The sequence below is a fragment of the Eleutherodactylus coqui genome, unplaced genomic scaffold (genome assembly GCF_035609145.1).
Source record: "Eleutherodactylus coqui strain aEleCoq1 unplaced genomic scaffold, aEleCoq1.hap1 HAP1_SCAFFOLD_199, whole genome shotgun sequence".
In the NCBI taxonomy this organism is placed as follows: Eukaryota; Metazoa; Chordata; class Amphibia; order Anura; family Eleutherodactylidae; genus Eleutherodactylus; species Eleutherodactylus coqui.
Genome location: NW_027102579.1, coordinates 1 through 248,695, shown reverse-complemented (window position 1 = coordinate 248,695; position 248,695 = coordinate 1). Strand labels below are relative to the sequence as shown.

Genomic DNA, 248,695 nt, shown 5'->3' with positions numbered 1-248,695 from the left:
TAGCATGCAGTCACAGTGACCTACATGGCGATGAAAATTTTCTGCAACCAGAAGAGAATTGGGTCATGTTAAGAGCTTAATTGTTGAAGTGAGATTAAAGGACTATAAAATCTCGACTTTTTGATTTTTGGCATTCAGAGGGCTGTAAAGAGAAAGTGTTGAAAGATGCTTTCTCATAGGCAAAAACCACTTCAGAAGGTTTGATGTTCACGATAGCCTTTACTAAGAAAATTTGGCCTCAGTGAGAATCGAACTCACGACCCCTTGGTTTACAAGACCAGTGCTCTAACCCCTGAGCTATGAAGCCTGCATTTGAAACAGTCCCACAATATTTTTGACCAATTCTATATTCCTTTTTCAAAAATCTTAGAATGTCATAAGTAGAATGAACCCATGCTTCCTGAAAAGATCATGCGGCCATCCTCAAATACACAAGTCGAAAAAATTGCGAAACTCAAAGAAAGTTTGGTCGTGCTAAGAGTCCAATTCTTGGGATGAAATATAAAGCCTGGAGCAGTTTTTCATTCCCTGGTGCAGCACTGCTTTATATTAGTTGAGGATTTAATAGTCAGAGGGTTGAACAGAAAAAGTTTTGAAGGACTTTTTCCTTCCTTGATTCAAATTGCAGGTTTAAAAGCAAAGCGCTCACATCAGCCCAGTATGTGTGCATATCTTTTCTTTTAGTTATGTTCTGATAGAACCCTGTTGAAAAAACCTAAGCAGATTTGAAAGCTGGTAGTAACATCCAATTCACCATTAAAAAGCATCTTATGTACTAGAATATTTAGCTTCTTGAGAACAGCCACATTGGTTCTACTAACATGGTTCCAAAACAGCTCTTTTCACCATCAGCCTAGACTAAGATGTTAAGCCCCAGTTCTTAATGCCTCGGTAATCCTCGTGCTGCTTGGCACTACAATCCTTTTTCTTCATTCTTACCAGAAGGTCTTTTTATTCTGAAAATATTTTCATGTAGCAATTGCTAACACATCCTGGGTAATATTTAAGCAAACTGAGCTGCCAGAAGCGGTATTTGAACCCACAAGTCCAGGAGAGCATACAACCTGAACGTAGTCCCCCAGACCGCTCAACCATTCGGCAGCTTGCAGATTTGGTGAGATACCAAAGATCATCGTAAGCATCAACAAAAAAAGGTTTATCTTTTTTGACTAAGCAAGCAACTAAAGCGCTTCAAAACAATAGACGGGAGAGAAGGCATTGTTCGTCTGATAGTGTGCTCCAAGCATGTGCTAACCTGTGTTAAGGGAATCCTGCAAGTAAAGGTTTGAGTGAGTTGTGCACATGATCTAATGTGAATGTGTGATCCATTTGATTAATACAAAAGGTTTTATCTATATTTGTAATTCTGCCTGTAATGACAATCAGATCACTACTAAAAAGCGATTTCTACAGAGCAGAATAATAGGGCTAGGTGGAAAGAGTGAAAAATGCAAGATTTTAATTCCAAATCATTAAAATTATTTAAAAATTATGCGTGACATCAAACTTTGATTCAAGCAATAGGTATTGTTCTGATAACACATTCCATTCAAGGTATATCCCACTGTGTAAAGTGGCATTCAAGGTCTCGCTCCAGGGTAAGAGCATGCAGTCACAGTGACCTACATGGCGATGAAATTTTCTGCAACCAGAAGAGAATTGGGTCATGTTAAGAGCTTAATTGTTGAAGTGAGATTAAAGGACTATAAAATCTCGACTTTTGATTTTGGCATTCAGAGGGCTGTAAAGAGAAAGTGTTGAAAGATGCTTTCTCATAGGCAAAAACCACTTTCAGAAGGTTTGATGTTCACGATAGCCTTTACTAAGAAAATTTGGCCTCAGTGAGAATCGAACTCACGACCCCTGGTTTACAAGACCAGTGCTCTAACCCCTGAGCTATGAAGCCTGCATTTGAAACAGTCCCACAATATTTTGACCAATTCTATATTCCTTTTTCAAAAATCTTAGAATGTCATAAGTAGGAATGAACCCATGCTTCCTGAAAAGATCATGCGGCCATCCTCAAATACACAAGTCGAAAAAATTGCGAAACTCAAAGAAAGTTTGGTCGTGCTAAGAGTCCAATTCTTGGATGAAATATAAGCCCTGGAGCAGTTTTTCATTCCCTGGTGCAGCACTGCTTTATATTAGTTGAGGATTTAATAGTCAGAGGGTTGAACAGAAAAAGTTTTGAAGGACTTTTTCCTTCCTTGATTCAAATTGCAGGTTTAAAAGCAAAGCGCTCACATCAGCCCAGTATGTGTGCATATCTTTTCTTTTAGTTATGTTCTGATAGAACCCTGTTGGAAAAAACCTAAGCAGATTTGAAAGCTGGTAGTAACATCAATTCACCATTAAAAAGCATCTTATGTACTAGAATATTTAGCTTCTTGAGAACAGCCACATTGGTTCTACTAACATGGTTCCAAAACAGCTCTTTTCACCATCAGCCTAGACTAAGATGTTAAGCCCCAGTTCTTAATGCCTCGGTAATCCTCGTGCTGCTTGGCACTACAATCCTTTTTCTTCATTCTTACCAGAAGGTCTTTTTATTCTGAAAATATTTTCATGTAGCAATTGCTAAAACATCCTGGGTAATATTTAAGCAAAACTGAGCTGCCAGAAGCGGTATTTGAACCCACAAGTCCAGGAGAGCATACAACCTGAACGTAGTCCCCCAGACCGCTCAACCATTCGGCAGCTTGCAGATTTTGGTGAGATACCAAAGATCATCGTAAGCATCAACAAAAAAGGTTTATCTTTTTTGACTAAGCAAGCAACTAAAAGCGCTTCAAAACAATAGACGGGAGAGAAGGCATTGTTCGTCTGATAGTGTGCTCCAAGCATGTGCTAACCTGTGTTAAGGGAATCCTGCAAGTAAAGGTTTGAGTGAGTTGTGCACATGATCTAATGTGAATGGTGTGATCCATTTTGATTAATACAAAAGGTTTTATCTATATTTGTAATTCTGCCTGTAATGACAATCAGATCACTACTAAAAAGCGATTTCTACAGAGCAGAATAATAGGGCTAGGTGGAAAGAGTGAAAACTGCAAGATTTTAATTCCCAAATCATTAAAATTATTTAAAAATTATGCGTGACATCAAACTTTGATTCAAGCAATAGGTATTGTTCTGATAACACATTCCATTCAAGGTATATCCCACCTGTGTAAAGTGGCATTCAAGGTCTCGCTCCCAGGGTAAGAGCATGCAGTCACAGTGACCTACATGGCGATGAAAATTTTCTGCAACCAGAAGAGAATTGGGTCATGTTAAGAGCTTAATTGTTGAAGTGAGATTAAAGGACTATAAAATCTCGACTTTTTGATTTTGGCATTCAGAGGGCTGTAAAGAGAAAGTGTTGAAAGATGCTTTCTCATAGGCAAAAACCACTTTCAGAAGGTTTGATGTTCACGATAGCCTTTACTAAGAAAATTTGGCCTCAGTGAGAATCGAACTCACGACCCCTGGTTTACAAGACCAGTGCTCTAACCCCTGAGCTATGAAGCCTGCATTTTGAAACAGTCCCACAATATTTTTGACCAATTCTATATTCCTTTTTCAAAAATCTTAGAATGTCATAAGTAGGAATGAACCCATGCTTCCTGAAAAGATCATGCGGCCATCCTCAAATACACAAGTCGAAAAAATTGCGAAACTCAAAGAAAGTTTGGTCGTGCTAAGAGTCCAATTCTTGGGATGAAATATAAAGCCTGGAGCAGTTTTTCATTCCCTGGTGCAGCACTGCTTTATATTAGTTGAGGATTTAATAGTCAGAGGGTTGAACAGAAAAAGTTTTGAAGGACTTTTTCCTTCCTTGATTCAAATTGCAGGTTTAAAAGCAAAGCGCTCACATCAGCCCAGTATGTGTGCATATCTTTTCTTTTAGTTATGTTCTGATAGAACCCTGTTGGAAAAAACCTAAGCAGATTTGAAAGCTGGTAGTAACATCAATTCACCATTAAAAAGCATCTTATGTACTAGAATATTTAGCTTCTTGAGAACAGCCACATTGGTTCTACTAACATGGTTCCAAAACAGCTCTTTTCACCATCAGCCTAGACTAAGATGTTAAGCCCCAGTTCTTAATGCCTCGGTAATCCTCGTGCTGCTTGGCACTACAATCCTTTTTCTTCATTCTTACCAGAAGGTCTTTTTATTCTGAAAATATTTTCATGTAGCAATTGCTAAAACATCCTGGGTAATATTTAAGCAAAACTGAGCTGCCAGAAGCGGTATTTGAACCCACAAGTCCAGGAGAGCATACAACCTGAACGTAGTCCCCCAGACCGCTCAACCATTCGGCAGCTTGCAGATTTTGGTGAGATACCAAAGATCATCGTAAGCATCAACAAAAAAGGTTTATCTTTTTTGACTAAGCAAGCAACTAAAAGCGCTTCAAAACAATAGACGGGAGAGAAGGCATTGTTCGTCTGATAGTGTGCTCCAAGCATGTGCTAACCTGTGTTAAGGGAATCCTGCAAGTAAAGGTTTGAGTGAGTTGTGCACATGATCTAATGTGAATGGTGTGATCCATTTTGATTAATACAAAAGGTTTTATCTATATTTGTAATTCTGCCTGTAATGACAATCAGATCACTACTAAAAAGCGATTTCTACAGAGCAGAATAATAGGGCTAGGTGGAAAGAGTGAAAACTGCAAGATTTTAATTTCCCAAATCATTAAAATTATTTAAAAATTATGCGTGACATCAAACTTTGATTCAAGCAATAGGTATTGTTCTGATAACACATTCCATTCAAGGTATATCCCACCTGTGTAAAGTGGCATTCAAGGTCTCGCTCCCAGGGTAAGAGCATGCAGTCACAGTGACCTACATGGCGATGAAAATTTTCTGCAACCAGAAGAGAATTGGGTCATGTTAAGAGCTTAATTGTTGAAGTGAGATTAAAGGACTATAAAATCTCGACTTTTTGATTTTGGCATTCAGAGGGCTGTAAAGAGAAAGTGTTGAAAGATGCTTTCTCATAGGCAAAAACCACTTTCAGAAGGTTTGATGTTCACGATAGCCTTTACTAAGAAAATTTGGCCTCAGTGAGAATCGAACTCACGACCCCTGGTTTACAAGACCAGTGCTCTAACCCCTGAGCTATGAAGCCTGCATTTTGAAACAGTCCCACAATATTTTTGACCAATTCTATATTCCTTTTTCAAAAATCTTAGAATGTCATAAGTAGGAATGAACCCATGCTTCCTGAAAAGATCATGCGGCCATCCTCAAATACACAAGTCGAAAAAATTGCGAAACTCAAAGAAAGTTTGGTCGTGCTAAGAGTCCAATTCTTGGGATGAAATATAAAGCCTGGAGCAGTTTTTCATTCCCTGGTGCAGCACTGCTTTATATTAGTTGAGGATTTAATAGTCAGAGGGTTGAACAGAAAAAGTTTTGAAGGACTTTTTCCTTCCTTGATTCAAATTGCAGGTTTAAAAGCAAAGCGCTCACATCAGCCCAGTATGTGTGCATATCTTTTCTTTTAGTTATGTTCTGATAGAACCCTGTTGGAAAAAACCTAAGCAGATTTGAAAGCTGGTAGTAACATCAATTCACCATTAAAAAGCATCTTATGTACTAGAATATTTAGCTTCTTGAGAACAGCCACATTGGTTCTACTAACATGGTTCCAAAACAGCTCTTTTCACCATCAGCCTAGACTAAGATGTTAAGCCCCAGTTCTTAATGCCTCGGTAATCCTCGTGCTGCTTGGCACTACAATCCTTTTTCTTCATTCTTACCAGAAGGTCTTTTTATTCTGAAAATATTTTCATGTAGCAATTGCTAAAACATCCTGGGTAATATTTAAGCAAAACTGAGCTGCCAGAAGCGGTATTTGAACCCACAAGTCCAGGAGAGCATACAACCTGAACGTAGTCCCCCAGACCGCTCAACCATTCGGCAGCTTGCAGATTTTGGTGAGATACCAAAGATCATCGTAAGCATCAACAAAAAAGGTTTATCTTTTTTGACTAAGCAAGCAACTAAAAGCGCTTCAAAACAATAGACGGGAGAGAAGGCATTGTTCGTCTGATAGTGTGCTCCAAGCATGTGCTAACCTGTGTTAAGGGAATCCTGCAAGTAAAGGTTTGAGTGAGTTGTGCACATGATCTAATGTGAATGGTGTGATCCATTTTGATTAATACAAAAGGTTTTATCTATATTTGTAATTCTGCCTGTAATGACAATCAGATCACTACTAAAAAGCGATTTCTACAGAGCAGAATAATAGGGCTAGGTGGAAAGAGTGAAAACTGCAAGATTTTAATTTCCCAAATCATTAAAATTATTTAAAAATTATGCGTGACATCAAACTTTGATTCAAGCAATAGGTATTGTTCTGATAACACATTCCATTCAAGGTATATCCCACCTGTGTAAAGTGGCATTCAAGGTCTCGCTCCCAGGGTAAGAGCATGCAGTCACAGTGACCTACATGGCGATGAAAATTTTCTGCAACCAGAAGAGAATTGGGTCATGTTAAGAGCTTAATTGTTGAAGTGAGATTAAAGGACTATAAAATCTCGACTTTTTGATTTTGGCATTCAGAGGGCTGTAAAGAGAAAGTGTTGAAAGATGCTTTCTCATAGGCAAAAACCACTTTCAGAAGGTTTGATGTTCACGATAGCCTTTACTAAGAAAATTTGGCCTCAGTGAGAATCGAACTCACGACCCCTGGTTTACAAGACCAGTGCTCTAACCCCTGAGCTATGAAGCCTGCATTTTGAAACAGTCCCACAATATTTTTGACCAATTCTATATTCCTTTTTCAAAAATCTTAGAATGTCATAAGTAGGAATGAACCCATGCTTCCTGAAAAGATCATGCGGCCATCCTCAAATACACAAGTCGAAAAAATTGCGAAACTCAAAGAAAGTTTGGTCGTGCTAAGAGTCCAATTCTTGGGATGAAATATAAAGCCTGGAGCAGTTTTTCATTCCCTGGTGCAGCACTGCTTTATATTAGTTGAGGATTTAATAGTCAGAGGGTTGAACAGAAAAAGTTTTGAAGGACTTTTTCCTTCCTTGATTCAAATTGCAGGTTTAAAAGCAAAGCGCTCACATCAGCCCAGTATGTGTGCATATCTTTTCTTTTAGTTATGTTCTGATAGAACCCTGTTGGAAAAAACCTAAGCAGATTTGAAAGCTGGTAGTAACATCAATTCACCATTAAAAAGCATCTTATGTACTAGAATATTTAGCTTCTTGAGAACAGCCACATTGGTTCTACTAACATGGTTCCAAAACAGCTCTTTTCACCATCAGCCTAGACTAAGATGTTAAGCCCCAGTTCTTAATGCCTCGGTAATCCTCGTGCTGCTTGGCACTACAATCCTTTTTCTTCATTCTTACCAGAAGGTCTTTTTATTCTGAAAATATTTTCATGTAGCAATTGCTAAAACATCCTGGGTAATATTTAAGCAAAACTGAGCTGCCAGAAGCGGTATTTGAACCCACAAGTCCAGGAGAGCATACAACCTGAACGTAGTCCCCCAGACCGCTCAACCATTCGGCAGCTTGCAGATTTTGGTGAGATACCAAAGATCATCGTAAGCATCAACAAAAAAGGTTTATCTTTTTTGACTAAGCAAGCAACTAAAAGCGCTTCAAAACAATAGACGGGAGAGAAGGCATTGTTCGTCTGATAGTGTGCTCCAAGCATGTGCTAACCTGTGTTAAGGGAATCCTGCAAGTAAAGGTTTGAGTGAGTTGTGCACATGATCTAATGTGAATGGTGTGATCCATTTTGATTAATACAAAAGGTTTTATCTATATTTGTAATTCTGCCTGTAATGACAATCAGATCACTACTAAAAAGCGATTTCTACAGAGCAGAATAATAGGGCTAGGTGGAAAGAGTGAAAACTGCAAGATTTTAATTTCCCAAATCATTAAAATTATTTAAAAATTATGCGTGACATCAAACTTTGATTCAAGCAATAGGTATTGTTCTGATAACACATTCCATTCAAGGTATATCCCACCTGTGTAAAGTGGCATTCAAGGTCTCGCTCCCAGGGTAAGAGCATGCAGTCACAGTGACCTACATGGCGATGAAAATTTTCTGCAACCAGAAGAGAATTGGGTCATGTTAAGAGCTTAATTGTTGAAGTGAGATTAAAGGACTATAAAATCTCGACTTTTTGATTTTGGCATTCAGAGGGCTGTAAAGAGAAAGTGTTGAAAGATGCTTTCTCATAGGCAAAAACCACTTTCAGAAGGTTTGATGTTCACGATAGCCTTTACTAAGAAAATTTGGCCTCAGTGAGAATCGAACTCACGACCCCTGGTTTACAAGACCAGTGCTCTAACCCCTGAGCTATGAAGCCTGCATTTTGAAACAGTCCCACAATATTTTTGACCAATTCTATATTCCTTTTTCAAAAATCTTAGAATGTCATAAGTAGGAATGAACCCATGCTTCCTGAAAAGATCATGCGGCCATCCTCAAATACACAAGTCGAAAAAATTGCGAAACTCAAAGAAAGTTTGGTCGTGCTAAGAGTCCAATTCTTGGGATGAAATATAAAGCCTGGAGCAGTTTTTCATTCCCTGGTGCAGCACTGCTTTATATTAGTTGAGGATTTAATAGTCAGAGGGTTGAACAGAAAAAGTTTTGAAGGACTTTTTCCTTCCTTGATTCAAATTGCAGGTTTAAAAGCAAAGCGCTCACATCAGCCCAGTATGTGTGCATATCTTTTCTTTTAGTTATGTTCTGATAGAACCCTGTTGGAAAAAACCTAAGCAGATTTGAAAGCTGGTAGTAACATCAATTCACCATTAAAAAGCATCTTATGTACTAGAATATTTAGCTTCTTGAGAACAGCCACATTGGTTCTACTAACATGGTTCCAAAACAGCTCTTTTCACCATCAGCCTAGACTAAGATGTTAAGCCCCAGTTCTTAATGCCTCGGTAATCCTCGTGCTGCTTGGCACTACAATCCTTTTTCTTCATTCTTACCAGAAGGTCTTTTTATTCTGAAAATATTTTCATGTAGCAATTGCTAAAACATCCTGGGTAATATTTAAGCAAAACTGAGCTGCCAGAAGCGGTATTTGAACCCACAAGTCCAGGAGAGCATACAACCTGAACGTAGTCCCCCAGACCGCTCAACCATTCGGCAGCTTGCAGATTTTGGTGAGATACCAAAGATCATCGTAAGCATCAACAAAAAAGGTTTATCTTTTTTGACTAAGCAAGCAACTAAAAGCGCTTCAAAACAATAGACGGGAGAGAAGGCATTGTTCGTCTGATAGTGTGCTCCAAGCATGTGCTAACCTGTGTTAAGGGAATCCTGCAAGTAAAGGTTTGAGTGAGTTGTGCACATGATCTAATGTGAATGGTGTGATCCATTTTGATTAATACAAAAGGTTTTATCTATATTTGTAATTCTGCCTGTAATGACAATCAGATCACTACTAAAAAGCGATTTCTACAGAGCAGAATAATAGGGCTAGGTGGAAAGAGTGAAAACTGCAAGATTTTAATTTCCCAAATCATTAAAATTATTTAAAAATTATGCGTGACATCAAACTTTGATTCAAGCAATAGGTATTGTTCTGATAACACATTCCATTCAAGGTATATCCCACCTGTGTAAAGTGGCATTCAAGGTCTCGCTCCCAGGGTAAGAGCATGCAGTCACAGTGACCTACATGGCGATGAAAATTTTCTGCAACCAGAAGAGAATTGGGTCATGTTAAGAGCTTAATTGTTGAAGTGAGATTAAAGGACTATAAAATCTCGACTTTTTGATTTTGGCATTCAGAGGGCTGTAAAGAGAAAGTGTTGAAAGATGCTTTCTCATAGGCAAAAACCACTTTCAGAAGGTTTGATGTTCACGATAGCCTTTACTAAGAAAATTTGGCCTCAGTGAGAATCGAACTCACGACCCCTGGTTTACAAGACCAGTGCTCTAACCCCTGAGCTATGAAGCCTGCATTTTGAAACAGTCCCACAATATTTTTGACCAATTCTATATTCCTTTTTCAAAAATCTTAGAATGTCATAAGTAGGAATGAACCCATGCTTCCTGAAAAGATCATGCGGCCATCCTCAAATACACAAGTCGAAAAAATTGCGAAACTCAAAGAAAGTTTGGTCGTGCTAAGAGTCCAATTCTTGGGATGAAATATAAAGCCTGGAGCAGTTTTTCATTCCCTGGTGCAGCACTGCTTTATATTAGTTGAGGATTTAATAGTCAGAGGGTTGAACAGAAAAAGTTTTGAAGGACTTTTTCCTTCCTTGATTCAAATTGCAGGTTTAAAAGCAAAGCGCTCACATCAGCCCAGTATGTGTGCATATCTTTTCTTTTAGTTATGTTCTGATAGAACCCTGTTGGAAAAAACCTAAGCAGATTTGAAAGCTGGTAGTAACATCAATTCACCATTAAAAAGCATCTTATGTACTAGAATATTTAGCTTCTTGAGAACAGCCACATTGGTTCTACTAACATGGTTCCAAAACAGCTCTTTTCACCATCAGCCTAGACTAAGATGTTAAGCCCCAGTTCTTAATGCCTCGGTAATCCTCGTGCTGCTTGGCACTACAATCCTTTTTCTTCATTCTTACCAGAAGGTCTTTTTATTCTGAAAATATTTTCATGTAGCAATTGCTAAAACATCCTGGGTAATATTTAAGCAAAACTGAGCTGCCAGAAGCGGTATTTGAACCCACAAGTCCAGGAGAGCATACAACCTGAACGTAGTCCCCCAGACCGCTCAACCATTCGGCAGCTTGCAGATTTTGGTGAGATACCAAAGATCATCGTAAGCATCAACAAAAAAGGTTTATCTTTTTTGACTAAGCAAGCAACTAAAAGCGCTTCAAAACAATAGACGGGAGAGAAGGCATTGTTCGTCTGATAGTGTGCTCCAAGCATGTGCTAACCTGTGTTAAGGGAATCCTGCAAGTAAAGGTTTGAGTGAGTTGTGCACATGATCTAATGTGAATGGTGTGATCCATTTTGATTAATACAAAAGGTTTTATCTATATTTGTAATTCTGCCTGTAATGACAATCAGATCACTACTAAAAAGCGATTTCTACAGAGCAGAATAATAGGGCTAGGTGGAAAGAGTGAAAACTGCAAGATTTTAATTTCCCAAATCATTAAAATTATTTAAAAATTATGCGTGACATCAAACTTTGATTCAAGCAATAGGTATTGTTCTGATAACACATTCCATTCAAGGTATATCCCACCTGTGTAAAGTGGCATTCAAGGTCTCGCTCCCAGGGTAAGAGCATGCAGTCACAGTGACCTACATGGCGATGAAAATTTTCTGCAACCAGAAGAGAATTGGGTCATGTTAAGAGCTTAATTGTTGAAGTGAGATTAAAGGACTATAAAATCTCGACTTTTTGATTTTGGCATTCAGAGGGCTGTAAAGAGAAAGTGTTGAAAGATGCTTTCTCATAGGCAAAAACCACTTTCAGAAGGTTTGATGTTCACGATAGCCTTTACTAAGAAAATTTGGCCTCAGTGAGAATCGAACTCACGACCCCTGGTTTACAAGACCAGTGCTCTAACCCCTGAGCTATGAAGCCTGCATTTTGAAACAGTCCCACAATATTTTTGACCAATTCTATATTCCTTTTTCAAAAATCTTAGAATGTCATAAGTAGGAATGAACCCATGCTTCCTGAAAAGATCATGCGGCCATCCTCAAATACACAAGTCGAAAAAATTGCGAAACTCAAAGAAAGTTTGGTCGTGCTAAGAGTCCAATTCTTGGGATGAAATATAAAGCCTGGAGCAGTTTTTCATTCCCTGGTGCAGCACTGCTTTATATTAGTTGAGGATTTAATAGTCAGAGGGTTGAACAGAAAAAGTTTTGAAGGACTTTTTCCTTCCTTGATTCAAATTGCAGGTTTAAAAGCAAAGCGCTCACATCAGCCCAGTATGTGTGCATATCTTTTCTTTTAGTTATGTTCTGATAGAACCCTGTTGGAAAAAACCTAAGCAGATTTGAAAGCTGGTAGTAACATCAATTCACCATTAAAAAGCATCTTATGTACTAGAATATTTAGCTTCTTGAGAACAGCCACATTGGTTCTACTAACATGGTTCCAAAACAGCTCTTTTCACCATCAGCCTAGACTAAGATGTTAAGCCCCAGTTCTTAATGCCTCGGTAATCCTCGTGCTGCTTGGCACTACAATCCTTTTTCTTCATTCTTACCAGAAGGTCTTTTTATTCTGAAAATATTTTCATGTAGCAATTGCTAAAACATCCTGGGTAATATTTAAGCAAAACTGAGCTGCCAGAAGCGGTATTTGAACCCACAAGTCCAGGAGAGCATACAACCTGAACGTAGTCCCCCAGACCGCTCAACCATTCGGCAGCTTGCAGATTTTGGTGAGATACCAAAGATCATCGTAAGCATCAACAAAAAAGGTTTATCTTTTTTGACTAAGCAAGCAACTAAAAGCGCTTCAAAACAATAGACGGGAGAGAAGGCATTGTTCGTCTGATAGTGTGCTCCAAGCATGTGCTAACCTGTGTTAAGGGAATCCTGCAAGTAAAGGTTTGAGTGAGTTGTGCACATGATCTAATGTGAATGGTGTGATCCATTTTGATTAATACAAAAGGTTTTATCTATATTTGTAATTCTGCCTGTAATGACAATCAGATCACTACTAAAAAGCGATTTCTACAGAGCAGAATAATAGGGCTAGGTGGAAAGAGTGAAAACTGCAAGATTTTAATTTCCCAAATCATTAAAATTATTTAAAAATTATGCGTGACATCAAACTTTGATTCAAGCAATAGGTATTGTTCTGATAACACATTCCATTCAAGGTATATCCCACCTGTGTAAAGTGGCATTCAAGGTCTCGCTCCCAGGGTAAGAGCATGCAGTCACAGTGACCTACATGGCGATGAAAATTTTCTGCAACCAGAAGAGAATTGGGTCATGTTAAGAGCTTAATTGTTGAAGTGAGATTAAAGGACTATAAAATCTCGACTTTTTGATTTTGGCATTCAGAGGGCTGTAAAGAGAAAGTGTTGAAAGATGCTTTCTCATAGGCAAAAACCACTTTCAGAAGGTTTGATGTTCACGATAGCCTTTACTAAGAAAATTTGGCCTCAGTGAGAATCGAACTCACGACCCCTGGTTTACAAGACCAGTGCTCTAACCCCTGAGCTATGAAGCCTGCATTTTGAAACAGTCCCACAATATTTTTGACCAATTCTATATTCCTTTTTCAAAAATCTTAGAATGTCATAAGTAGGAATGAACCCATGCTTCCTGAAAAGATCATGCGGCCATCCTCAAATACACAAGTCGAAAAAATTGCGAAACTCAAAGAAAGTTTGGTCGTGCTAAGAGTCCAATTCTTGGGATGAAATATAAAGCCTGGAGCAGTTTTTCATTCCCTGGTGCAGCACTGCTTTATATTAGTTGAGGATTTAATAGTCAGAGGGTTGAACAGAAAAAGTTTTGAAGGACTTTTTCCTTCCTTGATTCAAATTGCAGGTTTAAAAGCAAAGCGCTCACATCAGCCCAGTATGTGTGCATATCTTTTCTTTTAGTTATGTTCTGATAGAACCCTGTTGGAAAAAACCTAAGCAGATTTGAAAGCTGGTAGTAACATCAATTCACCATTAAAAAGCATCTTATGTACTAGAATATTTAGCTTCTTGAGAACAGCCACATTGGTTCTACTAACATGGTTCCAAAACAGCTCTTTTCACCATCAGCCTAGACTAAGATGTTAAGCCCCAGTTCTTAATGCCTCGGTAATCCTCGTGCTGCTTGGCACTACAATCCTTTTTCTTCATTCTTACCAGAAGGTCTTTTTATTCTGAAAATATTTTCATGTAGCAATTGCTAAAACATCCTGGGTAATATTTAAGCAAAACTGAGCTGCCAGAAGCGGTATTTGAACCCACAAGTCCAGGAGAGCATACAACCTGAACGTAGTCCCCCAGACCGCTCAACCATTCGGCAGCTTGCAGATTTTGGTGAGATACCAAAGATCATCGTAAGCATCAACAAAAAAGGTTTATCTTTTTTGACTAAGCAAGCAACTAAAAGCGCTTCAAAACAATAGACGGGAGAGAAGGCATTGTTCGTCTGATAGTGTGCTCCAAGCATGTGCTAACCTGTGTTAAGGGAATCCTGCAAGTAAAGGTTTGAGTGAGTTGTGCACATGATCTAATGTGAATGGTGTGATCCATTTTGATTAATACAAAAGGTTTTATCTATATTTGTAATTCTGCCTGTAATGACAATCAGATCACTACTAAAAAGCGATTTCTACAGAGCAGAATAATAGGGCTAGGTGGAAAGAGTGAAAACTGCAAGATTTTAATTTCCCAAATCATTAAAATTATTTAAAAATTATGCGTGACATCAAACTTTGATTCAAGCAATAGGTATTGTTCTGATAACACATTCCATTCAAGGTATATCCCACCTGTGTAAAGTGGCATTCAAGGTCTCGCTCCCAGGGTAAGAGCATGCAGTCACAGTGACCTACATGGCGATGAAAATTTTCTGCAACCAGAAGAGAATTGGGTCATGTTAAGAGCTTAATTGTTGAAGTGAGATTAAAGGACTATAAAATCTCGACTTTTTGATTTTGGCATTCAGAGGGCTGTAAAGAGAAAGTGTTGAAAGATGCTTTCTCATAGGCAAAAACCACTTTCAGAAGGTTTGATGTTCACGATAGCCTTTACTAAGAAAATTTGGCCTCAGTGAGAATCGAACTCACGACCCCTGGTTTACAAGACCAGTGCTCTAACCCCTGAGCTATGAAGCCTGCATTTTGAAACAGTCCCACAATATTTTTGACCAATTCTATATTCCTTTTTCAAAAATCTTAGAATGTCATAAGTAGGAATGAACCCATGCTTCCTGAAAAGATCATGCGGCCATCCTCAAATACACAAGTCGAAAAAATTGCGAAACTCAAAGAAAGTTTGGTCGTGCTAAGAGTCCAATTCTTGGGATGAAATATAAAGCCTGGAGCAGTTTTTCATTCCCTGGTGCAGCACTGCTTTATATTAGTTGAGGATTTAATAGTCAGAGGGTTGAACAGAAAAAGTTTTGAAGGACTTTTTCCTTCCTTGATTCAAATTGCAGGTTTAAAAGCAAAGCGCTCACATCAGCCCAGTATGTGTGCATATCTTTTCTTTTAGTTATGTTCTGATAGAACCCTGTTGAAAAAACCTAAGCAGATTTGAAAGCTGGTAGTAACATCAATTCACCATTAAAAAGCATCTTATGTACTAGAATATTTAGCTTCTTGAGAACAGCCACATTGGTTCTACTAACATGGTTCCAAAACAGCTCTTTTCACCATCAGCCTAGACTAAGATGTTAAGCCCCAGTTCTTAATGCCTCGGTAATCCTCGTGCTGCTTGGCACTACAATCCTTTTTCTTCATTCTTACCAGAAGGTCTTTTTATTCTGAAAATATTTTCATGTAGCAATTGCTAAAACATCCTGGGTAATATTTAAGCAAAACTGAGCTGCCAGAAGCGGTATTTGAACCCACAAGTCCAGGAGAGCATACAACCTGAACGTAGTCCCCCAGACCGCTCAACCATTCGGCAGCTTGCAGATTTTGGTGAGATACCAAAGATCATCGTAAGCATCAACAAAAAAGGTTTATCTTTTTTGACTAAGCAAGCAACTAAAAGCGCTTCAAAACAATAGACGGGAGAGAAGGCATTGTTCGTCTGATAGTGTGCTCCAAGCATGTGCTAACCTGTGTTAAGGGAATCCTGCAAGTAAAGGTTTGAGTGAGTTGTGCACATGATCTAATGTGAATGGTGTGATCCATTTTGATTAATACAAAAGGTTTTATCTATATTTGTAATTCTGCCTGTAATGACAATCAGATCACTACTAAAAAGCGATTTCTACAGAGCAGAATAATAGGGCTAGGTGGAAAGAGTGAAAACTGCAAGATTTTAATTTCCCAAATCATTAAAATTATTTAAAAATTATGCGTGACATCAAACTTTGATTCAAGCAATAGGTATTGTTCTGATAACACATTCCATTCAAGGTATATCCCACCTGTGTAAAGTGGCATTCAAGGTCTCGCTCCCAGGGTAAGAGCATGCAGTCACAGTGACCTACATGGCGATGAAAATTTTCTGCAACCAGAAGAGAATTGGGTCATGTTAAGAGCTTAATTGTTGAAGTGAGATTAAAGGACTATAAAATCTCGACTTTTTGATTTTGGCATTCAGAGGGCTGTAAAGAGAAAGTGTTGAAAGATGCTTTCTCATAGGCAAAAACCACTTTCAGAAGGTTTGATGTTCACGATAGCCTTTACTAAGAAAATTTGGCCTCAGTGAGAATCGAACTCACGACCCCTGGTTTACAAGACCAGTGCTCTAACCCCTGAGCTATGAAGCCTGCATTTTGAAACAGTCCCACAATATTTTTGACCAATTCTATATTCCTTTTTCAAAAATCTTAGAATGTCATAAGTAGGAATGAACCCATGCTTCCTGAAAAGATCATGCGGCCATCCTCAAATACACAAGTCGAAAAAATTGCGAAACTCAAAGAAAGTTTGGTCGTGCTAAGAGTCCAATTCTTGGGATGAAATATAAAGCCTGGAGCAGTTTTTCATTCCCTGGTGCAGCACTGCTTTATATTAGTTGAGGATTTAATAGTCAGAGGGTTGAACAGAAAAAGTTTTGAAGGACTTTTTCCTTCCTTGATTCAAATTGCAGGTTTAAAAGCAAAGCGCTCACATCAGCCCAGTATGTGTGCATATCTTTTCTTTTAGTTATGTTCTGATAGAACCCTGTTGAAAAAACCTAAGCAGATTTGAAAGCTGGTAGTAACATCAATTCACCATTAAAAAGCATCTTATGTACTAGAATATTTAGCTTCTTGAGAACAGCCACATTGGTTCTACTAACATGGTTCCAAAACAGCTCTTTTCACCATCAGCCTAGACTAAGATGTTAAGCCCCAGTTCTTAATGCCTCGGTAATCCTCGTGCTGCTTGGCACTACAATCCTTTTTCTTCATTCTTACCAGAAGGTCTTTTTATTCTGAAAATATTTTCATGTAGCAATTGCTAAAACATCCTGGGTAATATTTAAGCAAAACTGAGCTGCCAGAAGCGGTATTTGAACCCACAAGTCCAGGAGAGCATACAACCTGAACGTAGTCCCCCAGACCGCTCAACCATTCGGCAGCTTGCAGATTTTGGTGAGATACCAAAGATCATCGTAAGCATCAACAAAAAAGGTTTATCTTTTTTGACTAAGCAAGCAACTAAAAGCGCTTCAAAACAATAGACGGGAGAGAAGGCATTGTTCGTCTGATAGTGTGCTCCAAGCATGTGCTAACCTGTGTTAAGGGAATCCTGCAAGTAAAGGTTTGAGTGAGTTGTGCACATGATCTAATGTGAATGGTGTGATCCATTTTGATTAATACAAAAGGTTTTATCTATATTTGTAATTCTGCCTGTAATGACAATCAGATCACTACTAAAAAGCGATTTCTACAGAGCAGAATAATAGGGCTAGGTGGAAAGAGTGAAAACTGCAAGATTTTAATTTCCCAAATCATTAAAATTATTTAAAAATTATGCGTGACATCAAACTTTGATTCAAGCAATAGGTATTGTTCTGATAACACATTCCATTCAAGGTATATCCCACCTGTGTAAAGTGGCATTCAAGGTCTCGCTCCCAGGGTAAGAGCATGCAGTCACAGTGACCTACATGGCGATGAAAATTTTCTGCAACCAGAAGAGAATTGGGTCATGTTAAGAGCTTAATTGTTGAAGTGAGATTAAAGGACTATAAAATCTCGACTTTTTGATTTTGGCATTCAGAGGGCTGTAAAGAGAAAGTGTTGAAAGATGCTTTCTCATAGGCAAAAACCACTTTCAGAAGGTTTGATGTTCACGATAGCCTTTACTAAGAAAATTTGGCCTCAGTGAGAATCGAACTCACGACCCCTGGTTTACAAGACCAGTGCTCTAACCCCTGAGCTATGAAGCCTGCATTTTGAAACAGTCCCACAATATTTTTGACCAATTCTATATTCCTTTTTCAAAAATCTTAGAATGTCATAAGTAGGAATGAACCCATGCTTCCTGAAAAGATCATGCGGCCATCCTCAAATACACAAGTCGAAAAAATTGCGAAACTCAAAGAAAGTTTGGTCGTGCTAAGAGTCCAATTCTTGGGATGAAATATAAAGCCTGGAGCAGTTTTTCATTCCCTGGTGCAGCACTGCTTTATATTAGTTGAGGATTTAATAGTCAGAGGGTTGAACAGAAAAAGTTTTGAAGGACTTTTTCCTTCCTTGATTCAAATTGCAGGTTTAAAAGCAAAGCGCTCACATCAGCCCAGTATGTGTGCATATCTTTTCTTTTAGTTATGTTCTGATAGAACCCTGTTGAAAAAACCTAAGCAGATTTGAAAGCTGGTAGTAACATCAATTCACCATTAAAAAGCATCTTATGTACTAGAATATTTAGCTTCTTGAGAACAGCCACATTGGTTCTACTAACATGGTTCCAAAACAGCTCTTTTCACCATCAGCCTAGACTAAGATGTTAAGCCCCAGTTCTTAATGCCTCGGTAATCCTCGTGCTGCTTGGCACTACAATCCTTTTTCTTCATTCTTACCAGAAGGTCTTTTTATTCTGAAAATATTTTCATGTAGCAATTGCTAAAACATCCTGGGTAATATTTAAGCAAAACTGAGCTGCCAGAAGCGGTATTTGAACCCACAAGTCCAGGAGAGCATACAACCTGAACGTAGTCCCCCAGACCGCTCAACCATTCGGCAGCTTGCAGATTTTGGTGAGATACCAAAGATCATCGTAAGCATCAACAAAAAAGGTTTATCTTTTTTGACTAAGCAAGCAACTAAAAGCGCTTCAAAACAATAGACGGGAGAGAAGGCATTGTTCGTCTGATAGTGTGCTCCAAGCATGTGCTAACCTGTGTTAAGGGAATCCTGCAAGTAAAGGTTTGAGTGAGTTGTGCACATGATCTAATGTGAATGGTGTGATCCATTTTGATTAATACAAAAGGTTTTATCTATATTTGTAATTCTGCCTGTAATGACAATCAGATCACTACTAAAAAGCGATTTCTACAGAGCAGAATAATAGGGCTAGGTGGAAAGAGTGAAAACTGCAAGATTTTAATTTCCCAAATCATTAAAATTATTTAAAAATTATGCGTGACATCAAACTTTGATTCAAGCAATAGGTATTGTTCTGATAACACATTCCATTCAAGGTATATCCCACCTGTGTAAAGTGGCATTCAAGGTCTCGCTCCCAGGGTAAGAGCATGCAGTCACAGTGACCTACATGGCGATGAAAATTTTCTGCAACCAGAAGAGAATTGGGTCATGTTAAGAGCTTAATTGTTGAAGTGAGATTAAAGGACTATAAAATCTCGACTTTTTGATTTTGGCATTCAGAGGGCTGTAAAGAGAAAGTGTTGAAAGATGCTTTCTCATAGGCAAAAACCACTTTCAGAAGGTTTGATGTTCACGATAGCCTTTACTAAGAAAATTTGGCCTCAGTGAGAATCGAACTCACGACCCCTGGTTTACAAGACCAGTGCTCTAACCCCTGAGCTATGAAGCCTGCATTTTGAAACAGTCCCACAATATTTTTGACCAATTCTATATTCCTTTTTCAAAAATCTTAGAATGTCATAAGTAGGAATGAACCCATGCTTCCTGAAAAGATCATGCGGCCATCCTCAAATACACAAGTCGAAAAAATTGCGAAACTCAAAGAAAGTTTGGTCGTGCTAAGAGTCCAATTCTTGGGATGAAATATAAAGCCTGGAGCAGTTTTTCATTCCCTGGTGCAGCACTGCTTTATATTAGTTGAGGATTTAATAGTCAGAGGGTTGAACAGAAAAAGTTTTGAAGGACTTTTTCCTTCCTTGATTCAAATTGCAGGTTTAAAAGCAAAGCGCTCACATCAGCCCAGTATGTGTGCATATCTTTTCTTTTAGTTATGTTCTGATAGAACCCTGTTGAAAAAACCTAAGCAGATTTGAAAGCTGGTAGTAACATCAATTCACCATTAAAAAGCATCTTATGTACTAGAATATTTAGCTTCTTGAGAACAGCCACATTGGTTCTACTAACATGGTTCCAAAACAGCTCTTTTCACCATCAGCCTAGACTAAGATGTTAAGCCCCAGTTCTTAATGCCTCGGTAATCCTCGTGCTGCTTGGCACTACAATCCTTTTTCTTCATTCTTACCAGAAGGTCTTTTTATTCTGAAAATATTTTCATGTAGCAATTGCTAAAACATCCTGGGTAATATTTAAGCAAAACTGAGCTGCCAGAAGCGGTATTTGAACCCACAAGTCCAGGAGAGCATACAACCTGAACGTAGTCCCCCAGACCGCTCAACCATTCGGCAGCTTGCAGATTTTGGTGAGATACCAAAGATCATCGTAAGCATCAACAAAAAAGGTTTATCTTTTTTGACTAAGCAAGCAACTAAAAGCACTTCAAAACAATAGACGGGAGAGAAGGCATTGTTCGTCTGATAGTGTGCTCCAAGCATGTGCTAACCTGTGTTAAGGGAATCCTGCAAGTAAAGGTTTGAGTGAGTTGTGCACATGATCTAATGTGAATGGTGTGATCCATTTTGATTAATACAAAAGGTTTTATCTATATTTGTAATTCTGCCTGTAATGACAATCAGATCACTACTAAAAAGCGATTTCTACAGAGCAGAATAATAGGGCTAGGTGGAAAGAGTGAAAACTGCAAGATTTTAATTTCCCAAATCATTAAAATTATTTAAAAATTATGCGTGACATCAAACTTTGATTCAAGCAATAGGTATTGTTCTGATAACACATTCCATTCAAGGTATATCCCACCTGTGTAAAGTGGCATTCAAGGTCTCGCTCCCAGGGTAAGAGCATGCAGTCACAGTGACCTACATGGCGATGAAAATTTTCTGCAACCAGAAGAGAATTGGGTCATGTTAAGAGCTTAATTGTTGAAGTGAGATTAAAGGACTATAAAATCTCGACTTTTTGATTTTGGCATTCAGAGGGCTGTAAAGAGAAAGTGTTGAAAGATGCTTTCTCATAGGCAAAAACCACTTTCAGAAGGTTTGATGTTCACGATAGCCTTTACTAAGAAAATTTGGCCTCAGTGAGAATCGAACTCACGACCCCTGGTTTACAAGACCAGTGCTCTAACCCCTGAGCTATGAAGCCTGCATTTTGAAAGAGTCCCACAATATTTTTGACCAATTCTATATTCCTTTTTCAAAAATCTTAGAATGTCATAAGTAGGAATGAACCCATGCTTCCTGAAAAGATCATGCGGCCATCCTCAAATACACAAGTCGAAAAAATTGCGAAACTCAAAGAAAGTTTGGTCGTGCTAAGAGTCCAATTCTTGGGATGAAATATAAAGCCTGGAGCAGTTTTTCATTCCCTGGTGCAGCACTGCTTTATATTAGTTGAGGATTTAATAGTCAGAGGGTTGAACAGAAAAAGTTTTGAAGGACTTTTTCCTTCCTTGATTCAAATTGCAGGTTTAAAAGCAAAGCGCTCACATCAGCCCAGTATGTGTGCATATCTTTTCTTTTAGTTATGTTCTGATAGAACCCTGTTGAAAAAACCTAAGCAGATTTGAAAGCTGGTAGTAACATCAATTCACCATTAAAAAGCATCTTATGTACTAGAATATTTAGCTTCTTGAGAACAGCCACATTGGTTCTACTAACATGGTTCCAAAACAGCTCTTTTCACCATCAGCCTAGACTAAGATGTTAAGCCCCAGTTCTTAATGCCTCGGTAATCCTCGTGCTGCTTGGCACTACAATCCTTTTTCTTCATTCTTACCAGAAGGTCTTTTTATTCTGAAAATATTTTCATGTAGCAATTGCTAAAACATCCTGGGTAATATTTAAGCAAAACTGAGCTGCCAGAAGCGGTATTTGAACCCACAAGTCCAGGAGAGCATACAACCTGAACGTAGTCCCCCAGACCGCTCAACCATTCGGCAGCTTGCAGATTTTGGTGAGATACCAAAGATCATCGTAAGCATCAACAAAAAAGGTTTATCTTTTTTGACTAAGCAAGCAACTAAAAGCGCTTCAAAACAATAGACGGGAGAGAAGGCATTGTTCGTCTGATAGTGTGCTCCAAGCATGTGCTAACCTGTGTTAAGGGAATCCTGCAAGTAAAGGTTTGAGTGAGTTGTGCACATGATCTAATGTGAATGGTGTGATCCATTTTGATTAATACAAAAGGTTTTATCTATATTTGTAATTCTGCCTGTAATGACAATCAGATCACTACTAAAAAGCGATTTCTACAGAGCAGAATAATAGGGCTAGGTGGAAAGAGTGAAAACTGCAAGATTTTAATTTCCCAAATCATTAAAATTATTTAAAAATTATGCGTGACATCAAACTTTGATTCAAGCAATAGGTATTGTTCTGATAACACATTCCATTCAAGGTATATCCCACCTGTGTAAAGTGGCATTCAAGGTCTCGCTCCCAGGGTAAGAGCATGCAGTCACAGTGACCTACATGGCGATGAAAATTTTCTGCAACCAGAAGAGAATTGGGTCATGTTAAGAGCTTAATTGTTGAAGTGAGATTAAAGGACTATAAAATCTCGACTTTTTGATTTTGGCATTCAGAGGGCTGTAAAGAGAAAGTGTTGAAAGATGCTTTCTCATAGGCAAAAACCACTTTCAGAAGGTTTGATGTTCACGATAGCCTTTACTAAGAAAATTTGGCCTCAGTGAGAATCGAACTCACGACCCCTGGTTTACAAGACCAGTGCTCTAACCCCTGAGCTATGAAGCCTGCATTTTGAAACAGTCCCACAATATTTTTGACCAATTCTATATTCCTTTTTCAAAAATCTTAGAATGTCATAAGTAGGAATGAACCCATGCTTCCTGAAAAGATCATGCGGCCATCCTCAAATACACAAGTCGAAAAAATTGCGAAACTCAAAGAAAGTTTGGTCGTGCTAAGAGTCCAATTCTTGGGATGAAATATAAAGCCTGGAGCAGTTTTTCATTCCCTGGTGCAGCACTGCTTTATATTAGTTGAGGATTTAATAGTCAGAGGGTTGAACAGAAAAAGTTTTGAAGGACTTTTTCCTTCCTTGATTCAAATTGCAGGTTTAAAAGCAAAGCGCTCACATCAGCCCAGTATGTGTGCATATCTTTTCTTTTAGTTATGTTCTGATAGAACCCTGTTGAAAAAACCTAAGCAGATTTGAAAGCTGGTAGTAACATCAATTCACCATTAAAAAGCATCTTATGTACTAGAATATTTAGCTTCTTGAGAACAGCCACATTGGTTCTACTAACATGGTTCCAAAACAGCTCTTTTCACCATCAGCCTAGACTAAGATGTTAAGCCCCAGTTCTTAATGCCTCGGTAATCCTCGTGCTGCTTGGCACTACAATCCTTTTTCTTCATTCTTACCAGAAGGTCTTTTTATTCTGAAAATATTTTCATGTAGCAATTGCTAAAACATCCTGGGTAATATTTAAGCAAAACTGAGCTGCCAGAAGCGGTATTTGAACCCACAAGTCCAGGAGAGCATACAACCTGAACGTAGTCCCCCAGACCGCTCAACCATTCGGCAGCTTGCAGATTTTGGTGAGATACCAAAGATCATCGTAAGCATCAACAAAAAAGGTTTATCTTTTTTGACTAAGCAAGCAACTAAAAGCGCTTCAAAACAATAGACGGGAGAGAAGGCATTGTTCGTCTGATAGTGTGCTCCAAGCATGTGCTAACCTGTGTTAAGGGAATCCTGCAAGTAAAGGTTTGAGTGAGTTGTGCACATGATCTAATGTGAATGGTGTGATCCATTTTGATTAATACAAAAGGTTTTATCTATATTTGTAATTCTGCCTGTAATGACAATCAGATCACTACTAAAAAGCGATTTCTACAGAGCAGAATAATAGGGCTAGGTGGAAAGAGTGAAAACTGCAAGATTTTAATTTCCCAAATCATTAAAATTATTTAAAAATTATGCGTGACATCAAACTTTGATTCAAGCAATAGGTATTGTTCTGATAACACATTCCATTCAAGGTATATCCCACCTGTGTAAAGTGGCATTCAAGGTCTCGCTCCCAGGGTAAGAGCATGCAGTCACAGTGACCTACATGGCGATGAAAATTTTCTGCAACCAGAAGAGAATTGGGTCATGTTAAGAGCTTAATTGTTGAAGTGAGATTAAAGGACTATAAAATCTCGACTTTTTGATTTTGGCATTCAGAGGGCTGTAAAGAGAAAGTGTTGAAAGATGCTTTCTCATAGGCAAAAACCACTTTCAGAAGGTTTGATGTTCACGATAGCCTTTACTAAGAAAATTTGGCCTCAGTGAGAATCGAACTCACGACCCCTGGTTTACAAGACCAGTGCTCTAACCCCTGAGCTATGAAGCCTGCATTTTGAAACAGTCCCACAATATTTTTGACCAATTCTATATTCCTTTTTCAAAAATCTTAGAATGTCATAAGTAGGAATGAACCCATGCTTCCTGAAAAGATCATGCGGCCATCCTCAAATACACAAGTCGAAAAAATTGCGAAACTCAAAGAAAGTTTGGTCGTGCTAAGAGTCCAATTCTTGGGATGAAATATAAAGCCTGGAGCAGTTTTTCATTCCCTGGTGCAGCACTGCTTTATATTAGTTGAGGATTTAATAGTCAGAGGGTTGAACAGAAAAAGTTTTGAAGGACTTTTTCCTTCCTTGATTCAAATTGCAGGTTTAAAAGCAAAGCGCTCACATCAGCCCAGTATGTGTGCATATCTTTTCTTTTAGTTATGTTCTGATAGAACCCTGTTGAAAAAACCTAAGCAGATTTGAAAGCTGGTAGTAACATCAATTCACCATTAAAAAGCATCTTATGTACTAGAATATTTAGCTTCTTGAGAACAGCCACATTGGTTCTACTAACATGGTTCCAAAACAGCTCTTTTCACCATCAGCCTAGACTAAGATGTTAAGCCCCAGTTCTTAATGCCTCGGTAATCCTCGTGCTGCTTGGCACTACAATCCTTTTTCTTCATTCTTACCAGAAGGTCTTTTTATTCTGAAAATATTTTCATGTAGCAATTGCTAAAACATCCTGGGTAATATTTAAGCAAAACTGAGCTGCCAGAAGCGGTATTTGAACCCACAAGTCCAGGAGAGCATACAACCTGAACGTAGTCCCCCAGACCGCTCAACCATTCGGCAGCTTGCAGATTTTGGTGAGATACCAAAGATCATCGTAAGCATCAACAAAAAAGGTTTATCTTTTTTGACTAAGCAAGCAACTAAAAGCACTTCAAAACAATAGACGGGAGAGAAGGCATTGTTCGTCTGATAGTGTGCTCCAAGCATGTGCTAACCTGTGTTAAGGGAATCCTGCAAGTAAAGGTTTGAGTGAGTTGTGCACATGATCTAATGTGAATGGTGTGATCCATTTTGATTAATACAAAAGGTTTTATCTATATTTGTAATTCTGCCTGTAATGACAATCAGATCACTACTAAAAAGCGATTTCTACAGAGCAGAATAATAGGGCTAGGTGGAAAGAGTGAAAACTGCAAGATTTTAATTTCCCAAATCATTAAAATTATTTAAAAATTATGCGTGACATCAAACTTTGATTCAAGCAATAGGTATTGTTCTGATAACACATTCCATTCAAGGTATATCCCACCTGTGTAAAGTGGCATTCAAGGTCTCGCTCCCAGGGTAAGAGCATGCAGTCACAGTGACCTACATGGCGATGAAAATTTTCTGCAACCAGAAGAGAATTGGGTCATGTTAAGAGCTTAATTGTTGAAGTGAGATTAAAGGACTATAAAATCTCGACTTTTTGATTTTGGCATTCAGAGGGCTGTAAAGAGAAAGTGTTGAAAGATGCTTTCTCATAGGCAAAAACCACTTTCAGAAGGTTTGATGTTCACGATAGCCTTTACTAAGAAAATTTGGCCTCAGTGAGAATCGAACTCACGACCCCTGGTTTACAAGACCAGTGCTCTAACCCCTGAGCTATGAAGCCTGCATTTTGAAAGAGTCCCACAATATTTTTGACCAATTCTATATTCCTTTTTCAAAAATCTTAGAATGTCATAAGTAGGAATGAACCCATGCTTCCTGAAAAGATCATGCGGCCATCCTCAAATACACAAGTCGAAAAAATTGCGAAACTCAAAGAAAGTTTGGTCGTGCTAAGAGTCCAATTCTTGGGATGAAATATAAAGCCTGGAGCAGTTTTTCATTCCCTGGTGCAGCACTGCTTTATATTAGTTGAGGATTTAATAGTCAGAGGGTTGAACAGAAAAAGTTTTGAAGGACTTTTTCCTTCCTTGATTCAAATTGCAGGTTTAAAAGCAAAGCGCTCACATCAGCCCAGTATGTGTGCATATCTTTTCTTTTAGTTATGTTCTGATAGAACCCTGTTGAAAAAACCTAAGCAGATTTGAAAGCTGGTAGTAACATCAATTCACCATTAAAAAGCATCTTATGTACTAGAATATTTAGCTTCTTGAGAACAGCCACATTGGTTCTACTAACATGGTTCCAAAACAGCTCTTTTCACCATCAGCCTAGACTAAGATGTTAAGCCCCAGTTCTTAATGCCTCGGTAATCCTCGTGCTGCTTGGCACTACAATCCTTTTTCTTCATTCTTACCAGAAGGTCTTTTTATTCTGAAAATATTTTCATGTAGCAATTGCTAAAACATCCTGGGTAATATTTAAGCAAAACTGAGCTGCCAGAAGCGGTATTTGAACCCACAAGTCCAGGAGAGCATACAACCTGAACGTAGTCCCCCAGACCGCTCAACCATTCGGCAGCTTGCAGATTTTGGTGAGATACCAAAGATCATCGTAAGCATCAACAAAAAAGGTTTATCTTTTTTGACTAAGCAAGCAACTAAAAGCGCTTCAAAACAATAGACGGGAGAGAAGGCATTGTTCGTCTGATAGTGTGCTCCAAGCATGTGCTAACCTGTGTTAAGGGAATCCTGCAAGTAAAGGTTTGAGTGAGTTGTGCACATGATCTAATGTGAATGGTGTGATCCATTTTGATTAATACAAAAGGTTTTATCTATATTTGTAATTCTGCCTGTAATGACAATCAGATCACTACTAAAAAGCGATTTCTACAGAGCAGAATAATAGGGCTAGGTGGAAAGAGTGAAAACTGCAAGATTTTAATTTCCCAAATCATTAAAATTATTTAAAAATTATGCGTGACATCAAACTTTGATTCAAGCAATAGGTATTGTTCTGATAACACATTCCATTCAAGGTATATCCCACCTGTGTAAAGTGGCATTCAAGGTCTCGCTCCCAGGGTAAGAGCATGCAGTCACAGTGACCTACATGGCGATGAAAATTTTCTGCAACCAGAAGAGAATTGGGTCATGTTAAGAGCTTAATTGTTGAAGTGAGATTAAAGGACTATAAAATCTCGACTTTTTGATTTTGGCATTCAGAGGGCTGTAAAGAGAAAGTGTTGAAAGATGCTTTCTCATAGGCAAAAACCACTTTCAGAAGGTTTGATGTTCACGATAGCCTTTACTAAGAAAATTTGGCCTCAGTGAGAATCGAACTCACGACCCCTGGTTTACAAGACCAGTGCTCTAACCCCTGAGCTATGAAGCCTGCATTTTGAAACAGTCCCACAATATTTTTGACCAATTCTATATTCCTTTTTCAAAAATCTTAGAATGTCATAAGTAGGAATGAACCCATGCTTCCTGAAAAGATCATGCGGCCATCCTCAAATACACAAGTCGAAAAAATTGCGAAACTCAAAGAAAGTTTGGTCGTGCTAAGAGTCCAATTCTTGGGATGAAATATAAAGCCTGGAGCAGTTTTTCATTCCCTGGTGCAGCACTGCTTTATATTAGTTGAGGATTTAATAGTCAGAGGGTTGAACAGAAAAAGTTTTGAAGGACTTTTTCCTTCCTTGATTCAAATTGCAGGTTTAAAAGCAAAGCGCTCACATCAGCCCAGTATGTGTGCATATCTTTTCTTTTAGTTATGTTCTGATAGAACCCTGTTGAAAAAACCTAAGCAGATTTGAAAGCTGGTAGTAACATCAATTCACCATTAAAAAGCATCTTATGTACTAGAATATTTAGCTTCTTGAGAACAGCCACATTGGTTCTACTAACATGGTTCCAAAACAGCTCTTTTCACCATCAGCCTAGACTAAGATGTTAAGCCCCAGTTCTTAATGCCTCGGTAATCCTCGTGCTGCTTGGCACTACAATCCTTTTTCTTCATTCTTACCAGAAGGTCTTTTTATTCTGAAAATATTTTCATGTAGCAATTGCTAAAACATCCTGGGTAATATTTAAGCAAAACTGAGCTGCCAGAAGCGGTATTTGAACCCACAAGTCCAGGAGAGCATACAACCTGAACGTAGTCCCCCAGACCGCTCAACCATTCGGCAGCTTGCAGATTTTGGTGAGATACCAAAGATCATCGTAAGCATCAACAAAAAAGGTTTATCTTTTTTGACTAAGCAAGCAACTAAAAGCGCTTCAAAACAATAGACGGGAGAGAAGGCATTGTTCGTCTGATAGTGTGCTCCAAGCATGTGCTAACCTGTGTTAAGGGAATCCTGCAAGTAAAGGTTTGAGTGAGTTGTGCACATGATCTAATGTGAATGGTGTGATCCATTTTGATTAATACAAAAGGTTTTATCTATATTTGTAATTCTGCCTGTAATGACAATCAGATCACTACTAAAAAGCGATTTCTACAGAGCAGAATAATAGGGCTAGGTGGAAAGAGTGAAAACTGCAAGATTTTAATTTCCCAAATCATTAAAATTATTTAAAAATTATGCGTGACATCAAACTTTGATTCAAGCAATAGGTATTGTTCTGATAACACATTCCATTCAAGGTATATCCCACCTGTGTAAAGTGGCATTCAAGGTCTCGCTCCCAGGGTAAGAGCATGCAGTCACAGTGACCTACATGGCGATGAAAATTTTCTGCAACCAGAAGAGAATTGGGTCATGTTAAGAGCTTAATTGTTGAAGTGAGATTAAAGGACTATAAAATCTCGACTTTTTGATTTTGGCATTCAGAGGGCTGTAAAGAGAAAGTGTTGAAAGATGCTTTCTCATAGGCAAAAACCACTTTCAGAAGGTTTGATGTTCACGATAGCCTTTACTAAGAAAATTTGGCCTCAGTGAGAATCGAACTCACGACCCCTGGTTTACAAGACCAGTGCTCTAACCCCTGAGCTATGAAGCCTGCATTTTGAAAGAGTCCCACAATATTTTTGACCAATTCTATATTCCTTTTTCAAAAATCTTAGAATGTCATAAGTAGGAATGAACCCATGCTTCCTGAAAAGATCATGCGGCCATCCTCAAATACACAAGTCGAAAAAATTGCGAAACTCAAAGAAAGTTTGGTCGTGCTAAGAGTCCAATTCTTGGGATGAAATATAAAGCCTGGAGCAGTTTTTCATTCCCTGGTGCAGCACTGCTTTATATTAGTTGAGGATTTAATAGTCAGAGGGTTGAACAGAAAAAGTTTTGAAGGACTTTTTCCTTCCTTGATTCAAATTGCAGGTTTAAAAGCAAAGCGCTCACATCAGCCCAGTATGTGTGCATATCTTTTCTTTTAGTTATGTTCTGATAGAACCCTGTTGAAAAAACCTAAGCAGATTTGAAAGCTGGTAGTAACATCAATTCACCATTAAAAAGCATCTTATGTACTAGAATATTTAGCTTCTTGAGAACAGCCACATTGGTTCTACTAACATGGTTCCAAAACAGCTCTTTTCACCATCAGCCTAGACTAAGATGTTAAGCCCCAGTTCTTAATGCCTCGGTAATCCTCGTGCTGCTTGGCACTACAATCCTTTTTCTTCATTCTTACCAGAAGGTCTTTTTATTCTGAAAATATTTTCATGTAGCAATTGCTAAAACATCCTGGGTAATATTTAAGCAAAACTGAGCTGCCAGAAGCGGTATTTGAACCCACAAGTCCAGGAGAGCATACAACCTGAACGTAGTCCCCCAGACCGCTCAACCATTCGGCAGCTTGCAGATTTTGGTGAGATACCAAAGATCATCGTAAGCATCAACAAAAAAGGTTTATCTTTTTTGACTAAGCAAGCAACTAAAAGCGCTTCAAAACAATAGACGGGAGAGAAGGCATTGTTCGTCTGATAGTGTGCTCCAAGCATGTGCTAACCTGTGTTAAGGGAATCCTGCAAGTAAAGGTTTGAGTGAGTTGTGCACATGATCTAATGTGAATGGTGTGATCCATTTTGATTAATACAAAAGGTTTTATCTATATTTGTAATTCTGCCTGTAATGACAATCAGATCACTACTAAAAAGCGATTTCTACAGAGCAGAATAATAGGGCTAGGTGGAAAGAGTGAAAACTGCAAGATTTTAATTTCCCAAATCATTAAAATTATTTAAAAATTATGCGTGACATCAAACTTTGATTCAAGCAATAGGTATTGTTCTGATAACACATTCCATTCAAGGTATATCCCACCTGTGTAAAGTGGCATTCAAGGTCTCGCTCCCAGGGTAAGAGCATGCAGTCACAGTGACCTACATGGCGATGAAAATTTTCTGCAACCAGAAGAGAATTGGGTCATGTTAAGAGCTTAATTGTTGAAGTGAGATTAAAGGACTATAAAATCTCGACTTTTTGATTTTGGCATTCAGAGGGCTGTAAAGAGAAAGTGTTGAAAGATGCTTTCTCATAGGCAAAAACCACTTTCAGAAGGTTTGATGTTCACGATAGCCTTTACTAAGAAAATTTGGCCTCAGTGAGAATCGAACTCACGACCCCTGGTTTACAAGACCAGTGCTCTAACCCCTGAGCTATGAAGCCTGCATTTTGAAAGAGTCCCACAATATTTTTGACCAATTCTATATTCCTTTTTCAAAAATCTTAGAATGTCATAAGTAGGAATGAACCCATGCTTCCTGAAAAGATCATGCGGCCATCCTCAAATACACAAGTCGAAAAAATTGCGAAACTCAAAGAAAGTTTGGTCGTGCTAAGAGTCCAATTCTTGGGATGAAATATAAAGCCTGGAGCAGTTTTTCATTCCCTGGTGCAGCACTGCTTTATATTAGTTGAGGATTTAATAGTCAGAGGGTTGAACAGAAAAAGTTTTGAAGGACTTTTTCCTTCCTTGATTCAAATTGCAGGTTTAAAAGCAAAGCGCTCACATCAGCCCAGTATGTGTGCATATCTTTTCTTTTAGTTATGTTCTGATAGAACCCTGTTGAAAAAACCTAAGCAGATTTGAAAGCTGGTAGTAACATCAATTCACCATTAAAAAGCATCTTATGTACTAGAATATTTAGCTTCTTGAGAACAGCCACATTGGTTCTACTAACATGGTTCCAAAACAGCTCTTTTCACCATCAGCCTAGACTAAGATGTTAAGCCCCAGTTCTTAATGCCTCGGTAATCCTCGTGCTGCTTGGCACTACAATCCTTTTTCTTCATTCTTACCAGAAGGTCTTTTTATTCTGAAAATATTTTCATGTAGCAATTGCTAAAACATCCTGGGTAATATTTAAGCAAAACTGAGCTGCCAGAAGCGGTATTTGAACCCACAAGTCCAGGAGAGCATACAACCTGAACGTAGTCCCCCAGACCGCTCAACCATTCGGCAGCTTGCAGATTTTGGTGAGATACCAAAGATCATCGTAAAAAAGGTTTATCTTTTTTGACTAAGCAAGCAACTAAAAGCACTTCAAAACAATAGACGGGAGAGAAGGCATTGTTCGTCTGATAGTGTGCTCCAAGCATGTGCTAACCTGTGTTAAGGGAATCCTGCAAGTAAAGGTTTGAGTGAGTTGTGCACATGATCTAATGTGAATGGTGTGATCCATTTTGATTAATACAAAAGGTTTTATCTATATTTGTAATTCTGCCTGTAATGACAATCAGATCACTACTAAAAAGCGATTTCTACAGAGCAGAATAATAGGGCTAGGTGGAAAGAGTGAAAACTGCAAGATTTTAATTTCCCAAATCATTAAAATTATTTAAAAATTATGCGTGACATCAAACTTTGATTCAAGCAATAGGTATTGTTCTGATAACACATTCCATTCAAGGTATATCCCACCTGTGTAAAGTGGCATTCAAGGTCTCGCTCCCAGGGTAAGAGCATGCAGTCACAGTGACCTACATGGCGATGAAAATTTTCTGCAACCAGAAGAGAATTGGGTCATGTTAAGAGCTTAATTGTTGAAGTGAGATTAAAGGACTATAAAATCTCGACTTTTTGATTTTGGCATTCAGAGGGCTGTAAAGAGAAAGTGTTGAAAGATGCTTTCTCATAGGCAAAAACCACTTTCAGAAGGTTTGATGTTCACGATAGCCTTTACTAAGAAAATTTGGCCTCAGTGAGAATCGAACTCACGACCCCTGGTTTACAAGACCAGTGCTCTAACCCCTGAGCTATGAAGCCTGCATTTTGAAAGAGTCCCACAATATTTTTGACCAATTCTATATTCCTTTTTCAAAAATCTTAGAATGTCATAAGTAGGAATGAACCCATGCTTCCTGAAAAGATCATGCGGCCATCCTCAAATACACAAGTCGAAAAAATTGCGAAACTCAAAGAAAGTTTGGTCGTGCTAAGAGTCCAATTCTTGGGATGAAATATAAAGCCTGGAGCAGTTTTTCATTCCCTGGTGCAGCACTGCTTTATATTAGTTGAGGATTTAATAGTCAGAGGGTTGAACAGAAAAAGTTTTGAAGGACTTTTTCCTTCCTTGATTCAAATTGCAGGTTTAAAAGCAAAGCGCTCACATCAGCCCAGTATGTGTGCATATCTTTTCTTTTAGTTATGTTCTGATAGAACCCTGTTGAAAAAACCTAAGCAGATTTGAAAGCTGGTAGTAACATCAATTCACCATTAAAAAGCATCTTATGTACTAGAATATTTAGCTTCTTGAGAACAGCCACATTGGTTCTACTAACATGGTTCCAAAACAGCTCTTTTCACCATCAGCCTAGACTAAGATGTTAAGCCCCAGTTCTTAATGCCTCGGTAATCCTCGTGCTGCTTGGCACTACAATCCTTTTTCTTCATTCTTACCAGAAGGTCTTTTTATTCTGAAAATATTTTCATGTAGCAATTGCTAAAACATCCTGGGTAATATTTAAGCAAAACTGAGCTGCCAGAAGCGGTATTTGAACCCACAAGTCCAGGAGAGCATACAACCTGAACGTAGTCCCCCAGACCGCTCAACCATTCGGCAGCTTGCAGATTTTGGTGAGATACCAAAGATCATCGTAAGCATCAACAAAAAAGGTTTATCTTTTTTGACTAAGCAAGCAACTAAAAGCGCTTCAAAACAATAGACGGGAGAGAAGGCATTGTTCGTCTGATAGTGTGCTCCAAGCATGTGCTAACCTGTGTTAAGGGAATCCTGCAAGTAAAGGTTTGAGTGAGTTGTGCACATGATCTAATGTGAATGGTGTGATCCATTTTGATTAATACAAAAGGTTTTATCTATATTTGTAATTCTGCCTGTAATGACAATCAGATCACTACTAAAAAGCGATTTCTACAGAGCAGAATAATAGGGCTAGGTGGAAAGAGTGAAAACTGCAAGATTTTAATTTCCCAAATCATTAAAATTATTTAAAAATTATGCGTGACATCAAACTTTGATTCAAGCAATAGGTATTGTTCTGATAACACATTCCATTCAAGGTATATCCCACCTGTGTAAAGTGGCATTCAAGGTCTCGCTCCCAGGGTAAGAGCATGCAGTCACAGTGACCTACATGGCGATGAAAATTTTCTGCAACCAGAAGAGAATTGGGTCATGTTAAGAGCTTAATTGTTGAAGTGAGATTAAAGGACTATAAAATCTCGACTTTTTGATTTTGGCATTCAGAGGGCTGTAAAGAGAAAGTGTTGAAAGATGCTTTCTCATAGGCAAAAACCACTTTCAGAAGGTTTGATGTTCACGATAGCCTTTACTAAGAAAATTTGGCCTCAGTGAGAATCGAACTCACGACCCCTGGTTTACAAGACCAGTGCTCTAACCCCTGAGCTATGAAGCCTGCATTTTGAAAGAGTCCCACAATATTTTTGACCAATTCTATATTCCTTTTTCAAAAATCTTAGAATGTCATAAGTAGGAATGAACCCATGCTTCCTGAAAAGATCATGCGGCCATCCTCAAATACACAAGTCGAAAAAATTGCGAAACTCAAAGAAAGTTTGGTCGTGCTAAGAGTCCAATTCTTGGGATGAAATATAAAGCCTGGAGCAGTTTTTCATTCCCTGGTGCAGCACTGCTTTATATTAGTTGAGGATTTAATAGTCAGAGGGTTGAACAGAAAAAGTTTTGAAGGACTTTTTCCTTCCTTGATTCAAATTGCAGGTTTAAAAGCAAAGCGCTCACATCAGCCCAGTATGTGTGCATATCTTTTCTTTTAGTTATGTTCTGATAGAACCCTGTTGAAAAAACCTAAGCAGATTTGAAAGCTGGTAGTAACATCAATTCACCATTAAAAAGCATCTTATGTACTAGAATATTTAGCTTCTTGAGAACAGCCACATTGGTTCTACTAACATGGTTCCAAAACAGCTCTTTTCACCATCAGCCTAGACTAAGATGTTAAGCCCCAGTTCTTAATGCCTCGGTAATCCTCGTGCTGCTTGGCACTACAATCCTTTTTCTTCATTCTTACCAGAAGGTCTTTTTATTCTGAAAATATTTTCATGTAGCAATTGCTAAAACATCCTGGGTAATATTTAAGCAAAACTGAGCTGCCAGAAGCGGTATTTGAACCCACAAGTCCAGGAGAGCATACAACCTGAACGTAGTCCCCCAGACCGCTCAACCATTCGGCAGCTTGCAGATTTTGGTGAGATACCAAAGATCATCGTAAGCATCAACAAAAAAGGTTTATCTTTTTTGACTAAGCAAGCAACTAAAAGCGCTTCAAAACAATAGACGGGAGAGAAGGCATTGTTCGTCTGATAGTGTGCTCCAAGCATGTGCTAACCTGTGTTAAGGGAATCCTGCAAGTAAAGGTTTGAGTGAGTTGTGCACATGATCTAATGTGAATGGTGTGATCCATTTTGATTAATACAAAAGGTTTTATCTATATTTGTAATTCTGCCTGTAATGACAATCAGATCACTACTAAAAAGCGATTTCTACAGAGCAGAATAATAGGGCTAGGTGGAAAGAGTGAAAACTGCAAGATTTTAATTTCCCAAATCATTAAAATTATTTAAAAATTATGCGTGACATCAAACTTTGATTCAAGCAATAGGTATTGTTCTGATAACACATTCCATTCAAGGTATATCCCACCTGTGTAAAGTGGCATTCAAGGTCTCGCTCCCAGGGTAAGAGCATGCAGTCACAGTGACCTACATGGCGATGAAAATTTTCTGCAACCAGAAGAGAATTGGGTCATGTTAAGAGCTTAATTGTTGAAGTGAGATTAAAGGACTATAAAATCTCGACTTTTTGATTTTGGCATTCAGAGGGCTGTAAAGAGAAAGTGTTGAAAGATGCTTTCTCATAGGCAAAAACCACTTTCAGAAGGTTTGATGTTCACGATAGCCTTTACTAAGAAAATTTGGCCTCAGTGAGAATCGAACTCACGACCCCTGGTTTACAAGACCAGTGCTCTAACCCCTGAGCTATGAAGCCTGCATTTTGAAAGAGTCCCACAATATTTTTGACCAATTCTATATTCCTTTTTCAAAAATCTTAGAATGTCATAAGTAGGAATGAACCCATGCTTCCTGAAAAGATCATGCGGCCATCCTCAAATACACAAGTCGAAAAAATTGCGAAACTCAAAGAAAGTTTGGTCGTGCTAAGAGTCCAATTCTTGGGATGAAATATAAAGCCTGGAGCAGTTTTTCATTCCCTGGTGCAGCACTGCTTTATATTAGTTGAGGATTTAATAGTCAGAGGGTTGAACAGAAAAAGTTTTGAAGGACTTTTTCCTTCCTTGATTCAAATTGCAGGTTTAAAAGCAAAGCGCTCACATCAGCCCAGTATGTGTGCATATCTTTTCTTTTAGTTATGTTCTGATAGAACCCTGTTGAAAAAACCTAAGCAGATTTGAAAGCTGGTAGTAACATCAATTCACCATTAAAAAGCATCTTATGTACTAGAATATTTAGCTTCTTGAGAACAGCCACATTGGTTCTACTAACATGGTTCCAAAACAGCTCTTTTCACCATCAGCCTAGACTAAGATGTTAAGCCCCAGTTCTTAATGCCTCGGTAATCCTCGTGCTGCTTGGCACTACAATCCTTTTTCTTCATTCTTACCAGAAGGTCTTTTTATTCTGAAAATATTTTCATGTAGCAATTGCTAAAACATCCTGGGTAATATTTAAGCAAAACTGAGCTGCCAGAAGCGGTATTTGAACCCACAAGTCCAGGAGAGCATACAACCTGAACGTAGTCCCCCAGACCGCTCAACCATTCGGCAGCTTGCAGATTTTGGTGAGATACCAAAGATCATCGTAAGCATCAACAAAAAAGGTTTATCTTTTTTGACTAAGCAAGCAACTAAAAGCGCTTCAAAACAATAGACGGGAGAGAAGGCATTGTTCGTCTGATAGTGTGCTCCAAGCATGTGCTAACCTGTGTTAAGGGAATCCTGCAAGTAAAGGTTTGAGTGAGTTGTGCACATGATCTAATGTGAATGGTGTGATCCATTTTGATTAATACAAAAGGTTTTATCTATATTTGTAATTCTGCCTGTAATGACAATCAGATCACTACTAAAAAGCTATTTCTACAGAGCAGAATAATAGGGCTAGGTGGAAAGAGTGAAAACTGCAAGATTTTAATTTCCCAAATCATTAAAATTATTTAAAAATTATGCGTGACATCAAACTTTGATTCAAGCAATAGGTATTGTTCTGATAACACATTCCATTCAAGGTATATCCCACCTGTGTAAAGTGGCATTCAAGGTCTCGCTCCCAGGGTAAGAGCATGCAGTCACAGTGACCTACATGGCGATGAAAATTTTCTGCAACCAGAAGAGAATTGGGTCATGTTAAGAGCTTAATTGTTGAAGTGAGATTAAAGGACTATAAAATCTCGACTTTTTGATTTTGGCATTCAGAGGGCTGTAAAGAGAAAGTGTTGAAAGATGCTTTCTCATAGGCAAAAACCACTTTCAGAAGGTTTGATGTTCACGATAGCCTTTACTAAGAAAATTTGGCCTCAGTGAGAATCGAAGCCTGCATTTTGAAAGAGTCCCACAATATTTTTGACCAATTCTATATTCCTTTTTCAAAAATCTTAGAATGTCATAAGTAGGAATGAACCCATGCTTCCTGAAAAGATCATGCGGCCATCCTCAAATACACAAGTCGAAAAAATTGCGAAACTCAAAGAAAGTTTGGTCGTGCTAAGAGTCCAATTCTTGGGATGAAATATAAAGCCTGGAGCAGTTTTTCATTCCCTGGTGCAGCACTGCTTTATATTAGTTGAGGATTTAATAGTCAGAGGGTTGAACAGAAAAAGTTTTGAAGGACTTTTTCCTTCCTTGATTCAAATTGCAGGTTTAAAAGCAAAGCGTTCACATCAGCCCAGTATGTGTGCATATCTTTTCTTTTAGTTATGTTCTGATAGAACCCTGTTGAAAAAACCTAAGCAGATTTGAAAGCTGGTAGTAACATCAATTCACCATTAAAAAGCATCTTATGTACTAGAATATTTAGCTTCTTGAGAACAGCCACATTGGTTCTACTAACATGGTTCCAAAACAGCTCTTTTCACCATCAGCCTAGACTAAGATGTTAAGCCCCAGTTCTTAATGCCTCGGTAATCCTCGTGCTGCTTGGCACTACAATCCTTTTTCTTCATTCTTACCAGAAGGTCTTTTTATTCTGAAAATATTTTCATGTAGCAATTGCTAAAACATCCTGGGTAATATTTAAGCAAAACTGAGCTGCCAGAAGCGGTATTTGAACCCACAAGTCCAGGAGAGCATACAACCTGAACGTAGTCCCCCAGACCGCTCAACCATTCGGCAGCTTGCAGATTTTGGTGAGATACCAAAGATCATCGTAAGCATCAACAAAAAAGGTTTATCTTTTTTGACTAAGCAAGCAACTAAAAGCGCTTCAAAACAATAGACGGGAGAGAAGGCATTGTTCGTCTGATAGTGTGCTCCAAGCATGTGCTAACCTGTGTTAAGGGAATCCTGCAAGTAAAGGTTTGAGTGAGTTGTGCACATGATCTAATGTGCATGGTGTGATCCATTTTGATTAATACAAAAGGTTTTATCTATATTTGTAATTCTGCCTGTAATGACAATCAGATCACTACTAAAAAGCGATTTCTACAGAGCAGAATAATAGGGCTAGGTGGAAAGAGTGAAAACTGCAAGATTTTAATTTCCCAAATCATTAAAATTATTTAAAAATTATGCGTGACATCAAACTTTGATTCAAGCAATAGGTATTGTTCTGATAACACATTCCATTCAAGGTATATCCCACCTGTGTAAAGTGGCATTCAAGGTCTCGCTCCCAGGGTAAGAGCATGCAGTCACAGTGACCTACATGGCGATGAAAATTTTCTGCAACCAGAAGAGAATTGGGTCATGTTAAGAGCTTAATTGTTGAAGTGAGATTAAAGGACTATAAAATCTCGACTTTTTGATTTTGGCATTCAGAGGGCTGTAAAGAGAAAGTGTTGAAAGATGCTTTCTCATAGGCAAAAACCACTTTCAGAAGGTTTGATGTTCACGATAGCCTTTACTAAGAAAATTTGGCCTCAGTGAGAATCGAACTCACGACCCCTGGTTTACAAGACCAGTGCTCTAACCCCTGAGCTATGAAGCCTGCATTTTGAAACAGTCCCACAATATTTTTGACCAATTCTATATTCCTTTTTCAAAAATCTTAGAATGTCATAAGTAGGAATGAACCCATGCTTCCTGAAAAGATCATGCGGCCATCCTCAAATACACAAGTCGAAAAAATTGCGAAACTCAAAGAAAGTTTGGTCGTGCTAAGAGTCCAATTCTTGGGATGAAATATAAAGCCTGGAGCAGTTTTTCATTCCCTGGTGCAGCACTGCTTTATATTAGTTGAGGATTTAATAGTCAGAGGGTTGAACAGAAAAAGTTTTGAAGGACTTTTTCCTTCCTTGATTCAAATTGCAGGTTTAAAAGCAAAGCGCTCACATCAGCCCAGTATGTGTGCATATCTTTTCTTTTAGTTATGTTCTGATAGAACCCTGTTGAAAAAACCTAAGCAGATTTGAAAGCTGGTAGTAACATCAATTCACCATTAAAAAGCATCTTATGTACTAGAATATTTAGCTTCTTGAGAACAGCCACATTGGTTCTACTAACATGGTTCCAAAACAGCTCTTTTCACCATCAGCCTAGACTAAGATGTTAAGCCCCAGTTCTTAATGCCTCGGTAATCCTCGTGCTGCTTGGCACTACAATCCTTTTTCTTCATTCTTACCAGAAGGTCTTTTTATTCTGAAAATATTTTCATGTAGCAATTGCTAAAACATCCTGGGTAATATTTAAGCAAAACTGAGCTGCCAGAAGCGGTATTTGAACCCACAAGTCCAGGAGAGCATACAACCTGAACGTAGTCCCCCAGACCGCTCAACCATTCGGCAGCTTGCAGATTTTGGTGAGATACCAAAGATCATCGTAAGCATCAACAAAAAAGGTTTATCTTTTTTGACTAAGCAAGCAACTAAAAGCGCTTCAAAACAATAGACGGGAGAGAAGGCATTGTTCGTCTGATAGTGTGCTCCAAGCATGTGCTAACCTGTGTTAAGGGAATCCTGCAAGTAAAGGTTTGAGTGAGTTGTGCACATGATCTAATGTGAATGGTGTGATCCATTTTGATTAATACAAAAGGTTTTATCTATATTTGTAATTCTGCCTGTAATGACAATCAGATCACTACTAAAAAGCGATTTCTACAGAGCAGAATAATAGGGCTAGGTGGAAAGAGTGAAAACTGCAAGATTTTAATTTCCCAAATCATTAAAATTATTTAAAAATTATGCGTGACATCAAACTTTGATTCAAGCAATAGGTATTGTTCTGATAACACATTCCATTCAAGGTATATCCCACCTGTGTAAAGTGGCATTCAAGGTCTCGCTCCCAGGGTAAGAGCATGCAGTCACAGTGACCTACATGGCGATGAAAATTTTCTGCAACCAGAAGAGAATTGGGTCATGTTAAGAGCTTAATTGTTGAAGTGAGATTAAAGGACTATAAAATCTCGACTTTTTGATTTTGGCATTCAGAGGGCTGTAAAGAGAAAGTGTTGAAAGATGCTTTCTCATAGGCAAAAACCACTTTCAGAAGGTTTGATGTTCACGATAGCCTTTACTAAGAAAATTTGGCCTCAGTGAGAATCGAAGCCTGCATTTTGAAAGAGTCCCACAATATTTTTGACCAATTCTATATTCCTTTTTCAAAAATCTTAGAATGTCATAAGTAGGAATGAACCCATGCTTCCTGAAAAGATCATGCGGCCATCCTCAAATACACAAGTCGAAAAAATTGCGAAACTCAAAGAAAGTTTGGTCGTGCTAAGAGTCCAATTCTTGGGATGAAATATAAAGCCTGGAGCAGTTTTTCATTCCCTGGTGCAGCACTGCTTTATATTAGTTGAGGATTTAATAGTCAGAGGGTTGAACAGAAAAAGTTTTGAAGGACTTTTTCCTTCCTTGATTCAAATTGCAGGTTTAAAAGCAAAGCGCTCACATCAGCCCAGTATGTGTGCATATCTTTTCTTTTAGTTATGTTCTGATAGAACCCTGTTGAAAAAACCTAAGCAGATTTGAAAGCTGGTAGTAACATCAATTCACCATTAAAAAGCATCTTATGTACTAGAATATTTAGCTTCTTGAGAACAGCCACATTGGTTCTACTAACATGGTTCCAAAACAGCTCTTTTCACCATCAGCCTAGACTAAGATGTTAAGCCCCAGTTCTTAATGCCTCGGTAATCCTCGTGCTGCTTGGCACTACAATCCTTTTTCTTCATTCTTACCAGAAGGTCTTTTTATTCTGAAAATATTTTCATGTAGCAATTGCTAAAACATCCTGGGTAATATTTAAGCAAAACTGAGCTGCCAGAAGCGGTATTTGAACCCACAAGTCCAGGAGAGCATACAACCTGAACGTAGTCCCCCAGACCGCTCAACCATTCGGCAGCTTGCAGATTTTGGTGAGATACCAAAGATCATCGTAAAAAAGGTTTATCTTTTTTGACTAAGCAAGCAACTAAAAGCACTTCAAAACAATAGACGGGAGAGAAGGCATTGTTCGTCTGATAGTGTGCTCCAAGCATGTGCTAACCTGTGTTAAGGGAATCCTGCAAGTAAAGGTTTGAGTGAGTTGTGCACATGATCTAATGTGAATGGTGTGATCCATTTTGATTAATACAAAAGGTTTTATCTATATTTGTAATTCTGCCTGTAATGACAATCAGATCACTACTAAAAAGCGATTTCTACAGAGCAGAATAATAGGGCTAGGTGGAAAGAGTGAAAACTGCAAGATTTTAATTTCCCAAATCATTAAAATTATTTAAAAATTATGCGTGACATCAAACTTTGATTCAAGCAATAGGTATTGTTCTGATAACACATTCCATTCAAGGTATATCCCACCTGTGTAAAGTGGCATTCAAGGTCTCGCTCCCAGGGTAAGAGCATGCAGTCACAGTGACCTACATGGCGATGAAAATTTTCTGCAACCAGAAGAGAATTGGGTCATGTTAAGAGCTTAATTGTTGAAGTGAGATTAAAGGACTATAAAATCTCGACTTTTTGATTTTGGCATTCAGAGGGCTGTAAAGAGAAAGTGTTGAAAGATGCTTTCTCATAGGCAAAAACCACTTTCAGAAGGTTTGATGTTCACGATAGCCTTTACTAAGAAAATTTGGCCTCAGTGAGAATCGAACTCACGACCCCTGGTTTACAAGACCAGTGCTCTAACCCCTGAGCTATGAAGCCTGCATTTTGAAAGAGTCCCACAATATTTTTGACCAATTCTATATTCCTTTTTCAAAAATCTTAGAATGTCATAAGTAGGAATGAACCCATGCTTCCTGAAAAGATCATGCGGCCATCCTCAAATACACAAGTCGAAAAAATTGCGAAACTCAAAGAAAGTTTGGTCGTGCTAAGAGTCCAATTCTTGGGATGAAATATAAAGCCTGGAGCAGTTTTTCATTCCCTGGTGCAGCACTGCTTTATATTAGTTGAGGATTTAATAGTCAGAGGGTTGAACAGAAAAAGTTTTGAAGGACTTTTTCCTTCCTTGATTCAAATTGCAGGTTTAAAAGCAAAGCGCTCACATCAGCCCAGTATGTGTGCATATCTTTTCTTTTAGTTATGTTCTGATAGAACCCTGTTGAAAAAACCTAAGCAGATTTGAAAGCTGGTAGTAACATCAATTCACCATTAAAAAGCATCTTATGTACTAGAATATTTAGCTTCTTGAGAACAGCCACATTGGTTCTACTAACATGGTTCCAAAACAGCTCTTTTCACCATCAGCCTAGACTAAGATGTTAAGCCCCAGTTCTTAATGCCTCGGTAATCCTCGTGCTGCTTGGCACTACAATCCTTTTTCTTCATTCTTACCAGAAGGTCTTTTTATTCTGAAAATATTTTCATGTAGCAATTGCTAAAACATCCTGGGTAATATTTAAGCAAAACTGAGCTGCCAGAAGCGGTATTTGAACCCACAAGTCCAGGAGAGCATACAACCTGAACGTAGTCCCCCAGACCGCTCAACCATTCGGCAGCTTGCAGATTTTGGTGAGATACCAAAGATCATCGTAAGCATCAACAAAAAAGGTTTATCTTTTTTGACTAAGCAAGCAACTAAAAGCGCTTCAAAACAATAGACGGGAGAGAAGGCATTGTTCGTCTGATAGTGTGCTCCAAGCATGTGCTAACCTGTGTTAAGGGAATCCTGCAAGTAAAGGTTTGAGTGAGTTGTGCACATGATCTAATGTGAATGGTGTGATCCATTTTGATTAATACAAAAGGTTTTATCTATATTTGTAATTCTGCCTGTAATGACAATCAGATCACTACTAAAAAGCGATTTCTACAGAGCAGAATAATAGGGCTAGGTGGAAAGAGTGAAAACTGCAAGATTTTAATTTCCCAAATCATTAAAATTATTTAAAAATTATGCGTGACATCAAACTTTGATTCAAGCAATAGGTATTGTTCTGATAACACATTCCATTCAAGGTATATCCCACCTGTGTAAAGTGGCATTCAAGGTCTCGCTCCCAGGGTAAGAGCATGCAGTCACAGTGACCTACATGGCGATGAAAATTTTCTGCAACCAGAAGAGAATTGGGTCATGTTAAGAGCTTAATTGTTGAAGTGAGATTAAAGGACTATAAAATCTCGACTTTTTGATTTTGGCATTCAGAGGGCTGTAAAGAGAAAGTGTTGAAAGATGCTTTCTCATAGGCAAAAACCACTTTCAGAAGGTTTGATGTTCACGATAGCCTTTACTAAGAAAATTTGGCCTCAGTGAGAATCGAACTCACGACCCCTGGTTTACAAGACCAGTGCTCTAACCCCTGAGCTATGAAGCCTGCATTTTGAAAGAGTCCCACAATATTTTTGACCAATTCTATATTCCTTTTTCAAAAATCTTAGAATGTCATAAGTAGGAATGAACCCATGCTTCCTGAAAAGATCATGCGGCCATCCTCAAATACACAAGTCGAAAAAATTGCGAAACTCAAAGAAAGTTTGGTCGTGCTAAGAGTCCAATTCTTGGGATGAAATATAAAGCCTGGAGCAGTTTTTCATTCCCTGGTGCAGCACTGCTTTATATTAGTTGAGGATTTAATAGTCAGAGGGTTGAACAGAAAAAGTTTTGAAGGACTTTTTCCTTCCTTGATTCAAATTGCAGGTTTAAAAGCAAAGCGCTCACATCAGCCCAGTATGTGTGCATATCTTTTCTTTTAGTTATGTTCTGATAGAACCCTGTTGAAAAAACCTAAGCAGATTTGAAAGCTGGTAGTAACATCAATTCACCATTAAAAAGCATCTTATGTACTAGAATATTTAGCTTCTTGAGAACAGCCACATTGGTTCTACTAACATGGTTCCAAAACAGCTCTTTTCACCATCAGCCTAGACTAAGATGTTAAGCCCCAGTTCTTAATGCCTCGGTAATCCTCGTGCTGCTTGGCACTACAATCCTTTTTCTTCATTCTTACCAGAAGGTCTTTTTATTCTGAAAATATTTTCATGTAGCAATTGCTAAAACATCCTGGGTAATATTTAAGCAAAACTGAGCTGCCAGAAGCGGTATTTGAACCCACAAGTCCAGGAGAGCATACAACCTGAACGTAGTCCCCCAGACCGCTCAACCATTCGGCAGCTTGCAGATTTTGGTGAGATACCAAAGATCATCGTAAGCATCAACAAAAAAGGTTTATCTTTTTTGACTAAGCAAGCAACTAAAAGCGCTTCAAAACAATAGACGGGAGAGAAGGCATTGTTCGTCTGATAGTGTGCTCCAAGCATGTGCTAACCTGTGTTAAGGGAATCCTGCAAGTAAAGGTTTGAGTGAGTTGTGCACATGATCTAATGTGAATGGTGTGATCCATTTTGATTAATACAAAAGGTTTTATCTATATTTGTAATTCTGCCTGTAATGACAATCAGATCACTACTAAAAAGCGATTTCTACAGAGCAGAATAATAGGGCTAGGTGGAAAGAGTGAAAACTGCAAGATTTTAATTTCCCAAATCATTAAAATTATTTAAAAATTATGCGTGACATCAAACTTTGATTCAAGCAATAGGTATTGTTCTGATAACACATTCCATTCAAGGTATATCCCACCTGTGTAAAGTGGCATTCAAGGTCTCGCTCCCAGGGTAAGAGCATGCAGTCACAGTGACCTACATGGCGATGAAAATTTTCTGCAACCAGAAGAGAATTGGGTCATGTTAAGAGCTTAATTGTTGAAGTGAGATTAAAGGACTATAAAATCTCGACTTTTTGATTTTGGCATTCAGAGGGCTGTAAAGAGAAAGTGTTGAAAGATGCTTTCTCATAGGCAAAAACCACTTTCAGAAGGTTTGATGTTCACGATAGCCTTTACTAAGAAAATTTGGCCTCAGTGAGAATCGAACTCACGACCCCTGGTTTACAAGACCAGTGCTCTAACCCCTGAGCTATGAAGCCTGCATTTTGAAAGAGTCCCACAATATTTTTGACCAATTCTATATTCCTTTTTCAAAAATCTTAGAATGTCATAAGTAGGAATGAACCCATGCTTCCTGAAAAGATCATGCGGCCATCCTCAAATACACAAGTCGAAAAAATTGCGAAACTCAAAGAAAGTTTGGTCGTGCTAAGAGTCCAATTCTTGGGATGAAATATAAAGCCTGGAGCAGTTTTTCATTCCCTGGTGCAGCACTGCTTTATATTAGTTGAGGATTTAATAGTCAGAGGGTTGAACAGAAAAAGTTTTGAAGGACTTTTTCCTTCCTTGATTCAAATTGCAGGTTTAAAAGCAAAGCGCTCACATCAGCCCAGTATGTGTGCATATCTTTTCTTTTAGTTATGTTCTGATAGAACCCTGTTGAAAAAACCTAAGCAGATTTGAAAGCTGGTAGTAACATCAATTCACCATTAAAAAGCATCTTATGTACTAGAATATTTAGCTTCTTGAGAACAGCCACATTGGTTCTACTAACATGGTTCCAAAACAGCTCTTTTCACCATCAGCCTAGACTAAGATGTTAAGCCCCAGTTCTTAATGCCTCGGTAATCCTCGTGCTGCTTGGCACTACAATCCTTTTTCTTCATTCTTACCAGAAGGTCTTTTTATTCTGAAAATATTTTCATGTAGCAATTGCTAAAACATCCTGGGTAATATTTAAGCAAAACTGAGCTGCCAGAAGCGGTATTTGAACCCACAAGTCCAGGAGAGCATACAACCTGAACGTAGTCCCCCAGACCGCTCAACCATTCGGCAGCTTGCAGATTTTGGTGAGATACCAAAGATCATCGTAAGCATCAACAAAAAAGGTTTATCTTTTTTGACTAAGCAAGCAACTAAAAGCGCTTCAAAACAATAGACGGGAGAGAAGGCATTGTTCGTCTGATAGTGTGCTCCAAGCATGTGCTAACCTGTGTTAAGGGAATCCTGCAAGTAAAGGTTTGAGTGAGTTGTGCACATGATCTAATGTGAATGGTGTGATCCATTTTGATTAATACAAAAGGTTTTATCTATATTTGTAATTCTGCCTGTAATGACAATCAGATCACTACTAAAAAGCGATTTCTACAGAGCAGAATAATAGGGCTAGGTGGAAAGAGTGAAAACTGCAAGATTTTAATTTCCCAAATCATTAAAATTATTTAAAAATTATGCGTGACATCAAACTTTGATTCAAGCAATAGGTATTGTTCTGATAACACATTCCATTCAAGGTATATCCCACCTGTGTAAAGTGGCATTCAAGGTCTCGCTCCCAGGGTAAGAGCATGCAGTCACAGTGACCTACATGGCGATGAAAATTTTCTGCAACCAGAAGAGAATTGGGTCATGTTAAGAGCTTAATTGTTGAAGTGAGATTAAAGGACTATAAAATCTCGACTTTTTGATTTTGGCATTCAGAGGGCTGTAAAGAGAAAGTGTTGAAAGATGCTTTCTCATAGGCAAAAACCACTTTCAGAAGGTTTGATGTTCACGATAGCCTTTACTAAGAAAATTTGGCCTCAGTGAGAATCGAACTCACGACCCCTGGTTTACAAGACCAGTGCTCTAACCCCTGAGCTATGAAGCCTGCATTTTGAAACAGTCCCACAATATTTTTGACCAATTCTATATTCCTTTTTCAAAAATCTTAGAATGTCATAAGTAGGAATGAACCCATGCTTCCTGAAAAGATCATGCGGCCATCCTCAAATACACAAGTCGAAAAAATTGCGAAACTCAAAGAAAGTTTGGTCGTGCTAAGAGTCCAATTCTTGGGATGAAATATAAAGCCTGGAGCAGTTTTTCATTCCCTGGTGCAGCACTGCTTTATATTAGTTGAGGATTTAATAGTCAGAGGGTTGAACAGAAAAAGTTTTGAAGGACTTTTTCCTTCCTTGATTCAAATTGCAGGTTTAAAAGCAAAGCGCTCACATCAGCCCAGTATGTGTGCATATCTTTTCTTTTAGTTATGTTCTGATAGAACCCTGTTGAAAAAACCTAAGCAGATTTGAAAGCTGGTAGTAACATCAATTCACCATTAAAAAGCATCTTATGTACTAGAATATTTAGCTTCTTGAGAACAGCCACATTGGTTCTACTAACATGGTTCCAAAACAGCTCTTTTCACCATCAGCCTAGACTAAGATGTTAAGCCCCAGTTCTTAATGCCTCGGTAATCCTCGTGCTGCTTGGCACTACAATCCTTTTTCTTCATTCTTACCAGAAGGTCTTTTTATTCTGAAAATATTTTCATGTAGCAATTGCTAAAACATCCTGGGTAATATTTAAGCAAAACTGAGCTGCCAGAAGCGGTATTTGAACCCACAAGTCCAGGAGAGCATACAACCTGAACGTAGTCCCCCAGACCGCTCAACCATTCGGCAGCTTGCAGATTTTGGTGAGATACCAAAGATCATCGTAAGCATCAACAAAAAAGGTTTATCTTTTTTGACTAAGCAAGCAACTAAAAGCGCTTCAAAACAATAGACGGGAGAGAAGGCATTGTTCGTCTGATAGTGTGCTCCAAGCATGTGCTAACCTGTGTTAAGGGAATCCTGCAAGTAAAGGTTTGAGTGAGTTGTGCACATGATCTAATGTGAATGGTGTGATCCATTTTGATTAATACAAAAGGTTTTATCTATATTTGTAATTCTGCCTGTAATGACAATCAGATCACTACTAAAAAGCTATTTCTACAGAGCAGAATAATAGGGCTAGGTGGAAAGAGTGAAAACTGCAAGATTTTAATTTCCCAAATCATTAAAATTATTTAAAAATTATGCGTGACATCAAACTTTGATTCAAGCAATAGGTATTGTTCTGATAACACATTCCATTCAAGGTATATCCCACCTGTGTAAAGTGGCATTCAAGGTCTCGCTCCCAGGGTAAGAGCATGCAGTCACAGTGACCTACATGGCGATGAAAATTTTCTGCAACCAGAAGAGAATTGGGTCATGTTAAGAGCTTAATTGTTGAAGTGAGATTAAAGGACTATAAAATCTCGACTTTTTGATTTTGGCATTCAGAGGGCTGTAAAGAGAAAGTGTTGAAAGATGCTTTCTCATAGGCAAAAACCACTTTCAGAAGGTTTGATGTTCACGATAGCCTTTACTAAGAAAATTTGGCCTCAGTGAGAATCGAAGCCTGCATTTTGAAAGAGTCCCACAATATTTTTGACCAATTCTATATTCCTTTTTCAAAAATCTTAGAATGTCATAAGTAGGAATGAACCCATGCTTCCTGAAAAGATCATGCGGCCATCCTCAAATACACAAGTCGAAAAAATTGCGAAACTCAAAGAAAGTTTGGTCGTGCTAAGAGTCCAATTCTTGGGATGAAATATAAAGCCTGGAGCAGTTTTTCATTCCCTGGTGCAGCACTGCTTTATATTAGTTGAGGATTTAATAGTCAGAGGGTTGAACAGAAAAAGTTTTGAAGGACTTTTTCCTTCCTTGATTCAAATTGCAGGTTTAAAAGCAAAGCGTTCACATCAGCCCAGTATGTGTGCATATCTTTTCTTTTAGTTATGTTCTGATAGAACCCTGTTGAAAAAACCTAAGCAGATTTGAAAGCTGGTAGTAACATCAATTCACCATTAAAAAGCATCTTATGTACTAGAATATTTAGCTTCTTGAGAACAGCCACATTGGTTCTACTAACATGGTTCCAAAACAGCTCTTTTCACCATCAGCCTAGACTAAGATGTTAAGCCCCAGTTCTTAATGCCTCGGTAATCCTCGTGCTGCTTGGCACTACAATCCTTTTTCTTCATTCTTACCAGAAGGTCTTTTTATTCTGAAAATATTTTCATGTAGCAATTGCTAAAACATCCTGGGTAATATTTAAGCAAAACTGAGCTGCCAGAAGCGGTATTTGAACCCACAAGTCCAGGAGAGCATACAACCTGAACGTAGTCCCCCAGACCGCTCAACCATTCGGCAGCTTGCAGATTTTGGTGAGATACCAAAGATCATCGTAAGCATCAACAAAAAAGGTTTATCTTTTTTGACTAAGCAAGCAACTAAAAGCGCTTCAAAACAATAGACGGGAGAGAAGGCATTGTTCGTCTGATAGTGTGCTCCAAGCATGTGCTAACCTGTGTTAAGGGAATCCTGCAAGTAAAGGTTTGAGTGAGTTGTGCACATGATCTAATGTGCATGGTGTGATCCATTTTGATTAATACAAAAGGTTTTATCTATATTTGTAATTCTGCCTGTAATGACAATCAGATCACTACTAAAAAGCGATTTCTACAGAGCAGAATAATAGGGCTAGGTGGAAAGAGTGAAAACTGCAAGATTTTAATTTCCCAAATCATTAAAATTATTTAAAAATTATGCGTGACATCAAACTTTGATTCAAGCAATAGGTATTGTTCTGATAACACATTCCATTCAAGGTATATCCCACCTGTGTAAAGTGGCATTCAAGGTCTCGCTCCCAGGGTAAGAGCATGCAGTCACAGTGACCTACATGGCGATGAAAATTTTCTGCAACCAGAAGAGAATTGGGTCATGTTAAGAGCTTAATTGTTGAAGTGAGATTAAAGGACTATAAAATCTCGACTTTTTGATTTTGGCATTCAGAGGGCTGTAAAGAGAAAGTGTTGAAAGATGCTTTCTCATAGGCAAAAACCACTTTCAGAAGGTTTGATGTTCACGATAGCCTTTACTAAGAAAATTTGGCCTCAGTGAGAATCGAACTCACGACCCCTGGTTTACAAGACCAGTGCTCTAACCCCTGAGCTATGAAGCCTGCATTTTGAAACAGTCCCACAATATTTTTGACCAATTCTATATTCCTTTTTCAAAAATCTTAGAATGTCATAAGTAGGAATGAACCCATGCTTCCTGAAAAGATCATGCGGCCATCCTCAAATACACAAGTCGAAAAAATTGCGAAACTCAAAGAAAGTTTGGTCGTGCTAAGAGTCCAATTCTTGGGATGAAATATAAAGCCTGGAGCAGTTTTTCATTCCCTGGTGCAGCACTGCTTTATATTAGTTGAGGATTTAATAGTCAGAGGGTTGAACAGAAAAAGTTTTGAAGGACTTTTTCCTTCCTTGATTCAAATTGCAGGTTTAAAAGCAAAGCGCTCACATCAGCCCAGTATGTGTGCATATCTTTTCTTTTAGTTATGTTCTGATAGAACCCTGTTGAAAAAACCTAAGCAGATTTGAAAGCTGGTAGTAACATCAATTCACCATTAAAAAGCATCTTATGTACTAGAATATTTAGCTTCTTGAGAACAGCCACATTGGTTCTACTAACATGGTTCCAAAACAGCTCTTTTCACCATCAGCCTAGACTAAGATGTTAAGCCCCAGTTCTTAATGCCTCGGTAATCCTCGTGCTGCTTGGCACTACAATCCTTTTTCTTCATTCTTACCAGAAGGTCTTTTTATTCTGAAAATATTTTCATGTAGCAATTGCTAAAACATCCTGGGTAATATTTAAGCAAAACTGAGCTGCCAGAAGCGGTATTTGAACCCACAAGTCCAGGAGAGCATACAACCTGAACGTAGTCCCCCAGACCGCTCAACCATTCGGCAGCTTGCAGATTTTGGTGAGATACCAAAGATCATCGTAAGCATCAACAAAAAAGGTTTATCTTTTTTGACTAAGCAAGCAACTAAAAGCGCTTCAAAACAATAGACGGGAGAGAAGGCATTGTTCGTCTGATAGTGTGCTCCAAGCATGTGCTAACCTGTGTTAAGGGAATCCTGCAAGTAAAGGTTTGAGTGAGTTGTGCACATGATCTAATGTGAATGGTGTGATCCATTTTGATTAATACAAAAGGTTTTATCTATATTTGTAATTCTGCCTGTAATGACAATCAGATCACTACTAAAAAGCGATTTCTACAGAGCAGAATAATAGGGCTAGGTGGAAAGAGTGAAAACTGCAAGATTTTAATTTCCCAAATCATTAAAATTATTTAAAAATTATGCGTGACATCAAACTTTGATTCAAGCAATAGGTATTGTTCTGATAACACATTCCATTCAAGGTATATCCCACCTGTGTAAAGTGGCATTCAAGGTCTCGCTCCCAGGGTAAGAGCATGCAGTCACAGTGACCTACATGGCGATGAAAATTTTCTGCAACCAGAAGAGAATTGGGTCATGTTAAGAGCTTAATTGTTGAAGTGAGATTAAAGGACTATAAAATCTCGACTTTTTGATTTTGGCATTCAGAGGGCTGTAAAGAGAAAGTGTTGAAAGATGCTTTCTCATAGGCAAAAACCACTTTCAGAAGGTTTGATGTTCACGATAGCCTTTACTAAGAAAATTTGGCCTCAGTGAGAATCGAAGCCTGCATTTTGAAAGAGTCCCACAATATTTTTGACCAATTCTATATTCCTTTTTCAAAAATCTTAGAATGTCATAAGTAGGAATGAACCCATGCTTCCTGAAAAGATCATGCGGCCATCCTCAAATACACAAGTCGAAAAAATTGCGAAACTCAAAGAAAGTTTGGTCGTGCTAAGAGTCCAATTCTTGGGATGAAATATAAAGCCTGGAGCAGTTTTTCATTCCCTGGTGCAGCACTGCTTTATATTAGTTGAGGATTTAATAGTCAGAGGGTTGAACAGAAAAAGTTTTGAAGGACTTTTTCCTTCCTTGATTCAAATTGCAGGTTTAAAAGCAAAGCGCTCACATCAGCCCAGTATGTGTGCATATCTTTTCTTTTAGTTATGTTCTGATAGAACCCTGTTGAAAAAACCTAAGCAGATTTGAAAGCTGGTAGTAACATCAATTCACCATTAAAAAGCATCTTATGTACTAGAATATTTAGCTTCTTGAGAACAGCCACATTGGTTCTACTAACATGGTTCCAAAACAGCTCTTTTCACCATCAGCCTAGACTAAGATGTTAAGCCCCAGTTCTTAATGCCTCGGTAATCCTCGTGCTGCTTGGCACTACAATCCTTTTTCTTCATTCTTACCAGAAGGTCTTTTTATTCTGAAAATATTTTCATGTAGCAATTGCTAAAACATCCTGGGTAATATTTAAGCAAAACTGAGCTGCCAGAAGCGGTATTTGAACCCACAAGTCCAGGAGAGCATACAACCTGAACGTAGTCCCCCAGACCGCTCAACCATTCGGCAGCTTGCAGATTTTGGTGAGATACCAAAGATCATCGTAAGCATCAACAAAAAAGGTTTATCTTTTTTGACTAAGCAAGCAACTAAAAGCGCTTCAAAACAATAGACGGGAGAGAAGGCATTGTTCGTCTGATAGTGTGCTCCAAGCATGTGCTAACCTGTGTTAAGGGAATCCTGCAAGTAAAGGTTTGAGTGAGTTGTGCACATGATCTAATGTGAATGGTGTGATCCATTTTGATTAATACAAAAGGTTTTATCTATATTTGTAATTCTGCCTGTAATGACAATCAGATCACTACTAAAAAGCGATTTCTACAGAGCAGAATAATAGGGCTAGGTGGAAAGAGTGAAAACTGCAAGATTTTAATTTCCCAAATCATTAAAATTATTTAAAAATTATGCGTGACATCAAACTTTGATTCAAGCAATAGGTATTGTTCTGATAACACATTCCATTCAAGGTATATCCCACCTGTGTAAAGTGGCATTCAAGGTCTCGCTCCCAGGGTAAGAGCATGCAGTCACAGTGACCTACATGGCGATGAAAATTTTCTGCAACCAGAAGAGAATTGGGTCATGTTAAGAGCTTAATTGTTGAAGTGAGATTAAAGGACTATAAAATCTCGACTTTTTGATTTTGGCATTCAGAGGGCTGTAAAGAGAAAGTGTTGAAAGATGCTTTCTCATAGGCAAAAACCACTTTCAGAAGGTTTGATGTTCACGATAGCCTTTACTAAGAAAATTTGGCCTCAGTGAGAATCGAAGCCTGCATTTTGAAAGAGTCCCACAATATTTTTGACCAATTCTATATTCCTTTTTCAAAAATCTTAGAATGTCATAAGTAGGAATGAACCCATGCTTCCTGAAAAGATCATGCGGCCATCCTCAAATACACAAGTCGAAAAAATTGCGAAACTCAAAGAAAGTTTGGTCGTGCTAAGAGTCCAATTCTTGGGATGAAATATAAAGCCTGGAGCAGTTTTTCATTCCCTGGTGCAGCACTGCTTTATATTAGTTGAGGATTTAATAGTCAGAGGGTTGAACAGAAAAAGTTTTGAAGGACTTTTTCCTTCCTTGATTCAAATTGCAGGTTTAAAAGCAAAGCGTTCACATCAGCCCAGTATGTGTGCATATCTTTTCTTTTAGTTATGTTCTGATAGAACCCTGTTGAAAAAACCTAAGCAGATTTGAAAGCTGGTAGTAACATCAATTCACCATTAAAAAGCATCTTATGTACTAGAATATTTAGCTTCTTGAGAACAGCCACATTGGTTCTACTAACATGGTTCCAAAACAGCTCTTTTCACCATCAGCCTAGACTAAGATGTTAAGCCCCAGTTCTTAATGCCTCGGTAATCCTCGTGCTGCTTGGCACTACAATCCTTTTTCTTCATTCTTACCAGAAGGTCTTTTTATTCTGAAAATATTTTCATGTAGCAATTGCTAAAACATCCTGGGTAATATTTAAGCAAAACTGAGCTGCCAGAAGCGGTATTTGAACCCACAAGTCCAGGAGAGCATACAACCTGAACGTAGTCCCCCAGACCGCTCAACCATTCGGCAGCTTGCAGATTTTGGTGAGATACCAAAGATCATCGTAAGCATCAACAAAAAAGGTTTATCTTTTTTGACTAAGCAAGCAACTAAAAGCGCTTCAAAACAATAGACGGGAGAGAAGGCATTGTTCGTCTGATAGTGTGCTCCAAGCATGTGCTAACCTGTGTTAAGGGAATCCTGCAAGTAAAGGTTTGAGTGAGTTGTGCACATGATCTAATGTGCATGGTGTGATCCATTTTGATTAATACAAAAGGTTTTATCTATATTTGTAATTCTGCCTGTAATGACAATCAGATCACTACTAAAAAGCGATTTCTACAGAGCAGAATAATAGGGCTAGGTGGAAAGAGTGAAAACTGCAAGATTTTAATTTCCCAAATCATTAAAATTATTTAAAAATTATGCGTGACATCAAACTTTGATTCAAGCAATAGGTATTGTTCTGATAACACATTCCATTCAAGGTATATCCCACCTGTGTAAAGTGGCATTCAAGGTCTCGCTCCCAGGGTAAGAGCATGCAGTCACAGTGACCTACATGGCGATGAAAATTTTCTGCAACCAGAAGAGAATTGGGTCATGTTAAGAGCTTAATTGTTGAAGTGAGATTAAAGGACTATAAAATCTCGACTTTTTGATTTTGGCATTCAGAGGGCTGTAAAGAGAAAGTGTTGAAAGATCCTTTCTCATAGGCAAAAACCACTTTCAGAAGGTTTGATGTTCACGATAGCCTTTACTAAGAAAATTTGGCCTCAGTGAGAATCGAACTCACGACCCCTGGTTTACAAGACCAGTGCTCTAACCCCTGAGCTATGAAGCCTGCATTTTGAAAGAGTCCCACAATATTTTTGACCAATTCTATATTCCTTTTTCAAAAATCTTAGAATGTCATAAGTAGGAATGAACCCATGCTTCCTGAAAAGATCATGCGGCCATCCTCAAATACACAAGTCGAAAAAATTGCGAAACTCAAAGAAAGTTTGGTCGTGCTAAGAGTCCAATTCTTGGGATGAAATATAAAGCCTGGAGCAGTTTTTCATTCCCTGGTGCAGCACTGCTTTATATTAGTTGAGGATTTAATAGTCAGAGGGTTGAACAGAAAAAGTTTTGAAGGACTTTTTCCTTCCTTGATTCAAATTGCAGGTTTAAAAGCAAAGCGCTCACATCAGCCCAGTATGTGTGCATATCTTTTCTTTTAGTTATGTTCTGATAGAACCCTGTTGAAAAAACCTAAGCAGATTTGAAAGCTGGTAGTAACATCAATTCACCATTAAAAAGCATCTTATGTACTAGAATATTTAGCTTCTTGAGAACAGCCACATTGGTTCTACTAACATGGTTCCAAAACAGCTCTTTTCACCATCAGCCTAGACTAAGATGTTAAGCCCCAGTTCTTAATGCCTCGGTAATCCTCGTGCTGCTTGGCACTACAATCCTTTTTCTTCATTCTTACCAGAAGGTCTTTTTATTCTGAAAATATTTTCATGTAGCAATTGCTAAAACATCCTGGGTAATATTTAAGCAAAACTGAGCTGCCAGAAGCGGTATTTGAACCCACAAGTCCAGGAGAGCATACAACCTGAACGTAGTCCCCCAGACCGCTCAACCATTCGGCAGCTTGCAGATTTTGGTGAGATACCAAAGATCATCGTAAGCATCAACAAAAAAGGTTTATCTTTTTTGACTAAGCAAGCAACTAAAAGCGCTTCAAAACAATAGACGGGAGAGAAGGCATTGTTCGTCTGATAGTGTGCTCCAAGCATGTGCTAACCTGTGTTAAGGGAATCCTGCAAGTAAAGGTTTGAGTGAGTTGTGCACATGATCTAATGTGAATGGTGTGATCCATTTTGATTAATACAAAAGGTTTTATCTATATTTGTAATTCTGCCTGTAATGACAATCAGATCACTACTAAAAAGCGATTTCTACAGAGCAGAATAATAGGGCTAGGTGGAAAGAGTGAAAACTGCAAGATTTTAATTTCCCAAATCATTAAAATTATTTAAAAATTATGCGTGACATCAAACTTTGATTCAAGCAATAGGTATTGTTCTGATAACACATTCCATTCAAGGTATATCCCACCTGTGTAAAGTGGCATTCAAGGTCTCGCTCCCAGGGTAAGAGCATGCAGTCACAGTGACCTACATGGCGATGAAAATTTTCTGCAACCAGAAGAGAATTGGGTCATGTTAAGAGCTTAATTGTTGAAGTGAGATTAAAGGACTATAAAATCTCGACTTTTTGATTTTGGCATTCAGAGGGCTGTAAAGAGAAAGTGTTGAAAGATGCTTTCTCATAGGCAAAAACCACTTTCAGAAGGTTTGATGTTCACGATAGCCTTTACTAAGAAAATTTGGCCTCAGTGAGAATCGAACTCACGACCCCTGGTTTACAAGACCAGTGCTCTAACCCCTGAGCTATGAAGCCTGCATTTTGAAAGAGTCCCACAATATTTTTGACCAATTCTATATTCCTTTTTCAAAAATCTTAGAATGTCATAAGTAGGAATGAACCCATGCTTCCTGAAAAGATCATGCGGCCATCCTCAAATACACAAGTCGAAAAAATTGCGAAACTCAAAGAAAGTTTGGTCGTGCTAAGAGTCCAATTCTTGGGATGAAATATAAAGCCTGGAGCAGTTTTTCATTCCCTGGTGCAGCACTGCTTTATATTAGTTGAGGATTTAATAGTCAGAGGGTTGAACAGAAAAAGTTTTGAAGGACTTTTTCCTTCCTTGATTCAAATTGCAGGTTTAAAAGCAAAGCGCTCACATCAGCCCAGTATGTGTGCATATCTTTTCTTTTAGTTATGTTCTGATAGAACCCTGTTGAAAAAACCTAAGCAGATTTGAAAGCTGGTAGTAACATCAATTCACCATTAAAAAGCATCTTATGTACTAGAATATTTAGCTTCTTGAGAACAGCCACATTGGTTCTACTAACATGGTTCCAAAACAGCTCTTTTCACCATCAGCCTAGACTAAGATGTTAAGCCCCAGTTCTTAATGCCTCGGTAATCCTCGTGCTGCTTGGCACTACAATCCTTTTTCTTCATTCTTACCAGAAGGTCTTTTTATTCTGAAAATATTTTCATGTAGCAATTGCTAAAACATCCTGGGTAATATTTAAGCAAAACTGAGCTGCCAGAAGCGGTATTTGAACCCACAAGTCCAGGAGAGCATACAACCTGAACGTAGTCCCCCAGACCGCTCAACCATTCGGCAGCTTGCAGATTTTGGTGAGATACCAAAGATCATCGTAAGCATCAACAAAAAAGGTTTATCTTTTTTGACTAAGCAAGCAACTAAAAGCGCTTCAAAACAATAGACGGGAGAGAAGGCATTGTTCGTCTGATAGTGTGCTCCAAGCATGTGCTAACCTGTGTTAAGGGAATCCTGCAAGTAAAGGTTTGAGTGAGTTGTGCACATGATCTAATGTGAATGGTGTGATCCATTTTGATTAATACAAAAGGTTTTATCTATATTTGTAATTCTGCCTGTAATGACAATCAGATCACTACTAAAAAGCGATTTCTACAGAGCAGAATAATAGGGCTAGGTGGAAAGAGTGAAAACTGCAAGATTTTAATTTCCCAAATCATTAAAATTATTTAAAAATTATGCGTGACATCAAACTTTGATTCAAGCAATAGGTATTGTTCTGATAACACATTCCATTCAAGGTATATCCCACCTGTGTAAAGTGGCATTCAAGGTCTCGCTCCCAGGGTAAGAGCATGCAGTCACAGTGACCTACATGGCGATGAAAATTTTCTGCAACCAGAAGAGAATTGGGTCATGTTAAGAGCTTAATTGTTGAAGTGAGATTAAAGGACTATAAAATCTCGACTTTTTGATTTTGGCATTCAGAGGGCTGTAAAGAGAAAGTGTTGAAAGATGCTTTCTCATAGGCAAAAACCACTTTCAGAAGGTTTGATGTTCACGATAGCCTTTACTAAGAAAATTTGGCCTCAGTGAGAATCGAAGCCTGCATTTTGAAAGAGTCCCACAATATTTTTGACCAATTCTATATTCCTTTTTCAAAAATCTTAGAATGTCATAAGTAGGAATGAACCCATGCTTCCTGAAAAGATCATGCGGCCATCCTCAAATACACAAGTCGAAAAAATTGCGAAACTCAAAGAAAGTTTGGTCGTGCTAAGAGTCCAATTCTTGGGATGAAATATAAAGCCTGGAGCAGTTTTTCATTCCCTGGTGCAGCACTGCTTTATATTAGTTGAGGATTTAATAGTCAGAGGGTTGAACAGAAAAAGTTTTGAAGGACTTTTTCCTTCCTTGATTCAAATTGCAGGTTTAAAAGCAAAGCGTTCACATCAGCCCAGTATGTGTGCATATCTTTTCTTTTAGTTATGTTCTGATAGAACCCTGTTGAAAAAACCTAAGCAGATTTGAAAGCTGGTAGTAACATCAATTCACCATTAAAAAGCATCTTATGTACTAGAATATTTAGCTTCTTGAGAACAGCCACATTGGTTCTACTAACATGGTTCCAAAACAGCTCTTTTCACCATCAGCCTAGACTAAGATGTTAAGCCCCAGTTCTTAATGCCTCGGTAATCCTCGTGCTGCTTGGCACTACAATCCTTTTTCTTCATTCTTACCAGAAGGTCTTTTTATTCTGAAAATATTTTCATGTAGCAATTGCTAAAACATCCTGGGTAATATTTAAGCAAAACTGAGCTGCCAGAAGCGGTATTTGAACCCACAAGTCCAGGAGAGCATACAACCTGAACGTAGTCCCCCAGACCGCTCAACCATTCGGCAGCTTGCAGATTTTGGTGAGATACCAAAGATCATCGTAAGCATCAACAAAAAAGGTTTATCTTTTTTGACTAAGCAAGCAACTAAAAGCGCTTCAAAACAATAGACGGGAGAGAAGGCATTGTTCGTCTGATAGTGTGCTCCAAGCATGTGCTAACCTGTGTTAAGGGAATCCTGCAAGTAAAGGTTTGAGTGAGTTGTGCACATGATCTAATGTGCATGGTGTGATCCATTTTGATTAATACAAAAGGTTTTATCTATATTTGTAATTCTGCCTGTAATGACAATCAGATCACTACTAAAAAGCGATTTCTACAGAGCAGAATAATAGGGCTAGGTGGAAAGAGTGAAAACTGCAAGATTTTAATTTCCCAAATCATTAAAATTATTTAAAAATTATGCGTGACATCAAACTTTGATTCAAGCAATAGGTATTGTTCTGATAACACATTCCATTCAAGGTATATCCCACCTGTGTAAAGTGGCATTCAAGGTCTCGCTCCCAGGGTAAGAGCATGCAGTCACAGTGACCTACATGGCGATGAAAATTTTCTGCAACCAGAAGAGAATTGGGTCATGTTAAGAGCTTAATTGTTGAAGTGAGATTAAAGGACTATAAAATCTCGACTTTTTGATTTTGGCATTCAGAGGGCTGTAAAGAGAAAGTGTTGAAAGATGCTTTCTCATAGGCAAAAACCACTTTCAGAAGGTTTGATGTTCACGATAGCCTTTACTAAGAAAATTTGGCCTCAGTGAGAATCGAACTCACGACCCCTGGTTTACAAGACCAGTGCTCTAACCCCTGAGCTATGAAGCCTGCATTTTGAAACAGTCCCACAATATTTTTGACCAATTCTATATTCCTTTTTCAAAAATCTTAGAATGTCATAAGTAGGAATGAACCCATGCTTCCTGAAAAGATCATGCGGCCATCCTCAAATACACAAGTCGAAAAAATTGCGAAACTCAAAGAAAGTTTGGTCGTGCTAAGAGTCCAATTCTTGGGATGAAATATAAAGCCTGGAGCAGTTTTTCATTCCCTGGTGCAGCACTGCTTTATATTAGTTGAGGATTTAATAGTCAGAGGGTTGAACAGAAAAAGTTTTGAAGGACTTTTTCCTTCCTTGATTCAAATTGCAGGTTTAAAAGCAAAGCGCTCACATCAGCCCAGTATGTGTGCATATCTTTTCTTTTAGTTATGTTCTGATAGAACCCTGTTGAAAAAACCTAAGCAGATTTGAAAGCTGGTAGTAACATCAATTCACCATTAAAAAGCATCTTATGTACTAGAATATTTAGCTTCTTGAGAACAGCCACATTGGTTCTACTAACATGGTTCCAAAACAGCTCTTTTCACCATCAGCCTAGACTAAGATGTTAAGCCCCAGTTCTTAATGCCTCGGTAATCCTCGTGCTGCTTGGCACTACAATCCTTTTTCTTCATTCTTACCAGAAGGTCTTTTTATTCTGAAAATATTTTCATGTAGCAATTGCTAAAACATCCTGGGTAATATTTAAGCAAAACTGAGCTGCCAGAAGCGGTATTTGAACCCACAAGTCCAGGAGAGCATACAACCTGAACGTAGTCCCCCAGACCGCTCAACCATTCGGCAGCTTGCAGATTTTGGTGAGATACCAAAGATCATCGTAAGCATCAACAAAAAAGGTTTATCTTTTTTGACTAAGCAAGCAACTAAAAGCGCTTCAAAACAATAGACGGGAGAGAAGGCATTGTTCGTCTGATAGTGTGCTCCAAGCATGTGCTAACCTGTGTTAAGGGAATCCTGCAAGTAAAGGTTTGAGTGAGTTGTGCACATGATCTAATGTGAATGGTGTGATCCATTTTGATTAATACAAAAGGTTTTATCTATATTTGTAATTCTGCCTGTAATGACAATCAGATCACTACTAAAAAGCGATTTCTACAGAGCAGAATAATAGGGCTAGGTGGAAAGAGTGAAAACTGCAAGATTTTAATTTCCCAAATCATTAAAATTATTTAAAAATTATGCGTGACATCAAACTTTGATTCAAGCAATAGGTATTGTTCTGATAACACATTCCATTCAAGGTATATCCCACCTGTGTAAAGTGGCATTCAAGGTCTCGCTCCCAGGGTAAGAGCATGCAGTCACAGTGACCTACATGGCGATGAAAATTTTCTGCAACCAGAAGAGAATTGGGTCATGTTAAGAGCTTAATTGTTGAAGTGAGATTAAAGGACTATAAAATCTCGACTTTTTGATTTTGGCATTCAGAGGGCTGTAAAGAGAAAGTGTTGAAAGATGCTTTCTCATAGGCAAAAACCACTTTCAGAAGGTTTGATGTTCACGATAGCCTTTACTAAGAAAATTTGGCCTCAGTGAGAATCGAAGCCTGCATTTTGAAAGAGTCCCACAATATTTTTGACCAATTCTATATTCCTTTTTCAAAAATCTTAGAATGTCATAAGTAGGAATGAACCCATGCTTCCTGAAAAGATCATGCGGCCATCCTCAAATACACAAGTCGAAAAAATTGCGAAACTCAAAGAAAGTTTGGTCGTGCTAAGAGTCCAATTCTTGGGATGAAATATAAAGCCTGGAGCAGTTTTTCATTCCCTGGTGCAGCACTGCTTTATATTAGTTGAGGATTTAATAGTCAGAGGGTTGAACAGAAAAAGTTTTGAAGGACTTTTTCCTTCCTTGATTCAAATTGCAGGTTTAAAAGCAAAGCGCTCACATCAGCCCAGTATGTGTGCATATCTTTTCTTTTAGTTATGTTCTGATAGAACCCTGTTGAAAAAACCTAAGCAGATTTGAAAGCTGGTAGTAACATCAATTCACCATTAAAAAGCATCTTATGTACTAGAATATTTAGCTTCTTGAGAACAGCCACATTGGTTCTACTAACATGGTTCCAAAACAGCTCTTTTCACCATCAGCCTAGACTAAGATGTTAAGCCCCAGTTCTTAATGCCTCGGTAATCCTCGTGCTGCTTGGCACTACAATCCTTTTTCTTCATTCTTACCAGAAGGTCTTTTTATTCTGAAAATATTTTCATGTAGCAATTGCTAAAACATCCTGGGTAATATTTAAGCAAAACTGAGCTGCCAGAAGCGGTATTTGAACCCACAAGTCCAGGAGAGCATACAACCTGAACGTAGTCCCCCAGACCGCTCAACCATTCGGCAGCTTGCAGATTTTGGTGAGATACCAAAGATCATCGTAAGCATCAACAAAAAAGGTTTATCTTTTTTGACTAAGCAAGCAACTAAAAGCGCTTCAAAACAATAGACGGGAGAGAAGGCATTGTTCGTCTGATAGTGTGCTCCAAGCATGTGCTAACCTGTGTTAAGGGAATCCTGCAAGTAAAGGTTTGAGTGAGTTGTGCACATGATCTAATGTGAATGGTGTGATCCATTTTGATTAATACAAAAGGTTTTATCTATATTTGTAATTCTGCCTGTAATGACAATCAGATCACTACTAAAAAGCGATTTCTACAGAGCAGAATAATAGGGCTAGGTGGAAAGAGTGAAAACTGCAAGATTTTAATTTCCCAAATCATTAAAATTATTTAAAAATTATGCGTGACATCAAACTTTGATTCAAGCAATAGGTATTGTTCTGATAACACATTCCATTCAAGGTATATCCCACCTGTGTAAAGTGGCATTCAAGGTCTCGCTCCCAGGGTAAGAGCATGCAGTCACAGTGACCTACATGGCGATGAAAATTTTCTGCAACCAGAAGAGAATTGGGTCATGTTAAGAGCTTAATTGTTGAAGTGAGATTAAAGGACTATAAAATCTCGACTTTTTGATTTTGGCATTCAGAGGGCTGTAAAGAGAAAGTGTTGAAAGATGCTTTCTCATAGGCAAAAACCACTTTCAGAAGGTTTGATGTTCACGATAGCCTTTACTAAGAAAATTTGGCCTCAGTGAGAATCGAAGCCTGCATTTTGAAAGAGTCCCACAATATTTTTGACCAATTCTATATTCCTTTTTCAAAAATCTTAGAATGTCATAAGTAGGAATGAACCCATGCTTCCTGAAAAGATCATGCGGCCATCCTCAAATACACAAGTCGAAAAAATTGCGAAACTCAAAGAAAGTTTGGTCGTGCTAAGAGTCCAATTCTTGGGATGAAATATAAAGCCTGGAGCAGTTTTTCATTCCCTGGTGCAGCACTGCTTTATATTAGTTGAGGATTTAATAGTCAGAGGGTTGAACAGAAAAAGTTTTGAAGGACTTTTTCCTTCCTTGATTCAAATTGCAGGTTTAAAAGCAAAGCGCTCACATCAGCCCAGTATGTGTGCATATCTTTTCTTTTAGTTATGTTCTGATAGAACCCTGTTGAAAAAACCTAAGCAGATTTGAAAGCTGGTAGTAACATCAATTCACCATTAAAAAGCATCTTATGTACTAGAATATTTAGCTTCTTGAGAACAGCCACATTGGTTCTACTAACATGGTTCCAAAACAGCTCTTTTCACCATCAGCCTAGACTAAGATGTTAAGCCCCAGTTCTTAATGCCTCGGTAATCCTCGTGCTGCTTGGCACTACAATCCTTTTTCTTCATTCTTACCAGAAGGTCTTTTTATTCTGAAAATATTTTCATGTAGCAATTGCTAAAACATCCTGGGTAATATTTAAGCAAAACTGAGCTGCCAGAAGCGGTATTTGAACCCACAAGTCCAGGAGAGCATACAACCTGAACGTAGTCCCCCAGACCGCTCAACCATTCGGCAGCTTGCAGATTTTGGTGAGATACCAAAGATCATCGTAAGCATCAACAAAAAAGGTTTATCTTTTTTGACTAAGCAAGCAACTAAAAGCGCTTCAAAACAATAGACGGGAGAGAAGGCATTGTTCGTCTGATAGTGTGCTCCAAGCATGTGCTAACCTGTGTTAAGGGAATCCTGCAAGTAAAGGTTTGAGTGAGTTGTGCACATGATCTAATGTGAATGGTGTGATCCATTTTGATTAATACAAAAGGTTTTATCTATATTTGTAATTCTGCCTGTAATGACAATCAGATCACTACTAAAAAGCGATTTCTACAGAGCAGAATAATAGGGCTAGGTGGAAAGAGTGAAAACTGCAAGATTTTAATTTCCCAAATCATTAAAATTATTTAAAAATTATGCGTGACATCAAACTTTGATTCAAGCAATAGGTATTGTTCTGATAACACATTCCATTCAAGGTATATCCCACCTGTGTAAAGTGGCATTCAAGGTCTCGCTCCCAGGGTAAGAGCATGCAGTCACAGTGACCTACATGGCGATGAAAATTTTCTGCAACCAGAAGAGAATTGGGTCATGTTAAGAGCTTAATTGTTGAAGTGAGATTAAAGGACTATAAAATCTCGACTTTTTGATTTTGGCATTCAGAGGGCTGTAAAGAGAAAGTGTTGAAAGATGCTTTCTCATAGGCAAAAACCACTTTCAGAAGGTTTGATGTTCACGATAGCCTTTACTAAGAAAATTTGGCCTCAGTGAGAATCGAACTCACGACCCCTGGTTTACAAGACCAGTGCTCTAACCCCTGAGCTATGAAGCCTGCATTTTGAAACAGTCCCACAATATTTTTGACCAATTCTATATTCCTTTTTCAAAAATCTTAGAATGTCATAAGTAGGAATGAACCCATGCTTCCTGAAAAGATCATGCGGCCATCCTCAAATACACAAGTCGAAAAAATTGCGAAACTCAAAGAAAGTTTGGTCGTGCTAAGAGTCCAATTCTTGGGATGAAATATAAAGCCTGGAGCAGTTTTTCATTCCCTGGTGCAGCACTGCTTTATATTAGTTGAGGATTTAATAGTCAGAGGGTTGAACAGAAAAAGTTTTGAAGGACTTTTTCCTTCCTTGATTCAAATTGCAGGTTTAAAAGCAAAGCGCTCACATCAGCCCAGTATGTGTGCATATCTTTTCTTTTAGTTATGTTCTGATAGAACCCTGTTGAAAAAACCTAAGCAGATTTGAAAGCTGGTAGTAACATCAATTCACCATTAAAAAGCATCTTATGTACTAGAATATTTAGCTTCTTGAGAACAGCCACATTGGTTCTACTAACATGGTTCCAAAACAGCTCTTTTCACCATCAGCCTAGACTAAGATGTTAAGCCCCAGTTCTTAATGCCTCGGTAATCCTCGTGCTGCTTGGCACTACAATCCTTTTTCTTCATTCTTACCAGAAGGTCTTTTTATTCTGAAAATATTTTCATGTAGCAATTGCTAAAACATCCTGGGTAATATTTAAGCAAAACTGAGCTGCCAGAAGCGGTATTTGAACCCACAAGTCCAGGAGAGCATACAACCTGAACGTAGTCCCCCAGACCGCTCAACCATTCGGCAGCTTGCAGATTTTGGTGAGATACCAAAGATCATCGTAAGCATCAACAAAAAAGGTTTATCTTTTTTGACTAAGCAAGCAACTAAAAGCGCTTCAAAACAATAGACGGGAGAGAAGGCATTGTTCGTCTGATAGTGTGCTCCAAGCATGTGCTAACCTGTGTTAAGGGAATCCTGCAAGTAAAGGTTTGAGTGAGTTGTGCACATGATCTAATGTGAATGGTGTGATCCATTTTGATTAATACAAAAGGTTTTATCTATATTTGTAATTCTGCCTGTAATGACAATCAGATCACTACTAAAAAGCGATTTCTACAGAGCAGAATAATAGGGCTAGGTGGAAAGAGTGAAAACTGCAAGATTTTAATTTCCCAAATCATTAAAATTATTTAAAAATTATGCGTGACATCAAACTTTGATTCAAGCAATAGGTATTGTTCTGATAACACATTCCATTCAAGGTATATCCCACCTGTGTAAAGTGGCATTCAAGGTCTCGCTCCCAGGGTAAGAGCATGCAGTCACAGTGACCTACATGGCGATGAAAATTTTCTGCAACCAGAAGAGAATTGGGTCATGTTAAGAGCTTAATTGTTGAAGTGAGATTAAAGGACTATAAAATCTCGACTTTTTGATTTTGGCATTCAGAGGGCTGTAAAGAGAAAGTGTTGAAAGATGCTTTCTCATAGGCAAAAACCACTTTCAGAAGGTTTGATGTTCACGATAGCCTTTACTAAGAAAATTTGGCCTCAGTGAGAATCGAAGCCTGCATTTTGAAAGAGTCCCACAATATTTTTGACCAATTCTATATTCCTTTTTCAAAAATCTTAGAATGTCATAAGTAGGAATGAACCCATGCTTCCTGAAAAGATCATGCGGCCATCCTCAAATACACAAGTCGAAAAAATTGCGAAACTCAAAGAAAGTTTGGTCGTGCTAAGAGTCCAATTCTTGGGATGAAATATAAAGCCTGGAGCAGTTTTTCATTCCCTGGTGCAGCACTGCTTTATATTAGTTGAGGATTTAATAGTCAGAGGGTTGAACAGAAAAAGTTTTGAAGGACTTTTTCCTTCCTTGATTCAAATTGCAGGTTTAAAAGCAAAGCGTTCACATCAGCCCAGTATGTGTGCATATCTTTTCTTTTAGTTATGTTCTGATAGAACCCTGTTGAAAAAACCTAAGCAGATTTGAAAGCTGGTAGTAACATCAATTCACCATTAAAAAGCATCTTATGTACTAGAATATTTAGCTTCTTGAGAACAGCCACATTGGTTCTACTAACATGGTTCCAAAACAGCTCTTTTCACCATCAGCCTAGACTAAGATGTTAAGCCCCAGTTCTTAATGCCTCGGTAATCCTCGTGCTGCTTGGCACTACAATCCTTTTTCTTCATTCTTACCAGAAGGTCTTTTTATTCTGAAAATATTTTCATGTAGCAATTGCTAAAACATCCTGGGTAATATTTAAGCAAAACTGAGCTGCCAGAAGCGGTATTTGAACCCACAAGTCCAGGAGAGCATACAACCTGAACGTAGTCCCCCAGACCGCTCAACCATTCGGCAGCTTGCAGATTTTGGTGAGATACCAAAGATCATCGTAAGCATCAACAAAAAAGGTTTATCTTTTTTGACTAAGCAAGCAACTAAAAGCGCTTCAAAACAATAGACGGGAGAGAAGGCATTGTTCGTCTGATAGTGTGCTCCAAGCATGTGCTAACCTGTGTTAAGGGAATCCTGCAAGTAAAGGTTTGAGTGAGTTGTGCACATGATCTAATGTGAATGGTGTGATCCATTTTGATTAATACAAAAGGTTTTATCTATATTTGTAATTCTGCCTGTAATGACAATCAGATCACTACTAAAAAGCGATTTCTACAGAGCAGAATAATAGGGCTAGGTGGAAAGAGTGAAAACTGCAAGATTTTAATTTCCCAAATCATTAAAATTATTTAAAAATTATGCGTGACATCAAACTTTGATTCAAGCAATAGGTATTGTTCTGATAACACATTCCATTCAAGGTATATCCCACCTGTGTAAAGTGGCATTCAAGGTCTCGCTCCCAGGGTAAGAGCATGCAGTCACAGTGACCTACATGGCGATGAAAATTTTCTGCAACCAGAAGAGAATTGGGTCATGTTAAGAGCTTAATTGTTGAAGTGAGATTAAAGGACTATAAAATCTCGACTTTTTGATTTTGGCATTCAGAGGGCTGTAAAGAGAAAGTGTTGAAAGATGCTTTCTCATAGGCAAAAACCACTTTCAGAAGGTTTGATGTTCACGATAGCCTTTACTAAGAAAATTTGGCCTCAGTGAGAATCGAACTCACGACCCCTGGTTTACAAGACCAGTGCTCTAACCCCTGAGCTATGAAGCCTGCATTTTGAAACAGTCCCACAATATTTTTGACCAATTCTATATTCCTTTTTCAAAAATCTTAGAATGTCATAAGTAGGAATGAACCCATGCTTCCTGAAAAGATCATGCGGCCATCCTCAAATACACAAGTCGAAAAAATTGCGAAACTCAAAGAAAGTTTGGTCGTGCTAAGAGTCCAATTCTTGGGATGAAATATAAAGCCTGGAGCAGTTTTTCATTCCCTGGTGCAGCACTGCTTTATATTAGTTGAGGATTTAATAGTCAGAGGGTTGAACAGAAAAAGTTTTGAAGGACTTTTTCCTTCCTTGATTCAAATTGCAGGTTTAAAAGCAAAGCGCTCACATCAGCCCAGTATGTGTGCATATCTTTTCTTTTAGTTATGTTCTGATAGAACCCTGTTGAAAAAACCTAAGCAGATTTGAAAGCTGGTAGTAACATCAATTCACCATTAAAAAGCATCTTATGTACTAGAATATTTAGCTTCTTGAGAACAGCCACATTGGTTCTACTAACATGGTTCCAAAACAGCTCTTTTCACCATCAGCCTAGACTAAGATGTTAAGCCCCAGTTCTTAATGCCTCGGTAATCCTCGTGCTGCTTGGCACTACAATCCTTTTTCTTCATTCTTACCAGAAGGTCTTTTTATTCTGAAAATATTTTCATGTAGCAATTGCTAAAACATCCTGGGTAATATTTAAGCAAAACTGAGCTGCCAGAAGCGGTATTTGAACCCACAAGTCCAGGAGAGCATACAACCTGAACGTAGTCCCCCAGACCGCTCAACCATTCGGCAGCTTGCAGATTTTGGTGAGATACCAAAGATCATCGTAAGCATCAACAAAAAAGGTTTATCTTTTTTGACTAAGCAAGCAACTAAAAGCGCTTCAAAACAATAGACGGGAGAGAAGGCATTGTTCGTCTGATAGTGTGCTCCAAGCATGTGCTAACCTGTGTTAAGGGAATCCTGCAAGTAAAGGTTTGAGTGAGTTGTGCACATGATCTAATGTGAATGGTGTGATCCATTTTGATTAATACAAAAGGTTTTATCTATATTTGTAATTCTGCCTGTAATGACAATCAGATCACTACTAAAAAGCGATTTCTACAGAGCAGAATAATAGGGCTAGGTGGAAAGAGTGAAAACTGCAAGATTTTAATTTCCCAAATCATTAAAATTATTTAAAAATTATGCGTGACATCAAACTTTGATTCAAGCAATAGGTATTGTTCTGATAACACATTCCATTCAAGGTATATCCCACCTGTGTAAAGTGGCATTCAAGGTCTCGCTCCCAGGGTAAGAGCATGCAGTCACAGTGACCTACATGGCGATGAAAATTTTCTGCAACCAGAAGAGAATTGGGTCATGTTAAGAGCTTAATTGTTGAAGTGAGATTAAAGGACTATAAAATCTCGACTTTTTGATTTTGGCATTCAGAGGGCTGTAAAGAGAAAGTGTTGAAAGATGCTTTCTCATAGGCAAAAACCACTTTCAGAAGGTTTGATGTTCACGATAGCCTTTACTAAGAAAATTTGGCCTCAGTGAGAATCGAAGCCTGCATTTTGAAAGAGTCCCACAATATTTTTGACCAATTCTATATTCCTTTTTCAAAAATCTTAGAATGTCATAAGTAGGAATGAACCCATGCTTCCTGAAAAGATCATGCGGCCATCCTCAAATACACAAGTCGAAAAAATTGCGAAACTCAAAGAAAGTTTGGTCGTGCTAAGAGTCCAATTCTTGGGATGAAATATAAAGCCTGGAGCAGTTTTTCATTCCCTGGTGCAGCACTGCTTTATATTAGTTGAGGATTTAATAGTCAGAGGGTTGAACAGAAAAAGTTTTGAAGGACTTTTTCCTTCCTTGATTCAAATTGCAGGTTTAAAAGCAAAGCGCTCACATCAGCCCAGTATGTGTGCATATCTTTTCTTTTAGTTATGTTCTGATAGAACCCTGTTGAAAAAACCTAAGCAGATTTGAAAGCTGGTAGTAACATCAATTCACCATTAAAAAGCATCTTATGTACTAGAATATTTAGCTTCTTGAGAACAGCCACATTGGTTCTACTAACATGGTTCCAAAACAGCTCTTTTCACCATCAGCCTAGACTAAGATGTTAAGCCCCAGTTCTTAATGCCTCGGTAATCCTCGTGCTGCTTGGCACTACAATCCTTTTTCTTCATTCTTACCAGAAGGTCTTTTTATTCTGAAAATATTTTCATGTAGCAATTGCTAAAACATCCTGGGTAATATTTAAGCAAAACTGAGCTGCCAGAAGCGGTATTTGAACCCACAAGTCCAGGAGAGCATACAACCTGAACGTAGTCCCCCAGACCGCTCAACCATTCGGCAGCTTGCAGATTTTGGTGAGATACCAAAGATCATCGTAAGCATCAACAAAAAAGGTTTATCTTTTTTGACTAAGCAAGCAACTAAAAGCGCTTCAAAACAATAGACGGGAGAGAAGGCATTGTTCGTCTGATAGTGTGCTCCAAGCATGTGCTAACCTGTGTTAAGGGAATCCTGCAAGTAAAGGTTTGAGTGAGTTGTGCACATGATCTAATGTGAATGGTGTGATCCATTTTGATTAATACAAAAGGTTTTATCTATATTTGTAATTCTGCCTGTAATGACAATCAGATCACTACTAAAAAGCGATTTCTACAGAGCAGAATAATAGGGCTAGGTGGAAAGAGTGAAAACTGCAAGATTTTAATTTCCCAAATCATTAAAATTATTTAAAAATTATGCGTGACATCAAACTTTGATTCAAGCAATAGGTATTGTTCTGATAACACATTCCATTCAAGGTATATCCCACCTGTGTAAAGTGGCATTCAAGGTCTCGCTCCCAGGGTAAGAGCATGCAGTCACAGTGACCTACATGGCGATGAAAATTTTCTGCAACCAGAAGAGAATTGGGTCATGTTAAGAGCTTAATTGTTGAAGTGAGATTAAAGGACTATAAAATCTCGACTTTTTGATTTTGGCATTCAGAGGGCTGTAAAGAGAAAGTGTTGAAAGATGCTTTCTCATAGGCAAAAACCACTTTCAGAAGGTTTGATGTTCACGATAGCCTTTACTAAGAAAATTTGGCCTCAGTGAGAATCGAAGCCTGCATTTTGAAAGAGTCCCACAATATTTTTGACCAATTCTATATTCCTTTTTCAAAAATCTTAGAATGTCATAAGTAGGAATGAACCCATGCTTCCTGAAAAGATCATGCGGCCATCCTCAAATACACAAGTCGAAAAAATTGCGAAACTCAAAGAAAGTTTGGTCGTGCTAAGAGTCCAATTCTTGGGATGAAATATAAAGCCTGGAGCAGTTTTTCATTCCCTGGTGCAGCACTGCTTTATATTAGTTGAGGATTTAATAGTCAGAGGGTTGAACAGAAAAAGTTTTGAAGGACTTTTTCCTTCCTTGATTCAAATTGCAGGTTTAAAAGCAAAGCGCTCACATCAGCCCAGTATGTGTGCATATCTTTTCTTTTAGTTATGTTCTGATAGAACCCTGTTGAAAAAACCTAAGCAGATTTGAAAGCTGGTAGTAACATCAATTCACCATTAAAAAGCATCTTATGTACTAGAATATTTAGCTTCTTGAGAACAGCCACATTGGTTCTACTAACATGGTTCCAAAACAGCTCTTTTCACCATCAGCCTAGACTAAGATGTTAAGCCCCAGTTCTTAATGCCTCGGTAATCCTCGTGCTGCTTGGCACTACAATCCTTTTTCTTCATTCTTACCAGAAGGTCTTTTTATTCTGAAAATATTTTCATGTAGCAATTGCTAAAACATCCTGGGTAATATTTAAGCAAAACTGAGCTGCCAGAAGCGGTATTTGAACCCACAAGTCCAGGAGAGCATACAACCTGAACGTAGTCCCCCAGACCGCTCAACCATTCGGCAGCTTGCAGATTTTGGTGAGATACCAAAGATCATCGTAAGCATCAACAAAAAAGGTTTATCTTTTTTGACTAAGCAAGCAACTAAAAGCGCTTCAAAACAATAGACGGGAGAGAAGGCATTGTTCGTCTGATAGTGTGCTCCAAGCATGTGCTAACCTGTGTTAAGGGAATCCTGCAAGTAAAGGTTTGAGTGAGTTGTGCACATGATCTAATGTGAATGGTGTGATCCATTTTGATTAATACAAAAGGTTTTATCTATATTTGTAATTCTGCCTGTAATGACAATCAGATCACTACTAAAAAGCGATTTCTACAGAGCAGAATAATAGGGCTAGGTGGAAAGAGTGAAAACTGCAAGATTTTAATTTCCCAAATCATTAAAATTATTTAAAAATTATGCGTGACATCAAACTTTGATTCAAGCAATAGGTATTGTTCTGATAACACATTCCATTCAAGGTATATCCCACCTGTGTAAAGTGGCATTCAAGGTCTCGCTCCCAGGGTAAGAGCATGCAGTCACAGTGACCTACATGGCGATGAAAATTTTCTGCAACCAGAAGAGAATTGGGTCATGTTAAGAGCTTAATTGTTGAAGTGAGATTAAAGGACTATAAAATCTCGACTTTTTGATTTTGGCATTCAGAGGGCTGTAAAGAGAAAGTGTTGAAAGATGCTTTCTCATAGGCAAAAACCACTTTCAGAAGGTTTGATGTTCACGATAGCCTTTACTAAGAAAATTTGGCCTCAGTGAGAATCGAACTCACGACCCCTGGTTTACAAGACCAGTGCTCTAACCCCTGAGCTATGAAGCCTGCATTTTGAAACAGTCCCACAATATTTTTGACCAATTCTATATTCCTTTTTCAAAAATCTTAGAATGTCATAAGTAGGAATGAACCCATGCTTCCTGAAAAGATCATGCGGCCATCCTCAAATACACAAGTCGAAAAAATTGCGAAACTCAAAGAAAGTTTGGTCGTGCTAAGAGTCCAATTCTTGGGATGAAATATAAAGCCTGGAGCAGTTTTTCATTCCCTGGTGCAGCACTGCTTTATATTAGTTGAGGATTTAATAGTCAGAGGGTTGAACAGAAAAAGTTTTGAAGGACTTTTTCCTTCCTTGATTCAAATTGCAGGTTTAAAAGCAAAGCGCTCACATCAGCCCAGTATGTGTGCATATCTTTTCTTTTAGTTATGTTCTGATAGAACCCTGTTGAAAAAACCTAAGCAGATTTGAAAGCTGGTAGTAACATCAATTCACCATTAAAAAGCATCTTATGTACTAGAATATTTAGCTTCTTGAGAACAGCCACATTGGTTCTACTAACATGGTTCCAAAACAGCTCTTTTCACCATCAGCCTAGACTAAGATGTTAAGCCCCAGTTCTTAATGCCTCGGTAATCCTCGTGCTGCTTGGCACTACAATCCTTTTTCTTCATTCTTACCAGAAGGTCTTTTTATTCTGAAAATATTTTCATGTAGCAATTGCTAAAACATCCTGGGTAATATTTAAGCAAAACTGAGCTGCCAGAAGCGGTATTTGAACCCACAAGTCCAGGAGAGCATACAACCTGAACGTAGTCCCCCAGACCGCTCAACCATTCGGCAGCTTGCAGATTTTGGTGAGATACCAAAGATCATCGTAAGCATCAACAAAAAAGGTTTATCTTTTTTGACTAAGCAAGCAACTAAAAGCGCTTCAAAACAATAGACGGGAGAGAAGGCATTGTTCGTCTGATAGTGTGCTCCAAGCATGTGCTAACCTGTGTTAAGGGAATCCTGCAAGTAAAGGTTTGAGTGAGTTGTGCACATGATCTAATGTGAATGGTGTGATCCATTTTGATTAATACAAAAGGTTTTATCTATATTTGTAATTCTGCCTGTAATGACAATCAGATCACTACTAAAAAGCGATTTCTACAGAGCAGAATAATAGGGCTAGGTGGAAAGAGTGAAAACTGCAAGATTTTAATTTCCCAAATCATTAAAATTATTTAAAAATTATGCGTGACATCAAACTTTGATTCAAGCAATAGGTATTGTTCTGATAACACATTCCATTCAAGGTATATCCCACCTGTGTAAAGTGGCATTCAAGGTCTCGCTCCCAGGGTAAGAGCATGCAGTCACAGTGACCTACATGGCGATGAAAATTTTCTGCAACCAGAAGAGAATTGGGTCATGTTAAGAGCTTAATTGTTGAAGTGAGATTAAAGGACTATAAAATCTCGACTTTTTGATTTTGGCATTCAGAGGGCTGTAAAGAGAAAGTGTTGAAAGATGCTTTCTCATAGGCAAAAACCACTTTCAGAAGGTTTGATGTTCACGATAGCCTTTACTAAGAAAATTTGGCCTCAGTGAGAATCGAAGCCTGCATTTTGAAAGAGTCCCACAATATTTTTGACCAATTCTATATTCCTTTTTCAAAAATCTTAGAATGTCATAAGTAGGAATGAACCCATGCTTCCTGAAAAGATCATGCGGCCATCCTCAAATACACAAGTCGAAAAAATTGCGAAACTCAAAGAAAGTTTGGTCGTGCTAAGAGTCCAATTCTTGGGATGAAATATAAAGCCTGGAGCAGTTTTTCATTCCCTGGTGCAGCACTGCTTTATATTAGTTGAGGATTTAATAGTCAGAGGGTTGAACAGAAAAAGTTTTGAAGGACTTTTTCCTTCCTTGATTCAAATTGCAGGTTTAAAAGCAAAGCGTTCACATCAGCCCAGTATGTGTGCATATCTTTTCTTTTAGTTATGTTCTGATAGAACCCTGTTGAAAAAACCTAAGCAGATTTGAAAGCTGGTAGTAACATCAATTCACCATTAAAAAGCATCTTATGTACTAGAATATTTAGCTTCTTGAGAACAGCCACATTGGTTCTACTAACATGGTTCCAAAACAGCTCTTTTCACCATCAGCCTAGACTAAGATGTTAAGCCCCAGTTCTTAATGCCTCGGTAATCCTCGTGCTGCTTGGCACTACAATCCTTTTTCTTCATTCTTACCAGAAGGTCTTTTTATTCTGAAAATATTTTCATGTAGCAATTGCTAAAACATCCTGGGTAATATTTAAGCAAAACTGAGCTGCCAGAAGCGGTATTTGAACCCACAAGTCCAGGAGAGCATACAACCTGAACGTAGTCCCCCAGACCGCTCAACCATTCGGCAGCTTGCAGATTTTGGTGAGATACCAAAGATCATCGTAAGCATCAACAAAAAAGGTTTATCTTTTTTGACTAAGCAAGCAACTAAAAGCGCTTCAAAACAATAGACGGGAGAGAAGGCATTGTTCGTCTGATAGTGTGCTCCAAGCATGTGCTAACCTGTGTTAAGGGAATCCTGCAAGTAAAGGTTTGAGTGAGTTGTGCACATGATCTAATGTGAATGGTGTGATCCATTTTGATTAATACAAAAGGTTTTATCTATATTTGTAATTCTGCCTGTAATGACAATCAGATCACTACTAAAAAGCGATTTCTACAGAGCAGAATAATAGGGCTAGGTGGAAAGAGTGAAAACTGCAAGATTTTAATTTCCCAAATCATTAAAATTATTTAAAAATTATGCGTGACATCAAACTTTGATTCAAGCAATAGGTATTGTTCTGATAACACATTCCATTCAAGGTATATCCAACCTGTGTAAAGTGGCATTCAAGGTCTCGCTCCCAGGGTAAGAGCATGCAGTCACAGTGACCTACATGGCGATGAAAATTTTCTGCAACCAGAAGAGAATTGGGTCATGTTAAGAGCTTAATTGTTGAAGTGAGATTAAAGGACTATAAAATCTCGACTTTTTGATTTTGGCATTCAGAGGGCTGTAAAGAGAAAGTGTTGAAAGATGCTTTCTCATAGGCAAAAACCACTTTCAGAAGGTTTGATGTTCACGATAGCCTTTACTAAGAAAATTTGGCCTCAGTGAGAATCGAACTCACGACCCCTGGTTTACAAGACCAGTGCTCTAACCCCTGAGCTATGAAGCCTGCATTTTGAAACAGTCCCACAATATTTTTGACCAATTCTATATTCCTTTTTCAAAAATCTTAGAATGTCATAAGTAGGAATGAACCCATGCTTCCTGAAAAGATCATGCGGCCATCCTCAAATACACAAGTCGAAAAAATTGCGAAACTCAAAGAAAGTTTGGTCGTGCTAAGAGTCCAATTCTTGGGATGAAATATAAAGCCTGGAGCAGTTTTTCATTCCCTGGTGCAGCACTGCTTTATATTAGTTGAGGATTTAATAGTCAGAGGGTTGAACAGAAAAAGTTTTGAAGGACTTTTTCCTTCCTTGATTCAAATTGCAGGTTTAAAAGCAAAGCGCTCACATCAGCCCAGTATGTGTGCATATCTTTTCTTTTAGTTATGTTCTGATAGAACCCTGTTGAAAAAACCTAAGCAGATTTGAAAGCTGGTAGTAACATCAATTCACCATTAAAAAGCATCTTATGTACTAGAATATTTAGCTTCTTGAGAACAGCCACATTGGTTCTACTAACATGGTTCCAAAACAGCTCTTTTCACCATCAGCCTAGACTAAGATGTTAAGCCCCAGTTCTTAATGCCTCGGTAATCCTCGTGCTGCTTGGCACTACAATCCTTTTTCTTCATTCTTACCAGAAGGTCTTTTTATTCTGAAAATATTTTCATGTAGCAATTGCTAAAACATCCTGGGTAATATTTAAGCAAAACTGAGCTGCCAGAAGCGGTATTTGAACCCACAAGTCCAGGAGAGCATACAACCTGAACGTAGTCCCCCAGACCGCTCAACCATTCGGCAGCTTGCAGATTTTGGTGAGATACCAAAGATCATCGTAAGCATCAACAAAAAAGGTTTATCTTTTTTGACTAAGCAAGCAACTAAAAGCGCTTCAAAACAATAGACGGGAGAGAAGGCATTGTTCGTCTGATAGTGTGCTCCAAGCATGTGCTAACCTGTGTTAAGGGAATCCTGCAAGTAAAGGTTTGAGTGAGTTGTGCACATGATCTAATGTGAATGGTGTGATCCATTTTGATTAATACAAAAGGTTTTATCTATATTTGTAATTCTGCCTGTAATGACAATCAGATCACTACTAAAAAGCGATTTCTACAGAGCAGAATAATAGGGCTAGGTGGAAAGAGTGAAAACTGCAAGATTTTAATTTCCCAAATCATTAAAATTATTTAAAAATTATGCGTGACATCAAACTTTGATTCAAGCAATAGGTATTGTTCTGATAACACATTCCATTCAAGGTATATCCCACCTGTGTAAAGTGGCATTCAAGGTCTCGCTCCCAGGGTAAGAGCATGCAGTCACAGTGACCTACATGGCGATGAAAATTTTCTGCAACCAGAAGAGAATTGGGTCATGTTAAGAGCTTAATTGTTGAAGTGAGATTAAAGGACTATAAAATCTCGACTTTTTGATTTTGGCATTCAGAGGGCTGTAAAGAGAAAGTGTTGAAAGATGCTTTCTCATAGGCAAAAACCACTTTCAGAAGGTTTGATGTTCACGATAGCCTTTACTAAGAAAATTTGGCCTCAGTGAGAATCGAAGCCTGCATTTTGAAAGAGTCCCACAATATTTTTGACCAATTCTATATTCCTTTTTCAAAAATCTTAGAATGTCATAAGTAGGAATGAACCCATGCTTCCTGAAAAGATCATGCGGCCATCCTCAAATACACAAGTCGAAAAAATTGCGAAACTCAAAGAAAGTTTGGTCGTGCTAAGAGTCCAATTCTTGGGATGAAATATAAAGCCTGGAGCAGTTTTTCATTCCCTGGTGCAGCACTGCTTTATATTAGTTGAGGATTTAATAGTCAGAGGGTTGAACAGAAAAAGTTTTGAAGGACTTTTTCCTTCCTTGATTCAAATTGCAGGTTTAAAAGCAAAGCGCTCACATCAGCCCAGTATGTGTGCATATCTTTTCTTTTAGTTATGTTCTGATAGAACCCTGTTGAAAAAACCTAAGCAGATTTGAAAGCTGGTAGTAACATCAATTCACCATTAAAAAGCATCTTATGTACTAGAATATTTAGCTTCTTGAGAACAGCCACATTGGTTCTACTAACATGGTTCCAAAACAGCTCTTTTCACCATCAGCCTAGACTAAGATGTTAAGCCCCAGTTCTTAATGCCTCGGTAATCCTCGTGCTGCTTGGCACTACAATCCTTTTTCTTCATTCTTACCAGAAGGTCTTTTTATTCTGAAAATATTTTCATGTAGCAATTGCTAAAACATCCTGGGTAATATTTAAGCAAAACTGAGCTGCCAGAAGCGGTATTTGAACCCACAAGTCCAGGAGAGCATACAACCTGAACGTAGTCCCCCAGACCGCTCAACCATTCGGCAGCTTGCAGATTTTGGTGAGATACCAAAGATCATCGTAAGCATCAACAAAAAAGGTTTATCTTTTTTGACTAAGCAAGCAACTAAAAGCGCTTCAAAACAATAGACGGGAGAGAAGGCATTGTTCGTCTGATAGTGTGCTCCAAGCATGTGCTAACCTGTGTTAAGGGAATCCTGCAAGTAAAGGTTTGAGTGAGTTGTGCACATGATCTAATGTGAATGGTGTGATCCATTTTGATTAATACAAAAGGTTTTATCTATATTTGTAATTCTGCCTGTAATGACAATCAGATCACTACTAAAAAGCGATTTCTACAGAGCAGAATAATAGGGCTAGGTGGAAAGAGTGAAAACTGCAAGATTTTAATTTCCCAAATCATTAAAATTATTTAAAAATTATGCGTGACATCAAACTTTGATTCAAGCAATAGGTATTGTTCTGATAACACATTCCATTCAAGGTATATCCCACCTGTGTAAAGTGGCATTCAAGGTCTCGCTCCCAGGGTAAGAGCATGCAGTCACAGTGACCTACATGGCGATGAAAATTTTCTGCAACCAGAAGAGAATTGGGTCATGTTAAGAGCTTAATTGTTGAAGTGAGATTAAAGGACTATAAAATCTCGACTTTTTGATTTTGGCATTCAGAGGGCTGTAAAGAGAAAGTGTTGAAAGATGCTTTCTCATAGGCAAAAACCACTTTCAGAAGGTTTGATGTTCACGATAGCCTTTACTAAGAAAATTTGGCCTCAGTGAGAATCGAAGCCTGCATTTTGAAAGAGTCCCACAATATTTTTGACCAATTCTATATTCCTTTTTCAAAAATCTTAGAATGTCATAAGTAGGAATGAACCCATGCTTCCTGAAAAGATCATGCGGCCATCCTCAAATACACAAGTCGAAAAAATTGCGAAACTCAAAGAAAGTTTGGTCGTGCTAAGAGTCCAATTCTTGGGATGAAATATAAAGCCTGGAGCAGTTTTTCATTCCCTGGTGCAGCACTGCTTTATATTAGTTGAGGATTTAATAGTCAGAGGGTTGAACAGAAAAAGTTTTGAAGGACTTTTTCCTTCCTTGATTCAAATTGCAGGTTTAAAAGCAAAGCGTTCACATCAGCCCAGTATGTGTGCATATCTTTTCTTTTAGTTATGTTCTGATAGAACCCTATTGAAAAAACCTAAGCAGATTTGAAAGCTGGTAGTAACATCAATTCACCATTAAAAAGCATCTTATGTACTAGAATATTTAGCTTCTTGAGAACAGCCACATTGGTTCTACTAACATGGTTCCAAAACAGCTCTTTTCACCATCAGCCTAGACTAAGATGTTAAGCCCCAGTTCTTAATGCCTCGGTAATCCTCGTGCTGCTTGGCACTACAATCCTTTTTCTTCATTCTTACCAGAAGGTCTTTTTATTCTGAAAATATTTTCATGTAGCAATTGCTAAAACATCCTGGGTAATATTTAAGCAAAACTGAGCTGCCAGAAGCGGTATTTGAACCCACAAGTCCAGGAGAGCATACAACCTGAACGTAGTCCCCCAGACCGCTCAACCATTCGGCAGCTTGCAGATTTTGGTGAGATACCAAAGATCATCGTAAGCATCAACAAAAAAGGTTTATCTTTTTTGACTAAGCAAGCAACTAAAAGCGCTTCAAAACAATAGACGGGAGAGAAGGCATTGTTCGTCTGATAGTGTGCTCCAAGCATGTGCTAACCTGTGTTAAGGGAATCCTGCAAGTAAAGGTTTGAGTGAGTTGTGCACATGATCTAATGTGAATGGTGTGATCCATTTTGATTAATACAAAAGGTTTTATCTATATTTGTAATTCTGCCTGTAATGACAATCAGATCACTACTAAAAAGCGATTTCTACAGAGCAGAATAATAGGGCTAGGTGGAAAGAGTGAAAACTGCAAGATTTTAATTTCCCAAATCATTAAAATTATTTAAAAATTATGCGTGACATCAAACTTTGATTCAAGCAATAGGTATTGTTCTGATAACACATTCCATTCAAGGTATATCCCACCTGTGTAAAGTGGCATTCAAGGTCTCGCTCCCAGGGTAAGAGCATGCAGTCACAGTGACCTACATGGCGATGAAAATTTTCTGCAACCAGAAGAGAATTGGGTCATGTTAAGAGCTTAATTGTTGAAGTGAGATTAAAGGACTATAAAATCTCGACTTTTTGATTTTGGCATTCAGAGGGCTGTAAAGAGAAAGTGTTGAAAGATGCTTTCTCATAGGCAAAAACCACTTTCAGAAGGTTTGATGTTCACGATAGCCTTTACTAAGAAAATTTGGCCTCAGTGAGAATCGAACTCACGACCCCTGGTTTACAAGACCAGTGCTCTAACCCCTGAGCTATGAAGCCTGCATTTTGAAACAGTCCCACAATATTTTTGACCAATTCTATATTCCTTTTTCAAAAATCTTAGAATGTCATAAGTAGGAATGAACCCATGCTTCCTGAAAAGATCATGCGGCCATCCTCAAATACACAAGTCGAAAAAATTGCGAAACTCAAAGAAAGTTTGGTCGTGCTAAGAGTCCAATTCTTGGGATGAAATATAAAGCCTGGAGCAGTTTTTCATTCCCTGGTGCAGCACTGCTTTATATTAGTTGAGGATTTAATAGTCAGAGGGTTGAACAGAAAAAGTTTTGAAGGACTTTTTCCTTCCTTGATTCAAATTGCAGGTTTAAAAGCAAAGCGCTCACATCAGCCCAGTATGTGTGCATATCTTTTCTTTTAGTTATGTTCTGATAGAACCCTGTTGAAAAAACCTAAGCAGATTTGAAAGCTGGTAGTAACATCAATTCACCATTAAAAAGCATCTTATGTACTAGAATATTTAGCTTCTTGAGAACAGCCACATTGGTTCTACTAACATGGTTCCAAAACAGCTCTTTTCACCATCAGCCTAGACTAAGATGTTAAGCCCCAGTTCTTAATGCCTCGGTAATCCTCGTGCTGCTTGGCACTACAATCCTTTTTCTTCATTCTTACCAGAAGGTCTTTTTATTCTGAAAATATTTTCATGTAGCAATTGCTAAAACATCCTGGGTAATATTTAAGCAAAACTGAGCTGCCAGAAGCGGTATTTGAACCCACAAGTCCAGGAGAGCATACAACCTGAACGTAGTCCCCCAGACCGCTCAACCATTCGGCAGCTTGCAGATTTTGGTGAGATACCAAAGATCATCGTAAGCATCAACAAAAAAGGTTTATCTTTTTTGACTAAGCAAGCAACTAAAAGCGCTTCAAAACAATAGACGGGAGAGAAGGCATTGTTCGTCTGATAGTGTGCTCCAAGCATGTGCTAACCTGTGTTAAGGGAATCCTGCAAGTAAAGGTTTGAGTGAGTTGTGCACATGATCTAATGTGAATGGTGTGATCCATTTTGATTAATACAAAAGGTTTTATCTATATTTGTAATTCTGCCTGTAATGACAATCAGATCACTACTAAAAAGCGATTTCTACAGAGCAGAATAATAGGGCTAGGTGGAAAGAGTGAAAACTGCAAGATTTTAATTTCCCAAATCATTAAAATTATTTAAAAATTATGCGTGACATCAAACTTTGATTCAAGCAATAGGTATTGTTCTGATAACACATTCCATTCAAGGTATATCCCACCTGTGTAAAGTGGCATTCAAGGTCTCGCTCCCAGGGTAAGAGCATGCAGTCACAGTGACCTACATGGCGATGAAAATTTTCTGCAACCAGAAGAGAATTGGGTCATGTTAAGAGCTTAATTGTTGAAGTGAGATTAAAGGACTATAAAATCTCGACTTTTTGATTTTGGCATTCAGAGGGCTGTAAAGAGAAAGTGTTGAAAGATGCTTTCTCATAGGCAAAAACCACTTTCAGAAGGTTTGATGTTCACGATAGCCTTTACTAAGAAAATTTGGCCTCAGTGAGAATCGAAGCCTGCATTTTGAAAGAGTCCCACAATATTTTTGACCAATTCTATATTCCTTTTTCAAAAATCTTAGAATGTCATAAGTAGGAATGAACCCATGCTTCCTGAAAAGATCATGCGGCCATCCTCAAATACACAAGTCGAAAAAATTGCGAAACTCAAAGAAAGTTTGGTCGTGCTAAGAGTCCAATTCTTGGGATGAAATATAAAGCCTGGAGCAGTTTTTCATTCCCTGGTGCAGCACTGCTTTATATTAGTTGAGGATTTAATAGTCAGAGGGTTGAACAGAAAAAGTTTTGAAGGACTTTTTCCTTCCTTGATTCAAATTGCAGGTTTAAAAGCAAAGCGTTCACATCAGCCCAGTATGTGTGCATATCTTTTCTTTTAGTTATGTTCTGATAGAACCCTGTTGAAAAAACCTAAGCAGATTTGAAAGCTGGTAGTAACATCAATTCACCATTAAAAAGCATCTTATGTACTAGAATATTTAGCTTCTTGAGAACAGCCACATTGGTTCTACTAACATGGTTCCAAAACAGCTCTTTTCACCATCAGCCTAGACTAAGATGTTAAGCCCCAGTTCTTAATGCCTCGGTAATCCTCGTGCTGCTTGGCACTACAATCCTTTTTCTTCATTCTTACCAGAAGGTCTTTTTATTCTGAAAATATTTTCATGTAGCAATTGCTAAAACATCCTGGGTAATATTTAAGCAAAACTGAGCTGCCAGAAGCGGTATTTGAACCCACAAGTCCAGGAGAGCATACAACCTGAACGTAGTCCCCCAGACCGCTCAACCATTCGGCAGCTTGCAGATTTTGGTGAGATACCAAAGATCATCGTAAGCATCAACAAAAAAGGTTTATCTTTTTTGACTAAGCAAGCAACTAAAAGCGCTTCAAAACAATAGACGGGAGAGAAGGCATTGTTCGTCTGATAGTGTGCTCCAAGCATGTGCTAACCTGTGTTAAGGGAATCCTGCAAGTAAAGGTTTGAGTGAGTTGTGCACATGATCTAATGTGAATGGTGTGATCCATTTTGATTAATACAAAAGGTTTTATCTATATTTGTAATTCTGCCTGTAATGACAATCAGATCACTACTAAAAAGCGATTTCTACAGAGCAGAATAATAGGGCTAGGTGGAAAGAGTGAAAACTGCAAGATTTTAATTTCCCAAATCATTAAAATTATTTAAAAATTATGCGTGACATCAAACTTTGATTCAAGCAATAGGTATTGTTCTGATAACACATTCCATTCAAGGTATATCCCACCTGTGTAAAGTGGCATTCAAGGTCTCGCTCCCAGGGTAAGAGCATGCAGTCACAGTGACCTACATGGCGATGAAAATTTTCTGCAACCAGAAGAGAATTGGGTCATGTTAAGAGCTTAATTGTTGAAGTGAGATTAAAGGACTATAAAATCTCGACTTTTTGATTTTGGCATTCAGAGGGCTGTAAAGAGAAAGTGTTGAAAGATGCTTTCTCATAGGCAAAAACCACTTTCAGAAGGTTTGATGTTCACGATAGCCTTTACTAAGAAAATTTGGCCTCAGTGAGAATCGAAGCCTGCATTTTGAAAGAGTCCCACAATATTTTTGACCAATTCTATATTCCTTTTTCAAAAATCTTAGAATGTCATAAGTAGGAATGAACCCATGCTTCCTGAAAAGATCATGCGGCCATCCTCAAATACACAAGTCGAAAAAATTGCGAAACTCAAAGAAAGTTTGGTCGTGCTAAGAGTCCAATTCTTGGGATGAAATATAAAGCCTGGAGCAGTTTTTCATTCCCTGGTGCAGCACTGCTTTATATTAGTTGAGGATTTAATAGTCAGAGGGTTGAACAGAAAAAGTTTTGAAGGACTTTTTCCTTCCTTGATTCAAATTGCAGGTTTAAAAGCAAAGCGTTCACATCAGCCCAGTATGTGTGCATATCTTTTCTTTTAGTTATGTTCTGATAGAACCCTATTGAAAAAACCTAAGCAGATTTGAAAGCTGGTAGTAACATCAATTCACCATTAAAAAGCATCTTATGTACTAGAATATTTAGCTTCTTGAGAACAGCCACATTGGTTCTACTAACATGGTTCCAAAACAGCTCTTTTCACCATCAGCCTAGACTAAGATGTTAAGCCCCAGTTCTTAATGCCTCGGTAATCCTCGTGCTGCTTGGCACTACAATCCTTTTTCTTCATTCTTACCAGAAGGTCTTTTTATTCTGAAAATATTTTCATGTAGCAATTGCTAAAACATCCTGGGTAATATTTAAGCAAAACTGAGCTGCCAGAAGCGGTATTTGAGCCCACAAGTCCAGGAGAGCATACAACCTGAACGTAGTCCCCCAGACCGCTCAACCATTCGGCAGCTTGCAGATTTTGGTGAGATACCAAAGATCATCGTAAGCATCAACAAAAAAGGTTTATCTTTTTTGACTAAGCAAGCAACTAAAAGCGCTTCAAAACAATAGACGGGAGAGAAGGCATTGTTCGTCTGATAGTGTGCTCCAAGCATGTGCTAACCTGTGTTAAGGGAATCCTGCAAGTAAAGGTTTGAGTGAGTTGTGCACATGATCTAATGTGAATGGTGTGATCCATTTTGATTAATACAAAAGGTTTTATCTATATTTGTAATTCTGCCTGTAATGACAATCAGATCACTACTAAAAAGCGATTTCTACAGAGCAGAATAATAGGGCTAGGTGGAAAGAGTGAAAACTGCAAGATTTTAATTTCCCAAATCATTAAAATTATTTAAAAATTATGCGTGACATCAAACTTTGATTCAAGCAATAGGTATTGTTCTGATAACACATTCCATTCAAGGTATATCCCACCTGTGTAAAGTGGCATTCAAGGTCTCGCTCCCAGGGTAAGAGCATGCAGTCACAGTGACCTACATGGCGATGAAAATTTTCTGCAACCAGAAGAGAATTGGGTCATGTTAAGAGCTTAATTGTTGAAGTGAGATTAAAGGACTATAAAATCTCGACTTTTTGATTTTGGCATTCAGAGGGCTGTAAAGAGAAAGTGTTGAAAGATGCTTTCTCATAGGCAAAAACCACTTTCAGAAGGTTTGATGTTCACGATAGCCTTTACTAAGAAAATTTGGCCTCAGTGAGAATCGAAGCCTGCATTTTGAAAGAGTCCCACAATATTTTTGACCAATTCTATATTCCTTTTTCAAAAATCTTAGAATGTCATAAGTAGGAATGAACCCATGCTTCCTGAAAAGATCATGCGGCCATCCTCAAATACACAAGTCGAAAAAATTGCGAAACTCAAAGAAAGTTTGGTCGTGCTAAGAGTCCAATTCTTGGGATGAAATATAAAGCCTGGAGCAGTTTTTCATTCCCTGGTGCAGCACTGCTTTATATTAGTTGAGGATTTAATAGTCAGAGGGTTGAACAGAAAAAGTTTTGAAGGACTTTTTCCTTCCTTGATTCAAATTGCAGGTTTAAAAGCAAAGCGTTCACATCAGCCCAGTATGTGTGCATATCTTTTCTTTTAGTTATGTTCTGATAGAACCCTATTGAAAAAACCTAAGCAGATTTGAAAGCTGGTAGTAACATCAATTCACCATTAAAAAGCATCTTATGTACTAGAATATTTAGCTTCTTGAGAACAGCCACATTGGTTCTACTAACATGGTTCCAAAACAGCTCTTTTCACCATCAGCCTAGACTAAGATGTTAAGCCCCAGTTCTTAATGCCTCGGTAATCCTCGTGCTGCTTGGCACTACAATCCTTTTTCTTCATTCTTACCAGAAGGTCTTTTTATTCTGAAAATATTTTCATGTAGCAATTGCTAAAACATCCTGGGTAATATTTAAGCAAAACTGAGCTGCCAGAAGCGGTATTTGAACCCACAAGTCCAGGAGAGCATACAACCTGAACGTAGTCCCCCAGACCGCTCAACCATTCGGCAGCTTGCAGATTTTGGTGAGATACCAAAGATCATCGTAAGCATCAACAAAAAAGGTTTATCTTTTTTGACTAAGCAAGCAACTAAAAGCGCTTCAAAACAATAGACGGGAGAGAAGGCATTGTTCGTCTGATAGTGTGCTCCAAGCATGTGCTAACCTGTGTTAAGGGAATCCTGCAAGTAAAGGTTTGAGTGAGTTGTGCACATGATCTAATGTGAATGGTGTGATCCATTTTGATTAATACAAAAGGTTTTATCTATATTTGTAATTCTGCCTGTAATGACAATCAGATCACTACTAAAAAGCGATTTCTACAGAGCAGAATAATAGGGCTAGGTGGAAAGAGTGAAAACTGCAAGATTTTAATTTCCCAAATCATTAAAATTATTTAAAAATTATGCGTGACATCAAACTTTGATTCAAGCAATAGGTATTGTTCTGATAACACATTCCATTCAAGGTATATCCCACCTGTGTAAAGTGGCATTCAAGGTCTCGCTCCCAGGGTAAGAGCATGCAGTCACAGTGACCTACATGGCGATGAAAATTTTCTGCAACCAGAAGAGAATTGGGTCATGTTAAGAGCTTAATTGTTGAAGTGAGATTAAAGGACTATAAAATCTCGACTTTTTGATTTTGGCATTCAGAGGGCTGTAAAGAGAAAGTGTTGAAAGATGCTTTCTCATAGGCAAAAACCACTTTCAGAAGGTTTGATGTTCACGATAGCCTTTACTAAGAAAATTTGGCCTCAGTGAGAATCGAACTCACGACCCCTGGTTTACAAGACCAGTGCTCTAACCCCTGACCAATTCTATATTCCTTTTTCAAAAATCTTAGAATGTCATAAGTAGGAATGAACCCATGCTTCCTGAAAAGATCATGCGGCCATCCTCAAATACACAAGTCGAAAAAATTGCGAAACTCAAAGAAAGTTTGGTCGTGCTAAGAGTCCAATTCTTGGGATGAAATATAAAGCCTGGAGCAGTTTTTCATTCCCTGGTGCAGCACTGCTTTATATTAGTTGAGGATTTAATAGTCAGAGGGTTGAACAGAAAAAGTTTTGAAGGACTTTTTCCTTCCTTGATTCAAATTGCAGGTTTAAAAGCAAAGCGCTCACATCAGCCCAGTATGTGTGCATATCTTTTCTTTTAGTTATGTTCTGATAGAACCCTGTTGAAAAAACCTAAGCAGATTTGAAAGCTGGTAGTAACATCAATTCACCATTAAAAAGCATCTTATGTACTAGAATATTTAGCTTCTTGAGAACAGCCACATTGGTTCTACTAACATGGTTCCAAAACAGCTCTTTTCACCATCAGCCTAGACTAAGATGTTAAGCCCCAGTTCTTAATGCCTCGGTAATCCTCGTGCTGCTTGGCACTACAATCCTTTTTCTTCATTCTTACCAGAAGGTCTTTTTATTCTGAAAATATTTTCATGTAGCAATTGCTAAAACATCCTGGGTAATATTTAAGCAAAACTGAGCTGCCAGAAGCGGTATTTGAACCCACAAGTCCAGGAGAGCATACAACCTGAACGTAGTCCCCCAGACCGCTCAACCATTCGGCAGCTTGCAGATTTTGGTGAGATACCAAAGATCATCGTAAGCATCAACAAAAAAGGTTTATCTTTTTTGACTAAGCAAGCAACTAAAAGCGCTTCAAAACAATAGACGGGAGAGAAGGCATTGTTCGTCTGATAGTGTGCTCCAAGCATGTGCTAACCTGTGTTAAGGGAATCCTGCAAGTAAAGGTTTGAGTGAGTTGTGCACATGATCTAATGTGAATGGTGTGATCCATTTTGATTAATACAAAAGGTTTTATCTATATTTGTAATTCTGCCTGTAATGACAATCAGATCACTACTAAAAAGCGATTTCTACAGAGCAGAATAATAGGGCTAGGTGGAAAGAGTGAAAACTGCAAGATTTTAATTTCCCAAATCATTAAAATTATTTAAAAATTATGCGTGACATCAAACTTTGATTCAAGCAATAGGTATTGTTCTGATAACACATTCCATTCAAGGTATATCCCACCTGTGTAAAGTGGCATTCAAGGTCTCGCTCCCAGGGTAAGAGCATGCAGTCACAGTGACCTACATGGCGATGAAAATTTTCTGCAACCAGAAGAGAATTGGGTCATGTTAAGAGCTTAATTGTTGAAGTGAGATTAAAGGACTATAAAATCTCGACTTTTTGATTTTGGCATTCAGAGGGCTGTAAAGAGAAAGTGTTGAAAGATGCTTTCTCATAGGCAAAAACCACTTTCAGAAGGTTTGATGTTCACGATAGCCTTTACTAAGAAAATTTGGCCTCAGTGAGAATCGAAGCCTGCATTTTGAAAGAGTCCCACAATATTTTTGACCAATTCTATATTCCTTTTTCAAAAATCTTAGAATGTCATAAGTAGGAATGAACCCATGCTTCCTGAAAAGATCATGCGGCCATCCTCAAATACACAAGTCGAAAAAATTGCGAAACTCAAAGAAAGTTTGGTCGTGCTAAGAGTCCAATTCTTGGGATGAAATATAAAGCCTGGAGCAGTTTTTCATTCCCTGGTGCAGCACTGCTTTATATTAGTTGAGGATTTAATAGTCAGAGGGTTGAACAGAAAAAGTTTTGAAGGACTTTTTCCTTCCTTGATTCAAATTGCAGGTTTAAAAGCAAAGCGCTCACATCAGCCCAGTATGTGTGCATATCTTTTCTTTTAGTTATGTTCTGATAGAACCCTGTTGAAAAAACCTAAGCAGATTTGAAAGCTGGTAGTAACATCAATTCACCATTAAAAAGCATCTTATGTACTAGAATATTTAGCTTCTTGAGAACAGCCACATTGGTTCTACTAACATGGTTCCAAAACAGCTCTTTTCACCATCAGCCTAGACTAAGATGTTAAGCCCCAGTTCTTAATGCCTCGGTAATCCTCGTGCTGCTTGGCACTACAATCCTTTTTCTTCATTCTTACCAGAAGGTCTTTTTATTCTGAAAATATTTTCATGTAGCAATTGCTAAAACATCCTGGGTAATATTTAAGCAAAACTGAGCTGCCAGAAGCGGTATTTGAACCCACAAGTCCAGGAGAGCATACAACCTGAACGTAGTCCCCCAGACCGCTCAACCATTCGGCAGCTTGCAGATTTTGGTGAGATACCAAAGATCATCGTAAGCATCAACAAAAAAGGTTTATCTTTTTTGACTAAGCAAGCAACTAAAAGCGCTTCAAAACAATAGACGGGAGAGAAGGCATTGTTCGTCTGATAGTGTGCTCCAAGCATGTGCTAACCTGTGTTAAGGGAATCCTGCAAGTAAAGGTTTGAGTGAGTTGTGCACATGATCTAATGTGAATGGTGTGATCCATTTTGATTAATACAAAAGGTTTTATCTATATTTGTAATTCTGCCTGTAATGACAATCAGATCACTACTAAAAAGCGATTTCTACAGAGCAGAATAATAGGGCTAGGTGGAAAGAGTGAAAACTGCAAGATTTTAATTTCCCAAATCATTAAAATTATTTAAAAATTATGCGTGACATCAAACTTTGATTCAAGCAATAGGTATTGTTCTGATAACACATTCCATTCAAGGTATATCCCACCTGTGTAAAGTGGCATTCAAGGTCTCGCTCCCAGGGTAAGAGCATGCAGTCACAGTGACCTACATGGCGATGAAAATTTTCTGCAACCAGAAGAGAATTGGGTCATGTTAAGAGCTTAATTGTTGAAGTGAGATTAAAGGACTATAAAATCTCGACTTTTTGATTTTGGCATTCAGAGGGCTGTAAAGAGAAAGTGTTGAAAGATGCTTTCTCATAGGCAAAAACCACTTTCAGAAGGTTTGATGTTCACGATAGCCTTTACTAAGAAAATTTGGCCTCAGTGAGAATCGAAGCCTGCATTTTGAAAGAGTCCCACAATATTTTTGACCAATTCTATATTCCTTTTTCAAAAATCTTAGAATGTCATAAGTAGGAATGAACCCATGCTTCCTGAAAAGATCATGCGGCCATCCTCAAATACACAAGTCGAAAAAATTGCGAAACTCAAAGAAAGTTTGGTCGTGCTAAGAGTCCAATTCTTGGGATGAAATATAAAGCCTGGAGCAGTTTTTCATTCCCTGGTGCAGCACTGCTTTATATTAGTTGAGGATTTAATAGTCAGAGGGTTGAACAGAAAAAGTGTTGAAGGACTTTTTCCTTCCTTGATTCAAATTGCAGGTTTAAAAGCAAAGCGTTCACATCAGCCCAGTATGTGTGCATATCTTTTCTTTTAGTTATGTTCTGATAGAACCCTATTGAAAAAACCTAAGCAGATTTGAAAGCTGGTAGTAACATCAATTCACCATTAAAAAGCATCTTATGTACTAGAATATTTAGCTTCTTGAGAACAGCCACATTGGTTCTACTAACATGGTTCCAAAACAGCTCTTTTCACCATCAGCCTAGACTAAGATGTTAAGCCCCAGTTCTTAATGCCTCGGTAATCCTCGTGCTGCTTGGCACTACAATCCTTTTTCTTCATTCTTACCAGAAGGTCTTTTTATTCTGAAAATATTTTCATGTAGCAATTGCTAAAACATCCTGGGTAATATTTAAGCAAAACTGAGCTGCCAGAAGCGGTATTTGAACCCACAAGTCCAGGAGAGCATACAACCTGAATGTAGTCCCCCAGACCGCTCAACCATTCGGCAGCTTGCAGATTTTGGTGAGATACCAAAGATCATCGTAAGCATCAACAAAAAAGGTTTATCTTTTTTGACTAAGCAAGCAACTAAAAGCGCTTCAAAACAATAGACGGGAGAGAAGGCATTGTTCGTCTGATAGTGTGCTCCAAGCATGTGCTAACCTGTGTTAAGGGAATCCTGCAAGTAAAGGTTTGAGTGAGTTGTGCACATGATCTAATGTGAATGGTGTGATCCATTTTGATTAATACAAAAGGTTTTATCTATATTTGTAATTCTGCCTGTAATGACAATCAGATCACTACTAAAAAGCGATTTCTACAGAGCAGAATAATAGGGCTAGGTGGAAAGAGTGAAAACTGCAAGATTTTAATTTCCCAAATCATTAAAATTATTTAAAAATTATGCGTGACATCAAACTTTGATTCAAGCAATAGGTATTGTTCTGATAACACATTCCATTCAAGGTATATCCCACCTGTGTAAAGTGGCATTCAAGGTCTCGCTCCCAGGGTAAGAGCATGCAGTCACAGTGACCTACATGGCGATGAAAATTTTCTGCAACCAGAAGAGAATTGGGTCATGTTAAGAGCTTAATTGTTGAAGTGAGATTAAAGGACTATAAAATCTCGACTTTCTGATTTTGGCATTCAGAGGGCTGTAAAGAGAAAGTGTTGAAAGATGCTTTCTCATAGGCAAAAACCACTTTCAGAAGGTTTGATGTTCACGATAGCCTTTACTAAGAAAATTTGGCCTCAGTGAGAATCGAAGCCTGCATTTTGAAAGAGTCCCACAATATTTTTGACCAATTCTATATTCCTTTTTCAAAAATCTTAGAATGTCATAAGTAGGAATGAACCCATGCTTCCTGAAAAGATCATGCGGCCATCCTCAAATACACAAGTCGAAAAAATTGCGAAACTCAAAGAAAGTTTGGTCGTGCTAAGAGTCCAATTCTTGGGATGAAATATAAAGCCTGGAGCAGTTTTTCATTCCCTGGTGCAGCACTGCTTTATATTAGTTGAGGATTTAATAGTCAGAGGGTTGAACAGAAAAAGTTTTGAAGGACTTTTTCCTTCCTTGATTCAAATTGCAGGTTTAAAAGCAAAGCGTTCACATCAGCCCAGTATGTGTGCATATCTTTTCTTTTAGTTATGTTCTGATAGAACCCTATTGAAAAAACCTAAGCAGATTTGAAAGCTGGTAGTAACATCAATTCACCATTAAAAAGCATCTTATGTACTAGAATATTTAGCTTCTTGAGAACAGCCACATTGGTTCTACTAACATGGTTCCAAAACAGCTCTTTTCACCATCAGCCTAGACTAAGATGTTAAGCCCCAGTTCTTAATGCCTCGGTAATCCTCGTGCTGCTTGGCACTACAATCCTTTTTCTTCATTCTTACCAGAAGGTCTTTTTATTCTGAAAATATTTTCATGTAGCAATTGCTAAAACATCCTGGGTAATATTTAAGCAAAACTGAGCTGCCAGAAGCGGTATTTGAGCCCACAAGTCCAGGAGAGCATACAACCTGAACGTAGTCCCCCAGACCGCTCAACCATTCGGCAGCTTGCAGATTTTGGTGAGATACCAAAGATCATCGTAAGCATCAACAAAAAAGGTTTATCTTTTTTGACTAAGCAAGCAACTAAAAGCGCTTCAAAACAATAGACGGGAGAGAAGGCATTGTTCGTCTGATAGTGTGCTCCAAGCATGTGCTAACCTGTGTTAAGGGAATCCTGCAAGTAAAGGTTTGAGTGAGTTGTGCACATGATCTAATGTGAATGGTGTGATCCATTTTGATTAATACAAAAGGTTTTATCTATATTTGTAATTCTGCCTGTAATGACAATCAGATCACTACTAAAAAGCGATTTCTACAGAGCAGAATAATAGGGCTAGGTGGAAAGAGTGAAAACTGCAAGATTTTAATTTCCCAAATCATTAAAATTATTTAAAAATTATGCGTGACATCAAACTTTGATTCAAGCAATAGGTATTGTTCTGATAACACATTCCATTCAAGGTATATCCCACCTGTGTAAAGTGGCATTCAAGGTCTCGCTCCCAGGGTAAGAGCATGCAGTCACAGTGACCTACATGGCGATGAAAATTTTCTGCAACCAGAAGAGAATTGGGTCATGTTAAGAGCTTAATTGTTGAAGTGAGATTAAAGGACTATAAAATCTCGACTTTTTGATTTTGGCATTCAGAGGGCTGTAAAGAGAAAGTGTTGAAAGATGCTTTCTCATAGGCAAAAACCACTTTCAGAAGGTTTGATGTTCACGATAGCCTTTACTAAGAAAATTTGGCCTCAGTGAGAATCGAAGCCTGCATTTTGAAAGAGTCCCACAATATTTTTGACCAATTCTATATTCCTTTTTCAAAAATCTTAGAATGTCATAAGTAGGAATGAACCCATGCTTCCTGAAAAGATCATGCGGCCATCCTCAAATACACAAGTCGAAAAAATTGCGAAACTCAAAGAAAGTTTGGTCGTGCTAAGAGTCCAATTCTTGGGATGAAATATAAAGCCTGGAGCAGTTTTTCATTCCCTGGTGCAGCACTGCTTTATATTAGTTGAGGATTTAATAGTCAGAGGGTTGAACAGAAAAAGTTTTGAAGGACTTTTTCCTTCCTTGATTCAAATTGCAGGTTTAAAAGCAAAGCGTTCACATCAGCCCAGTATGTGTGCATATCTTTTCTTTTAGTTATGTTCTGATAGAACCCTGTTGAAAAAACCTAAGCAGATTTGAAAGCTGGTAGTAACATCAATTCACCATTAAAAAGCATCTTATGTACTAGAATATTTAGCTTCTTGAGAACAGCCACATTGGTTCTACTAACATGGTTCCAAAACAGCTCTTTTCACCATCAGCCTAGACTAAGATGTTAAGCCCCAGTTCTTAATGCCTCGGTAATCCTCGTGCTGCTTGGCACTACAATCCTTTTTCTTCATTCTTACCAGAAGGTCTTTTTATTCTGAAAATATTTTCATGTAGCAATTGCTAAAACATCCTGGGTAATATTTAAGCAAAACTGAGCTGCCAGAAGCGGTATTTGAACCCACAAGTCCAGGAGAGCATACAACCTGAACGTAGTCCCCCAGACCGCTCAACCATTCGGCAGCTTGCAGATTTTGGTGAGATACCAAAGATCATCGTAAGCATCAACAAAAAAGGTTTATCTTTTTTGACTAAGCAAGCAACTAAAAGCGCTTCAAAACAATAGACGGGAGAGAAGGCATTGTTCGTCTGATAGTGTGCTCCAAGCATGTGCTAACCTGTGTTAAGGGAATCCTGCAAGTAAAGGTTTGAGTGAGTTGTGCACATGATCTAATGTGAATGGTGTGATCCATTTTGATTAATACAAAAGGTTTTATCTATATTTGTAATTCTGCCTGTAATGACAATCAGATCACTACTAAAAAGCGATTTCTACAGAGCAGAATAATAGGGCTAGGTGGAAAGAGTGAAAACTGCAAGATTTTAATTTCCCAAATCATTAAAATTATTTAAAAATTATGCGTGACATCAAACTTTGATTCAAGCAATAGGTATTGTTCTGATAACACATTCCATTCAAGGTATATCCCACCTGTGTAAAGTGGCATTCAAGGTCTCGCTCCCAGGGTAAGAGCATGCAGTCACAGTGACCTACATGGCGATGAAAATTTTCTGCAACCAGAAGAGAATTGGGTCATGTTAAGAGCTTAATTGTTGAAGTGAGATTAAAGGACTATAAAATCTCGACTTTTTGATTTTGGCATTCAGAGGGCTGTAAAGAGAAAGTGTTGAAAGATGCTTTCTCATAGGCAAAAACCACTTTCAGAAGGTTTGATGTTCACGATAGCCTTTACTAAGAAAATTTGGCCTCAGTGAGAATCGAAGCCTGCATTTTGAAAGAGTCCCACAATATTTTTGACCAATTCTATATTCCTTTTTCAAAAATCTTAGAATGTCATAAGTAGGAATGAACCCATGCTTCCTGAAAAGATCATGCGGCCATCCTCAAATACACAAGTCGAAAAAATTGCGAAACTCAAAGAAAGTTTGGTCGTGCTAAGAGTCCAATTCTTGGGATGAAATATAAAGCCTGGAGCAGTTTTTCATTCCCTGGTGCAGCACTGCTTTATATTAGTTGAGGATTTAATAGTCAGAGGGTTGAACAGAAAAAGTGTTGAAGGACTTTTTCCTTCCTTGATTCAAATTGCAGGTTTAAAAGCAAAGCGTTCACATCAGCCCAGTATGTGTGCATATCTTTTCTTTTAGTTATGTTCTGATAGAACCCTATTGAAAAAACCTAAGCAGATTTGAAAGCTGGTAGTAACATCAATTCACCATTAAAAAGCATCTTATGTACTAGAATATTTAGCTTCTTGAGAACAGCCACATTGGTTCTACTAACATGGTTCCAAAACAGCTCTTTTCACCATCAGCCTAGACTAAGATGTTAAGCCCCAGTTCTTAATGCCTCGGTAATCCTCGTGCTGCTTGGCACTACAATCCTTTTTCTTCATTCTTACCAGAAGGTCTTTTTATTCTGAAAATATTTTCATGTAGCAATTGCTAAAACATCCTGGGTAATATTTAAGCAAAACTGAGCTGCCAGAAGCGGTATTTGAACCCACAAGTCCAGGAGAGCATACAACCTGAATGTAGTCCCCCAGACCGCTCAACCATTCGGCAGCTTGCAGATTTTGGTGAGATACCAAAGATCATCGTAAGCATCAACAAAAAAGGTTTATCTTTTTTGACTAAGCAAGCAACTAAAAGCGCTTCAAAACAATAGACGGGAGAGAAGGCATTGTTCGTCTGATAGTGTGCTCCAAGCATGTGCTAACCTGTGTTAAGGGAATCCTGCAAGTAAAGGTTTGAGTGAGTTGTGCACATGATCTAATGTGAATGGTGTGATCCATTTTGATTAATACAAAAGGTTTTATCTATATTTGTAATTCTGCCTGTAATGACAATCAGATCACTACTAAAAAGCGATTTCTACAGAGCAGAATAATAGGGCTAGGTGGAAAGAGTGAAAACTGCAAGATTTTAATTTCCCAAATCATTAAAATTATTTAAAAATTATGCGTGACATCAAACTTTGATTCAAGCAATAGGTATTGTTCTGATAACACATTCCATTCAAGGTATATCCCACCTGTGTAAAGTGGCATTCAAGGTCTCGCTCCCAGGGTAAGAGCATGCAGTCACAGTGACCTACATGGCGATGAAAATTTTCTGCAACCAGAAGAGAATTGGGTCATGTTAAGAGCTTAATTGTTGAAGTGAGATTAAAGGACTATAAAATCTCGACTTTCTGATTTTGGCATTCAGAGGGCTGTAAAGAGAAAGTGTTGAAAGATGCTTTCTCATAGGCAAAAACCACTTTCAGAAGGTTTGATGTTCACGATAGCCTTTACTAAGAAAATTTGGCCTCAGTGAGAATCGAACTCACGACCCCTGGTTTACAAGACCAGTGCTCTAACCCCTGAGCTATGAAGCCTGCATTTTGAAAGAGTCCCACAATATTTTTGACCAATTCTATATTCCTTTTTCAAAAATCTTAGAATGTCATAAGTAGGAATGAACCCATGCTTCCTGAAAAGATCATGCGGCCATCCTCAAATACACAAGTCGAAAAAATTGCGAAACTCAAAGAAAGTTTGGTCGTGCTAAGAGTCCAATTCTTGGGATGAAATATAAAGCCTGGAGCAGTTTTTCATTCCCTGGTGCAGCACTGCTTTATATTAGTTGAGGATTTAATAGTCAGAGGGTTGAACAGAAAAAGTTTTGAAGGACTTTTTCCTTCCTTGATTCAAATTGCAGGTTTAAAAGCAAAGCGCTCACATCAGCCCAGTATGTGTGCATATCTTTTCTTTTAGTTATGTTCTGATAGAACCCTGTTGAAAAAACCTAAGCAGATTTGAAAGCTGGTAGTAACATCAATTCACCATTAAAAAGCATCTTATGTACTAGAATATTTAGCTTCTTGAGAACAGCCACATTGGTTCTACTAACATGGTTCCAAAACAGCTCTTTTCACCATCAGCCTAGACTAAGATGTTAAGCCCCAGTTCTTAATGCCTCGGTAATCCTCGTGCTGCTTGGCACTACAATCCTTTTTCTTCATTCTTACCAGAAGGTCTTTTTATTCTGAAAATATTTTCATGTAGCAATTGCTAAAACATCCTGGGTAATATTTAAGCAAAACTGAGCTGCCAGAAGCGGTATTTGAACCCACAAGTCCAGGAGAGCATACAACCTGAACGTAGTCCCCCAGACCGCTCAACCATTCGGCAGCTTGCAGATTTTGGTGAGATACCAAAGATCATCGTAAGCATCAACAAAAAAGGTTTATCTTTTTTGACTAAGCAAGCAACTAAAAGCGCTTCAAAACAATAGACGGGAGAGAAGGCATTGTTCGTCTGATAGTGTGCTCCAAGCATGTGCTAACCTGTGTTAAGGGAATCCTGCAAGTAAAGGTTTGAGTGAGTTGTGCACATGATCTAATGTGAATGGTGTGATCCATTTTGATTAATACAAAAGGTTTTATCTATATTTGTAATTCTGCCTGTAATGACAATCAGATCACTACTAAAAAGCGATTTCTACAGAGCAGAATAATAGGGCTAGGTGGAAAGAGTGAAAACTGCAAGATTTTAATTTCCCAAATCATTAAAATTATTTAAAAATTATGCGTGACATCAAACTTTGATTCAAGCAATAGGTATTGTTCTGATAACACATTCCATTCAAGGTATATCCCACCTGTGTAAAGTGGCATTCAAGGTCTCGCTCCCAGGGTAAGAGCATGCAGTCACAGTGACCTACATGGCGATGAAAATTTTCTGCAACCAGAAGAGAATTGGGTCATGTTAAGAGCTTAATTGTTGAAGTGAGATTAAAGGACTATAAAATCTCGACTTTTTGATTTTGGCATTCAGAGGGCTGTAAAGAGAAAGTGTTGAAAGATGCTTTCTCATAGGCAAAAACCACTTTCAGAAGGTTTGATGTTCACGATAGCCTTTACTAAGAAAATTTGGCCTCAGTGAGAATCGAAGCCTGCATTTTGAAAGAGTCCCACAATATTTTTGACCAATTCTATATTCCTTTTTCAAAAATCTTAGAATGTCATAAGTAGGAATGAACCCATGCTTCCTGAAAAGATCATGCGGCCATCCTCAAATACACAAGTCGAAAAAATTGCGAAACTCAAAGAAAGTTTGGTCGTGCTAAGAGTCCAATTCTTGGGATGAAATATAAAGCCTGGAGCAGTTTTTCATTCCCTGGTGCAGCACTGCTTTATATTAGTTGAGGATTTAATAGTCAGAGGGTTGAACAGAAAAAGTGTTGAAGGACTTTTTCCTTCCTTGATTCAAATTGCAGGTTTAAAAGCAAAGCGTTCATATCAGCCCAGTATGTGTGCATATCTTTTCTTTTAGTTATGTTCTGATAGAACCCTGTTGAAAAAACCTAAGCAGATTTGAAAGCTGGTAGTAACATCAATTCACCATTAAAAAGCATCTTATGTACTAGAATATTTAGCTTCTTGAGAACAGCCACATTGGTTCTACTAACATGGTTCCAAAACAGCTCTTTTCACCATCAGCCTAGACTAAGATGTTAAGCCCCAGTTCTTAATGCCTCGGTAATCCTCGTGCTGCTTGGCACTACAATCCTTTTTCTTCATTCTTACCAGAAGGTCTTTTTATTCTGAAAATATTTTCATGTAGCAATTGCTAAAACATCCTGGGTAATATTTAAGCAAAACTGAGCTGCCAGAAGCGGTATTTGAACCCACAAGTCCAGGAGAGCATACAACCTGAACGTAGTCCCCCAGACCGCTCAACCATTCGGCAGCTTGCAGATTTTGGTGAGATACCAAAGATCATCGTAAGCATCAACAAAAAAGGTTTATCTTTTTTGACTAAGCAAGCAACTAAAAGCGCTTCAAAACAATAGACGGGAGAGAAGGCATTGTTCGTCTGATAGTGTGCTCCAAGCATGTGCTAACCTGTGTTAAGGGAATCCTGCAAGTAAAGGTTTGAGTGAGTTGTGCACATGATCTAATGTGAATGGTGTGATCCATTTTGATTAATACAAAAGGTTTTATCTATATTTGTAATTCTGCCTGTAATGACAATCAGATCACTACTAAAAAGCGATTTCTACAGAGCAGAATAATAGGGCTAGGTGGAAAGAGTGAAAACTGCAAGATTTTAATTTCCCAAATCATTAAAATTATTTAAAAATTATGCGTGACATCAAACTTTGATTCAAGCAATAGGTATTGTTCTGATAACACATTCCATTCAAGGTATATCCCACCTGTGTAAAGTGGCATTCAAGGTCTCGCTCCCAGGGTAAGAGCATGCAGTCACAGTGACCTACATGGCGATGAAAATTTTCTGCAACCAGAAGAGAATTGGGTCATGTTAAGAGCTTAATTGTTGAAGTGAGATTAAAGGACTATAAAATCTCGACTTTTTGATTTTGGCATTCAGAGGGCTGTAAAGAGAAAGTGTTGAAAGATGCTTTCTCATAGGCAAAAACCACTTTCAGAAGGTTTGATGTTCACGATAGCCTTTACTAAGAAAATTTGGCCTCAGTGAGAATCGAACTCACGACCCCTGGTTTACAAGACCAGTGCTCTAACCCCTGACCAATTCTATATTCCTTTTTCAAAAATCTTAGAATGTCATAAGTAGGAATGAACCCATGCTTCCTGAAAAGATCATGCGGCCATCCTCAAATACACAAGTCGAAAAAATTGCGAAACTCAAAGAAAGTTTGGTCGTGCTAAGAGTCCAATTCTTGGGATGAAATATAAAGCCTGGAGCAGTTTTTCATTCCCTGGTGCAGCACTGCTTTATATTAGTTGAGGATTTAATAGTCAGAGGGTTGAACAGAAAAAGTTTTGAAGGACTTTTTCCTTCCTTGATTCAAATTGCAGGTTTAAAAGCAAAGCGCTCACATCAGCCCAGTATGTGTGCATATCTTTTCTTTTAGTTATGTTCTGATAGAACCCTGTTGAAAAAACCTAAGCAGATTTGAAAGCTGGTAGTAACATCAATTCACCATTAAAAAGCATCTTATGTACTAGAATATTTAGCTTCTTGAGAACAGCCACATTGGTTCTACTAACATGGTTCCAAAACAGCTCTTTTCACCATCAGCCTAGACTAAGATGTTAAGCCCCAGTTCTTAATGCCTCGGTAATCCTCGTGCTGCTTGGCACTACAATCCTTTTTCTTCATTCTTACCAGAAGGTCTTTTTATTCTGAAAATATTTTCATGTAGCAATTGCTAAAACATCCTGGGTAATATTTAAGCAAAACTGAGCTGCCAGAAGCGGTATTTGAACCCACAAGTCCAGGAGAGCATACAACCTGAACGTAGTCCCCCAGACCGCTCAACCATTCGGCAGCTTGCAGATTTTGGTGAGATACCAAAGATCATCGTAAGCATCAACAAAAAAGGTTTATCTTTTTTGACTAAGCAAGCAACTAAAAGCGCTTCAAAACAATAGACGGGAGAGAAGGCATTGTTCGTCTGATAGTGTGCTCCAAGCATGTGCTAACCTGTGTTAAGGGAATCCTGCAAGTAAAGGTTTGAGTGAGTTGTGCACATGATCTAATGTGAATGGTGTGATCCATTTTGATTAATACAAAAGGTTTTATCTATATTTGTAATTCTGCCTGTAATGACAATCAGATCACTACTAAAAAGCGATTTCTACAGAGCAGAATAATAGGGCTAGGTGGAAAGAGTGAAAACTGCAAGATTTTAATTTCCCAAATCATTAAAATTATTTAAAAATTATGCGTGACATCAAACTTTGATTCAAGCAATAGGTATTGTTCTGATAACACATTCCATTCAAGGTATATCCCACCTGTGTAAAGTGGCATTCAAGGTCTCGCTCCCAGGGTAAGAGCATGCAGTCACAGTGACCTACATGGCGATGAAAATTTTCTGCAACCAGAAGAGAATTGGGTCATGTTAAGAGCTTAATTGTTGAAGTGAGATTAAAGGACTATAAAATCTCGACTTTTTGATTTTGGCATTCAGAGGGCTGTAAAGAGAAAGTGTTGAAAGATGCTTTCTCATAGGCAAAAACCACTTTCAGAAGGTTTGATGTTCACGATAGCCTTTACTAAGAAAATTTGGCCTCAGTGAGAATCGAACTCACGACCCCTGGTTTACAAGACCAGTGCTCTAACCCCTGAGCTATGAAGCCTGCATTTTGAAACAGTCCCACAATATTTTTGACCAATTCTATATTCCTTTTTCAAAAATCTTAGAATGTCATAAGTAGGAATGAACCCATGCTTCCTGAAAAGATCATGCGGCCATCCTCAAATACACAAGTCGAAAAAATTGCGAAACTCAAAGAAAGTTTGGTCGTGCTAAGAGTCCAATTCTTGGGATGAAATATAAAGCCTGGAGCAGTTTTTCATTCCCTGGTGCAGCACTGCTTTATATTAGTTGAGGATTTAATAGTCAGAGGGTTGAACAGAAAAAGTTTTGAAGGACTTTTTCCTTCCTTGATTCAAATTGCAGGTTTAAAAGCAAAGCGCTCACATCAGCCCAGTATGTGTGCATATCTTTTCTTTTAGTTATGTTCTGATAGAACCCTGTTGAAAAAACCTAAGCAGATTTGAAAGCTGGTAGTAACATCAATTCACCATTAAAAAGCATCTTATGTACTAGAATATTTAGCTTCTTGAGAACAGCCACATTGGTTCTACTAACATGGTTCCAAAACAGCTCTTTTCACCATCAGCCTAGACTAAGATGTTAAGCCCCAGTTCTTAATGCCTCGGTAATCCTCGTGCTGCTTGGCACTACAATCCTTTTTCTTCATTCTTACCAGAAGGTCTTTTTATTCTGAAAATATTTTCATGTAGCAATTGCTAAAACATCCTGGGTAATATTTAAGCAAAACTGAGCTGCCAGAAGCGGTATTTGAACCCACAAGTCCAGGAGAGCATACAACCTGAACGTAGTCCCCCAGACCGCTCAACCATTCGGCAGCTTGCAGATTTTGGTGAGATACCAAAGATCATCGTAAGCATCAACAAAAAAGGTTTATCTTTTTTGACTAAGCAAGCAACTAAAAGCGCTTCAAAACAATAGACGGGAGAGAAGGCATTGTTCGTCTGATAGTGTGCTCCAAGCATGTGCTAACCTGTGTTAAGGGAATCCTGCAAGTAAAGGTTTGAGTGAGTTGTGCACATGATCTAATGTGAATGGTGTGATCCATTTTGATTAATACAAAAGGTTTTATCTATATTTGTAATTCTGCCTGTAATGACAATCAGATCACTACTAAAAAGCGATTTCTACAGAGCAGAATAATAGGGCTAGGTGGAAAGAGTGAAAACTGCAAGATTTTAATTTCCCAAATCATTAAAATTATTTAAAAATTATGCGTGACATCAAACTTTGATTCAAGCAATAGGTATTGTTCTGATAACACATTCCATTCAAGGTATATCCCACCTGTGTAAAGTGGCATTCAAGGTCTCGCTCCCAGGGTAAGAGCATGCAGTCACAGTGACCTACATGGCGATGAAAATTTTCTGCAACCAGAAGAGAATTGGGTCATGTTAAGAGCTTAATTGTTGAAGTGAGATTAAAGGACTATAAAATCTCGACTTTTTGATTTTGGCATTCAGAGGGCTGTAAAGAGAAAGTGTTGAAAGATGCTTTCTCATAGGCAAAAACCACTTTCAGAAGGTTTGATGTTCACGATAGCCTTTACTAAGAAAATTTGGCCTCAGTGAGAATCGAAGCCTGCATTTTGAAAGAGTCCCACAATATTTTTGACCAATTCTATATTCCTTTTTCAAAAATCTTAGAATGTCATAAGTAGGAATGAACCCATGCTTCCTGAAAAGATCATGCGGCCATCCTCAAATACACAAGTCGAAAAAATTGCGAAACTCAAAGAAAGTTTGGTCGTGCTAAGAGTCCAATTCTTGGGATGAAATATAAAGCCTGGAGCAGTTTTTCATTCCCTGGTGCAGCACTGCTTTATATTAGTTGAGGATTTAATAGTCAGAGGGTTGAACAGAAAAAGTGTTGAAGGACTTTTTCCTTCCTTGATTCAAATTGCAGGTTTAAAAGCAAAGCGTTCATATCAGCCCAGTATGTGTGCATATCTTTTCTTTTAGTTATGTTCTGATAGAACCCTGTTGAAAAAACCTAAGCAGATTTGAAAGCTGGTAGTAACATCAATTCACCATTAAAAAGCATCTTATGTACTAGAATATTTAGCTTCTTGAGAACAGCCACATTGGTTCTACTAACATGGTTCCAAAACAGCTCTTTTCACCATCAGCCTAGACTAAGATGTTAAGCCCCAGTTCTTAATGCCTCGGTAATCCTCGTGCTGCTTGGCACTACAATCCTTTTTCTTCATTCTTACCAGAAGGTCTTATTATTCTGAAAATATTTTCATGTAGCAATTGCTAAAACATCCTGGGTAATATTTAAGCAAAACTGAGCTGCCAGAAGCGGTATTTGAACCCACAAGTCCAGGAGAGCATACAACCTGAACGTAGTCCCCCAGACCGCTCAACCATTCGGCAGCTTGCAGATTTTGGTGAGATACCAAAGATCATCGTAAGCATCAACAAAAAAGGTTTATCTTTTTTGACTAAGCAAGCAACTAAAAGCGCTTCAAAACAATAGACGGGAGAGAAGGCATTGTTCGTCTGATAGTGTGCTCCAAGCATGTGCTAACCTGTGTTAAGGGAATCCTGCAAGTAAAGGTTTGAGTGAGTTGTGCACATGATCTAATGTGAATGGTGTGATCCATTTTGATTAATACAAAAGGTTTTATCTATATTTGTAATTCTGCCTGTAATGACAATCAGATCACTACTAAAAAGCGATTTCTACAGAGCAGAATAATAGGGCTAGGTGGAAAGAGTGAAAACTGCAAGATTTTAATTTCCCAAATCATTAAAATTATTTAAAAATTATGCGTGACATCAAACTTTGATTCAAGCAATAGGTATTGTTCTGATAACACATTCCATTCAAGGTATATCCCACCTGTGTAAAGTGGCATTCAAGGTCTCGCTCCCAGGGTAAGAGCATGCAGTCACAGTGACCTACATGGCGATGAAAATTTTCTGCAACCAGAAGAGAATTGGGTCATGTTAAGAGCTTAATTGTTGAAGTGAGATTAAAGGACTATAAAATCTCGACTTTTTGATTTTGGCATTCAGAGGGCTGTAAAGAGAAAGTGTTGAAAGATGCTTTCTCATAGGCAAAAACCACTTTCAGAAGGTTTGATGTTCACGATAGCCTTTACTAAGAAAATTTGGCCTCAGTGAGAATCGAACTCACGACCCCTGGTTTACAAGACCAGTGCTCTAACCCCTGAGCTATGAAGCCTGCATTTTGAAACAGTCCCACAATATTTTTGACCAATTCTATATTCCTTTTTCAAAAATCTTAGAATGTCATAAGTAGGAATGAACCCATGCTTCCTGAAAAGATCATGCGGCCATCCTCAAATACACAAGTCGAAAAAATTGCGAAACTCAAAGAAAGTTTGGTCGTGCTAAGAGTCCAATTCTTGGGATGAAATATAAAGCCTGGAGCAGTTTTTCATTCCCTGGTGCAGCACTGCTTTATATTAGTTGAGGATTTAATAGTCAGAGGGTTGAACAGAAAAAGTTTTGAAGGACTTTTTCCTTCCTTGATTCAAATTGCAGGTTTAAAAGCAAAGCGCTCACATCAGCCCAGTATGTGTGCATATCTTTTCTTTTAGTTATGTTCTGATAGAACCCTGTTGAAAAAACCTAAGCAGATTTGAAAGCTGGTAGTAACATCAATTCACCATTAAAAAGCATCTTATGTACTAGAATATTTAGCTTCTTGAGAACAGCCACATTGGTTCTACTAACATGGTTCCAAAACAGCTCTTTTCACCATCAGCCTAGACTAAGATGTTAAGCCCCAGTTCTTAATGCCTCGGTAATCCTCGTGCTGCTTGGCACTACAATCCTTTTTCTTCATTCTTACCAGAAGGTCTTTTTATTCTGAAAATATTTTCATGTAGCAATTGCTAAAACATCCTGGGTAATATTTAAGCAAAACTGAGCTGCCAGAAGCGGTATTTGAACCCACAAGTCCAGGAGAGCATACAACCTGAACGTAGTCCCCCAGACCGCTCAACCATTCGGCAGCTTGCAGATTTTGGTGAGATACCAAAGATCATCGTAAGCATCAACAAAAAAGGTTTATCTTTTTTGACTAAGCAAGCAACTAAAAGCGCTTCAAAACAATAGACGGGAGAGAAGGCATTGTTCGTCTGATAGTGTGCTCCAAGCATGTGCTAACCTGTGTTAAGGGAATCCTGCAAGTAAAGGTTTGAGTGAGTTGTGCACATGATCTAATGTGAATGGTGTGATCCATTTTGATTAATACAAAAGGTTTTATCTATATTTGTAATTCTGCCTGTAATGACAATCAGATCACTACTAAAAAGCGATTTCTACAGAGCAGAATAATAGGGCTAGGTGGAAAGAGTGAAAACTGCAAGATTTTAATTTCCCAAATCATTAAAATTATTTAAAAATTATGCGTGACATCAAACTTTGATTCAAGCAATAGGTATTGTTCTGATAACACATTCCATTCAAGGTATATCCCACCTGTGTAAAGTGGCATTCAAGGTCTCGCTCCCAGGGTAAGAGCATGCAGTCACAGTGACCTACATGGCGATGAAAATTTTCTGCAACCAGAAGAGAATTGGGTCATGTTAAGAGCTTAATTGTTGAAGTGAGATTAAAGGACTATAAAATCTCGACTTTTTGATTTTGGCATTCAGAGGGCTGTAAAGAGAAAGTGTTGAAAGATGCTTTCTCATAGGCAAAAACCACTTTCAGAAGGTTTGATGTTCACGATAGCCTTTACTAAGAAAATTTGGCCTCAGTGAGAATCGAAGCCTGCATTTTGAAAGAGTCCCACAATATTTTTGACCAATTCTATATTCCTTTTTCAAAAATCTTAGAATGTCATAAGTAGGAATGAACCCATGCTTCCTGAAAAGATCATGCGGCCATCCTCAAATACACAAGTCGAAAAAATTGCGAAACTCAAAGAAAGTTTGGTCGTGCTAAGAGTCCAATTCTTGGGATGAAATATAAAGCCTGGAGCAGTTTTTCATTCCCTGGTGCAGCACTGCTTTATATTAGTTGAGGATTTAATAGTCAGAGGGTTGAACAGAAAAAGTTTTGAAGGACTTTTTCCTTCCTTGATTCAAATTGCAGGTTTAAAAGCAAAGCGTTCACATCAGCCCAGTATGTGTGCATATCTTTTCTTTTAGTTATGTTCTGATAGAACCCTGTTGAAAAAACCTAAGCAGATTTGAAAGCTGGTAGTAACATCAATTCACCATTAAAAAGCATCTTATGTACTAGAATATTTAGCTTCTTGAGAACAGCCACATTGGTTCTACTAACATGGTTCCAAAACAGCTCTTTTCACCATCAGCCTAGACTAAGATGTTAAGCCCCAGTTCTTAATGCCTCGGTAATCCTCGTGCTGCTTGGCACTACAATCCTTTTTCTTCATTCTTACCAGAAGGTCTTTTTATTCTGAAAATATTTTCATGTAGCAATTGCTAAAACATCCTGGGTAATATTTAAGCAAAACTGAGCTGCCAGAAGCGGTATTTGAACCCACAAGTCCAGGAGAGCATACAACCTGAACGTAGTCCCCCAGACCGCTCAACCATTCGGCAGCTTGCAGATTTTGGTGAGATACCAAAGATCATCGTAAGCATCAACAAAAAAGGTTTATCTTTTTTGACTAAGCAAGCAACTAAAAGCGCTTCAAAACAATAGACGGGAGAGAAGGCATTGTTCGTCTGATAGTGTGCTCCAAGCATGTGCTAACCTGTGTTAAGGGAATCCTGCAAGTAAAGGTTTGAGTGAGTTGTGCACATGATCTAATGTGAATGGTGTGATCCATTTTGATTAATACAAAAGGTTTTATCTATATTTGTAATTCTGCCTGTAATGACAATCAGATCACTACTAAAAAGCGATTTCTACAGAGCAGAATAATAGGGCTAGGTGGAAAGAGTGAAAACTGCAAGATTTTAATTTCCCAAATCATTAAAATTATTTAAAAATTATGCGTGACATCAAACTTTGATTCAAGCAATAGGTATTGTTCTGATAACACATTCCATTCAAGGTATATCCCACCTGTGTAAAGTGGCATTCAAGGTCTCGCTCCCAGGGTAAGAGCATGCAGTCACAGTGACCTACATGGCGATGAAAATTTTCTGCAACCAGAAGAGAATTGGGTCATGTTAAGAGCTTAATTGTTGAAGTGAGATTAAAGGACTATAAAATCTCGACTTTTTGATTTTGGCATTCAGAGGGCTGTAAAGAGAAAGTGTTGAAAGATGCTTTCTCATAGGCAAAAACCACTTTCAGAAGGTTTGATGTTCACGATAGCCTTTACTAAGAAAATTTGGCCTCAGTGAGAATCGAAGCCTGCATTTTGAAAGAGTCCCACAATATTTTTGACCAATTCTATATTCCTTTTTCAAAAATCTTAGAATGTCATAAGTAGGAATGAACCCATGCTTCCTGAAAAGATCATGCGGCCATCCTCAAATACACAAGTCGAAAAAATTGCGAAACTCAAAGAAAGTTTGGTCGTGCTAAGAGTCCAATTCTTGGGATGAAATATAAAGCCTGGAGCAGTTTTTCATTCCCTGGTGCAGCACTGCTTTATATTAGTTGAGGATTTAATAGTCAGAGGGTTGAACAGAAAAAGTTTTGAAGGACTTTTTCCTTCCTTGATTCAAATTGCAGGTTTAAAAGCAAAGCGCTCACATCAGCCCAGTATGTGTGCATATCTTTTCTTTTAGTTATGTTCTGATAGAACCCTGTTGAAAAAACCTAAGCAGATTTGAAAGCTGGTAGTAACATCAATTCACCATTAAAAAGCATCTTATGTACTAGAATATTTAGCTTCTTGAGAACAGCCACATTGGTTCTACTAACATGGTTCCAAAACAGCTCTTTTCACCATCAGCCTAGACTAAGATGTTAAGCCCCAGTTCTTAATGCCTCGGTAATCCTCGTGCTGCTTGGCACTACAATCCTTTTTCTTCATTCTTACCAGAAGGTCTTTTTATTCTGAAAATATTTTCATGTAGCAATTGCTAAAACATCCTGGGTAATATTTAAGCAAAACTGAGCTGCCAGAAGCGGTATTTGAACCCACAAGTCCAGGAGAGCATACAACCTGAACGTAGTCCCCCAGACCGCTCAACCATTCGGCAGCTTGCAGATTTTGGTGAGATACCAAAGATCATCGTAAGCATCAACAAAAAAGGTTTATCTTTTTTGACTAAGCAAGCAACTAAAAGCGCTTCAAAACAATAGACGGGAGAGAAGGCATTGTTCGTCTGATAGTGTGCTCCAAGCATGTGCTAACCTGTGTTAAGGGAATCCTGCAAGTAAAGGTTTGAGTGAGTTGTGCACATGATCTAATGTGAATGGTGTGATCCATTTTGATTAATACAAAAGGTTTTATCTATATTTGTAATTCTGCCTGTAATGACAATCAGATCACTACTAAAAAGCGATTTCTACAGAGCAGAATAATAGGGCTAGGTGGAAAGAGTGAAAACTGCAAGATTTTAATTTCCCAAATCATTAAAATTATTTAAAAATTATGCGTGACATCAAACTTTGATTCAAGCAATAGGTATTGTTCTGATAACACATTCCATTCAAGGTATATCCCACCTGTGTAAAGTGGCATTCAAGGTCTCGCTCCCAGGGTAAGAGCATGCAGTCACAGTGACCTACATGGCGATGAAAATTTTCTGCAACCAGAAGAGAATTGGGTCATGTTAAGAGCTTAATTGTTGAAGTGAGATTAAAGGACTATAAAATCTCGACTTTTTGATTTTGGCATTCAGAGGGCTGTAAAGAGAAAGTGTTGAAAGATGCTTTCTCATAGGCAAAAACCACTTTCAGAAGGTTTGATGTTCACGATAGCCTTTACTAAGAAAATTTGGCCTCAGTGAGAATCGAACTCACGACCCCTGGTTTACAAGACCAGTGCTCTAACCCCTGAGCTATGAAGCCTGCATTTTGAAACAGTCCCACAATATTTTTGACCAATTCTATATTCCTTTTTCAAAAATCTTAGAATGTCATAAGTAGGAATGAACCCATGCTTCCTGAAAAGATCATGCGGCCATCCTCAAATACACAAGTCGAAAAAATTGCGAAACTCAAAGAAAGTTTGGTCGTGCTAAGAGTCCAATTCTTGGGATGAAATATAAAGCCTGGAGCAGTTTTTCATTCCCTGGTGCAGCACTGCTTTATATTAGTTGAGGATTTAATAGTCAGAGGGTTGAACAGAAAAAGTTTTGAAGGACTTTTTCCTTCCTTGATTCAAATTGCAGGTTTAAAAGCAAAGCGCTCACATCAGCCCAGTATGTGTGCATATCTTTTCTTTTAGTTATGTTCTGATAGAACCCTGTTGAAAAAACCTAAGCAGATTTGAAAGCTGGTAGTAACATCAATTCACCATTAAAAAGCATCTTATGTACTAGAATATTTAGCTTCTTGAGAACAGCCACATTGGTTCTACTAACATGGTTCCAAAACAGCTCTTTTCACCATCAGCCTAGACTAAGATGTTAAGCCCCAGTTCTTAATGCCTCGGTAATCCTCGTGCTGCTTGGCACTACAATCCTTTTTCTTCATTCTTACCAGAAGGTCTTTTTATTCTGAAAATATTTTCATGTAGCAATTGCTAAAACATCCTGGGTAATATTTAAGCAAAACTGAGCTGCCAGAAGCGGTATTTGAACCCACAAGTCCAGGAGAGCATACAACCTGAACGTAGTCCCCCAGACCGCTCAACCATTCGGCAGCTTGCAGATTTTGGTGAGATACCAAAGATCATCGTAAGCATCAACAAAAAAGGTTTATCTTTTTTGACTAAGCAAGCAACTAAAAGCGCTTCAAAACAATAGACGGGAGAGAAGGCATTGTTCGTCTGATAGTGTGCTCCAAGCATGTGCTAACCTGTGTTAAGGGAATCCTGCAAGTAAAGGTTTGAGTGAGTTGTGCACATGATCTAATGTGAATGGTGTGATCCATTTTGATTAATACAAAAGGTTTTATCTATATTTGTAATTCTGCCTGTAATGACAATCAGATCACTACTAAAAAGCGATTTCTACAGAGCAGAATAATAGGGCTAGGTGGAAAGAGTGAAAACTGCAAGATTTTAATTTCCCAAATCATTAAAATTATTTAAAAATTATGCGTGACATCAAACTTTGATTCAAGCAATAGGTATTGTTCTGATAACACATTCCATTCAAGGTATATCCCACCTGTGTAAAGTGGCATTCAAGGTCTCGCTCCCAGGGTAAGAGCATGCAGTCACAGTGACCTACATGGCGATGAAAATTTTCTGCAACCAGAAGAGAATTGGGTCATGTTAAGAGCTTAATTGTTGAAGTGAGATTAAAGGACTATAAAATCTCGACTTTTTGATTTTGGCATTCAGAGGGCTGTAAAGAGAAAGTGTTGAAAGATGCTTTCTCATAGGCAAAAACCACTTTCAGAAGGTTTGATGTTCACGATAGCCTTTACTAAGAAAATTTGGCCTCAGTGAGAATCGACCTCACGACCCCTGGTTTACAAGACCAGTGCTCTAACCCCTGAGCTATGAAGCCTGCATTTTGAAACAGTCCCACAATATTTTTGACCAATTCTATATTCCTTTTTCAAAAATCTTAGAATGTCATAAGTAGGAATGAACCCATGCTTCCTGAAAAGATCATGCGGCCATCCTCAAATACACAAGTCGAAAAAATTGCGAAACTCAAAGAAAGTTTGGTCGTGCTAAGAGTCCAATTCTTGGGATGAAATATAAAGCCTGGAGCAGTTTTTCATTCCCTGGTGCAGCACTGCTTTATATTAGTTGAGGATTTAATAGTCAGAGGGTTGAACAGAAAAAGTTTTGAAGGACTTTTTCCTTCCTTGATTCAAATTGCAGGTTTAAAAGCAAAGCGCTCACATCAGCCCAGTATGTGTGCATATCTTTTCTTTTAGTTATGTTCTGATAGAACCCTGTTGAAAAAACCTAAGCAGATTTGAAAGCTGGTAGTAACATCAATTCACCATTAAAAAGCATCTTATGTACTAGAATATTTAGCTTCTTGAGAACAGCCACATTGGTTCTACTAACATGGTTCCAAAACAGCTCTTTTCACCATCAGCCTAGACTAAGATGTTAAGCCCCAGTTCTTAATGCCTCGGTAATCCTCGTGCTGCTTGGCACTACAATCCTTTTTCTTCATTCTTACCAGAAGGTCTTTTTATTCTGAAAATATTTTCATGTAGCAATTGCTAAAACATCCTGGGTAATATTTAAGCAAAACTGAGCTGCCAGAAGCGGTATTTGAACCCACAAGTCCAGGAGAGCATACAACCTGAACGTAGTCCCCCAGACCGCTCAACCATTCGGCAGCTTGCAGATTTTGGTGAGATACCAAAGATCATCGTAAGCATCAACAAAAAAGGTTTATCTTTTTTGACTAAGCAAGCAACTAAAAGCGCTTCAAAACAATAGACGGGAGAGAAGGCATTGTTCGTCTGATAGTGTGCTCCAAGCATGTGCTAACCTGTGTTAAGGGAATCCTGCAAGTAAAGGTTTGAGTGAGTTGTGCACATGATCTAATGTGAATGGTGTGATCCATTTTGATTAATACAAAAGGTTTTATCTATATTTGTAATTCTGCCTGTAATGACAATCAGATCACTACTAAAAAGCGATTTCTACAGAGCAGAATAATAGGGCTAGGTGGAAAGAGTGAAAACTGCAAGATTTTAATTTCCCAAATCATTAAAATTATTTAAAAATTATGCGTGACATCAAACTTTGATTCAAGCAATAGGTATTGTTCTGATAACACATTCCATTCAAGGTATATCCCACCTGTGTAAAGTGGCATTCAAGGTCTCGCTCCCAGGGTAAGAGCATGCAGTCACAGTGACCTACATGGCGATGAAAATTTTCTGCAACCAGAAGAGAATTGGGTCATGTTAAGAGCTTAATTGTTGAAGTGAGATTAAAGGACTATAAAATCTCGACTTTTTGATTTTGGCATTCAGAGGGCTGTAAAGAGAAAGTGTTGAAAGATGCTTTCTCATAGGCAAAAACCACTTTCAGAAGGTTTGATGTTCACGATAGCCTTTACTAAGAAAATTTGGCCTCAGTGAGAATCGAAGCCTGCATTTTGAAAGAGTCCCACAATATTTTTGACCAATTCTATATTCCTTTTTCAAAAATCTTAGAATGTCATAAGTAGGAATGAACCCATGCTTCCTGAAAAGATCATACGGCCATCCTCAAATACACAAGTCGAAAAAATTGCGAAACTCAAAGAAAGTTTGGTCGTGCTAAGAGTCCAATTCTTGGGATGAAATATAAAGCCTGGAGCAGTTTTTCATTCCCTGGTGCAGCACTGCTTTATATTAGTTGAGGATTTAATAGTCAGAGGGTTGAACAGAAAAAGTTTTGAAGGACTTTTTCCTTCCTTGATTCAAATTGCAGGTTTAAAAGCAAAGCGTTCACATCAGCCCAGTATGTGTGCATATCTTTTCTTTTAGTTATGTTCTGATAGAACCCTGTTGAAAAAACCTAAGCAGATTTGAAAGCTGGTAGTAACATCAATTCACCATTAAAAAGCATCTTATGTACTAGAATATTTAGCTTCTTGAGAACAGCCACATTGGTTCTACTAACATGGTTCCAAAACAGCTCTTTTCACCATCAGCCTAGACTAAGATGTTAAGCCCCAGTTCTTAATGCCTCGGTAATCCTCGTGCTGCTTGGCACTACAATCCTTTTTCTTCATTCTTACCAGAAGGTCTTTTTATTCTGAAAATATTTTCATGTAGCAATTGCTAAAACATCCTGGGTAATATTTAAGCAAAACTGAGCTGCCAGAAGCGGTATTTGAACCCACAAGTCCAGGAGAGCATACAACCTGAACGTAGTCCCCCAGACCGCTCAACCATTCGGCAGCTTGCAGATTTTGGTGAGATACCAAAGATCATCGTAAGCATCAACAAAAAAGGTTTATCTTTTTTGACTAAGCAAGCAACTAAAAGCGCTTCAAAACAATAGACGGGAGAGAAGGCATTGTTCGTCTGATAGTGTGCTCCAAGCATGTGCTAACCTGTGTTAAGGGAATCCTGCAAGTAAAGGTTTGAGTGAGTTGTGCACATGATCTAATGTGAATGGTGTGATCCATTTTGATTAATACAAAAGGTTTTATCTATATTTGTAATTCTGCCTGTAATGACAATCAGATCACTACTAAAAAGCGATTTCTACAGAGCAGAATAATAGGGCTAGGTGGAAAGAGTGAAAACTGCAAGATTTTAATTTCCCAAATCATTAAAATTATTTAAAAATTATGCGTGACATCAAACTTTGATTCAAGCAATAGGTATTGTTCTGATAACACATTCCATTCAAGGTATATCCCACCTGTGTAAAGTGGCATTCAAGGTCTCGCTCCCAGGGTAAGAGCATGCAGTCACAGTGACCTACATGGCGATGAAAATTTTCTGCAACCAGAAGAGAATTGGGTCATGTTAAGAGCTTAATTGTTGAAGTGAGATTAAAGGACTATAAAATCTCGACTTTTTGATTTTGGCATTCAGAGGGCTGTAAAGAGAAAGTGTTGAAAGATGCTTTCTCATAGGCAAAAACCACTTTCAGAAGGTTTGATGTTCACGATAGCCTTTACTAAGAAAATTTGGCCTCAGTGAGAATCGAAGCCTGCATTTTGAAAGAGTCCCACAATATTTTTGACCAATTCTATATTCCTTTTTCAAAAATCTTAGAATGTCATAAGTAGGAATGAACCCATGCTTCCTGAAAAGATCATGCGGCCATCCTCAAATACACAAGTCGAAAAAATTGCGAAACTCAAAGAAAGTTTGGTCGTGCTAAGAGTCCAATTCTTGGGATGAAATATAAAGCCTGGAGCAGTTTTTCATTCCCTGGTGCAGCACTGCTTTATATTAGTTGAGGATTTAATAGTCAGAGGGTTGAACAGAAAAAGTTTTGAAGGACTTTTTCCTTCCTTGATTCAAATTGCAGGTTTAAAAGCAAAGCGTTCACATCAGCCCAGTATGTGTGCATATCTTTTCTTTTAGTTATGTTCTGATAGAACCCTATTGAAAAAACCTAAGCAGATTTGAAAGCTGGTAGTAACATCAATTCACCATTAAAAAGCATCTTATGTACTAGAATATTTAGCTTCTTGAGAACAGCCACATTGGTTCTACTAACATGGTTCCAAAACAGCTCTTTTCACCATCAGCCTAGACTAAGATGTTAAGCCCCAGTTCTTAATGCCTCGGTAATCCTCGTGCTGCTTGGCACTACAATCCTTTTTCTTCATTCTTACCAGAAGGTCTTTTTATTCTGAAAATATTTTCATGTAGCAATTGCTAAAACATCCTGGGTAATATTTAAGCAAAACTGAGCTGCCAGAAGCGGTATTTGAACCCACAAGTCCAGGAGAGCATACAACCTGAATGTAGTCCCCCAGACCGCTCAACCATTCGGCAGCTTGCAGATTTTGGTGAGATACCAAAGATCATCGTAAGCATCAACAAAAAAGGTTTATCTTTTTTGACTAAGCAAGCAACTAAAAGCGCTTCAAAACAATAGACGGGAGAGAAGGCATTGTTCGTCTGATAGTGTGCTCCAAGCATGTGCTAACCTGTGTTAAGGGAATCCTGCAAGTAAAGGTTTGAGTGAGTTGTGCACATGATCTAATGTGAATGGTGTGATCCATTTTGATTAATACAAAAGGTTTTATCTATATTTGTAATTCTGCCTGTAATGACAATCAGATCACTACTAAAAAGCGATTTCTACAGAGCAGAATAATAGGGCTAGGTGGAAAGAGTGAAAACTGCAAGATTTTAATTTCCCAAATCATTAAAATTATTTAAAAATTATGCGTGACATCAAACTTTGATTCAAGCAATAGGTATTGTTCTGATAACACATTCCATTCAAGGTATATCCCACCTGTGTAAAGTGGCATTCAAGGTCTCGCTCCCAGGGTAAGAGCATGCAGTCACAGTGACCTACATGGCGATGAAAATTTTCTGCAACCAGAAGAGAATTGGGTCATGTTAAGAGCTTAATTGTTGAAGTGAGATTAAAGGACTATAAAATCTCGACTTTTTGATTTTGGCATTCAGAGGGCTGTAAAGAGAAAGTGTTGAAAGATGCTTTCTCATAGGCAAAAACCACTTTCAGAAGGTTTGATGTTCACGATAGCCTTTACTAAGAAAATTTGGCCTCAGTGAGAATCGAAGCCTGCATTTTGAAAGAGTCCCACAATATTTTTGACCAATTCTATATTCCTTTTTCAAAAATCTTAGAATGTCATAAGTAGGAATGAACCCATGCTTCCTGAAAAGATCATGCGGCCATCCTCAAATACACAAGTCGAAAAAATTGCGAAACTCAAAGAAAGTTTGGTCGTGCTAAGAGTCCAATTCTTGGGATGAAATATAAAGCCTGGAGCAGTTTTTCATTCCCTGGTGCAGCACTGCTTTATATTAGTTGAGGATTTAATAGTCAGAGGGTTGAACAGAAAAAGTTTTGAAGGACTTTTTCCTTCCTTGATTCAAATTGCAGGTTTAAAAGCAAAGCGTTCACATCAGCCCAGTATGTGTGCATATCTTTTCTTTTAGTTATGTTCTGATAGAACCCTATTGAAAAAACCTAAGCAGATTTGAAAGCTGGTAGTAACATCAATTCACCATTAAAAAGCATCTTATGTACTAGAATATTTAGCTTCTTGAGAACAGCCACATTGGTTCTACTAACATGGTTCCAAAACAGCTCTTTTCACCATCAGCCTAGACTAAGATGTTAAGCCCCAGTTCTTAATGCCTCGGTAATCCTCGTGCTGCTTGGCACTACAATCCTTTTTCTTCATTCTTACCAGAAGGTCTTTTTATTCTGAAAATATTTTCATGTAGCAATTGCTAAAACATCCTGGGTAATATTTAAGCAAAACTGAGCTGCCAGAAGCGGTATTTGAACCCACAAGTCCAGGAGAGCATACAACCTGAATGTAGTCCCCCAGACCGCTCAACCATTCGGCAGCTTGCAGATTTTGGTGAGATACCAAAGATCATCGTAAGCATCAACAAAAAAGGTTTATCTTTTTTGACTAAGCAAGCAACTAAAAGCGCTTCAAAACAATAGACGGGAGAGAAGGCATTGTTCGTCTGATAGTGTGCTCCAAGCATGTGCTAACCTGTGTTAAGGGAATCCTGCAAGTAAAGGTTTGAGTGAGTTGTGCACATGATCTAATGTGAATGGTGTGATCCATTTTGATTAATACAAAAGGTTTTATCTATATTTGTAATTCTGCCTGTAATGACAATCAGATCACTACTAAAAAGCGATTTCTACAGAGCAGAATAATAGGGCTAGGTGGAAAGAGTGAAAACTGCAAGATTTTAATTTCCCAAATCATTAAAATTATTTAAAAATTATGCGTGACATCAAACTTTGATTCAAGCAATAGGTATTGTTCTGATAACACATTCCATTCAAGGTATATCCCACCTGTGTAAAGTGGCATTCAAGGTCTCGCTCCCAGGGTAAGAGCATGCAGTCACAGTGACCTACATGGCGATGAAAATTTTCTGCAACCAGAAGAGAATTGGGTCATGTTAAGAGCTTAATTGTTGAAGTGAGATTAAAGGACTATAAAATCTCGACTTTCTGATTTTGGCATTCAGAGGGCTGTAAAGAGAAAGTGTTGAAAGATGCTTTCTCATAGGCAAAAACCACTTTCAGAAGGTTTGATGTTCACGATAGCCTTTACTAAGAAAATTTGGCCTCAGTGAGAATCGAACTCACGACCCCTGGTTTACAAGACCAGTGCTCTAACCCCTGAGCTATGAAGCCTGCATTTTGAAAGAGTCCCACAATATTTTTGACCAATTCTATATTCCTTTTTCAAAAATCTTAGAATGTCATAAGTAGGAATGAACCCATGCTTCCTGAAAAGATCATGCGGCCATCCTCAAATACACAAGTCGAAAAAATTGCGAAACTCAAAGAAAGTTTGGTCGTGCTAAGAGTCCAATTCTTGGGATGAAATATAAAGCCTGGAGCAGTTTTTCATTCCCTGGTGCAGCACTGCTTTATATTAGTTGAGGATTTAATAGTCAGAGGGTTGAACAGAAAAAGTTTTGAAGGACTTTTTCCTTCCTTGATTCAAATTGCAGGTTTAAAAGCAAAGCGCTCACATCAGCCCAGTATGTGTGCATATCTTTTCTTTTAGTTATGTTCTGATAGAACCCTGTTGAAAAAACCTAAGCAGATTTGAAAGCTGGTAGTAACATCAATTCACCATTAAAAAGCATCTTATGTACTAGAATATTTAGCTTCTTGAGAACAGCCACATTGGTTCTACTAACATGGTTCCAAAACAGCTCTTTTCACCATCAGCCTAGACTAAGATGTTAAGCCCCAGTTCTTAATGCCTCGGTAATCCTCGTGCTGCTTGGCACAACAATCCTTTTTCTTCATTCTTACCAGAAGGTCTTTTTATTCTGAAAATATTTTCATGTAGCAATTGCTAAAACATCCTGGGTAATATTTAAGCAAAACTGAGCTGCCAGAAGCGGTATTTGAACCCACAAGTCCATGAGAGCATACAACCTGAACGTAGTCCCCCAGACCGCTCAACCATTCGGCAGCTTGCAGATTTTGGTGAGATACCAAAGATCATCGTAAGCATCAACAAAAAAGGTTTATCTTTTTTGACTAAGCAAGCAACTAAAAGCGCTTCAAAACAATAGACGGGAGAGAAGGCATTGTTCGTCTGATAGTGTGCTCCAAGCATGTGCTAACCTGTGTTAAGGGAATCCTGCAAGTAAAGGTTTGAGTGAGTTGTGCACATGATCTAATGTGAATGGTGTGATCCATTTTGATTAATACAAAAGGTTTTATCTATATTTGTAATTCTGCCTGTAATGACAATCAGATCACTACTAAAAAGCGATTTCTACAGAGCAGAATAATAGGGCTAGGTGGAAAGAGTGAAAACTGCAAGATTTTAATTTCCCAAATCATTAAAATAATTTAAAAATTATGCGTGACATCAAACTTTGATTCAAGCAATAGGTATTGTTCTGATAACACATTCCATTCAAGGTATATCCCACCTGTGTAAAGTGGCATTCAAGGTCTCGCTCCCAGGGTAAGAGCATGCAGTCACAGTGACCTACATGGCGATGAAAATTTTCTGCAACCAGAAGAGAATTGGGTCATGTTAAGAGCTTAATTGTTGAAGTGAGATTAAAGGACTATAAAATCTCGACTTTTTGATTTTGGCATTCAGAGGGCTGTAAAGAGAAAGTGTTGAAAGATGCTTTCTCATAGGCAAAAACCACTTTCAGAAGGTTTGATGTTCACGATAGCCTTTACTAAGAAAATTTGGCCTCAGTGAGAATCGAAGCCTGCATTTTGAAAGAGTCCCACAATATTTTTGACCAATTCTATATTCCTTTTTCAAAAATCTTAGAATGTCATAAGTAGGAATGAACCCATGCTTCCTGAAAAGATCATGCGGCCATCCTCAAATACACAAGTCGAAAAAATTGCGAAACTCAAAGAAAGTTTGGTCGTGCTAAGAGTCCAATTCTTGGGATGAAATATAAAGCCTGGAGCAGTTTTTCATTCCCTGGTGCAGCACTGCTTTATATTAGTTGAGGATTTAATAGTCAGAGGGTTGAACAGAAAAAGTGTTGAAGGACTTTTTCCTTCCTTGATTCAAATTGCAGGTTTAAAAGCAAAGCGTTCATATCAGCCCAGTATGTGTGCATATCTTTTCTTTTAGTTATGTTCTGATAGAACCCTGTTGAAAAAACCTAAGCAGATTTGAAAGCTGGTAGTAACATCAATTCACCATTAAAAAGCATCTTATGTACTAGAATATTTAGCTTCTTGAGAACAGCCACATTGGTTCTACTAACATGGTTCCAAAACAGCTCTTTTCACCATCAGCCTAGACTAAGATGTTAAGCCCCAGTTCTTAATGCCTCGGTAATCCTCGTGCTGCTTGGCACTACAATCCTTTTTCTTCATTCTTACCAGAAGGTCTTTTTATTCTGAAAATATTTTCATGTAGCAATTGCTAAAACATCCTGGGTAATATTTAAGCAAAACTGAGCTGCCAGAAGCGGTATTTGAACCCACAAGTCCAGGAGAGCATACAACCTGAACGTAGTCCCCCAGACCGCTCAACCATTCGGCAGCTTGCAGATTTTGGTGAGATACCAAAGATCATCGTAAGCATCAACAAAAAAGGTTTATCTTTTTTGACTAAGCAAGCAACTAAAAGCGCTTCAAAACAATAGACGGGAGAGAAGGCATTGTTCGTCTGATAGTGTGCTCCAAGCATGTGCTAACCTGTGTTAAGGGAATCCTGCAAGTAAAGGTTTGAGTGAGTTGTGCACATGATCTAATGTGAATGGTGTGATCCATTTTGATTAATACAAAAGGTTTTATCTATATTTGTAATTCTGCCTGTAATGACAATCAGATCACTACTAAAAAGCGATTTCTACAGAGCAGAATAATAGGGCTAGGTGGAAAGAGTGAAAACTGCAAGATTTTAATTTCCCAAATCATTAAAATTATTTAAAAATTATGCGTGACATCAAACTTTGATTCAAGCAATAGGTATTGTTCTGATAACACATTCCATTCAAGGTATATCCCACCTGTGTAAAGTGGCATTCAAGGTCTCGCTCCCAGGGTAAGAGCATGCAGTCACAGTGACCTACATGGCGATGAAACTTTTCTGCAACCAGAAGAGAATTGGGTCATGTTAAGAGCTTAATTGTTGAAGTGAGATTAAAGGACTATAAAATCTCGACTTTTTGATTTTGGCATTCAGAGGGCTGTAAAGAGAAAGTGTTGAAAGATGCTTTCTCATAGGCAAAAACCACTTTCAGAAGGTTTGATGTTCACGATAGCCTTTACTAAGAAAATTTGGCCTCAGTGAGAATCGAACTCACGACCCCTGGTTTACAAGACCAGTGCTCTAACCCCTGAGCTATGAAGCCTGCATTTTGAAACAGTCCCACAATATTTTTGACCAATTCTATATTCCTTTTTCAAAAATCTTAGAATGTCATAAGTAGGAATGAACCCATGCTTCCTGAAAAGATCATGCGGCCATCCTCAAATACACAAGTCGAAAAAATTGCGAAACTCAAAGAAAGTTTGGTCGTGCTAAGAGTCCAATTCTTGGGATGAAATATAAAGCCTGGAGCAGTTTTTCATTCCCTGGTGCAGCACTGCTTTATATTAGTTGAGGATTTAATAGTCAGAGGGTTGAACAGAAAAAGTTTTGAAGGACTTTTTCCTTCCTTGATTCAAATTGCAGGTTTAAAAGCAAAGCGCTCACATCAGCCCAGTATGTGTGCATATCTTTTCTTTTAGTTATGTTCTGATAGAACCCTGTTGAAAAAACCTAAGCAGATTTGAAAGCTGGTAGTAACATCAATTCACCATTAAAAAGCATCTTATGTACTAGAATATTTAGCTTCTTGAGAACAGCCACATTGGTTCTACTAACATGGTTCCAAAACAGCTCTTTTCACCATCAGCCTAGACTAAGATGTTAAGCCCCAGTTCTTAATGCCTCGGTAATCCTCGTGCTGCTTGGCACTACAATCCTTTTTCTTCATTCTTACCAGAAGGTCTTTTTATTCTGAAAATATTTTCATGTAGCAATTGCTAAAACATCCTGGGTAATATTTAAGCAAAACTGAGCTGCCAGAAGCGGTATTTGAACCCACAAGTCCAGGAGAGCATACAACCTGAACGTAGTCCCCCAGACCGCTCAACCATTCGGCAGCTTGCAGATTTTGGTGAGATACCAAAGATCATCGTAAGCATCAACAAAAAAGGTTTATCTTTTTTGACTAAGCAAGCAACTAAAAGCGCTTCAAAACAATAGACGGGAGAGAAGGCATTGTTCGTCTGATAGTGTGCTCCAAGCATGTGCTAACCTGTGTTAAGGGAATCCTGCAAGTAAAGGTTTGAGTGAGTTGTGCACATGATCTAATGTGAATGGTGTGATCCATTTTGATTAATACAAAAGGTTTTATCTATATTTGTAATTCTGCCTGTAATGACAATCAGATCACTACTAAAAAGCGATTTCTACAGAGCAGAATAATAGGGCTAGGTGGAAAGAGTGAAAACTGCAAGATTTTAATTTCCCAAATCATTAAAATTATTTAAAAATTATGCGTGACATCAAACTTTGATTCAAGCAATAGGTATTGTTCTGATAACACATTCCATTCAAGGTATATCCCACCTGTGTAAAGTGGCATTCAAGGTCTCGCTCCCAGGGTAAGAGCATGCAGTCACAGTGACCTACATGGCGATGAAAATTTTCTGCAACCAGAAGAGAATTGGGTCATGTTAAGAGCTTAATTGTTGAAGTGAGATTAAAGGACTATAAAATCTCGACTTTTTGATTTTGGCATTCAGAGGGCTGTAAAGAGAAAGTGTTGAAAGATGCTTTCTCATAGGCAAAAACCACTTTCAGAAGGTTTGATGTTCACGATAGCCTTTACTAAGAAAATTTGGCCTCAGTGAGAATCGAACTCACGACCCCTGGTTTACAAGACCAGTGCTCTAACCCCTGAGCTATGAAGCCTGCATTTTGAAACAGTCCCACAATATTTTTGACCAATTCTATATTCCTTTTTCAAAAATCTTAGAATGTCATAAGTAGGAATGAACCCATGCTTCCTGAAAAGATCATGCGGCCATCCTCAAATACACAAGTCGAAAAAATTGCGAAACTCAAAGAAAGTTTGGTCGTGCTAAGAGTCCAATTCTTGGGATGAAATATAAAGCCTGGAGCAGTTTTTCATTCCCTGGTGCAGCACTGCTTTATATTAGTTGAGGATTTAATAGTCAGAGGGTTGAACAGAAAAAGTTTTGAAGGACTTTTTCCTTCCTTGATTCAAATTGCAGGTTTAAAAGCAAAGCGCTCACATCAGCCCAGTATGTGTGCATATCTTTTCTTTTAGTTATGTTCTGATAGAACCCTGTTGAAAAAACCTAAGCAGATTTGAAAGCTGGTAGTAACATCAATTCACCATTAAAAAGCATCTTATGTACTAGAATATTTAGCTTCTTGAGAACAGCCACATTGGTTCTACTAACATGGTTCCAAAACAGCTCTTTTCACCATCAGCCTAGACTAAGATGTTAAGCCCCAGTTCTTAATGCCTCGGTAATCCTCGTGCTGCTTGGCACTACAATCCTTTTTCTTCATTCTTACCAGAAGGTCTTTTTATTCTGAAAATATTTTCATGTAGCAATTGCTAAAACATCCTGGGTAATATTTAAGCAAAACTGAGCTGCCAGAAGCGGTATTTGAACCCACAAGTCCAGGAGAGCATACAACCTGAACGTAGTCCCCCAGACCGCTCAACCATTCGGCAGCTTGCAGATTTTGGTGAGATACCAAAGATCATCGTAAGCATCAACAAAAAAGGTTTATCTTTTTTGACTAAGCAAGCAACTAAAAGCGCTTCAAAACAATAGACGGGAGAGAAGGCATTGTTCGTCTGATAGTGTGCTCCAAGCATGTGCTAACCTGTGTTAAGGGAATCCTGCAAGTAAAGGTTTGAGTGAGTTGTGCACATGATCTAATGTGAATGGTGTGATCCATTTTGATTAATACAAAAGGTTTTATCTATATTTGTAATTCTGCCTGTAATGACAATCAGATCACTACTAAAAAGCGATTTCTACAGAGCAGAATAATAGGGCTAGGTGGAAAGAGTGAAAACTGCAAGATTTTAATTTCCCAAATCATTAAAATTATTTAAAAATTATGCGTGACATCAAACTTTGATTCAAGCAATAGGTATTGTTCTGATAACACATTCCATTCAAGGTATATCCCACCTGTGTAAAGTGGCATTCAAGGTCTCGCTCCCAGGGTAAGAGCATGCAGTCACAGTGACCTACATGGCGATGAAAATTTTCTGCAACCAGAAGAGAATTGGGTCATGTTAAGAGCTTAATTGTTGAAGTGAGATTAAAGGACTATAAAATCTCGACTTTTTGATTTTGGCATTCAGAGGGCTGTAAAGAGAAAGTGTTGAAAGATGCTTTCTCATAGGCAAAAACCACTTTCAGAAGGTTTGATGTTCACGATAGCCTTTACTAAGAAAATTTGGCCTCAGTGAGAATCGAACTCACGACCCCTGGTTTACAAGACCAGTGCTCTAACCCCTGAGCTATGAAGCCTGCATTTTGAAACAGTCCCACAATATTTTTGACCAATTCTATATTCCTTTTTCAAAAATCTTAGAATGTCATAAGTAGGAATGAACCCATGCTTCCTGAAAAGATCATGCGGCCATCCTCAAATACACAAGTCGAAAAAATTGCGAAACTCAAAGAAAGTTTGGTCGTGCTAAGAGTCCAATTCTTGGGATGAAATATAAAGCCTGGAGCAGTTTTTCATTCCCTGGTGCAGCACTGCTTTATATTAGTTGAGGATTTAATAGTCAGAGGGTTGAACAGAAAAAGTTTTGAAGGACTTTTTCCTTCCTTGATTCAAATTGCAGGTTTAAAAGCAAAGCGCTCACATCAGCCCAGTATGTGTGCATATCTTTTCTTTTAGTTATGTTCTGATAGAACCCTGTTGAAAAAACCTAAGCAGATTTGAAAGCTGGTAGTAACATCAATTCACCATTAAAAAGCATCTTATGTACTAGAATATTTAGCTTCTTGAGAACAGCCACATTGGTTCTACTAACATGGTTCCAAAACAGCTCTTTTCACCATCAGCCTAGACTAAGATGTTAAGCCCCAGTTCTTAATGCCTCGGTAATCCTCGTGCTGCTTGGCACTACAATCCTTTTTCTTCATTCTTACCAGAAGGTCTTTTTATTCTGAAAATATTTTCATGTAGCAATTGCTAAAACATCCTGGGTAATATTTAAGCAAAACTGAGCTGCCAGAAGCGGTATTTGAACCCACAAGTCCAGGAGAGCATACAACCTGAACGTAGTCCCCCAGACCGCTCAACCATTCGGCAGCTTGCAGATTTTGGTGAGATACCAAAGATCATCGTAAGCATCAACAAAAAAGGTTTATCTTTTTTGACTAAGCAAGCAACTAAAAGCGCTTCAAAACAATAGACGGGAGAGAAGGCATTGTTCGTCTGATAGTGTGCTCCAAGCATGTGCTAACCTGTGTTAAGGGAATCCTGCAAGTAAAGGTTTGAGTGAGTTGTGCACATGATCTAATGTGAATGGTGTGATCCATTTTGATTAATACAAAAGGTTTTATCTATATTTGTAATTCTGCCTGTAATGACAATCAGATCACTACTAAAAAGCGATTTCTACAGAGCAGAATAATAGGGCTAGGTGGAAAGAGTGAAAACTGCAAGATTTTAATTTCCCAAATCATTAAAATTATTTAAAAATTATGCGTGACATCAAACTTTGATTCAAGCAATAGGTATTGTTCTGATAACACATTCCATTCAAGGTATATCCCACCTGTGTAAAGTGGCATTCAAGGTCTCGCTCCCAGGGTAAGAGCATGCAGTCACAGTGACCTACATGGCGATGAAAATTTTCTGCAACCAGAAGAGAATTGGGTCATGTTAAGAGCTTAATTGTTGAAGTGAGATTAAAGGACTATAAAATCTCGACTTTTTGATTTTGGCATTCAGAGGGCTGTAAAGAGAAAGTGTTGAAAGATGCTTTCTCATAGGCAAAAACCACTTTCAGAAGGTTTGATGTTCACGATAGCCTTTACTAAGAAAATTTGGCCTCAGTGAGAATCGAACTCACGACCCCTGGTTTACAAGACCAGTGCTCTAACCCCTGAGCTATGAAGCCTGCATTTTGAAAGAGTCCCACAATATTTTTGACCAATTCTATATTCCTTTTTCAAAAATCTTAGAATGTCATAAGTAGGAATGAACCCATGCTTCCTGAAAAGATCATGCGGCCATCCTCAAATACACAAGTCGAAAAAATTGCGAAACTCAAAGAAAGTTTGGTCGTGCTAAGAGTCCAATTCTTGGGATGAAATATAAAGCCTGGAGCAGTTTTTCATTCCCTGGTGCAGCACTGCTTTATATTAGTTGAGGATTTAATAGTCAGAGGGTTGAACAGAAAAAGTTTTGAAGGACTTTTTCCTTCCTTGATTCAAATTGCAGGTTTAAAAGCAAAGCGCTCACATCAGCCCAGTATGTGTGCATATCTTTTCTTTTAGTTATGTTCTGATAGAACCCTGTTGAAAAAACCTAAGCAGATTTGAAAGCTGGTAGTAACATCAATTCACCATTAAAAAGCATCTTATGTACTAGAATATTTAGCTTCTTGAGAACAGCCACATTGGTTCTACTAACATGGTTCCAAAACAGCTCTTTTCACCATCAGCCTAGACTAAGATGTTAAGCCCCAGTTCTTAATGCCTCGGTAATCCTCGTGCTGCTTGGCACTACAATCCTTTTTCTTCATTCTTACCAGAAGGTCTTTTTATTCTGAAAATATTTTCATGTAGCAATTGCTAAAACATCCTGGGTAATATTTAAGCAAAACTGAGCTGCCAGAAGCGGTATTTGAACCCACAAGTCCAGGAGAGCATACAACCTGAACGTAGTCCCCCAGACCGCTCAACCATTCGGCAGCTTGCAGATTTTGGTGAGATACCAAAGATCATCGTAAGCATCAACAAAAAAGGTTTATCTTTTTTGACTAAGCAAGCAACTAAAAGCGCTTCAAAACAATAGACGGGAGAGAAGGCATTGTTCGTCTGATAGTGTGCTCCAAGCATGTGCTAACCTGTGTTAAGGGAATCCTGCAAGTAAAGGTTTGAGTGAGTTGTGCACATGATCTAATGTGAATGGTGTGATCCATTTTGATTAATACAAAAGGTTTTATCTATATTTGTAATTCTGCCTGTAATGACAATCAGATCACTACTAAAAAGCGATTTCTACAGAGCAGAATAATAGGGCTAGGTGGAAAGAGTGAAAACTGCAAGATTTTAATTTCCCAAATCATTAAAATTATTTAAAAATTATGCGTGACATCAAACTTTGATTCAAGCAATAGGTATTGTTCTGATAACACATTCCATTCAAGGTATATCCCACCTGTGTAAAGTGGCATTCAAGGTCTCGCTCCCAGGGTAAGAGCATGCAGTCACAGTGACCTACATGGCGATGAAAATTTTCTGCAACCAGAAGAGAATTGGGTCATGTTAAGAGCTTAATTGTTGAAGTGAGATTAAAGGACTATAAAATCTCGACTTTTTGATTTTGGCATTCAGAGGGCTGTAAAGAGAAAGTGTTGAAAGATGCTTTCTCATAGGCAAAAACCACTTTCAGAAGGTTTGATGTTCACGATAGCCTTTACTAAGAAAATTTGGCCTCAGTGAGAATCGAACTCACGAACTCAGTGAGAATCGAACCTACCTACGAGAATCGAACTCACGAACTCAGTGAGAATCGAACTTACAAGACCAGTGCTCTAACCCCTGAGCTATGAAGCCTGCATTTTGAAAGAGTCCCACAATATTTTTGACCAATTCTATATTCCTTTTTCAAAAATCTTAGAATGTCATAAGTAGGAATGAACCCATGCTTCCTGAAAAGATCATGCGGCCATCCTCAAATACACAAGTCGAAAAAATTGCGAAACTCAAAGAAAGTTTGGTCGTGCTAAGAGTCCAATTCTTGGGATGAAATATAAAGCCTGGAGCAGTTTTTCATTCCCTGGTGCAGCACTGCTTTATATTAGTTGAGGATTTAATAGTCAGAGGGTTGAACAGAAAAAGTTTTGAAGGACTTTTTCCTTCCTTGATTCAAATTGCAGGTTTAAAAGCAAAGCGCTCACATCAGCCCAGTATGTGTGCATATCTTTTCTTTTAGTTATGTTCTGATAGAACCCTGTTGAAAAAACCTAAGCAGATTTGAAAGCTGGTAGTAACATCAATTCACCATTAAAAAGCATCTTATGTACTAGAATATTTAGCTTCTTGAGAACAGCCACATTGGTTCTACTAACATGGTTCCAAAACAGCTCTTTTCACCATCAGCCTAGACTAAGATGTTAAGCCCCAGTTCTTAATGCCTCGGTAATCCTCGTGCTGCTTGGCACTACAATCCTTTTTCTTCATTCTTACCAGAAGGTCTTTTTATTCTGAAAATATTTTCATGTAGCAATTGCTAAAACATCCTGGGTAATATTTAAGCAAAACTGAGCTGCCAGAAGCGGTATTTGAACCCACAAGTCCAGGAGAGCATACAACCTGAACGTAGTCCCCCAGACCGCTCAACCATTCGGCAGCTTGCAGATTTTGGTGAGATACCAAAGATCATCGTAAGCATCAACAAAAAAGGTTTATCTTTTTTGACTAAGCAAGCAACTAAAAGCGCTTCAAAACAATAGACGGGAGAGAAGGCATTGTTCGTCTGATAGTGTGCTCCAAGCATGTGCTAACCTGTGTTAAGGGAATCCTGCAAGTAAAGGTTTGAGTGAGTTGTGCACATGATCTAATGTGAATGGTGTGATCCATTTTGATTAATACAAAAGGTTTTATCTATATTTGTAATTCTGCCTGTAATGACAATCAGATCACTACTAAAAAGCGATTTCTACAGAGCAGAATAATAGGGCTAGGTGGAAAGAGTGAAAACTGCAAGATTTTAATTTCCCAAATCATTAAAATTATTTAAAAATTATGCGTGACATCAAACTTTGATTCAAGCAATAGGTATTGTTCTGATAACACATTCCATTCAAGGTATATCCCACCTGTGTAAAGTGGCATTCAAGGTCTCGCTCCCAGGGTAAGAGCATGCAGTCACAGTGACCTACATGGCGATGAAAATTTTCTGCAACCAGAAGAGAATTGGGTCATGTTAAGAGCTTAATTGTTGAAGTGAGATTAAAGGACTATAAAATCTCGACTTTTTGATTTTGGCATTCAGAGGGCTGTAAAGAGAAAGTGTTGAAAGATGCTTTCTCATAGGCAAAAACCACTTTCAGAAGGTTTGATGTTCACGATAGCCTTTACTAAGAAAATTTGGCCTCAGTGAGAATCGAACTCACGACCCCTGGTTTACAAGACCAGTGCTCTAACCCCTGAGCTATGAAGCCTGCATTTTGAAACAGTCCCACAATATTTTTGACCAATTCTATATTCCTTTTTCAAAAATCTTAGAATGTCATAAGTAGGAATGAACCCATGCTTCCTGAAAAGATCATGCGGCCATCCTCAAATACACAAGTCGAAAAAATTGCGAAACTCAAAGAAAGTTTGGTCGTGCTAAGAGTCCAATTCTTGGGATGAAATATAAAGCCTGGAGCAGTTTTTCATTCCCTGGTGCAGCACTGCTTTATATTAGTTGAGGATTTAATAGTCAGAGGGTTGAACAGAAAAAGTTTTGAAGGACTTTTTCCTTCCTTGATTCAAATTGCAGGTTTAAAAGCAAAGCGCTCACATCAGCCCAGTATGTGTGCATATCTTTTCTTTTAGTTATGTTCTGATAGAACCCTGTTGAAAAAACCTAAGCAGATTTGAAAGCTGGTAGTAACATCAATTCACCATTAAAAAGCATCTTATGTACTAGAATATTTAGCTTCTTGAGAACAGCCACATTGGTTCTACTAACATGGTTCCAAAACAGCTCTTTTCACCATCAGCCTAGACTAAGATGTTAAGCCCCAGTTCTTAATGCCTCGGTAATCCTCGTGCTGCTTGGCACTACAATCCTTTTTCTTCATTCTTACCAGAAGGTCTTTTTATTCTGAAAATATTTTCATGTAGCAATTGCTAAAACATCCTGGGTAATATTTAAGCAAAACTGAGCTGCCAGAAGCGGTATTTGAACCCACAAGTCCAGGAGAGCATACAACCTGAACGTAGTCCCCCAGACCGCTCAACCATTCGGCAGCTTGCAGATTTTGGTGAGATACCAAAGATCATCGTAAGCATCAACAAAAAAGGTTTATCTTTTTTGACTAAGCAAGCAACTAAAAGCGCTTCAAAACAATAGACGGGAGAGAAGGCATTGTTCGTCTGATAGTGTGCTCCAAGCATGTGCTAACCTGTGTTAAGGGAATCCTGCAAGTAAAGGTTTGAGTGAGTTGTGCACATGATCTAATGTGAATGGTGTGATCCATTTTGATTAATACAAAAGGTTTTATCTATATTTGTAATTCTGCCTGTAATGACAATCAGATCACTACTAAAAAGCGATTTCTACAGAGCAGAATAATAGGGCTAGGTGGAAAGAGTGAAAACTGCAAGATTTTAATTTCCCAAATCATTAAAATTATTTAAAAATTATGCGTGACATCAAACTTTGATTCAAGCAATAGGTATTGTTCTGATAACACATTCCATTCAAGGTATATCCCACCTGTGTAAAGTGGCATTCAAGGTCTCGCTCCCAGGGTAAGAGCATGCAGTCACAGTGACCTACATGGCGATGAAAATTTTCTGCAACCAGAAGAGAATTGGGTCATGTTAAGAGCTTAATTGTTGAAGTGAGATTAAAGGACTATAAAATCTCGACTTTTTGATTTTGGCATTCAGAGGGCTGTAAAGAGAAAGTGTTGAAAGATGCTTTCTCATAGGCAAAAACCACTTTCAGAAGGTTTGATGTTCACGATAGCCTTTACTAAGAAAATTTGGCCTCAGTGAGAATCGAACTCACGACCCCTGGTTTACAAGACCAGTGCTCTAACCCCTGAGCTATGAAGCCTGCATTTTGAAACAGTCCCACAATATTTTTGACCAATTCTATATTCCTTTTTCAAAAATCTTAGAATGTCATAAGTAGGAATGAACCCATGCTTCCTGAAAAGATCATGCGGCCATCCTCAAATACACAAGTCGAAAAAATTGCGAAACTCAAAGAAAGTTTGGTCGTGCTAAGAGTCCAATTCTTGGGATGAAATATAAAGCCTGGAGCAGTTTTTCATTCCCTGGTGCAGCACTGCTTTATATTAGTTGAGGATTTAATAGTCAGAGGGTTGAACAGAAAAAGTTTTGAAGGACTTTTTCCTTCCTTGATTCAAATTGCAGGTTTAAAAGCAAAGCGCTCACATCAGCCCAGTATGTGTGCATATCTTTTCTTTTAGTTATGTTCTGATAGAACCCTGTTGAAAAAACCTAAGCAGATTTGAAAGCTGGTAGTAACATCAATTCACCATTAAAAAGCATCTTATGTACTAGAATATTTAGCTTCTTGAGAACAGCCACATTGGTTCTACTAACATGGTTCCAAAACAGCTCTTTTCACCATCAGCCTAGACTAAGATGTTAAGCCCCAGTTCTTAATGCCTCGGTAATCCTCGTGCTGCTTGGCACTACAATCCTTTTTCTTCATTCTTACCAGAAGGTCTTTTTATTCTGAAAATATTTTCATGTAGCAATTGCTAAAACATCCTGGGTAATATTTAAGCAAAACTGAGCTGCCAGAAGCGGTATTTGAACCCACAAGTCCAGGAGAGCATACAACCTGAACGTAGTCCCCCAGACCGCTCAACCATTCGGCAGCTTGCAGATTTTGGTGAGATACCAAAGATCATCGTAAGCATCAACAAAAAAGGTTTATCTTTTTTGACTAAGCAAGCAACTAAAAGCGCTTCAAAACAATAGACGGGAGAGAAGGCATTGTTCGTCTGATAGTGTGCTCCAAGCATGTGCTAACCTGTGTTAAGGGAATCCTGCAAGTAAAGGTTTGAGTGAGTTGTGCACATGATCTAATGTGAATGGTGTGATCCATTTTGATTAATACAAAAGGTTTTATCTATATTTGTAATTCTGCCTGTAATGACAATCAGATCACTACTAAAAAGCGATTTCTACAGAGCAGAATAATAGGGCTAGGTGGAAAGAGTGAAAACTGCAAGATTTTAATTTCCCAAATCATTAAAATTATTTAAAAATTATGCGTGACATCAAACTTTGATTCAAGCAATAGGTATTGTTCTGATAACACATTCCATTCAAGGTATATCCCACCTGTGTAAAGTGGCATTCAAGGTCTCGCTCCCAGGGTAAGAGCATGCAGTCACAGTGACCTACATGGCGATGAAAATTTTCTGCAACCAGAAGAGAATTGGGTCATGTTAAGAGCTTAATTGTTGAAGTGAGATTAAAGGACTATAAAATCTCGACTTTTTGATTTTGGCATTCAGAGGGCTGTAAAGAGAAAGTGTTGAAAGATGCTTTCTCATAGGCAAAAACCACTTTCAGAAGGTTTGATGTTCACGATAGCCTTTACTAAGAAAATTTGGCCTCAGTGAGAATCGAACTCACGACCCCTGGTTTACAAGACCAGTGCTCTAACCCCTGAGCTATGAAGCCTGCATTTTGAAACAGTCCCACAATATTTTTGACCAATTCTATATTCCTTTTTCAAAAATCTTAGAATGTCATAAGTAGGAATGAACCCATGCTTCCTGAAAAGATCATGCGGCCATCCTCAAATACACAAGTCGAAAAAATTGCGAAACTCAAAGAAAGTTTGGTCGTGCTAAGAGTCCAATTCTTGGGATGAAATATAAAGCCTGGAGCAGTTTTTCATTCCCTGGTGCAGCACTGCTTTATATTAGTTGAGGATTTAATAGTCAGAGGGTTGAACAGAAAAAGTTTTGAAGGACTTTTTCCTTCCTTGATTCAAATTGCAGGTTTAAAAGCAAAGCGCTCACATCAGCCCAGTATGTGTGCATATCTTTTCTTTTAGTTATGTTCTGATAGAACCCTGTTGAAAAAACCTAAGCAGATTTGAAAGCTGGTAGTAACATCAATTCACCATTAAAAAGCATCTTATGTACTAGAATATTTAGCTTCTTGAGAACAGCCACATTGGTTCTACTAACATGGTTCCAAAACAGCTCTTTTCACCATCAGCCTAGACTAAGATGTTAAGCCCCAGTTCTTAATGCCTCGGTAATCCTCGTGCTGCTTGGCACTACAATCCTTTTTCTTCATTCTTACCAGAAGGTCTTTTTATTCTGAAAATATTTTCATGTAGCAATTGCTAAAACATCCTGGGTAATATTTAAGCAAAACTGAGCTGCCAGAAGCGGTATTTGAACCCACAAGTCCAGGAGAGCATACAACCTGAACGTAGTCCCCCAGACCGCTCAACCATTCGGCAGCTTGCAGATTTTGGTGAGATACCAAAGATCATCGTAAGCATCAACAAAAAAGGTTTATCTTTTTTGACTAAGCAAGCAACTAAAAGCGCTTCAAAACAATAGACGGGAGAGAAGGCATTGTTCGTCTGATAGTGTGCTCCAAGCATGTGCTAACCTGTGTTAAGGGAATCCTGCAAGTAAAGGTTTGAGTGAGTTGTGCACATGATCTAATGTGAATGGTGTGATCCATTTTGATTAATACAAAAGGTTTTATCTATATTTGTAATTCTGCCTGTAATGACAATCAGATCACTACTAAAAAGCGATTTCTACAGAGCAGAATAATAGGGCTAGGTGGAAAGAGTGAAAACTGCAAGATTTTAATTTCCCAAATCATTAAAATTATTTAAAAATTATGCGTGACATCAAACTTTGATTCAAGCAATAGGTATTGTTCTGATAACACATTCCATTCAAGGTATATCCCACCTGTGTAAAGTGGCATTCAAGGTCTCGCTCCCAGGGTAAGAGCATGCAGTCACAGTGGCGATGAAATTTTCTGCAACCAGAAGAGAATTGGGTCATGTTAAGAGCTTAATTGTTGAAGTGAGATTAAAGGACTATAAAATCTCGACTTTTTGATTTTGGCATTCAGAGGGCTGTAAAGAGAAAGTGTTGAAAGATGCTTTCTCATAGGCAAAAACCACTTTCAGAAGGTTTGATGTTCACGATAGCCTTTACTAAGAAAATTTGGCCTCAGTGAGAATCGAACTCACGACCCCTGGTTTACAAGACCAGTGCTCTAACCCCTGAGCTATGAAGCCTGCATTTTGAAACAGTCCCACAATATTTTTGACCAATTCTATATTCCTTTTTCAAAAATCTTAGAATGTCATAAGTAGGAATGAACCCATGCTTCCTGAAAAGATCATGCGGCCATCCTCAAATACACAAGTCGAAAAAATTGCGAAACTCAAAGAAAGTTTGGTCGTGCTAAGAGTCCAATTCTTGGGATGAAATATAAAGCCTGGAGCAGTTTTTCATTCCCTGGTGCAGCACTGCTTTATATTAGTTGAGGATTTAATAGTCAGAGGGTTGAACAGAAAAAGTTTTGAAGGACTTTTTCCTTCCTTGATTCAAATTGCAGGTTTAAAAGCAAAGCGCTCACATCAGCCCAGTATGTGTGCATATCTTTTCTTTTAGTTATGTTCTGATAGAACCCTGTTGAAAAAACCTAAGCAGATTTGAAAGCTGGTAGTAACATCAATTCACCATTAAAAAGCATCTTATGTACTAGAATATTTAGCTTCTTGAGAACAGCCACATTGGTTCTACTAACATGGTTCCAAAACAGCTCTTTTCACCATCAGCCTAGACTAAGATGTTAAGCCCCAGTTCTTAATGCCTCGGTAATCCTCGTGCTGCTTGGCACTACAATCCTTTTTCTTCATTCTTACCAGAAGGTCTTTTTATTCTGAAAATATTTTCATGTAGCAATTGCTAAAACATCCTGGGTAATATTTAAGCAAAACTGAGCTGCCAGAAGCGGTATTTGAACCCACAAGTCCAGGAGAGCATACAACCTGAACGTAGTCCCCCAGACCGCTCAACCATTCGGCAGCTTGCAGATTTTGGTGAGATACCAAAGATCATCGTAAGCATCAACAAAAAAGGTTTATCTTTTTTGACTAAGCAAGCAACTAAAAGCGCTTCAAAACAATAGACGGGAGAGAAGGCATTGTTCGTCTGATAGTGTGCTCCAAGCATGTGCTAACCTGTGTTAAGGGAATCCTGCAAGTAAAGGTTTGAGTGAGTTGTGCACATGATCTAATGTGAATGGTGTGATCCATTTTGATTAATACAAAAGGTTTTATCTATATTTGTAATTCTGCCTGTAATGACAATCAGATCACTACTAAAAAGCGATTTCTACAGAGCAGAATAATAGGGCTAGGTGGAAAGAGTGAAAACTGCAAGATTTTAATTTCCCAAATCATTAAAATTATTTAAAAATTATGCGTGACATCAAACTTTGATTCAAGCAATAGGTATTGTTCTGATAACACATTCCATTCAAGGTATATCCCACCTGTGTAAAGTGGCATTCAAGGTCTCGCTCCCAGGGTAAGAGCATGCAGTCACAGTGACCTACATGGCGATGAAAATTTTCTGCAACCAGAAGAGAATTGGGTCATGTTAAGAGCTTAATTGTTGAAGTGAGATTAAAGGACTATAAAATCTCGACTTTTTGATTTTGGCATTCAGAGGGCTGTAAAGAGAAAGTGTTGAAAGATGCTTTCTCATAGGCAAAAACCACTTTCAGAAGGTTTGATGTTCACGATAGCCTTTACTAAGAAAATTTGGCCTCAGTGAGAATCGAACTCACGACCCCTGGTTTACAAGACCAGTGCTCTAACCCCTGAGCTATGAAGCCTGCATTTTGAAACAGTCCCACAATATTTTTGACCAATTCTATATTCCTTTTTCAAAAATCTTAGAATGTCATAAGTAGGAATGAACCCATGCTTCCTGAAAAGATCATGCGGCCATCCTCAAATACACAAGTCGAAAAAATTGCGAAACTCAAAGAAAGTTTGGTCGTGCTAAGAGTCCAATTCTTGGGATGAAATATAAAGCCTGGAGCAGTTTTTCATTCCCTGGTGCAGCACTGCTTTATATTAGTTGAGGATTTAATAGTCAGAGGGTTGAACAGAAAAAGTTTTGAAGGACTTTTTCCTTCCTTGATTCAAATTGCAGGTTTAAAAGCAAAGCGCTCACATCAGCCCAGTATGTGTGCATATCTTTTCTTTTAGTTATGTTCTGATAGAACCCTGTTGAAAAAACCTAAGCAGATTTGAAAGCTGGTAGTAACATCAATTCACCATTAAAAAGCATCTTATGTACTAGAATATTTAGCTTCTTGAGAACAGCCACATTGGTTCTACTAACATGGTTCCAAAACAGCTCTTTTCACCATCAGCCTAGACTAAGATGTTAAGCCCCAGTTCTTAATGCCTCGGTAATCCTCGTGCTGCTTGGCACTACAATCCTTTTTCTTCATTCTTACCAGAAGGTCTTTTTATTCTGAAAATATTTTCATGTAGCAATTGCTAAAACATCCTGGGTAATATTTAAGCAAAACTGAGCTGCCAGAAGCGGTATTTGAACCCACAAGTCCAGGAGAGCATACAACCTGAACGTAGTCCCCCAGACCGCTCAACCATTCGGCAGCTTGCAGATTTTGGTGAGATACCAAAGATCATCGTAAGCATCAACAAAAAAGGTTTATCTTTTTTGACTAAGCAAGCAACTAAAAGCGCTTCAAAACAATAGACGGGAGAGAAGGCATTGTTCGTCTGATAGTGTGCTCCAAGCATGTGCTAACCTGTGTTAAGGGAATCCTGCAAGTAAAGGTTTGAGTGAGTTGTGCACATGATCTAATGTGAATGGTGTGATCCATTTTGATTAATACAAAAGGTTTTATCTATATTTGTAATTCTGCCTGTAATGACAATCAGATCACTACTAAAAAGCGATTTCTACAGAGCAGAATAATAGGGCTAGGTGGAAAGAGTGAAAACTGCAAGATTTTAATTTCCCAAATCATTAAAATTATTTAAAAATTATGCGTGACATCAAACTTTGATTCAAGCAATAGGTATTGTTCTGATAACACATTCCATTCAAGGTATATCCCACCTGTGTAAAGTGGCATTCAAGGTCTCGCTCCCAGGGTAAGAGCATGCAGTCACAGTGGCGATGAAATTTTCTGCAACCAGAAGAGAATTGGGTCATGTTAAGAGCTTAATTGTTGAAGTGAGATTAAAGGACTATAAAATCTCGACTTTTTGATTTTGGCATTCAGAGGGCTGTAAAGAGAAAGTGTTGAAAGATGCTTTCTCATAGGCAAAAACCACTTTCAGAAGGTTTGATGTTCACGATAGCCTTTACTAAGAAAATTTGGCCTCAGTGAGAATCGAACTCACGACCCCTGGTTTACAAGACCAGTGCTCTAACCCCTGAGCTATGAAGCCTGCATTTTGAAACAGTCCCACAATATTTTTGACCAATTCTATATTCCTTTTTCAAAAATCTTAGAATGTCATAAGTAGGAATGAACCCATGCTTCCTGAAAAGATCATGCGGCCATCCTCAAATACACAAGTCGAAAAAATTGCGAAACTCAAAGAAAGTTTGGTCGTGCTAAGAGTCCAATTCTTGGGATGAAATATAAAGCCTGGAGCAGTTTTTCATTCCCTGGTGCAGCACTGCTTTATATTAGTTGAGGATTTAATAGTCAGAGGGTTGAACAGAAAAAGTTTTGAAGGACTTTTTCCTTCCTTGATTCAAATTGCAGGTTTAAAAGCAAAGCGCTCACATCAGCCCAGTATGTGTGCATATCTTTTCTTTTAGTTATGTTCTGATAGAACCCTGTTGAAAAAACCTAAGCAGATTTGAAAGCTGGTAGTAACATCAATTCACCATTAAAAAGCATCTTATGTACTAGAATATTTAGCTTCTTGAGAACAGCCACATTGGTTCTACTAACATGGTTCCAAAACAGCTCTTTTCACCATCAGCCTAGACTAAGATGTTAAGCCCCAGTTCTTAATGCCTCGGTAATCCTCGTGCTGCTTGGCACTACAATCCTTTTTCTTCATTCTTACCAGAAGGTCTTTTTATTCTGAAAATATTTTCATGTAGCAATTGCTAAAACATCCTGGGTAATATTTAAGCAAAACTGAGCTGCCAGAAGCGGTATTTGAACCCACAAGTCCAGGAGAGCATACAACCTGAACGTAGTCCCCCAGACCGCTCAACCATTCGGCAGCTTGCAGATTTTGGTGAGATACCAAAGATCATCGTAAGCATCAACAAAAAAGGTTTATCTTTTTTGACTAAGCAAGCAACTAAAAGCGCTTCAAAACAATAGACGGGAGAGAAGGCATTGTTCGTCTGATAGTGTGCTCCAAGCATGTGCTAACCTGTGTTAAGGGAATCCTGCAAGTAAAGGTTTGAGTGAGTTGTGCACATGATCTAATGTGAATGGTGTGATCCATTTTGATTAATACAAAAGGTTTTATCTATATTTGTAATTCTGCCTGTAATGACAATCAGATCACTACTAAAAAGCGATTTCTACAGAGCAGAATAATAGGGCTAGGTGGAAAGAGTGAAAACTGCAAGATTTTAATTTCCCAAATCATTAAAATTATTTAAAAATTATGCGTGACATCAAACTTTGATTCAAGCAATAGGTATTGTTCTGATAACACATTCCATTCAAGGTATATCCCACCTGTGTAAAGTGGCATTCAAGGTCTCGCTCCCAGGGTAAGAGCATGCAGTCACAGTGACCTACATGGCGATGAAAATTTTCTGCAACCAGAAGAGAATTGGGTCATGTTAAGAGCTTAATTGTTGAAGTGAGATTAAAGGACTATAAAATCTCGACTTTTTGATTTTGGCATTCAGAGGGCTGTAAAGAGAAAGTGTTGAAAGATGCTTTCTCATAGGCAAAAACCACTTTCAGAAGGTTTGATGTTCACGATAGCCTTTACTAAGAAAATTTGGCCTCAGTGAGAATCGAACTCACGACCCCTGGTTTACAAGACCAGTGCTCTAACCCCTGAGCTATGAAGCCTGCATTTTGAAACAGTCCCACAATATTTTTGACCAATTCTATATTCCTTTTTCAAAAATCTTAGAATGTCATAAGTAGGAATGAACCCATGCTTCCTGAAAAGATCATGCGGCCATCCTCAAATACACAAGTCGAAAAAATTGCGAAACTCAAAGAAAGTTTGGTCGTGCTAAGAGTCCAATTCTTGGGATGAAATATAAAGCCTGGAGCAGTTTTTCATTCCCTGGTGCAGCACTGCTTTATATTAGTTGAGGATTTAATAGTCAGAGGGTTGAACAGAAAAAGTTTTGAAGGACTTTTTCCTTCCTTGATTCAAATTGCAGGTTTAAAAGCAAAGCGCTCACATCAGCCCAGTATGTGTGCATATCTTTTCTTTTAGTTATGTTCTGATAGAACCCTGTTGAAAAAACCTAAGCAGATTTGAAAGCTGGTAGTAACATCAATTCACCATTAAAAAGCATCTTATGTACTAGAATATTTAGCTTCTTGAGAACAGCCACATTGGTTCTACTAACATGGTTCCAAAACAGCTCTTTTCACCATCAGCCTAGACTAAGATGTTAAGCCCCAGTTCTTAATGCCTCGGTAATCCTCGTGCTGCTTGGCACTACAATCCTTTTTCTTCATTCTTACCAGAAGGTCTTTTTATTCTGAAAATATTTTCATGTAGCAATTGCTAAAACATCCTGGGTAATATTTAAGCAAAACTGAGCTGCCAGAAGCGGTATTTGAACCCACAAGTCCAGGAGAGCATACAACCTGAACGTAGTCCCCCAGACCGCTCAACCATTCGGCAGCTTGCAGATTTTGGTGAGATACCAAAGATCATCGTAAGCATCAACAAAAAAGGTTTATCTTTTTTGACTAAGCAAGCAACTAAAAGCGCTTCAAAACAATAGACGGGAGAGAAGGCATTGTTCGTCTGATAGTGTGCTCCAAGCATGTGCTAACCTGTGTTAAGGGAATCCTGCAAGTAAAGGTTTGAGTGAGTTGTGCACATGATCTAATGTGAATGGTGTGATCCATTTTGATTAATACAAAAGGTTTTATCTATATTTGTAATTCTGCCTGTAATGACAATCAGATCACTACTAAAAAGCGATTTCTACAGAGCAGAATAATAGGGCTAGGTGGAAAGAGTGAAAACTGCAAGATTTTAATTTCCCAAATCATTAAAATTATTTAAAAATTATGCGTGACATCAAACTTTGATTCAAGCAATAGGTATTGTTATGATAACACATTCCATTCAAGGTATATCCCACCTGTGTAAAGTGGCATTCAAGGTCTCGCTCCCAGGGTAAGAGCATGCAGTCACAGTGACCTACATGGCGATGAAAATTTTCTGCAACCAGAAGAGAATTGGGTCATGTTAAGAGCTTAATTGTTGAAGTGAGATTAAAGGACTATAAAATCTCGACTTTTTGATTTTGGCATTCAGAGGGCTGTAAAGAGAAAGTGTTGAAAGATGCTTTCTCATAGGCAAAAACCACTTTCAGAAGGTTTGATGTTCACGATAGCCTTTACTAAGAAAATTTGGCCTCAGTGAGAATCGAACTCACGACCCCTGGTTTACAAGACCAGTGCTCTAACCCCTGAGCTATGAAGCCTGCATTTTGAAACAGTCCCACAATATTTTTGACCAATTCTATATTCCTTTTTCAAAAATCTTAGAATGTCATAAGTAGGAATGAACCCATGCTTCCTGAAAAGATCATGCGGCCATCCTCAAATACACAAGTCGAAAAAATTGCGAAACTCAAAGAAAGTTTGGTCGTGCTAAGAGTCCAATTCTTGGGATGAAATATAAAGCCTGGAGCAGTTTTTCATTCCCTGGTGCAGCACTGCTTTATATTAGTTGAGGATTTAATAGTCAGAGGGTTGAACAGAAAAAGTTTTGAAGGACTTTTTCCTTCCTTGATTCAAATTGCAGGTTTAAAAGCAAAGCGCTCACATCAGCCCAGTATGTGTGCATATCTTTTCTTTTAGTTATGTTCTGATAGAACCCTGTTGAAAAAACCTAAGCAGATTTGAAAGCTGGTAGTAACATCAATTCACCATTAAAAAGCATCTTATGTACTAGAATATTTAGCTTCTTGAGAACAGCCACATTGGTTCTACTAACATGGTTCCAAAACAGCTCTTTTCACCATCAGCCTAGACTAAGATGTTAAGCCCCAGTTCTTAATGCCTCGGTAATCCTCGTGCTGCTTGGCACTACAATCCTTTTTCTTCATTCTTACCAGAAGGTCTTTTTATTCTGAAAATATTTTCATGTAGCAATTGCTAAAACATCCTGGGTAATATTTAAGCAAAACTGAGCTGCCAGAAGCGGTATTTGAACCCACAAGTCCAGGAGAGCATACAACCTGAACGTAGTCCCCCAGACCGCTCAACCATTCGGCAGCTTGCAGATTTTGGTGAGATACCAAAGATCATCGTAAGCATCAACAAAAAAGGTTTATCTTTTTTGACTAAGCAAGCAACTAAAAGCGCTTCAAAACAATAGACGGGAGAGAAGGCATTGTTCGTCTGATAGTGTGCTCCAAGCATGTGCTAACCTGTGTTAAGGGAATCCTGCAAGTAAAGGTTTGAGTGAGTTGTGCACATGATCTAATGTGAATGGTGTGATCCATTTTGATTAATACAAAAGGTTTTATCTATATTTGTAATTCTGCCTGTAATGACAATCAGATCACTACTAAAAAGCGATTTCTACAGAGCAGAATAATAGGTTCTTAATGCCTCGGTAATCCTCGTGCTGCTTGGCACTACAATCCTTTTTCTTCATTCTTACCAGAAGGTCTTTTTATTCTGAAAATATTTTCATGTAGCAATTGCTAAAACATCCTGGGTAATATTTAAGCAAAACTGAGCTGCCAGAAGCGGTATTTGAACCCACAAGTCCAGGAGAGCATACAACCTGAACGTAGTCCCCCAGACCGCTCAACCATTCGGCAGCTTGCAGATTTTGGTGAGATACCAAAGATCATCGTAAGCATCAACAAAAAAGGTTTATCTTTTTTGACTAAGCAAGCAACTAAAAGCGCTTCAAAACAATAGACGGGAGAGAAGGCATTGTTCGTCTGATAGTGTGCTCCAAGCATGTGCTAACCTGTGTTAAGGGAATCCTGCAAGTAAAGGTTTGAGTGAGTTGTGCACATGATCTAATGTGAATGGTGTGATCCATTTTGATTAATACAAAAGGTTTTATCTATATTTGTAATTCTGCCTGTAATGACAATCAGATCACTACTAAAAAGCGATTTCTACAGAGCAGAATAATAGGGCTAGGTGGAAAGAGTGAAAACTGCAAGATTTTAATTTCCCAAATCATTAAAATTATTTAAAAATTATGCGTGACATCAAACTTTGATTCAAGCAATAGGTATTGTTCTGATAACACATTCCATTCAAGGTATATCCCACCTGTGTAAAGTGGCATTCAAGGTCTCGCTCCCAGGGTAAGAGCATGCAGTCACAGTGGCGATGAAATTTTCTGCAACCAGAAGAGAATTGGGTCATGTTAAGAGCTTAATTGTTGAAGTGAGATTAAAGGACTATAAAATCTCGACTTTTTGATTTTGGCATTCAGAGGGCTGTAAAGAGAAAGTGTTGAAAGATGCTTTCTCATAGGCAAAAACCACTTTCAGAAGGTTTGATGTTCACGATAGCCTTTACTAAGAAAATTTGGCCTCAGTGAGAATCGAACTCACGACCCCTGGTTTACAAGACCAGTGCTCTAACCCCTGAGCTATGAAGCCTGCATTTTGAAACAGTCCCACAATATTTTTGACCAATTCTATATTCCTTTTTCAAAAATCTTAGAATGTCATAAGTAGGAATGAACCCATGCTTCCTGAAAAGATCATGCGGCCATCCTCAAATACACAAGTCGAAAAAATTGCGAAACTCAAAGAAAGTTTGGTCGTGCTAAGAGTCCAATTCTTGGGATGAAATATAAAGCCTGGAGCAGTTTTTCATTCCCTGGTGCAGCACTGCTTTATATTAGTTGAGGATTTAATAGTCAGAGGGTTGAACAGAAAAAGTTTTGAAGGACTTTTTCCTTCCTTGATTCAAATTGCAGGTTTAAAAGCAAAGCGCTCACATCAGCCCAGTATGTGTGCATATCTTTTCTTTTAGTTATGTTCTGATAGAACCCTGTTGAAAAAACCTAAGCAGATTTGAAAGCTGGTAGTAACATCAATTCACCATTAAAAAGCATCTTATGTACTAGAATATTTAGCTTCTTGAGAACAGCCACATTGGTTCTACTAACATGGTTCCAAAACAGCTCTTTTCACCATCAGCCTAGACTAAGATGTTAAGCCCCAGTTCTTAATGCCTCGGTAATCCTCGTGCTGCTTGGCACTACAATCCTTTTTCTTCATTCTTACCAGAAGGTCTTTTTATTCTGAAAATATTTTCATGTAGCAATTGCTAAAACATCCTGGGTAATATTTAAGCAAAACTGAGCTGCCAGAAGCGGTATTTGAACCCACAAGTCCAGGAGAGCATACAACCTGAACGTAGTCCCCCAGACCGCTCAACCATTCGGCAGCTTGCAGATTTTGGTGAGATACCAAAGATCATCGTAAGCATCAACAAAAAAGGTTTATCTTTTTTGACTAAGCAAGCAACTAAAAGCGCTTCAAAACAATAGACGGGAGAGAAGGCATTGTTCGTCTGATAGTGTGCTCCAAGCATGTGCTAACCTGTGTTAAGGGAATCCTGCAAGTAAAGGTTTGAGTGAGTTGTGCACATGATCTAATGTGAATGGTGTGATCCATTTTGATTAATACAAAAGGTTTTATCTATATTTGTAATTCTGCCTGTAATGACAATCAGATCACTACTAAAAAGCGATTTCTACAGAGCAGAATAATAGGGCTAGGTGGAAAGAGTGAAAACTGCAAGATTTTAATTTCCCAAATCATTAAAATTATTTAAAAATTATGCGTGACATCAAACTTTGATTCAAGCAATAGGTATTGTTCTGATAACACATTCCATTCAAGGTATATCCCACCTGTGTAAAGTGGCATTCAAGGTCTCGCTCCCAGGGTAAGAGCATGCAGTCACAGTGACCTACATGGCGATGAAAATTTTCTGCAACCAGAAGAGAATTGGGTCATGTTAAGAGCTTAATTGTTGAAGTGAGATTAAAGGACTATAAAATCTCGACTTTTTGATTTTGGCATTCAGAGGGCTGTAAAGAGAAAGTGTTGAAAGATGCTTTCTCATAGGCAAAAACCACTTTCAGAAGGTTTGATGTTCACGATAGCCTTTACTAAGAAAATTTGGCCTCAGTGAGAATCGAACTCACGACCCCTGGTTTACAAGACCAGTGCTCTAACCCCTGAGCTATGAAGCCTGCATTTTGAAACAGTCCCACAATATTTTTGACCAATTCTATATTCCTTTTTCAAAAATCTTAGAATGTCATAAGTAGGAATGAACCCATGCTTCCTGAAAAGATCATGCGGCCATCCTCAAATACACAAGTCGAAAAAATTGCGAAACTCAAAGAAAGTTTGGTCGTGCTAAGAGTCCAATTCTTGGGATGAAATATAAAGCCTGGAGCAGTTTTTCATTCCCTGGTGCAGCACTGCTTTATATTAGTTGAGGATTTAATAGTCAGAGGGTTGAACAGAAAAAGTTTTGAAGGACTTTTTCCTTCCTTGATTCAAATTGCAGGTTTAAAAGCAAAGCGTTCACATCAGCCCAGTATGTGTGCATATCTTTTCTTTTAGTTATGTTCTGATAGAACCCTGTTGAAAAAACCTAAGCAGATTTGAAAGCTGGTAGTAACATCAATTCACCATTAAAAAGCATCTTATGTACTAGAATATTTAGCTTCTTGAGAACAGCCACATTGGTTCTACTAACATGGTTCCAAAACAGCTCTTTTCACCATCAGCCTAGACTAAGATGTTAAGCCCCAGTTCTTAATGCCTCGGTAATCCTCGTGCTGCTTGGCACTACAATCCTTTTTCTTCATTCTTACCAGAAGGTCTTTTTATTCTGAAAATATTTTCATGTAGCAATTGCTAAAACATCCTGGGTAATATTTAAGCAAAACTGAGCTGCCAGAAGCGGTATTTGAACCCACAAGTCCAGGAGAGCATACAACCTGAACGTAGTCCCCCAGACCGCTCAACCATTCGGCAGCTTGCAGATTTTGGTGAGATACCAAAGATCATCGTAAGCATCAACAAAAAAGGTTTATCTTTTTTGACTAAGCAAGCAACTAAAAGCGCTTCAAAACAATAGACGGGAGAGAAGGCATTGTTCGTCTGATAGTGTGCTCCAAGCATGTGCTAACCTGTGTTAAGGGAATCCTGCAAGTAAAGGTTTGAGTGAGTTGTGCACATGATCTAATGTGAATGGTGTGATCCATTTTGATTAATACAAAAGGTTTTATCTATATTTGTAATTCTGCCTGTAATGACAATCAGATCACTACTAAAAAGCGATTTCTACAGAGCAGAATAATAGGGCTAGGTGGAAAGAGTGAAAACTGCAAGATTTTAATTTCCCAAATCATTAAAATTATTTAAAAATTATGTGTGACATCAAACTTTGATTCAAGCAATAGGTATTGTTCTGATAACACATTCCATTCAAGGTATATCCCACCTGTGTAAAGTGGCATTCAAGGTCTCGCTCCCAGGGTAAGAGCATGCAGTCACAGTGACCTACATGGCGATGAAAATTTTCTGCAACCAGAAGAGAATTGGGTCATGTTAAGAGCTTAATTGTTGAAGTGAGATTAAAGGACTATAAAATCTCGACTTTTTGATTTTGGCATTCAGAGGGCTGTAAAGAGAAAGTGTTGAAAGATGCTTTCTCATAGGCAAAAACCACTTTCAGAAGGTTTGATGTTCACGATAGCCTTTACTAAGAAAATTTGGCCTCAGTGAGAATCGAACTCACGACCCCTGGTTTACAAGACCAGTGCTCTAACCCCTGAGCTATGAAGCCTGCATTTTGAAACAGTCCCACAATATTTTTGACCAATTCTATATTCCTTTTTCAAAAATCTTAGAATGTCATAAGTAGGAATGAACCCATGCTTCCTGAAAAGATCATGCGGCCATCCTCAAATACACAAGTCGAAAAAATTGCGAAACTCAAAGAAAGTTTGGTCGTGCTAAGAGTCCAATTCTTGGGATGAAATATAAAGCCTGGAGCAGTTTTTCATTCCCTGGTGCAGCACTGCTTTATATTAGTTGAGGATTTAATAGTCAGAGGGTTGAACAGAAAAAGTTTTGAAGGACTTTTTCCTTCCTTGATTCAAATTGCAGGTTTAAAAGCAAAGCGCTCACATCAGCCCAGTATGTGTGCATATCTTTTCTTTTAGTTATGTTCTGATAGAACCCTGTTGAAAAAACCTAAGCAGATTTGAAAGCTGGTAGTAACATCAATTCACCATTAAAAAGCATCTTATGTACTAGAATATTTAGCTTCTTGAGAACAGCCACATTGGTTCTACTAACATGGTTCCAAAACAGCTCTTTTCACCATCAGCCTAGACTAAGATGTTAAGCCCCAGTTCTTAATGCCTCGGTAATCCTCGTGCTGCTTGGCACTACAATCCTTTTTCTTCATTCTTACCAGAAGGTCTTTTTATTCTGAAAATATTTTCATGTAGCAATTGCTAAAACATCCTGGGTAATATTTAAGCAAAACTGAGCTGCCAGAAGCGGTATTTGAACCCACAAGTCCAGGAGAGCATACAACCTGAACGTAGTCCCCCAGACCGCTCAACCATTCGGCAGCTTGCAGATTTTGGTGAGATACCAAAGATCATCGTAAGCATCAACAAAAAAGGTTTATCTTTTTTGACTAAGCAAGCAACTAAAAGCGCTTCAAAACAATAGACGGGAGAGAAGGCATTGTTCGTCTGATAGTGTGCTCCAAGCATGTGCTAACCTGTGTTAAGGGAATCCTGCAAGTAAAGGTTTGAGTGAGTTGTGCACATGATCTAATGTGAATGGTGTGATCCATTTTGATTAATACAAAAGGTTTTATCTATATTTGTAATTCTGCCTGTAATGACAATCAGATCACTACTAAAAAGCGATTTCTACAGAGCAGAATAATAGGGCTAGGTGGAAAGAGTGAAAACTGCAAGATTTTAATTTCCCAAATCATTAAAATTATTTAAAAATTATGCGTGACATCAAACTTTGATTCAAGCAATAGGTATTGTTCTGATAACACATTCCATTCAAGGTATATCCCACCTGTGTAAAGTGGCATTCAAGGTCTCGCTCCCAGGGTAAGAGCATGCAGTCACAGTGACCTACATGGCGATGAAAATTTTCTGCAACCAGAAGAGAATTGGGTCATGTTAAGAGCTTAATTGTTGAAGTGAGATTAAAGGACTATAAAATCTCGACTTTTTGATTTTGGCATTCAGAGGGCTGTAAAGAGAAAGTGTTGAAAGATGCTTTCTCATAGGCAAAAACCACTTTCAGAAGGTTTGATGTTCACGATAGCCTTTACTAAGAAAATTTGGCCTCAGTGAGAATCGAACTCACGACCCCTGGTTTACAAGACCAGTGCTCTAACCCCTGAGCTATGAAGCCTGCATTTTGAAACAGTCCCACAATATTTTTGACCAATTCTATATTCCTTTTTCAAAAATCTTAGAATGTCATAAGTAGGAATGAACCCATGCTTCCTGAAAAGATCATGCGGCCATCCTCAAATACACAAGTCGAAAAAATTGCGAAACTCAAAGAAAGTTTGGTCGTGCTAAGAGTCCAATTCTTGGGATGAAATATAAAGCCTGGAGCAGTTTTTCATTCCCTGGTGCAGCACTGCTTTATATTAGTTGAGGATTTAATAGTCAGAGGGTTGAACAGAAAAAGTTTTGAAGGACTTTTTCCTTCCTTGATTCAAATTGCAGGTTTAAAAGCAAAGCGCTCACATCAGCCCAGTATGTGTGCATATCTTTTCTTTTAGTTATGTTCTGATAGAACCCTGTTGAAAAAACCTAAGCAGATTTGAAAGCTGGTAGTAACATCAATTCACCATTAAAAAGCATCTTATGTACTAGAATATTTAGCTTCTTGAGAACAGCCACATTGGTTCTACTAACATGGTTCCAAAACAGCTCTTTTCACCATCAGCCTAGACTAAGATGTTAAGCCCCAGTTCTTAATGCCTCGGTAATCCTCGTGCTGCTTGGCACTACAATCCTTTTTCTTCATTCTTACCAGAAGGTCTTTTTATTCTGAAAATATTTTCATGTAGCAATTGCTAAAACATCCTGGGTAATATTTAAGCAAAACTGAGCTGCCAGAAGCGGTATTTGAACCCACAAGTCCAGGAGAGCATACAACCTGAACGTAGTCCCCCAGACCGCTCAACCATTCGGCAGCTTGCAGATTTTGGTGAGATACCAAAGATCATCGTAAGCATCAACAAAAAAGGTTTATCTTTTTTGACTAAGCAAGCAACTAAAAGCGCTTCAAAACAATAGACGGGAGAGAAGGCATTGTTCGTCTGATAGTGTGCTCCAAGCATGTGCTAACCTGTGTTAAGGGAATCCTGCAAGTAAAGGTTTGAGTGAGTTGTGCACATGATCTAATGTGAATGGTGTGATCCATTTTGATTAATACAAAAGGTTTTATCTATATTTGTAATTCTGCCTGTAATGACAATCAGATCACTACTAAAAAGCGATTTCTACAGAGCAGAATAATAGGGCTAGGTGGAAAGAGTGAAAACTGCAAGATTTTAATTTCCCAAATCATTAAAATTATTTAAAAATTATGCGTGACATCAAACTTTGATTCAAGCAATAGGTATTGTTCTGATAACACATTCCATTCAAGGTATATCCCACCTGTGTAAAGTGGCATTCAAGGTCTCGCTCCCAGGGTAAGAGCATGCAGTCACAGTGACCTACATGGCGATGAAAATTTTCTGCAACCAGAAGAGAATTGGGTCATGTTAAGAGCTTAATTGTTGAAGTGAGATTAAAGGACTATAAAATCTCGACTTTTTGATTTTGGCATTCAGAGGGCTGTAAAGAGAAAGTGTTGAAAGATGCTTTCTCATAGGCAAAAACCACTTTCAGAAGGTTTGATGTTCACGATAGCCTTTACTAAGAAAATTTGGCCTCAGTGAGAATCGAACTCACGAACTCAGTGAGAATCGAACCTACCTACGAGAATCGAACTCACGAACTCAGTGAGAATCGAACTTACAAGACCAGTGCTCTAACCCCTGAGCTATGAAGCCTGCATTTTGAAAGAGTCCCACAATATTTTTGACCAATTCTATATTCCTTTTTCAAAAATCTTAGAATGTCATAAGTAGGAATGAACCCATGCTTCCTGAAAAGATCATGCGGCCATCCTCAAATACACAAGTCGAAAAAATTGCGAAACTCAAAGAAAGTTTGGTCGTGCTAAGAGTCCAATTCTTGGGATGAAATATAAAGCCTGGAGCAGTTTTTCATTCCCTGGTGCAGCACTGCTTTATATTAGTTGAGGATTTAATAGTCAGAGGGTTGAACAGAAAAAGTTTTGAAGGACTTTTTCCTTCCTTGATTCAAATTGCAGGTTTAAAAGCAAAGCGCTCACATCAGCCCAGTATGTGTGCATATCTTTTCTTTTAGTTATGTTCTGATAGAACCCTGTTGAAAAAACCTAAGCAGATTTGAAAGCTGGTAGTAACATCAATTCACCATTAAAAAGCATCTTATGTACTAGAATATTTAGCTTCTTGAGAACAGCCACATTGGTTCTACTAACATGGTTCCAAAACAGCTCTTTTCACCATCAGCCTAGACTAAGATGTTAAGCCCCAGTTCTTAATGCCTCGGTAATCCTCGTGCTGCTTGGCACTACAATCCTTTTTCTTCATTCTTACCAGAAGGTCTTTTTATTCTGAAAATATTTTCATGTAGCAATTGCTAAAACATCCTGGGTAATATTTAAGCAAAACTGAGCTGCCAGAAGCGGTATTTGAACCCACAAGTCCAGGAGAGCATACAACCTGAACGTAGTCCCCCAGACCGCTCAACCATTCGGCAGCTTGCAGATTTTGGTGAGATACCAAAGATCATCGTAAGCATCAACAAAAAAGGTTTATCTTTTTTGACTAAGCAAGCAACTAAAAGCGCTTCAAAACAATAGACGGGAGAGAAGGCATTGTTCGTCTGATAGTGTGCTCCAAGCATGTGCTAACCTGTGTTAAGGGAATCCTGCAAGTAAAGGTTTGAGTGAGTTGTGCACATGATCTAATGTGAATGGTGTGATCCATTTTGATTAATACAAAAGGTTTTATCTATATTTGTAATTCTGCCTGTAATGACAATCAGATCACTACTAAAAAGCGATTTCTACAGAGCAGAATAATAGGGCTAGGTGGAAAGAGTGAAAACTGCAAGATTTTAATTTCCCAAATCATTAAAATTATTTAAAAATTATGCGTGACATCAAACTTTGATTCAAGCAATAGGTATTGTTCTGATAACACATTCCATTCAAGGTATATCCCACCTGTGTAAAGTGGCATTCAAGGTCTCGCTCCCAGGGTAAGAGCATGCAGTCACAGTGACCTACATGGCGATGAAAATTTTCTGCAACCAGAAGAGAATTGGGTCATGTTAAGAGCTTAATTGTTGAAGTGAGATTAAAGGACTATAAAATCTCGACTTTTTGATTTTGGCATTCAGAGGGCTGTAAAGAGAAAGTGTTGAAAGATGCTTTCTCATAGGCAAAAACCACTTTCAGAAGGTTTGATGTTCACGATAGCCTTTACTAAGAAAATTTGGCCTCAGTGAGAATCGAACTCACGACCCCTGGTTTACAAGACCAGTGCTCTAACCCCTGAGCTATGAAGCCTGCATTTTGAAACAGTCCCACAATATTTTTGACCAATTCTATATTCCTTTTTCAAAAATCTTAGAATGTCATAAGTAGGAATGAACCCATGCTTCCTGAAAAGATCATGCGGCCATCCTCAAATACACAAGTCGAAAAAATTGCGAAACTCAAAGAAAGTTTGGTCGTGCTAAGAGTCCAATTCTTGGGATGAAATATAAAGCCTGGAGCAGTTTTTCATTCCCTGGTGCAGCACTGCTTTATATTAGTTGAGGATTTAATAGTCAGAGGGTTGAACAGAAAAAGTTTTGAAGGACTTTTTCCTTCCTTGATTCAAATTGCAGGTTTAAAAGCAAAGCGCTCACATCAGCCCAGTATGTGTGCATATCTTTTCTTTTAGTTATGTTCTGATAGAACCCTGTTGAAAAAACCTAAGCAGATTTGAAAGCTGGTAGTAACATCAATTCACCATTAAAAAGCATCTTATGTACTAGAATATTTAGCTTCTTGAGAACAGCCACATTGGTTCTACTAACATGGTTCCAAAACAGCTCTTTTCACCATCAGCCTAGACTAAGATGTTAAGCCCCAGTTCTTAATGCCTCGGTAATCCTCGTGCTGCTTGGCACTACAATCCTTTTTCTTCATTCTTACCAGAAGGTCTTTTTATTCTGAAAATATTTTCATGTAGCAATTGCTAAAACATCCTGGGTAATATTTAAGCAAAACTGAGCTGCCAGAAGCGGTATTTGAACCCACAAGTCCAGGAGAGCATACAACCTGAACGTAGTCCCCCAGACCGCTCAACCATTCGGCAGCTTGCAGATTTTGGTGAGATACCAAAGATCATCGTAAGCATCAACAAAAAAGGTTTATCTTTTTTGACTAAGCAAGCAACTAAAAGCGCTTCAAAACAATAGACGGGAGAGAAGGCATTGTTCGTCTGATAGTGTGCTCCAAGCATGTGCTAACCTGTGTTAAGGGAATCCTGCAAGTAAAGGTTTGAGTGAGTTGTGCACATGATCTAATGTGAATGGTGTGATCCATTTTGATTAATACAAAAGGTTTTATCTATATTTGTAATTCTGCCTGTAATGACAATCAGATCACTACTAAAAAGCGATTTCTACAGAGCAGAATAATAGGGCTAGGTGGAAAGAGTGAAAACTGCAAGATTTTAATTTCCCAAATCATTAAAATTATTTAAAAATTATGCGTGACATCAAACTTTGATTCAAGCAATAGGTATTGTTATGATAACACATTCCATTCAAGGTATATCCCACCTGTGTAAAGTGGCATTCAAGGTCTCGCTCCCAGGGTAAGAGCATGCAGTCACAGTGACCTACATGGCGATGAAAATTTTCTGCAACCAGAAGAGAATTGGGTCATGTTAAGAGCTTAATTGTTGAAGTGAGATTAAAGGACTATAAAATCTCGACTTTTTGATTTTGGCATTCAGAGGGCTGTAAAGAGAAAGTGTTGAAAGATGCTTTCTCATAGGCAAAAACCACTTTCAGAAGGTTTGATGTTCACGATAGCCTTTACTAAGAAAATTTGGCCTCAGTGAGAATCGAACTCACGACCCCTGGTTTACAAGACCAGTGCTCTAACCCCTGAGCTATGAAGCCTGCATTTTGAAACAGTCCCACAATATTTTTGACCAATTCTATATTCCTTTTTCAAAAATCTTAGAATGTCATAAGTAGGAATGAACCCATGCTTCCTGAAAAGATCATGCGGCCATCCTCAAATACACAAGTCGAAAAAATTGCGAAACTCAAAGAAAGTTTGGTCGTGCTAAGAGTCCAATTCTTGGGATGAAATATAAAGCCTGGAGCAGTTTTTCATTCCCTGGTGCAGCACTGCTTTATATTAGTTGAGGATTTAATAGTCAGAGGGTTGAACAGAAAAAGTTTTGAAGGACTTTTTCCTTCCTTGATTCAAATTGCAGGTTTAAAAGCAAAGCGCTCACATCAGCCCAGTATGTGTGCATATCTTTTCTTTTAGTTATGTTCTGATAGAACCCTGTTGAAAAAACCTAAGCAGATTTGAAAGCTGGTAGTAACATCAATTCACCATTAAAAAGCATCTTATGTACTAGAATATTTAGCTTCTTGAGAACAGCCACATTGGTTCTACTAACATGGTTCCAAAACAGCTCTTTTCACCATCAGCCTAGACTAAGATGTTAAGCCCCAGTTCTTAATGCCTCGGTAATCCTCGTGCTGCTTGGCACTACAATCCTTTTTCTTCATTCTTACCAGAAGGTCTTTTTATTCTGAAAATATTTTCATGTAGCAATTGCTAAAACATCCTGGGTAATATTTAAGCAAAACTGAGCTGCCAGAAGCGGTATTTGAACCCACAAGTCCAGGAGAGCATACAACCTGAACGTAGTCCCCCAGACCGCTCAACCATTCGGCAGCTTGCAGATTTTGGTGAGATACCAAAGATCATCGTAAGCATCAACAAAAAAGGTTTATCTTTTTTGACTAAGCAAGCAACTAAAAGCGCTTCAAAACAATAGACGGGAGAGAAGGCATTGTTCGTCTGATAGTGTGCTCCAAGCATGTGCTAACCTGTGTTAAGGGAATCCTGCAAGTAAAGGTTTGAGTGAGTTGTGCACATGATCTAATGTGAATGGTGTGATCCATTTTGATTAATACAAAAGGTTTTATCTATATTTGTAATTCTGCCTGTAATGACAATCAGATCACTACTAAAAAGCGATTTCTACAGAGCAGAATAATAGGGCTAGGTGGAAAGAGTGAAAACTGCAAGATTTTAATTTCCCAAATCATTAAAATTATTTAAAAATTATGCGTGACATCAAACTTTGATTCAAGCAATAGGTATTGTTCTGATAACACATTCCATTCAAGGTATATCCCACCTGTGTAAAGTGGCATTCAAGGTCTCGCTCCCAGGGTAAGAGCATGCAGTCACAGTGGCGATGAAATTTTCTGCAACCAGAAGAGAATTGGGTCATGTTAAGAGCTTAATTGTTGAAGTGAGATTAAAGGACTATAAAATCTCGACTTTTTGATTTTGGCATTCAGAGGGCTGTAAAGAGAAAGTGTTGAAAGATGCTTTCTCATAGGCAAAAACCACTTTCAGAAGGTTTGATGTTCACGATAGCCTTTACTAAGAAAATTTGGCCTCAGTGAGAATCGAACTCACGACCCCTGGTTTACAAGACCAGTGCTCTAACCCCTGAGCTATGAAGCCTGCATTTTGAAACAGTCCCACAATATTTTTGACCAATTCTATATTCCTTTTTCAAAAATCTTAGAATGTCATAAGTAGGAATGAACCCATGCTTCCTGAAAAGATCATGCGGCCATCCTCAAATACACAAGTCGAAAAAATTGCGAAACTCAAAGAAAGTTTGGTCGTGCTAAGAGTCCAATTCTTGGGATGAAATATAAAGCCTGGAGCAGTTTTTCATTCCCTGGTGCAGCACTGCTTTATATTAGTTGAGGATTTAATAGTCAGAGGGTTGAACAGAAAAAGTTTTGAAGGACTTTTTCCTTCCTTGATTCAAATTGCAGGTTTAAAAGCAAAGCGCTCACATCAGCCCAGTATGTGTGCATATCTTTTCTTTTAGTTATGTTCTGATAGAACCCTGTTGAAAAAACCTAAGCAGATTTGAAAGCTGGTAGTAACATCAATTCACCATTAAAAAGCATCTTATGTACTAGAATATTTAGCTTCTTGAGAACAGCCACATTGGTTCTACTAACATGGTTCCAAAACAGCTCTTTTCACCATCAGCCTAGACTAAGATGTTAAGCCCCAGTTCTTAATGCCTCGGTAATCCTCGTGCTGCTTGGCACTACAATCCTTTTTCTTCATTCTTACCAGAAGGTCTTTTTATTCTGAAAATATTTTCATGTAGCAATTGCTAAAACATCCTGGGTAATATTTAAGCAAAACTGAGCTGCCAGAAGCGGTATTTGAACCCACAAGTCCAGGAGAGCATACAACCTGAACGTAGTCCCCCAGACCGCTCAACCATTCGGCAGCTTGCAGATTTTGGTGAGATACCAAAGATCATCGTAAGCATCAACAAAAAAGGTTTATCTTTTTTGACTAAGCAAGCAACTAAAAGCGCTTCAAAACAATAGACGGGAGAGAAGGCATTGTTCGTCTGATAGTGTGCTCCAAGCATGTGCTAACCTGTGTTAAGGGAATCCTGCAAGTAAAGGTTTGAGTGAGTTGTGCACATGATCTAATGTGAATGGTGTGATCCATTTTGATTAATACAAAAGGTTTTATCTATATTTGTAATTCTGCCTGTAATGACAATCAGATCACTACTAAAAAGCGATTTCTACAGAGCAGAATAATAGGGCTAGGTGGAAAGAGTGAAAACTGCAAGATTTTAATTTCCCAAATCATTAAAATTATTTAAAAATTATGCGTGACATCAAACTTTGATTCAAGCAATAGGTATTGTTCTGATAACACATTCCATTCAAGGTATATCCCACCTGTGTAAAGTGGCATTCAAGGTCTCGCTCCCAGGGTAAGAGCATGCAGTCACAGTGACCTACATGGCGATGAAAATTTTCTGCAACCAGAAGAGAATTGGGTCATGTTAAGAGCTTAATTGTTGAAGTGAGATTAAAGGACTATAAAATCTCGACTTTTTGATTTTGGCATTCAGAGGGCTGTAAAGAGAAAGTGTTGAAAGATGCTTTCTCATAGGCAAAAACCACTTTCAGAAGGTTTGATGTTCACGATAGCCTTTACTAAGAAAATTTGGCCTCAGTGAGAATCGAACTCACGACCCCTGGTTTACAAGACCAGTGCTCTAACCCCTGAGCTATGAAGCCTGCATTTTGAAACAGTCCCACAATATTTTTGACCAATTCTATATTCCTTTTTCAAAAATCTTAGAATGTCATAAGTAGGAATGAACCCATGCTTCCTGAAAAGATCATGCGGCCATCCTCAAATACACAAGTCGAAAAAATTGCGAAACTCAAAGAAAGTTTGGTCGTGCTAAGAGTCCAATTCTTGGGATGAAATATAAAGCCTGGAGCAGTTTTTCATTCCCTGGTGCAGCACTGCTTTATATTAGTTGAGGATTTAATAGTCAGAGGGTTGAACAGAAAAAGTTTTGAAGGACTTTTTCCTTCCTTGATTCAAATTGCAGGTTTAAAAGCAAAGCGTTCACATCAGCCCAGTATGTGTGCATATCTTTTCTTTTAGTTATGTTCTGATAGAACCCTGTTGAAAAAACCTAAGCAGATTTGAAAGCTGGTAGTAACATCAATTCACCATTAAAAAGCATCTTATGTACTAGAATATTTAGCTTCTTGAGAACAGCCACATTGGTTCTACTAACATGGTTCCAAAACAGCTCTTTTCACCATCAGCCTAGACTAAGATGTTAAGCCCCAGTTCTTAATGCCTCGGTAATCCTCGTGCTGCTTGGCACTACAATCCTTTTTCTTCATTCTTACCAGAAGGTCTTTTTATTCTGAAAATATTTTCATGTAGCAATTGCTAAAACATCCTGGGTAATATTTAAGCAAAACTGAGCTGCCAGAAGCGGTATTTGAACCCACAAGTCCAGGAGAGCATACAACCTGAACGTAGTCCCCCAGACCGCTCAACCATTCGGCAGCTTGCAGATTTTGGTGAGATACCAAAGATCATCGTAAGCATCAACAAAAAAGGTTTATCTTTTTTGACTAAGCAAGCAACTAAAAGCGCTTCAAAACAATAGACGGGAGAGAAGGCATTGTTCGTCTGATAGTGTGCTCCAAGCATGTGCTAACCTGTGTTAAGGGAATCCTGCAAGTAAAGGTTTGAGTGAGTTGTGCACATGATCTAATGTGAATGGTGTGATCCATTTTGATTAATACAAAAGGTTTTATCTATATTTGTAATTCTGCCTGTAATGACAATCAGATCACTACTAAAAAGCGATTTCTACAGAGCAGAATAATAGGGCTAGGTGGAAAGAGTGAAAACTGCAAGATTTTAATTTCCCAAATCATTAAAATTATTTAAAAATTATGTGTGACATCAAACTTTGATTCAAGCAATAGGTATTGTTCTGATAACACATTCCATTCAAGGTATATCCCACCTGTGTAAAGTGGCATTCAAGGTCTCGCTCCCAGGGTAAGAGCATGCAGTCACAGTGACCTACATGGCGATGAAAATTTTCTGCAACCAGAAGAGAATTGGGTCATGTTAAGAGCTTAATTGTTGAAGTGAGATTAAAGGACTATAAAATCTCGACTTTTTGATTTTGGCATTCAGAGGGCTGTAAAGAGAAAGTGTTGAAAGATGCTTTCTCATAGGCAAAAACCACTTTCAGAAGGTTTGATGTTCACGATAGCCTTTACTAAGAAAATTTGGCCTCAGTGAGAATCGAACTCACGACCCCTGGTTTACAAGACCAGTGCTCTAACCCCTGAGCTATGAAGCCTGCATTTTGAAACAGTCCCACAATATTTTTGACCAATTCTATATTCCTTTTTCAAAAATCTTAGAATGTCATAAGTAGGAATGAACCCATGCTTCCTGAAAAGATCATGCGGCCATCCTCAAATACACAAGTCGAAAAAATTGCGAAACTCAAAGAAAGTTTGGTCGTGCTAAGAGTCCAATTCTTGGGATGAAATATAAAGCCTGGAGCAGTTTTTCATTCCCTGGTGCAGCACTGCTTTATATTAGTTGAGGATTTAATAGTCAGAGGGTTGAACAGAAAAAGTTTTGAAGGACTTTTTCCTTCCTTGATTCAAATTGCAGGTTTAAAAGCAAAGCGCTCACATCAGCCCAGTATGTGTGCATATCTTTTCTTTTAGTTATGTTCTGATAGAACCCTGTTGAAAAAACCTAAGCAGATTTGAAAGCTGGTAGTAACATCAATTCACCATTAAAAAGCATCTTATGTACTAGAATATTTAGCTTCTTGAGAACAGCCACATTGGTTCTACTAACATGGTTCCAAAACAGCTCTTTTCACCATCAGCCTAGACTAAGATGTTAAGCCCCAGTTCTTAATGCCTCGGTAATCCTCGTGCTGCTTGGCACTACAATCCTTTTTCTTCATTCTTACCAGAAGGTCTTTTTATTCTGAAAATATTTTCATGTAGCAATTGCTAAAACATCCTGGGTAATATTTAAGCAAAACTGAGCTGCCAGAAGCGGTATTTGAACCCACAAGTCCAGGAGAGCATACAACCTGAACGTAGTCCCCCAGACCGCTCAACCATTCGGCAGCTTGCAGATTTTGGTGAGATACCAAAGATCATCGTAAGCATCAACAAAAAAGGTTTATCTTTTTTGACTAAGCAAGCAACTAAAAGCGCTTCAAAACAATAGACGGGAGAGAAGGCATTGTTCGTCTGATAGTGTGCTCCAAGCATGTGCTAACCTGTGTTAAGGGAATCCTGCAAGTAAAGGTTTGAGTGAGTTGTGCACATGATCTAATGTGAATGGTGTGATCCATTTTGATTAATACAAAAGGTTTTATCTATATTTGTAATTCTGCCTGTAATGACAATCAGATCACTACTAAAAAGCGATTTCTACAGAGCAGAATAATAGGTTCTTAATGCCTCGGTAATCCTCGTGCTGCTTGGCACTACAATCCTTTTTCTTCATTCTTACCAGAAGGTCTTTTTATTCTGAAAATATTTTCATGTAGCAATTGCTAAAACATCCTGGGTAATATTTAAGCAAAACTGAGCTGCCAGAAGCGGTATTTGAACCCACAAGTCCAGGAGAGCATACAACCTGAACGTAGTCCCCCAGACCGCTCAACCATTCGGCAGCTTGCAGATTTTGGTGAGATACCAAAGATCATCGTAAGCATCAACAAAAAAGGTTTATCTTTTTTGACTAAGCAAGCAACTAAAAGCGCTTCAAAACAATAGACGGGAGAGAAGGCATTGTTCGTCTGATAGTGTGCTCCAAGCATGTGCTAACCTGTGTTAAGGGAATCCTGCAAGTAAAGGTTTGAGTGAGTTGTGCACATGATCTAATGTGAATGGTGTGATCCATTTTGATTAATACAAAAGGTTTTATCTATATTTGTAATTCTGCCTGTAATGACAATCAGATCACTACTAAAAAGCGATTTCTACAGAGCAGAATAATAGGGCTAGGTGGAAAGAGTGAAAACTGCAAGATTTTAATTTCCCAAATCATTAAAATTATTTAAAAATTATGCGTGACATCAAACTTTGATTCAAGCAATAGGTATTGTTCTGATAACACATTCCATTCAAGGTATATCCCACCTGTGTAAAGTGGCATTCAAGGTCTCGCTCCCAGGGTAAGAGCATGCAGTCACAGTGACCTACATGGCGATGAAAATTTTCTGCAACCAGAAGAGAATTGGGTCATGTTAAGAGCTTAATTGTTGAAGTGAGATTAAAGGACTATAAAATCTCGACTTTTTGATTTTGGCATTCAGAGGGCTGTAAAGAGAAAGTGTTGAAAGATGCTTTCTCATAGGCAAAAACCACTTTCAGAAGGTTTGATGTTCACGATAGCCTTTACTAAGAAAATTTGGCCTCAGTGAGAATCGAACTCACGACCCCTGGTTTACAAGACCAGTGCTCTAACCCCTGAGCTATGAAGCCTGCATTTTGAAACAGTCCCACAATATTTTTGACCAATTCTATATTCCTTTTTCAAAAATCTTAGAATGTCATAAGTAGGAATGAACCCATGCTTCCTGAAAAGATCATGCGGCCATCCTCAAATACACAAGTCGAAAAAATTGCGAAACTCAAAGAAAGTTTGGTCGTGCTAAGAGTCCAATTCTTGGGATGAAATATAAAGCCTGGAGCAGTTTTTCATTCCCTGGTGCAGCACTGCTTTATATTAGTTGAGGATTTAATAGTCAGAGGGTTGAACAGAAAAAGTTTTGAAGGACTTTTTCCTTCCTTGATTCAAATTGCAGGTTTAAAAGCAAAGCGCTCACATCAGCCCAGTATGTGTGCATATCTTTTCTTTTAGTTATGTTCTGATAGAACCCTGTTGAAAAAACCTAAGCAGATTTGAAAGCTGGTAGTAACATCAATTCACCATTAAAAAGCATCTTATGTACTAGAATATTTAGCTTCTTGAGAACAGCCACATTGGTTCTACTAACATGGTTCCAAAACAGCTCTTTTCACCATCAGCCTAGACTAAGATGTTAAGCCCCAGTTCTTAATGCCTCGGTAATCCTCGTGCTGCTTGGCACTACAATCCTTTTTCTTCATTCTTACCAGAAGGTCTTTTTATTCTGAAAATATTTTCATGTAGCAATTGCTAAAACATCCTGGGTAATATTTAAGCAAAACTGAGCTGCCAGAAGCGGTATTTGAACCCACAAGTCCAGGAGAGCATACAACCTGAACGTAGTCCCCCAGACCGCTCAACCATTCGGCAGCTTGCAGATTTTGGTGAGATACCAAAGATCATCGTAAGCATCAACAAAAAAGGTTTATCTTTTTTGACTAAGCAAGCAACTAAAAGCGCTTCAAAACAATAGACGGGAGAGAAGGCATTGTTCGTCTGATAGTGTGCTCCAAGCATGTGCTAACCTGTGTTAAGGGAATCCTGCAAGTAAAGGTTTGAGTGAGTTGTGCACATGATCTAATGTGAATGGTGTGATCCATTTTGATTAATACAAAAGGTTTTATCTATATTTGTAATTCTGCCTGTAATGACAATCAGATCACTACTAAAAAGCGATTTCTACAGAGCAGAATAATAGGGCTAGGTGGAAAGAGTGAAAACTGCAAGATTTTAATTTCCCAAATCATTAAAATTATTTAAAAATTATGCGTGACATCAAACTTTGATTCAAGCAATAGGTATTGTTCTGATAACACATTCCATTCAAGGTATATCCCACCTGTGTAAAGTGGCATTCAAGGTCTCGCTCCCAGGGTAAGAGCATGCAGTCACAGTGACCTACATGGCGATGAAAATTTTCTGCAACCAGAAGAGAATTGGGTCATGTTAAGAGCTTAATTGTTGAAGTGAGATTAAAGGACTATAAAATCTCGACTTTTTGATTTTGGCATTCAGAGGGCTGTAAAGAGAAAGTGTTGAAAGATGCTTTCTCATAGGCAAAAACCACTTTCAGAAGGTTTGATGTTCACGATAGCCTTTACTAAGAAAATTTGGCCTCAGTGAGAATCGAACTCACGACCCCTGGTTTACAAGACCAGTGCTCTAACCCCTGAGCTATGAAGCCTGCATTTTGAAACAGTCCCACAATATTTTTGACCAATTCTATATTCCTTTTTCAAAAATCTTAGAATGTCATAAGTAGGAATGAACCCATGCTTCCTGAAAAGATCATGCGGCCATCCTCAAATACACAAGTCGAAAAAATTGCGAAACTCAAAGAAAGTTTGGTCGTGCTAAGAGTCCAATTCTTGGGATGAAATATAAAGCCTGGAGCAGTTTTTCATTCCCTGGTGCAGCACTGCTTTATATTAGTTGAGGATTTAATAGTCAGAGGGTTGAACAGAAAAAGTTTTGAAGGACTTTTTCCTTCCTTGATTCAAATTGCAGGTTTAAAAGCAAAGCGCTCACATCAGCCCAGTATGTGTGCATATCTTTTCTTTTAGTTATGTTCTGATAGAACCCTGTTGAAAAAACCTAAGCAGATTTGAAAGCTGGTAGTAACATCAATTCACCATTAAAAAGCATCTTATGTACTAGAATATTTAGCTTCTTGAGAACAGCCACATTGGTTCTACTAACATGGTTCCAAAACAGCTCTTTTCACCATCAGCCTAGACTAAGATGTTAAGCCCCAGTTCTTAATGCCTCGGTAATCCTCGTGCTGCTTGGCACTACAATCCTTTTTCTTCATTCTTACCAGAAGGTCTTTTTATTCTGAAAATATTTTCATGTAGCAATTGCTAAAACATCCTGGGTAATATTTAAGCAAAACTGAGCTGCCAGAAGCGGTATTTGAACCCACAAGTCCAGGAGAGCATACAACCTGAACGTAGTCCCCCAGACCGCTCAACCATTCGGCAGCTTGCAGATTTTGGTGAGATACCAAAGATCATCGTAAGCATCAACAAAAAAGGTTTATCTTTTTTGACTAAGCAAGCAACTAAAAGCGCTTCAAAACAATAGACGGGAGAGAAGGCATTGTTCGTCTGATAGTGTGCTCCAAGCATGTGCTAACCTGTGTTAAGGGAATCCTGCAAGTAAAGGTTTGAGTGAGTTGTGCACATGATCTAATGTGAATGGTGTGATCCATTTTGATTAATACAAAAGGTTTTATCTATATTTGTAATTCTGCCTGTAATGACAATCAGATCACTACTAAAAAGCGATTTCTACAGAGCAGAATAATAGGGCTAGGTGGAAAGAGTGAAAACTGCAAGATTTTAATTTCCCAAATCATTAAAATTATTTAAAAATTATGCGTGACATCAAACTTTGATTCAAGCAATAGGTATTGTTCTGATAACACATTCCATTCAAGGTATATCCCACCTGTGTAAAGTGGCATTCAAGGTCTCGCTCCCAGGGTAAGAGCATGCAGTCACAGTGACCTACATGGCGATGAAAATTTTCTGCAACCAGAAGAGAATTGGGTCATGTTAAGAGCTTAATTGTTGAAGTGAGATTAAAGGACTATAAAATCTCGACTTTTTGATTTTGGCATTCAGAGGGCTGTAAAGAGAAAGTGTTGAAAGATGCTTTCTCATAGGCAAAAACCACTTTCAGAAGGTTTGATGTTCACGATAGCCTTTACTAAGAAAATTTGGCCTCAGTGAGAATCGAACTCACGACCCCTGGTTTACAAGACCAGTGCTCTAACCCCTGAGCTATGAAGCCTGCATTTTGAAAGAGTCCCACAATATTTTTGACCAATTCTATATTCCTTTTTCAAAAATCTTAGAATGTCATAAGTAGGAATGAACCCATGCTTCCTGAAAAGATCATGCGGCCATCCTCAAATACACAAGTCGAAAAAATTGCGAAACTCAAAGAAAGTTTGGTCGTGCTAAGAGTCCAATTCTTGGGATGAAATATAAAGCCTGGAGCAGTTTTTCATTCCCTGGTGCAGCACTGCTTTATATTAGTTGAGGATTTAATAGTCAGAGGGTTGAACAGAAAAAGTTTTGAAGGACTTTTTCCTTCCTTGATTCAAATTGCAGGTTTAAAAGCAAAGCGCTCACATCAGCCCAGTATGTGTGCATATCTTTTCTTTTAGTTATGTTCTGATAGAACCCTGTTGAAAAAACCTAAGCAGATTTGAAAGCTGGTAGTAACATCAATTCACCATTAAAAAGCATCTTATGTACTAGAATATTTAGCTTCTTGAGAACAGCCACATTGGTTCTACTAACATGGTTCCAAAACAGCTCTTTTCACCATCAGCCTAGACTAAGATGTTAAGCCCCAGTTCTTAATGCCTCGGTAATCCTCGTGCTGCTTGGCACTACAATCCTTTTTCTTCATTCTTACCAGAAGGTCTTTTTATTCTGAAAATATTTTCATGTAGCAATTGCTAAAACATCCTGGGTAATATTTAAGCAAAACTGAGCTGCCAGAAGCGGTATTTGAACCCACAAGTCCAGGAGAGCATACAACCTGAACGTAGTCCCCCAGACCGCTCAACCATTCGGCAGCTTGCAGATTTTGGTGAGATACCAAAGATCATCGTAAGCATCAACAAAAAAGGTTTATCTTTTTTGACTAAGCAAGCAACTAAAAGCGCTTCAAAACAATAGACGGGAGAGAAGGCATTGTTCGTCTGATAGTGTGCTCCAAGCATGTGCTAACCTGTGTTAAGGGAATCCTGCAAGTAAAGGTTTGAGTGAGTTGTGCACATGATCTAATGTGAATGGTGTGATCCATTTTGATTAATACAAAAGGTTTTATCTATATTTGTAATTCTGCCTGTAATGACAATCAGATCACTACTAAAAAGCGATTTCTACAGAGCAGAATAATAGGGCTAGGTGGAAAGAGTGAAAACTGCAAGATTTTAATTTCCCAAATCATTAAAATTATTTAAAAATTATGCGTGACATCAAACTTTGATTCAAGCAATAGGTATTGTTCTGATAACACATTCCATTCAAGGTATATCCCACCTGTGTAAAGTGGCATTCAAGGTCTCGCTCCCAGGGTAAGAGCATGCAGTCACAGTGACCTACATGGCGATGAAAATTTTCTGCAACCAGAAGAGAATTGGGTCATGTTAAGAGCTTAATTGTTGAAGTGAGATTAAAGGACTATAAAATCTCGACTTTTTGATTTTGGCATTCAGAGGGCTGTAAAGAGAAAGTGTTGAAAGATGCTTTCTCATAGGCAAAAACCACTTTCAGAAGGTTTGATGTTCACGATAGCCTTTACTAAGAAAATTTGGCCTCAGTGAGAATCGAACTCACGACCCCTGGTTTACAAGACCAGTGCTCTAACCCCTGAGCTATGAAGCCTGCATTTTGAAACAGTCCCACAATATTTTTGACCAATTCTATATTCCTTTTTCAAAAATCTTAGAATGTCATAAGTAGGAATGAACCCATGCTTCCTGAAAAGATCATGCGGCCATCCTCAAATACACAAGTCGAAAAAATTGCGAAACTCAAAGAAAGTTTGGTCGTGCTAAGAGTCCAATTCTTGGGATGAAATATAAAGCCTGGAGCAGTTTTTCATTCCCTGGTGCAGCACTGCTTTATATTAGTTGAGGATTTAATAGTCAGAGGGTTGAACAGAAAAAGTTTTGAAGGACTTTTTCCTTCCTTGATTCAAATTGCAGGTTTAAAAGCAAAGCGCTCACATCAGCCCAGTATGTGTGCATATCTTTTCTTTTAGTTATGTTCTGATAGAACCCTGTTGAAAAAACCTAAGCAGATTTGAAAGCTGGTAGTAACATCAATTCACCATTAAAAAGCATCTTATGTACTAGAATATTTAGCTTCTTGAGAACAGCCACATTGGTTCTACTAACATGGTTCCAAAACAGCTCTTTTCACCATCAGCCTAGACTAAGATGTTAAGCCCCAGTTCTTAATGCCTCGGTAATCCTCGTGCTGCTTGGCACTACAATCCTTTTTCTTCATTCTTACCAGAAGGTCTTTTTATTCTGAAAATATTTTCATGTAGCAATTGCTAAAACATCCTGGGTAATATTTAAGCAAAACTGAGCTGCCAGAAGCGGTATTTGAACCCACAAGTCCAGGAGAGCATACAACCTGAACGTAGTCCCCCAGACCGCTCAACCATTCGGCAGCTTGCAGATTTTGGTGAGATACCAAAGATCATCGTAAGCATCAACAAAAAAGGTTTATCTTTTTTGACTAAGCAAGCAACTAAAAGCGCTTCAAAACAATAGACGGGAGAGAAGGCATTGTTCGTCTGATAGTGTGCTCCAAGCATGTGCTAACCTGTGTTAAGGGAATCCTGCAAGTAAAGGTTTGAGTGAGTTGTGCACATGATCTAATGTGAATGGTGTGATCCATTTTGATTAATACAAAAGGTTTTATCTATATTTGTAATTCTGCCTGTAATGACAATCAGATCACTACTAAAAAGCGATTTCTACAGAGCAGAATAATAGGGCTAGGTGGAAAGAGTGAAAACTGCAAGATTTTAATTTCCCAAATCATTAAAATTATTTAAAAATTATGCGTGACATCAAACTTTGATTCAAGCAATAGGTATTGTTCTGATAACACATTCCATTCAAGGTATATCCCACCTGTGTAAAGTGGCATTCAAGGTCTCGCTCCCAGGGTAAGAGCATGCAGTCACAGTGACCTACATGGCGATGAAAATTTTCTGCAACCAGAAGAGAATTGGGTCATGTTAAGAGCTTAATTGTTGAAGTGAGATTAAAGGACTATAAAATCTCGACTTTTTGATTTTGGCATTCAGAGGGCTGTAAAGAGAAAGTGTTGAAAGATGCTTTCTCATAGGCAAAAACCACTTTCAGAAGGTTTGATGTTCACGATAGCCTTTACTAAGAAAATTTGGCCTCAGTGAGAATCGAACTCACGACCCCTGGTTTACAAGACCAGTGCTCTAACCCCTGAGCTATGAAGCCTGCATTTTGAAACAGTCCCACAATATTTTTGACCAATTCTATATTCCTTTTTCAAAAATCTTAGAATGTCATAAGTAGGAATGAACCCATGCTTCCTGAAAAGATCATGCGGCCATCCTCAAATACACAAGTCGAAAAAATTGCGAAACTCAAAGAAAGTTTGGTCGTGCTAAGAGTCCAATTCTTGGGATGAAATATAAAGCCTGGAGCAGTTTTTCATTCCCTGGTGCAGCACTGCTTTATATTAGTTGAGGATTTAATAGTCAGAGGGTTGAACAGAAAAAGTTTTGAAGGACTTTTTCCTTCCTTGATTCAAATTGCAGGTTTAAAAGCAAAGCGCTCACATCAGCCCAGTATGTGTGCATATCTTTTCTTTTAGTTATGTTCTGATAGAACCCTGTTGAAAAAACCTAAGCAGATTTGAAAGCTGGTAGTAACATCAATTCACCATTAAAAAGCATCTTATGTACTAGAATATTTAGCTTCTTGAGAACAGCCACATTGGTTCTACTAACATGGTTCCAAAACAGCTCTTTTCACCATCAGCCTAGACTAAGATGTTAAGCCCCAGTTCTTAATGCCTCGGTAATCCTCGTGCTGCTTGGCACTACAATCCTTTTTCTTCATTCTTACCAGAAGGTCTTTTTATTCTGAAAATATTTTCATGTAGCAATTGCTAAAACATCCTGGGTAATATTTAAGCAAAACTGAGCTGCCAGAAGCGGTATTTGAACCCACAAGTCCAGGAGAGCATACAACCTGAACGTAGTCCCCCAGACCGCTCAACCATTCGGCAGCTTGCAGATTTTGGTGAGATACCAAAGATCATCGTAAGCATCAACAAAAAAGGTTTATCTTTTTTGACTAAGCAAGCAACTAAAAGCGCTTCAAAACAATAGACGGGAGAGAAGGCATTGTTCGTCTGATAGTGTGCTCCAAGCATGTGCTAACCTGTGTTAAGGGAATCCTGCAAGTAAAGGTTTGAGTGAGTTGTGCACATGATCTAATGTGAATGGTGTGATCCATTTTGATTAATACAAAAGGTTTTATCTATATTTGTAATTCTGCCTGTAATGACAATCAGATCACTACTAAAAAGCGATTTCTACAGAGCAGAATAATAGGGCTAGGTGGAAAGAGTGAAAACTGCAAGATTTTAATTTCCCAAATCATTAAAATTATTTAAAAATTATGTGTGACATCAAACTTTGATTCAAGCAATAGGTATTGTTCTGATAACACATTCCATTCAAGGTATATCCCACCTGTGTAAAGTGGCATTCAAGGTCTCGCTCCCAGGGTAAGAGCATGCAGTCACAGTGACCTACATGGCGATGAAAATTTTCTGCAACCAGAAGAGAATTGGGTCATGTTAAGAGCTTAATTGTTGAAGTGAGATTAAAGGACTATAAAATCTCGACTTTTTGATTTTGGCATTCAGAGGGCTGTAAAGAGAAAGTGTTGAAAGATGCTTTCTCATAGGCAAAAACCACTTTCAGAAGGTTTGATGTTCACGATAGCCTTTACTAAGAAAATTTGGCCTCAGTGAGAATCGAACTCACGACCCCTGGTTTACAAGACCAGTGCTCTAACCCCTGAGCTATGAAGCCTGCATTTTGAAACAGTCCCACAATATTTTTGACCAATTCTATATTCCTTTTTCAAAAATCTTAGAATGTCATAAGTAGGAATGAACCCATGCTTCCTGAAAAGATCATGCGGCCATCCTCAAATACACAAGTCGAAAAAATTGCGAAACTCAAAGAAAGTTTGGTCGTGCTAAGAGTCCAATTCTTGGGATGAAATATAAAGCCTGGAGCAGTTTTTCATTCCCTGGTGCAGCACTGCTTTATATTAGTTGAGGATTTAATAGTCAGAGGGTTGAACAGAAAAAGTTTTGAAGGACTTTTTCCTTCCTTGATTCAAATTGCAGGTTTAAAAGCAAAGCGCTCACATCAGCCCAGTATGTGTGCATATCTTTTCTTTTAGTTATGTTCTGATAGAACCCTGTTGAAAAAACCTAAGCAGATTTGAAAGCTGGTAGTAACATCAATTCACCATTAAAAAGCATCTTATGTACTAGAATATTTAGCTTCTTGAGAACAGCCACATTGGTTCTACTAACATGGTTCCAAAACAGCTCTTTTCACCATCAGCCTAGACTAAGATGTTAAGCCCCAGTTCTTAATGCCTCGGTAATCCTCGTGCTGCTTGGCACTACAATCCTTTTTCTTCATTCTTACCAGAAGGTCTTTTTATTCTGAAAATATTTTCATGTAGCAATTGCTAAAACATCCTGGGTAATATTTAAGCAAAACTGAGCTGCCAGAAGCGGTATTTGAACCCACAAGTCCAGGAGAGCATACAACCTGAATGTAGTCCCCCAGACCGCTCAACCATTCGGCAGCTTGCAGATTTTGGTGAGATACCAAAGATCATCGTAAGCATCAACAAAAAAGGTTTATCTTTTTTGACTAAGCAAGCAACTAAAAGCGCTTCAAAACAATAGACGGGAGAGAAGGCATTGTTCGTCTGATAGTGTGCTCCAAGCATGTGCTAACCTGTGTTAAGGGAATCCTGCAAGTAAAGGTTTGAGTGAGTTGTGCACATGATCTAATGTGAATGGTGTGATCCATTTTGATTAATACAAAAGGTTTTATCTATATTTGTAATTCTGCCTGTAATGACAATCAGATCACTACTAAAAAGCGATTTCTACAGAGCAGAATAATAGGGCTAGGTGGAAAGAGTGAAAACTGCAAGATTTTAATTTCCCAAATCATTAAAATTATTTAAAAATTATGTGTGACATCAAACTTTGATTCAAGCAATAGGTATTGTTCTGATAACACATTCCATTCAAGGTATATCCCACCTGTGTAAAGTGGCATTCAAGGTCTCGCTCCCAGGGTAAGAGCATGCAGTCACAGTGACCTACATGGCGATGAAAATTTTCTGCAACCAGAAGAGAATTGGGTCATGTTAAGAGCTTAATTGTTGAAGTGAGATTAAAGGACTATAAAATCTCGACTTTTTGATTTTGGCATTCAGAGGGCTGTAAAGAGAAAGTGTTGAAAGATGCTTTCTCATAGGCAAAAACCACTTTCAGAAGGTTTGATGTTCACGATAGCCTTTACTAAGAAAATTTGGCCTCAGTGAGAATCAAACTCACGACCCCTGGTTTACAAGACCAGTGCTCTAACCCCTGAGCTATGAAGCCTGCATTTTGAAACAGTCCCACAATATTTTTGACCAATTCTATATTCCTTTTTCAAAAATCTTAGAATGTCATAAGTAGGAATGAACCCATGCTTCCTGAAAAGATCATGCGGCCATCCTCAAATACACAAGTCGAAAAAATTGCGAAACTCAAAGAAAGTTTGGTCGTGCTAAGAGTCCAATTCTTGGGATGAAATATAAAGCCTGGAGCAGTTTTTCATTCCCTGGTGCAGCACTGCTTTATATTAGTTGAGGATTTAATAGTCAGAGGGTTGAACAGAAAAAGTTTTGAAGGACTTTTTCCTTCCTTGATTCAAATTGCAGGTTTAAAAGCAAAGCGCTCACATCAGCCCAGTATGTGTGCATATCTTTTCTTTTAGTTATGTTCTGATAGAACCCTGTTGAAAAAACCTAAGCAGATTTGAAAGCTGGTAGTAACATCAATTCACCATTAAAAAGCATCTTATGTACTAGAATATTTAGCTTCTTGAGAACAGCCACATTGGTTCTACTAACATGGTTCCAAAACAGCTCTTTTCACCATCAGCCTAGACTAAGATGTTAAGCCCCAGTTCTTAATGCCTCGGTAATCCTCGTGCTGCTTGGCACTACAATCCTTTTTCTTCATTCTTACCAGAAGGTCTTTTTATTCTGAAAATATTTTCATGTAGCAATTGCTAAAACATCCTGGGTAATATTTAAGCAAAACTGAGCTGCCAGAAGCGGTATTTGAACCCACAAGTCCAGGAGAGCATACAACCTGAACGTAGTCCCCCAGACCGCTCAACCATTCGGCAGCTTGCAGATTTTGGTGAGATACCAAAGATCATCGTAAGCATCAACAAAAAAGGTTTATCTTTTTTGACTAAGCAAGCAACTAAAAGCGCTTCAAAACAATAGACGGGAGAGAAGGCATTGTTCGTCTGATAGTGTGCTCCAAGCATGTGCTAACCTGTGTTAAGGGAATCCTGCAAGTAAAGGTTTGAGTGAGTTGTGCACATGATCTAATGTGAATGGTGTGATCCATTTTGATTAATACAAAAGGTTTTATCTATATTTGTAATTCTGCCTGTAATGACAATCAGATCACTACTAAAAAGCGATTTCTACAGAGCAGAATAATAGGGCTAGGTGGAAAGAGTGAAAACTGCAAGATTTTAATTTCCCAAATCATTAAAATTATTTAAAAATTATGCGTGACATCAAACTTTGATTCAAGCAATAGGTATTGTTCTGATAACACATTCCATTCAAGGTATATCCCACCTGTGTAAAGTGGCATTCAAGGTCTCGCTCCCAGGGTAAGAGCATGCAGTCACAGTGACCTACATGGCGATGAAAATTTTCTGCAACCAGAAGAGAATTGGGTCATGTTAAGAGCTTAATTGTTGAAGTGAGATTAAAGGACTATAAAATCTCGACTTTTTGATTTTGGCATTCAGAGGGCTGTAAAGAGAAAGTGTTGAAAGATGCTTTCTCATAGGCAAAAACCACTTTCAGAAGGTTTGATGTTCACGATAGCCTTTACTAAGAAAATTTGGCCTCAGTGAGAATCGAACTCACGACCCCTGGTTTACAAGACCAGTGCTCTAACCCCTGAGCTATGAAGCCTGCATTTTGAAACAGTCCCACAATATTTTTGACCAATTCTATATTCCTTTTTCAAAAATCTTAGAATGTCATAAGTAGGAATGAACCCATGCTTCCTGAAAAGATCATGCGGCCATCCTCAAATACACAAGTCGAAAAAATTGCGAAACTCAAAGAAAGTTTGGTCGTGCTAAGAGTCCAATTCTTGGGATGAAATATAAAGCCTGGAGCAGTTTTTCATTCCCTGGTGCAGCACTGCTTTATATTAGTTGAGGATTTAATAGTCAGAGGGTTGAACAGAAAAAGTTTTGAAGGACTTTTTCCTTCCTTGATTCAAATTGCAGGTTTAAAAGCAAAGCGCTCACATCAGCCCAGTATGTGTGCATATCTTTTCTTTTAGTTATGTTCTGATAGAACCCTGTTGAAAAAACCTAAGCAGATTTGAAAGCTGGTAGTAACATCAATTCACCATTAAAAAGCATCTTATGTACTAGAATATTTAGCTTCTTGAGAACAGCCACATTGGTTCTACTAACATGGTTCCAAAACAGCTCTTTTCACCATCAGCCTAGACTAAGATGTTAAGCCCCAGTTCTTAATGCCTCGGTAATCCTCGTGCTGCTTGGCACTACAATCCTTTTTCTTCATTCTTACCAGAAGGTCTTTTTATTCTGAAAATATTTTCATGTAGCAATTGCTAAAACATCCTGGGTAATATTTAAGCAAAACTGAGCTGCCAGAAGCGGTATTTGAACCCACAAGTCCAGGAGAGCATACAACCTGAACGTAGTCCCCCAGACCGCTCAACCATTCGGCAGCTTGCAGATTTTGGTGAGATACCAAAGATCATCGTAAGCATCAACAAAAAAGGTTTATCTTTTTTGACTAAGCAAGCAACTAAAAGCGCTTCAAAACAATAGACGGGAGAGAAGGCATTGTTCGTCTGATAGTGTGCTCCAAGCATGTGCTAACCTGTGTTAAGGGAATCCTGCAAGTAAAGGTTTGAGTGAGTTGTGCACATGATCTAATGTGAATGGTGTGATCCATTTTGATTAATACAAAAGGTTTTATCTATATTTGTAATTCTGCCTGTAATGACAATCAGATCACTACTAAAAAGCGATTTCTACAGAGCAGAATAATAGGGCTAGGTGGAAAGAGTGAAAACTGCAAGATTTTAATTTCCCAAATCATTAAAATTATTTAAAAATTATGCGTGACATCAAACTTTGATTCAAGCAATAGGTATTGTTCTGATAACACATTCCATTCAAGGTATATCCCACCTGTGTAAAGTGGCATTCAAGGTCTCGCTCCCAGGGTAAGAGCATGCAGTCACAGTGACCTACATGGCGATGAAAATTTTCTGCAACCAGAAGAGAATTGGGTCATGTTAAGAGCTTAATTGTTGAAGTGAGATTAAAGGACTATAAAATCTCGACTTTTTGATTTTGGCATTCAGAGGGCTGTAAAGAGAAAGTGTTGAAAGATGCTTTCTCATAGGCAAAAACCACTTTCAGAAGGTTTGATGTTCACGATAGCCTTTACTAAGAAAATTTGGCCTCAGTGAGAATCGAACTCACGACCCCTGGTTTACAAGACCAGTGCTCTAACCCCTGAGCTATGAAGCCTGCATTTTGAAACAGTCCCACAATATTTTTGACCAATTCTATATTCCTTTTTCAAAAATCTTAGAATGTCATAAGTAGGAATGAACCCATGCTTCCTGAAAAGATCATGCGGCCATCCTCAAATACACAAGTCGAAAAAATTGCGAAACTCAAAGAAAGTTTGGTCGTGCTAAGAGTCCAATTCTTGGGATGAAATATAAAGCCTGGAGCAGTTTTTCATTCCCTGGTGCAGCACTGCTTTATATTAGTTGAGGATTTAATAGTCAGAGGGTTGAACAGAAAAAGTTTTGAAGGACTTTTTCCTTCCTTGATTCAAATTGCAGGTTTAAAAGCAAAGCGCTCACATCAGCCCAGTATGTGTGCATATCTTTTCTTTTAGTTATGTTCTGATAGAACCCTGTTGAAAAAACCTAAGCAGATTTGAAAGCTGGTAGTAACATCAATTCACCATTAAAAAGCATCTTATGTACTAGAATATTTAGCTTCTTGAGAACAGCCACATTGGTTCTACTAACATGGTTCCAAAACAGCTCTTTTCACCATCAGCCTAGACTAAGATGTTAAGCCCCAGTTCTTAATGCCTCGGTAATCCTCGTGCTGCTTGGCACTACAATCCTTTTTCTTCATTCTTACCAGAAGGTCTTTTTATTCTGAAAATATTTTCATGTAGCAATTGCTAAAACATCCTGGGTAATATTTAAGCAAAACTGAGCTGCCAGAAGCGGTATTTGAACCCACAAGTCCAGGAGAGCATACAACCTGAACGTAGTCCCCCAGACCGCTCAACCATTCGGCAGCTTGCAGATTTTGGTGAGATACCAAAGATCATCGTAAGCATCAACAAAAAAGGTTTATCTTTTTTGACTAAGCAAGCAACTAAAAGCGCTTCAAAACAATAGACGGGAGAGAAGGCATTGTTCGTCTGATAGTGTGCTCCAAGCATGTGCTAACCTGTGTTAAGGGAATCCTGCAAGTAAAGGTTTGAGTGAGTTGTGCACATGATCTAATGTGAATGGTGTGATCCATTTTGATTAATACAAAAGGTTTTATCTATATTTGTAATTCTGCCTGTAATGACAATCAGATCACTACTAAAAAGCGATTTCTACAGAGCAGAATAATAGGGCTAGGTGGAAAGAGTGAAAACTGCAAGATTTTAATTTCCCAAATCATTAAAATTATTTAAAAATTATGCGTGACATCAAACTTTGATTCAAGCAATAGGTATTGTTCTGATAACACATTCCATTCAAGGTATATCCCACCTGTGTAAAGTGGCATTCAAGGTCTCGCTCCCAGGGTAAGAGCATGCAGTCACAGTGACCTACATGGCGATGAAAATTTTCTGCAACCAGAAGAGAATTGGGTCATGTTAAGAGCTTAATTGTTGAAGTGAGATTAAAGGACTATAAAATCTCGACTTTTTGATTTTGGCATTCAGAGGGCTGTAAAGAGAAAGTGTTGAAAGATGCTTTCTCATAGGCAAAAACCACTTTCAGAAGGTTTGATGTTCACGATAGCCTTTACTAAGAAAATTTGGCCTCAGTGAGAATCGAACTCACGACCCCTGGTTTACAAGACCAGTGCTCTAACCCCTGAGCTATGAAGCCTGCATTTTGAAACAGTCCCACAATATTTTTGACCAATTCTATATTCCTTTTTCAAAAATCTTAGAATGTCATAAGTAGGAATGAACCCATGCTTCCTGAAAAGATCATGCGGCCATCCTCAAATACACAAGTCGAAAAAATTGCGAAACTCAAAGAAAGTTTGGTCGTGCTAAGAGTCCAATTCTTGGGATGAAATATAAAGCCTGGAGCAGTTTTTCATTCCCTGGTGCAGCACTGCTTTATATTAGTTGAGGATTTAATAGTCAGAGGGTTGAACAGAAAAAGTTTTGAAGGACTTTTTCCTTCCTTGATTCAAATTGCAGGTTTAAAAGCAAAGCGCTCACATCAGCCCAGTATGTGTGCATATCTTTTCTTTTAGTTATGTTCTGATAGAACCCTGTTGAAAAAACCTAAGCAGATTTGAAAGCTGGTAGTAACATCAATTCACCATTAAAAAGCATCTTATGTACTAGAATATTTAGCTTCTTGAGAACAGCCACATTGGTTCTACTAACATGGTTCCAAAACAGCTCTTTTCACCATCAGCCTAGACTAAGATGTTAAGCCCCAGTTCTTAATGCCTCGGTAATCCTCGTGCTGCTTGGCACTACAATCCTTTTTCTTCATTCTTACCAGAAGGTCTTTTTATTCTGAAAATATTTTCATGTAGCAATTGCTAAAACATCCTGGGTAATATTTAAGCAAAACTGAGCTGCCAGAAGCGGTATTTGAACCCACAAGTCCAGGAGAGCATACAACCTGAATGTAGTCCCCCAGACCGCTCAACCATTCGGCAGCTTGCAGATTTTGGTGAGATACCAAAGATCATCGTAAGCATCAACAAAAAAGGTTTATCTTTTTTGACTAAGCAAGCAACTAAAAGCGCTTCAAAACAATAGACGGGAGAGAAGGCATTGTTCGTCTGATAGTGTGCTCCAAGCATGTGCTAACCTGTGTTAAGGGAATCCTGCAAGTAAAGGTTTGAGTGAGTTGTGCACATGATCTAATGTGAATGGTGTGATCCATTTTGATTAATACAAAAGGTTTTATCTATATTTGTAATTCTGCCTGTAATGACAATCAGATCACTACTAAAAAGCGATTTCTACAGAGCAGAATAATAGGGCTAGGTGGAAAGAGTGAAAACTGCAAGATTTTAATTTCCCAAATCATTAAAATTATTTAAAAATTATGCGTGACATCAAACTTTGATTCAAGCAATAGGTATTGTTCTGATAACACATTCCATTCAAGGTATATCCCACCTGTGTAAAGTGGCATTCAAGGTCTCGCTCCCAGGGTAAGAGCATGCAGTCACAGTGACCTACATGGCGATGAAAATTTTCTGCAACCAGAAGAGAATTGGGTCATGTTAAGAGCTTAATTGTTGAAGTGAGATTAAAGGACTATAAAATCTCGACTTTTTGATTTTGGCATTCAGAGGGCTGTAAAGAGAAAGTGTTGAAAGATGCTTTCTCATAGGCAAAAACCACTTTCAGAAGGTTTGATGTTCACGATAGCCTTTACTAAGAAAATTTGGCCTCAGTGAGAATCGAACTCACGACCCCTGGTTTACAAGACCAGTGCTCTAACCCCTGAGCTATGAAGCCTGCATTTTGAAACAGTCCCACAATATTTTTGACCAATTCTATATTCCTTTTTCAAAAATCTTAGAATGTCATAAGTAGGAATGAACCCATGCTTCCTGAAAAGATCATGCGGCCATCCTCAAATACACAAGTCGAAAAAATTGCGAAACTCAAAGAAAGTTTGGTCGTGCTAAGAGTCCAATTCTTGGGATGAAATATAAAGCCTGGAGCAGTTTTTCATTCCCTGGTGCAGCACTGCTTTATATTAGTTGAGGATTTAATAGTCAGAGGGTTGAACAGAAAAAGTTTTGAAGGACTTTTTCCTTCCTTGATTCAAATTGCAGGTTTAAAAGCAAAGCGCTCACATCAGCCCAGTATGTGTGCATATCTTTTCTTTTAGTTATGTTCTGATAGAACCCTGTTGGAAAAAACCTAAGCAGATTTGAAAGCTGGTAGTAACATCAATTCACCATTAAAAAGCATCTTATGTACTAGAATATTTAGCTTCTTGAGAACAGCCACATTGGTTCTACTAACATGGTTCCAAAACAGCTCTTTTCACCATCAGCCTAGACTAAGATGTTAAGCCCCAGTTCTTAATGCCTCGGTAATCCTCGTGCTGCTTGGCACTGCAATCCTTTTTCTTCATTCTTACCAGAAGGTCTTTTTATTCTGAAAATATTTTCATGTAGCAATTGCTAAAACATCCTGGGTAATATTTAAGCAAAACTGAGCTGCCAGAAGCGGTATTTGAACCCACAAGTCCAGGAGAGCATACAACCTGAACGTAGTCCCCCAGACCGCTCAACCATTCGGCAGCTTGCAGATTTTGGTGAGATACCAAAGATCATCGTAAGCATCAACAAAAAAGGTTTATCTTTTTTGACTAAGCAAGCAACTAAAAGCGCTTCAAAACAATAGACGGGAGAGAAGGCATTGTTCGTCTGATAGTGTGCTCCAAGCATGTGCTAACCTGTGTTAAGGGAATCCTGCAAGTAAAGGTTTGAGTGAGTTGTGCACATGATCTAATGTGAATGGTGTGATCCATTTTGATTAATACAAAAGGTTTTATCTATATTTGTAATTCTGCCTGTAATGACAATCAGATCACTACTAAAAAGCGATTTCTACAGAGCAGAATAATAGGGCTAGGTGGAAAGAGTGAAAACTGCAAGATTTTAATTTCCCAAATCATTAAAATTATTTAAAAATTATGCGTGACATCAAACTTTGATTCAAGCAATAGGTATTGTTCTGATAACACATTCCATTCAAGGTATATCCCACCTGTGTAAAGTGGCATTCAAGGTCTCGCTCCCAGGGTAAGAGCATGCAGTCACAGTGACCTACATGGCGATGAAAATTTTCTGCAACCAGAAGAGAATTGGGTCATGTTAAGAGCTTAATTGTTGAAGTGAGATTAAAGGACTATAAAATCTCGACTTTTTGATTTTGGCATTCAGAGGGCTGTAAAGAGAAAGTGTTGAAAGATGCTTTCTCATAGGCAAAAACCACTTTCAGAAGGTTTGATGTTCACGATAGCCTTTACTAAGAAAATTTGGCCTCAGTGAGAATCGAACTCACGACCCCTGGTTTACAAGACCAGTGCTCTAACCCCTGAGCTATGAAGCCTGCATTTTGAAACAGTCCCACAATATTTTTGACCAATTCTATATTCCTTTTTCAAAAATCTTAGAATGTCATAAGTAGGAATGAACCCATGCTTCCTGAAAAGATCATGCGGCCATCCTCAAATACACAAGTCGAAAAAATTGCGAAACTCAAAGAAAGTTTGGTCGTGCTAAGAGTCCAATTCTTGGGATGAAATATAAAGCCTGGAGCAGTTTTTCATTCCCTGGTGCAGCACTGCTTTATATTAGTTGAGGATTTAATAGTCAGAGGGTTGAACAGAAAAAGTTTTGAAGGACTTTTTCCTTCCTTGATTCAAATTGCAGGTTTAAAAGCAAAGCGCTCACATCAGCCCAGTATGTGTGCATATCTTTTCTTTTAGTTATGTTCTGATAGAACCCTGTTGAAAAAACCTAAGCAGATTTGAAAGCTGGTAGTAACATCAATTCACCATTAAAAAGCATCTTATGTACTAGAATATTTAGCTTCTTGAGAACAGCCACATTGGTTCTACTAACATGGTTCCAAAACAGCTCTTTTCACCATCAGCCTAGACTAAGATGTTAAGCCCCAGTTCTTAATGCCTCGGTAATCCTCGTGCTGCTTGGCACTACAATCCTTTTTCTTCATTCTTACCAGAAGGTCTTTTTATTCTGAAAATATTTTCATGTAGCAATTGCTAAAACATCCTGGGTAATATTTAAGCAAAACTGAGCTGCCAGAAGCGGTATTTGAACCCACAAGTCCAGGAGAGCATACAACCTGAACGTAGTCCCCCAGACCGCTCAACCATTCGGCAGCTTGCAGATTTTGGTGAGATACCAAAGATCATCGTAAGCATCAACAAAAAAGGTTTATCTTTTTTGACTAAGCAAGCAACTAAAAGCGCTTCAAAACAATAGACGGGAGAGAAGGCATTGTTCGTCTGATAGTGTGCTCCAAGCATGTGCTAACCTGTGTTAAGGGAATCCTGCAAGTAAAGGTTTGAGTGAGTTGTGCACATGATCTAATGTGAATGGTGTGATCCATTTTGATTAATACAAAAGGTTTTATCTATATTTGTAATTCTGCCTGTAATGACAATCAGATCACTACTAAAAAGCGATTTCTACAGAGCAGAATAATAGGGCTAGGTGGAAAGAGTGAAAACTGCAAGATTTTAATTTCCCAAATCATTAAAATTATTTAAAAATTATGCGTGACATCAAACTTTGATTCAAGCAATAGGTATTGTTCTGATAACACATTCCATTCAAGGTATATCCCACCTGTGTAAAGTGGCATTCAAGGTCTCGCTCCCAGGGTAAGAGCATGCAGTCACAGTGACCTACATGGCGATGAAAATTTTCTGCAACCAGAAGAGAATTGGGTCATGTTAAGAGCTTAATTGTTGAAGTGAGATTAAAGGACTATAAAATCTCGACTTTTTGATTTTGGCATTCAGAGGGCTGTAAAGAGAAAGTGTTGAAAGATGCTTTCTCATAGGCAAAAACCACTTTCAGAAGGTTTGATGTTCACGATAGCCTTTACTAAGAAAATTTGGCCTCAGTGAGAATCGAACTCACGACCCCTGGTTTACAAGACCAGTGCTCTAACCCCTGAGCTATGAAGCCTGCATTTTGAAACAGTCCCACAATATTTTTGACCAATTCTATATTCCTTTTTCAAAAATCTTAGAATGTCATAAGTAGGAATGAACCCATGCTTCCTGAAAAGATCATGCGGCCATCCTCAAATACACAAGTCGAAAAAATTGCGAAACTCAAAGAAAGTTTGGTCGTGCTAAGAGTCCAATTCTTGGGATGAAATATAAAGCCTGGAGCAGTTTTTCATTCCCTGGTGCAGCACTGCTTTATATTAGTTGAGGATTTAATAGTCAGAGGGTTGAACAGAAAAAGTTTTGAAGGACTTTTTCCTTCCTTGATTCAAATTGCAGGTTTAAAAGCAAAGCGTTCACATCAGCCCAGTATGTGTGCATATCTTTTCTTTTAGTTATGTTCTGATAGAACCCTGTTGAAAAAACCTAAGCAGATTTGAAAGCTGGTAGTAACATCAATTCACCATTAAAAAGCATCTTATGTACTAGAATATTTAGCTTCTTGAGAACAGCCACATTGGTTCTACTAACATGGTTCCAAAACAGCTCTTTTCACCATCAGCCTAGACTAAGATGTTAAGCCCCAGTTCTTAATGCCTCGGTAATCCTCGTGCTGCTTGGCACTACAATCCTTTTTCTTCATTCTTACCAGAAGGTCTTTTTATTCTGAAAATATTTTCATGTAGCAATTGCTAAAACATCCTGGGTAATATTTAAGCAAAACTGAGCTGCCAGAAGCGGTATTTGAACCCACAAGTCCAGGAGAGCATACAACCTGAACGTAGTCCCCCAGACCGCTCAACCATTCGGCAGCTTGCAGATTTTGGTGAGATACCAAAGATCATCGTAAGCATCAACAAAAAAGGTTTATCTTTTTTGACTAAGCAAGCAACTAAAAGCGCTTCAAAACAATAGACGGGAGAGAAGGCATTGTTCGTCTGATAGTGTGCTCCAAGCATGTGCTAACCTGTGTTAAGGGAATCCTGCAAGTAAAGGTTTGAGTGAGTTGTGCACATGATCTAATGTGAATGGTGTGATCCATTTTGATTAATACAAAAGGTTTTATCTATATTTGTAATTCTGCCTGTAATGACAATCAGATCACTACTAAAAAGCGATTTCTACAGAGCAGAATAATAGGGCTAGGTGGAAAGAGTGAAAACTGCAAGATTTTAATTTCCCAAATCATTAAAATTATTTAAAAATTATGCGTGACATCAAACTTTGATTCAAGCAATAGGTATTGTTCTGATAACACATTCCATTCAAGGTATATCCCACCTGTGTAAAGTGGCATTCAAGGTCTCGCTCCCAGGGTAAGAGCATGCAGTCACAGTGACCTACATGGCGATGAAAATTTTCTGCAACCAGAAGAGAATTGGGTCATGTTAAGAGCTTAATTGTTGAAGTGAGATTAAAGGACTATAAAATCTCGACTTTTTGATTTTGGCATTCAGAGGGCTGTAAAGAGAAAGTGTTGAAAGATGCTTTCTCATAGGCAAAAACCACTTTCAGAAGGTTTGATGTTCACGATAGCCTTTACTAAGAAAATTTGGCCTCAGTGAGAATCGAACTCACGACCCCTGGTTTACAAGACCAGTGCTCTAACCCCTGAGCTATGAAGCCTGCATTTTGAAACAGTCCCACAATATTTTTGACCAATTCTATATTCCTTTTTCAAAAATCTTAGAATGTCATAAGTAGGAATGAACCCATGCTTCCTGAAAAGATCATGCGGCCATCCTCAAATACACAAGTCGAAAAAATTGCGAAACTCAAAGAAAGTTTGGTCGTGCTAAGAGTCCAATTCTTGGGATGAAATATAAAGCCTGGAGCAGTTTTTCATTCCCTGGTGCAGCACTGCTTTATATTAGTTGAGGATTTAATAGTCAGAGGGTTGAACAGAAAAAGTTTTGAAGGACTTTTTCCTTCCTTGATTCAAATTGCAGGTTTAAAAGCAAAGCGCTCACATCAGCCCAGTATGTGTGCATATCTTTTCTTTTAGTTATGTTCTGATAGAACCCTGTTGAAAAAACCTAAGCAGATTTGAAAGCTGGTAGTAACATCAATTCACCATTAAAAAGCATCTTATGTACTAGAATATTTAGCTTCTTGAGAACAGCCACATTGGTTCTACTAACATGGTTCCAAAACAGCTCTTTTCACCATCAGCCTAGACTAAGATGTTAAGCCCCAGTTCTTAATGCCTCGGTAATCCTCGTGCTGCTTGGCACTACAATCCTTTTTCTTCATTCTTACCAGAAGGTCTTTTTATTCTGAAAATATTTTCATGTAGCAATTGCTAAAACATCCTGGGTAATATTTAAGCAAAACTGAGCTGCCAGAAGCGGTATTTGAACCCACAAGTCCAGGAGAGCATACAACCTGAACGTAGTCCCCCAGACCGCTCAACCATTCGGCAGCTTGCAGATTTTGGTGAGATACCAAAGATCATCGTAAGCATCAACAAAAAAGGTTTATCTTTTTTGACTAAGCAAGCAACTAAAAGCGCTTCAAAACAATAGACGGGAGAGAAGGCATTGTTCGTCTGATAGTGTGCTCCAAGCATGTGCTAACCTGTGTTAAGGGAATCCTGCAAGTAAAGGTTTGAGTGAGTTGTGCACATGATCTAATGTGAATGGTGTGATCCATTTTGATTAATACAAAAGGTTTTATCTATATTTGTAATTCTGCCTGTAATGACAATCAGATCACTACTAAAAAGCGATTTCTACAGAGCAGAATAATAGGGCTAGGTGGAAAGAGTGAAAACTGCAAGATTTTAATTTCCCAAATCATTAAAATTATTTAAAAATTATGCGTGACATCAAACTTTGATTCAAGCAATAGGTATTGTTCTGATAACACATTCCATTCAAGGTATATCCCACCTGTGTAAAGTGGCATTCAAGGTCTCGCTCCCAGGGTAAGAGCATGCAGTCACAGTGACCTACATGGCGATGAAAATTTTCTGCAACCAGAAGAGAATTGGGTCATGTTAAGAGCTTAATTGTTGAAGTGAGATTAAAGGACTATAAAATCTCGACTTTTTGATTTTGGCATTCAGAGGGCTGTAAAGAGAAAGTGTTGAAAGATGCTTTCTCATAGGCAAAAACCACTTTCAGAAGGTTTGATGTTCACGATAGCCTTTACTAAGAAAATTTGGCCTCAATGAGAATCGAACTCACGACCCCTGGTTTACAAGACCAGTGCTCTAACCCCTGAGCTATGAAGCCTGCATTTTGAAACAGTCCCACAATATTTTTGACCAATTCTATATTCCTTTTTCAAAAATCTTAGAATGTCATAAGTAGGAATGAACCCATGCTTCCTGAAAAGATCATGCGGCCATCCTCAAATACACAAGTCGAAAAAATTGCGAAACTCAAAGAAAGTTTGGTCGTGCTAAGAGTCCAATTCTTGGGATGAAATATAAAGCCTGGAGCAGTTTTTCATTCCCTGGTGCAGCACTGCTTTATATTAGTTGAGGATTTAATAGTCAGAGGGTTGAACAGAAAAAGTTTTGAAGGACTTTTTCCTTCCTTGATTCAAATTGCAGGTTTAAAAGCAAAGCGTTCACATCAGCCCAGTATGTGTGCATATCTTTTCTTTTAGTTATGTTCTGATAGAACCCTGTTGAAAAAACCTAAGCAGATTTGAAAGCTGGTAGTAACATCAATTCACCATTAAAAAGCATCTTATGTACTAGAATATTTAGCTTCTTGAGAACAGCCACATTGGTTCTACTAACATGGTTCCAAAACAGCTCTTTTCACCATCAGCCTAGACTAAGATGTTAAGCCCCAGTTCTTAATGCCTCGGTAATCCTCGTGCTGCTTGGCACTACAATCCTTTTTCTTCATTCTTACCAGAAGGTCTTTTTATTCTGAAAATATTTTCATGTAGCAATTGCTAAAACATCCTGGGTAATATTTAAGCAAAACTGAGCTGCCAGAAGCGGTATTTGAACCCACAAGTCCAGGAGAGCATACAACCTGAACGTAGTCCCCCAGACCGCTCAACCATTCGGCAGCTTGCAGATTTTGGTGAGATACCAAAGATCATCGTAAGCATCAACAAAAAAGGTTTATCTTTTTTGACTAAGCAAGCAACTAAAAGCGCTTCAAAACAATAGACGGGAGAGAAGGCATTGTTCGTCTGATAGTGTGCTCCAAGCATGTGCTAACCTGTGTTAAGGGAATCCTGCAAGTAAAGGTTTGAGTGAGTTGTGCACATGATCTAATGTGAATGGTGTGATCCATTTTGATTAATACAAAAGGTTTTATCTATATTTGTAATTCTGCCTGTAATGACAATCAGATCACTACTAAAAAGCGATTTCTACAGAGCAGAATAATAGGGCTAGGTGGAAAGAGTGAAAACTGCAAGATTTTAATTTCCCAAATCATTAAAATTATTTAAAAATTATGCGTGACATCAAACTTTGATTCAAGCAATAGGTATTGTTCTGATAACACATTCCATTCAAGGTATATCCCACCTGTGTAAAGTGGCATTCAAGGTCTCGCTCCCAGGGTAAGAGCATGCAGTCACAGTGACCTACATGGCGATGAAAATTTTCTGCAACCAGAAGAGAATTGGGTCATGTTAAGAGCTTAATTGTTGAAGTGAGATTAAAGGACTATAAAATCTCGACTTTTTGATTTTGGCATTCAGAGGGCTGTAAAGAGAAAGTGTTGAAAGATGCTTTCTCATAGGCAAAAACCACTTTCAGAAGGTTTGATGTTCACGATAGCCTTTACTAAGAAAATTTGGCCTCAGTGAGAATCGAACTCACGACCCCTGGTTTACAAGACCAGTGCTCTAACCCCTGAGCTATGAAGCCTGCATTTTGAAACAGTCCCACAATATTTTTGACCAATTCTATATTCCTTTTTCAAAAATCTTAGAATGTCATAAGTAGGAATGAACCCATGCTTCCTGAAAAGATCATGCGGCCATCCTCAAATACACAAGTCGAAAAAATTGCGAAACTCAAAGAAAGTTTGGTCGTGCTAAGAGTCCAATTCTTGGGATGAAATATAAAGCCTGGAGCAGTTTTTCATTCCCTGGTGCAGCACTGCTTTATATTAGTTGAGGATTTAATAGTCAGAGGGTTGAACAGAAAAAGTTTTGAAGGACTTTTTCCTTCCTTGATTCAAATTGCAGGTTTAAAAGCAAAGCGCTCACATCAGCCCAGTATGTGTGCATATCTTTTCTTTTAGTTATGTTCTGATAGAACCCTGTTGAAAAAACCTAAGCAGATTTGAAAGCTGGTAGTAACATCAATTCACCATTAAAAAGCATCTTATGTACTAGAATATTTAGCTTCTTGAGAACAGCCACATTGGTTCTACTAACATGGTTCCAAAACAGCTCTTTTCACCATCAGCCTAGACTAAGATGTTAAGCCCCAGTTCTTAATGCCTCGGTAATCCTCGTGCTGCTTGGCACTACAATCCTTTTTCTTCATTCTTACCAGAAGGTCTTTTTATTCTGAAAATATTTTCATGTAGCAATTGCTAAAACATCCTGGGTAATATTTAAGCAAAACTGAGCTGCCAGAAGCGGTATTTGAACCCACAAGTCCAGGAGAGCATACAACCTGAACGTAGTCCCCCAGACCGCTCAACCATTCGGCAGCTTGCAGATTTTGGTGAGATACCAAAGATCATCGTAAGCATCAACAAAAAAGGTTTATCTTTTTTGACTAAGCAAGCAACTAAAAGCGCTTCAAAACAATAGACGGGAGAGAAGGCATTGTTCGTCTGATAGTGTGCTCCAAGCATGTGCTAACCTGTGTTAAGGGAATCCTGCAAGTAAAGGTTTGAGTGAGTTGTGCACATGATCTAATGTGAATGGTGTGATCCATTTTGATTAATACAAAAGGTTTTATCTATATTTGTAATTCTGCCTGTAATGACAATCAGATCACTACTAAAAAGCGATTTCTACAGAGCAGAATAATAGGGCTAGGTGGAAAGAGTGAAAACTGCAAGATTTTAATTTCCCAAATCATTAAAATTATTTAAAAATTATGCGTGACATCAAACTTTGATTCAAGCAATAGGTATTGTTCTGATAACACATTCCATTCAAGGTATATCCCACCTGTGTAAAGTGGCATTCAAGGTCTCGCTCCCAGGGTAAGAGCATGCAGTCACAGTGACCTACATGGCGATGAAAATTTTCTGCAACCAGAAGAGAATTGGGTCATGTTAAGAGCTTAATTGTTGAAGTGAGATTAAAGGACTATAAAATCTCGACTTTTTGATTTTGGCATTCAGAGGGCTGTAAAGAGAAAGTGTTGAAAGATGCTTTCTCATAGGCAAAAACCACTTTCAGAAGGTTTGATGTTCACGATAGCCTTTACTAAGAAAATTTGGCCTCAGTGAGAATCGAACTCACGACCCCTGGTTTACAAGACCAGTGCTCTAACCCCTGAGCTATGAAGCCTGCATTTTGAAACAGTCCCACAATATTTTTGACCAATTCTATATTCCTTTTTCAAAAATCTTAGAATGTCATAAGTAGGAATGAACCCATGCTTCCTGAAAAGATCATGCGGCCATCCTCAAATACACAAGTCGAAAAAATTGCGAAACTCAAAGAAAGTTTGGTCGTGCTAAGAGTCCAATTCTTGGGATGAAATATAAAGCCTGGAGCAGTTTTTCATTCCCTGGTGCAGCACTGCTTTATATTAGTTGAGGATTTAATAGTCAGAGGGTTGAACAGAAAAAGTTTTGAAGGACTTTTTCCTTCCTTGATTCAAATTGCAGGTTTAAAAGCAAAGCGCTCACATCAGCCCAGTATGTGTGCATATCTTTTCTTTTAGTTATGTTCTGATAGAACCCTGTTGAAAAAACCTAAGCAGATTTGAAAGCTGGTAGTAACATCAATTCACCATTAAAAAGCATCTTATGTACTAGAATATTTAGCTTCTTGAGAACAGCCACATTGGTTCTACTAACATGGTTCCAAAACAGCTCTTTTCACCATCAGCCTAGACTAAGATGTTAAGCCCCAGTTCTTAATGCCTCGGTAATCCTCGTGCTGCTTGGCACTACAATCCTTTTTCTTCATTCTTACCAGAAGGTCTTTTTATTCTGAAAATATTTTCATGTAGCAATTGCTAAAACATCCTGGGTAATATTTAAGCAAAACTGAGCTGCCAGAAGCGGTATTTGAACCCACAAGTCCAGGAGAGCATACAACCTGAACGTAGTCCCCCAGACCGCTCAACCATTCGGCAGCTTGCAGATTTTGGTGAGATACCAAAGATCATCGTAAGCATCAACAAAAAAGGTTTATCTTTTTTGACTAAGCAAGCAACTAAAAGCGCTTCAAAACAATAGACGGGAGAGAAGGCATTGTTCGTCTGATAGTGTGCTCCAAGCATGTGCTAACCTGTGTTAAGGGAATCCTGCAAGTAAAGGTTTGAGTGAGTTGTGCACATGATCTAATGTGAATGGTGTGATCCATTTTGATTAATACAAAAGGTTTTATCTATATTTGTAATTCTGCCTGTAATGACAATCAGATCACTACTAAAAAGCGATTTCTACAGAGCAGAATAATAGGGCTAGGTGGAAAGAGTGAAAACTGCAAGATTTTAATTTCCCAAATCATTAAAATTATTTAAAAATTATGTGTGACATCAAACTTTGATTCAAGCAATAGGTATTGTTCTGATAACACATTCCATTCAAGGTATATCCCACCTGTGTAAAGTGGCATTCAAGGTCTCGCTCCCAGGGTAAGAGCATGCAGTCACAGTGACCTACATGGCGATGAAAATTTTCTGCAACCAGAAGAGAATTGGGTCATGTTAAGAGCTTAATTGTTGAAGTGAGATTAAAGGACTATAAAATCTCGACTTTTTGATTTTGGCATTCAGAGGGCTGTAAAGAGAAAGTGTTGAAAGATGCTTTCTCATAGGCAAAAACCACTTTCAGAAGGTTTGATGTTCACGATAGCCTTTACTAAGAAAATTTGGCCTCAGTGAGAATCAAACTCACGACCCCTGGTTTACAAGACCAGTGCTCTAACCCCTGAGCTATGAAGCCTGCATTTTGAAACAGTCCCACAATATTTTTGACCAATTCTATATTCCTTTTTCAAAAATCTTAGAATGTCATAAGTAGGAATGAACCCATGCTTCCTGAAAAGATCATGCGGCCATCCTCAAATACACAAGTCGAAAAAATTGCGAAACTCAAAGAAAGTTTGGTCGTGCTAAGAGTCCAATTCTTGGGATGAAATATAAAGCCTGGAGCAGTTTTTCATTCCCTGGTGCAGCACTGCTTTATATTAGTTGAGGATTTAATAGTCAGAGGGTTGAACAGAAAAAGTTTTGAAGGACTTTTTCCTTCCTTGATTCAAATTGCAGGTTTAAAAGCAAAGCGCTCACATCAGCCCAGTATGTGTGCATATCTTTTCTTTTAGTTATGTTCTGATAGAACCCTGTTGAAAAAACCTAAGCAGATTTGAAAGCTGGTAGTAACATCAATTCACCATTAAAAAGCATCTTATGTACTAGAATATTTAGCTTCTTGAGAACAGCCACATTGGTTCTACTAACATGGTTCCAAAACAGCTCTTTTCACCATCAGCCTAGACTAAGATGTTAAGCCCCAGTTCTTAATGCCTCGGTAATCCTCGTGCTGCTTGGCACTACAATCCTTTTTCTTCATTCTTACCAGAAGGTCTTTTTATTCTGAAAATATTTTCATGTAGCAATTGCTAAAACATCCTGGGTAATATTTAAGCAAAACTGAGCTGCCAGAAGCGGTATTTGAACCCACAAGTCCAGGAGAGCATACAACCTGAACGTAGTCCCCCAGACCGCTCAACCATTCGGCAGCTTGCAGATTTTGGTGAGATACCAAAGATCATCGTAAGCATCAACAAAAAAGGTTTATCTTTTTTGACTAAGCAAGCAACTAAAAGCGCTTCAAAACAATAGACGGGAGAGAAGGCATTGTTCGTCTGATAGTGTGCTCCAAGCATGTGCTAACCTGTGTTAAGGGAATCCTGCAAGTAAAGGTTTGAGTGAGTTGTGCACATGATCTAATGTGAATGGTGTGATCCATTTTGATTAATACAAAAGGTTTTATCTATATTTGTAATTCTGCCTGTAATGACAATCAGATCACTACTAAAAAGCGATTTCTACAGAGCAGAATAATAGGGCTAGGTGGAAAGAGTGAAAACTGCAAGATTTTAATTTCCCAAATCATTAAAATTATTTAAAAATTATGCGTGACATCAAACTTTGATTCAAGCAATAGGTATTGTTCTGATAACACATTCCATTCAAGGTATATCCCACCTGTGTAAAGTGGCATTCAAGGTCTCGCTCCCAGGGTAAGAGCATGCAGTCACAGTGACCTACATGGCGATGAAAATTTTCTGCAACCAGAAGAGAATTGGGTCATGTTAAGAGCTTAATTGTTGAAGTGAGATTAAAGGACTATAAAATCTCGACTTTTTGATTTTGGCATTCAGAGGGCTGTAAAGAGAAAGTGTTGAAAGATGCTTTCTCATAGGCAAAAACCACTTTCAGAAGGTTTGATGTTCACGATAGCCTTTACTAAGAAAATTTGGCCTCAGTGAGAATCGAACTCACGACCCCTGGTTTACAAGACCAGTGCTCTAACCCCTGAGCTATGAAGCCTGCATTTTGAAACAGTCCCACAATATTTTTGACCAATTCTATATTCCTTTTTCAAAAATCTTAGAATGTCATAAGTAGGAATGAACCCATGCTTCCTGAAAAGATCATGCGGCCATCCTCAAATACACAAGTCGAAAAAATTGCGAAACTCAAAGAAAGTTTGGTCGTGCTAAGAGTCCAATTCTTGGGATGAAATATAAAGCCTGGAGCAGTTTTTCATTCCCTGGTGCAGCACTGCTTTATATTAGTTGAGGATTTAATAGTCAGAGGGTTGAACAGAAAAAGTTTTGAAGGACTTTTTCCTTCCTTGATTCAAATTGCAGGTTTAAAAGCAAAGCGCTCACATCAGCCCAGTATGTGTGCATATCTTTTCTTTTAGTTATGTTCTGATAGAACCCTGTTGAAAAAACCTAAGCAGATTTGAAAGCTTAGAATGTCATAAGTAGGAATGAACCCATGCTTCCTGAAAAGATCATGCGGCCATCCTCAAATACACAAGTCGAAAAAATTGCGAAACTCAAAGAAAGTTTGGTCGTGCTAAGAGTCCAATTCTTGGGATGAAATATAAAGCCTGGAGCAGTTTTTCATTCCCTGGTGCAGCACTGCTTTATATTAGTTGAGGATTTAATAGTCAGAGGGTTGAACAGAAAAAGTTTTGAAGGACTTTTTCCTTCCTTGATTCAAATTGCAGGTTTAAAAGCAAAGCGCTCACATCAGCCCAGTATGTGTGCATATCTTTTCTTTTAGTTATGTTCTGATAGAACCCTGTTGAAAAAACCTAAGCAGATTTGAAAGCTGGTAGTAACATCAATTCACCATTAAAAAGCATCTTATGTACTAGAATATTTAGCTTCTTGAGAACAGCCACATTGGTTCTACTAACATGGTTCCAAAACAGCTCTTTTCACCATCAGCCTAGACTAAGATGTTAAGCCCCAGTTCTTAATGCCTCGGTAATCCTCGTGCTGCTTGGCACTACAATCCTTTTTCTTCATTCTTACCAGAAGGTCTTTTTATTCTGAAAATATTTTCATGTAGCAATTGCTAAAACATCCTGGGTAATATTTAAGCAAAACTGAGCTGCCAGAAGCGGTATTTGAACCCACAAGTCCAGGAGAGCATACAACCTGAACGTAGTCCCCCAGACCGCTCAACCATTCGGCAGCTTGCAGATTTTGGTGAGATACCAAAGATCATCGTAAGCATCAACAAAAAAGGTTTATCTTTTTTGACTAAGCAAGCAACTAAAAGCGCTTCAAAACAATAGACGGGAGAGAAGGCATTGTTCGTCTGATAGTGTGCTCCAAGCATGTGCTAACCTGTGTTAAGGGAATCCTGCAAGTAAAGGTTTGAGTGAGTTGTGCACATGATCTAATGTGAATGGTGTGATCCATTTTGATTAATACAAAAGGTTTTATCTATATTTGTAATTCTGCCTGTAATGACAATCAGATCACTACTAAAAAGCGATTTCTACAGAGCAGAATAATAGGGCTAGGTGGAAAGAGTGAAAACTGCAAGATTTTAATTTCCCAAATCATTAAAATTATTTAAAAATTATGCGTGACATCAAACTTTGATTCAAGCAATAGGTATTGTTCTGATAACACATTCCATTCAAGGTATATCCCACCTGTGTAAAGTGGCATTCAAGGTCTCGCTCCCAGGGTAAGAGCATGCAGTCACAGTGACCTACATGGCGATGAAAATTTTCTGCAACCAGAAGAGAATTGGGTCATGTTAAGAGCTTAATTGTTGAAGTGAGATTAAAGGACTATAAAATCTCGACTTTTTGATTTTGGCATTCAGAGGGCTGTAAAGAGAAAGTGTTGAAAGATGCTTTCTCATAGGCAAAAACCACTTTCAGAAGGTTTGATGTTCACGATAGCCTTTACTAAGAAAATTTGGCCTCAGTGAGAATCGAACTCACGACCCCTGGTTTACAAGACCAGTGCTCTAACCCCTGAGCTATGAAGCCTGCATTTTGAAACAGTCCCACAATATTTTTGACCAATTCTATATTCCTTTTTCAAAAATCTTAGAATGTCATAAGTAGGAATGAACCCATGCTTCCTGAAAAGATCATGCGGCCATCCTCAAATACACAAGTCGAAAAAATTGCGAAACTCAAAGAAAGTTTGGTCGTGCTAAGAGTCCAATTCTTGGGATGAAATATAAAGCCTGGAGCAGTTTTTCATTCCCTGGTGCAGCACTGCTTTATATTAGTTGAGGATTTAATAGTCAGAGGGTTGAACAGAAAAAGTTTTGAAGGACTTTTTCCTTCCTTGATTCAAATTGCAGGTTTAAAAGCAAAGCGCTCACATCAGCCCAGTATGTGTGCATATCTTTTCTTTTAGTTATGTTCTGATAGAACCCTGTTGAAAAAACCTAAGCAGATTTGAAAGCTGGTAGTAACATCAATTCACCATTAAAAAGCATCTTATGTACTAGAATATTTAGCTTCTTGAGAACAGCCACATTGGTTCTACTAACATGGTTCCAAAACAGCTCTTTTCACCATCAGCCTAGACTAAGATGTTAAGCCCCAGTTCTTAATGCCTCGGTAATCCTCGTGCTGCTTGGCACTACAATCCTTTTTCTTCATTCTTACCAGAAGGTCTTTTTATTCTGAAAATATTTTCATGTAGCAATTGCTAAAACATCCTGGGTAATATTTAAGCAAAACTGAGCTGCCAGAAGCGGTATTTGAACCCACAAGTCCAGGAGAGCATACAACCTGAACGTAGTCCCCCAGACCGCTCAACCATTCGGCAGCTTGCAGATTTTGGTGAGATACCAAAGATCATCGTAAGCATCAACAAAAAAGGTTTATCTTTTTTGACTAAGCAAGCAACTAAAAGCGCTTCAAAACAATAGACGGGAGAGAAGGCATTGTTCGTCTGATAGTGTGCTCCAAGCATGTGCTAACCTGTGTTAAGGGAATCCTGCAAGTAAAGGTTTGAGTGAGTTGTGCACATGATCTAATGTGAATGGTGTGATCCATTTTGATTAATACAAAAGGTTTTATCTATATTTGTAATTCTGCCTGTAATGACAATCAGATCACTACTAAAAAGCGATTTCTACAGAGCAGAATAATAGGGCTAGGTGGAAAGAGTGAAAACTGCAAGATTTTAATTTCCCAAATCATTAAAATTATTTAAAAATTATGCGTGACATCAAACTTTGATTCAAGCAATAGGTATTGTTCTGATAACACATTCCATTCAAGGTATATCCCACCTGTGTAAAGTGGCATTCAAGGTCTCGCTCCCAGGGTAAGAGCATGCAGTCACAGTGACCTACATGGCGATGAAAATTTTCTGCAACCAGAAGAGAATTGGGTCATGTTAAGAGCTTAATTGTTGAAGTGAGATTAAAGGACTATAAAATCTCGACTTTTTGATTTTGGCATTCAGAGGGCTGTAAAGAGAAAGTGTTGAAAGATGCTTTCTCATAGGCAAAAACCACTTTCAGAAGGTTTGATGTTCACGATAGCCTTTACTAAGAAAATTTGGCCTCAGTGAGAATCGAAGCCTGCATTTTGAAAGAGTCCCACAATATTTTTGACCAATTCTATATTCCTTTTTCAAAAATCTTAGAATGTCATAAGTAGGAATGAACCCATGCTTCCTGAAAAGATCATGCGGCCATCCTCAAATACACAAGTCGAAAAAATTGCGAAACTCAAAGAAAGTTTGGTCGTGCTAAGAGTCCAATTCTTGGGATGAAATATAAAGCCTGGAGCAGTTTTTCATTCCCTGGTGCAGCACTGCTTTATATTAGTTGAGGATTTAATAGTCAGAGGGTTGAACAGAAAAAGTTTTGAAGGACTTTTTCCTTCCTTGATTCAAATTGCAGGTTTAAAAGCAAAGCGTTCACATCAGCCCAGTATGTGTGCATATCTTTTCTTTTAGTTATGTTCTGATAGAACCCTGTTGAAAAAACCTAAGCAGATTTGAAAGCTGGTAGTAACATCAATTCACCATTAAAAAGCATCTTATGTACTAGAATATTTAGCTTCTTGAGAACAGCCACATTGGTTCTACTAACATGGTTCCAAAACAGCTCTTTTCACCATCAGCCTAGACTAAGATGTTAAGCCCCAGTTCTTAATGCCTCGGTAATCCTCGTGCTGCTTGGCACTACAATCCTTTTTCTTCATTCTTACCAGAAGGTCTTTTTATTCTGAAAATATTTTCATGTAGCAATTGCTAAAACATCCTGGGTAATATTTAAGCAAAACTGAGCTGCCAGAAGCGGTATTTGAACCCACAAGTCCAGGAGAGCATACAACCTGAACGTAGTCCCCCAGACCGCTCAACCATTCGGCAGCTTGCAGATTTTGGTGAGATACCAAAGATCATCGTAAGCATCAACAAAAAAGGTTTATCTTTTTTGACTAAGCAAGCAACTAAAAGCGCTTCAAAACAATAGACGGGAGAGAAGGCATTGTTCGTCTGATAGTGTGCTCCAAGCATGTGCTAACCTGTGTTAAGGGAATCCTGCAAGTAAAGGTTTGAGTGAGTTGTGCACATGATCTAATGTGAATGGTGTGATCCATTTTGATTAATACAAAAGGTTTTATCTATATTTGTAATTCTGCCTGTAATGACAATCAGATCACTACTAAAAAGCGATTTCTACAGAGCAGAATAATAGGGCTAGGTGGAAAGAGTGAAAACTGCAAGATTTTAATTTCCCAAATCATTAAAATTATTTAAAAATTATGCGTGACATCAAACTTTGATTCAAGCAATAGGTATTGTTCTGATAACACATTCCATTCAAGGTATATCCCACCTGTGTAAAGTGGCATTCAAGGTCTCGCTCCCAGGGTAAGAGCATGCAGTCACAGTGACCTACATGGCGATGAAAATTTTCTGCAACCAGAAGAGAATTGGGTCATGTTAAGAGCTTAATTGTTGAAGTGAGATTAAAGGACTATAAAATCTCGACTTTTTGATTTTGGCATTCAGAGGGCTGTAAAGAGAAAGTGTTGAAAGATGCTTTCTCATAGGCAAAAACCACTTTCAGAAGGTTTGATGTTCACGATAGCCTTTACTAAGAAAATTTGGCCTCAGTGAGAATCGAACTCACGACCCCTGGTTTACAAGACCAGTGCTCTAACCCCTGAGCTATGAAGCCTGCATTTTGAAACAGTCCCACAATATTTTTGACCAATTCTATATTCCTTTTTCAAAAATCTTAGAATGTCATAAGTAGGAATGAACCCATGCTTCCTGAAAAGATCATGCGGCCATCCTCAAATACACAAGTCGAAAAAATTGCGAAACTCAAAGAAAGTTTGGTCGTGCTAAGAGTCCAATTCTTGGGATGAAATATAAAGCCTGGAGCAGTTTTTCATTCCCTGGTGCAGCACTGCTTTATATTAGTTGAGGATTTAATAGTCAGAGGGTTGAACAGAAAAAGTTTTGAAGGACTTTTTCCTTCCTTGATTCAAATTGCAGGTTTAAAAGCAAAGCGCTCACATCAGCCCAGTATGTGTGCATATCTTTTCTTTTAGTTATGTTCTGATAGAACCCTGTTGAAAAAACCTAAGCAGATTTGAAAGCTGGTAGTAACATCAATTCACCATTAAAAAGCATCTTATGTACTAGAATATTTAGCTTCTTGAGAACAGCCACATTGGTTCTACTAACATGGTTCCAAAACAGCTCTTTTCACCATCAGCCTAGACTAAGATGTTAAGCCCCAGTTCTTAATGCCTCGGTAATCCTCGTGCTGCTTGGCACTACAATCCTTTTTCTTCATTCTTACCAGAAGGTCTTTTTATTCTGAAAATATTTTCATGTAGCAATTGCTAAAACATCCTGGGTAATATTTAAGCAAAACTGAGCTGCCAGAAGCGGTATTTGAACCCACAAGTCCAGGAGAGCATACAACCTGAACGTAGTCCCCCAGACCGCTCAACCATTCGGCAGCTTGCAGATTTTGGTGAGATACCAAAGATCATCGTAAGCATCAACAAAAAAGGTTTATCTTTTTTGACTAAGCAAGCAACTAAAAGCGCTTCAAAACAATAGACGGGAGAGAAGGCATTGTTCGTCTGATAGTGTGCTCCAAGCATGTGCTAACCTGTGTTAAGGGAATCCTGCAAGTAAAGGTTTGAGTGAGTTGTGCACATGATCTAATGTGAATGGTGTGATCCATTTTGATTAATACAAAAGGTTTTATCTATATTTGTAATTCTGCCTGTAATGACAATCAGATCACTACTAAAAAGCGATTTCTACAGAGCAGAATAATAGGGCTAGGTGGAAAGAGTGAAAACTGCAAGATTTTAATTTCCCAAATCATTAAAATTATTTAAAAATTATGCGTGACATCAAACTTTGATTCAAGCAATAGGTATTGTTCTGATAACACATTCCATTCAAGGTATATCCCACCTGTGTAAAGTGGCATTCAAGGTCTCGCTCCCAGGGTAAGAGCATGCAGTCACAGTGACCTACATGGCGATGAAAATTTTCTGCAACCAGAAGAGAATTGGGTCATGTTAAGAGCTTAATTGTTGAAGTGAGATTAAAGGACTATAAAATCTCGACTTTTTGATTTTGGCATTCAGAGGGCTGTAAAGAGAAAGTGTTGAAAGATGCTTTCTCATAGGCAAAAACCACTTTCAGAAGGTTTGATGTTCACGATAGCCTTTACTAAGAAAATTTGGCCTCAGTGAGAATCGAACTCACGACCCCTGGTTTACAAGACCAGTGCTCTAACCCCTGAGCTATGAAGCCTGCATTTTGAAAGAGTCCCACAATATTTTTGACCAATTCTATATTCCTTTTTCAAAAATCTTAGAATGTCATAAGTAGGAATGAACCCATGCTTCCTGAAAAGATCATGCGGCCATCCTCAAATACACAAGTCGAAAAAATTGCGAAACTCAAAGAAAGTTTGGTCGTGCTAAGAGTCCAATTCTTGGGATGAAATATAAAGCCTGGAGCAGTTTTTCATTCCCTGGTGCAGCACTGCTTTATATTAGTTGAGGATTTAATAGTCAGAGGGTTGAACAGAAAAAGTTTTGAAGGACTTTTTCCTTCCTTGATTCAAATTGCAGGTTTAAAAGCAAAGCGCTCACATCAGCCCAGTATGTGTGCATATCTTTTCTTTTAGTTATGTTCTGATAGAACCCTGTTGGAAAAAACCTAAGCAGATTTGAAAGCTGGTAGTAACATCAATTCACCATTAAAAAGCATCTTATGTACTAGAATATTTAGCTTCTTGAGAACAGCCACATTGGTTCTACTAACATGGTTCCAAAACAGCTCTTTTCACCATCAGCCTAGACTAAGATGTTAAGCCCCAGTTCTTAATGCCTCGGTAATCCTCGTGCTGCTTGGCACTGCAATCCTTTTTCTTCATTCTTACCAGAAGGTCTTTTTATTCTGAAAATATTTTCATGTAGCAATTGCTAAAACATCCTGGGTAATATTTAAGCAAAACTGAGCTGCCAGAAGCGGTATTTGAACCCACAAGTCCAGGAGAGCATACAACCTGAACGTAGTCCCCCAGACCGCTCAACCATTCGGCAGCTTGCAGATTTTGGTGAGATACCAAAGATCATCGTAAGCATCAACAAAAAAGGTTTATCTTTTTTGACTAAGCAAGCAACTAAAAGCGCTTCAAAACAATAGACGGGAGAGAAGGCATTGTTCGTCTGATAGTGTGCTCCAAGCATGTGCTAACCTGTGTTAAGGGAATCCTGCAAGTAAAGGTTTGAGTGAGTTGTGCACATGATCTAATGTGAATGGTGTGATCCATTTTGATTAATACAAAAGGTTTTATCTATATTTGTAATTCTGCCTGTAATGACAATCAGATCACTACTAAAAAGCGATTTCTACAGAGCAGAATAATAGGGCTAGGTGGAAAGAGTGAAAACTGCAAGATTTTAATTTCCCAAATCATTAAAATTATTTAAAAATTATGCGTGACATCAAACTTTGATTCAAGCAATAGGTATTGTTCTGATAACACATTCCATTCAAGGTATATCCCACCTGTGTAAAGTGGCATTCAAGGTCTCGCTCCCAGGGTAAGAGCATGCAGTCACAGTGACCTACATGGCGATGAAAATTTTCTGCAACCAGAAGAGAATTGGGTCATGTTAAGAGCTTAATTGTTGAAGTGAGATTAAAGGACTATAAAATCTCGACTTTTTGATTTTGGCATTCAGAGGGCTGTAAAGAGAAAGTGTTGAAAGATGCTTTCTCATAGGCAAAAACCACTTTCAGAAGGTTTGATGTTCACGATAGCCTTTACTAAGAAAATTTGGCCTCAGTGAGAATCGAACTCACGACCCCTGGTTTACAAGACCAGTGCTCTAACCCCTGAGCTATGAAGCCTGCATTTTGAAACAGTCCCACAATATTTTTGACCAATTCTATATTCCTTTTTCAAAAATCTTAGAATGTCATAAGTAGGAATGAACCCATGCTTCCTGAAAAGATCATGCGGCCATCCTCAAATACACAAGTCGAAAAAATTGCGAAACTCAAAGAAAGTTTGGTCGTGCTAAGAGTCCAATTCTTGGGATGAAATATAAAGCCTGGAGCAGTTTTTCATTCCCTGGTGCAGCACTGCTTTATATTAGTTGAGGATTTAATAGTCAGAGGGTTGAACAGAAAAAGTTTTGAAGGACTTTTTCCTTCCTTGATTCAAATTGCAGGTTTAAAAGCAAAGCGCTCACATCAGCCCAGTATGTGTGCATATCTTTTCTTTTAGTTATGTTCTGATAGAACCCTGTTGAAAAAACCTAAGCAGATTTGAAAGCTGGTAGTAACATCAATTCACCATTAAAAAGCATCTTATGTACTAGAATATTTAGCTTCTTGAGAACAGCCACATTGGTTCTACTAACATGGTTCCAAAACAGCTCTTTTCACCATCAGCCTAGACTAAGATGTTAAGCCCCAGTTCTTAATGCCTCGGTAATCCTCGTGCTGCTTGGCACTACAATCCTTTTTCTTCATTCTTACCAGAAGGTCTTTTTATTCTGAAAATATTTTCATGTAGCAATTGCTAAAACATCCTGGGTAATATTTAAGCAAAACTGAGCTGCCAGAAGCGGTATTTGAACCCACAAGTCCAGGAGAGCATACAACCTGAACGTAGTCCCCCAGACCGCTCAACCATTCGGCAGCTTGCAGATTTTGGTGAGATACCAAAGATCATCGTAAGCATCAACAAAAAAGGTTTATCTTTTTTGACTAAGCAAGCAACTAAAAGCGCTTCAAAACAATAGACGGGAGAGAAGGCATTGTTCGTCTGATAGTGTGCTCCAAGCATGTGCTAACCTGTGTTAAGGGAATCCTGCAAGTAAAGGTTTGAGTGAGTTGTGCACATGATCTAATGTGAATGGTGTGATCCATTTTGATTAATACAAAAGGTTTTATCTATATTTGTAATTCTGCCTGTAATGACAATCAGATCACTACTAAAAAGCGATTTCTACAGAGCAGAATAATAGGGCTAGGTGGAAAGAGTGAAAACTGCAAGATTTTAATTTCCCAAATCATTAAAATTATTTAAAAATTATGCGTGACATCAAACTTTGATTCAAGCAATAGGTATTGTTCTGATAACACATTCCATTCAAGGTATATCCCACCTGTGTAAAGTGGCATTCAAGGTCTCGCTCCCAGGGTAAGAGCATGCAGTCACAGTGACCTACATGGCGATGAAAATTTTCTGCAACCAGAAGAGAATTGGGTCATGTTAAGAGCTTAATTGTTGAAGTGAGATTAAAGGACTATAAAATCTCGACTTTTTGATTTTGGCATTCAGAGGGCTGTAAAGAGAAAGTGTTGAAAGATGCTTTCTCATAGGCAAAAACCACTTTCAGAAGGTTTGATGTTCACGATAGCCTTTACTAAGAAAATTTGGCCTCAGTGAGAATCGAACTCACGACCCCTGGTTTACAAGACCAGTGCTCTAACCCCTGAGCTATGAAGCCTGCATTTTGAAACAGTCCCACAATATTTTTGACCAATTCTATATTCCTTTTTCAAAAATCTTAGAATGTCATAAGTAGGAATGAACCCATGCTTCCTGAAAAGATCATGCGGCCATCCTCAAATACACAAGTCGAAAAAATTGCGAAACTCAAAGAAAGTTTGGTCGTGCTAAGAGTCCAATTCTTGGGATGAAATATAAAGCCTGGAGCAGTTTTTCATTCCCTGGTGCAGCACTGCTTTATATTAGTTGAGGATTTAATAGTCAGAGGGTTGAACAGAAAAAGTTTTGAAGGACTTTTTCCTTCCTTGATTCAAATTGCAGGTTTAAAAGCAAAGCGCTCACATCAGCCCAGTATGTGTGCATATCTTTTCTTTTAGTTATGTTCTGATAGAACCCTGTTGAAAAAACCTAAGCAGATTTGAAAGCTGGTAGTAACATCAATTCACCATTAAAAAGCATCTTATGTACTAGAATATTTAGCTTCTTGAGAACAGCCACATTGGTTCTACTAACATGGTTCCAAAACAGCTCTTTTCACCATCAGCCTAGACTAAGATGTTAAGCCCCAGTTCTTAATGCCTCGGTAATCCTCGTGCTGCTTGGCACTACAATCCTTTTTCTTCATTCTTACCAGAAGGTCTTTTTATTCTGAAAATATTTTCATGTAGCAATTGCTAAAACATCCTGGGTAATATTTAAGCAAAACTGAGCTGCCAGAAGCGGTATTTGAACCCACAAGTCCAGGAGAGCATACAACCTGAACGTAGTCCCCCAGACCGCTCAACCATTCGGCAGCTTGCAGATTTTGGTGAGATACCAAAGATCATCGTAAGCATCAACAAAAAAGGTTTATCTTTTTTGACTAAGCAAGCAACTAAAAGCGCTTCAAAACAATAGACGGGAGAGAAGGCATTGTTCGTCTGATAGTGTGCTCCAAGCATGTGCTAACCTGTGTTAAGGGAATCCTGCAAGTAAAGGTTTGAGTGAGTTGTGCACATGATCTAATGTGAATGGTGTGATCCATTTTGATTAATACAAAAGGTTTTATCTATATTTGTAATTCTGCCTGTAATGACAATCAGATCACTACTAAAAAGCGATTTCTACAGAGCAGAATAATAGGGCTAGGTGGAAAGAGTGAAAACTGCAAGATTTTAATTTCCCAAATCATTAAAATTATTTAAAAATTATGCGTGACATCAAACTTTGATTCAAGCAATAGGTATTGTTCTGATAACACATTCCATTCAAGGTATATCCCACCTGTGTAAAGTGGCATTCAAGGTCTCGCTCCCAGGGTAAGAGCATGCAGTCACAGTGACCTACATGGCGATGAAAATTTTCTGCAACCAGAAGAGAATTGGGTCATGTTAAGAGCTTAATTGTTGAAGTGAGATTAAAGGACTATAAAATCTCGACTTTTTGATTTTGGCATTCAGAGGGCTGTAAAGAGAAAGTGTTGAAAGATGCTTTCTCATAGGCAAAAACCACTTTCAGAAGGTTTGATGTTCACGATAGCCTTTACTAAGAAAATTTGGCCTCAGTGAGAATCGAACTCACGACCCCTGGTTTACAAGACCAGTGCTCTAACCCCTGAGCTATGAAGCCTGCATTTTGAAACAGTCCCACAATATTTTTGACCAATTCTATATTCCTTTTTCAAAAATCTTAGAATGTCATAAGTAGGAATGAACCCATGCTTCCTGAAAAGATCATGCGGCCATCCTCAAATACACAAGTCGAAAAAATTGCGAAACTCAAAGAAAGTTTGGTCGTGCTAAGAGTCCAATTCTTGGGATGAAATATAAAGCCTGGAGCAGTTTTTCATTCCCTGGTGCAGCACTGCTTTATATTAGTTGAGGATTTAATAGTCAGAGGGTTGAACAGAAAAAGTTTTGAAGGACTTTTTCCTTCCTTGATTCAAATTGCAGGTTTAAAAGCAAAGCGCTCACATCAGCCCAGTATGTGTGCATATCTTTTCTTTTAGTTATGTTCTGATAGAACCCTGTTGAAAAAACCTAAGCAGATTTGAAAGCTGGTAGTAACATCAATTCACCATTAAAAAGCATCTTATGTACTAGAATATTTAGCTTCTTGAGAACAGCCACATTGGTTCTACTAACATGGTTCCAAAACAGCTCTTTTCACCATCAGCCTAGACTAAGATGTTAAGCCCCAGTTCTTAATGCCTCGGTAATCCTCGTGCTGCTTGGCACTACAATCCTTTTTCTTCATTCTTACCAGAAGGTCTTTTTATTCTGAAAATATTTTCATGTAGCAATTGCTAAAACATCCTGGGTAATATTTAAGCAAAACTGAGCTGCCAGAAGCGGTATTTGAACCCACAAGTCCAGGAGAGCATACAACCTGAACGTAGTCCCCCAGACCGCTCAACCATTCGGCAGCTTGCAGATTTTGGTGAGATACCAAAGATCATCGTAAGCATCAACAAAAAAGGTTTATCTTTTTTGACTAAGCAAGCAACTAAAAGCGCTTCAAAACAATAGACGGGAGAGAAGGCATTGTTCGTCTGATAGTGTGCTCCAAGCATGTGCTAACCTGTGTTAAGGGAATCCTGCAAGTAAAGGTTTGAGTGAGTTGTGCACATGATCTAATGTGAATGGTGTGATCCATTTTGATTAATACAAAAGGTTTTATCTATATTTGTAATTCTGCCTGTAATGACAATCAGATCACTACTAAAAAGCGATTTCTACAGAGCAGAATAATAGGGCTAGGTGGAAAGAGTGAAAACTGCAAGATTTTAATTTCCCAAATCATTAAAATTATTTAAAAATTATGCGTGACATCAAACTTTGATTCAAGCAATAGGTATTGTTCTGATAACACATTCCATTCAAGGTATATCCCACCTGTGTAAAGTGGCATTCAAGGTCTCGCTCCCAGGGTAAGAGCATGCAGTCACAGTGACCTACATGGCGATGAAAATTTTCTGCAACCAGAAGAGAATTGGGTCATGTTAAGAGCTTAATTGTTGAAGTGAGATTAAAGGACTATAAAATCTCGACTTTTTGATTTTGGCATTCAGAGGGCTGTAAAGAGAAAGTGTTGAAAGATGCTTTCTCATAGGCAAAAACCACTTTCAGAAGGTTTGATGTTCACGATAGCCTTTACTAAGAAAATTTGGCCTCAGTGAGAATCGAACTCACGACCCCTGGTTTACAAGACCAGTGCTCTAACCCCTGAGCTATGAAGCCTGCATTTTGAAACAGTCCCACAATATTTTTGACCAATTCTATATTCCTTTTTCAAAAATCTTAGAATGTCATAAGTAGGAATGAACCCATGCTTCCTGAAAAGATCATGCGGCCATCCTCAAATACACAAGTCGAAAAAATTGCGAAACTCAAAGAAAGTTTGGTCGTGCTAAGAGTCCAATTCTTGGGATGAAATATAAAGCCTGGAGCAGTTTTTCATTCCCTGGTGCAGCACTGCTTTATATTAGTTGAGGATTTAATAGTCAGAGGGTTGAACAGAAAAAGTTTTGAAGGACTTTTTCCTTCCTTGATTCAAATTGCAGGTTTAAAAGCAAAGCGCTCACATCAGCCCAGTATGTGTGCATATCTTTTCTTTTAGTTATGTTCTGATAGAACCCTGTTGAAAAAACCTAAGCAGATTTGAAAGCTGGTAGTAACATCAATTCACCATTAAAAAGCATCTTATGTACTAGAATATTTAGCTTCTTGAGAACAGCCACATTGGTTCTACTAACATGGTTCCAAAACAGCTCTTTTCACCATCAGCCTAGACTAAGATGTTAAGCCCCAGTTCTTAATGCCTCGGTAATCCTCGTGCTGCTTGGCACTACAATCCTTTTTCTTCATTCTTACCAGAAGGTCTTTTTATTCTGAAAATATTTTCATGTAGCAATTGCTAAAACATCCTGGGTAATATTTAAGCAAAACTGAGCTGCCAGAAGCGGTATTTGAACCCACAAGTCCAGGAGAGCATACAACCTGAACGTAGTCCCCCAGACCGCTCAACCATTCGGCAGCTTGCAGATTTTGGTGAGATACCAAAGATCATCGTAAGCATCAACAAAAAAGGTTTATCTTTTTTGACTAAGCAAGCAACTAAAAGCGCTTCAAAACAATAGACGGGAGAGAAGGCATTGTTCGTCTGATAGTGTGCTCCAAGCATGTGCTAACCTGTGTTAAGGGAATCCTGCAAGTAAAGGTTTGAGTGAGTTGTGCACATGATCTAATGTGAATGGTGTGATCCATTTTGATTAATACAAAAGGTTTTATCTATATTTGTAATTCTGCCTGTAATGACAATCAGATCACTACTAAAAAGCGATTTCTACAGAGCAGAATAATAGGGCTAGGTGGAAAGAGTGAAAACTGCAAGATTTTAATTTCCCAAATCATTAAAATTATTTAAAAATTATGCGTGACATCAAACTTTGATTCAAGCAATAGGTATTGTTCTGATAACACATTCCATTCAAGGTATATCCCACCTGTGTAAAGTGGCATTCAAGGTCTCGCTCCCAGGGTAAGAGCATGCAGTCACAGTGGCGATGAAATTTTCTGCAACCAGAAGAGAATTGGGTCATGTTAAGAGCTTAATTGTTGAAGTGAGATTAAAGGACTATAAAATCTCGACTTTTTGATTTTGGCATTCAGAGGGCTGTAAAGAGAAAGTGTTGAAAGATGCTTTCTCATAGGCAAAAACCACTTTCAGAAGGTTTGATGTTCACGATAGCCTTTACTAAGAAAATTTGGCCTCAGTGAGAATCGAACTCACGACCCCTGGTTTACAAGACCAGTGCTCTAACCCCTGAGCTATGAAGCCTGCATTTTGAAACAGTCCCACAATATTTTTGACCAATTCTATATTCCTTTTTCAAAAATCTTAGAATGTCATAAGTAGGAATGAACCCATGCTTCCTGAAAAGATCATGCGGCCATCCTCAAATACACAAGTCGAAAAAATTGCGAAACTCAAAGAAAGTTTGGTCGTGCTAAGAGTCCAATTCTTGGGATGAAATATAAAGCCTGGAGCAGTTTTTCATTCCCTGGTGCAGCACTGCTTTATATTAGTTGAGGATTTAATAGTCAGAGGGTTGAACAGAAAAAGTTTTGAAGGACTTTTTCCTTCCTTGATTCAAATTGCAGGTTTAAAAGCAAAGCGCTCACATCAGCCCAGTATGTGTGCATATCTTTTCTTTTAGTTATGTTCTGATAGAACCCTGTTGAAAAAACCTAAGCAGATTTGAAAGCTGGTAGTAACATCAATTCACCATTAAAAAGCATCTTATGTACTAGAATATTTAGCTTCTTGAGAACAGCCACATTGGTTCTACTAACATGGTTCCAAAACAGCTCTTTTCACCATCAGCCTAGACTAAGATGTTAAGCCCCAGTTCTTAATGCCTCGGTAATCCTCGTGCTGCTTGGCACTACAATCCTTTTTCTTCATTCTTACCAGAAGGTCTTTTTATTCTGAAAATATTTTCATGTAGCAATTGCTAAAACATCCTGGGTAATATTTAAGCAAAACTGAGCTGCCAGAAGCGGTATTTGAACCCACAAGTCCAGGAGAGCATACAACCTGAACGTAGTCCCCCAGACCGCTCAACCATTCGGCAGCTTGCAGATTTTGGTGAGATACCAAAGATCATCGTAAGCATCAACAAAAAAGGTTTATCTTTTTTGACTAAGCAAGCAACTAAAAGCGCTTCAAAACAATAGACGGGAGAGAAGGCATTGTTCGTCTGATAGTGTGCTCCAAGCATGTGCTAACCTGTGTTAAGGGAATCCTGCAAGTAAAGGTTTGAGTGAGTTGTGCACATGATCTAATGTGAATGGTGTGATCCATTTTGATTAATACAAAAGGTTTTATCTATATTTGTAATTCTGCCTGTAATGACAATCAGATCACTACTAAAAAGCGATTTCTACAGAGCAGAATAATAGGGCTAGGTGGAAAGAGTGAAAACTGCAAGATTTTAATTTCCCAAATCATTAAAATTATTTAAAAATTATGCGTGACATCAAACTTTGATTCAAGCAATAGGTATTGTTCTGATAACACATTCCATTCAAGGTATATCCCACCTGTGTAAAGTGGCATTCAAGGTCTCGCTCCCAGGGTAAGAGCATGCAGTCACAGTGGCGATGAAATTTTCTGCAACCAGAAGAGAATTGGGTCATGTTAAGAGCTTAATTGTTGAAGTGAGATTAAAGGACTATAAAATCTCGACTTTTTGATTTTGGCATTCAGAGGGCTGTAAAGAGAAAGTGTTGAAAGATGCTTTCTCATAGGCAAAAACCACTTTCAGAAGGTTTGATGTTCACGATAGCCTTTACTAAGAAAATTTGGCCTCAGTGAGAATCGAACTCACGACCCCTGGTTTACAAGACCAGTGCTCTAACCCCTGAGCTATGAAGCCTGCATTTTGAAACAGTCCCACAATATTTTTGACCAATTCTATATTCCTTTTTCAAAAATCTTAGAATGTCATAAGTAGGAATGAACCCATGCTTCCTGAAAAGATCATGCGGCCATCCTCAAATACACAAGTCGAAAAAATTGCGAAACTCAAAGAAAGTTTGGTCGTGCTAAGAGTCCAATTCTTGGGATGAAATATAAAGCCTGGAGCAGTTTTTCATTCCCTGGTGCAGCACTGCTTTATATTAGTTGAGGATTTAATAGTCAGAGGGTTGAACAGAAAAAGTTTTGAAGGACTTTTTCCTTCCTTGATTCAAATTGCAGGTTTAAAAGCAAAGCGCTCACATCAGCCCAGTATGTGTGCATATCTTTTCTTTTAGTTATGTTCTGATAGAACCCTGTTGAAAAAACCTAAGCAGATTTGAAAGCTGGTAGTAACATCAATTCACCATTAAAAAGCATCTTATGTACTAGAATATTTAGCTTCTTGAGAACAGCCACATTGGTTCTACTAACATGGTTCCAAAACAGCTCTTTTCACCATCAGCCTAGACTAAGATGTTAAGCCCCAGTTCTTAATGCCTCGGTAATCCTCGTGCTGCTTGGCACTACAATCCTTTTTCTTCATTCTTACCAGAAGGTCTTTTTATTCTGAAAATATTTTCATGTAGCAATTGCTAAAACATCCTGGGTAATATTTAAGCAAAACTGAGCTGCCAGAAGCGGTATTTGAACCCACAAGTCCAGGAGAGCATACAACCTGAACGTAGTCCCCCAGACCGCTCAACCATTCGGCAGCTTGCAGATTTTGGTGAGATACCAAAGATCATCGTAAGCATCAACAAAAAAGGTTTATCTTTTTTGACTAAGCAAGCAACTAAAAGCGCTTCAAAACAATAGACGGGAGAGAAGGCATTGTTCGTCTGATAGTGTGCTCCAAGCATGTGCTAACCTGTGTTAAGGGAATCCTGCAAGTAAAGGTTTGAGTGAGTTGTGCACATGATCTAATGTGAATGGTGTGATCCATTTTGATTAATACAAAAGGTTTTATCTATATTTGTAATTCTGCCTGTAATGACAATCAGATCACTACTAAAAAGCGATTTCTACAGAGCAGAATAATAGGGCTAGGTGGAAAGAGTGAAAACTGCAAGATTTTAATTTCCCAAATCATTAAAATTATTTAAAAATTATGCGTGACATCAAACTTTGATTCAAGCAATAGGTATTGTTCTGATAACACATTCCATTCAAGGTATATCCCACCTGTGTAAAGTGGCATTCAAGGTCTCGCTCCCAGGGTAAGAGCATGCAGTCACAGTGACCTACATGGCGATGAAAATTTTCTGCAACCAGAAGAGAATTGGGTCATGTTAAGAGCTTAATTGTTGAAGTGAGATTAAAGGACTATAAAATCTCGACTTTTTGATTTTGGCATTCAGAGGGCTGTAAAGAGAAAGTGTTGAAAGATGCTTTCTCATAGGCAAAAACCACTTTCAGAAGGTTTGATGTTCACGATAGCCTTTACTAAGAAAATTTGGCCTCAGTGAGAATCGAACTCACGACCCCTGGTTTACAAGACCAGTGCTCTAACCCCTGAGCTATGAAGCCTGCATTTTGAAACAGTCCCACAATATTTTTGACCAATTCTATATTCCTTTTTCAAAAATCTTAGAATGTCATAAGTAGGAATGAACCCATGCTTCCTGAAAAGATCATGCGGCCATCCTCAAATACACAAGTCGAAAAAATTGCGAAACTCAAAGAAAGTTTGGTCGTGCTAAGAGTCCAATTCTTGGGATGAAATATAAAGCCTGGAGCAGTTTTTCATTCCCTGGTGCAGCACTGCTTTATATTAGTTGAGGATTTAATAGTCAGAGGGTTGAACAGAAAAAGTTTTGAAGGACTTTTTCCTTCCTTGATTCAAATTGCAGGTTTAAAAGCAAAGCGCTCACATCAGCCCAGTATGTGTGCATATCTTTTCTTTTAGTTATGTTCTGATAGAACCCTGTTGAAAAAACCTAAGCAGATTTGAAAGCTGGTAGTAACATCAATTCACCATTAAAAAGCATCTTATGTACTAGAATATTTAGCTTCTTGAGAACAGCCACATTGGTTCTACTAACATGGTTCCAAAACAGCTCTTTTCACCATCAGCCTAGACTAAGATGTTAAGCCCCAGTTCTTAATGCCTCGGTAATCCTCGTGCTGCTTGGCACTACAATCCTTTTTCTTCATTCTTACCAGAAGGTCTTTTTATTCTGAAAATATTTTCATGTAGCAATTGCTAAAACATCCTGGGTAATATTTAAGCAAAACTGAGCTGCCAGAAGCGGTATTTGAACCCACAAGTCCAGGAGAGCATACAACCTGAACGTAGTCCCCCAGACCGCTCAACCATTCGGCAGCTTGCAGATTTTGGTGAGATACCAAAGATCATCGTAAGCATCAACAAAAAAGGTTTATCTTTTTTGACTAAGCAAGCAACTAAAAGCGCTTCAAAACAATAGACGGGAGAGAAGGCATTGTTCGTCTGATAGTGTGCTCCAAGCATGTGCTAACCTGTGTTAAGGGAATCCTGCAAGTAAAGGTTTGAGTGAGTTGTGCACATGATCTAATGTGAATGGTGTGATCCATTTTGATTAATACAAAAGGTTTTATCTATATTTGTAATTCTGCCTGTAATGACAATCAGATCACTACTAAAAAGCGATTTCTACAGAGCAGAATAATAGGGCTAGGTGGAAAGAGTGAAAACTGCAAGATTTTAATTTCCCAAATCATTAAAATTATTTAAAAATTATGCGTGACATCAAACTTTGATTCAAGCAATAGGTATTGTTCTGATAACACATTCCATTCAAGGTATATCCCACCTGTGTAAAGTGGCATTCAAGGTCTCGCTCCCAGGGTAAGAGCATGCAGTCACAGTGACCTACATGGCGATGAAAATTTTCTGCAACCAGAAGAGAATTGGGTCATGTTAAGAGCTTAATTGTTGAAGTGAGATTAAAGGACTATAAAATCTCGACTTTTTGATTTTGGCATTCAGAGGGCTGTAAAGAGAAAGTGTTGAAAGATGCTTTCTCATAGGCAAAAACCACTTTCAGAAGGTTTGATGTTCACGATAGCCTTTACTAAGAAAATTTGGCCTCAGTGAGAATCGAACTCACGACCCCTGGTTTACAAGACCAGTGCTCTAACCCCTGAGCTATGAAGCCTGCATTTTGAAACAGTCCCACAATATTTTTGACCAATTCTATATTCCTTTTTCAAAAATCTTAGAATGTCATAAGTAGGAATGAACCCATGCTTCCTGAAAAGATCATGCGGCCATCCTCAAATACACAAGTCGAAAAAATTGCGAAACTCAAAGAAAGTTTGGTCGTGCTAAGAGTCCAATTCTTGGGATGAAATATAAAGCCTGGAGCAGTTTTTCATTCCCTGGTGCAGCACTGCTTTATATTAGTTGAGGATTTAATAGTCAGAGGGTTGAACAGAAAAAGTTTTGAAGGACTTTTTCCTTCCTTGATTCAAATTGCAGGTTTAAAAGCAAAGCGCTCACATCAGCCCAGTATGTGTGCATATCTTTTCTTTTAGTTATGTTCTGATAGAACCCTGTTGAAAAAACCTAAGCAGATTTGAAAGCTGGTAGTAACATCAATTCACCATTAAAAAGCATCTTATGTACTAGAATATTTAGCTTCTTGAGAACAGCCACATTGGTTCTACTAACATGGTTCCAAAACAGCTCTTTTCACCATCAGCCTAGACTAAGATGTTAAGCCCCAGTTCTTAATGCCTCGGTAATCCTCGTGCTGCTTGGCACTACAATCCTTTTTCTTCATTCTTACCAGAAGGTCTTTTTATTCTGAAAATATTTTCATGTAGCAATTGCTAAAACATCCTGGGTAATATTTAAGCAAAACTGAGCTGCCAGAAGCGGTATTTGAACCCACAAGTCCAGGAGAGCATACAACCTGAACGTAGTCCCCCAGACCGCTCAACCATTCGGCAGCTTGCAGATTTTGGTGAGATACCAAAGATCATCGTAAGCATCAACAAAAAAGGTTTATCTTTTTTGACTAAGCAAGCAACTAAAAGCGCTTCAAAACAATAGACGGGAGAGAAGGCATTGTTCGTCTGATAGTGTGCTCCAAGCATGTGCTAACCTGTGTTAAGGGAATCCTGCAAGTAAAGGTTTGAGTGAGTTGTGCACATGATCTAATGTGAATGGTGTGATCCATTTTGATTAATACAAAAGGTTTTATCTATATTTGTAATTCTGCCTGTAATGACAATCAGATCACTACTAAAAAGCGATTTCTACAGAGCAGAATAATAGGGCTAGGTGGAAAGAGTGAAAACTGCAAGATTTTAATTTCCCAAATCATTAAAATTATTTAAAAATTATGCGTGACATCAAACTTTGATTCAAGCAATAGGTATTGTTCTGATAACACATTCCATTCAAGGTATATCCCACCTGTGTAAAGTGGCATTCAAGGTCTCGCTCCCAGGGTAAGAGCATGCAGTCACAGTGGCGATGAAATTTTCTGCAACCAGAAGAGAATTGGGTCATGTTAAGAGCTTAATTGTTGAAGTGAGATTAAAGGACTATAAAATCTCGACTTTTTGATTTTGGCATTCAGAGGGCTGTAAAGAGAAAGTGTTGAAAGATGCTTTCTCATAGGCAAAAACCACTTTCAGAAGGTTTGATGTTCACGATAGCCTTTACTAAGAAAATTTGGCCTCAGTGAGAATCGAACTCACGACCCCTGGTTTACAAGACCAGTGCTCTAACCCCTGAGCTATGAAGCCTGCATTTTGAAACAGTCCCACAATATTTTTGACCAATTCTATATTCCTTTTTCAAAAATCTTAGAATGTCATAAGTAGGAATGAACCCATGCTTCCTGAAAAGATCATGCGGCCATCCTCAAATACACAAGTCGAAAAAATTGCGAAACTCAAAGAAAGTTTGGTCGTGCTAAGAGTCCAATTCTTGGGATGAAATATAAAGCCTGGAGCAGTTTTTCATTCCCTGGTGCAGCACTGCTTTATATTAGTTGAGGATTTAATAGTCAGAGGGTTGAACAGAAAAAGTTTTGAAGGACTTTTTCCTTCCTTGATTCAAATTGCAGGTTTAAAAGCAAAGCGCTCACATCAGCCCAGTATGTGTGCATATCTTTTCTTTTAGTTATGTTCTGATAGAACCCTGTTGAAAAAACCTAAGCAGATTTGAAAGCTGGTAGTAACATCAATTCACCATTAAAAAGCATCTTATGTACTAGAATATTTAGCTTCTTGAGAACAGCCACATTGGTTCTACTAACATGGTTCCAAAACAGCTCTTTTCACCATCAGCCTAGACTAAGATGTTAAGCCCCAGTTCTTAATGCCTCGGTAATCCTCGTGCTGCTTGGCACTACAATCCTTTTTCTTCATTCTTACCAGAAGGTCTTTTTATTCTGAAAATATTTTCATGTAGCAATTGCTAAAACATCCTGGGTAATATTTAAGCAAAACTGAGCTGCCAGAAGCGGTATTTGAACCCACAAGTCCAGGAGAGCATACAACCTGAACGTAGTCCCCCAGACCGCTCAACCATTCGGCAGCTTGCAGATTTTGGTGAGATACCAAAGATCATCGTAAGCATCAACAAAAAAGGTTTATCTTTTTTGACTAAGCAAGCAACTAAAAGCGCTTCAAAACAATAGACGGGAGAGAAGGCATTGTTCGTCTGATAGTGTGCTCCAAGCATGTGCTAACCTGTGTTAAGGGAATCCTGCAAGTAAAGGTTTGAGTGAGTTGTGCACATGATCTAATGTGAATGGTGTGATCCATTTTGATTAATACAAAAGGTTTTATCTATATTTGTAATTCTGCCTGTAATGACAATCAGATCACTACTAAAAAGCGATTTCTACAGAGCAGAATAATAGGGCTAGGTGGAAAGAGTGAAAACTGCAAGATTTTAATTTCCCAAATCATTAAAATTATTTAAAAATTATGCGTGACATCAAACTTTGATTCAAGCAATAGGTATTGTTCTGATAACACATTCCATTCAAGGTATATCCCACCTGTGTAAAGTGGCATTCAAGGTCTCGCTCCCAGGGTAAGAGCATGCAGTCACAGTGACCTACATGGCGATGAAAATTTTCTGCAACCAGAAGAGAATTGGGTCATGTTAAGAGCTTAATTGTTGAAGTGAGATTAAAGGACTATAAAATCTCGACTTTTTGATTTTGGCATTCAGAGGGCTGTAAAGAGAAAGTGTTGAAAGATGCTTTCTCATAGGCAAAAACCACTTTCAGAAGGTTTGATGTTCACGATAGCCTTTACTAAGAAAATTTGGCCTCAGTGAGAATCGAACTCACGACCCCTGGTTTACAAGACCAGTGCTCTAACCCCTGAGCTATGAAGCCTGCATTTTGAAACAGTCCCACAATATTTTTGACCAATTCTATATTCCTTTTTCAAAAATCTTAGAATGTCATAAGTAGGAATGAACCCATGCTTCCTGAAAAGATCATGCGGCCATCCTCAAATACACAAGTCGAAAAAATTGCGAAACTCAAAGAAAGTTTGGTCGTGCTAAGAGTCCAATTCTTGGGATGAAATATAAAGCCTGGAGCAGTTTTTCATTCCCTGGTGCAGCACTGCTTTATATTAGTTGAGGATTTAATAGTCAGAGGGTTGAACAGAAAAAGTTTTGAAGGACTTTTTCCTTCCTTGATTCAAATTGCAGGTTTAAAAGCAAAGCGCTCACATCAGCCCAGTATGTGTGCATATCTTTTCTTTTAGTTATGTTCTGATAGAACCCTGTTGAAAAAACCTAAGCAGATTTGAAAGCTGGTAGTAACATCAATTCACCATTAAAAAGCATCTTATGTACTAGAATATTTAGCTTCTTGAGAACAGCCACATTGGTTCTACTAACATGGTTCCAAAACAGCTCTTTTCACCATCAGCCTAGACTAAGATGTTAAGCCCCAGTTCTTAATGCCTCGGTAATCCTCGTGCTGCTTGGCACTACAATCCTTTTTCTTCATTCTTACCAGAAGGTCTTTTTATTCTGAAAATATTTTCATGTAGCAATTGCTAAAACATCCTGGGTAATATTTAAGCAAAACTGAGCTGCCAGAAGCGGTATTTGAACCCACAAGTCCAGGAGAGCATACAACCTGAACGTAGTCCCCCAGACCGCTCAACCATTCGGCAGCTTGCAGATTTTGGTGAGATACCAAAGATCATCGTAAGCATCAACAAAAAAGGTTTATCTTTTTTGACTAAGCAAGCAACTAAAAGCGCTTCAAAACAATAGACGGGAGAGAAGGCATTGTTCGTCTGATAGTGTGCTCCAAGCATGTGCTAACCTGTGTTAAGGGAATCCTGCAAGTAAAGGTTTGAGTGAGTTGTGCACATGATCTAATGTGAATGGTGTGATCCATTTTGATTAATACAAAAGGTTTTATCTATATTTGTAATTCTGCCTGTAATGACAATCAGATCACTACTAAAAAGCGATTTCTACAGAGCAGAATAATAGGGCTAGGTGGAAAGAGTGAAAACTGCAAGATTTTAATTTCCCAAATCATTAAAATTATTTAAAAATTATGCGTGACATCAAACTTTGATTCAAGCAATAGGTATTGTTCTGATAACACATTCCATTCAAGGTATATCCCACCTGTGTAAAGTGGCATTCAAGGTCTCGCTCCCAGGGTAAGAGCATGCAGTCACAGTGACCTACATGGCGATGAAAATTTTCTGCAACCAGAAGAGAATTGGGTCATGTTAAGAGCTTAATTGTTGAAGTGAGATTAAAGGACTATAAAATCTCGACTTTTTGATTTTGGCATTCAGAGGGCTGTAAAGAGAAAGTGTTGAAAGATGCTTTCTCATAGGCAAAAACCACTTTCAGAAGGTTTGATGTTCACGATAGCCTTTACTAAGAAAATTTGGCCTCAGTGAGAATCGAACTCACGACCCCTGGTTTACAAGACCAGTGCTCTAACCCCTGAGCTATGAAGCCTGCATTTTGAAACAGTCCCACAATATTTTTGACCAATTCTATATTCCTTTTTCAAAAATCTTAGAATGTCATAAGTAGGAATGAACCCATGCTTCCTGAAAAGATCATGCGGCCATCCTCAAATACACAAGTCGAAAAAATTGCGAAACTCAAAGAAAGTTTGGTCGTGCTAAGAGTCCAATTCTTGGGATGAAATATAAAGCCTGGAGCAGTTTTTCATTCCCTGGTGCAGCACTGCTTTATATTAGTTGAGGATTTAATAGTCAGAGGGTTGAACAGAAAAAGTTTTGAAGGACTTTTTCCTTCCTTGATTCAAATTGCAGGTTTAAAAGCAAAGCGCTCACATCAGCCCAGTATGTGTGCATATCTTTTCTTTTAGTTATGTTCTGATAGAACCCTGTTGAAAAAACCTAAGCAGATTTGAAAGCTGGTAGTAACATCAATTCACCATTAAAAAGCATCTTATGTACTAGAATATTTAGCTTCTTGAGAACAGCCACATTGGTTCTACTAACATGGTTCCAAAACAGCTCTTTTCACCATCAGCCTAGACTAAGATGTTAAGCCCCAGTTCTTAATGCCTCGGTAATCCTCGTGCTGCTTGGCACTACAATCCTTTTTCTTCATTCTTACCAGAAGGTCTTTTTATTCTGAAAATATTTTCATGTAGCAATTGCTAAAACATCCTGGGTAATATTTAAGCAAAACTGAGCTGCCAGAAGCGGTATTTGAACCCACAAGTCCAGGAGAGCATACAACCTGAACGTAGTCCCCCAGACCGCTCAACCATTCGGCAGCTTGCAGATTTTGGTGAGATACCAAAGATCATCGTAAGCATCAACAAAAAAGGTTTATCTTTTTTGACTAAGCAAGCAACTAAAAGCGCTTCAAAACAATAGACGGGAGAGAAGGCATTGTTCGTCTGATAGTGTGCTCCAAGCATGTGCTAACCTGTGTTAAGGGAATCCTGCAAGTAAAGGTTTGAGTGAGTTGTGCACATGATCTAATGTGAATGGTGTGATCCATTTTGATTAATACAAAAGGTTTTATCTATATTTGTAATTCTGCCTGTAATGACAATCAGATCACTACTAAAAAGCGATTTCTACAGAGCAGAATAATAGGGCTAGGTGGAAAGAGTGAAAACTGCAAGATTTTAATTTCCCAAATCATTAAAATTATTTAAAAATTATGCGTGACATCAAACTTTGATTCAAGCAATAGGTATTGTTCTGATAACACATTCCATTCAAGGTATATCCCACCTGTGTAAAGTGGCATTCAAGGTCTCGCTCCCAGGGTAAGAGCATGCAGTCACAGTGACCTACATGGCGATGAAAATTTTCTGCAACCAGAAGAGAATTGGGTCATGTTAAGAGCTTAATTGTTGAAGTGAGATTAAAGGACTATAAAATCTCGACTTTTTGATTTTGGCATTCAGAGGGCTGTAAAGAGAAAGTGTTGAAAGATGCTTTCTCATAGGCAAAAACCACTTTCAGAAGGTTTGATGTTCACGATAGCCTTTACTAAGAAAATTTGGCCTCAGTGAGAATCGAACTCACGACCCCTGGTTTACAAGACCAGTGCTCTAACCCCTGAGCTATGAAGCCTGCATTTTGAAACAGTCCCACAATATTTTTGACCAATTCTATATTCCTTTTTCAAAAATCTTAGAATGTCATAAGTAGGAATGAACCCATGCTTCCTGAAAAGATCATGCGGCCATCCTCAAATACACAAGTCGAAAAAATTGCGAAACTCAAAGAAAGTTTGGTCGTGCTAAGAGTCCAATTCTTGGGATGAAATATAAAGCCTGGAGCAGTTTTTCATTCCCTGGTGCAGCACTGCTTTATATTAGTTGAGGATTTAATAGTCAGAGGGTTGAACAGAAAAAGTTTTGAAGGACTTTTTCCTTCCTTGATTCAAATTGCAGGTTTAAAAGCAAAGCGCTCACATCAGCCCAGTATGTGTGCATATCTTTTCTTTTAGTTATGTTCTGATAGAACCCTGTTGAAAAAACCTAAGCAGATTTGAAAGCTGGTAGTAACATCAATTCACCATTAAAAAGCATCTTATGTACTAGAATATTTAGCTTCTTGAGAACAGCCACATTGGTTCTACTAACATGGTTCCAAAACAGCTCTTTTCACCATCAGCCTAGACTAAGATGTTAAGCCCCAGTTCTTAATGCCTCGGTAATCCTCGTGCTGCTTGGCACTACAATCCTTTTTCTTCATTCTTACCAGAAGGTCTTTTTATTCTGAAAATATTTTCATGTAGCAATTGCTAAAACATCCTGGGTAATATTTAAGCAAAACTGAGCTGCCAGAAGCGGTATTTGAACCCACAAGTCCAGGAGAGCATACAACCTGAACGTAGTCCCCCAGACCGCTCAACCATTCGGCAGCTTGCAGATTTTGGTGAGATACCAAAGATCATCGTAAGCATCAACAAAAAAGGTTTATCTTTTTTGACTAAGCAAGCAACTAAAAGCGCTTCAAAACAATAGACGGGAGAGAAGGCATTGTTCGTCTGATAGTGTGCTCCAAGCATGTGCTAACCTGTGTTAAGGGAATCCTGCAAGTAAAGGTTTGAGTGAGTTGTGCACATGATCTAATGTGAATGGTGTGATCCATTTTGATTAATACAAAAGGTTTTATCTATATTTGTAATTCTGCCTGTAATGACAATCAGATCACTACTAAAAAGCGATTTCTACAGAGCAGAATAATAGGGCTAGGTGGAAAGAGTGAAAACTGCAAGATTTTAATTTCCCAAATCATTAAAATTATTTAAAAATTATGCGTGACATCAAACTTTGATTCAAGCAATAGGTATTGTTCTGATAACACATTCCATTCAAGGTATATCCCACCTGTGTAAAGTGGCATTCAAGGTCTCGCTCCCAGGGTAAGAGCATGCAGTCACAGTGACCTACATGGCGATGAAAATTTTCTGCAACCAGAAGAGAATTGGGTCATGTTAAGAGCTTAATTGTTGAAGTGAGATTAAAGGACTATAAAATCTCGACTTTTTGATTTTGGCATTCAGAGGGCTGTAAAGAGAAAGTGTTGAAAGATGCTTTCTCATAGGCAAAAACCACTTTCAGAAGGTTTGATGTTCACGATAGCCTTTACTAAGAAAATTTGGCCTCAGTGAGAATCGAACTCACGACCCCTGGTTTACAAGACCAGTGCTCTAACCCCTGAGCTATGAAGCCTGCATTTTGAAACAGTCCCACAATATTTTTGACCAATTCTATATTCCTTTTTCAAAAATCTTAGAATGTCATAAGTAGGAATGAACCCATGCTTCCTGAAAAGATCATGCGGCCATCCTCAAATACACAAGTCGAAAAAATTGCGAAACTCAAAGAAAGTTTGGTCGTGCTAAGAGTCCAATTCTTGGGATGAAATATAAAGCCTGGAGCAGTTTTTCATTCCCTGGTGCAGCACTGCTTTATATTAGTTGAGGATTTAATAGTCAGAGGGTTGAACAGAAAAAGTTTTGAAGGACTTTTTCCTTCCTTGATTCAAATTGCAGGTTTAAAAGCAAAGCGCTCACATCAGCCCAGTATGTGTGCATATCTTTTCTTTTAGTTATGTTCTGATAGAACCCTGTTGAAAAAACCTAAGCAGATTTGAAAGCTGGTAGTAACATCAATTCACCATTAAAAAGCATCTTATGTACTAGAATATTTAGCTTCTTGAGAACAGCCACATTGGTTCTACTAACATGGTTCCAAAACAGCTCTTTTCACCATCAGCCTAGACTAAGATGTTAAGCCCCAGTTCTTAATGCCTCGGTAATCCTCGTGCTGCTTGGCACTACAATCCTTTTTCTTCATTCTTACCAGAAGGTCTTTTTATTCTGAAAATATTTTCATGTAGCAATTGCTAAAACATCCTGGGTAATATTTAAGCAAAACTGAGCTGCCAGAAGCGGTATTTGAACCCACAAGTCCAGGAGAGCATACAACCTGAACGTAGTCCCCCAGACCGCTCAACCATTCGGCAGCTTGCAGATTTTGGTGAGATACCAAAGATCATCGTAAGCATCAACAAAAAAGGTTTATCTTTTTTGACTAAGCAAGCAACTAAAAGCGCTTCAAAACAATAGACGGGAGAGAAGGCATTGTTCGTCTGATAGTGTGCTCCAAGCATGTGCTAACCTGTGTTAAGGGAATCCTGCAAGTAAAGGTTTGAGTGAGTTGTGCACATGATCTAATGTGAATGGTGTGATCCATTTTGATTAATACAAAAGGTTTTATCTATATTTGTAATTCTGCCTGTAATGACAATCAGATCACTACTAAAAAGCGATTTCTACAGAGCAGAATAATAGGGCTAGGTGGAAAGAGTGAAAACTGCAAGATTTTAATTTCCCAAATCATTAAAATTATTTAAAAATTATGCGTGACATCAAACTTTGATTCAAGCAATAGGTATTGTTCTGATAACACATTCCATTCAAGGTATATCCCACCTGTGTAAAGTGGCATTCAAGGTCTCGCTCCCAGGGTAAGAGCATGCAGTCACAGTGACCTACATGGCGATGAAAATTTTCTGCAACCAGAAGAGAATTGGGTCATGTTAAGAGCTTAATTGTTGAAGTGAGATTAAAGGACTATAAAATCTCGACTTTTTGATTTTGGCATTCAGAGGGCTGTAAAGAGAAAGTGTTGAAAGATGCTTTCTCATAGGCAAAAACCACTTTCAGAAGGTTTGATGTTCACGATAGCCTTTACTAAGAAAATTTGGCCTCAGTGAGAATCGAACTCACGACCCCTGGTTTACAAGACCAGTGCTCTAACCCCTGAGCTATGAAGCCTGCATTTTGAAACAGTCCCACAATATTTTTGACCAATTCTATATTCCTTTTTCAAAAATCTTAGAATGTCATAAGTAGGAATGAACCCATGCTTCCTGAAAAGATCATGCGGCCATCCTCAAATACACAAGTCGAAAAAATTGCGAAACTCAAAGAAAGTTTGGTCGTGCTAAGAGTCCAATTCTTGGGATGAAATATAAAGCCTGGAGCAGTTTTTCATTCCCTGGTGCAGCACTGCTTTATATTAGTTGAGGATTTAATAGTCAGAGGGTTGAACAGAAAAAGTTTTGAAGGACTTTTTCCTTCCTTGATTCAAATTGCAGGTTTAAAAGCAAAGCGCTCACATCAGCCCAGTATGTGTGCATATCTTTTCTTTTAGTTATGTTCTGATAGAACCCTGTTGAAAAAACCTAAGCAGATTTGAAAGCTGGTAGTAACATCAATTCACCATTAAAAAGCATCTTATGTACTAGAATATTTAGCTTCTTGAGAACAGCCACATTGGTTCTACTAACATGGTTCCAAAACAGCTCTTTTCACCATCAGCCTAGACTAAGATGTTAAGCCCCAGTTCTTAATGCCTCGGTAATCCTCGTGCTGCTTGGCACTACAATCCTTTTTCTTCATTCTTACCAGAAGGTCTTTTTATTCTGAAAATATTTTCATGTAGCAATTGCTAAAACATCCTGGGTAATATTTAAGCAAAACTGAGCTGCCAGAAGCGGTATTTGAACCCACAAGTCCAGGAGAGCATACAACCTGAACGTAGTCCCCCAGACCGCTCAACCATTCGGCAGCTTGCAGATTTTGGTGAGATACCAAAGATCATCGTAAGCATCAACAAAAAAGGTTTATCTTTTTTGACTAAGCAAGCAACTAAAAGCGCTTCAAAACAATAGACGGGAGAGAAGGCATTGTTCGTCTGATAGTGTGCTCCAAGCATGTGCTAACCTGTGTTAAGGGAATCCTGCAAGTAAAGGTTTGAGTGAGTTGTGCACATGATCTAATGTGAATGGTGTGATCCATTTTGATTAATACAAAAGGTTTTATCTATATTTGTAATTCTGCCTGTAATGACAATCAGATCACTACTAAAAAGCGATTTCTACAGAGCAGAATAATAGGGCTAGGTGGAAAGAGTGAAAACTGCAAGATTTTAATTTCCCAAATCATTAAAATTATTTAAAAATTATGCGTGACATCAAACTTTGATTCAAGCAATAGGTATTGTTCTGATAACACATTCCATTCAAGGTATATCCCACCTGTGTAAAGTGGCATTCAAGGTCTCGCTCCCAGGGTAAGAGCATGCAGTCACAGTGACCTACATGGCGATGAAAATTTTCTTTTTATTCTGAAAATATTTTCATGTAGCAATTGCTAAAACATCCTGGGTAATATTTAAGCAAAACTGAGCTGCCAGAAGCGGTATTTGAACCCACAAGTCCAGGAGAGCATACAACCTGAACGTAGTCCCCCAGACCGCTCAACCATTCGGCAGCTTGCAGATTTTGGTGAGATACCAAAGATCATCGTAAGCATCAACAAAAAAGGTTTATCTTTTTTGACTAAGCAAGCAACTAAAAGCGCTTCAAAACAATAGACGGGAGAGAAGGCATTGTTCGTCTGATAGTGTGCTCCAAGCATGTGCTAACCTGTGTTAAGGGAATCCTGCAAGTAAAGGTTTGAGTGAGTTGTGCACATGATCTAATGTGAATGGTGTGATCCATTTTGATTAATACAAAAGGTTTTATCTATATTTGTAATTCTGCCTGTAATGACAATCAGATCACTACTAAAAAGCGATTTCTACAGAGCAGAATAATAGGGCTAGGTGGAAAGAGTGAAAACTGCAAGATTTTAATTTCCCAAATCATTAAAATTATTTAAAAATTATGCGTGACATCAAACTTTGATTCAAGCAATAGGTATTGTTCTGATAACACATTCCATTCAAGGTATATCCCACCTGTGTAAAGTGGCATTCAAGGTCTCGCTCCCAGGGTAAGAGCATGCAGTCACAGTGACCTACATGGCGATGAAAATTTTCTGCAACCAGAAGAGAATTGGGTCATGTTAAGAGCTTAATTGTTGAAGTGAGATTAAAGGACTATAAAATCTCGACTTTTTGATTTTGGCATTCAGAGGGCTGTAAAGAGAAAGTGTTGAAAGATGCTTTCTCATAGGCAAAAACCACTTTCAGAAGGTTTGATGTTCACGATAGCCTTTACTAAGAAAATTTGGCCTCAGTGAGAATCGAACTCACGACCCCTGGTTTACAAGACCAGTGCTCTAACCCCTGAGCTATGAAGCCTGCATTTTGAAACAGTCCCACAATATTTTTGACCAATTCTATATTCCTTTTTCAAAAATCTTAGAATGTCATAAGTAGGAATGAACCCATGCTTCCTGAAAAGATCATGCGGCCATCCTCAAATACACAAGTCGAAAAAATTGCGAAACTCAAAGAAAGTTTGGTCGTGCTAAGAGTCCAATTCTTGGGATGAAATATAAAGCCTGGAGCAGTTTTTCATTCCCTGGTGCAGCACTGCTTTATATTAGTTGAGGATTTAATAGTCAGAGGGTTGAACAGAAAAAGTTTTGAAGGACTTTTTCCTTCCTTGATTCAAATTGCAGGTTTAAAAGCAAAGCGCTCACATCAGCCCAGTATGTGTGCATATCTTTTCTTTTAGTTATGTTCTGATAGAACCCTGTTGAAAAAACCTAAGCAGATTTGAAAGCTGGTAGTAACATCAATTCACCATTAAAAAGCATCTTATGTACTAGAATATTTAGCTTCTTGAGAACAGCCACATTGGTTCTACTAACATGGTTCCAAAACAGCTCTTTTCACCATCAGCCTAGACTAAGATGTTAAGCCCCAGTTCTTAATGCCTCGGTAATCCTCGTGCTGCTTGGCACTACAATCCTTTTTCTTCATTCTTACCAGAAGGTCTTTTTATTCTGAAAATATTTTCATGTAGCAATTGCTAAAACATCCTGGGTAATATTTAAGCAAAACTGAGCTGCCAGAAGCGGTATTTGAACCCACAAGTCCAGGAGAGCATACAACCTGAACGTAGTCCCCCAGACCGCTCAACCATTCGGCAGCTTGCAGATTTTGGTGAGATACCAAAGATCATCGTAAGCATCAACAAAAAAGGTTTATCTTTTTTGACTAAGCAAGCAACTAAAAGCGCTTCAAAACAATAGACGGGAGAGAAGGCATTGTTCGTCTGATAGTGTGCTCCAAGCATGTGCTAACCTGTGTTAAGGGAATCCTGCAAGTAAAGGTTTGAGTGAGTTGTGCACATGATCTAATGTGAATGGTGTGATCCATTTTGATTAATACAAAAGGTTTTATCTATATTTGTAATTCTGCCTGTAATGACAATCAGATCACTACTAAAAAGCGATTTCTACAGAGCAGAATAATAGGGCTAGGTGGAAAGAGTGAAAACTGCAAGATTTTAATTTCCCAAATCATTAAAATTATTTAAAAATTATGCGTGACATCAAACTTTGATTCAAGCAATAGGTATTGTTCTGATAACACATTCCATTCAAGGTATATCCCACCTGTGTAAAGTGGCATTCAAGGTCTCGCTCCCAGGGTAAGAGCATGCAGTCACAGTGACCTACATGGCGATGAAAATTTTCTGCAACCAGAAGAGAATTGGGTCATGTTAAGAGCTTAATTGTTGAAGTGAGATTAAAGGACTATAAAATCTCGACTTTTTGATTTTGGCATTCAGAGGGCTGTAAAGAGAAAGTGTTGAAAGATGCTTTCTCATAGGCAAAAACCACTTTCAGAAGGTTTGATGTTCACGATAGCCTTTACTAAGAAAATTTGGCCTCAGTGAGAATCGAACTCACGACCCCTGGTTTACAAGACCAGTGCTCTAACCCCTGAGCTATGAAGCCTGCATTTTGAAACAGTCCCACAATATTTTTGACCAATTCTATATTCCTTTTTCAAAAATCTTAGAATGTCATAAGTAGGAATGAACCCATGCTTCCTGAAAAGATCATGCGGCCATCCTCAAATACACAAGTCGAAAAAATTGCGAAACTCAAAGAAAGTTTGGTCGTGCTAAGAGTCCAATTCTTGGGATGAAATATAAAGCCTGGAGCAGTTTTTCATTCCCTGGTGCAGCACTGCTTTATATTAGTTGAGGATTTAATAGTCAGAGGGTTGAACAGAAAAAGTTTTGAAGGACTTTTTCCTTCCTTGATTCAAATTGCAGGTTTAAAAGCAAAGCGCTCACATCAGCCCAGTATGTGTGCATATCTTTTCTTTTAGTTATGTTCTGATAGAACCCTGTTGAAAAAACCTAAGCAGATTTGAAAGCTGGTAGTAACATCAATTCACCATTAAAAAGCATCTTATGTACTAGAATATTTAGCTTCTTGAGAACAGCCACATTGGTTCTACTAACATGGTTCCAAAACAGCTCTTTTCACCATCAGCCTAGACTAAGATGTTAAGCCCCAGTTCTTAATGCCTCGGTAATCCTCGTGCTGCTTGGCACTACAATCCTTTTTCTTCATTCTTACCAGAAGGTCTTTTTATTCTGAAAATATTTTCATGTAGCAATTGCTAAAACATCCTGGGTAATATTTAAGCAAAACTGAGCTGCCAGAAGCGGTATTTGAACCCACAAGTCCAGGAGAGCATACAACCTGAACGTAGTCCCCCAGACCGCTCAACCATTCGGCAGCTTGCAGATTTTGGTGAGATACCAAAGATCATCGTAAGCATCAACAAAAAAGGTTTATCTTTTTTGACTAAGCAAGCAACTAAAAGCGCTTCAAAACAATAGACGGGAGAGAAGGCATTGTTCGTCTGATAGTGTGCTCCAAGCATGTGCTAACCTGTGTTAAGGGAATCCTGCAAGTAAAGGTTTGAGTGAGTTGTGCACATGATCTAATGTGAATGGTGTGATCCATTTTGATTAATACAAAAGGTTTTATCTATATTTGTAATTCTGCCTGTAATGACAATCAGATCACTACTAAAAAGCGATTTCTACAGAGCAGAATAATAGGGCTAGGTGGAAAGAGTGAAAACTGCAAGATTTTAATTTCCCAAATCATTAAAATTATTTAAAAATTATGCGTGACATCAAACTTTGATTCAAGCAATAGGTATTGTTCTGATAACACATTCCATTCAAGGTATATCCCACCTGTGTAAAGTGGCATTCAAGGTCTCGCTCCCAGGGTAAGAGCATGCAGTCACAGTGACCTACATGGCGATGAAAATTTTCTGCAACCAGAAGAGAATTGGGTCATGTTAAGAGCTTAATTGTTGAAGTGAGATTAAAGGACTATAAAATCTCGACTTTTTGATTTTGGCATTCAGAGGGCTGTAAAGAGAAAGTGTTGAAAGATGCTTTCTCATAGGCAAAAACCACTTTCAGAAGGTTTGATGTTCACGATAGCCTTTACTAAGAAAATTTGGCCTCAGTGAGAATCGAACTCACGACCCCTGGTTTACAAGACCAGTGCTCTAACCCCTGAGCTATGAAGCCTGCATTTTGAAACAGTCCCACAATATTTTTGACCAATTCTATATTCCTTTTTCAAAAATCTTAGAATGTCATAAGTAGGAATGAACCCATGCTTCCTGAAAAGATCATGCGGCCATCCTCAAATACACAAGTCGAAAAAATTGCGAAACTCAAAGAAAGTTTGGTCGTGCTAAGAGTCCAATTCTTGGGATGAAATATAAAGCCTGGAGCAGTTTTTCATTCCCTGGTGCAGCACTGCTTTATATTAGTTGAGGATTTAATAGTCAGAGGGTTGAACAGAAAAAGTTTTGAAGGACTTTTTCCTTCCTTGATTCAAATTGCAGGTTTAAAAGCAAAGCGCTCACATCAGCCCAGTATGTGTGCATATCTTTTCTTTTAGTTATGTTCTGATAGAACCCTGTTGAAAAAACCTAAGCAGATTTGAAAGCTGGTAGTAACATCAATTCACCATTAAAAAGCATCTTATGTACTAGAATATTTAGCTTCTTGAGAACAGCCACATTGGTTCTACTAACATGGTTCCAAAACAGCTCTTTTCACCATCAGCCTAGACTAAGATGTTAAGCCCCAGTTCTTAATGCCTCGGTAATCCTCGTGCTGCTTGGCACTACAATCCTTTTTCTTCATTCTTACCAGAAGGTCTTTTTATTCTGAAAATATTTTCATGTAGCAATTGCTAAAACATCCTGGGTAATATTTAAGCAAAACTGAGCTGCCAGAAGCGGTATTTGAACCCACAAGTCCAGGAGAGCATACAACCTGAACGTAGTCCCCCAGACCGCTCAACCATTCGGCAGCTTGCAGATTTTGGTGAGATACCAAAGATCATCGTAAGCATCAACAAAAAAGGTTTATCTTTTTTGACTAAGCAAGCAACTAAAAGCGCTTCAAAACAATAGACGGGAGAGAAGGCATTGTTCGTCTGATAGTGTGCTCCAAGCATGTGCTAACCTGTGTTAAGGGAATCCTGCAAGTAAAGGTTTGAGTGAGTTGTGCACATGATCTAATGTGAATGGTGTGATCCATTTTGATTAATACAAAAGGTTTTATCTATATTTGTAATTCTGCCTGTAATGACAATCAGATCACTACTAAAAAGCGATTTCTACAGAGCAGAATAATAGGGCTAGGTGGAAAGAGTGAAAACTGCAAGATTTTAATTTCCCAAATCATTAAAATTATTTAAAAATTATGCGTGACATCAAACTTTGATTCAAGCAATAGGTATTGTTCTGATAACACATTCCATTCAAGGTATATCCCACCTGTGTAAAGTGGCATTCAAGGTCTCGCTCCCAGGGTAAGAGCATGCAGTCACAGTGACCTACATGGCGATGAAAATTTTCTGCAACCAGAAGAGAATTGGGTCATGTTAAGAGCTTAATTGTTGAAGTGAGATTAAAGGACTATAAAATCTCGACTTTTTGATTTTGGCATTCAGAGGGCTGTAAAGAGAAAGTGTTGAAAGATGCTTTCTCATAGGCAAAAACCACTTTCAGAAGGTTTGATGTTCACGATAGCCTTTACTAAGAAAATTTGGCCTCAGTGAGAATCGAACTCACGACCCCTGGTTTACAAGACCAGTGCTCTAACCCCTGAGCTATGAAGCCTGCATTTTGAAAGAGTCCCACAATATTTTTGACCAATTCTATATTCCTTTTTCAAAAATCTTAGAATGTCATAAGTAGGAATGAACCCATGCTTCCTGAAAAGATCATGCGGCCATCCTCAAATACACAAGTCGAAAAAATTGCGAAACTCAAAGAAAGTTTGGTCGTGCTAAGAGTCCAATTCTTGGGATGAAATATAAAGCCTGGAGCAGTTTTTCATTCCCTGGTGCAGCACTGCTTTATATTAGTTGAGGATTTAATAGTCAGAGGGTTGAACAGAAAAAGTTTTGAAGGACTTTTTCCTTCCTTGATTCAAATTGCAGGTTTAAAAGCAAAGCGCTCACATCAGCCCAGTATGTGTGCATATCTTTTCTTTTAGTTATGTTCTGATAGAACCCTGTTGAAAAAACCTAAGCAGATTTGAAAGCTGGTAGTAACATCAATTCACCATTAAAAAGCATCTTATGTACTAGAATATTTAGCTTCTTGAGAACAGCCACATTGGTTCTACTAACATGGTTCCAAAACAGCTCTTTTCACCATCAGCCTAGACTAAGATGTTAAGCCCCAGTTCTTAATGCCTCGGTAATCCTCGTGCTGCTTGGCACTACAATCCTTTTTCTTCATTCTTACCAGAAGGTCTTTTTATTCTGAAAATATTTTCATGTAGCAATTGCTAAAACATCCTGGGTAATATTTAAGCAAAACTGAGCTGCCAGAAGCGGTATTTGAACCCACAAGTCCAGGAGAGCATACAACCTGAACGTAGTCCCCCAGACCGCTCAACCATTCGGCAGCTTGCAGATTTTGGTGAGATACCAAAGATCATCGTAAGCATCAACAAAAAAGGTTTATCTTTTTTGACTAAGCAAGCAACTAAAAGCGCTTCAAAACAATAGACGGGAGAGAAGGCATTGTTCGTCTGATAGTGTGCTCCAAGCATGTGCTAACCTGTGTTAAGGGAATCCTGCAAGTAAAGGTTTGAGTGAGTTGTGCACATGATCTAATGTGAATGGTGTGATCCATTTTGATTAATACAAAAGGTTTTATCTATATTTGTAATTCTGCCTGTAATGACAATCAGATCACTACTAAAAAGCGATTTCTACAGAGCAGAATAATAGGGCTAGGTGGAAAGAGTGAAAACTGCAAGATTTTAATTTCCCAAATCATTAAAATTATTTAAAAATTATGCGTGACATCAAACTTTGATTCAAGCAATAGGTATTGTTCTGATAACACATTCCATTCAAGGTATATCCCACCTGTGTAAAGTGGCATTCAAGGTCTCGCTCCCAGGGTAAGAGCATGCAGTCACAGTGACCTACATGGCGATGAAAATTTTCTGCAACCAGAAGAGAATTGGGTCATGTTAAGAGCTTAATTGTTGAAGTGAGATTAAAGGACTATAAAATCTCGACTTTTTGATTTTGGCATTCAGAGGGCTGTAAAGAGAAAGTGTTGAAAGATGCTTTCTCATAGGCAAAAACCACTTTCAGAAGGTTTGATGTTCACGATAGCCTTTACTAAGAAAATTTGGCCTCAGTGAGAATCGAACTCACGACCCCTGGTTTACAAGACCAGTGCTCTAACCCCTGAGCTATGAAGCCTGCATTTTGAAACAGTCCCACAATATTTTTGACCAATTCTATATTCCTTTTTCAAAAATCTTAGAATGTCATAAGTAGGAATGAACCCATGCTTCCTGAAAAGATCATGCGGCCATCCTCAAATACACAAGTCGAAAAAATTGCGAAACTCAAAGAAAGTTTGGTCGTGCTAAGAGTCCAATTCTTGGGATGAAATATAAAGCCTGGAGCAGTTTTTCATTCCCTGGTGCAGCACTGCTTTATATTAGTTGAGGATTTAATAGTCAGAGGGTTGAACAGAAAAAGTTTTGAAGGACTTTTTCCTTCCTTGATTCAAATTGCAGGTTTAAAAGCAAAGCGCTCACATCAGCCCAGTATGTGTGCATATCTTTTCTTTTAGTTATGTTCTGATAGAACCCTGTTGAAAAAACCTAAGCAGATTTGAAAGCTGGTAGTAACATCAATTCACCATTAAAAAGCATCTTATGTACTAGAATATTTAGCTTCTTGAGAACAGCCACATTGGTTCTACTAACATGGTTCCAAAACAGCTCTTTTCACCATCAGCCTAGACTAAGATGTTAAGCCCCAGTTCTTAATGCCTCGGTAATCCTCGTGCTGCTTGGCACTACAATCCTTTTTCTTCATTCTTACCAGAAGGTCTTTTTATTCTGAAAATATTTTCATGTAGCAATTGCTAAAACATCCTGGGTAATATTTAAGCAAAACTGAGCTGCCAGAAGCGGTATTTGAACCCACAAGTCCAGGAGAGCATACAACCTGAACGTAGTCCCCCAGACCGCTCAACCATTCGGCAGCTTGCAGATTTTGGTGAGATACCAAAGATCATCGTAAGCATCAACAAAAAAGGTTTATCTTTTTTGACTAAGCAAGCAACTAAAAGCGCTTCAAAACAATAGACGGGAGAGAAGGCATTGTTCGTCTGATAGTGTGCTCCAAGCATGTGCTAACCTGTGTTAAGGGAATCCTGCAAGTAAAGGTTTGAGTGAGTTGTGCACATGATCTAATGTGAATGGTGTGATCCATTTTGATTAATACAAAAGGTTTTATCTATATTTGTAATTCTGCCTGTAATGACAATCAGATCACTACTAAAAAGCGATTTCTACAGAGCAGAATAATAGGGCTAGGTGGAAAGAGTGAAAACTGCAAGATTTTAATTTCCCAAATCATTAAAATTATTTAAAAATTATGCGTGACATCAAACTTTGATTCAAGCAATAGGTATTGTTCTGATAACACATTCCATTCAAGGTATATCCCACCTGTGTAAAGTGGCATTCAAGGTCTCGCTCCCAGGGTAAGAGCATGCAGTCACAGTGACCTACATGGCGATGAAAATTTTCTGCAACCAGAAGAGAATTGGGTCATGTTAAGAGCTTAATTGTTGAAGTGAGATTAAAGGACTATAAAATCTCGACTTTTTGATTTTGGCATTCAGAGGGCTGTAAAGAGAAAGTGTTGAAAGATGCTTTCTCATAGGCAAAAACCACTTTCAGAAGGTTTGATGTTCACGATAGCCTTTACTAAGAAAATTTGGCCTCAGTGAGAATCGAACTCACGACCCCTGGTTTACAAGACCAGTGCTCTAACCCCTGAGCTATGAAGCCTGCATTTTGAAACAGTCCCACAATATTTTTGACCAATTCTATATTCCTTTTTCAAAAATCTTAGAATGTCATAAGTAGGAATGAACCCATGCTTCCTGAAAAGATCATGCGGCCATCCTCAAATACACAAGTCGAAAAAATTGCGAAACTCAAAGAAAGTTTGGTCGTGCTAAGAGTCCAATTCTTGGGATGAAATATAAAGCCTGGAGCAGTTTTTCATTCCCTGGTGCAGCACTGCTTTATATTAGTTGAGGATTTAATAGTCAGAGGGTTGAACAGAAAAAGTTTTGAAGGACTTTTTCCTTCCTTGATTCAAATTGCAGGTTTAAAAGCAAAGCGCTCACATCAGCCCAGTATGTGTGCATATCTTTTCTTTTAGTTATGTTCTGATAGAACCCTGTTGAAAAAACCTAAGCAGATTTGAAAGCTGGTAGTAACATCAATTCACCATTAAAAAGCATCTTATGTACTAGAATATTTAGCTTCTTGAGAACAGCCACATTGGTTCTACTAACATGGTTCCAAAACAGCTCTTTTCACCATCAGCCTAGACTAAGATGTTAAGCCCCAGTTCTTAATGCCTCGGTAATCCTCGTGCTGCTTGGCACTACAATCCTTTTTCTTCATTCTTACCAGAAGGTCTTTTTATTCTGAAAATATTTTCATGTAGCAATTGCTAAAACATCCTGGGTAATATTTAATCAAAACTGAGCTGCCAGAAGCGGTATTTGAACCCACAAGTCCAGGAGAGCATACAACCTGAACGTAGTCCCCCAGACCGCTCAACCATTCGGCAGCTTGCAGATTTTGGTGAGATACCAAAGATCATCGTAAGCATCAACAAAAAAGGTTTATCTTTTTTGACTAAGCAAGCAACTAAAAGCGCTTCAAAACAATAGACGGGAGAGAAGGCATTGTTCGTCTGATAGTGTGCTCCAAGCATGTGCTAACCTGTGTTAAGGGAATCCTGCAAGTAAAGGTTTGAGTGAGTTGTGCACATGATCTAATGTGAATGGTGTGATCCATTTTGATTAATACAAAAGGTTTTATCTATATTTGTAATTCTGCCTGTAATGACAATCAGATCACTACTAAAAAGCGATTTCTACAGAGCAGAATAATAGGGCTAGGTGGAAAGAGTGAAAACTGCAAGATTTTAATTTCCCAAATCATTAAAATTATTTAAAAATTATGCGTGACATCAAACTTTGATTCAAGCAATAGGTATTGTTCTGATAACACATTCCATTCAAGGTATATCCCACCTGTGTAAAGTGGCATTCAAGGTCTCGCTCCCAGGGTAAGAGCATGCAGTCACAGTGACCTACATGGCGATGAAAATTTTCTTTTTATTCTGAAAATATTTTCATGTAGCAATTGCTAAAACATCCTGGGTAATATTTAAGCAAAACTGAGCTGCCAGAAGCGGTATTTGAACCCACAAGTCCAGGAGAGCATACAACCTGAACGTAGTCCCCCAGACCGCTCAACCATTCGGCAGCTTGCAGATTTTGGTGAGATACCAAAGATCATCGTAAGCATCAACAAAAAAGGTTTATCTTTTTTGACTAAGCAAGCAACTAAAAGCGCTTCAAAACAATAGACGGGAGAGAAGGCATTGTTCGTCTGATAGTGTGCTCCAAGCATGTGCTAACCTGTGTTAAGGGAATCCTGCAAGTAAAGGTTTGAGTGAGTTGTGCACATGATCTAATGTGAATGGTGTGATCCATTTTGATTAATACAAAAGGTTTTATCTATATTTGTAATTCTGCCTGTAATGACAATCAGATCACTACTAAAAAGCGATTTCTACAGAGCAGAATAATAGGGCTAGGTGGAAAGAGTGAAAACTGCAAGATTTTAATTTCCCAAATCATTAAAATTATTTAAAAATTATGCGTGACATCAAACTTTGATTCAAGCAATAGGTATTGTTCTGATAACACATTCCATTCAAGGTATATCCCACCTGTGTAAAGTGGCATTCAAGGTCTCGCTCCCAGGGTAAGAGCATGCAGTCACAGTGACCTACATGGCGATGAAAATTTTCTGCAACCAGAAGAGAATTGGGTCATGTTAAGAGCTTAATTGTTGAAGTGAGATTAAAGGACTATAAAATCTCGACTTTTTGATTTTGGCATTCAGAGGGCTGTAAAGAGAAAGTGTTGAAAGATGCTTTCTCATAGGCAAAAACCACTTTCAGAAGGTTTGATGTTCACGATAGCCTTTACTAAGAAAATTTGGCCTCAGTGAGAATCGAACTCACGACCCCTGGTTTACAAGACCAGTGCTCTAACCCCTGAGCTATGAAGCCTGCATTTTGAAACAGTCCCACAATATTTTTGACCAATTCTATATTCCTTTTTCAAAAATCTTAGAATGTCATAAGTAGGAATGAACCCATGCTTCCTGAAAAGATCATGCGGCCATCCTCAAATACACAAGTCGAAAAAATTGCGAAACTCAAAGAAAGTTTGGTCGTGCTAAGAGTCCAATTCTTGGGATGAAATATAAAGCCTGGAGCAGTTTTTCATTCCCTGGTGCAGCACTGCTTTATATTAGTTGAGGATTTAATAGTCAGAGGGTTGAACAGAAAAAGTTTTGAAGGACTTTTTCCTTCCTTGATTCAAATTGCAGGTTTAAAAGCAAAGCGCTCACATCAGCCCAGTATGTGTGCATATCTTTTCTTTTAGTTATGTTCTGATAGAACCCTGTTGAAAAAACCTAAGCAGATTTGAAAGCTGGTAGTAACATCAATTCACCATTAAAAAGCATCTTATGTACTAGAATATTTAGCTTCTTGAGAACAGCCACATTGGTTCTACTAACATGGTTCCAAAACAGCTCTTTTCACCATCAGCCTAGACTAAGATGTTAAGCCCCAGTTCTTAATGCCTCGGTAATCCTCGTGCTGCTTGGCACTACAATCCTTTTTCTTCATTCTTACCAGAAGGTCTTTTTATTCTGAAAATATTTTCATGTAGCAATTGCTAAAACATCCTGGGTAATATTTAAGCAAAACTGAGCTGCCAGAAGCGGTATTTGAACCCACAAGTCCAGGAGAGCATACAACCTGAACGTAGTCCCCCAGACCGCTCAACCATTCGGCAGCTTGCAGATTTTGGTGAGATACCAAAGATCATCGTAAGCATCAACAAAAAAGGTTTATCTTTTTTGACTAAGCAAGCAACTAAAAGCGCTTCAAAACAATAGACGGGAGAGAAGGCATTGTTCGTCTGATAGTGTGCTCCAAGCATGTGCTAACCTGTGTTAAGGGAATCCTGCAAGTAAAGGTTTGAGTGAGTTGTGCACATGATCTAATGTGAATGGTGTGATCCATTTTGATTAATACAAAAGGTTTTATCTATATTTGTAATTCTGCCTGTAATGACAATCAGATCACTACTAAAAAGCGATTTCTACAGAGCAGAATAATAGGGCTAGGTGGAAAGAGTGAAAACTGCAAGATTTTAATTTCCCAAATCATTAAAATTATTTAAAAATTATGCGTGACATCAAACTTTGATTCAAGCAATAGGTATTGTTCTGATAACACATTCCATTCAAGGTATATCCCACCTGTGTAAAGTGGCATTCAAGGTCTCGCTCCCAGGGTAAGAGCATGCAGTCACAGTGACCTACATGGCGATGAAAATTTTCTGCAACCAGAAGAGAATTGGGTCATGTTAAGAGCTTAATTGTTGAAGTGAGATTAAAGGACTATAAAATCTCGACTTTTTGATTTTGGCATTCAGAGGGCTGTAAAGAGAAAGTGTTGAAAGATGCTTTCTCATAGGCAAAAACCACTTTCAGAAGGTTTGATGTTCACGATAGCCTTTACTAAGAAAATTTGGCCTCAGTGAGAATCGAACTCACGACCCCTGGTTTACAAGACCAGTGCTCTAACCCCTGAGCTATGAAGCCTGCATTTTGAAACAGTCCCACAATATTTTTGACCAATTCTATATTCCTTTTTCAAAAATCTTAGAATGTCATAAGTAGGAATGAACCCATGCTTCCTGAAAAGATCATGCGGCCATCCTCAAATACACAAGTCGAAAAAATTGCGAAACTCAAAGAAAGTTTGGTCGTGCTAAGAGTCCAATTCTTGGGATGAAATATAAAGCCTGGAGCAGTTTTTCATTCCCTGGTGCAGCACTGCTTTATATTAGTTGAGGATTTAATAGTCAGAGGGTTGAACAGAAAAAGTTTTGAAGGACTTTTTCCTTCCTTGATTCAAATTGCAGGTTTAAAAGCAAAGCGCTCACATCAGCCCAGTATGTGTGCATATCTTTTCTTTTAGTTATGTTCTGATAGAACCCTGTTGAAAAAACCTAAGCAGATTTGAAAGCTGGTAGTAACATCAATTCACCATTAAAAAGCATCTTATGTACTAGAATATTTAGCTTCTTGAGAACAGCCACATTGGTTCTACTAACATGGTTCCAAAACAGCTCTTTTCACCATCAGCCTAGACTAAGATGTTAAGCCCCAGTTCTTAATGCCTCGGTAATCCTCGTGCTGCTTGGCACTACAATCCTTTTTCTTCATTCTTACCAGAAGGTCTTTTTATTCTGAAAATATTTTCATGTAGCAATTGCTAAAACATCCTGGGTAATATTTAAGCAAAACTGAGCTGCCAGAAGCGGTATTTGAACCCACAAGTCCAGGAGAGCATACAACCTGAACGTAGTCCCCCAGACCGCTCAACCATTCGGCAGCTTGCAGATTTTGGTGAGATACCAAAGATCATCGTAAGCATCAACAAAAAAGGTTTATCTTTTTTGACTAAGCAAGCAACTAAAAGCGCTTCAAAACAATAGACGGGAGAGAAGGCATTGTTCGTCTGATAGTGTGCTCCAAGCATGTGCTAACCTGTGTTAAGGGAATCCTGCAAGTAAAGGTTTGAGTGAGTTGTGCACATGATCTAATGTGAATGGTGTGATCCATTTTGATTAATACAAAAGGTTTTATCTATATTTGTAATTCTGCCTGTAATGACAATCAGATCACTACTAAAAAGCGATTTCTACAGAGCAGAATAATAGGGCTAGGTGGAAAGAGTGAAAACTGCAAGATTTTAATTTCCCAAATCATTAAAATTATTTAAAAATTATGCGTGACATCAAACTTTGATTCAAGCAATAGGTATTGTTCTGATAACACATTCCATTCAAGGTATATCCCACCTGTGTAAAGTGGCATTCAAGGTCTCGCTCCCAGGGTAAGAGCATGCAGTCACAGTGACCTACATGGCGATGAAAATTTTCTGCAACCAGAAGAGAATTGGGTCATGTTAAGAGCTTAATTGTTGAAGTGAGATTAAAGGACTATAAAATCTCGACTTTTTGATTTTGGCATTCAGAGGGCTGTAAAGAGAAAGTGTTGAAAGATGCTTTCTCATAGGCAAAAACCACTTTCAGAAGGTTTGATGTTCACGATAGCCTTTACTAAGAAAATTTGGCCTCAGTGAGAATCGAACTCACGACCCCTGGTTTACAAGACCAGTGCTCTAACCCCTGAGCTATGAAGCCTGCATTTTGAAACAGTCCCACAATATTTTTGACCAATTCTATATTCCTTTTTCAAAAATCTTAGAATGTCATAAGTAGGAATGAACCCATGCTTCCTGAAAAGATCATGCGGCCATCCTCAAATACACAAGTCGAAAAAATTGCGAAACTCAAAGAAAGTTTGGTCGTGCTAAGAGTCCAATTCTTGGGATGAAATATAAAGCCTGGAGCAGTTTTTCATTCCCTGGTGCAGCACTGCTTTATATTAGTTGAGGATTTAATAGTCAGAGGGTTGAACAGAAAAAGTTTTGAAGGACTTTTTCCTTCCTTGATTCAAATTGCAGGTTTAAAAGCAAAGCGCTCACATCAGCCCAGTATGTGTGCATATCTTTTCTTTTAGTTATGTTCTGATAGAACCCTGTTGAAAAAACCTAAGCAGATTTGAAAGCTGGTAGTAACATCAATTCACCATTAAAAAGCATCTTATGTACTAGAATATTTAGCTTCTTGAGAACAGCCACATTGGTTCTACTAACATGGTTCCAAAACAGCTCTTTTCACCATCAGCCTAGACTAAGATGTTAAGCCCCAGTTCTTAATGCCTCGGTAATCCTCGTGCTGCTTGGCACTACAATCCTTTTTCTTCATTCTTACCAGAAGGTCTTTTTATTCTGAAAATATTTTCATGTAGCAATTGCTAAAACATCCTGGGTAATATTTAAGCAAAACTGAGCTGCCAGAAGCGGTATTTGAACCCACAAGTCCAGGAGAGCATACAACCTGAACGTAGTCCCCCAGACCGCTCAACCATTCGGCAGCTTGCAGATTTTGGTGAGATACCAAAGATCATCGTAAGCATCAACAAAAAAGGTTTATCTTTTTTGACTAAGCAAGCAACTAAAAGCGCTTCAAAACAATAGACGGGAGAGAAGGCATTGTTCGTCTGATAGTGTGCTCCAAGCATGTGCTAACCTGTGTTAAGGGAATCCTGCAAGTAAAGGTTTGAGTGAGTTGTGCACATGATCTAATGTGAATGGTGTGATCCATTTTGATTAATACAAAAGGTTTTATCTATATTTGTAATTCTGCCTGTAATGACAATCAGATCACTACTAAAAAGCGATTTCTACAGAGCAGAATAATAGGGCTAGGTGGAAAGAGTGAAAACTGCAAGATTTTAATTTCCCAAATCATTAAAATTATTTAAAAATTATGCGTGACATCAAACTTTGATTCAAGCAATAGGTATTGTTCTGATAACACATTCCATTCAAGGTATATCCCACCTGTGTAAAGTGGCATTCAAGGTCTCGCTCCCAGGGTAAGAGCATGCAGTCACAGTGACCTACATGGCGATGAAAATTTTCTGCAACCAGAAGAGAATTGGGTCATGTTAAGAGCTTAATTGTTGAAGTGAGATTAAAGGACTATAAAATCTCGACTTTTTGATTTTGGCATTCAGAGGGCTGTAAAGAGAAAGTGTTGAAAGATGCTTTCTCATAGGCAAAAACCACTTTCAGAAGGTTTGATGTTCACGATAGCCTTTACTAAGAAAATTTGGCCTCAGTGAGAATCGAACTCACGACCCCTGGTTTACAAGACCAGTGCTCTAACCCCTGAGCTATGAAGCCTGCATTTTGAAACAGTCCCACAATATTTTTGACCAATTCTATATTCCTTTTTCAAAAATCTTAGAATGTCATAAGTAGGAATGAACCCATGCTTCCTGAAAAGATCATGCGGCCATCCTCAAATACACAAGTCGAAAAAATTGCGAAACTCAAAGAAAGTTTGGTCGTGCTAAGAGTCCAATTCTTGGGATGAAATATAAAGCCTGGAGCAGTTTTTCATTCCCTGGTGCAGCACTGCTTTATATTAGTTGAGGATTTAATAGTCAGAGGGTTGAACAGAAAAAGTTTTGAAGGACTTTTTCCTTCCTTGATTCAAATTGCAGGTTTAAAAGCAAAGCGCTCACATCAGCCCAGTATGTGTGCATATCTTTTCTTTTAGTTATGTTCTGATAGAACCCTGTTGAAAAAACCTAAGCAGATTTGAAAGCTGGTAGTAACATCAATTCACCATTAAAAAGCATCTTATGTACTAGAATATTTAGCTTCTTGAGAACAGCCACATTGGTTCTACTAACATGGTTCCAAAACAGCTCTTTTCACCATCAGCCTAGACTAAGATGTTAAGCCCCAGTTCTTAATGCCTCGGTAATCCTCGTGCTGCTTGGCACTACAATCCTTTTTCTTCATTCTTACCAGAAGGTCTTTTTATTCTGAAAATATTTTCATGTAGCAATTGCTAAAACATCCTGGGTAATATTTAAGCAAAACTGAGCTGCCAGAAGCGGTATTTGAACCCACAAGTCCAGGAGAGCATACAACCTGAACGTAGTCCCCCAGACCGCTCAACCATTCGGCAGCTTGCAGATTTTGGTGAGATACCAAAGATCATCGTAAGCATCAACAAAAAAGGTTTATCTTTTTTGACTAAGCAAGCAACTAAAAGCGCTTCAAAACAATAGACGGGAGAGAAGGCATTGTTCGTCTGATAGTGTGCTCCAAGCATGTGCTAACCTGTGTTAAGGGAATCCTGCAAGTAAAGGTTTGAGTGAGTTGTGCACATGATCTAATGTGAATGGTGTGATCCATTTTGATTAATACAAAAGGTTTTATCTATATTTGTAATTCTGCCTGTAATGACAATCAGATCACTACTAAAAAGCGATTTCTACAGAGCAGAATAATAGGGCTAGGTGGAAAGAGTGAAAACTGCAAGATTTTAATTTCCCAAATCATTAAAATTATTTAAAAATTATGCGTGACATCAAACTTTGATTCAAGCAATAGGTATTGTTCTGATAACACATTCCATTCAAGGTATATCCCACCTGTGTAAAGTGGCATTCAAGGTCTCGCTCCCAGGGTAAGAGCATGCAGTCACAGTGACCTACATGGCGATGAAAATTTTCTGCAACCAGAAGAGAATTGGGTCATGTTAAGAGCTTAATTGTTGAAGTGAGATTAAAGGACTATAAAATCTCGACTTTTTGATTTTGGCATTCAGAGGGCTGTAAAGAGAAAGTGTTGAAAGATGCTTTCTCATAGGCAAAAACCACTTTCAGAAGGTTTGATGTTCACGATAGCCTTTACTAAGAAAATTTGGCCTCAGTGAGAATCGAACTCACGACCCCTGGTTTACAAGACCAGTGCTCTAACCCCTGAGCTATGAAGCCTGCATTTTGAAACAGTCCCACAATATTTTTGACCAATTCTATATTCCTTTTTCAAAAATCTTAGAATGTCATAAGTAGGAATGAACCCATGCTTCCTGAAAAGATCATGCGGCCATCCTCAAATACACAAGTCGAAAAAATTGCGAAACTCAAAGAAAGTTTGGTCGTGCTAAGAGTCCAATTCTTGGGATGAAATATAAAGCCTGGAGCAGTTTTTCATTCCCTGGTGCAGCACTGCTTTATATTAGTTGAGGATTTAATAGTCAGAGGGTTGAACAGAAAAAGTTTTGAAGGACTTTTTCCTTCCTTGATTCAAATTGCAGGTTTAAAAGCAAAGCGCTCACATCAGCCCAGTATGTGTGCATATCTTTTCTTTTAGTTATGTTCTGATAGAACCCTGTTGAAAAAACCTAAGCAGATTTGAAAGCTGGTAGTAACATCAATTCACCATTAAAAAGCATCTTATGTACTAGAATATTTAGCTTCTTGAGAACAGCCACATTGGTTCTACTAACATGGTTCCAAAACAGCTCTTTTCACCATCAGCCTAGACTAAGATGTTAAGCCCCAGTTCTTAATGCCTCGGTAATCCTCGTGCTGCTTGGCACTACAATCCTTTTTCTTCATTCTTACCAGAAGGTCTTTTTATTCTGAAAATATTTTCATGTAGCAATTGCTAAAACATCCTGGGTAATATTTAAGCAAAACTGAGCTGCCAGAAGCGGTATTTGAACCCACAAGTCCAGGAGAGCATACAACCTGAACGTAGTCCCCCAGACCGCTCAACCATTCGGCAGCTTGCAGATTTTGGTGAGATACCAAAGATCATCGTAAGCATCAACAAAAAAGGTTTATCTTTTTTGACTAAGCAAGCAACTAAAAGCGCTTCAAAACAATAGACGGGAGAGAAGGCATTGTTCGTCTGATAGTGTGCTCCAAGCATGTGCTAACCTGTGTTAAGGGAATCCTGCAAGTAAAGGTTTGAGTGAGTTGTGCACATGATCTAATGTGAATGGTGTGATCCATTTTGATTAATACAAAAGGTTTTATCTATATTTGTAATTCTGCCTGTAATGACAATCAGATCACTACTAAAAAGCGATTTCTACAGAGCAGAATAATAGGGCTAGGTGGAAAGAGTGAAAACTGCAAGATTTTAATTTCCCAAATCATTAAAATTATTTAAAAATTATGCGTGACATCAAACTTTGATTCAAGCAATAGGTATTGTTCTGATAACACATTCCATTCAAGGTATATCCCACCTGTGTAAAGTGGCATTCAAGGTCTCGCTCCCAGGGTAAGAGCATGCAGTCACAGTGACCTACATGGCGATGAAAATTTTCTGCAACCAGAAGAGAATTGGGTCATGTTAAGAGCTTAATTGTTGAAGTGAGATTAAAGGACTATAAAATCTCGACTTTTTGATTTTGGCATTCAGAGGGCTGTAAAGAGAAAGTGTTGAAAGATGCTTTCTCATAGGCAAAAACCACTTTCAGAAGGTTTGATGTTCACGATAGCCTTTACTAAGAAAATTTGGCCTCAGTGAGAATCGAACTCACGACCCCTGGTTTACAAGACCAGTGCTCTAACCCCTGAGCTATGAAGCCTGCATTTTGAAACAGTCCCACAATATTTTTGACCAATTCTATATTCCTTTTTCAAAAATCTTAGAATGTCATAAGTAGGAATGAACCCATGCTTCCTGAAAAGATCATGCGGCCATCCTCAAATACACAAGTCGAAAAAATTGCGAAACTCAAAGAAAGTTTGGTCGTGCTAAGAGTCCAATTCTTGGGATGAAATATAAAGCCTGGAGCAGTTTTTCATTCCCTGGTGCAGCACTGCTTTATATTAGTTGAGGATTTAATAGTCAGAGGGTTGAACAGAAAAAGTTTTGAAGGACTTTTTCCTTCCTTGATTCAAATTGCAGGTTTAAAAGCAAAGCGCTCACATCAGCCCAGTATGTGTGCATATCTTTTCTTTTAGTTATGTTCTGATAGAACCCTGTTGAAAAAACCTAAGCAGATTTGAAAGCTGGTAGTAACATCAATTCACCATTAAAAAGCATCTTATGTACTAGAATATTTAGCTTCTTGAGAACAGCCACATTGGTTCTACTAACATGGTTCCAAAACAGCTCTTTTCACCATCAGCCTAGACTAAGATGTTAAGCCCCAGTTCTTAATGCCTCGGTAATCCTCGTGCTGCTTGGCACTACAATCCTTTTTCTTCATTCTTACCAGAAGGTCTTTTTATTCTGAAAATATTTTCATGTAGCAATTGCTAAAACATCCTGGGTAATATTTAATCAAAACTGAGCTGCCAGAAGCGGTATTTGAACCCACAAGTCCAGGAGAGCATACAACCTGAACGTAGTCCCCCAGACCGCTCAACCATTCGGCAGCTTGCAGATTTTGGTGAGATACCAAAGATCATCGTAAGCATCAACAAAAAAGGTTTATCTTTTTTGACTAAGCAAGCAACTAAAAGCGCTTCAAAACAATAGACGGGAGAGAAGGCATTGTTCGTCTGATAGTGTGCTCCAAGCATGTGCTAACCTGTGTTAAGGGAATCCTGCAAGTAAAGGTTTGAGTGAGTTGTGCACATGATCTAATGTGAATGGTGTGATCCATTTTGATTAATACAAAAGGTTTTATCTATATTTGTAATTCTGCCTGTAATGACAATCAGATCACTACTAAAAAGCGATTTCTACAGAGCAGAATAATAGGGCTAGGTGGAAAGAGTGAAAACTGCAAGATTTTAATTTCCCAAATCATTAAAATTATTTAAAAATTATGCGTGACATCAAACTTTGATTCAAGCAATAGGTATTGTTCTGATAACACATTCCATTCAAGGTATATCCCACCTGTGTAAAGTGGCATTCAAGGTCTCGCTCCCAGGGTAAGAGCATGCAGTCACAGTGACCTACATGGCGATGAAAATTTTCTTTTTATTCTGAAAATATTTTCATGTAGCAATTGCTAAAACATCCTGGGTAATATTTAAGCAAAACTGAGCTGCCAGAAGCGGTATTTGAACCCACAAGTCCAGGAGAGCATACAACCTGAACGTAGTCCCCCAGACCGCTCAACCATTCGGCAGCTTGCAGATTTTGGTGAGATACCAAAGATCATCGTAAGCATCAACAAAAAAGGTTTATCTTTTTTGACTAAGCAAGCAACTAAAAGCGCTTCAAAACAATAGACGGGAGAGAAGGCATTGTTCGTCTGATAGTGTGCTCCAAGCATGTGCTAACCTGTGTTAAGGGAATCCTGCAAGTAAAGGTTTGAGTGAGTTGTGCACATGATCTAATGTGAATGGTGTGATCCATTTTGATTAATACAAAAGGTTTTATCTATATTTGTAATTCTGCCTGTAATGACAATCAGATCACTACTAAAAAGCGATTTCTACAGAGCAGAATAATAGGGCTAGGTGGAAAGAGTGAAAACTGCAAGATTTTAATTTCCCAAATCATTAAAATTATTTAAAAATTATGCGTGACATCAAACTTTGATTCAAGCAATAGGTATTGTTCTGATAACACATTCCATTCAAGGTATATCCCACCTGTGTAAAGTGGCATTCAAGGTCTCGCTCCCAGGGTAAGAGCATGCAGTCACAGTGACCTACATGGCGATGAAAATTTTCTGCAACCAGAAGAGAATTGGGTCATGTTAAGAGCTTAATTGTTGAAGTGAGATTAAAGGACTATAAAATCTCGACTTTTTGATTTTGGCATTCAGAGGGCTGTAAAGAGAAAGTGTTGAAAGATGCTTTCTCATAGGCAAAAACCACTTTCAGAAGGTTTGATGTTCACGATAGCCTTTACTAAGAAAATTTGGCCTCAGTGAGAATCGAACTCACGACCCCTGGTTTACAAGACCAGTGCTCTAACCCCTGAGCTATGAAGCCTGCATTTTGAAACAGTCCCACAATATTTTTGACCAATTCTATATTCCTTTTTCAAAAATCTTAGAATGTCATAAGTAGGAATGAACCCATGCTTCCTGAAAAGATCATGCGGCCATCCTCAAATACACAAGTCGAAAAAATTGCGAAACTCAAAGAAAGTTTGGTCGTGCTAAGAGTCCAATTCTTGGGATGAAATATAAAGCCTGGAGCAGTTTTTCATTCCCTGGTGCAGCACTGCTTTATATTAGTTGAGGATTTAATAGTCAGAGGGTTGAACAGAAAAAGTTTTGAAGGACTTTTTCCTTCCTTGATTCAAATTGCAGGTTTAAAAGCAAAGCGCTCACATCAGCCCAGTATGTGTGCATATCTTTTCTTTTAGTTATGTTCTGATAGAACCCTGTTGAAAAAACCTAAGCAGATTTGAAAGCTGGTAGTAACATCAATTCACCATTAAAAAGCATCTTATGTACTAGAATATTTAGCTTCTTGAGAACAGCCACATTGGTTCTACTAACATGGTTCCAAAACAGCTCTTTTCACCATCAGCCTAGACTAAGATGTTAAGCCCCAGTTCTTAATGCCTCGGTAATCCTCGTGCTGCTTGGCACTACAATCCTTTTTCTTCATTCTTACCAGAAGGTCTTTTTATTCTGAAAATATTTTCATGTAGCAATTGCTAAAACATCCTGGGTAATATTTAAGCAAAACTGAGCTGCCAGAAGCGGTATTTGAACCCACAAGTCCAGGAGAGCATACAACCTGAACGTAGTCCCCCAGACCGCTCAACCATTCGGCAGCTTGCAGATTTTGGTGAGATACCAAAGATCATCGTAAGCATCAACAAAAAAGGTTTATCTTTTTTGACTAAGCAAGCAACTAAAAGCGCTTCAAAACAATAGACGGGAGAGAAGGCATTGTTCGTCTGATAGTGTGCTCCAAGCATGTGCTAACCTGTGTTAAGGGAATCCTGCAAGTAAAGGTTTGAGTGAGTTGTGCACATGATCTAATGTGAATGGTGTGATCCATTTTGATTAATACAAAAGGTTTTATCTATATTTGTAATTCTGCCTGTAATGACAATCAGATCACTACTAAAAAGCGATTTCTACAGAGCAGAATAATAGGGCTAGGTGGAAAGAGTGAAAACTGCAAGATTTTAATTTCCCAAATCATTAAAATTATTTAAAAATTATGCGTGACATCAAACTTTGATTCAAGCAATAGGTATTGTTCTGATAACACATTCCATTCAAGGTATATCCCACCTGTGTAAAGTGGCATTCAAGGTCTCGCTCCCAGGGTAAGAGCATGCAGTCACAGTGACCTACATGGCGATGAAAATTTTCTGCAACCAGAAGAGAATTGGGTCATGTTAAGAGCTTAATTGTTGAAGTGAGATTAAAGGACTATAAAATCTCGACTTTTTGATTTTGGCATTCAGAGGGCTGTAAAGAGAAAGTGTTGAAAGATGCTTTCTCATAGGCAAAAACCACTTTCAGAAGGTTTGATGTTCACGATAGCCTTTACTAAGAAAATTTGGCCTCAGTGAGAATCGAACTCACGACCCCTGGTTTACAAGACCAGTGCTCTAACCCCTGAGCTATGAAGCCTGCATTTTGAAACAGTCCCACAATATTTTTGACCAATTCTATATTCCTTTTTCAAAAATCTTAGAATGTCATAAGTAGGAATGAACCCATGCTTCCTGAAAAGATCATGCGGCCATCCTCAAATACACAAGTCGAAAAAATTGCGAAACTCAAAGAAAGTTTGGTCGTGCTAAGAGTCCAATTCTTGGGATGAAATATAAAGCCTGGAGCAGTTTTTCATTCCCTGGTGCAGCACTGCTTTATATTAGTTGAGGATTTAATAGTCAGAGGGTTGAACAGAAAAAGTTTTGAAGGACTTTTTCCTTCCTTGATTCAAATTGCAGGTTTAAAAGCAAAGCGCTCACATCAGCCCAGTATGTGTGCATATCTTTTCTTTTAGTTATGTTCTGATAGAACCCTGTTGAAAAAACCTAAGCAGATTTGAAAGCTGGTAGTAACATCAATTCACCATTAAAAAGCATCTTATGTACTAGAATATTTAGCTTCTTGAGAACAGCCACATTGGTTCTACTAACATGGTTCCAAAACAGCTCTTTTCACCATCAGCCTAGACTAAGATGTTAAGCCCCAGTTCTTAATGCCTCGGTAATCCTCGTGCTGCTTGGCACTACAATCCTTTTTCTTCATTCTTACCAGAAGGTCTTTTTATTCTGAAAATATTTTCATGTAGCAATTGCTAAAACATCCTGGGTAATATTTAAGCAAAACTGAGCTGCCAGAAGCGGTATTTGAACCCACAAGTCCAGGAGAGCATACAACCTGAACGTAGTCCCCCAGACCGCTCAACCATTCGGCAGCTTGCAGATTTTGGTGAGATACCAAAGATCATCGTAAGCATCAACAAAAAAGGTTTATCTTTTTTGACTAAGCAAGCAACTAAAAGCGCTTCAAAACAATAGACGGGAGAGAAGGCATTGTTCGTCTGATAGTGTGCTCCAAGCATGTGCTAACCTGTGTTAAGGGAATCCTGCAAGTAAAGGTTTGAGTGAGTTGTGCACATGATCTAATGTGAATGGTGTGATCCATTTTGATTAATACAAAAGGTTTTATCTATATTTGTAATTCTGCCTGTAATGACAATCAGATCACTACTAAAAAGCGATTTCTACAGAGCAGAATAATAGGGCTAGGTGGAAAGAGTGAAAACTGCAAGATTTTAATTTCCCAAATCATTAAAATTATTTAAAAATTATGCGTGACATCAAACTTTGATTCAAGCAATAGGTATTGTTCTGATAACACATTCCATTCAAGGTATATCCCACCTGTGTAAAGTGGCATTCAAGGTCTCGCTCCCAGGGTAAGAGCATGCAGTCACAGTGACCTACATGGCGATGAAAATTTTCTGCAACCAGAAGAGAATTGGGTCATGTTAAGAGCTTAATTGTTGAAGTGAGATTAAAGGACTATAAAATCTCGACTTTTTGATTTTGGCATTCAGAGGGCTGTAAAGAGAAAGTGTTGAAAGATGCTTTCTCATAGGCAAAAACCACTTTCAGAAGGTTTGATGTTCACGATAGCCTTTACTAAGAAAATTTGGCCTCAGTGAGAATCGAACTCACGACCCCTGGTTTACAAGACCAGTGCTCTAACCCCTGAGCTATGAAGCCTGCATTTTGAAACAGTCCCACAATATTTTTGACCAATTCTATATTCCTTTTTCAAAAATCTTAGAATGTCATAAGTAGGAATGAACCCATGCTTCCTGAAAAGATCATGCGGCCATCCTCAAATACACAAGTCGAAAAAATTGCGAAACTCAAAGAAAGTTTGGTCGTGCTAAGAGTCCAATTCTTGGGATGAAATATAAAGCCTGGAGCAGTTTTTCATTCCCTGGTGCAGCACTGCTTTATATTAGTTGAGGATTTAATAGTCAGAGGGTTGAACAGAAAAAGTTTTGAAGGACTTTTTCCTTCCTTGATTCAAATTGCAGGTTTAAAAGCAAAGCGCTCACATCAGCCCAGTATGTGTGCATATCTTTTCTTTTAGTTATGTTCTGATAGAACCCTGTTGAAAAAACCTAAGCAGATTTGAAAGCTGGTAGTAACATCAATTCACCATTAAAAAGCATCTTATGTACTAGAATATTTAGCTTCTTGAGAACAGCCACATTGGTTCTACTAACATGGTTCCAAAACAGCTCTTTTCACCATCAGCCTAGACTAAGATGTTAAGCCCCAGTTCTTAATGCCTCGGTAATCCTCGTGCTGCTTGGCACTACAATCCTTTTTCTTCATTCTTACCAGAAGGTCTTTTTATTCTGAAAATATTTTCATGTAGCAATTGCTAAAACATCCTGGGTAATATTTAAGCAAAACTGAGCTGCCAGAAGCGGTATTTGAACCCACAAGTCCAGGAGAGCATACAACCTGAACGTAGTCCCCCAGACCGCTCAACCATTCGGCAGCTTGCAGATTTTGGTGAGATACCAAAGATCATCGTAAGCATCAACAAAAAAGGTTTATCTTTTTTGACTAAGCAAGCAACTAAAAGCGCTTCAAAACAATAGACGGGAGAGAAGGCATTGTTCGTCTGATAGTGTGCTCCAAGCATGTGCTAACCTGTGTTAAGGGAATCCTGCAAGTAAAGGTTTGAGTGAGTTGTGCACATGATCTAATGTGAATGGTGTGATCCATTTTGATTAATACAAAAGGTTTTATCTATATTTGTAATTCTGCCTGTAATGACAATCAGATCACTACTAAAAAGCGATTTCTACAGAGCAGAATAATAGGGCTAGGTGGAAAGAGTGAAAACTGCAAGATTTTAATTTCCCAAATCATTAAAATTATTTAAAAATTATGCGTGACATCAAACTTTGATTCAAGCAATAGGTATTGTTCTGATAACACATTCCATTCAAGGTATATCCCACCTGTGTAAAGTGGCATTCAAGGTCTCGCTCCCAGGGTAAGAGCATGCAGTCACAGTGACCTACATGGCGATGAAAATTTTCTGCAACCAGAAGAGAATTGGGTCATGTTAAGAGCTTAATTGTTGAAGTGAGATTAAAGGACTATAAAATCTCGACTTTTTGATTTTGGCATTCAGAGGGCTGTAAAGAGAAAGTGTTGAAAGATGCTTTCTCATAGGCAAAAACCACTTTCAGAAGGTTTGATGTTCACGATAGCCTTTACTAAGAAAATTTGGCCTCAGTGAGAATCGAACTCACGACCCCTGGTTTACAAGACCAGTGCTCTAACCCCTGAGCTATGAAGCCTGCATTTTGAAAGAGTCCCACAATATTTTTGACCAATTCTATATTCCTTTTTCAAAAATCTTAGAATGTCATAAGTAGGAATGAACCCATGCTTCCTGAAAAGATCATGCGGCCATCCTCAAATACACAAGTCGAAAAAATTGCGAAACTCAAAGAAAGTTTGGTCGTGCTAAGAGTCCAATTCTTGGGATGAAATATAAAGCCTGGAGCAGTTTTTCATTCCCTGGTGCAGCACTGCTTTATATTAGTTGAGGATTTAATAGTCAGAGGGTTGAACAGAAAAAGTTTTGAAGGACTTTTTCCTTCCTTGATTCAAATTGCAGGTTTAAAAGCAAAGCGCTCACATCAGCCCAGTATGTGTGCATATCTTTTCTTTTAGTTATGTTCTGATAGAACCCTGTTGAAAAAACCTAAGCAGATTTGAAAGCTGGTAGTAACATCAATTCACCATTAAAAAGCATCTTATGTACTAGAATATTTAGCTTCTTGAGAACAGCCACATTGGTTCTACTAACATGGTTCCAAAACAGCTCTTTTCACCATCAGCCTAGACTAAGATGTTAAGCCCCAGTTCTTAATGCCTCGGTAATCCTCGTGCTGCTTGGCACTACAATCCTTTTTCTTCATTCTTACCAGAAGGTCTTTTTATTCTGAAAATATTTTCATGTAGCAATTGCTAAAACATCCTGGGTAATATTTAAGCAAAACTGAGCTGCCAGAAGCGGTATTTGAACCCACAAGTCCAGGAGAGCATACAACCTGAACGTAGTCCCCCAGACCGCTCAACCATTCGGCAGCTTGCAGATTTTGGTGAGATACCAAAGATCATCGTAAGCATCAACAAAAAAGGTTTATCTTTTTTGACTAAGCAAGCAACTAAAAGCGCTTCAAAACAATAGACGGGAGAGAAGGCATTGTTCGTCTGATAGTGTGCTCCAAGCATGTGCTAACCTGTGTTAAGGGAATCCTGCAAGTAAAGGTTTGAGTGAGTTGTGCACATGATCTAATGTGAATGGTGTGATCCATTTTGATTAATACAAAAGGTTTTATCTATATTTGTAATTCTGCCTGTAATGACAATCAGATCACTACTAAAAAGCGATTTCTACAGAGCAGAATAATAGGGCTAGGTGGAAAGAGTGAAAACTGCAAGATTTTAATTTCCCAAATCATTAAAATTATTTAAAAATTATGCGTGACATCAAACTTTGATTCAAGCAATAGGTATTGTTCTGATAACACATTCCATTCAAGGTATATCCCACCTGTGTAAAGTGGCATTCAAGGTCTCGCTCCCAGGGTAAGAGCATGCAGTCACAGTGACCTACATGGCGATGAAAATTTTCTGCAACCAGAAGAGAATTGGGTCATGTTAAGAGCTTAATTGTTGAAGTGAGATTAAAGGACTATAAAATCTCGACTTTTTGATTTTGGCATTCAGAGGGCTGTAAAGAGAAAGTGTTGAAAGATGCTTTCTCATAGGCAAAAACCACTTTCAGAAGGTTTGATGTTCACGATAGCCTTTACTAAGAAAATTTGGCCTCAGTGAGAATCGAACTCACGACCCCTGGTTTACAAGACCAGTGCTCTAACCCCTGAGCTATGAAGCCTGCATTTTGAAACAGTCCCACAATATTTTTGACCAATTCTATATTCCTTTTTCAAAAATCTTAGAATGTCATAAGTAGGAATGAACCCATGCTTCCTGAAAAGATCATGCGGCCATCCTCAAATACACAAGTCGAAAAAATTGCGAAACTCAAAGAAAGTTTGGTCGTGCTAAGAGTCCAATTCTTGGGATGAAATATAAAGCCTGGAGCAGTTTTTCATTCCCTGGTGCAGCACTGCTTTATATTAGTTGAGGATTTAATAGTCAGAGGGTTGAACAGAAAAAGTTTTGAAGGACTTTTTCCTTCCTTGATTCAAATTGCAGGTTTAAAAGCAAAGCGCTCACATCAGCCCAGTATGTGTGCATATCTTTTCTTTTAGTTATGTTCTGATAGAACCCTGTTGGAAAAAACCTAAGCAGATTTGAAAGCTGGTAGTAACATCAATTCACCATTAAAAAGCATCTTATGTACTAGAATATTTAGCTTCTTGAGAACAGCCACATTGGTTCTACTAACATGGTTCCAAAACAGCTCTTTTCACCATCAGCCTAGACTAAGATGTTAAGCCCCAGTTCTTAATGCCTCGGTAATCCTCGTGCTGCTTGGCACTACAATCCTTTTTCTTCATTCTTACCAGAAGGTCTTTTTATTCTGAAAATATTTTCATGTAGCAATTGCTAAAACATCCTGGGTAATATTTAAGCAAAACTGAGCTGCCAGAAGCGGTATTTGAACCCACAAGTCCAGGAGAGCATACAACCTGAACGTAGTCCCCCAGACCGCTCAACCATTCGGCAGCTTGCAGATTTTGGTGAGATACCAAAGATCATCGTAAGCATCAACAAAAAAGGTTTATCTTTTTTGACTAAGCAAGCAACTAAAAGCGCTTCAAAACAATAGACGGGAGAGAAGGCATTGTTCGTCTGATAGTGTGCTCCAAGCATGTGCTAACCTGTGTTAAGGGAATCCTGCAAGTAAAGGTTTGAGTGAGTTGTGCACATGATCTAATGTGAATGGTGTGATCCATTTTGATTAATACAAAAGGTTTTATCTATATTTGTAATTCTGCCTGTAATGACAATCAGATCACTACTAAAAAGCGATTTCTACAGAGCAGAATAATAGGGCTAGGTGGAAAGAGTGAAAACTGCAAGATTTTAATTTCCCAAATCATTAAAATTATTTAAAAATTATGCGTGACATCAAACTTTGATTCAAGCAATAGGTATTGTTCTGATAACACATTCCATTCAAGGTATATCCCACCTGTGTAAAGTGGCATTCAAGGTCTCGCTCCCAGGGTAAGAGCATGCAGTCACAGTGACCTACATGGCGATGAAAATTTTCTGCAACCAGAAGAGAATTGGGTCATGTTAAGAGCTTAATTGTTGAAGTGAGATTAAAGGACTATAAAATCTCGACTTTTTGATTTTGGCATTCAGAGGGCTGTAAAGAGAAAGTGTTGAAAGATGCTTTCTCATAGGCAAAAACCACTTTCAGAAGGTTTGATGTTCACGATAGCCTTTACTAAGAAAATTTGGCCTCAGTGAGAATCGAACTCACGACCCCTGGTTTACAAGACCAGTGCTCTAACCCCTGAGCTATGAAGCCTGCATTTTGAAACAGTCCCACAATATTTTTGACCAATTCTATATTCCTTTTTCAAAAATCTTAGAATGTCATAAGTAGGAATGAACCCATGCTTCCTGAAAAGATCATGCGGCCATCCTCAAATACACAAGTCGAAAAAATTGCGAAACTCAAAGAAAGTTTGGTCGTGCTAAGAGTCCAATTCTTGGGATGAAATATAAAGCCTGGAGCAGTTTTTCATTCCCTGGTGCAGCACTGCTTTATATTAGTTGAGGATTTAATAGTCAGAGGGTTGAACAGAAAAAGTTTTGAAGGACTTTTTCCTTCCTTGATTCAAATTGCAGGTTTAAAAGCAAAGCGCTCACATCAGCCCAGTATGTGTGCATATCTTTTCTTTTAGTTATGTTCTGATAGAACCCTGTTGAAAAAACCTAAGCAGATTTGAAAGCTGGTAGTAACATCAATTCACCATTAAAAAGCATCTTATGTACTAGAATATTTAGCTTCTTGAGAACAGCCACATTGGTTCTACTAACATGGTTCCAAAACAGCTCTTTTCACCATCAGCCTAGACTAAGATGTTAAGCCCCAGTTCTTAATGCCTCGGTAATCCTCGTGCTGCTTGGCACTACAATCCTTTTTCTTCATTCTTACCAGAAGGTCTTTTTATTCTGAAAATATTTTCATGTAGCAATTGCTAAAACATCCTGGGTAATATTTAAGCAAAACTGAGCTGCCAGAAGCGGTATTTGAACCCACAAGTCCAGGAGAGCATACAACCTGAACGTAGTCCCCCAGACCGCTCAACCATTCGGCAGCTTGCAGATTTTGGTGAGATACCAAAGATCATCGTAAGCATCAACAAAAAAGGTTTATCTTTTTTGACTAAGCAAGCAACTAAAAGCGCTTCAAAACAATAGACGGGAGAGAAGGCATTGTTCGTCTGATAGTGTGCTCCAAGCATGTGCTAACCTGTGTTAAGGGAATCCTGCAAGTAAAGGTTTGAGTGAGTTGTGCACATGATCTAATGTGAATGGTGTGATCCATTTTGATTAATACAAAAGGTTTTATCTATATTTGTAATTCTGCCTGTAATGACAATCAGATCACTACTAAAAAGCGATTTCTACAGAGCAGAATAATAGGGCTAGGTGGAAAGAGTGAAAACTGCAAGATTTTAATTTCCCAAATCATTAAAATTATTTAAAAATTATGCGTGACATCAAACTTTGATTCAAGCAATAGGTATTGTTCTGATAACACATTCCATTCAAGGTATATCCCACCTGTGTAAAGTGGCATTCAAGGTCTCGCTCCCAGGGTAAGAGCATGCAGTCACAGTGACCTACATGGCGATGAAAATTTTCTGCAACCAGAAGAGAATTGGGTCATGTTAAGAGCTTAATTGTTGAAGTGAGATTAAAGGACTATAAAATCTCGACTTTTTGATTTTGGCATTCAGAGGGCTGTAAAGAGAAAGTGTTGAAAGATGCTTTCTCATAGGCAAAAACCACTTTCAGAAGGTTTGATGTTCACGATAGCCTTTACTAAGAAAATTTGGCCTCAGTGAGAATCGAACTCACGACCCCTGGTTTACAAGACCAGTGCTCTAACCCCTGAGCTATGAAGCCTGCATTTTGAAAGAGTCCCACAATATTTTTGACCAATTCTATATTCCTTTTTCAAAAATCTTAGAATGTCATAAGTAGGAATGAACCCATGCTT

General features: G+C 38.4%; 117 non-coding genes across 117 annotated transcripts; all 117 read right to left on the bottom strand.

Annotated features, from left to right (window-relative positions):
• Nucleotides 1-1,833: 1,833 nt before the first annotated feature.
• On the bottom strand, nucleotides 1,834-1,906 carry TRNAT-UGU (transfer RNA threonine (anticodon UGU)). Its single transcript has one exon. It is a non-coding gene; the product is annotated as a tRNA-Thr (tRNA).
• A 1,534-nt stretch (nucleotides 1,907-3,440) lies between these two features.
• On the bottom strand, nucleotides 3,441-3,513 carry TRNAT-UGU (transfer RNA threonine (anticodon UGU)). Its single transcript has one exon. It is a non-coding gene; the product is annotated as a tRNA-Thr (tRNA).
• Nucleotides 3,514-5,051: 1,538 nt separating this feature from the next.
• Nucleotides 5,052-5,124, bottom strand: TRNAT-UGU (transfer RNA threonine (anticodon UGU)). The gene has a single exon. It is a non-coding gene; the product is annotated as a tRNA-Thr (tRNA).
• A 1,538-nt stretch (nucleotides 5,125-6,662) lies between these two features.
• On the bottom strand, nucleotides 6,663-6,735 carry TRNAT-UGU (transfer RNA threonine (anticodon UGU)). The gene has a single exon. It is a non-coding gene; the product is annotated as a tRNA-Thr (tRNA).
• A 1,538-nt stretch (nucleotides 6,736-8,273) lies between these two features.
• Nucleotides 8,274-8,346, bottom strand: TRNAT-UGU (transfer RNA threonine (anticodon UGU)). The gene has a single exon. It is a non-coding gene; the product is annotated as a tRNA-Thr (tRNA).
• A 1,538-nt stretch (nucleotides 8,347-9,884) lies between these two features.
• On the bottom strand, nucleotides 9,885-9,957 carry TRNAT-UGU (transfer RNA threonine (anticodon UGU)). The gene has a single exon. It is a non-coding gene; the product is annotated as a tRNA-Thr (tRNA).
• A 1,538-nt stretch (nucleotides 9,958-11,495) lies between these two features.
• TRNAT-UGU (transfer RNA threonine (anticodon UGU)) lies at nucleotides 11,496-11,568 on the bottom strand. The gene has a single exon. It is a non-coding gene; the product is annotated as a tRNA-Thr (tRNA).
• Nucleotides 11,569-13,106: 1,538 nt separating this feature from the next.
• TRNAT-UGU (transfer RNA threonine (anticodon UGU)) lies at nucleotides 13,107-13,179 on the bottom strand. The gene has a single exon. It is a non-coding gene; the product is annotated as a tRNA-Thr (tRNA).
• Nucleotides 13,180-14,717: 1,538 nt separating this feature from the next.
• TRNAT-UGU (transfer RNA threonine (anticodon UGU)) lies at nucleotides 14,718-14,790 on the bottom strand. Its single transcript has one exon. It is a non-coding gene; the product is annotated as a tRNA-Thr (tRNA).
• A 1,537-nt stretch (nucleotides 14,791-16,327) lies between these two features.
• Nucleotides 16,328-16,400, bottom strand: TRNAT-UGU (transfer RNA threonine (anticodon UGU)). The gene has a single exon. It is a non-coding gene; the product is annotated as a tRNA-Thr (tRNA).
• Nucleotides 16,401-17,937: 1,537 nt separating this feature from the next.
• On the bottom strand, nucleotides 17,938-18,010 carry TRNAT-UGU (transfer RNA threonine (anticodon UGU)). Its single transcript has one exon. It is a non-coding gene; the product is annotated as a tRNA-Thr (tRNA).
• A 1,537-nt stretch (nucleotides 18,011-19,547) lies between these two features.
• On the bottom strand, nucleotides 19,548-19,620 carry TRNAT-UGU (transfer RNA threonine (anticodon UGU)). Its single transcript has one exon. It is a non-coding gene; the product is annotated as a tRNA-Thr (tRNA).
• A 1,537-nt stretch (nucleotides 19,621-21,157) lies between these two features.
• Nucleotides 21,158-21,230, bottom strand: TRNAT-UGU (transfer RNA threonine (anticodon UGU)). Its single transcript has one exon. It is a non-coding gene; the product is annotated as a tRNA-Thr (tRNA).
• A 1,537-nt stretch (nucleotides 21,231-22,767) lies between these two features.
• On the bottom strand, nucleotides 22,768-22,840 carry TRNAT-UGU (transfer RNA threonine (anticodon UGU)). Its single transcript has one exon. It is a non-coding gene; the product is annotated as a tRNA-Thr (tRNA).
• Nucleotides 22,841-24,377: 1,537 nt separating this feature from the next.
• On the bottom strand, nucleotides 24,378-24,450 carry TRNAT-UGU (transfer RNA threonine (anticodon UGU)). The gene has a single exon. It is a non-coding gene; the product is annotated as a tRNA-Thr (tRNA).
• A 1,537-nt stretch (nucleotides 24,451-25,987) lies between these two features.
• Nucleotides 25,988-26,060, bottom strand: TRNAT-UGU (transfer RNA threonine (anticodon UGU)). Its single transcript has one exon. It is a non-coding gene; the product is annotated as a tRNA-Thr (tRNA).
• A 1,537-nt stretch (nucleotides 26,061-27,597) lies between these two features.
• On the bottom strand, nucleotides 27,598-27,670 carry TRNAT-UGU (transfer RNA threonine (anticodon UGU)). Its single transcript has one exon. It is a non-coding gene; the product is annotated as a tRNA-Thr (tRNA).
• Nucleotides 27,671-29,207: 1,537 nt separating this feature from the next.
• TRNAT-UGU (transfer RNA threonine (anticodon UGU)) lies at nucleotides 29,208-29,280 on the bottom strand. The gene has a single exon. It is a non-coding gene; the product is annotated as a tRNA-Thr (tRNA).
• A 1,537-nt stretch (nucleotides 29,281-30,817) lies between these two features.
• On the bottom strand, nucleotides 30,818-30,890 carry TRNAT-UGU (transfer RNA threonine (anticodon UGU)). Its single transcript has one exon. It is a non-coding gene; the product is annotated as a tRNA-Thr (tRNA).
• A 1,527-nt stretch (nucleotides 30,891-32,417) lies between these two features.
• TRNAT-UGU (transfer RNA threonine (anticodon UGU)) lies at nucleotides 32,418-32,490 on the bottom strand. Its single transcript has one exon. It is a non-coding gene; the product is annotated as a tRNA-Thr (tRNA).
• A 1,537-nt stretch (nucleotides 32,491-34,027) lies between these two features.
• TRNAT-UGU (transfer RNA threonine (anticodon UGU)) lies at nucleotides 34,028-34,100 on the bottom strand. Its single transcript has one exon. It is a non-coding gene; the product is annotated as a tRNA-Thr (tRNA).
• A 1,537-nt stretch (nucleotides 34,101-35,637) lies between these two features.
• On the bottom strand, nucleotides 35,638-35,710 carry TRNAT-UGU (transfer RNA threonine (anticodon UGU)). The gene has a single exon. It is a non-coding gene; the product is annotated as a tRNA-Thr (tRNA).
• Nucleotides 35,711-38,807: 3,097 nt separating this feature from the next.
• On the bottom strand, nucleotides 38,808-38,880 carry TRNAT-UGU (transfer RNA threonine (anticodon UGU)). The gene has a single exon. It is a non-coding gene; the product is annotated as a tRNA-Thr (tRNA).
• Nucleotides 38,881-41,967: 3,087 nt separating this feature from the next.
• TRNAT-UGU (transfer RNA threonine (anticodon UGU)) lies at nucleotides 41,968-42,040 on the bottom strand. Its single transcript has one exon. It is a non-coding gene; the product is annotated as a tRNA-Thr (tRNA).
• Nucleotides 42,041-43,577: 1,537 nt separating this feature from the next.
• On the bottom strand, nucleotides 43,578-43,650 carry TRNAT-UGU (transfer RNA threonine (anticodon UGU)). Its single transcript has one exon. It is a non-coding gene; the product is annotated as a tRNA-Thr (tRNA).
• A 1,537-nt stretch (nucleotides 43,651-45,187) lies between these two features.
• Nucleotides 45,188-45,260, bottom strand: TRNAT-UGU (transfer RNA threonine (anticodon UGU)). Its single transcript has one exon. It is a non-coding gene; the product is annotated as a tRNA-Thr (tRNA).
• A 1,537-nt stretch (nucleotides 45,261-46,797) lies between these two features.
• Nucleotides 46,798-46,870, bottom strand: TRNAT-UGU (transfer RNA threonine (anticodon UGU)). The gene has a single exon. It is a non-coding gene; the product is annotated as a tRNA-Thr (tRNA).
• A 3,097-nt stretch (nucleotides 46,871-49,967) lies between these two features.
• TRNAT-UGU (transfer RNA threonine (anticodon UGU)) lies at nucleotides 49,968-50,040 on the bottom strand. Its single transcript has one exon. It is a non-coding gene; the product is annotated as a tRNA-Thr (tRNA).
• A 4,657-nt stretch (nucleotides 50,041-54,697) lies between these two features.
• On the bottom strand, nucleotides 54,698-54,770 carry TRNAT-UGU (transfer RNA threonine (anticodon UGU)). Its single transcript has one exon. It is a non-coding gene; the product is annotated as a tRNA-Thr (tRNA).
• Nucleotides 54,771-56,307: 1,537 nt separating this feature from the next.
• Nucleotides 56,308-56,380, bottom strand: TRNAT-UGU (transfer RNA threonine (anticodon UGU)). The gene has a single exon. It is a non-coding gene; the product is annotated as a tRNA-Thr (tRNA).
• A 3,097-nt stretch (nucleotides 56,381-59,477) lies between these two features.
• Nucleotides 59,478-59,550, bottom strand: TRNAT-UGU (transfer RNA threonine (anticodon UGU)). The gene has a single exon. It is a non-coding gene; the product is annotated as a tRNA-Thr (tRNA).
• A 4,657-nt stretch (nucleotides 59,551-64,207) lies between these two features.
• TRNAT-UGU (transfer RNA threonine (anticodon UGU)) lies at nucleotides 64,208-64,280 on the bottom strand. The gene has a single exon. It is a non-coding gene; the product is annotated as a tRNA-Thr (tRNA).
• Nucleotides 64,281-67,377: 3,097 nt separating this feature from the next.
• On the bottom strand, nucleotides 67,378-67,450 carry TRNAT-UGU (transfer RNA threonine (anticodon UGU)). The gene has a single exon. It is a non-coding gene; the product is annotated as a tRNA-Thr (tRNA).
• Nucleotides 67,451-72,107: 4,657 nt separating this feature from the next.
• On the bottom strand, nucleotides 72,108-72,180 carry TRNAT-UGU (transfer RNA threonine (anticodon UGU)). Its single transcript has one exon. It is a non-coding gene; the product is annotated as a tRNA-Thr (tRNA).
• Nucleotides 72,181-75,277: 3,097 nt separating this feature from the next.
• Nucleotides 75,278-75,350, bottom strand: TRNAT-UGU (transfer RNA threonine (anticodon UGU)). The gene has a single exon. It is a non-coding gene; the product is annotated as a tRNA-Thr (tRNA).
• Nucleotides 75,351-80,007: 4,657 nt separating this feature from the next.
• Nucleotides 80,008-80,080, bottom strand: TRNAT-UGU (transfer RNA threonine (anticodon UGU)). Its single transcript has one exon. It is a non-coding gene; the product is annotated as a tRNA-Thr (tRNA).
• Nucleotides 80,081-95,664: 15,584 nt separating this feature from the next.
• Nucleotides 95,665-95,737, bottom strand: TRNAT-UGU (transfer RNA threonine (anticodon UGU)). The gene has a single exon. It is a non-coding gene; the product is annotated as a tRNA-Thr (tRNA).
• Nucleotides 95,738-100,401: 4,664 nt separating this feature from the next.
• On the bottom strand, nucleotides 100,402-100,474 carry TRNAT-UGU (transfer RNA threonine (anticodon UGU)). The gene has a single exon. It is a non-coding gene; the product is annotated as a tRNA-Thr (tRNA).
• A 3,097-nt stretch (nucleotides 100,475-103,571) lies between these two features.
• Nucleotides 103,572-103,644, bottom strand: TRNAT-UGU (transfer RNA threonine (anticodon UGU)). The gene has a single exon. It is a non-coding gene; the product is annotated as a tRNA-Thr (tRNA).
• A 4,657-nt stretch (nucleotides 103,645-108,301) lies between these two features.
• On the bottom strand, nucleotides 108,302-108,374 carry TRNAT-UGU (transfer RNA threonine (anticodon UGU)). Its single transcript has one exon. It is a non-coding gene; the product is annotated as a tRNA-Thr (tRNA).
• Nucleotides 108,375-116,201: 7,827 nt separating this feature from the next.
• Nucleotides 116,202-116,274, bottom strand: TRNAT-UGU (transfer RNA threonine (anticodon UGU)). Its single transcript has one exon. It is a non-coding gene; the product is annotated as a tRNA-Thr (tRNA).
• A 3,097-nt stretch (nucleotides 116,275-119,371) lies between these two features.
• TRNAT-UGU (transfer RNA threonine (anticodon UGU)) lies at nucleotides 119,372-119,444 on the bottom strand. Its single transcript has one exon. It is a non-coding gene; the product is annotated as a tRNA-Thr (tRNA).
• A 1,537-nt stretch (nucleotides 119,445-120,981) lies between these two features.
• Nucleotides 120,982-121,054, bottom strand: TRNAT-UGU (transfer RNA threonine (anticodon UGU)). Its single transcript has one exon. It is a non-coding gene; the product is annotated as a tRNA-Thr (tRNA).
• Nucleotides 121,055-122,591: 1,537 nt separating this feature from the next.
• On the bottom strand, nucleotides 122,592-122,664 carry TRNAT-UGU (transfer RNA threonine (anticodon UGU)). The gene has a single exon. It is a non-coding gene; the product is annotated as a tRNA-Thr (tRNA).
• A 1,537-nt stretch (nucleotides 122,665-124,201) lies between these two features.
• Nucleotides 124,202-124,274, bottom strand: TRNAT-UGU (transfer RNA threonine (anticodon UGU)). The gene has a single exon. It is a non-coding gene; the product is annotated as a tRNA-Thr (tRNA).
• A 3,200-nt stretch (nucleotides 124,275-127,474) lies between these two features.
• On the bottom strand, nucleotides 127,475-127,547 carry TRNAT-UGU (transfer RNA threonine (anticodon UGU)). The gene has a single exon. It is a non-coding gene; the product is annotated as a tRNA-Thr (tRNA).
• A 1,537-nt stretch (nucleotides 127,548-129,084) lies between these two features.
• TRNAT-UGU (transfer RNA threonine (anticodon UGU)) lies at nucleotides 129,085-129,157 on the bottom strand. Its single transcript has one exon. It is a non-coding gene; the product is annotated as a tRNA-Thr (tRNA).
• Nucleotides 129,158-130,694: 1,537 nt separating this feature from the next.
• Nucleotides 130,695-130,767, bottom strand: TRNAT-UGU (transfer RNA threonine (anticodon UGU)). Its single transcript has one exon. It is a non-coding gene; the product is annotated as a tRNA-Thr (tRNA).
• A 1,527-nt stretch (nucleotides 130,768-132,294) lies between these two features.
• TRNAT-UGU (transfer RNA threonine (anticodon UGU)) lies at nucleotides 132,295-132,367 on the bottom strand. The gene has a single exon. It is a non-coding gene; the product is annotated as a tRNA-Thr (tRNA).
• Nucleotides 132,368-133,904: 1,537 nt separating this feature from the next.
• TRNAT-UGU (transfer RNA threonine (anticodon UGU)) lies at nucleotides 133,905-133,977 on the bottom strand. Its single transcript has one exon. It is a non-coding gene; the product is annotated as a tRNA-Thr (tRNA).
• Nucleotides 133,978-135,504: 1,527 nt separating this feature from the next.
• TRNAT-UGU (transfer RNA threonine (anticodon UGU)) lies at nucleotides 135,505-135,577 on the bottom strand. Its single transcript has one exon. It is a non-coding gene; the product is annotated as a tRNA-Thr (tRNA).
• A 1,537-nt stretch (nucleotides 135,578-137,114) lies between these two features.
• Nucleotides 137,115-137,187, bottom strand: TRNAT-UGU (transfer RNA threonine (anticodon UGU)). The gene has a single exon. It is a non-coding gene; the product is annotated as a tRNA-Thr (tRNA).
• A 1,537-nt stretch (nucleotides 137,188-138,724) lies between these two features.
• TRNAT-UGU (transfer RNA threonine (anticodon UGU)) lies at nucleotides 138,725-138,797 on the bottom strand. Its single transcript has one exon. It is a non-coding gene; the product is annotated as a tRNA-Thr (tRNA).
• Nucleotides 138,798-140,878: 2,081 nt separating this feature from the next.
• On the bottom strand, nucleotides 140,879-140,951 carry TRNAT-UGU (transfer RNA threonine (anticodon UGU)). Its single transcript has one exon. It is a non-coding gene; the product is annotated as a tRNA-Thr (tRNA).
• Nucleotides 140,952-142,488: 1,537 nt separating this feature from the next.
• Nucleotides 142,489-142,561, bottom strand: TRNAT-UGU (transfer RNA threonine (anticodon UGU)). The gene has a single exon. It is a non-coding gene; the product is annotated as a tRNA-Thr (tRNA).
• Nucleotides 142,562-144,098: 1,537 nt separating this feature from the next.
• Nucleotides 144,099-144,171, bottom strand: TRNAT-UGU (transfer RNA threonine (anticodon UGU)). Its single transcript has one exon. It is a non-coding gene; the product is annotated as a tRNA-Thr (tRNA).
• Nucleotides 144,172-145,708: 1,537 nt separating this feature from the next.
• TRNAT-UGU (transfer RNA threonine (anticodon UGU)) lies at nucleotides 145,709-145,781 on the bottom strand. The gene has a single exon. It is a non-coding gene; the product is annotated as a tRNA-Thr (tRNA).
• Nucleotides 145,782-148,981: 3,200 nt separating this feature from the next.
• On the bottom strand, nucleotides 148,982-149,054 carry TRNAT-UGU (transfer RNA threonine (anticodon UGU)). Its single transcript has one exon. It is a non-coding gene; the product is annotated as a tRNA-Thr (tRNA).
• A 1,537-nt stretch (nucleotides 149,055-150,591) lies between these two features.
• On the bottom strand, nucleotides 150,592-150,664 carry TRNAT-UGU (transfer RNA threonine (anticodon UGU)). The gene has a single exon. It is a non-coding gene; the product is annotated as a tRNA-Thr (tRNA).
• Nucleotides 150,665-152,191: 1,527 nt separating this feature from the next.
• On the bottom strand, nucleotides 152,192-152,264 carry TRNAT-UGU (transfer RNA threonine (anticodon UGU)). Its single transcript has one exon. It is a non-coding gene; the product is annotated as a tRNA-Thr (tRNA).
• Nucleotides 152,265-153,801: 1,537 nt separating this feature from the next.
• On the bottom strand, nucleotides 153,802-153,874 carry TRNAT-UGU (transfer RNA threonine (anticodon UGU)). The gene has a single exon. It is a non-coding gene; the product is annotated as a tRNA-Thr (tRNA).
• Nucleotides 153,875-155,411: 1,537 nt separating this feature from the next.
• TRNAT-UGU (transfer RNA threonine (anticodon UGU)) lies at nucleotides 155,412-155,484 on the bottom strand. The gene has a single exon. It is a non-coding gene; the product is annotated as a tRNA-Thr (tRNA).
• Nucleotides 155,485-157,575: 2,091 nt separating this feature from the next.
• On the bottom strand, nucleotides 157,576-157,648 carry TRNAT-UGU (transfer RNA threonine (anticodon UGU)). The gene has a single exon. It is a non-coding gene; the product is annotated as a tRNA-Thr (tRNA).
• A 1,537-nt stretch (nucleotides 157,649-159,185) lies between these two features.
• On the bottom strand, nucleotides 159,186-159,258 carry TRNAT-UGU (transfer RNA threonine (anticodon UGU)). Its single transcript has one exon. It is a non-coding gene; the product is annotated as a tRNA-Thr (tRNA).
• Nucleotides 159,259-160,795: 1,537 nt separating this feature from the next.
• Nucleotides 160,796-160,868, bottom strand: TRNAT-UGU (transfer RNA threonine (anticodon UGU)). Its single transcript has one exon. It is a non-coding gene; the product is annotated as a tRNA-Thr (tRNA).
• A 1,537-nt stretch (nucleotides 160,869-162,405) lies between these two features.
• On the bottom strand, nucleotides 162,406-162,478 carry TRNAT-UGU (transfer RNA threonine (anticodon UGU)). The gene has a single exon. It is a non-coding gene; the product is annotated as a tRNA-Thr (tRNA).
• Nucleotides 162,479-164,015: 1,537 nt separating this feature from the next.
• TRNAT-UGU (transfer RNA threonine (anticodon UGU)) lies at nucleotides 164,016-164,088 on the bottom strand. The gene has a single exon. It is a non-coding gene; the product is annotated as a tRNA-Thr (tRNA).
• Nucleotides 164,089-165,625: 1,537 nt separating this feature from the next.
• TRNAT-UGU (transfer RNA threonine (anticodon UGU)) lies at nucleotides 165,626-165,698 on the bottom strand. The gene has a single exon. It is a non-coding gene; the product is annotated as a tRNA-Thr (tRNA).
• Nucleotides 165,699-167,235: 1,537 nt separating this feature from the next.
• Nucleotides 167,236-167,308, bottom strand: TRNAT-UGU (transfer RNA threonine (anticodon UGU)). Its single transcript has one exon. It is a non-coding gene; the product is annotated as a tRNA-Thr (tRNA).
• Nucleotides 167,309-168,845: 1,537 nt separating this feature from the next.
• Nucleotides 168,846-168,918, bottom strand: TRNAT-UGU (transfer RNA threonine (anticodon UGU)). Its single transcript has one exon. It is a non-coding gene; the product is annotated as a tRNA-Thr (tRNA).
• A 1,537-nt stretch (nucleotides 168,919-170,455) lies between these two features.
• TRNAT-UGU (transfer RNA threonine (anticodon UGU)) lies at nucleotides 170,456-170,528 on the bottom strand. Its single transcript has one exon. It is a non-coding gene; the product is annotated as a tRNA-Thr (tRNA).
• Nucleotides 170,529-172,065: 1,537 nt separating this feature from the next.
• Nucleotides 172,066-172,138, bottom strand: TRNAT-UGU (transfer RNA threonine (anticodon UGU)). The gene has a single exon. It is a non-coding gene; the product is annotated as a tRNA-Thr (tRNA).
• Nucleotides 172,139-173,675: 1,537 nt separating this feature from the next.
• Nucleotides 173,676-173,748, bottom strand: TRNAT-UGU (transfer RNA threonine (anticodon UGU)). The gene has a single exon. It is a non-coding gene; the product is annotated as a tRNA-Thr (tRNA).
• Nucleotides 173,749-175,286: 1,538 nt separating this feature from the next.
• On the bottom strand, nucleotides 175,287-175,359 carry TRNAT-UGU (transfer RNA threonine (anticodon UGU)). The gene has a single exon. It is a non-coding gene; the product is annotated as a tRNA-Thr (tRNA).
• A 1,537-nt stretch (nucleotides 175,360-176,896) lies between these two features.
• TRNAT-UGU (transfer RNA threonine (anticodon UGU)) lies at nucleotides 176,897-176,969 on the bottom strand. Its single transcript has one exon. It is a non-coding gene; the product is annotated as a tRNA-Thr (tRNA).
• A 1,537-nt stretch (nucleotides 176,970-178,506) lies between these two features.
• TRNAT-UGU (transfer RNA threonine (anticodon UGU)) lies at nucleotides 178,507-178,579 on the bottom strand. Its single transcript has one exon. It is a non-coding gene; the product is annotated as a tRNA-Thr (tRNA).
• A 1,537-nt stretch (nucleotides 178,580-180,116) lies between these two features.
• Nucleotides 180,117-180,189, bottom strand: TRNAT-UGU (transfer RNA threonine (anticodon UGU)). The gene has a single exon. It is a non-coding gene; the product is annotated as a tRNA-Thr (tRNA).
• A 1,537-nt stretch (nucleotides 180,190-181,726) lies between these two features.
• On the bottom strand, nucleotides 181,727-181,799 carry TRNAT-UGU (transfer RNA threonine (anticodon UGU)). Its single transcript has one exon. It is a non-coding gene; the product is annotated as a tRNA-Thr (tRNA).
• Nucleotides 181,800-183,336: 1,537 nt separating this feature from the next.
• On the bottom strand, nucleotides 183,337-183,409 carry TRNAT-UGU (transfer RNA threonine (anticodon UGU)). The gene has a single exon. It is a non-coding gene; the product is annotated as a tRNA-Thr (tRNA).
• Nucleotides 183,410-184,946: 1,537 nt separating this feature from the next.
• On the bottom strand, nucleotides 184,947-185,019 carry TRNAT-UGU (transfer RNA threonine (anticodon UGU)). The gene has a single exon. It is a non-coding gene; the product is annotated as a tRNA-Thr (tRNA).
• A 1,537-nt stretch (nucleotides 185,020-186,556) lies between these two features.
• Nucleotides 186,557-186,629, bottom strand: TRNAT-UGU (transfer RNA threonine (anticodon UGU)). Its single transcript has one exon. It is a non-coding gene; the product is annotated as a tRNA-Thr (tRNA).
• A 1,905-nt stretch (nucleotides 186,630-188,534) lies between these two features.
• Nucleotides 188,535-188,607, bottom strand: TRNAT-UGU (transfer RNA threonine (anticodon UGU)). The gene has a single exon. It is a non-coding gene; the product is annotated as a tRNA-Thr (tRNA).
• Nucleotides 188,608-191,704: 3,097 nt separating this feature from the next.
• TRNAT-UGU (transfer RNA threonine (anticodon UGU)) lies at nucleotides 191,705-191,777 on the bottom strand. The gene has a single exon. It is a non-coding gene; the product is annotated as a tRNA-Thr (tRNA).
• A 1,537-nt stretch (nucleotides 191,778-193,314) lies between these two features.
• On the bottom strand, nucleotides 193,315-193,387 carry TRNAT-UGU (transfer RNA threonine (anticodon UGU)). Its single transcript has one exon. It is a non-coding gene; the product is annotated as a tRNA-Thr (tRNA).
• Nucleotides 193,388-194,925: 1,538 nt separating this feature from the next.
• Nucleotides 194,926-194,998, bottom strand: TRNAT-UGU (transfer RNA threonine (anticodon UGU)). The gene has a single exon. It is a non-coding gene; the product is annotated as a tRNA-Thr (tRNA).
• Nucleotides 194,999-196,535: 1,537 nt separating this feature from the next.
• Nucleotides 196,536-196,608, bottom strand: TRNAT-UGU (transfer RNA threonine (anticodon UGU)). The gene has a single exon. It is a non-coding gene; the product is annotated as a tRNA-Thr (tRNA).
• Nucleotides 196,609-198,145: 1,537 nt separating this feature from the next.
• TRNAT-UGU (transfer RNA threonine (anticodon UGU)) lies at nucleotides 198,146-198,218 on the bottom strand. Its single transcript has one exon. It is a non-coding gene; the product is annotated as a tRNA-Thr (tRNA).
• A 1,537-nt stretch (nucleotides 198,219-199,755) lies between these two features.
• TRNAT-UGU (transfer RNA threonine (anticodon UGU)) lies at nucleotides 199,756-199,828 on the bottom strand. Its single transcript has one exon. It is a non-coding gene; the product is annotated as a tRNA-Thr (tRNA).
• Nucleotides 199,829-201,355: 1,527 nt separating this feature from the next.
• On the bottom strand, nucleotides 201,356-201,428 carry TRNAT-UGU (transfer RNA threonine (anticodon UGU)). Its single transcript has one exon. It is a non-coding gene; the product is annotated as a tRNA-Thr (tRNA).
• A 1,527-nt stretch (nucleotides 201,429-202,955) lies between these two features.
• TRNAT-UGU (transfer RNA threonine (anticodon UGU)) lies at nucleotides 202,956-203,028 on the bottom strand. The gene has a single exon. It is a non-coding gene; the product is annotated as a tRNA-Thr (tRNA).
• A 1,537-nt stretch (nucleotides 203,029-204,565) lies between these two features.
• TRNAT-UGU (transfer RNA threonine (anticodon UGU)) lies at nucleotides 204,566-204,638 on the bottom strand. The gene has a single exon. It is a non-coding gene; the product is annotated as a tRNA-Thr (tRNA).
• Nucleotides 204,639-206,175: 1,537 nt separating this feature from the next.
• On the bottom strand, nucleotides 206,176-206,248 carry TRNAT-UGU (transfer RNA threonine (anticodon UGU)). Its single transcript has one exon. It is a non-coding gene; the product is annotated as a tRNA-Thr (tRNA).
• A 1,527-nt stretch (nucleotides 206,249-207,775) lies between these two features.
• On the bottom strand, nucleotides 207,776-207,848 carry TRNAT-UGU (transfer RNA threonine (anticodon UGU)). The gene has a single exon. It is a non-coding gene; the product is annotated as a tRNA-Thr (tRNA).
• Nucleotides 207,849-209,385: 1,537 nt separating this feature from the next.
• On the bottom strand, nucleotides 209,386-209,458 carry TRNAT-UGU (transfer RNA threonine (anticodon UGU)). Its single transcript has one exon. It is a non-coding gene; the product is annotated as a tRNA-Thr (tRNA).
• Nucleotides 209,459-210,995: 1,537 nt separating this feature from the next.
• On the bottom strand, nucleotides 210,996-211,068 carry TRNAT-UGU (transfer RNA threonine (anticodon UGU)). The gene has a single exon. It is a non-coding gene; the product is annotated as a tRNA-Thr (tRNA).
• A 1,537-nt stretch (nucleotides 211,069-212,605) lies between these two features.
• On the bottom strand, nucleotides 212,606-212,678 carry TRNAT-UGU (transfer RNA threonine (anticodon UGU)). The gene has a single exon. It is a non-coding gene; the product is annotated as a tRNA-Thr (tRNA).
• Nucleotides 212,679-214,215: 1,537 nt separating this feature from the next.
• Nucleotides 214,216-214,288, bottom strand: TRNAT-UGU (transfer RNA threonine (anticodon UGU)). The gene has a single exon. It is a non-coding gene; the product is annotated as a tRNA-Thr (tRNA).
• A 1,537-nt stretch (nucleotides 214,289-215,825) lies between these two features.
• On the bottom strand, nucleotides 215,826-215,898 carry TRNAT-UGU (transfer RNA threonine (anticodon UGU)). Its single transcript has one exon. It is a non-coding gene; the product is annotated as a tRNA-Thr (tRNA).
• Nucleotides 215,899-218,139: 2,241 nt separating this feature from the next.
• Nucleotides 218,140-218,212, bottom strand: TRNAT-UGU (transfer RNA threonine (anticodon UGU)). The gene has a single exon. It is a non-coding gene; the product is annotated as a tRNA-Thr (tRNA).
• Nucleotides 218,213-219,749: 1,537 nt separating this feature from the next.
• TRNAT-UGU (transfer RNA threonine (anticodon UGU)) lies at nucleotides 219,750-219,822 on the bottom strand. Its single transcript has one exon. It is a non-coding gene; the product is annotated as a tRNA-Thr (tRNA).
• Nucleotides 219,823-221,359: 1,537 nt separating this feature from the next.
• On the bottom strand, nucleotides 221,360-221,432 carry TRNAT-UGU (transfer RNA threonine (anticodon UGU)). The gene has a single exon. It is a non-coding gene; the product is annotated as a tRNA-Thr (tRNA).
• Nucleotides 221,433-222,969: 1,537 nt separating this feature from the next.
• TRNAT-UGU (transfer RNA threonine (anticodon UGU)) lies at nucleotides 222,970-223,042 on the bottom strand. The gene has a single exon. It is a non-coding gene; the product is annotated as a tRNA-Thr (tRNA).
• A 1,537-nt stretch (nucleotides 223,043-224,579) lies between these two features.
• On the bottom strand, nucleotides 224,580-224,652 carry TRNAT-UGU (transfer RNA threonine (anticodon UGU)). Its single transcript has one exon. It is a non-coding gene; the product is annotated as a tRNA-Thr (tRNA).
• Nucleotides 224,653-226,189: 1,537 nt separating this feature from the next.
• TRNAT-UGU (transfer RNA threonine (anticodon UGU)) lies at nucleotides 226,190-226,262 on the bottom strand. The gene has a single exon. It is a non-coding gene; the product is annotated as a tRNA-Thr (tRNA).
• Nucleotides 226,263-228,503: 2,241 nt separating this feature from the next.
• TRNAT-UGU (transfer RNA threonine (anticodon UGU)) lies at nucleotides 228,504-228,576 on the bottom strand. The gene has a single exon. It is a non-coding gene; the product is annotated as a tRNA-Thr (tRNA).
• A 1,537-nt stretch (nucleotides 228,577-230,113) lies between these two features.
• On the bottom strand, nucleotides 230,114-230,186 carry TRNAT-UGU (transfer RNA threonine (anticodon UGU)). Its single transcript has one exon. It is a non-coding gene; the product is annotated as a tRNA-Thr (tRNA).
• A 1,537-nt stretch (nucleotides 230,187-231,723) lies between these two features.
• On the bottom strand, nucleotides 231,724-231,796 carry TRNAT-UGU (transfer RNA threonine (anticodon UGU)). Its single transcript has one exon. It is a non-coding gene; the product is annotated as a tRNA-Thr (tRNA).
• Nucleotides 231,797-233,333: 1,537 nt separating this feature from the next.
• On the bottom strand, nucleotides 233,334-233,406 carry TRNAT-UGU (transfer RNA threonine (anticodon UGU)). The gene has a single exon. It is a non-coding gene; the product is annotated as a tRNA-Thr (tRNA).
• Nucleotides 233,407-234,943: 1,537 nt separating this feature from the next.
• TRNAT-UGU (transfer RNA threonine (anticodon UGU)) lies at nucleotides 234,944-235,016 on the bottom strand. Its single transcript has one exon. It is a non-coding gene; the product is annotated as a tRNA-Thr (tRNA).
• A 1,537-nt stretch (nucleotides 235,017-236,553) lies between these two features.
• TRNAT-UGU (transfer RNA threonine (anticodon UGU)) lies at nucleotides 236,554-236,626 on the bottom strand. Its single transcript has one exon. It is a non-coding gene; the product is annotated as a tRNA-Thr (tRNA).
• A 2,241-nt stretch (nucleotides 236,627-238,867) lies between these two features.
• TRNAT-UGU (transfer RNA threonine (anticodon UGU)) lies at nucleotides 238,868-238,940 on the bottom strand. The gene has a single exon. It is a non-coding gene; the product is annotated as a tRNA-Thr (tRNA).
• Nucleotides 238,941-240,477: 1,537 nt separating this feature from the next.
• Nucleotides 240,478-240,550, bottom strand: TRNAT-UGU (transfer RNA threonine (anticodon UGU)). The gene has a single exon. It is a non-coding gene; the product is annotated as a tRNA-Thr (tRNA).
• A 1,537-nt stretch (nucleotides 240,551-242,087) lies between these two features.
• Nucleotides 242,088-242,160, bottom strand: TRNAT-UGU (transfer RNA threonine (anticodon UGU)). Its single transcript has one exon. It is a non-coding gene; the product is annotated as a tRNA-Thr (tRNA).
• A 1,537-nt stretch (nucleotides 242,161-243,697) lies between these two features.
• TRNAT-UGU (transfer RNA threonine (anticodon UGU)) lies at nucleotides 243,698-243,770 on the bottom strand. The gene has a single exon. It is a non-coding gene; the product is annotated as a tRNA-Thr (tRNA).
• A 1,537-nt stretch (nucleotides 243,771-245,307) lies between these two features.
• Nucleotides 245,308-245,380, bottom strand: TRNAT-UGU (transfer RNA threonine (anticodon UGU)). Its single transcript has one exon. It is a non-coding gene; the product is annotated as a tRNA-Thr (tRNA).
• A 1,538-nt stretch (nucleotides 245,381-246,918) lies between these two features.
• TRNAT-UGU (transfer RNA threonine (anticodon UGU)) lies at nucleotides 246,919-246,991 on the bottom strand. Its single transcript has one exon. It is a non-coding gene; the product is annotated as a tRNA-Thr (tRNA).
• Nucleotides 246,992-248,528: 1,537 nt separating this feature from the next.
• TRNAT-UGU (transfer RNA threonine (anticodon UGU)) lies at nucleotides 248,529-248,601 on the bottom strand. Its single transcript has one exon. It is a non-coding gene; the product is annotated as a tRNA-Thr (tRNA).
• Between the last annotated feature and the right edge of the window lie 94 nt (nucleotides 248,602-248,695).